This window comes from Lithobates pipiens, unplaced genomic scaffold, assembly GCF_037356315.1.
Source record: "Lithobates pipiens isolate NorthernLeopardFrog02 unplaced genomic scaffold, aLitPip1_a1.2 Scaffold_22, whole genome shotgun sequence".
Taxonomy (NCBI): Eukaryota; Metazoa; Chordata; class Amphibia; order Anura; family Ranidae; genus Lithobates; species Lithobates pipiens.
This window is the reverse complement of record NW_027507784.1, coordinates 298,523,309-298,811,666: the sequence shown is the minus strand read 5'-3', so window position 1 is coordinate 298,811,666 and position 288,358 is coordinate 298,523,309. Positions and strand designations below refer to the sequence as shown.

Genomic DNA, 288,358 nt, shown 5'->3' with positions numbered 1-288,358 from the left:
AGGAACCTGGACTGGCGGCTGTCTCAACCTCTCAACCTCATGCTCCCGCAGCGTGCAGCAGGCCCAATAGGCGGCAAATTTAAAAGGACAGTTACGCCCATTTGCCTGCCTGTGCCATTCTGCCGACGTACATCTGTGTGCAACGGTCGGAAAGCTGTTAATATTGTGGAATATATTTAAATGACCGTGTTTGTGCAGGGACCTCACCTTCGGAGCCCTTACCCACTGAGGCGCTTCAAAATTGCCCATAAAATGATGAGCGCCTTTCAGGCGCTTTTGAGATGTCAGCGGTGCTCTTTTTTTAAGGACACAAAAACTGCCCCAGAAACCATTTTGACACGTATTTTATGTGCTTTTCAGGGGCTTTTCAGGCGCTTGCTATTCATTTCAATGGAGGTGCTTTTTTTTTAGCGCTCCAAACATGCTCCAAAAATGCTACTTAGATGATTTTTTTTCCATCGCCCCGCCAGCGCACCGCCCCAATGTGAAAGCATCCATTGATTTTAACGGGAAGCAGATTATGTGAGCTTTTCAGGCGCTTTTTTAAGGGGCTTCAGTAGTGGAGGGCTCTTAAAGATTTACAGTGGTGTGAAAAAGTGTTTGCCCCCTTCCTCATTTCCTGTTCCTTTGCATGTTTGTCACACTTAAGTGTTTCGGAACATCAAACCAATTTAAACAATAGTCAAGGACAACACAAGTAAACACAAAATGCAATTTGTAAATGAAGGTGTTTATTATTAAAGGTGAAAAAAAATCCAAACCATCATGGCCCTGTGTGAAAAAGCGATTGCCCCCCTTGTTAAAACATACTATAACTGTGGTTGTCCACACCTGAGTTCAATTTCTCTAGCCACACCCAGGCCTGATTATTGCCACACCTGTTCACAATCAAGGCATCACTTAAATAGGAGCTGCTTGACACAGTAAGGTCCACCAGAAGATCCTTAAAAGCTACACATCATGCCGAGACCCAAAGAAATTCAGGAACAATTGAGAAAGAAAGTAATTGAGATCTATCAGTCTGGAAAGGGTTATAAAGCCATTTCCAAAGCTTTGGGAATCCAGCGAACCACAGTGAGAGCCATTATCCACAAATGGCGAAGACATGGAACAGTGGTGAACCTTCCCAGGAGTGGCCGGCCGCCCAAAATTACCCCAAGAGCGCAGCGACGACTCATCCAAGAGGTCACAAAAGACCCCACAACAACGTCCAAGGAACTGCAGGCCTCACTTGCCTCAGTTAAGGTCAGCGTTCATGCCTCCACCATCAGGAAAAGACTGGGCAAAAATGGCCTGCATGGCAGAGTTCCAAGGAGAAAACCACTGCTGAGCAAAAAGAACATCAAAGCTCGTCTCAATTTCTCCACAACACATCTTGATGATCCCCAAGACTTTTGGGACAACATTCTGTGGACCGATGAGGCAAAAGTGGAACTCTTCGGAAGGTGTGTGTCCAAGTATATCTGGCGTAGAAGGAACACTGCATTTCATAAAAAGAACATTATACCAACAGTAAAATATGGTGGTGGTAGTGTGATGGTCTGGGGCTGTTTTGCTGCTTCAGGACCTGGAAGACTTGCGGTGATAAAAGGAACTATGAATTCTGTTGTCTACCAAGAGATCCTGAAGGAGAATGTCCGACCATCTGTTCGTGTACTCAAGCTGAAACGAACTTGGGTTCTGCAGCAGGACAATGATCCTAAACACACCAGCAAGTCCACCACCGAATGGCTGAAGAAAAACAAAATGAAGACTTTGGAGTGGCCTAGCCAAAGTCCTGACCTGAATCCTATTGAGATGTTGTGGTATGACCTTAAAAAGGCCGTTCATGCTCGAAAACCCTCTAATGTAACTGAATTAGGACAATTCTGCAAAGATGAGTGGGCCAAAATTCCTCCAGGACGCTGTAAAAGCCTCATTGCACGTTATCGCAAACGCTTGGTTGCAGTTGTTGCTGCTAAGGGTGGCCCAACCAGTTATTAGGTTTAGGGGGCAATCACTTTTTCACACAGGGCCATGATGGTTTGGATTTTTTTTCACCTTTAATAATAAACACCTTCATTTACAAATTGCATTTTGTGTTTACTTGTGTTGTCCTTGACTATTGTTTAAATTGGTTTGATGTTCCGAAACACTTAAGTGTGACAAACATGCAAAGGAACAGGAAATGAGGAAGGGGCAAACACTTTTTCACACCACTGTATTAACCACTTCAGCCCCAGACCATTTGACTGGCCAAAGACCAGAGCACTTTTTGCGATTTAGCACAACGTCACTTTTACTGACAATTGCGCGGTCGTGTGACGTGGCTCCCAAACAAAATTGACATCCTTTTTTTACCACAAATAGAGCTTTCCTTTGGTGATATTTTATCACCTCTGCGGTTTTTATTTTTTGCACTATAAACAAAAAAATAGCAACAATTTTGAATAAAAACGCATTGTTTTTTATTTTTTGCTCTAATAAATATCCCCAAAAAATATATAATTTTTTTTTCCCTCAGTTTAGGCCGATATGCATTCTTCTACATATTTTTGGTAAAAAAAAATCACAATAAGTGTGTATTGATTGGTTTGCGCAAAAGTTAAAGTGTCTACAAAATAGGGAATAGTTTTATGGCATTTTTATTAATAATTTTTTTTATTTTACTAGTAATGGCGGCGATCATCGACTTTTATCGTGACTCTTTCAGCATATGCCATGCCTCTGTATGCTTGCCCCTTGCTTTTGTGCATGTGTTCTATATACTACATGACTAATGTAATACTTATTTATTTTTATGTTAGATAATACAGTACATCTTCAAAAAAAACCCTGAAGAAGGAACTGTATAAGCGTTTGTCCTAAACATGTTGGGTATTTTGATGTTTTGACTGTACTCTTCAGCTTGAGAGTCTTTCCACATCTTAGGAGATTTACTGTATGAATTGTTCTATTTATGGATTTTATGGATTTTGAATAAAATTTTGTATTTTTTCTTACTTTTCTACTTTGTTATTCTGTTTCCAACCCTCACCCGTACAAACCATGGGACAATTTTTTTCCTTCTTTCCTTGTTTGATTTGGGATGTGGTTTTGGGTTGTTGTACTTTTTTGTTGCTGTTAGGTAGGTTTTCTTGTTTTTCTCCTTTTTATTGTGACTGCGACATTATGGCGGGCACATGGGACAATTTTGACACACATTAATACAGCGATCAGTGCGATTAAAATTGCATTGATTACTGTGTAAATGTGACTGGCAGTGAAGGGGTTAACATTAGGTGGTGCTGTAGGGGTTAAGTGTGTCCCAGGGAGTGATTTGAATGCCCTGTACACACAGTCGGATTTTCTGATGGAAAATGTGCAATCTGATCCATGTTGTTGGAAAATCCGATTGTGTGTGGGCTCCATCTGACTTTTTCCATCGGAATTTCCGACACACAAAGTTTGAGAGCAGGATCTAAAATTTTCCAACAACAAAATGCGTTTGTTTAAATTCCGATCGTGGGTAGACAGTTCTGATGGACAAAGTGCCACGCATGCTCAGAATACATTACGAGACGAAAGCTATTGGCTAATGCCCTCTTTATAGTCTCGTCGTACGCGTTCTACGTCACTGCGTTCAGAACGATTGGATTTTCCGACAACTTGCGACCGTGTGCATGCAAGAGAAGTTTGGGCCAAAATCCGTCGGGTTTTGACGTAGGAATGTCCGACCGTGTGTACAGGGCATAACTGTGGAGGGGAGGGGCTGTGTGTGCCACAACACTGATCACTGCTCTCGATTACAGGGAGCGGTGATCAGTGACACTCTCACTAGGCAGAACAGAGAAATGCTTGTTTACATTAGCATCTCCCCGTTCTTCCTCTCCGTGAGACGATTGCGGGTATCCGGCGATCCTACTCACGGAGCTCGCAGCGAGAATGTGCGATGGCAAATTCAAATGGACATACAGATACGCCCATTTGCGCAGCCGTGCCATTCTGTCGCCGTATATCGGCGCACGCCGGTCGTGTCCTGCGGACTCGATGTCCGCTGTCCTACTCACGGAGCTTGCGATGAGCGCGCGCGCGATGACAAGGCGGCAAATTCAAACGGACATACAGGTATGCCTATTTGCGCAGCCGTGACATTCTGTTGACGTACATCGGCGTGCGCCGGTCGGGTCCCGCGGACTTGATGTCCGCGGTCCTACTCACAGAGCTCGTGGCGAGCGCGTGCGCGCGATGTCAAGGCGGCAAACTCAAATGGATGTACAGGTACACCCATTTCTGCAGCCATGCCATTCTGTTGACGTACATCGGCGTGCGCCGGTCGGGTCCCGCGGACTCGATGTCTGTGGTCTTACTCATGGAGCTCACGGCGAGCGTGCGCAATGGCAAGGCAGCAAATTCAAACAGACGTACAGGTACGCCCATTTGCGCAGCCGTGCCATTCTGTCGACATACGTCGCCGTGCGCTGGTCGGGAACCAGTTCATGAATTACTGGCAACTGCCTTTTTTTTTTTTTTAGTGATTGGGTTTACATCTTTTTAATTGAACAAAGGTGAGAGAGAAAAAGGTTCAGCAAATACCAGAGCCTTGGAATTGAAAGCCCAAAGCGAAAAAAAAAAATCATAACAGCTTTGGGATAAACAAAAAATGGATTGTGAGATAAATATCCCGAGCCTTTCCTGGCCGGTCTCTGGCACTACAAGGGTGTGTCAGTGCATTCCACCGCCATTGCTGCCCTAGCAGACGCAGTTGCCCCCTCACTGTAACCAGAGCCAGGCCTGAGTGTGTGGAAGGCACTGCGAGATCAGGGAGCGCTCTCTTTCGGTTTCCTGGCACTCCCTAGACTGATCTGGGCCCAGACCCATTTAAAACAACACGCCTTATGTGTGTGTGAGAGCTTGTGTCTGTAGGAAGGTCTGAGGGGGGAAAAGACGAGCGAAAAAAGAAAGGGAGGGAAAGCAATAGAGGAAAACTCAGCCACACTAATGAGGGAAGAGCAGAGGCACATGAAAGAAGAATTAACACACAAAGAATAAAGTAAAGAAATAATATAAAGAACTTTATTATTATTATTATTATACAGGATTTATATAGCGCCAACAATTTACGCAGCGCTTTACAATATAAAAGGAGACAATACAGTTACAATACAATAAAATACAAAAGGATTAAGAGGGCCCTGCTCAGAAGAGCTTACAATATAATAGAACTTCTATATTTACTGCATCTGTATACAAAAAGACCTAAAAATATTATTAGATGTAAACTCTAAACGCATCAAATATAGGACTCTATTTATTTAAAAAAAACTGCATTTAGCATTGGCGCAGAAGTCACAAATAATACCCGCGACATTTGTAACGTGTGTGAATTCTCAGCCCCTATTTGTAGCCTTTTGCAGGACAAATGCAACATTGCCCTACATTCAATCCTAAAGGAAATAACCTTAACCACTTCAGCCCCGGAAGGATTTACCCCCTTCCTGACCAGAGCACTTTTTTGCGATTCGGCACTGCGTCGCTTTAACTGACAATTGCGCAGTCATGCGACCTTGCACCCAAACAAAATTGATGTCCTTTTTTTCCCACAAATAGAGCTCAGCTCTGCGTCGATTTAACTGACAATTGCGCGGTCGTGCGACGTGGCTCCCAAACAAAAATTATGTCCTTTTTTTCCCCACAAATAGAGCTTTCTTTTGGTAGTATTTGATGACCTCTGTGTTTTAAATTTTTTTGTGCTATAAACAAAAAAAGAACGACAATTTTGAAAAGAACGCATTATTTTTTTAACTTTTTGCTATAATAAATACTCTCCAAAAATATATAAAATACATTTTTTCCCTCAGTTTAGGCCGATATGTATTCTTCTACATATTTTTGGTAAAAAAAATCGCAATAAGCGCAATTTGATTGGTTTGCGCAAAAGTTATAGCGTCTACAATATAGGGGATAGTTTTATGGCATTTTTATTAAAAAAATTTTTTTATTAGTAATGGTGGCAATCTGTGATTTTTATCGGTACTGCGACATTATGGAGGGCACGTTAGACATTTTTGTCACTATTTTGGGACCATTGTAATTTATACAGCGTTCAGTGCTATAAAAATGCACTGATTACTGTGTAAATGACACTGGCAGGGAAGGGGTTAACCACTAGGGGGTGATTAAGGGGTTAAGTGTGTCCTAGGGAGTGGTTCAAACTGTGGGGTGGATGGGCTACTACCCACATGACAGAGATCACTGCACCCGATGACAGGGAGCAGTGATCTCTGTCATGTCCCATAGGCAGAACAGGGAAATGCCTTGTTTACAAAGGCATCTCCCCGGTCTTCCGCTCAGTGACATGATCGCGGGCACCTGGTAGTCGTCGAGTCCGTGGGATCAGCGGTCACAGTCACGGAGCACGCAGTCTGGGCCCACAATCCTGGATCTTAAAGGGGACGTACCTGTACGCCCTTTTGCCCACCTGTGCCAATCTGCAGACGCATATCGGCTTGCGGTGGTCGGGAGGGGTTAAAACTGAGTTCCGCTTAAAAAAAAATTAAAAGTCAGCAGCTACAAATACTGCAACTGCTGACTTTTAATAATCAGACACTTACCTGTCCCAGGGTCCAGCAATGCGGGGATCGAAGCCCCACTCGTCTCCTCCGCTCGGCAGCGCCAGCATTTTAACTGTGGGTGCCTGGCTGTGGCTTCACAGCCGGGCACCCACTTGCGCATGCACGTGCCGCGCGCTGTGACTGGCCACGCAATCATCTGGGACATGTCATGGGTCCCAGATGATTGACGAGAGGGAGGGGGGAGAGGTGATCTCCCTTCCTGCGCTGAGGGAAGTGACGTCAGGAGCCCAGGCTCTGAAGGAGGCAGATTTTCGAGGGACCACATAGCAACAGGCATCAAAAGGTAAGTAAAAAAAATAATAATTTCCAAATGTTTTTTTTTTTTCTTAGTTTCATGCACATTAATGCACATTTTTTTTGGGTGGAACTCCACTTTAAACAACATCCCATGTACATGAAGCCTTACAGAAAAATCTGTAAGGTGAACTTACACAGGTTCCCTCCTCGAAGGCCCCCCCCCCATCCCGCTGACCTGGACAGCGGAAATCTCCGGTTCCTCTCTGCAGCCATGCGTCTTCTCCATAGCTGACAGGACGAGCTATGCGGCTGCTGATTGATCGGCGCCCCCCATGTGACTGCACTGACCGATTAGAATGCTAAAAAGCGTCCCTCCTGGCGACGTTTTAGACGTTCAGCTCAGGGGATTTCTAAACTTGGCGGGGATTAGAACCGGAGATTGCCACGGTCCAGATCAGCGGGACCGGGGGGGGGGGGGGTGAGGAGGGGGACTTGTGTAAGTTCACCTTACAGAGTTTTCGGTAAAGGTGAACTTACCCTTTAAAGGGATTGTAAAGAGATTTTTTTTTTTTTTAAATAACAAACATGTTATACTTACCTCCACTGTGCAGCTCGTTTTGCACAGAGTGGCCCCGAACCTGCTCTTCTGGGGTCCCTCGGCGGCTGTCTCTGCTTCCTCCCGCAGGTGCTTCTCACGTTCATGCGAGCTCCCTCGCATGGTGAGAAGCATCTGCGGGCGCGCTCCCGTGATACAACCGGCAGCTATAGCCGCTCGCTGTATCACAAGGCCAAGCAGCGAGCCAATGGCTGTGCTGCTTTCCATCCATCCACTCCAGCCAATCAACAGCCAGGCTGAACGGTGGAAAGGACGTCGGGGGACGAGCGCGGGACTTTCGGGGGGTGAGGTAAGTAAAACGGGGGGGCTCGGGCGCAGGCACTGTCAGATGTTTTTTCACCTTAATGCATAGAATGCATTAAGGTGAAAAAACATTTACCTTTACAACCCCTTTAAGTGTAATGAATCAGCTACTGCAGAGAGAGAAGTGCTGTGCAGAATTGATATAATGTTGCAGAGACAGAACTCAGTATGGACTGAAACTCCTTCCAGATCACTCAACAATGGAGTTCTGTCTCTGCGACATTGTATCAGGTCTGTAGAACAGTGAGGCCTCTTTCACAGCGCCCCGATGTGCAGTGTACCCGCGGTTTTCATGCGGGATACCTGCACTTTCCCATAGACTTCTATCAGATTACAATGTTTTCTGAAAACCCACCAAAAGTCAAGCATGCTGCATCTTTGGTGCGCTTTCAGAAAATGCACCAAAAACGTGTGATCTAATAGAAGTCTATGGGAAAACAGGGGTAACTTGCCTGGAAATCAAGGGTACACTATGCTGCACCCAGGCTTTGACCCAACCGACAGTATTAAACCTTTATTAAGAGTCCATTCACACGAGTGCAACTCCATATTCGCACAATTTCCAGTACGGCTTTGATCCGACTTTATACTCAAAGGGTCTAAGTTGCATCAAAAGTCGCATAAACGTAGTACAGGCACTTTTTCATAACTTTAAAGCCCCATATACACTGTCAGATTTTCTGCTGATTTTTGTCTTCAGATTTACCAAAACCATGTAGCGTAAGGGCCTGCCTGATTGCATTCAAATTGAAGCTCCTAAGGTTTGACCTCATATTATATGGTTTTGGTAAATCTGAAGACAAAAATCAGTAGAAAATCTGATAGTGTGTATGGGGCTTAATTCTCACCGATCTGAACAGGTGCCATTGAAAAGATTGGGCTATGACTTGTTTTCTTGTGACTTTCTTGCAAATGTGGGATGTGGGCGCATCATTTAACTACTTGCCTATTGGGCGATTTTACCCACTTCCTGCCCAGGCCAATTTTTAGCTTTCAGCGCTGTCACACTTTGAATGACAATTGCACGGTCATACAACACTGTACTCATATGACATTTTTCTATTTTTTTTACACAAATAGAGCTTTCCTTTGGTGATATTTAATCACTGCTGGGTTTTTTATTTTTTGCAAAAAAAAAAAAAAAAAAAGAGAAAAGACTGAAAATTTTGATTAAAAAAAAAAGTTTTTCTTAGTTTCTGTCAGTAAATTTTGTGATTTTTCTCCTTCACTGATAGGAACTGATGAGGTGGCACTTATGAGCATTGATGAGGCAGCGCTGAAGGGCACTGATGAGGAGGCACTAATATGCCACACTGATGAGGAGGTACTAATATGCCACACTGATGAGGAGGCACCAATATGCCGCACTGTTGGGCACTGATAGGTGGCACTGATATGCGGCACTGATAGGGGGAACTGATGGGTACTGATAGATGGCACTGATGAGGAGGCACTAATATGCCACACTGATGAGGAGGCACTAATATGCCACACCGATGAGGAGGCACCAATATGCCGCACTATTGGGCACTGATAGGTGGCACTGATATGCGGCACTGATAGGGGGAACTGATGGGCACTGATAGGTGGCACTGATGAGGAGGCACTAATATGCCACACTGATGAGGAGGTACTAATAATCTGCCTTGATGGGCACGTATTGGTGGCACTGAAGAACACTGATAGGCGGAACTGATGTACACTGATAGGTGGCACTGATAGGCACTGACAGACGGCACTGGTGGGCAATGATAGGTGGCACTGATGGACAGCACTAATGAGCAGGCACTGATGGGCACTAAAAGGCAGCCCTACTGACATCATAAATGGGCACTGATTGGCACCACTGATGGGCACGGATTGGTGCCACTGATTGGTGGCACTGATGGGCACTGCTGGGGCTGTACTGTAATCAGAGCACTGATGATCAGTGCCCTGATTACCTGTACAGTTCTCCCCTGCGAGGAGATACCGCTGATCGGCTCTCCTTGCCACACACTCTGCCAGTGTGAGCCAAGGAGAGCTGATAAATGGCACTTACTTGATTACATGTGACCGGCTGTGATTGGACACTGCGAATCACGTGAGTAAAGAGCAGCAATATCAGCTCTTTACTGAGTTCAGGGTCGCAGCGTGTCCTAGGAACATGGCACAACTGTGATCGCAGCGCTGCACGCCACCATGGGCACGTGAGAGTGTCGGTTCTGGGGCGTTACAAGAACAATAGTGCCATCCCACCCACCATCATTTTACTATACAGTGGGCGGGAAGTGGTTAAATGATGACACACCCACATTAACCTTTGTCGGGTGACTTGTCATGTCCAAAATTCGCATGACAAGTCGCACAAGTGTGAATGGAGCCTAAGTCTCTACAGTAGCTGATTTATTACACTGCCAGAGGTGAGCAGAGGACTCTCCATACTCTTAGCAGAGGTCTACCTCATATTACTTCCTTTTATGGTTGAATGTTCTTATGGCTATTTCCTCTTAGGAAAGCATGTTAGGAAATGCTGCATTTGACAAATCAAACCTGACAATTCACACATATTACAAACATTACAGGTATTATTTGTGATATTGTGAAGGAGGAATGCTAAAACATTTACACAGCATTTTTTTAAAATAGTGTATTAAAACACCATATATAATAAACATTTACCCATTTTTTTTTATTAAAATACAGTTTCTACTTTTTAAATCTTTTATTGCTTCTCAGTGTTGCTGATCTCTTGAAGCCTCTTTGCAGCTATTTCCCATCAACATGCACTCCAGCAGTGGCTGCATGACATCTTTCAACCATACTTGTGTGTTGAAACCCATGTGACAGTGACAATGCAGTGACATAACAGGGACAGAGAGTCAAAGCGTTGTCACCCTATAACAGGAAGAGCCTGAAAAAAGGACCTTTGTGGCAGGATCACCTTCATAGCCGGAAGTTTGAGAATACGGAAAATGGCTTTTGAAATAACATTAACAGGTAAAAGCGTATGTGAGATTTCATGTTGGGTTACATGTACGAGCATGCGCTATGTGTTTTTTTCTATTTAATATTCCTAAAACCACAGTTGGGTTTTAGGGCTAACTATGCCAAATTATGGTTTCAGTATCAGTCTAGCTGGATTGCACTGGGTTCTCCTTGACCACAGGTGTCGCTATCACCACTGGCAAGTGTGAGAACATGGTTTAGCTAGGCGTATTGAGTGCCATTCTTTCTCGGAACCAGCCCAGTGTATTTAACCACTTGGGATCCGCGCTATTGCCGAATGACGGCATTAGCGCGGACCTAGATTGCCGGGACTACGTCTATTGACGTCGTCCCGGTTACGAGCGGCCTGCGCGCCCCCTGAGGGGCGCGCGCGGCGCGCTCTGTGATCGGCGAGTCCGTGAGACTCGCCTGATCACCGATCCGTGTAAGGGGTCGATCCCAACCCCTTATCACGTGATCAGCTGTCAGCCAATGACAGCTGATCATGTGATAGAACGGAGCCGGTAATCGGCTAGTATTCCTCCTCGCGCTGACAGCGCGAGGAGAAAAAAAAAAAGCCGATCGCCGGCGGCCGTGTTCGGGACATCAGTCCCGATCACGGCCAGCAATTCAAGCGGACACCTGCCCCCTGCCAGTGCCCACCTGCCACCCGCAGTGCCATCCTGAAATAAAGTAAGTGCCCCCCTGTCAGTGCCACCCAGCAGTGCCCATAGTGCCCACAGTGCCACCCAGCAGTGCCCACAGTGCCACCCAGCAGTGCCCACAGTGCCACCCACAGTGCCACCCACAGTGCCACCCAAAATCTGCCTCAAAGGTGCTGCACCCCAGTGCCGCCCATCAGTGCCCAGCAGTGCCGCCCATCAGTGCCCAGCAGTGCCGCCCATCAGTGCCCAGCAGTGCCACCTATCAGAGCCACCTATCAGTGCCACCTATCAGTGCCCATCAGTCCCATCTATCTGTGGTACCTATCAGTGCCCATCCGTGCCACCCATCCGTGCCACTTATCCGTGCCACCCATCCGTGCCATCTTATCTGTGCCCATCTTTGCCCATCAGTGCCGCCTTATCTGTGCCCATCGGTGCCGCCTTATCTGTGCCTATTAGTGCCGCCTTAACTATGCCTATCAGTGCCCACCAGTGCAGCCTATCAGTGCCCACCAATGCAGCCCATCAGTGCCCACCAATGCAGCCCATCAGTGCCCACCAATGCAGCCTATCAGTGCCGCCTAATCAGCGCACTTCAATGAAGGAGAAAAATGACCCGCTTGCAAAATTTTATCACAAACTATTAAAACATGATTTTTTTTTTTTTTTTTTTTCATCTTTTTTTGTTTGTTTAGCAAAAAATAAAACTCCGAGCTGTAACTAAATACCACCAAAAGAAAGCTCTATTTGTGGGGAAAAAAATGATAAAAATTTCATTTGGGTACAGTGTTGTATGCCCGCGCAATTGTCATTCAAAGTGCATCAGCGCTGAAAGCTGAAAATTGGTCTGGGACTGAGGGGGGTTTAAGTGCCCAGTAAGCAAGTGGTTAAGGTACTGAGATCATGTGCTTCTGGGTTCCGGTCCAGAAGATTTTTCTGTCTGCTTGGTCCTGGCCCTCCTGACCAGCCACTATGGCCCTCATGGCCTTGGGTGCAGATCCATCCAATTCCGAGTCTTGGGGCTGGATAGCCCGAGGCGAAGTAACTGAGAGGAGGATTCAAAGGTGGTCCGGTGCTGTCTCATCTGTGGAGAGGCCCAGCAACTGAAGAAGCACCCAGGGGAGGACTCTTCGGGAGGAGGCCATGCATAAGGCTGGTTTCTCCGAAGGAGCCTGGAGGCTCAGTTGAAGGAAACTAAATGGATCTACACTCATACAGTATCGCCGGACCGGCTGCGAGATACTGTTACCGTATGATAGTTCTTTAAATTGCCCTCAGTTACATTCAAGCCTGTGGCAGAGACTTTGCTCTATTTAAACACTCTATTGGCTGCGAGGCCTAGTGAGAGGAGGTCTATCCAGTAGCTGTGAGAATCCAGTTGTGAAACAGTAGTTCTCTGGATTTCTATAGTGAGAAACTTACTATTTCTGCAGTTCCAAAAAAGTACCTGAATTCTTTTCCTAACCCTCTACACTTCCTTAAGAGAGTTTGTTATCTTTTTAATAAATATCCCAAAAAGAGGATCCAGTTTCTGCAGTTCTTTGGGCCACCTACCTCGGGAAACCCCTAGACGCACACGAGGTCAAGAAGGTAAAGGTAAGCCCAATAAAACATGTACATCTACTTTAAAAAATGAAATGATGTGTGTACACCTACTGTATGTAAGTTACTATTTGGGTAATGCATTATAAATATTAACCACTTAAGCCCCGGACCATTTAGCTGGCCAAAGACCAGAGCACTTTTTGCGATTCGGCACTGCATCACTTTAACTGACAATTGCGCGGTCGCGCGACGTGGCTCCCGAACAACATTGATGTATTTTTTTGCCCACAAATAGAGCTTTCCTTTGCTGGTATTTTATCACCTCTGCGGTTTTTATTTTTTGCGCTATAAACAAAAAAATAGCGTTAATTTTGAAAAAAATGCAATATTTTTTACTTTTTGCTATAATAAATATCCCCCAAAAAATCTAAAAAAACATTGTTTTTCCTAAGTTTAGGCCGATATGTATTCTTCTACATATTTTTGGTAAAAAAAACGCAATGAGCGTTTATTGATTGGTTTGCGCAAAAGTTATAGTGTCTACAAAATAGGGGATAGTTTTATGGCATTTTTATTAATAATTTTTTTTTACTAGTAATGGCAGCGATTAGCGACTTTTATCGTGACTCTTTCAACATATGCCATGTCTCTGTATGCTTGCCCCTTGCTTTTGTGCATGTGTTCTATATACTACATGACTAATGTAATACTTATTTATTTTTATGTTAGATAATACAGTACATCTTCAAAAAAACCCTGGTGGCGATCAGCGATGTTTATTGTGACTGCGACATTATGGCGGACAGATCGGACACGTTTGGCGCTATTTTGGGACCATTCACATTTATACAGCGATCAATTGATTACTGTGTAAATGTGACTGGCAGTGAAGGGGTTAACCAGGAGGGGGCACTGCAGGGGTTAAGTGTGTCCTAGGGATGTGTTCTAACTGTAGGGGGGATGGGCTATGTGTGTCACGACACTGGTCACCGATCCCAATCACAGGGAGCTATAATCAGTGTCCTGTCACTAGAAAGAATGGTGAGATGCTTGTTTACATTTCCCCGTTATTCCTCTCCATGAGACGATCGCGGGTATGCCGTGGACATCAAATCCAGAGGACCCGCGATCACACTCACTGAGCTCGCGGCAGGGTTACTCGTGCACCGTCGGCAGCAAATTTAAAGGGAGGTACCTGTACGCCCATTTGTCTTTCTGATGACGTAAATGTTCGTGTGGCGGTCGGCAAGTGGTTAACAAAACTTAAACTACCATTGGACAGGCAGAGGACTGTGAGAATGACGGATATGCAGTCACTTGTCCATACTTCACAGCACTGTACCTGACACCTTCCTTCTACCGGCGAGGGAAGGATTCACCGGAATGCACAAAGATTGCAAGCTGGAGAATCATTGGTGAAAAAAAAGCCCTTCCAGAGGTCAGAAGTACAGTGCCTTGAAAAAGTATTCATACCCCTTGAAATTTTCCACATTTTGTCACGTTACAACAAAAACGTAAATGTACTTTATTGGGATTTTATGCGATAGACCAACACAAAGTGGCACATAATTGTGAAGTGGAAGGAAAATGATAAATGTTTTTTCTTTTTTTTTTTTACGAATAAATATGTGAAAAGTGTGGTGTGCATTTGTATTCAGCCCCATTTACTCTGATATCCCTAACTAAAATCTAGTGGAACCAATTGCCTTCAGAAGTCACCTAATTAGTAAATGGCGTCCACCTGTGTGTAATGTAATCTCAGTATAAATACAGCTGTTCTGTGAAGCCCTCAGATGTTTGTTAGAGAACCTTAGTGAACAAACAGCATTATGAAGGCCAAGGAACACACCAGACAGGTCAGGGATAAAGTTGTGGAGAAGTTTAAAGCAGGGTTAGGTCATAACAAATATCCCAAGCTTTGAACATCTCACGGAACACTGTTCAATCCATCATCGGAAAAATGGAAAGAGTATGGTACAACTGCAAACCTACCAAGACATGTCCGTCCACCTAAACTGACAGGCTGGGCAAGGAGAGCATTAATCAGAGAAGCAGCCAAATGGCCCATGGTAACTCTGGAGGAGCTGCAGAGATCCACAGCTTAGGTGGGAGAATCTGTCCACAGGACAACTATTAGTTGTGCTCTCCACAAATCTGGCTTTATGGAAGAGTGACCAGAAGAAAGCCATTGTTGAACAAAAGTCATAAGAAGTCCTGTTTGCAGTTTGCGAGAAGCCATGTGGGGGACACAGCAAACATGTGGAAGAAGGTGCTCTGGTCAGATGAGATCAAAATTTTACTTTTTGGCCTAAAAGCAAAATGCTATGTGTGGTGGAAAACTAACACTGCACATCACCCTGAACACACCACATGAAACATGGTGGTGGCAGCATCATGTTGTGGGGATGCTTTTCTTCAGCAAGGACAGGGAAGCTGGTCAGAGTTGATGGGAAGATGGATGGAACCAAATACAGGGCACTCTTAGAAGAAAACCTGTTATGCCCCGTCAGGGCAGCTGTTAGAAATCATGGGGCCCTGTATAGCCTACCTGACGGGGCCCCCTTCAACCACCCTCGACCCCACCCCTGATCCCGGCTTGAAACAAAATGCAGGTTTGTTGCCATTTACATGTGCGTGTGGAGCCAATGCATACTTTTGCAATTAATAAGCACGAAGGGGGGGCAGTTTAAAATTATTTAAAATTGTATTTTAGTACAAATAAAAAAAAAAATCTTACACTGCATCTTTACATTACTTGTGATAGCATGGGCCATGACAGGTCCTCTTTATGGAGAGATATGAGGTCTTTTAGACCCCATATCTCTCCTCTGGCCTCCAAAGCATCTGACTTGTTTAGATCAGTTTGATTAGATGCTTGTTCAAGCCAGTGATGGCTTCTTTACATAACCGGCAGTGACAACATCCTTGTCACTTCCGGTTTCTGACATCACACAGTGGGAAGAACAATATCCATCCCTCTCACTTTGTCCCTGGAACCGGATGCTACTGGTCACATCTTAAAAGCAGTAAAGGTGGTGATGGGACCCCCTTCCACTGCCTGTAAAAGTAATCCAGTGGCTTCTTAGCCATTAGGATTACTTTACTTTGTGCAGAATTGCTGGGACTAAAAAAATGATATCTTGATCATTGCTGTAGTGATGATCAAGATATCATCCGTCTATCCCAGCGATTTACTGGTACATTGCTGGATGGGAAGCAGTTAAAGGGGATTGGTTTGGGGAGCCGTAAAAATGTAGCTCTGCTGCATGTTTACTGCTCCCCCAAATGAAGTCTAAGGGTCAGTTCACACTAGGACGACTTGTAGCGTCCCGTTCTGTTGCAATGAAACCGTTCTAATCGGAGTGACACAAGTCGCTCCAACTTAGAAAAAGGTTCCTGAACGACTTTGGGGGCGACTTGCATTGACTTCTATACAGAAATCGTTTTGCAAGTCGCTGCAGCGGTCGCGTCTGGGTCGCCTGAGGCAATAGCGCTGTATGTCGCGCTGCCTCAGTGTGAACCGACCCTCAAGTAGCATCTCGTTGTTTCTTATGATCATCAGCATTACAATTATCACAGGTAGCACAATAAGCAGGTGCTCTGTCATGGCTCTATCATTGCTCTAGGTCACATTGCTTTTGGGTGCTCACTGAGTTAACTTATGGCTGTACTGTATGTAACAGACTGTAACAAAGCACAGCCATAATACAGTGAGCACCCAAAAGCAATGTGACCTAGAGCCATGATAGAACCATGACAGAGCACCTGCTTATTGTGCTACCTGTGATAATTGTAATGCTGATAACCTACTGAGCTGTGAGATACATGATAGGACACAGTGAGTATTCTAACCTCTATTCTCCACTCACTGTGTCCAGTGCAGCCACGCTGTCCTCCTCCTCTCCCCTGTCAGCCGATCAACTTCTATATAACTCATGAGGAATGCAGCCGGGAGACGAACGGAGTATCACTGTATCACTCCGCCAGCCGGGACTAATAAAATAGTGGGGCGGCATGATGTACATGTGCCCGAAAATAAAGAAATAGTCCCTCTGCTGCGCCTGCACTCCCCTCCTGGAAAATTATATAACCCCCCTCTGTAAGCAAGTAGGAGCGGGAGAGGAATTTAGGAAACTTTTTTTTTTTTTTAAATGCAGTAACAAACTGTAAGATGCCCGGGCCCCACTGTGTAGCTGATGGGGGCGGGCCCCGTACAATGGGGCTGGTTGTACTGCCCTATCAGCGGCCCTGTGCCCCGTACACACAATCGGCAATTCTGCCAGCAAAAGTCCGATGTGAGCTTTTGGTCAGAAATTTCAACCATGCGTGTGTGCTCCATCGGACTTTTGCTGGCGGAATTTTCGCCAGCAAAAGATTGAGAGCAGGTTCTCTATTTTCCGACGGAAAAAGTTATGAAAATCGGAAATTCCGATCATCTGTAGCAATTCCGTCTCGCAAAATTCCTATGCATGCTCGGAAGCATTGAACTTAATTTTCTCGGCTCATCGTAGTGTTGTACATCACCGCGTTCTTGTCCATCAAAAGTTCTGAGAACTTTTGTGTGACCGTGTGTATGCAAGCCAAGCTTGAGCGAAATTCTGTTGGGAAAACCATCCAAGATTTTTCCAACGGAAATTCCGCTCGTGTGTACGGGGCATTAGGCCGCGTACACACGGGCGGACTGTCCGCCCAACTAGGTTCGTCAAACAGTTTGACAAACAGTCCGTTCAAAATTAGCATGAACGGACTCGACCACACACGACGGACGAACAGTCCGCTGAAAACTTGCGCGATGACGTGAACGGCACGTACGACGGGACGAGAGATTCGAAGTCCTATACACTGCAATGCAACCTTCGGCGTGTAAATCCTTTCTGAGCATGCGCGGAACTTAGTTTGACGAACAAGCCTACACACGAGCGGACTGTCCGCTCAAACCAAGTTTCAGCGGACAGTCTTACGGAAATTCCGAAAAACTTTGTTTGTCAGACTGTCCGCTGAAACTGTCCGCTGAAGCCCACACACGAGCGGACTGTCCGCTGAAACACTGTTCAGCGGACAAAGTTGGGCGAACAGTCCGCCCGTGTGTACGCGGCCAAAGAGTCTGCAAAAGACTTGAGACTGAGGTGGAGATTCACCTTCCAGCAGGACAACGACCCTAAACATAGAGCTAGAGCTACAATGGAATGGTTTAGATCAGGGATATGCAATTAGCGGACCTCCACCTGTTGCAGAACTACAAGTCCCATGAGGCATAGCAAGACTCTAATGCCGTGTACACACGATCGGAATTCCGATCAGAAAAAGACCGATGAGTGCTTTTCATCGGAAAATGCGACCGTGTGTATGCTCCATCGGAATTTAGCTGTCCGAATTTCCGCCAGCCAAAAATTGATAGCATGTTCTCAATTTTCCCGACGGAAAAACTTTCTATCGGTAATTCCGATCGTGTGTATGCAATTCCGACACGCCAAAAATCACGCATGCTCACATTCAACTACGAGACAGAAGCTATTGGCTACTGGCTATTGAACTTCCTTTTTCTAGTCACGTCATACATGTTGTACGTCACCGCGTTATAAACGGTCGGAATTTGATGTGACCGCGTGTAGGCAAGACAACTTGAGCCGAATTCCATCGGAATTCCGTCGGGAAAACCATCAGAGCTTTTTCCGAAGAGATTTCCGATCGTGTGTACGCGGCATGACAGCCACAAGCATGACGTCCAGAGGCAGAGGCATGATGGGACTTGTAGTTTTGCAACAGCTGAAGGTCCGCTAATTTCATATCCCTGGTTTAGATCAAAGCATATTCATGTGTTAGAATGGCCCAGTCAAAGTCCAGACCTAAATCCAATTGAGAATCTGTGGCAAGACTTGAAAATTGCTGTTCACAGATACTCTCCATCCAATCTGACAGAGCTTGAGCTATTTTGCAAAGAAGAATGGGCAAAAATGTCACTCTCTAGATGTGCAAAGCTGGTAGAGACATCCCCAAAAAGACTTGCAGCTGTAATTGCAGTGAAAGGCGGTTCTACAAAGTATTGACTCCGGGGGGGGAGCCATACAAATGCACACCACACTTTTCACATATTTATTTGGAAAAAAAATTGGAAAACCATTTATCATTTTCTTTCCACTTCACAATTATGTGTTACTTTGTGTTAGTCTATCACATAAAGGGATTGATTTACTAAAGTTGGAGCACTCAGAATCTGGTACAGCTGCGCATGGTAGCCAATCAGCTTCTAACTTCAGCTTCTTCAATCAAGCTTTGACGATAAAACCTGGAAGCTGATTGGTTTCTATGTAGAGCTGCACTAGATTTTGCATGCTCCAGTTTTAGTAAATCTCCCCCAAAATCCCAATAAAATACATTTACATTTTTGGTTGTAACATGAAAAAATGTGAAAAATTTTAAGGGGTGTGAATACTTTTTCAAGGCACTATATATGGGGGTTATCAGTCTGTCAAGCTTTTTTCCTTGAAACCAAATAAAAATATTTTAGCAGGAGAGTTGTTGATGAGGCATATTTGAGATTGAGTTTAATAGTCTTTTGCGGGTGAATATGAACAAAGATCAGCTGTTTCTGCTTGTTATTTTTCTATTTTTCTAGGATGGGTGAACTACACCCATGTAACAAAAAGCTGAATTGTCTTTATATAGCACGCCGTTTTTTTGGGCCACAATTCTTTGCTGATGTTCAAGCTGTTTAAATTGTCTGATATTTATTCTCAAAATAAATGGGTCCCAATTTTGCCTGATTGCAGCCCCAGCTTGTTAATTGTGAAGTGTTCTTTAAACAGGAACTGTCTAATATAATGAATGTCCTTGCTTATACGACAGAGCCGCAATGTTATAATAACACCGTAGCAAAATAAATTGAAGGTTTAGCAATGATACGGCTGTCCTGAAAACACTTTGCAGCTGACGGGATTGCTCAAGTGCAGCAAGGATTATCCATTCGTTTTATGTCCCCATTTTACCAGGATAACAACCATTAGGTATAAATAAATCCATATACTGCAAATGAGCCATCAGCTTGTCTTCCTATGACGCTAAATTCACACCTGTCTGCTTCGGTGCATTGCGTTAGCACACGCATGTTAATGTATGTTACAGTGCCTTGCGAAAGTATTCGGCCCCCTTTTCAACCTTTTGCCACATTTCAGGCTTCAAACATAAAGATATAACATTTTTTTTTTTTGTGAAGAATCACCAACAAGTGGGACACAATTGTGAAGTGGAACGAAATCTATTGGATTTTTGAAACTTTTTTAACTAATAAAAAAATGAAAAGTGGGGCGTGCAAAATTATTCGGCCCCCTTGCGTTAATACTTTGTAGAGCCACTTTTTGCTGCGATTACAGCTGCAAGTCGCTTGGGGTATGTCTCTATCAGTTTTGCACATCGAGAGACTGAAATTCTTGCCCATTCTTCCTTGCAAAACAGCTCGAGCTCAGTGAGGTTGGATGGAGAGTGTTTGTGAATAGTGATGGACGAACTTCCGACGGGACGTTTCGCGAACGCGAAACGCGAACGGACACAAACGTTCGCGAAAACGACCGTTCGCCGCGGGCTCCATTGACTTCAATGGGAGGCGAATTTCGCAAACCTTTAGGTCGAATTTGCGGCCACGGGGTAATTATTAGGGGGTAGCACGTAGTCCCACCACCTGGACAATAGCATAATACATGTATGAGGTGAATTTGGGATCGATAACTACAAGCATTTTTTTTTTATTTGGGAAATTGTTCTGACAATTCAGGACTATGGAGCTAATGAAGGCAATGGAGGAGAGGGAAGGTCAGGGACCAGGGTAGGCAAACAAGAGGGTGCAGGAGATACAGAGCACTGACAGCAGCACCGTAATACAGAGCACTGACATCAGCACCGTGACATACAGCGCTGACAGCAGCTCCGTGACATACAGCGCTGACAGCAGCTCCGTGACATACAGCGCTGACAGCAGCTCCGTGACATACAGCGCTGACAGCAGCTCCGTGACATACAGCGCTGACAGCAGCACCGTGACATACAGCGCTGACAGCAGCTCCGTGACATACAGCGCTGACAGCAGCTCCGTGACATACAGCGCTGACAGCAGCTCCGTGACATACAGCACTGACAGCAGCTCCGTGACATACAGCGCTGACAGCAGCTCCGTGACATACAGCGCTGACAGCAGCACCGTGACATACAGCGCTGACAGCAGCTCCGTGACATACAGCGCTGACAGCAGCTCCGTGACATACAGCGCTGACAGCAGCTCCGTGACATACAGCGCTGACAGCAGCTCCGTGACATACAGCGCTGACAGCAGCTCCGTGACATACAGCGCTGACAGCAGCTCCGTGACATACAGCGCTGACAGCAGCTCCGTGACATACAGCGCTGACAGCAGCTCCGTGACATACAGCGCTGACAGCAGCTCCGTGACATACAGCGCTGACAGCAGCTCCGTGACATACAGCGCTGACAGCAGCTCCGTGACATACAGCGCTGACAGCAGCTCCGTGACATACAGCGCTGACAGCAGCTCCGTGACATACAGCGCTGACAGCAGCTCCGTGACATACAGCGCTGACAGCAGCTCCGTGACATACAGCGCTGACAGCAGCACCGTAAGCAGCCCCAGGAGGAAGTCAGCACAGCACAGGGATGGTGTGATCCCCTCATAATAAGAACCCCCAGGAGGAAGTCAGCACAGCACAGGGATGGTGGGAGCCCCTCATAATAAGAACACCCAGGAGGAAGTCAGCACAGCACAGGGATGGTGGGAACCCCTCATAATAAGCAGCCCCAGTAGAAATATGACACCGCTCAACCTCTTCAAAGAGGAGGGTAGGGGCATATAGTACGGTGTGCTTTTTTGGGTCAGGGAAGTGAGCCAAATGAATTAAGAAGGTCTGTGTGCTTGATTCCAAAAATTGTTTATAGACATATACATGGTCTACTGATCACATGTGTTGAATTCCTCCGAGATCCATGCCTCATTCATTTTTAGAAATGTGAGGTAGTTAACACTGTGGTGAGCTAGGCGAGTACGCTTATCGGTCACAATCCCCCCTGCTGCGCTGAACGTCCTTTCGGACAGGACACTGGATGAGGGGCAAGCCAACAGTTCGATTGCAAATTGGGCAAGCTCTGGCCAGAGGTCAAGCCTGCCCACCCAGTAGTCTAGGGGTTCATCACTCCTCAGAGCGTCCACATCGGCCGTTAACCCAATGTAGTCGGACACCTGACGGTCTAGGCGTTCCCTGATGCTGGATCCGGATGACACCTGTCGATGGGTCGGCTGAAAGAATGACCTCATATCCGAAGTCACCAACACATCTTCAAACCGGCCTCTTCTTGCAGGCGCTGTTGGATTGGTACCCGCAAATCCTTCTCTGGGAGTGGGAATTGCTCCTCTGCCAGCGCACGCAAAAGCAGAATGCAGCATTTCTCGAAGCAAGGCCTGGAAGTGCTGCATTCTGACAGCCCTCTGCGACGGCGGTAACATTTCCGCCATTTTGTGTTTGTACCGGGGGTCTAAGTACGTTGCCACCCAGTACTGGTCCTTGACCCTCATGCTTTTTATACGGGGGTCCCTATTAAAACACTGGAGCATGAAGGCCCCCATTTGCACTAAAGTGGAAGCGGTGTGGTGGCCTGGCTCCTGCTCATCATCCAGGATAATGTCGTCCTCTTCATTCTCCTCTCCCCATCCTCGCACAACAGGGATCCCAGAAAGGTTTAAAGCATGCTCTTCTTGCTCCTGCTCATCCGCCCCGGCACCATCCTCCTCTGACTCCTCATCAGACTCCTGTTGTTGACTTGTCTCAGATAGAGTAGCCCCCCCTGGGAATTCATCCAGCATTGCGACTTCCTCATCTTCCCGCTCCTGCTCCTCCACAGCCTGATCAATGACACGACGCAATGCACGCTCCAGAAAGAAGGCATAAGGTACCATGTCACTGATGGCGCCATGGCTGCGACTGACCAGTTTGGTGATCTCCTCAAATGGCCGCAGAAGTCTGCATGTGTCGCGCATGAGCAGCCACTGGCGCGGTGAAAAAAAACCCAGCTCCCCAGAACCGTTTCTTTCGCAGAGTTCATACAGGTAGACGTTAACTGCACGTTTCTGCTGGAGCAGCCTATCAAGCATATAGAAGGTTGAGTTCCATCGCGTCGGGCAATCGCAAATAAGACGTCTGACCGGCAGATGGTGTCGCCGCTGAATGTCAGCAAGGCGAGCCATGGCCGTGTAAGATCTTCTGAAATGGGCCGAGATTTTCCTTGCCTGCCGCAAGATGTCCTGGACCCCAGGGTATTTGACAAGGAATCGCTGCACGACCAAGTTTAAGACGTGTGCCATGCACGGCACGTGCGTGATTTTGCCCTGTTTCAATGCGCTAAGCAGATTGGCACCGTTGTCACACACCACTTTACCAACTGTCAAATTGAGCGGTGTTAGCCACTCATCTGCCTGTGAACGCAAAGCTGAAAGGAGTGCCGGGCCAGTGTGGCTCTTTGCTTCCAGGCACAACAGACGCAGCACGGCATGGCAACGTCTCACCTGGCATGTGGAATAGGTTCTGGGGAGCTTGGGCGGTGCAGTGGAAGAGACGCTAGCAGCGGAAAAGGAGGAGTCAGCTGAGGAGGAGAGGGAGGAGGATGGAGTAGGAGGAGGAGAAGAAGAGTCAGGCCTGCATGCAATCCGTGGCGGTAAAACCAAATCTACACGGGTGCCACGGGTTACATGCTTGACGGCCGTCAGAAGGTTCACCCAGTGGGCAGTAAAACTGATATACCTTCCCTGCCCGTGTTTGCTAGACCACGTGTCTGTGGTCAGATGTATCTTGGCACCGACACTGTGTGCCAGAGATACATTCACTTGCCGCTGAACATGGCCATATAGCTCTGGGATGCCCTTCTCTGAGAAATACTTCCTTCCTGGGACCTTCCATTGTGGTGTTCCAATGGCCACAAATTTGCGAAAGGCCTCCGAGTCCACCAGTTTATATGGCAGTAGTTGGCGGGCTATGAGTTCTGACAAGCCAGCCGCCAACCGTTGGGCAAGAGGGTTATCCGGCGTCATCATTTTTTTACGCTCAAACATTAGGCCCACGGAAGCCTGCCTTTTTGCAGAAAAATGTGAGCTTGGCGTGATGGAAGGTGGAGTGGAGGACAATTGTGAGGAGAGAGGAGAAGGAGAAGTAGAAGACGAGGCTGGACGGTGAGAGCCTGCAGTGTGGCTTTGTGTGTTCCGTTGCTCCCACTGGGCTCGGTGATGGCTGCTCATGTGCCTTCTTAAGGCGGTCGTCCCTAGGTGAGTATTGGGCTTACCGCGACTAACGCGTTGACTGCAAAGATTGCAGATGGCAACGCTATTGTCAGCAGCGGACACGTTAAAAAAAGCCCACACTGCGGAGCCATGTGCCGGTGTCCTGGGAGCGCCAGATGTGACCGTACATGGTCGATGACTCGCTCCTGATACATTTGCAGTCTGCTTTGTCCCTGCTGTGCAATGTAAGTCATTGCTGCTTCTCCTCCCTATCTGCTGGTCCATATCTCCCTCTGAACTCCCCTCCTCTTCCTCTCTTGTGGGCACCCACGTGACATCACTAGACACGTCATCATCAACGTCACCTTCCCCACCGCTATAAGTAGAGTAGGCAGCAACACCGGGGACCAACCTCCTCCTTGGGCTGATCTGGGTACTGGCGTCAGACTGCTGAGTAGCGCTTGTTGCTACCTCCTCTTCCTGATCCAATACCAAGAGTGGCTGCGCATCAGAAATGTCCTCTTGATATGGATCGGAAAATAATTCCAGTGACTCAAGCGGAAGGTATGTGGTGGTGGTGGTGGTGGTCGTGTTGTTGGTGGTAGTGTCTTTGGGGGTGCACATAGCAGAGAGTGAAGAAGAGGGTGCAGATCGAGAGGATGAGGAGGGTGCAGAAGAGTAAGGCTGAGCGAGCCACTCAACCAAGTCTGGTGCATCCTTTAAAGTAATTGAACGCACCTTCTGCAACTTCCCACTTTGGCTCAAGCCTGTTGCTCCTGCCCTACCCCTACCACCCCTGCGGAAGGGCCTGCCTCTTCCTCTGCATGTCATTTTTTAAATGACCCTGTGACAAAACTCTTAGTCCCTATACCGCTGAAGGACTGCTGCAGTATAGGTGAGCGGTCAGCAGTGGTGCACGTCAACCCTATCTATTGTGGACCTATAGCGGTCCTTACAGAACAGCAGACTGTACCGCACTCAAGCCTATGTACCGTAGCACCCTATACCAAGTTACCAGTCCTTATAAGAACTTTTGTGGACCAAGCAGGTTGTGTATTAGTGTTTAGCAGACTGTACGTCAGTCCCTATACCGCTGAAGGACTGCTGCAGTATAGGGCAGCGGTCAGCAGTGGTGCACGTCAACCCTATCTATTGTGGACCGATAGCGGTCCTTACAGAACAGCAGACTGTACCGCACTCAAGCCTATGTACCGTAGCACCCTATACCAAGTTACCAGTCCTTATAAGAACTTTTGTGGAACAAGCAGGTTGTGTGTTAGTGATTAGCAGACTGTACGTCAGTCCCTATACCGCTGAAGGACTGCTGCAGTATAGGGCAGCGGTCAGCAGTAGTGCACGTCAACCCTATGTATTGTGGACCGATAGCGGTCCTTACAGAACAGCAGACTGTACTGCACTCAGGCCTATGTACCGTAGCACCCTATACCAAGTTACCAGTCCTTATAAAAACTTTTGTGGACCAAGCAGGTTGTGTGTTAGTGTTTAGCAGACTGTGCGTCAGTCCCTATACCGCTGAAGGACTGCTGCAGTATAGGGCAGCGGTCAGCAGTAGTGCACGTCAACCCTATGTATTGTGGACCGATAGCGGTCCTTACAGAACAGCAGACTGTAACGCACTCAGGCCTATGTACCGTAGCACCCTATACCAAGTTACCAGTCCTTATAAGAACTTTTGTGGACCAAGCAGGTTGTGTATTAGTGTTTAGCAGACTGTGCGTCAGTCCCTATACCGCTGAAGGACTGCTGCAGTATAGGGCAGCGGTCAGCAGTAGTGCACGTCAACCCTATGTATTGTGGACCGATAGCGGTCCTTACAGAACAGCAGACTGTAACGCACTCAGGCCTATGTACCGTAGCACCCTATACCAAGTTACCAGTCCTTATAAGAACTTTTGTGGACCAAGCAGGTTGTGTATTAGTGTTTAGCAGACTGTGCGTCAGTCCCTATACCGCTGAAGGACTGCTGCAGTATAGGGCAGCGGTCAGCAGTAGTGCACGTCAACCCTATGTATTGTGGACCGATAGCGGTCCTTACAGAACAGCAGACTGTAACGCACTCAGGCCTATGTACCGTAGCACCCTATACCAAGTTACCAGTCCTTATAAGAACTTTTGTGGACCAAGCAGGTTGTGTATTAGTGTTTAGCAGACTGTGCGTCAGTCCCTATACCGCTGAAGGACTGCTGCAGTATAGGGCAGCGGTCAGCAGTAGTGCACGTCAACCCTATGTATTGTGGACCGATAGCGGTCCTTACAGAACAGCAGACTGTAACGCACTCAGGCCTATGTACCGTAGCACCCTATACCAAGTTACCAGTCCTTATAAGAACTTTTGTGGACCAAGCAGGTTGTGTGTTAGTGTTTAGCAGACTGTGCGTCAGTCCCTATACCGCTGAAGGACTGCTGCAGTATAGGGCAGCGGTCAGCAGTAGTGCACGTCAACCCTATGTATTGTGGACCGATAGCGGTCCTTACAGAACAGCAGACTGTAACGCACTCAGGCCTATGTACCGTAGCACCCTATACCAAGTTACCAGTCCTTATAAGAACTTTTGTGGACCAAGCAGGTTGTGTATTAGTGTTTAGCAGACTGTGCGTCAGTCCCTATACCGCTGAAGGACTGCTGCAGTATAGGGCAGCGGTCAGCAGTAGTGCACGTCAACCCTATGTATTGTGGACCGATAGCGGTCCTTACAGAACAGCAGACTGTAACGCACTCAGGCCTATGTACCGTAGCACCCTATACCAAGTTACCAGTCCTTATAAGAACTTTTGTGGACCAAGCAGGTTGTGTATTAGTGTTTAGCAGACTGTGCGTCAGTCCCTATACCGCTGAAGGACTGCTGCAGTATAGGGCAGCGGTCAGCAGTAGTGCACGTCAACCCTATGTATTGTGGACCGATAGCGGTCCTTACAGAACAGCAGACTGTAACGCACTCAGGCCTATGTACCGTAGCACCCTATACCAAGTTACCAGTCCTTATAAGAACTTTTGTGGACCAAGCAGGTTGTGTATTAGTGTTTAGCAGACTGTGCGTCAGTCCCTATACCGCTGAAGGACTGCTGCAGTATAGGGCAGCGGTCAGCAGTAGTGCACGTCAACCCTATGTATTGTGGACCGATAGCGGTCCTTACAGAACAGCAGACTGTAACGCACTCAGGCCTATGTACCGTAGCACCCTATACCAAGTTACCAGTCCTTATAAGAACTTTTGTGGACCAAGCAGGTTGTGTATTAGTGTTTAGCAGACTGTGCGTCAGTCCCTATACCGCTGAAGGACTGCTGCAGTATAGGGCAGCGGTCAGCAGTAGTGCACGGCAACCCTATGTATTGTGGACCGATAGCGGTCCTTACAGAACAGCAGACTGTACCGCACCCAAGCCTATGTACCGTAGCACCCTAGACAGACCAAGTTACCAGTCCTGATAAAGAGCTTTGTGGAACAAGTGAGTTGTGAATGATTAGCAGACTGCAGCAGAAGGGCAGCAGTCAAGTATAATATTCTTTCTATATTTGGAAGAAAGAATATTATACGTGTACAAGCCTATTACCGTACCACTGATACCAGTCCTGAAAAGAACCTTTGTGGAACTAATAGTAACAGCAAGTCTTTAAAATTATCCTCACTGCCTGACACACTGCTTCCTGCCTGTCCCTATACAAATTGGCAAAAAAGAGTAGGCTGGAACGATTAGCTGGAATAGCTCTTTTGTGGACCTGATAGTAACAGCTAATGATGATGATGATGATGATGATGAAGAAAGACTAATCTGGCTGAGCTGTCCCTAAAATAGCAGCATACAGCGCTCTGTCCCTTTATCTAAACTGACAAAAGAAACTCAGGCTGCTGACCTAACACCTATACCAGTCCTGAAAAGAACTTTTGTGTACCAAATAGCTAGCGTTTTCTCTGTCCCTACTCCACACAGGATCCTTTCCCTACAGTGACAGAAGAAAGAATGTAAAATGGCCACCGGATCGGGTGTATTTATAGGTTAGGGGGAATGTCCAAGTGTCCATGAGCTGTCATGTCTCAATTGGTTGTCCTGTAACACATGATAAACGTGTCACGAAAGGTTAAAGTTCTTGTATACATTAAACACGTAAGTCCGCCGGGGCGAACGACGGAAAAAGGCGTTCGAACCCGCGGACGGCGAAAGTCGGAAATTCGCCGCGAAACGACCGCCGGGCGAACCGTTCGGCCATCACTATTTGTGAATAGTGATGGCCGAACGGTTCGCCCGGCGGTCGTTTCGCGGCGAATTTCCGACTTTCGCCGTCCGCGGGTTCGAACGCCTTTTTCCGTCGTTCGCCCCGGCGGACTTACGTGTTTAATGTATACAAGAACTTTAACCTTTCGTGACACGTTTATCATGTGTTACAGGACAACCAATTGAGACATGACAGCTCATGGACACTTGGACATTCCCCCTAACCTATAAATACACCCGATCCGGTGGCCATTTTACATTCTTTCTTCTGTCACTGTAGGGAAAGGATCCTGTGTGGAGTAGGGACAGAGAAAACGCTAGCTATTTGGTACACAAAAGTTCTTTTCAGGACTGGTATAGGTGTTAGGTCAGCAGCCTGAGTTTCTTTTGTCAGTTTAGATAAAGGGACAGAGCGCTGTATGCTGCTATTTTAGGGACAGCTCAGCCAGATTAGTCTTTCTTCATCATCATCATCATCATCATCATTAGCTGTTACTATCAGGTCCACAAAAGAGCTATTCCAGCTAATCGTTCCAGCCTACTCTTTTTTGCCAATTTGTATAGGGACAGGCAGGAAGCAGTGTGTCAGGCAGTGAGGATAATTTTAAAGACTTGCTGTTACTATTAGTTCCACAAAGGTTCTTTTCAGGACTGGTATCAGTGGTACGGTAATAGGCTTGTACACGTATAATATTCTTTCTTCCAAATATAGAAAGAATATTATACTTGACTGCTGCCCTTCTGCTGCAGTCTGCTAATCATTCACAACTCACTTGTTCCACAAAGCTCTTTATCAGGACTGGTAACTTGGTCTGTCTAGGGTGCTACGGTACATAGGCTTGGGTGCGGTACAGTCTGCTGTTCTGTAAGGACCGCTATCGGTCCACAATACATAGGGTTGCCGTGCACTACTGCTGACCGCTGCCCTATACTGCAGCAGTCCTTCAGCGGTATAGGGACTGACGCACAGTCTGCTAAACACTAATACACAACCTGCTTGGTCCACAAAAGTTCTTATAAGGACTGGTAACTTGGTATAGGGTGCTACGGTACATAGGCCTGAGTGCGTTACAGTCTGCTGTTCTGTAAGGACCGCTATCGGTCCACAATACATAGGGTTGACGTGCACTACTGCTGACCGCTGCCCTATACTGCAGCAGTCCTTCAGCGGTATAGGGACTGACGCACAGTCTGCTAAACACTAACACACAACCTGCTTGGTCCACAAAAGTTTTTATAAGGACTGGTAACTTGGTATAGGGTGCTACGGTACATAGGCCTGAGTGCGTTACAGTCTGCTGTTCTGTAAGGACCGCTATCGGTCCACAATACATAGGGTTGACGTGCACTACTGCTGACCGCTGCCCTATACTGCAGCAGTCCTTCAGCGGTATAGGGACTGACGCACAGTCTGCTAAACACTAATACACAACCTGCTTGGTCCACAAAAGTTCTTATAAGGACTGGTAACTTGGTATAGGGTGCTACGGTACATAGGCCTGAGTGCGTTACAGTCTGCTGTTCTGTAAGGACCGCTATCGGTCCACAATACATAGGGTTGACGTGCACTACTGCTGACCGCTGCCCTATACTGCAGCAGTCCTTCAGCGGTATAGGGACTGACGCACAGTCTGCTAAACACTAATACACAACCTGCTTGGTCCACAAAAGTTCTTATAAGGACTGGTAACTTGGTATAGGGTGCTACGGTACATAGGCCTGAGTGCGTTACAGTCTGCTGTTCTGTAAGGACCGCTATCGGTCCACAATACATAGGGTTGACGTGCACTACTGCTGACCGCTGCCCTATACTGCAGCAGTCCTTCAGCGGTATAGGGACTGACGCACAGTCTGCTAAACACTAACACACAACCTGCTTGGTCCACAAAAGTTCTTATAAGGACTGGTAACTTGGTATAGGGTGCTACGGTACATAGGCCTGAGTGCGTTACAGTCTGCTGTTCTGTAAGGACCGCTATCGGTCCACAATACATAGGGTTGACGTGCACTACTGCTGACCGCTGCCCTATACTGCAGCAGTCCTTCAGCGGTATAGGGACTGACGCACAGTCTGCTAAACACTAATACACAACCTGCTTGGTCCACAAAAGTTCTTATAAGGACTGGTAACTTGGTATAGGGTGCTACGGTACATAGGCCTGAGTGCGTTACAGTCTGCTGTTCTGTAAGGACCGCTATCGGTCCACAATACATAGGGTTGACGTGCACTACTGCTGACCGCTGCCCTATACTGCAGCAGTCCTTCAGCGGTATAGGGACTGACGCACAGTCTGCTAAACACTAATACACAACCTGCTTGGTCCACAAAAGTTCTTATAAGGACTGGTAACTTGGTATAGGGTGCTACGGTACATAGGCCTGAGTGCGTTACAGTCTGCTGTTCTGTAAGGACCGCTATCGGTCCACAATACATAGGGTTGACGTGCACTACTGCTGACCGCTGCCCTATACTGCAGCAGTCCTTCAGCGGTATAGGGACTGACGCACAGTCTGCTAAACACTAATACACAACCTGCTTGGTCCACAAAAGTTCTTATAAGGACTGGTAACTTGGTATAGGGTGCTACGGTACATAGGCCTGAGTGCGTTACAGTCTGCTGTTCTGTAAGGACCGCTATCGGTCCACAATACATAGGGTTGACGTGCACTACTGCTGACCGCTGCCCTATACTGCAGCAGTCCTTCAGCGGTATAGGGACTGACGCACAGTCTGCTAAACACTAACACACAACCTGCTTGGTCCACAAAAGTTTTTATAAGGACTGGTAACTTGGTATAGGGTGCTACGGTACATAGGCCTGAGTGCAGTACAGTCTGCTGTTCTGTAAGGACCGCTATCGGTCCACAATACATAGGGTTGACGTGCACTACTGCTGACCGCTGCCCTATACTGCAGCAGTCCTTCAGCGGTATAGGGACTGACGTACAGTCTGCTAATCACTAACACACAACCTGCTTGTTCCACAAAAGTTCTTATAAGGACTGGTAACTTGGTATAGGGTGCTACGGTACATAGGCTTGAGTGCGGTACAGTCTGCTGTTCTGTAAGGACCGCTATCGGTCCACAATAGATAGGGTTGACGTGCACCACTGCTGACCGCTGCCCTATACTGCAGCAGTCCTTCAGCGGTATAGGGACTGACGTACAGTCTGCTAAACACTAATACACAACCTGCTTGGTCCACAAAAGTTCTTATAAGGACTGGTAACTTGGTATAGGGTGCTACGGTACATAGGCTTGAGTGCGGTACAGTCTGCTGTTCTGTAAGGACCGCTATAGGTCCACAATAGATAGGGTTGACGTGCACCACTGCTGACCGCTCACCTATACTGCAGCAGTCCTTCAGCGGTATAGGGACTAAGAGTTTTGTCACAGGGTCATTTAAAAAATGACATGCAGAGGAAGAGGCAGGCCCTTCCGCAGGGGTGGTAGGGGTAGGGCAGGAGCAACAGGCTTGAGCCAAAGTGGGAAGTTGCAGAAGGTGCGTTCAATTACTTTAAAGGATGCACCAGACTTGGTTGAGTGGCTCGCTCAGCCTTACTCTTCTGCACCCTCCTCATCCTCTCGATCTGCACCCTCTTCTTCACTCTCTGCTATGTGCACCCCCAAAGACACTACCACCAACAACACGACCACCACCACCACCACCACATACCTTCCGCTTGAGTCACTGGAATTATTTTCCGATCCATATCAAGAGGACATTTCTGATGCGCAGCCACTCTTGGTATTGGATCAGGAAGAGGAGGTAGCAACAAGCGCTACTCAGCAGTCTGACGCCAGTACCCAGATCAGCCCAAGGAGGAGGTTGGTCCCCGGTGTTGCTGCCTACTCTACTTATAGCGGTGGGGAAGGTGACGTTGATGATGACGTGTCTAGTGATGTCACGTGGGTGCCCACAAGAGAGGAAGAGGAGGGGAGTTCAGAGGGAGATATGGACCAGCAGATAGGGAGGAGAAGCAGCAATGACTTACATTGCACAGCAGGGACAAAGCAGACTGCAAATGTATCAGGAGCGAGTCATCGACCATGTACGGTCACATCTGGCGCTCCCAGGACACCGGCACATGGCTCCGCAGTGTGGGCTTTTTTTAACGTGTCCGCTGCTGACAATAGCGTTGCCATCTGCAATCTTTGCAGTCAACGCGTTAGTCGCGGTAAGCCCAATACTCACCTAGGGACGACCGCCTTAAGAAGGCACATGAGCAGCCATCACCGAGCCCAGTGGGAGCAACGGAACACACAAAGCCACACTGCAGGCTCTCACCGTCCAGCCTCGTCTTCTACTTCTCCTTCTCCTCTCTCCTCACAATTGTCCTCCACTCCACCTTCCATCACGCCAAGCTCACATTTTTCTGCAAAAAGGCAGGCTTCCGTGGGCCTAATGTTTGAGCGTAAAAAAATGATGACGCCGGATAACCCTCTTGCCCAACGGTTGGCGGCTGGCTTGTCAGAACTCATAGCCCGCCAACTACTGCCATATAAACTGGTGGACTCGGAGGCCTTTCGCAAATTTGTGGCCATTGGAACACCACAATGGAAGGTCCCAGGAAGGAAGTATTTCTCAGAGAAGGGCATCCCAGAGCTATATGGCCATGTTCAGCGGCAAGTGAATGTATCTCTGGCACACAGTGTCGGTGCCAAGATACATCTGACCACAGACACGTGGTCTAGCAAACACGGGCAGGGAAGGTATATCAGTTTTACTGCCCACTGGGTGAACCTTCTGACGGCCGTCAAGCATGTAACCCGTGGCACCCGTGTAGATTTGGTTTTACCGCCACGGATTGCATGCAGGCCTGACTCTTCTTCTCCTCCTCCTACTCCATCCTCCTCCCTCTCCTCCTCAGCTGACTCCTCCTTTTCCGCTGCTAGCGTCTCTTCCACTGCACCGCCCAAGCTCCCCAGAACCTATTCCACATGCCAGGTGAGACGTTGCCATGCCGTGCTGCGTCTGTTGTGCCTGGAAGCAAAGAGCCACACTGGCCCGGCACTCCTTTCAGCTTTGCGTTCACAGGCAGATGAGTGGCTAACACCGCTCAATTTGACAGTTGGTAAAGTGGTGTGTGACAACGGTGCCAATCTGCTTAGCGCATTGAAACAGGGCAAAATCACGCACGTGCCGTGCATGGCACACGTCTTAAACTTGGTCGTGCAGCGATTCCTTGTCAAATACCCTGGGGTCCAGGACATCTTGCGGCAGGCAAGGAAAATCTCGGCCCATTTCAGAAGATCTTACACGGCCATGGCTCGCCTTGCTGACATTCAGCGGCGACACCATCTGCCGGTCAGACGTCTTATTTGCGATTGCCCGACGCGATGGAACTCAACCTTCTATATGCTTGATAGGCTGCTCCAGCAGAAACGTGCAGTTAACGTCTACCTGTATGAACTCTGCGAAAGAAACGGTTCTGGGGAGCTGGGTTTTTTTTCACCGCGCCAGTGGCTGCTCATGCGCGACACATGCAGACTTCTGCGGCCATTTGAGGAGATCACCAAACTGGTCAGTCGCAGCCATGGCGCCATCAGTGACATGGTACCTTATGCCTTCTTTCTGGAGCGTGCATTGCGTCGTGTCATTGATCAGGCTGTGGAGGAGCAGGAGCGGGAAGATGAGGAAGTCGCAATGCTGGATGAATTCCCAGGGGGGGCTACTCTATCTGAGACAAGTCAACAACAGGAGTCTGATGAGGAGTCAGAGGAGGATGGTGCCGGGGCGGATGAGCAGGAGCAAGAAGAGCATGCTTTAAACCTTTCTGGGATCCCTGTTGTGCGAGGATGGGGAGAGGAGAATGAAGAGGACGACATTATCCTGGATGATGAGCAGGAGCCAGGCCACCACACCGCTTCCACTTTAGTGCAAATGGGGGCCTTCATGCTCCAGTGTTTTAATAGGGACCCCCGTATAAAAAGCATGAGGGTCAAGGACCAGTACTGGGTGGCAACGTACTTAGACCCCCGGTACAAACACAAAATGGCGGAAATGTTACCGCCGTCGCAGAGGGCTGTCAGAATGCAGCACTTCCAGGCCTTGCTTCGAGAAATGCTGCATTCTGCTTTTGCGTGCGCTGGCAGAGGAGCAATTCCCACTCCCAGAGAAGGATTTGCGGGTACCAATCCAACAGCGCCTGCAAGAAGAGGCCGGTTTGAAGATGTGTTGGTGACTTCGGATATGAGGTCATTCTTTCAGCCGACCCATCGACAGGTGTCATCCGGATCCAGCATCAGGGAACGCCTAGACCGTCAGGTGTCCGACTACATTGGGTTAACGGCCGATGTGGACGCTCTGAGGAGTGATGAACCCCTAGACTACTGGGTGGGCAGGCTTGACCTCTGGCCAGAGCTTGCCCAATTTGCAATCGAACTGTTGGCTTGCCCCTCATCCAGTGTCCTGTCCGAAAGGACGTTCAGCGCAGCAGGGGGGATTGTGACCGATAAGCGTACTCGCCTAGCTCACCACAGTGTTAACTACCTCACATTTCTAAAAATGAATGAGGCATGGATCTCGGAGGAATTCAACACATGTGATCAGTAGACCATGTATATGTCTATAAACAATTTTTGGAATCAAGCACACAGACCTTCTTAATTCATTTGGCTTACTTCCCTGACCCAAAAAAGCACACCGTACTATATGCCCCTACCCTCCTCTTTGAAGAGGTTGAGCGGTGTCATATTTCTACTGGGGCTGCTTATTATGAGGGGTTCCCACCATCCCTGTGCTGTGCTGACTTCCTCCTGGGTGTTCTTATTATGAGGGGCTCCCACCATCCCTGTGCTGTGCTGACTTCCTCCTGGGGGTTCTTATTATGAGGGGATCACACCATCCCTGTGCTGTGCTGACTTCCTCCTGGGGCTGCTTACGGTGCTGCTGTCAGCGCTGTATGTCACGGAGCTGCTGTCAGCGCTGTATGTCACGGAGCTGCTGTCAGCGCTGTATGTCACGGAGCTGCTGTCAGCGCTGTATGTCACGGAGCTGCTGTCAGCGCTGTATGTCACGGAGCTGCTGTCAGCGCTGTATGTCACGGAGCTGCTGTCAGCGCTGTATGTCACGGAGCTGCTGTCAGCGCTGTATGTCACGGAGCTGCTGTCAGCGCTGTATGTCACGGAGCTGCTGTCAGCGCTGTATGTCACGGAGCTGCTGTCAGCGCTGTATGTCACGGAGCTGCTGTCAGCGCTGTATGTCACGGAGCTGCTGTCAGCGCTGTATGTCACGGAGCTGCTGTCAGCGCTGTATGTCACGGTGCTGCTGTCAGCGCTGTATGTCACGGAGCTGCTGTCAGCGCTGTATGTCACGGAGCTGCTGTCAGTGCTGTATGTCACGGAGCTGCTGTCAGCGCTGTATGTCACGGAGCTGCTGTCAGCGCTGTATGTCACGGAGCTGCTGTCAGCGCTGTATGTCACAGTGCTGCTGTCAGCGCTGTATGTCACGGAGCTGCTGTCAGCGCTGTATGTCACGGAGCTGCTGTCAGCGCTGTATGTCACGGAGCTGCTGTCAGCGCTGTATGTCACGGAGCTGCTGTCAGCGCTGTATGTCACGGAGCTGCTGTCAGCGCTGTATGTCACGGTGCTGATGTCAGTGCTCTGTATTACGGTGCTGCTGTCAGTGCTCTGTATCTCCTGCACCCTCTTGTTTGCCTACCCTGGTCCCTGACCTTCCCTCTCCTCCATTGCCTTCATTAGCTCCATAGTCCTGAATTGTCAGAACAATTTCCCAAATAAAAAAAAAATGCTTGTAGTTATCGATCCCAAATTCACCTCATACATGTATTATGCTATTGTCCAGGTGGTGGGACTACGTGCTACCCCCTAATAATTACCCCGTGGCCGCAAATTCGACCTAAAGGTTTGCGAAATTCGCCTCCCATTGAAGTCAATGGAGCCCGCGGCGAACGGTCGTTTTCGCGAACGTTTGTGTCCGTTCGCGTTTCGCGTTCGCGAAACGTCCCGTCGGAAGTTCGTCCATCACTATTTGTGAACAGCAGTTTTCAGCTCTTTCCACAGATTCTCGATTGGATTCAGGTCTGGACTTTGACTTGGTCATTCTAACACCTGGATATGTTTATTTGTGAACCATTCCTTTGTAGATTTTGCTGTATGTTTGGGATCATTGTTTTGTTGGAAGATAAATCTCCGTCCCAGTTTCAGGTCTTTTGCAGACTCCAACAGGTTTTCATCCAGAATGGTCCTGTATTTGGCTGCATCCATCTTCCCCTCAATTTTAACCATCTTCCCTGTCCCTGCTGTAGAAAAGCAGGCCCAAACCATGATGCTGCCACCACCATGTTTGACAGTGGGGATGGTGTGTTGAGGGTGATGAGCTGTGTTGCTTTTATGCCAAACATATCGTTTTGCATTGTGGGCAAAAAGTTTGATTTTGGTTTCATCTGACCAGACCACCTTCTTCCACATGTTTGGTGTGTCTCCCAGGTGGCTTGTGGCAAACTTTAGACGAGACTTTTTATGGATATCTTTGAGAAATGGCTTTCTTCTTGCCACTCTTCCGTAAAGGCCAGATTTGTGCAGTGTACGACTGATTGTTGTCCTATGGACAGACTCTCCCACCTCAGCTGTAGTTCTCTGCAGTTCATCCAGAGTGATCATGGGCCTCTTGGCTGCATCTCTGATCAGTCTTCTCCTTGTCTGAGCTGAAAGTTTAGAGGGACGGCCAGGTCTTGGTAGATTTGCAGTGGTCTGATACTCTTTCCATTTCAAAATGATCATTTGTAAAGTGCTCCTTGGGATGTTTAAAGCTTGGGAAATCTTTTTGTATCCAAATCCGGCTTTAAACTTCTCCACAACAGTATTACGGACCTGCCTGGTGTGTTCCTTGGTCTTCATGATGCTCTCTGCGCTTTCAACAGAACCCTGAGACTATCACAGAGCAGGTGCATTTATACAGAGACTTGATTACACGCAGGTGGATTCTATTTATCACCATCAGTCATTTAGGACAACATTGGATCATTCAGAGATCCTCGCTGAACTTCTGGAGTGAGTTTGCTGCACTGAAAGTAAAGGGGCCAAATAATTTTGCACGCACCACTTTTCAGTTTTTTATTTGCTAAAAAAGTTTAAAATATCCAATAGATTTCGTTCCACTTCACAATTGTGTCCCACTTGTTGGTGATTCTTCACCAAAAATTTAAATTTTATATCTTTATGTTTGAAGCCTGAAATGTGGCAAAAGGTTGAAAAGTTCAAGGGGGCCGAATACTTTCGCAAGGCACTGTATGTTCTGCGTTAACATGCATTGTATTTTAGTGACTGTAGCCAGGGTCATCATTAAAATATATTGGACCCTTGGCAAACATTTTCTTGGGCCCTCCCAAATCCACTTATCAACTATTTGCGGGCAGTGGGGCAGCTGCTTTGGGCACCACAACAATGACTGTGCCCCGGGGCTGCCCCTTTTCCCCTGTGTTAAAGGCAGCCCTGGTTGTAACCCTCAGACACGAAATATGAACAAAGCACATCCCTCTATAGTGTGTACTTGTCTCAATTAACCACTTAAAGTGGAGGGCCACCCTGAAAACAAAAAAATATTAAAAATTACAAAAAAATCTAAAAAAAAAAAAAATGAAAAAACATTTTTTTTTTTACCAGAAATGCCTGTTGCTAGGCACATAATCCTAATCTTCCTCTTCCTCCTCCGCGGAGATCTTCTGTCTTCTCTCCTCGTCGCGGCGTCTTCTGGGTAATGGGTCACGCTGTGTTCTGGGAACTGTGTGTTCCAGAACACAGCGCGTCCCATTCAGAAAGTGCTGCGGGACTCGCGCATGCGCAGTAGGAAACGGGCAGTGAAGCCATAAGGCTCCACTGCCTGTTTTCCTTAGAGGGAATGGCGGCGCCGGGACCCGAGAGCCGAGGGACGGGTCGGCCTCGAGCGGCCGACATCGCGGGCGCCCTGGACAGGTAAGTGTGTTTGCAGCTGCTGACTTTTTTTTTTTTTTTTTTAAACGGCCCTCCTCTTTAAGCCCCGGACCATTTGGCTGGCCAAAGACCAGAGCACTTTTTTGCGATTTGGCACTGTGTCGCTTTAACTGACATTTGCACAGTTGTGCGACGTGGCTCCCAAACAAAATTGACATCCCTTTTTCCCCATAAATAGAGCTTTCTTTTGGTGGTATTTGATGACCTCTGCGTTTTTTATTTTTTGCACTATAAACAAAAAAAGAGCGTCAATTTTGAAAAGAACGCATTATTTTATACTTTTTGCTATAATAAATATCCCCAAAAAATATGTAAAAAAACATATTTTTTCCTCAGTTTAGGCCGATACGTATTCTTCTACATATTTTTGGTAAAAAAATCGCAATAAGCGTTTATTAATTGGTTTGCACAAAAGTTGTAGCGTCACAAAACTGACACTGTACCCAAACAAAATTGATGTCCTTTTTTCCCCACAAATAGAGCTTTCTTTTGGTGGTATTTGATCACCTCTGTGGTTTTTATTTTTTGCTCTATAAAAAATAGCGAAAATTTTGAAATAAAAACGCATTATTTTTTACTTTTTGCTATAATAAATATCCCCAAAAAACTATTTAGGCCGATATGTATTCTTCTACATATTTTTGGTAAAAAAAATTGCAATAAGCATTCATTGATTGGTTTGCGCAAAAGTTATAGCGTCTACAAAATAGGGGATAGTTTTATGGCATTTTTATTGTAAACTTTTTTTTTACTACCAATGGTGGCAATCAGCGATTTTTATCAGGACTGCGACATTATGGTGGACACATTTGACACTTTTGCCGCAATTTTGGGACCATTCACATTTATACAGCTATGAGAGCAATTAAAAATGCATTGATTACTGTTAAAATGTGACTGTCAGTGAAGGGGGTTAACCACTAGGTGGTGCTGTAGGGGTTAAGTGTGTCCTAGGGAGTGATTCTAACTGTGGGGGGAGGGGCTGTGTGTGAAACGACACTGATCACCGCTCCCGATTAGAGGGACCTGTGATCAGTGTCAGTGTCATTAGGCAGAACGGGGAAATGCTTGTTTACATGTTGCTTGTTTAGCAGCTCCCCGTTCTTCCTCTCTGTGAGACGATCGCAGGTATCCCCTTGGACATCAAGTCCGCGGGACCCGCCATCACACTCACAGGGCTCCCGGCTGCCGAGCGCGGCCGCAAGCCGCCTCTGAAAGGGCAACGTACAGGTACGATAATCTGCCTGTACGTGCCCTCCTGCGCGAGGCAGTCGAGAAGCGGTTAAAAGCACTAAGTGTAATTTCTGTCTGCTGCCTCACTCCTCTGCTACTGGCATGAATCACTTCTGACAAGTTTCCTTGACACCAAGAGAAAAATGGTGACAGGAGAGTGAGCTCCAGCAGAATGGCGGCCTAAGCTCTGTTCCTTTGAGCTGTGTGAAGGGGGTGTGTCCAATCCCTCCAATCAGCTCTCAGAGCTCTCCTCACTGAGCTCTACAGAGTGTAACTTCAGCTCTCCACCCCCCCCCTTTTTTTTTGGAATGCTCAGACAAACTTTATAAATTCTGGACTTTGAAAGAATGTAGAAAAGAGAAGACTGCAGATAAAAGGGTATAACTTATCTAGGAGGATTTGTTTCATCTCTGTGTATCATCTGAGGCTGTTTGCTTTACTGGGTATAGGTAATGGTTTACACCCACTTTAAGCCAGCCCATGTTAAAGTATAACTAAAGGCAAAACTTTTTTTTAGTTTTGGCTAGAGTGGAGAGGGATTAGAACCCCTGTCAGTTTTTATTGCTCTCTGTGACCCCATTAGGGACATTCACCCTCTATTTGTCCTGCTTACCATTATCATTGAAAGTTAAAGTAAGAGAAAATCCCAAATTTTGGGCTGTCCCCAGAAAAGTGATAGAGGGGGAATCTTTTAATGGGGACACTGTGTGGTCTCCCAGGAATTCCTTTAATTTACAGTGATTTCCTCTCACTTTGTGTGTGGTTATGGGACAGGAAGTGAAGGGAAATCTCTGCAATGGGACACAGATGGCGAAAAAAAAATCTGACAGGGGATAAAACCCTCCCTTACTCTATCCAAAATGAAAAAAAAAAGTTTTGCTTTTAGTTCTACTTTAACCACTTCTAGACCACCCACAGTACATTTACGTCATTACTTTGATGTTAAATACCGCTGTTATGGCAGCAGCTACCTGCCATAACCCTGGTATTTTCATGTACTGCAGGTGATTCTGCGTCTGAGATAAAAGTGGTCCCCCACGCTGTCGCTTCCCGGTCATCTCCAGGGAAGACAAAATGTGGAAAATTTCAAGGGGTATGAATACTTTTTCAAGGCACTGTACATACCTATTCCAGCAGCGGGCCATCCATAGGGGGCACACGGGCGCCACCCCCCTATCCATCTGTCTGGTCCCCAATCTACATGCAGGGTGCCGGATGCATGGATTCCAATGGGGATTTTTTTTTTTGAAGCACATGATTAGAGCCAGAGGCTCTAATAGGCTTCAGAAAAAGGTGGGCTCGGGGCACAGAGCACTGCGCCTTAAGCCCACCCAGTTGTTTGACAAGAGTGAATAAACATTCGCTCTTGTCACACTAATTCTGCCTCCTGGCCAATCAGGAAGGGGGTCCTGAGACCCGTTTCCCAATTAATTGTTATTAACATGTTATCCCCCCTTCCTCACCCCCCCCCCCCCCCCACGGTCGGTCCCCGTGTAGCGTTTCCCTCCGGGCGACGGGCAGGTGACTTCACCTGCATGTCCAAAAGTAGAAGCTACCCTATAGGAGGAGGGAGGAGACGCACGGCAAGGACATGGCCATGATGCTGAGGAGGACATGCAGGTGAAGTCACCTGCCCGTCGCCCGGAGGGAAACGCTACACGGGGACCGACCGTGGGGGGGGGGGGGTGAGGAAGGGGAGATAACATGCTCCTCCACATACTGAAACTGACTTCACTCCCAATAGCTTAACTGAGTGCTAGGAAAGGAAAGGTGAGTAAATGCTGCTGTGGAGATGGACATTCAAGCAAACCTGTTGCATTCCCTGCATCAACAAAACACATAGACATTAGTTGATAGTCTACCAATCTGGCATAATAGTAATTGAGAAGATTAATTGTCCTGCTTAGACAAATCGCATGACATGCTCTGAACATAAACTCTGCATAATAAATGAAAGGTACCCATAGACATTAATTGATAGTCTACCCAATCCGGCCATTATCAGCTAGATCAGATGATGATCTGATGTCTATGTCTGTAGACACCACCAGTTGGGGCTCATCCAGGCAAATAGAGACTGGGTAGTTACATTGCTCTGCATGTACAAAAAATATGATTTGCTCTGAAATTTAATTTTGCCATATAAATTCAAGGTACCCATAGACATATGTTGACAGTCCACCCAATCCGGCACATATCAGCTACATCAGATGATGATCTGATGTCTATGTCTGCAGACACCACCAGTTGAGGCTCATCCAGGAGAATAGCGATTGTGCAGATGTATTGCCCTGCATGGAAAAATCGCATGATATGCTCTCAGCTTAAGATTTGCACTAGGAATTAGTGTTACCCATAGACATTAGTTAATAGACTACCCAATCTGGCCATTATCAGCTGGATCAGGTGATGCTCTGTTATCTATGTCTGCAGATACCATCAGTTGAGGCTCTTCTATGAGACTAGTGATCAGTCAGTTAAGAGAATCTTACTCGCTCTTGTTCCCATCTAAATAAATCACTTTTGCAGATGCCCCCTCCCCCATTCGTCTACATAAACTAAAATACAGAGATCCAGTGGATCATTCATGTTTATGGAGGTACTTGCTGGGTATTCTGATCATCCACCCACCCTCTACTATAAATGGTTGGCTTTCATCCACAACTGTATTTAAGTTTTCTTTCCAGGTTATTTCCTTTTACAGTTTGCAACTGGTGAACATAAAGGAACAGGGAAGATCAGAGCTGTCAAGGATAAACATCCAAGTGTTGACTTTATGCCTTTTGTCAGGAGTCCTTATCACTTGTGAAGTGGCCACTTCAATTCAAATGAATAAGATCTAATGTAATCAGCTTATCATGCTTTCAACTGCACTTCACAGGGTGAGTGAAAGATTGGGAATTGGCCTTTGTGGGCGGGTGATCCCTCCCTCCAACATTTGGGGAGAGGGCTTTAAAACCAATGCAGAATAAACACAGGGTAAATTCTACTCGCCAGATATTTTCCAAAGTGCATGTTATTTTAAATGTCGCTGGTAAGTAAAGGAAATAAGCTGGCTGTACACAGTTATGCCCTGTACACACGGTCAGAAAAGGTCCTATCGGATTATATTGTTGGAAAATCCGATCGTGTGTAGGCTCTATCGGACTGTTTCCGAAATTATGACGGAAAAAATTTGAGAGCAGGATCTAAAATTTTCCAACCAAAAAATCCGATCTGACTTTTTCCGATCATTTGTAGAGAATTCCGATCGGACAAAGTGCCACGCATGATCAAATTCCGAGACCAAAGCTATTGGCTAGTAGCCTCAACGTAGTCCCTTCATAACGAACGGACATCATCACATTCCAAACAATCGGATTTTCTGACAACTTTGTCCGACCGTGTGTATGCAACACCAGTTTAGGTCCAAATCCCATCGGAAAAAACCCGGTGGATTTTGTTGTTGGAATGTCTGACCGTGTGTACAAGGCATTAGAATTTCATTCAAAAACAGTCATTTTGGAAACATTTGTTTAATATTCTATTGGTTAGTGGGTTACAGTCATTGATCATTATCAACCAGAAGGATAGAAATGTTTTCTTGTTTCTTATTTGAACAAACAAAATTCTGTTTTAATATTTTTATTGAAGAATTCCATAAAAAAGCTTAAAATAGAACTATAGGCAAAATTTTATTTGCATTTTGGATAGAGTAGGGAGGGTTATAACCCCTGTAAAGGTTTATTTTGCCATCTTTGTCAGATTGGGGAGATGTATCTTCACTTCCTGTCTCATAGCCAAACAGGAAGTGAGAGGAAGTCTCTGCAAATTAAGAGAAGCTCTTGGGGACCCCAGATCACCAGAACTAGGGTCCCCCTTGGAATATTTCTCCTCTGTTACTTTTCTGGGGACATATGTGGCCTCTCGGCGGGTGGGCCCTGGCACTGAGCAGCCACATATTTGCGTAAATAGGTGTGAATACAGTTGTGCCGAGAGCACACGCCCTGCACGCTCTTGGCGGCTACCGGAAAGCTGCTGTTTGCTACTTGCATTCGGGAGCTTTCCAATCATGTGACCGCCATGACAGTGGTCACATGATCATAAACCCGGCATCCCAAACCCCTTAAAGGGCCGGGAGGCGCCGGCTCCACACGGTAAAGACCGTAACAGGCACAACGGTGTTGATCAAATACAGAAATAGTGATAGTCTGCAATGCAGGTGGAATGTGCTACAAACAGACAAATAATATCAACAATGGTAGCATGTAGTTACAAGCTTACATAGGCCAAGACATGGATAAAGAATGGCACTAACATTGCATATAATGGAGAAAAATATAGTATAAATTGCAAGCGTTCTCCAGTTGAGAGGAAAATCCCAAGCAGAAATGACCAACTGCCTACTAAGATGCAAAAAAATGTAACCGACCCGAAAACCACCAGCTGAATGGGTGATTGTTATCTCGTATAAGGCATTTAGAGACAGTAACAGAAATAAGGAGAAGAGAAGGGAAAAAGGAAGCGGAGTTGAGAAAGAAAAGGGGAAGGGGGGGTTGGGGGGAAAGGTAAAAGAGGGGAAGAGCCATGGCCTGCCTGGTCATCCTCCCCAGCCACCACCACAACCAGTCACTAGGGAGGTTAGAGATATGGTATCAATGGATTCCAGCCATCTCAAATCGTGGGGAACAAACTAAATTCTAATTGTAAATGTAGGTTTCTTTCAGGAAAAATCTTTCTTATTTTAATGCACGAAAAAGTGCATGAAAAGTTTGATCTGTCACCTCTATACATTAGCACAATCATACATGAAAAACTCGAAACATTGGTATGGCCATCGAGCAAAGTTGTTAACGATTTCGAGGAATTTTTAAAAAAAAATTTTGAGTCATTGAATGTTTTTTTTAACTTATATAGGAACCTTTGAGTTAAATTCTAAAACCTCGTACACACGATTGGATTTTCCGAAGGGAAATGTGTGATGATAGGCCGTTGGATCGCAGGTTTTAAAATTTCCCGTGGACAAATGTCTGTTGTCGGATTTTCCGAGCGTGTGTACACAAGTCCGTCGGGCAAAAGTCCAAAGTACAAACACGCATGCTTGGAAGCAAGGACGAGCCAGAAGTGCTCGGTCTTGTAAACTATCGTTCGTAATCGAGAATTGACATTCCTGACGTGGCAAATTAAGAAATCTCAAAATGCAGCGCATATTCTCTACTTCTATAATGGGAGAATAATGAAGCTACTTTGCTGGTGATACTGATGGAGCTATTGCTAAATAATTTTTCAAGGCTTTTTTTTTCTAGTGATATCAAGAATAATATTATTATGTTTTTTTTTTTTTTATTATTTGGGCATGAAAACACCATTATCCCGTAGTTTTTAAGATACAACTATGCTGGTGTCCCTTGTCAATTTTACATTGTATTTTTATAATGTAACTGCCTACTCCAAAACTGTCAAGTAAAACACATAGCCGAGTATTATTCTCCACAATTTTTTTATTGTGCATTAAAAAAAGAAAACATATAAAATTAAACATGCTATCTGCCAATAGAACTTAACCAAAAAGTGCATTCTATGCATCCAAAAATATAGAAAATATACCAAATCAAATCATATTCAGCCAAAAAATTAAATAAAAGCCTCATGCATGTGTCCTGCTTCTTAATATAGGGGGTCAGCAATGCCAATAGTTGGTGAAAGCAGGAGTCCATCATCTGGAGATAATTCCGAAAATCATGCGGATTTTTCTCCTGAAGCACCCGCAGCAAAGGCATATGACATAATTGGTCACGATTAATAAAACAACCAATTTTTGGTCCAAGAAATCCTCCTCCTCCTGTTCCTGGACTGGACTGGGCTTGGGTAAAAGCAATAACTCCAAGGTCAATAATAAATAACATGTTATCTTCTCCGATTCTGCAACATGGCTGGTTGACGAATGGCCGTTCAGAAATTAGCTGAAAATCGCGAAATGAAAAGCATGAAATGAAAAGCGCAAAATAAAAAGTGCGAAATGAAAAGCGTGAATCAACACTCACCAAACTTCTACTAACACGAAATTAGCAGAAGGAACCCAAAGGTTGGCGCTAAAGAGCTGAAAAACAACGTAGTACGTCACTACATTCATATTTGTTGGCCGACAATTTCTTGCCATTTGTATGCAAGACAAGTTTGGGCCAACACCCTTCGGAAAAAAGTCCACAGTTTTGTTGGCCAACAATCTGATCGTGTGTACGAGGCTTTTCTGTGCATGGCCAGCTTATAGATCTTATTTATTAATAGAGCAGTAATGTGCATTATAAATGTGCTTAGCGTTCCACGTACTTTGGTACTTGGGGAAGTTGACAGAGCTATATTAAATTAATGGAGTGAATGCTACAAAAAAACAGCCACGGTGGCAGCCCGGTTAGGTGACCTGTTGAAGTCACATGATGGTTTCTCCTCCAACCATAAAGCTCTCTCTGTTGCATTAAGCAGAGAGAACTTCATCTGGAACCACTGACTCTATAGTCTGGCCTGCCATTTATGAATGGTCAATAACCCTGGTGCCCACCTTTTGGCCCATGACGTACAACCCGCAGACCTCAGCAGTCTTTAGTAGGATAACTGATTAGGGTAATAGCACTAATCTATTCTAGCGTCAAGTAACATCTTGCCAGTTTCGTATTGTCTTTTGCAGCATATCCGCAGTAAAAAACTAAGCATGTACACACTCTCTGACCCTCATTTCCTCTATTAGGTCTGCCAAGGTCTTCTCAAGTATGACATATAGTATATTGAACATTATGTGTGCCCCTTTGGTGATGTCAGGGGCGGCATTTTAGACCTCGGTTCGCCATCACTGGTCTATATATAAAATAAAACAGTATATATACCTTAAAGGTGTATTAAATCCAAAAACCACATTTTTATATATTGCAGCTTACCAATTCTAATGCCGTGTACACACGACCGTTTTTTCCATCAGAATAAATTCTGGCGGTTTTTCCGACGGAGTTCTGATGAAACGGTCTTGCCTACACATGATCACACCAAAGTCCGATCGTCTAGAACGCTGTGATATACAACACGTACGACGGGACCAGAAAAAGGAAGTTCAATAGCCAGTAGCCAATAGCTACCTTTGCGTCATTTTTTGGTCTGTCGGAATAGCATACAGACGAACGGTTTTCCCGATAGGAATTGATTCCGTCGAAAAGATTTAAAACGTGTTCTATTTCTAGGTCCGTCAGAATTTTTGAAAAAAAAAAAAGTCAGATGAAGCCCACACAGGATCAGAATATCGGATGAAAAGATTCCGTCTGACCTTTTCTGCCGGAAAGTCCGACCGTGTGCATTAGATGTGGTGGCTGCATCAGTTTTTTTACTTTTTGACTTTATTTTCCTTTATTTTCACCCGCTGACCCAGCAAGTCTGTTATTTTTTTATTTCTTTTAAACACTTGACCTTGGTTAAAATAGTTTGCATTGTACAGTGTACAAGAATTTACTAGCTCGCTGGATTTCTGGCAGGATCAACAGTTTTTGTTTTTTTTTACTTATGGAACAGATAGAACAGAACACATTTTTAATGGCGTATTTAACAAACCAAAATGAAGCAAATAAGAAAAGTTCATTGTTAGGGTTTCCATAGACTTTAACTGTTTAATGTTTATGGCTGGTGTTAGGTAAATGGACTGTGATTTATGCTACAGTATACACTACCTTTTATCTGTGTTTCCAATATTTGTCTGACCTGTACGTCTGCCTAACAGCTAAACTAAGCCACCCACTCCTGCTTGCAGCAATTCTCCAGCCATGCCTGGAATTCTTCTCCCGATCTCAGCATTCCCAGAAAGTCTGAGTTCAACAAAGTTTATCCTACACACATCCCGCAATCCAAACTATAGAAGAACAGGGTTCCTGGACACATCCACCTACCAAATGGACTTCATTCTAAAGTAAAACAACACAACTTCTTTTTTACATAAAATTAACATCAGGCGCCTTCAGACCTCCTTAGTATTTAAATATATACTGTAGATGTTTAATATTGGAATTATTTTGATAGTGTAAATTGAAATGCTATACCCCCTATCTGACCAGAGTACTTTTTTGCGATTCTGCACTGCGTCGCTTTAACTGACAATTGCTTGGTCGTGCGATGTTGTACTCAAACAAAATTGAGGTCCTTTTATTCCCACAAATAGAGCTTTCTTTTGGTGGTATTTGGTCACCTCTGCTGTTTTTATTTTTTGCGCTATAAAAAAAAAAATAGCAACAATTTTTTTTAAAAAAAGCAATATTTTTTACTTTTTGCTATAATAAATATCCCCCAAAAATATATAAAAAAATATTTTTTTTCCTCAGTTTAGGCCGATATGTATTCTTCTACATATTTTTGGTAAAAGAAAATCGCAATAAGCGTATATTGATTGGTTTGCGCAAAAGTTATAGCGTCTACAAAATAGGGGATAGTTTTATGGCATTTTTATTTTTATTTTTTAATTAGTAATAGCGGCGATCTTGCTTTTTTTTTTATCGGGACTGTGACATTATGGACTAGTGTCCCCATGGGAAGGTTTCCCCTTCTTAGGAAAAAAATACATAAATATGGGATTTTCTTGAGATACTTTTACTTTCAATGATAACCGTACACAGGACAAATAAAGAGGCGACTCTCCTTAATGGTGGCACAGACAACAATAACCTGCCAGATGTTCTAATACCTCTCCACCCTATCCAAAATGAGAAAAAAAAAGAGTTTTGCCTTTAGTTATATTTTAACAGTGGACAATGCAGTTTGTTTGGAAAAGAGAGGCTATATTGCTGTGTGTTTCTATTGATGCACAAAGTGTAGGGTGATACAACTCCAGTCCCAGCATGCAAGAGAAACTCCATATGACACTGAAGGAGAAAGGAGCCACAATCAAACAGGAAACCTGGGGCAGTGGTCATGACACCAGCCTTAACTGGAACAGTGCATCCGAAAAGTATTCACAGCGCTTCAGTTTTATCACATTTTGTTATGTTACAGCCTTATTCCATAATGGATTAAATTCATTATTTTCCTCAAAATTCTACAAACAATACCCCATAATGATAATGTGAAAGAATATTGTTTGAAATCGTTGCAAATTTATTAAAAAGAAAAAATGAAATAAATCCCATGTACATAAGTATTCACAGCCTTTGCTCAATACTTTGTTGAAGCACCTTTGGCACCAATTACAGCCTCAAGTCTTTTTGAGTATGATGCTACAAGCTTGGCACCTATTTTTGGGCAGTTTCTCCCATTCTTCTTTGCAGGACCTCTCAAGCTCCATCAGGTTGGAGGGGGAGTGTCGGTGCACAGCCTGGTTTAGATCTCTCTAAAGATGTTCAATTGGGTTCAAGTCTGGGCTCTGGCTGGACCACTCAAGGACATTCACAGAGTTGTCCTGTAGCCACTCCTTTGTTATCTCGGCTCTGTGCTTAAGCTCACTGTCCTGCTGGAAGTGGAAAATTAACCTTCACCCTACTTGAGGTCCAGAGCGCTCTGGAGCAGGTTTTCATCAAGGATGTCTCTGTACATTAAGTGAAAAAAAGGGCATGGAAGGCACGTGATATAACGCATGAATCAAAGTGATATGATTTATTCATAGACAAAGTAGATAAATACATAGAAATTACTACAAGTTCATTAAAATGTGTTACAAGATATTCATTAAAAAATGATAATTCATTATGCTCATGCAAGGGCAAATGCTCAAGGTAGGCTAACAATGTTTCGAGGCTTTCCCTCTTCATCAGAGCCTTGGAGAGAAGAAGAAGAAAATAAAAGTCTGTAGGGTGTGGTAGATACACACTGATATAGAAAGATGGACCCGGAAGGAATAACCCAATATACTGATATACTGTATATCAGTATGTTGGGTCATTCCCTCCAGGTCCATCTTTCTGTGTCATTGATATCTTTGTAGGAACAGATGACAGACAAACAACATATAACAAACCAACCATTCATTCTATGGAATTTAGGTAGGTGTCATCCAGAGTCCCCCCCCCATTTCCTTACCAATCTGTCAACTCACTTTATTTGCAGTAGGCACTCTCACAGTTTCAAACCCTTATGCACACCTTTGCACGCATGTGTCTATGCATTTTAATTTACAAAGGTGCGTCTACACAAGTACTTTTCCAATCTTGTCATCACCACTGAATATACACTAGTGACTTCCAGTCTGTGGAACATATGCATTTTTCTTTGTGTATGTGTATGCGTATATGTTGGTATATGTATGTGAATATGTGCATTTATGTGTGTACATATTTATTTGTGTGTATATATATATATATACCGCATTTATCGGCGTATAACAGGCGCCGGCGTATGACACGCACACCAAGTTTAGGAGGTAATTTTAAGGAAAAAAACTTTTAGGAGGGAAGTTAAAGGAAAAAAACTTACATTTAAATGCCCATCAATGCAGCCTTATCAGTGTCCATCTGCAGCCTTGTCCATCAGTGCACCCTTGCCCAGTGTCCATCTGCAGCCTTGCCCAGTGCCTTTACAGCCTTGCCCAGTCACTTTGCAGCCTTGCCCAGTCTCTTTTCAGGATTACCCCGATTTAAATTTTCCACCGATCCCCCGCTGACTGAGCGGAGAGGAGTGAGTGGAGCCAAGATACACAAAGTCAAAGTATACTCGGCTTTACTCGGCTCCTCTCGCAGTCCCGCCCACATCCACTGATTGCGAGAGGAGCGAGCGTCGCTGACATACAGAAAGCAGAGTGTACTTTGGCTAGACTCAGCTCTGCTCACAGTCTGAGGCGGGACTGCGAGAGGAGCCGAGACTAGCCGAAGTACATTTGGCTTTCTGTATGTCAGTGGCGCTCGCTCCTCTCGCAATCAGCGGAGGTGGGCGGGACTGCGAGAAGAGCCGAGTAAAGCCGAGATCGGCGGGGATCGGCATATAACACGCACACGCGATTTTCCCCTGATTGTAAGTGGAAAAAGGTGCATGTTATATGCCGATAAATACGGTATATATATATATATATATATATATATATATATATATATATATATATATATATATATATATATATGCACCTGTGTTTAAACTCTAAACTATAACAGTGTTTTAGTGAACGCACTATAGCAAGTAGAGGTAATGCTCACGGTTTTAATGGTTCACTGCTCTAATACCTTTTGAGTATGTTTTAGTAATGCTTTTAACCTCCTTAGCGGTAATCCCGAGTCTGGCTCGGGTTGGGAATTTCATTACAATAGCGGTAACCCCGAGCCAGACTCGGGCTTGCACCGCTCGATGCAGGGGAGGACACAGGTAACGTCACTTACCTTGTCCCCTGGATCCAGCGATGTCCGCCGCGCTGTGTGATCGAGCCGTCCTGCGCTCGATTCACAGTGCCGAATGCCGCCGAGCTCCGTTCCCTGCGACGTTACGCCGCACGGGAGCGGAGAACGGCGGCAAATTCAAAAATGTAAAAAGACACAAAAGACACACAGCACTGTAATCTTACAGATTACAGTGCTGTAGTAAAAAATACACACCCCCTTTGTCCCTAGTGGTCTGTGCAATGCCCTGCATGCACTTTTATATTATAAATACAGTTTTTTACTGCTTGTAATTTGGAGATTGTCCATAGCAACCAAAACATGTCCCTTTTTCATTTTTTTTTGGATTTGATTACATTATTGAATAATTTTTATTATTCTTTATTATATTATAAACTTTATCATACCCGGGATGTCCGCTAGACTCTGGTTTGAAGAGATTTCAGAGCGTTATTCCTAAGAATTACAGGACTACAAAATAAAAGCCAGATTTCCATGCAAAATAATTGTACCGCTTTCAGCACCTTATTCCAGACTGAATCATACCGCCAGGGAGGTTAAAAGAATAATAATAATTTTCAGCTCCTAATGGTTTTTTAATATTTTTTAATGGTTTCCAATGGCTTTCATTGCCCTAATGTTTAATGCTTCAATACCTTAATGACTCCATGTTCTAATGTTTTAACATTTTTCATACGTCTTTTGTCTGTAATTACAATGCATAATGTATAATTTCAACACTTTGTACACATGTGCCTTCTACTAGAACCCTAATTACACACACATACATTTGGTATTTATCTCATCTAGAATGTTGTAATGCGGATACCTCTAGAGTAAAGGAGAATATATCACCTACTATGTGAAACATCTCTGAATCAGTCATTCCTCTTCATGTGTATCTACCACACCCTACAGGCTTTCTTTTTCTTCTTCTTTCCAAGGCCCTGATGAAGAGGGAAAACCTCAAAACACGTTAGCCTACCTTGAGCATTTGCCCTTGGATGGGCATAATGAATTATTAATTTTTAATGAATAACTTTTAACCCATTTTAATGAATTCGTAGTTATTTCTTTGTATTATACTACTGTCTATGAATAAATCATATCACTTTGATTCATGTGTTATATCACGCACCTTCCACCCCCTTTTTTTCACTTAGCTTCTTTTGGACCACCCCTGGTCAGTCTAGACAGCGGGACACGCATGATCGTTCTATACTACTTACCATTCGGAATTACTACTTTACACTAATACAGCTGCACGAGCGCAGGAGAAATACATTTTCTGTTTATATTTTTACTTGTCTCTGTACATTGCTGCATTCATCTTTCCCTCAATCCTGACTGGCCTGCTAGTTCCTGCCGCTGAAAAACATCCCCACAGCATGCCACCACCATGCTTCACTGTAGGGATGGTGTTGGCCAGATGATGAGCGGTGCCTGTTTTCCTCTAGACATGACGCTTGCCATTCAGGCCAAAGAGTTTCATCTTTGTTGCATCAGACCAGAGAATTTTGTTTCTCATGGTCTGAGAGTCCTTCAAGTGTCTATTAGCAAACTCCAGATGGGCTGTCATGTGCCTTTACTGAGGAGTGGCTTCTGTCTGGCCACTCTACCATACAGGCCTGATTGGTGGAGTGCTGCAGAGAAGCAGGTTCTCCTCTCTCCACAGAGAAACAGGTTTTTGGTCACCTCCTTACTAAGGCCCTTCTCCCTCGATCACTCAGTTTGGCTGGGCAGCCCACTCTAGGAAGAGTCCCATGTGGTCAGAGTATTGAAATAATGTGCTGGAAGCTTCTTGTTTGCAGCAATAACTTTGCTTTTATGGAGGATTACAGAAAATGTCTTACAGTCTTTATCATGAAGAGGAAGCAGGAATATACAACTACATTCACTGAGAGAGATAATACTTCCTGTCATTACATTACCATAGAATACACACTATAACACTGCAGTGCCACCTGCTGGTATAGACAGATATAATGCATACAGTATATAGTCAGTTTATAAAAGCAACTTTGCTGTTGTTCTTTCAACATCCTGGTGGTTTCAAACTTTTTCTATTTACGGATGATGGAGTCCACTGTGCTCATTGGGACCTTCAATGCTGCAGACATTTTTCTCTACCCTCCCCCAGATCTGTGCCTTAATACAATCCTGTCTCTGGGGACTACAGACAATTCCTCGGCTTGGTTTGTGCTCTAACATGCACTGTTAACTGTGGGACCTTATATAGACAGGTGTGTGCCTTTCCAAATCATGTCCAATCAACTGAATTTACCACAAGTGGACTTAAACTAAGTTGTAGAAACATCTCAAGGATGATCATTGGAAACAGGATGCACCTGAGCTCAATTTTAAGTGTCACGAGAAAGGTCGTGAATACTTATGTACATGAAATTTTTTCTTTTTTATTTGTAATAAATGTGCAAAGATTTCAAACAAACTTCTTTCACGTTGTGAAAGAGTAGACTTTTGAAAGTTGTTGTGAAAGTGTGTAGACTTTTGAGGAAACTAGTGAATTTAATCCATTTTGGAATGAGGCTGTAACATAATATGTGGAAAAAGTGAAGTGCTGTGAATACTGTAGGCAGTGATTGAATATAAAGCAGCTACATACTCAGTAAGTGATTACATCAGTTGCTGAAAGTGCTTAAAAACTGAGGGTGTAATATCACTTTAACTACATTGTGACATTCCTAAATGTTCCAAAATCACCTGACTATATATTTTGCATTACACCTAAATATTGTGCTAACCTTCGTCATATGGTGTGATACACGACATGCTGCCTTTGCCTTCCTATAAACCTTCAGATCTAATAATCCCAGTGGAGGAGCAAGGAATTGCAAGGAAGCAAAATTAGGCTATGTATATAAAGGTGGTGGTGTGGGGGGGGGGGGGGGGGTATACATTATTAAAGGGGTTGTAAAGGCAGAAGGTTTTTATTTTAATACATTATATGCATTAAGATAGAAAGCCTTCTGTGTGCAGCGGCCCCCCTAATACTTACGTGAGCCCCATCTCAATCCAGCGATGTTGCACGAGAGACTCGGCTGTCCAGGACTTCTCTCCTCATTAGCTGAGACAGCAGCGAAGTGCCATTGGCTCCCGCTGCTGTCCATAAAAGTCAGAGAGCCAATGAGGAGAGAGAGGGGATGGGACCTGGATGTGGCTCTGTGTCATTTACTTCCGCTGCTGTCAATCAAAGTCAGTGAGCCAATGAGGAGAGTGAGGGGGTGGGGTCTATCCACGGCTTTGTGTCTGAATGGACACACAGAGCAGCGGCTCGGCTCGGGCAAGCTGCTTCCTGTGGGAGCATTTGGCAGAAGGGAGGAGCCAGGAGCACCGGCGAGGGACCTGAGAAGAGGAGGATCCCATCTACTCTGTGCAAATCCACTGCACAGAGCATGTAGGTATAAGATGTTTGTTATTTTTAACAAAAAAAATGAAGACTTTAGTTTCACTTTAACCACTTGCCGACCGTGCAAGGAGGATAGCGGGCATGCACGGGAGCGTGCACACAGGTCCCGCAGACTTGATGTCCACCAGCGACCCGCGATCACTGTTTACAGAGGCAGAACAGGGAACTGCCTATGTAAACAAGGCGATATCCTGTTCTGCCTAATGACATGACAGAGATCTACTGTTCCCAGTGATCGGGGACAGTGATCTCTGTGTTGTCCCAGTGAGCCCATGCCCCCTACAGTTAGAACACACCCAGAGAACACAGTTAACCTCTTGATCGCCCCCTAGTGTTAACTCCTTCCCTGCCAGTATCATTTTTACATTGCTCATTGCATTTTTATAGCATTGATCAATGTAATAATGTCACTGGTCCCCAAAAAGTGTAATTTGGGGTCAGATTTGTCAGCCACAATGTCGCAGTCCCTCTAAAAATCACAGATCGCCGCCATTACCAGTAAAAACAGTTTAAAGAAAAATAAAAGTCCCTAAATCTATCTTGTAGTTTGTAGACGCAATAACTTTTGTGCAAACCAATCAATATACGCCTATTGCAATTTTTTTTACCAAAATATATAAAAGAATATATCAGTATATCGGCGTAAACTGATGAATAAATGTGTTTTTTTTATATTTTTGAATTGGACTATGTATTATAGCAGAAAGTAAAAAAAATGTTGTCTTTTTCAAAATAGTCTGTATTTTTTTGTTTATAGCACAAAAAATAAAAACCGCAGAGGTGCTCAAATACCACCAAAAGAAAGCTCTATTTGTGGGAAAAAAAGGACGTAAATTTTATTTGGGTACAACGTCGCATGACAGCGCAATTGTCAGTTAAAAACTTTGCAGTGCCGTATTGCAAAAAACGGCCTGGTCATTAAGGAGCAAATCCTTCCAGGGCTGAAGTGGTTAAGGAGTGGGTGTTCCTAGGCAGCCTGCACACCACCCTTGGTAACATCCACATGTGATAACTGAAAGAACTGAAATCCAATAAATGGGCGGAACAGTAAGTCCTGTGAGGAAAGGTCTAGATGATGCTTGATGTCCCTCAGTATCATACAATATCATAGTATAATGAGGCAGGCTCTATCACACTTGCTACAGCTTCAAATGCACACTGTGATAAGCTCACAGTCTGCAGTTAGGCCCCTTTCACACGGAGGCAGTGCGGGCGCCGGCGGTAAAATGGCACTATTTTTAGTGCGGATTTTCTGTCATTTTAGCGGCGGTATTCAGTTGCTAGCGTGTGGTTTTACCCCCCTGCTAGCGGCCGAGAAAGGGTTAAAACCACCACAAAGCGCTTCTGCAGCGGCACTTTGCCGACGGTATGGCCGCGCTGCCCCATTCATTTCAATGGGCAGGAGCAGTGAAGGAGCGGTGTATACTTCACTGCTCCAAAGATGCTGCTAGCAGGACTTTTTTTTACCATCCTGCCAGTGCACCGCCCCAGTGTGAAAGCCCGAGTGTGAGGAGAGGCGCATTCAGGGCACTTTGCAGGCATTATTTTTAGCGCTGTATCTCCTGCAAAGCGTCCCAGTGTGAAAGGGGTCTAAAATCAGAGTAAACTCTTTCATTACAGGAGAGGAGCCTCTACAATTGTGCAAGACTGAAGTTAAAGCGGAATTCGACCCAAAAGTGGAAGTTCCTCTTTAGGTGCTCCTTACCCCCTCATATGCCACATTTGGAATGTCATTTTTTGGGGGAGGGGGAGCAGGTATCTAGTTTTCCCAGGTACCCAGCTCCCATTTCCGCTCGGCCTGCCTAGGCGGCTCGAGCGAAAGTTCTTGCAATCTTCTGGGACATGTTACAGGACCCAGAAGATTGCCCGGCCTCTAAGGAGGTGCAGCGTGGCTCACGAATGCGCAGTGTCACAGCTGGGTGCTCAAACTTGCAATGCCGGTGCCGGGGAGAAACAAGGGAGAGAGCTGAGGCTTCGGGTGGCCGCATCACTGGACCATGGGACACGTGAGTGGGTGTTTATTAAAAGTTGTCAGCTACACTTTTTGTAGCTGCTGACTTTTAATAAACAGAAAAACTTCTGGAACCCCGCTTTAAAGTGGAAGTAAACCCCCCTATCGTTTTCAGTCAATGAAGCTGCCATCTTGGCCTCTGTTTAATCTTCAACTGCCATACTGCTGTGCATGTGATCAGTTATGACACCAGCCATTGGATGGTTGACAGTTTGCATAAGAGCACAACCAATGGGACAGTTACATTTTCGGCACGTGCCAAAATGTAACTTTTTTTTAAATTGTTAAATTTTTGAGTTTACTTACACTTTAAGGCTTTAAAGTCCTGTGTTGAAGGGCTTTGGGCTTGTGTTGATGGCATCCGTCTGAATTCACTGACAGGTGCAGTTGACCCCCTTCTAACCTGCATTTGGCCTATAGATTTGCATAGGAATGCAAAACTGGACTTACGCAAACAAAATCCCATCCTAAATGACCAAATCACTGAAGTATCTGTAGACTAAATTCAATCCATGTAAGCAGGCTGAGTGCACCAGAAGCACTTCTAACCAACGCCGCCGTTTGTTCGCTTAGTCAGCGAGTGAAATCCCAGAGACGCTGCTTTGCATACGTTCCCCCGGAGCTGTCAGCAGCCATCACTCCTTGCGCTTACACAGCTCCCTCTCCAGGATCAGTTGCTGGAAAATCACAGGGAGACGTCTAAATTTAGAGCCCTCTGACTCACTTCTGACCACACAAACTGATTTTTACATATTTAAACCTTACAAACAGCCCGAGAGTCAACATCACCATCACACCTGTTCCAGACGGCAGAAATATAGCCGGGATCCCTGGAGGAAAGTGCCAGGTTGTGTCCTCAGAACCAACACAAGCCTGTAGGTCAAGGAGCCTACAATCACGGAAAAAACTGGGGAGAAACGCATGACGCACTGGTGACACTGAAGTAAATCTATGAACTGTGGGGATGATCTGACGGGCACAGTGGGTCATTGTGGACGGGCGTCTGCAGGGTTAAGGAAATTAATGTTTATTCAGGACACACCAAGAAGAGGCCAGCTCCCAGAATCCACCGGGGACTTCCTATCATGTCTGCCTTTAGATCAGTACAGGTGGCCGGGCAATGCTACGCACACAGCGCTGAGAGATGTGGGCAGCCCCCTTAGAAACGAGCTGCCAAAACAGCCGGCATTAGGCTGGATCCGCAACTAGGAGAGCAAAATTACAATCCAGACAAATAAAAATGCAGACAGATTCATCTCTGGAATGAATAAATCATTAAGGGCCAATTTACATTTGTGCCATGCGTTAATGCACGTGTTATGCCATCTGTCAACACGCTTTGCATTGCAATCAATCAACACACTAAAATGTCCCCAAAATCCAGGATTGTGTTCTGATGCAGTGAGCCTGTGTGCAAAAACATACATTGGACCCCACTGTAGACCGGCAACAAGGGAGAGCCATGCTACGCATGTACATTCTTTACCACCAATAGTCTTCAGAAATAAAGCAGAATGCATGTAACCTAGCACCCCCATTAGAGCCCCCCTAATATCAGAGTCTCCTTTTACAGCAGAGTACCCTCTTACGTCAGATCCCCCCCTTACATAGTTAGTAAGGTTGAATAAAGACACCAGTCCATCCTGAGTGAGTGTCTACAATTGTCCCTATCCCTGTACATTGCACACTCACATCCATCCCCTCAAGGAGCCCACAATCCAAGCTCCCCATTCATATACTAGGGCCAATTTTGGACAGAAGCCAATTAGCCTACCTGCATGTCTTTGGAGTGTGGGAGGAAGCTGGAGTACCTAGAGGAAGCCCACACAGGCAGAACATGCAAACTCCAGGCAGGTAGTGTCATGGTTGGGATTTGAACCAGTGACCTTTTTACTGCTAGGCAAGAGTGCTACCCACTACACCACTGTGACACCACTTACATAGGAGTTCCCTCTACAGGAGTCCTCCTTGATGTAGCACCCTGATGTTTAGGCAGGGTTTCTCCTAAATTTACCTGCTAGGTATAGTTGCCTTGGCCAATTGATTTCACCCTAATGCTGGCCATACATGGTCGAATTTCGAAAGAACTTTCTTTTGAGAATTTGAAAATTTGTGCGTTTTCTGATTTTTGATGGTGCCACCATTGATTTCGAAATTCGACCAACCAAACGTTCAATTTCATCTCATGATCCTACAGAAAAGAATTTTCGTGTCTGGGAATCTTCTTTTCTTTCCGGGAATTTTCTTTTCTTGCACATGCGCATTTCTTTTTCAATTACATTTCTCGCACAATTCTCCCATCATTGATTAGAAAATCACTTGTTTTTTAAAAAAAATTCCAACATGTCCGATTATAAAAATTTGATGGCCGCACGAAAATCGCCCATTGCTAATGGTACGAAATTCGTACGAAAATTTTTAGATAAGAAGAAAGTTCTTTTGAAATTCGACCTGTGTATGGCCAGCATTAGACTGGAATTGCTGCACTTCTCTCATCTGTTGCTGAGTGCCCAGGTATCTGGTGACATTAGATAAGATAAGTAAGATGCATGGACAGATTATGTGTATATGGGGTGTCTCAGCCAATGGGCAGGGGTTTTCTTGGGCCTCTTAGCCTGCTGGGAGAACCTATATATTTGGGTGGATATTAGGGTTGCCACCTCATCCCTTTAAAACCGAACACATATTAATTACAATTACGTTCTGTGGCTGATTAAGGTGGTAATTAAACTCACTTGGTGTCTTATCTGCATTAAATTAACCTCAGAACCTGTGTAATTCATATGTGTTCGGGTTTAAATGGATGAGGTGGCAACTCTAGTGGATATCAGTGTTCTGTGCCACCTGGACGGCTGTCTGGGTGGATGTGTGTTGTGCTGCCCAGGGCTGTTGGCCAGAGACCTCAGGCCTATCCCGGGCATATCTGGCTGCTAGGCTGTCTGAGGGTCTATCCAGAAGCAGGAGAGCAGCGCAGGGTTGGGATTGTGGCTTGCAGTTCTACCATTAGTGACGGTTCTGCGGGCTGGAGAACCTGTCGTGGTCAGAGGTAGAAGGGAAGCTGTCACCACTAAGGGACCAACCACCTTATTACCAGGGACCACAGTGAGTAGCTGAAGCAAGTACCGGAGCAGTATTCTCACCAACCGGGGACGGTGAAGAATTGGGAAACTTCAGCAGATGTCAAGCCAGGGACCCAGCCAGCGGAGGTGATGCTTGCAGAGCAGCCTTATGTGCCAAGCCAGGGACTGAGCAGACCAGCAGGGAGGCAGCTTGAGGAGTATCTGTGAGTGCCAAGCTAAGGACCCAGCAGGGAAGCGGGGGTGATGCTTGAGGAAGATAGTGAGAAGGTTGGAAGAGCTCAGGAGATGCAGTGGCAGTGGATCAGTAAGTCTAGTGAGAGAGATTGGGAGCTCAGTTGAGTGAAGATCTACAAGACGTGATTGTAGAGTAAGTAAAGAAGTTCATTACAACTTAGAAACTGTTTTAAGACTGTGCCATAGGAGACAGCGCTCCTACACATGCAGAAGGGGTGTCCAGCTGGGTGCCTTTCCCTGCATGGCTGTCTACCAATAGAAGTCTCTGAGTCTGTTACTTACCATTGCAACTTCTTAAGGGTGTCCTGCCCCTAAACCCTCTCTCCCACAGTTATGTTCAAGATAAAATAAATCTCTTTGCATTCAAGAAGTGTCTGGCACCCATGAATCTATCTCGCATTACACCCACCATGCTTTGCAACACACTCTATGCAGAAGGAGGTCAGCTGTCCCTGACTCTGGAGGTTCTCATTAGATTAAAGGAGGCCTGGGACCTTGTTACACTTAGATCATTCACCTCTTACATTAGGGTTTCCCCTGTAGATCAGGAGTACCCCCTTAGATCAGAATCTCTCCTTAGAGCACAATCCTCCCTTAGATTAGAGGCCCCCTTTGATCAGGAGTCCACGGTTTGATCAGAGTCTGCGCTTAAATCTGAGTCCCCCCTTAGATCAGGAGTCCACTCTTAGATCTGAGTCCGCTTTTAAATCAGAATCAACCTCTTAGATCAGATTACCCCCTTAGATCAGAAGTCCCCCTTAGATCAGAGTTCCCTTACGATCAGAACCCCCTTAGATCAGAGTCCCCCGCTTAGATCAGATTACCCCCTTAGATCAAAGTCCCCCACATACATCAGATTACCCTCTTAGATCAGAGTACCCCGCTTACAACAGATTACCCCCTTAGATCAGGAGCCCCCCTTAGATAAAAGTCTCATCTTAGATCAGGAGTCTCCCTTTAAATCCCTATCCTCCCTTAGATCAGAAAGCCACTTAGATCAGAGTCCCCTTAGAACAGAATCCCCCTTTAGATCAGATTCCCCTTTAGATCAGAGTCCCTCGTTAGATCAGGAGCCCCCTTTAGATCAGTGTCCGTCCTTATATTACAGGGTGGAAGCTGGAAGTCAGGGGGCAGAGTCCTGGGGCGCAGCTGCTCTGCTATAGAGAAAGTTCCTCCTACTGTGCATTAGGGGGTCATGGGTTGCTAGGATGCCGTCACTCCTAGTAACCAGTGACATCAAAGATAATAGCAGTAGGGGGGAACCTCTGGGAGGGGTTGGGAAGCAGAGAGCGCAGGCAGCCCCTGTTGTCAGGAATCCTCAATGTGCGCAGTGTGTAACAGAACTGTGGGCCCCATCCCCCTTAGGGCCCATGTGCTGCAATGCTATATGATGCATTGGAATGCATGTGCATTGCCCTGGTGCATTGGTGTGCTATTCAATGGCACCATAATAATCAACACGTGTAACGTGAGTTACATTAACGTGTGCAATGCATAGATCTATGTTTATGCAAGTACCTGCATAAACACATGTATGTGTATAGGCTTATAACGCTGGATGCAGAAATTTGTGTCCATAGCTGGACCCTTTTGAATTTACAATTTGGAGTGCATAGGATTAACAGCCATTGACCAAGGCTTATTGATACTTGTTGCCCATAAAAGTTAATGGCATCACAGCTAAATGCACATAACATTAGCTTTGATGCATTACCATTGACCTTTATAAACCTCCCAACACATTAAAAAAACAGACTTGTATTTTTCTGAATGCACTGCAGCGCTATGATGGCAACAAACAATGGGGTTGATTTACTAAAACTGGAGAGTGCAAAATCTGGTGCAGCTCTGCACTGAAACAAATCAGCTTGCAGAGTGCACAGAGGGATGACCTTATCGGTCTGCTGCTGCTCTTTCAATGCCCAGGGAAGGTGGAGGGAGGACACCATTGTAAATTCAAAAGGGTCCATTTAGATCTAGGCGTGTGCATAGAAGGGCTTTTTTTGGTAGCACTAGGCAGGTGCATTGTCATAAATCAACGTGCATTTCTTATGTGCGTTGACATGCACTTTGACCAGTGATGTCATTCACCTGGCTGTGATATGTGGAAGAGCTGTATAAATCTCAGAACTGGATGGACAGAAAAGCTGAACAAGTCTTTTGGAAGGTAAAAAAGCTCCAATATATGGATTTCAGTTTTGTGTCTGGAGTCTGTAAACATACAAAATGGTATTGTAAATACAAAAAAAAGACACTAAAATTGGAGGTACACCCTGTTATTTACACACAGGTCCAGTTTTAATAGAAATAAGTACATATTTTTTCTAATTTTATTGAAAAGATTTCCAGCTAAGAAAAGTTGCCAAAAGTCAAAAAGGCCTCCAGAGTTTTGAAGATAGACTCAATAAAAATTCTAATATAATGGTCCAGGGGCCGATGTGCTAACCACATGTCTTTTATATGACTAGAATTGTTTAATTTCTCCATAAGGACATATCAAGACCCTTCTGTGTGACTTTTCCAAGGATCAGCGCAAGAAGAATATGACTGAAATGAAAGTATATATATAAAGACCAGACTTCTGTTTTAGATGGAGTAGGGAATAGGTAGAACCAGTGGCGACCGCTCATGCAGGGCGCACGGGTGACACCCCCCTCTATCCATGCGTCCGTCCCCCTAATTTACTTACGGAGCACTGGGTGCATAGACAGCCACAGGGTTTCTATTTTGAAGCACATGATTAGAGCCTGAGCTTCTAATTGGCTTCAAAAAAGGGTGTGGTTGGGGTGCAGAGCACTGCTCCCCGAGCCTACCCACTTGTGTGATAATAGCAAATTAATATTCGCTATTGTCTTCCGGATTCTCCTCCAGGCCAATCAGGAAGCAGTTCCTGAGACCCGATTGGCCAGGGAGTCTTCCTGTTTGGCCTGGAGGAAAAGAGATGGTCCCGGAGTGAGGAGCTGCAGCCAGGATCCAAGTTTGCCTCCTTAGTAAGGTAAGGAGTCCTCTGATCACCGCCCCATTTCTATCTGTCTTTTGTGTGGGGGTGGGGGGATGTTGGTATTGGTTTAGCCCCAAAAATATTGAGCACCACTGGGTAGAACCTATTATTTTTTTGCTTTGTGTGCCAAATTGGGGAGATTGTCCCACTTTCCCTGTCCCGGTGACAGGTAGTGAAAGGAAAGCCCTCCTAAGGAAGAGAAGATCCATTTTCTCCTTCACCTCCTGTCCTGGTGCCAACTGTAAGATTTTGGATCTCCAATCACTTTCTGTGGAGACAAGGAGAAAATGATAAATAAGAAAAATGAATAGCCCATTAAAAGATAAAATAACAAAATAATTTTTGCTACAACATTTATCTTCAATCCAGAGATTTTCAAATAGCTTTTAATTTCAGTCATCTTATTTATGAACCCACCATATGGAGCACCGCTCCAAACCCCACTTGTTCTCCCTTGTTTGGTGTAAAAAAGACTCTGGCCATAGAAGCCTGCCCCTGCTCTGGCATATTACAATATCCATACAAAGAAGGGCTCGCACTGATGATGCCAGCTTCCCAAGATGCGCTTTTAGGCAGAACTCCAACCTATCGATTTAATAGTTTCCCAAAACAGTTAAATTCAAGACATGCCATGAATGGTAGCTGTCATTATTACTTGTTCTCTCAAACGAACTGTCAAGCCATCTAATGACTGGTATCATAACTGATCACATAGTTAAATAGTTAGTCAGGTTGAAAAAAGACAGAAGTCCAACTAGTTCAACCTATAAGGGTTGACGTGAGTGAAGAGAACTCTTAGCCCTTGTACACACGGTCGGAGATTCCGACGGAATGTGTCTGATCGGACCGTTTTGTCCGATATTCCGACTGTGTGTGGTCTGCATTGGACTGTTTCCGTCGGACTATCCGACGGACCAAGTTTTCCAACTTGTTGGTAAAATTTTCAGACAAAATGCTCCGATCGGACATACTCCGATCATGTGTAGAGAATTCCGATCGGACAAAGTGCCACGCATGCTCAGATCAAATTCCTACACCAAAGCTATTGGCTACTAGTGTGAACGTAGTCCCGTCGTAACGAAATAAAGTAATCACGTCGGATTTTCCGACAACTTTGTCCAACCGTGTGTATGCAACAGTTTTGGACAAAATTCGTCAGACAAAATCCGACGGATTTGGTTGTCGGAATCTCCGACCGTGTGTACAAGGGCTAAAGGCGTCAGAAAACCAAGACATTTTGGACAATTTCATACTCCCAACATTGTGGGAACAGTTTGGGGATGGCTCCTTCCTGTTCCAACATGCCTGCACACCAGTGCACAAAACAAGATCCATAAAGGCATGGATAAGCAAGTTTGGGGTGAAGGAACTTGATAGGCCTGCACAGAGTCCTGACCTCAAGCCAATAGAACACCTTTGGGATGAATTTGAGTGGAGACTGCGAGCCAGGCCCTCTTGTTCACATCAGTGCCTGATCTCACAAATGCGCTTCTGGAAGAATGGTCAAACATTCCCATAGACACACTCCTAAACCTTGTGAACAGCATTTCCAGAAGAGTTGAAGGTGTTATAGCTGCAAAGGGTGGGCTAATTGAATATCGAACCCTACGGACTAAGGCTGGGGTGCCATTGAAGTTCATGTGTGTGTAAAGATAGGTGTCCCAATACGTTTGGTAATATAGTGTATGTGGAGTAGACATGTAGAGTAGACATGTGGAGAAGATATGTGGAGAAGACATGTGGAGTAGACATGTGGAGAAGACATGTAGAGTAGACATGTGGAGAAGACATGTGGAGAAGACATGTAGAGTAGACATGTGGAGTAGACATGTAGAGTAGAAGCGTAGAGTAGAAGCGTAGAGTAGAAGCGTAGAGTAGACAATAGACATGGATAATTGACATCTAGATTAGACATGCATAGTAAATATGTGGCGTAAACATGCAGGGTAGACATGTGCAGTAGAGATGTAGATTAGACATGTAGAGTATAAATGTAGAGTAGATAGATATGTGGAGTAGACATGCAGGGTAGACATGTGGAAAAGACATGAAAGGTACACACGTGGACTAGACATATAGGGTAGACATGTGGAGTAGACATGTAGAATAGAGATATAGGGTAGACATGTGGATTAGACAGGTAGAGTAGAGTAGATATATACAATAGACATTTAGAGTGGACATGTAGAGTAGACATGTAGAGTAGACATGGGGAGTTTACATCTAGATTAGACATGCAGAGTAGATACGTGGCATAGACATGTGGAATAAGACATGTGCAGTAGAGATGTAGACGAGACATGTAGAGTATAAATGTAGAGTAGATAGCAGACATGTAGAGGTGCCTGCAGAGCATGCATGTAGAAGTTCCTGCATGATGCTTCACTTGCCTTGCAGGAAGCTCATGAACTCTGTGATGCTCTATTATGCTAGTTTCAACGCGGATTACTAAAAATGTAGCTCTGGCCAGCCAGTCCCATTTCCGTGGTTGGTCAGGGAGCCCACCTATTATGTTAATGGTGCAATGGCAAAGTATAGGAGAGCATTTGGATTTTAGAGTACCAAAACAATGTGGGGTTGATTTACTAAAACTGAAGAGTGCAAAATCTGGTGCAGCTGTGCATGGTAGCCATTGAGCTTCTAACTTCAGCTTGTTCAGTTAAGCTTTGACAATAAAACCTGGAAGATGATTGGTTTCTATGCAGAGTTGCACCAGATTTTGCACTATCCAGTTTTAGTAAATCAACCCCTGTGTGTTTATGTCCTGTTTACTCATAGGAAACCCTTTGTGTAAATTACAATGTATTTTTTCAAGGGATAGTTTTAATGAGTTTGCATAAGTGAAAACCACACTCCTTTTCCCTATTGTACTTCTGCGAACACGGAACAGCACACAATGTCCTAAAAATGCGTAGCTGTGCGATATAAAACGTTCCTGGCGTTTCGCAGAACATGCAGATATTTTTACACTGTGTGGGCTGGCTTGTCATTCCTCTAATAATCACTTTGGTCCTCACCTGAAAATACCTAACTAATTTAACCTGTCAGTCCTTTCCTCACTAATTCCTTGTTTAATATGGAAATCCTTTTCCAACAGTGCAATAGAAAGAGCAATAGCCCATTAACACCTCTTACAAAGAGCTCCACATTAGAGCATTCATGGCCCTGGCAGGAGGCGGCCAGGCGTCACAATGAGTTTCATCTGAATAAAGGATGGACTCCCTTGCCGGGGAAACCAGCCCACCATTTGTGTACAAGGATTGTGTATTGCGGGAGAGGGGGAGGAATGCAGAGACACACCACACTGATGCACATCACACTATGACACCCTTTGGCTATTATACATTGAAATTCGCTACTTTATAGAGTAAAGAGTGATTAATAAATTCATTTCTATCACACAGGGTTAGAGGAAAAAAAAAAACACAAAGATGCCTGTTACTACAACAAAAGGCACCAAAGCTGCACTTATTTCAGCAAATGTACAGAGGATTAAATGGGATCAGATGTAGATTTCATGAATTAGGCCAGATTAGGCCAGATAATGGTAATTCACATTATGCACGTTGGTGCTCTGCAGTGCGATTTATTCTGAGTGGAACCACAACGCAGCTTTCTTAATGCACCTGTGTTGAAGCGCGCTGCAATACAAAGTAATGTAGTATCATGCATCAATGTTTGCTGCATTGCTAGAAATAGTACACACACACCCTTTATGGTGCCTTTTGGTGCTTTAGAAAGATCATTCATACATCAATTGAATAGGCTGACTTAATATGTATGTGATAACATACCACAAAGATGTAAATGGGCCCTTAAAGCCCATTCACAGTGTTGTGTTGTGGTAATGCATGTGTTGCTGCAATACACTTTAACACTCATTACAGGCGTCAGCACATTGGAGCACCATTCATTTTCAATGGAACCTTAAGGCACTAAAAAACGCACATGAGAGCATTACCACATGGTGTAATGTGCTACGGTTCAAAAAATGGTGCACGTCCAAATTTTTTTTTTTTATCCATAATTTTTTTATTTTATCAAAAGAGAACATAACAATTAAGATTGTTGCAAGTTGTACATATCATTGTAATAAAAAATATTGTAAAGGCATATAAAATAGGTTTCGTTCAAATCTTGGTGGCCCAATCTAGCCTACCCCTAATGGGTTCACGCTGTAGGTCTGCGAGGTCACCACATTGAGCCGCTAGTCAGCCTGTATAACTATAAGTAAGGAAATAACATTGGGAAGGGGGAGGTTAATAATATAGGAAATTCAGAGTAGAGGATAACATAGATAGTGTGTTCTACATCCGCCTATTACTGTTAATTGAACAGATTGTTTCAGGCTGTGGGGTAAGTTAGAATTTTCATTCTTTTAAATAATTGGAGGCTCTAAGGTGGGATATCCAAGTCTTCCATTTTTTACTAAATGCGTTAATGGAATGATTTTTGTAAGCGAGCATTTATTCAAATTGTGCTTGTGTAGTCAATCTGGTTATAACAGTAGATAGGTTGGGTGCTTCTGTAGATTTCCAGAGGTTGGCTATTGTAAGTCCTGATGCTATTAACCTCCCTGGCGGTATGATTAGTTCTGATTTTAGGTGCTGAAAGCGGTACAATTATTTTGCATGGGAATTTGGCGTTTTATATTGTAGGCCTGCAATTCTTAGGAATAATTCTCTTAAATCTGTTCAAACCAGAGTCTAGCAGACATCCCGGGTATGATAAAATTTATAATATAATAAATAATAATAAAAATTATTCAATAATGTAATCAAATCCAAAAACACTGAAATTTTCTCATTTGCAGAATTGTCGCTGTCATTAGATTTAGTGTTTGATGACGAATTTCCCCACAAATCGCTATCGCTCAATTCTGCAAGTGATTATAATTTATTATCGCTGTTTTCTAGTTGGTCTAAAATCACTTTTGACATAAAGGGACAGTTTTTGGTTGCTATGGGCAATCTCCAAATTCCAGGCAGAAAAAACAGTATTTATAATATAAAATTGCATGCAGGGCACTGCACAGACCACAAAGGGGGTGTGTAATTTTTTTATACAGTACTGTAATCTGTAAGATTACAGTACTGTGTGTGTTTTTACTTTTTTGAATTTGGCGCCGATCTCCGCCGTAACGTCGCAGGGAACAGAGCTCGGCGGCACTCGGGCACTGTGTGAATCGAGCGGAGGACAGCTCGATCACACAGTGCGGATGACATCGCTGGATCCAGGGGACAAGGTAAGTAAGTCTCCCTGTATCCAGCAATGCGATCCTGAGTCTGGCTCGGGGGTTACCGCTTATGGTACTGAAATCCCAGCCTGAGCCAGACTCGGGATTACTGCCAGGGAGGTTAAGATGTGGACCACTATAGTTCTATGTATAATGGGATATTTCTCAAGGTCAATACCTAATAGGGCTGAAGCTGGAGCAAGCATGGAAAGGTTTCCTGTTATATCTGCTATAAAGGATGAAACTGAGTTCCAAAAGCTTTTCAGGGTTTTGCAACTCCAGAGGATATGTATAAGATTTGTGTTTGCTCATTACACCTCCAACAAATATTGGTTGTGGATGGGTACATTTTAGATAATTTATAAGGGGTTAAATACCACCTGTTTATTATTTTCTGAGCATTGTCCCAGTGTTTTGTGCATGAAGATGATTTGTTCATTATATGGAGAGATTTTTTCCACTGTTCCCAGGAGAAATTTTGATCTAAATCTCTCTCCCATTTCAACATGTAAGCATTTTTTATTGACTGGTTGGGAGGATTGTATCTCATAGAAGAGGGAAATTCCCTTCCTATTATTGTCCTTCTGGTTAGATAAATATTCCCATATAATCGATGGGAACTCTATTTTGTTATTGGGATTGAAATCCTTTAATCGTTTACACTTTCCAAGCTTACTCATAATAACATCCCTGTAAACCATAGGTAGGTTTTCATATAGCCTGTATCCCTGTTTGGCATGTCCAATTTTTTGGACATTTTGGTGCACTGGCAGCCCAGTCATTGGAATAGGGGATGCAGAATAATGAGCCCCACAGTCTCTGGTCTCTGCTGTGAAAGCACAGGCAGGAGAAACTTGTAGCACTGCGTGTAAATAAACACAGCAGGCGTCAGACCTTGGTAAGTATGAATCTGTGTATGAAAATGCACTTATTTTTTCATGTGTTTTGTACGTTAATGCTTGCAAAAACACGCATTGTTGCACATGTGCTAAAGCAATGCACCAAGATGCCAAGGTGTGAATGGATCCTTAGAATGGCTGTAAATGTCCCAAGGATGCCACTGGGTTGATGGCCAAATGCAACACTTGAGCTCTTTAAGAGTACAATTAAAAGCTGGAAAATTTGTAGACGGTGTTAATGGGCAATTACATCTTCATGCAAAATAAGCCAATTTTGTCCTTTTCTGTTTCAGAATGGTGAAGGAATTTCTCACTGAGAGAAAGGAAGTCCTTAGTGCTGAGTCTCAAGGTAGAGTTCAGCGGATCCTGGTGCTTTCAAGCATGGGTCGATGTCTCCAGCTTTACATTCTTGAAGGAACTCCTCTCTCCCCACCTGCAAAATGTTGTATAGCACAGCCGTTAATGACCAGCATAACCAGCTAGGTTATGGTAAAGGCCAATATGAACCAACCAGGCCTCTGATATACTCATAAATCAGATCTGTCTTCTTAAAACAGAAACCATGACCATAACCATTCCATATATCTCTTTCAGGCTTGGTAACCTGATAGAAAAGATATTAACACTATAGTTCTATGAAGTTTGCCAAAACCAGTAGAATTTTGTTCAAAGTTTTGTTGGAAATTCTGAAAAATCTTTTGTCAGAGCTTTCGACATTGCCATCATTCAGCCAAGTAATTTTCTTTGAAAGCCTCTAAAATTTCATAACCTTACCCAAAATCAACTAAAATCTTTCCAGGACTGCAGTGGGAGTTTGAAATTTTCCCTCGTAGATGTAAGTTCAAATATCTTAATCCCTTTCAGGGCGTGCCAAATCAACCAATATGAGATTGATTCCCACTCCTCTTATAGACTCCCTCAGCCCCACTTCGGATAGGAAGAGTCTTATCACAATAAGGAGGGAAAAAAGTGGGACTTTAAAATGAAGCGGCTGAAGTGTGAGGGTCAGAAAAAGGTAATTTAATTGAATCCATAATATATGATACAAAGTAAATTCATATATATACATACATACATGTGCCATTGTTGGGCACAAAATGTGTTATATGAAGACATCAAGGTGTATGTAAAGACACATAAAGTCAAAAAACATATATGAACAGTAAATAGTATGTGGAGCAACAGCATAGCCTAAAAATGCCTCAGGGCGACATATCCGGTACCTGTGTTTGTAATCACATAATGTAAACATAAATGTACTGAATTAATATTAAAAATTAAAAGTAACGTCGGGCCGTAGTAATTATCACTGTAGCATCAAATGTAGTTCTACGCGTTTCGTGGATGTATTCTCCACTCATCAGGAGCAGATGCGACAGATACCTGTAAAATATATAGATATGGTAAACCACACTCTGTATAGAGGGGAATAGGTACAGTACATAGAGTGCTTTCAAAGGAGATTGACTAAGCATATCTACCATCCCCGGCAGCGAACACAGCAAACAGCAACAGTTGCTGTTTGCTGTGTTCGCTGCCGGGGATGGTAGATATGCTTAGTCAATCTCCTTTGAAAGCACTCTATGTACTGTACCTATTCCCCTCTATACAGAGTGTGGTTTACCATATCTATATATTTTACAGGTATCTGTCGCATCTGCTCCTGATGAGTGGAGAATACATCCACGAAACGCGTAGAGCTACATTTGATGCTACAGTGATAATTACTACGGCCCGACGTTACTTTTAATTTTTAATATTAATTCAGTACATTTATGTTTACATTATGTGATTACAAACACAGGTACCGGATATGTCGCCCTGAGGCATTTTTAGGCTATGCTGTTGCTCCACATACTATTTACTGTTCATATATGTTTTTTGACTTTATGTGTCTTTACATACACCTTGATGTCTTCATATAACACATTTTGTGCCCAACAATGGCACATGTATGTATGTATATATATGAATTTACTTTGTATCATATATTATGGATTCAATTAAATTACCTTTTTCTGACCCTCACACTTCAGCCGCTTCATTTTAAAGTCCCACTTTTTTCCCTCCTTATTGTGCTAAATACCGGGATGGAGGCGCTAACCCGTGCCTCATTTAAAGTCCCAAACTGCTGTGCCTAGGAAGAGTCTTATTTCCTCTCTCTATAGGTCGTTATTGGATGAATCCCTGTTAATTCTTTGTTTTCCTGGTAGGATAGGTTTGGAAAAAGATATTGGGGAGCTTAACAAGGAGACGTGGCTGGCTGATCTGGAGCAGGTTTTAATGGTTTCCCTTTCGTCCACACATTTCAATTACCTTTTTCAATTATTTATATGACACAAGGTTTACAGAACGCAGATGAAGCTCCACCAGTGGAACCATGGAGAGAGTGCTGACTGCCCATGCTGACGGAGCTCCCCTGCTGATCTGCCACATGCTCTGGCACTACCCCAAGCTGGTTTGCTACTGGCTTCTTATAATTGAAACTATAAATAAGGCATTCCAGGTGAATATGAATAGTGAACCGTTAACATGTGTGCTGGGATTTTTAGATGAAGAAGCTTTTGATCCGTATGTCAGAACCCCACTTACTAGGTTGTTATTTCTGGCAAGCAAATGTATAGCCTCCAAGTGGCTATCTCCTCTTCCCCCCAATGTTTGAGGAGTAAGGCACACATGTTAACTCTACCCTTCTTAAAGATCATCATATCTATCAACAAAGGGGTACCCTTCGCAGATTTCAAAAGCTATGGGATCCATGGGGTTTGCAAACCCCAGGCCTAGCTCCACTGGTCCTAGTATCCTTAGTGCCCGTTCACACAGGGGCGACGCGACTTGCAGCGCGACTCACAGACGTGACCTGCACACGACTTCAGCGCCGACTTGCAAAACGACTTCTGTATAGAAGTCAATGCAAGTCGCCTGAAGTCGCCCCAAAAATAGTACAGGAACCTTTTTCTAAGTCGGAGTGACTTGAGTCGCTCCTATTAGAACGGTTCCATAGTACAGAACGGAGCGCGACTTGTCAGGCGGCTAAGTCGCCTGACAAGTCGCGGTAGTGTGAACGGGCACTTACAGATTTTTCAATGTTTCAAGGCTTATAACAAATTACTTGGCTCATGCTCTTGTATTTACAATCCTATACATACTTAGTCACTTAGTGTATGTACCCAATTATCAATTGAGTAGCAGCTGTGCACTGATTTTAGGTTTTTTTTGTATGATTCTTTTTTATTACCTGGTAAAGACAGTGGCACCTTTCTTGCTGGTACACTCATTAAGGTTTACATTACAACATATTGCTTTACTTGTCCCTTACAAGTATTGGGGAGTGAGTAGCGAAGAGTACATCTTTAGGATAAATAGCTTGTTTAGACTGACATATTCTCAGTCCTGATGTGATTGTAACTATTGAGTATTTCATTATGTATATGGAGGCTACTCATGGTTGGATTTGGTATAAAAAGCTGCTGTCTATTTTAGTGTATTTTAGCTATCTCCTTTTTTCTGTTTTTTTTTTTTTTTTTGAATGCATGTTGTATGTACAACCAACAAAACTTGCAATAAAAACTATTTGATAAAAAAAAAAATCATAACCTGTTTAATACCTTTGGGGATTCCATCAAGTAGCAGGTCTGTTACATATTAAACAGGTTTCTGTTGTTCCATCCTAAGTGCATTACAATATGTGTGTTTTTTTCCAGAACAGAACTCGCATTCATGGTTAAAATTGTATTGGTTCAGATAAGAAACAATAAAACATTTCTATAAAGCTCCTTCAATTTGCCTCATCACTACGGTCAAAAACGATCATTGAGTTGACCCTACTAACCAAGAAATGTTCCAAAAATGGAAATGTTCAAACAAAATTCTACTGGTATAGGGCTAGCTTAAGACTTAGTAAAGGGGTCATGACACGGGATTTCCACAGCTAGGCATCGACCTTTAGAAGTGGAGATACATCTCTCTTAGCTCTCAGGGAAAAAAAAGTAATCCTTCCACATGTAAATATTTTAAACAAGTGGTACTTCCCCTTTGACCTGTATGTTTTATTGATCACAGAGTGTATAACATGGGTTTTTGAAAGCAGGGAGGGTGGAGACCTAACACCAAAAGATCTATAGCAGCAGACGTATAAAGTGTCATTCCCTCCTTATAAGGCGTTGGCTGTGTCAGACTTAACAGGAACTAACTGCCTGATCCACATCACACCATTGTCCATACTTTACATTTTAGCAGAGACCTCATTACCAAATGTTGAAGATTATGCAAAGGTGCCCTTTAAGCAAAGCACCCAGTCAACAATTTGCTATTACATTTTCCAACTACCCATTTCCATTTTTTTTAAATTAAAGACAACTGAAAGTTTGGATTTCATGGCCATTGACATGCCTCTTGACTTCTGAGTCCTTTAAGAACCAAGTATATCATTATAGCATATTGAATTTTATATAAAACCCAGTGACTCATTCTCATGCTAAGTCCCTCAAAGTGTGGAACCCATGGTGGTCGTATGCTCTGCCCACTCTGCCCTTGGCCAGCTTGGGTATTCTGGACCATTATAGAACACAATCTAACCTGGAAGTTCCCTCCTCTCTTCTTGCTTAGTTCTACACCTCTGTTCTTCCTTCCTTTCTTCTTTCTTGTTTTGACTGTTGCCTTCTCCGCTTGCTTAGTTCTGCACTTCTCTAATTTCGATCGTGTGTATGCAATTCTGACACGCCAAAAATCACACATGCTCAGATTCTATTGGCTACTGGCTATTAAACTTCCTTTTTCTAGTCACGTCGTACGTGTTGTACGTCACCGCATTATAAATGATCAGAATTTGATGTGGCCGTTTGTAGGCAAGACAGCTTGAGCCGAATTCCGTCGGGAAAACCATCAGAGCTTTTTCCGACGAGAATTCTGATCGTGTGTACGCGGCATAAGAGAGATAGGCACTTTCAGTGCAATTTCTGTTTTTCTGGGTTCTCCTGTAACATAATTTTATTACCTGTTGATCCTGCCAGTAGACAGGTTAATTTTTGACTTCCAGAAACAGGGTGATAAGTCTATCTGTTTTGCAGTAAAATCACAAGAGCTTTGTCACTCTATGAACAGGTTAGTATTAGATGGTAAGTGAAAAACAACATAAAGCCCAACTATAGTTAAGGTCACACTAAATTATATTCCTTTATTTTCCAAAAATAATCCATACACATCCACTACTTAATTAATGGCCCTCTAATCTAGTTTTCATTAAATGTTTCCTTAATGGAATTGGCCTGCATGTAAATTTGGAGAAAAATTAAGGTCTGTAAATGAAATTATATGTGTGAACTCAATTGTCCTGGTACATCCAAACCAATGAGCCTTTGTCTTGCTTATATGAGCAGATCAAAAAACCTCATTTGATACAAGCCTTCTTGCAATAATTCAAAAAAATATGTTGTTGATTTTTTATTTCATCAAGAATATTTACAATCAAGTGTCCTTTTTAGACAGTGTTTCTAGCATGTTTTATTCTCTGATTATAAGATGCAGTCTAACACCAATGAAAACTAACAAACATTTTTAGATCTTTCCTTTCACTTGTTTTTTTTTTTTTTATTTAAATAAAAAGAGCTGAAATATGTGATCACACAGGTCCCTTTTCCTTAGGTGTGATATAATATGGAAAATATTGCAGAAATGAATATTCAGATTGAAACGTGTGTGGGCACCATTAGCCAGACCACACACGCAGAAATCCGGTCACACAAAATTGTTTTTATTGCATGACAATTTCTCTTGTTACATAGAAAACATTAAAACATCTTTGAATCCCAATTTCTGTAGTACTCAGCTTTAGTTTAATCCAGTACTCAGCTTTCCTTTAGTACCCAGCTTTAAGTTAATATGTACGTATATGACAAAAACAGAAGAGGCAGTGTAGCCTACAGCAGCCATTCTCAACCAGGGTTCTGTGGACCCTAGAATTCCTCTAGAGATTTCTATAGGTTTCGTAAGCTGTGGCTGATTGACCTCCACCTTGATTGTGACTACATTGTTCCAGAGCCATTGCTATTGGGCAAAATCAGCATCATGACACAATTATCTCTCTAGCTGTCTCTATGGGTGGCTTTGTGACCATCATTGTAAGGGTTGCATTGACTCCTGATAAACTGAGGTTCCCTGAGACCTGAAAACAATTTTAGGGGGTCCGCTTGGGAAAAAAAAGTTGGGAAAGGCTGGGCTACAGAAAGGTTCCGGGAACTGGCTCTGCTGTCTCAAGGAGTCGGTTAAAGGCGCTAGAAACCTTGAGTTTGGTTGAATGTCACCCAACAGTTCGATGGTGGTGAGACTGTGAATATTAGGTTGGGAGCTTCTGCACACAGCAGGATTTACACAACTACTTTGGGTTGTGATCGGGTTAGGTAAATGTAGAAAAAAAAAAAGCATAACACCAAAATATTCAAACCCACATAATAGGTTTATTCCGAACATACATTATATATGAAATCAAATGTGTTTCGGGGCTATACATTTCATGGTAGACACCTCGAAATGGATGGGAGTTTTTATATAATTTAAGTGTGTGGTAAATCTACCTTTTGGACTCAGATTGTGGTGCTTCATTTCTGGATTTAACTGGCCGGCAAGAGTGTGTAGATCACAAATTCTGATTAAACACACCAGCAAATTCTTACACATACTTTACATGTGCTTCAATTATGTATTTAGCTGTGTGTTGGAAGTCCTCTTTAGAAATCCAATTAGGGGGAGATCCACTTCATATCATATAGTAAAGAAAATACTTTAGTAGACGGGGTCTGCCATGGCATCGTGAATGGTCACTTAAGTGGGAGATGTTTGGTAAAACAGACCGGGCATCAGAAAAGGCACATGAGGTATATTGCTGGTTGCTCATATCAATGAAAATTCTACAGGTAGCTCATATCATAAGAGTAGATGACGCAACAAAACATATTAATGAAAGGATAGCTGTACATGGAGTCTACATGTTTTCCCTTTGCCTGTGTGGGTTTCCTCCGGGTACTCCTGTTTCCTCCCACACTCCAAGGACAGCATGTAGGTAGGTTAATTGGCTGCTGTCTAAATTGACCCTAATATGTAATTGTATGAATGTGAGTAAGGGACATGAGGGAGCCTGATGTGAATGTACAGTAGGTAAAGCAATGCATAAATAATAACAAATAAATAAAATACTAAAATATTTTATTATAATAAAAAATGAAAAAGTCCAACTCCTCTTGGCATAATACATTGTGTCCTGCTATCCTTCCACTGATATCAGTTTTTGCATCCACAAAATTTTAGTGAAATTATTTCAGGCTAAACACTAAACTCAATCATTATAGCCTCAAATAAGCTTATGAATTGAATGTAATTTCAAAAGACATTCAGCCATCACTAGAATACTCGTTGGTGGGAAGTGGCTACAAAGAGGCTGCCAGAGATCAGCAGCAACAAAGGATGCAAAAAAAATGTAAAAACAGTATTTTTTTTTTTTTAAAATGTCAATTTTGTATGATACATAGTGTGTGATTTACCAAAGGCATTTATGTTGCAAGGGAATTTTCACTTTGCAAGGAAATCTACACTTTAGGGGTTATTTACGAAAGACAAATACACTTTGCACTACAAGTACAAACTACACTTGAAATTGCACTGAAAGTGCACTTAGGAGTGGAGTCGCTGTAAATCTGAGGGGTAGATCTGAAATGAGGGGAAGCTCTGCTGATTTTATCATCTAATCATGTGCAAGCTAAAATGCTGTTTTTTATTTTCCTTGCATGTCCCCCTCGGATCTACAGCAACTGCACTTTCAGTGCTCTTTCAAGTGCACTTTGCACATGTAGTTTGCACTTGTAGTGCAACGTGGATATGCCTTTTGTAAATAACCCCCTTTGCAATGGTATTTTCCCTTAGCTTAGTGGATGACATGAAGTGCTACAGACTTGCATCTTCCAAACGCGTGTAAGCAAAAACCCTGTAGTTTTTATTTTCCTTGCATGCGACTGGCTATCCTTTGCAAAAGAAATTTGCGCCACGTTCACTAAGCTAAGGGAAAATGCCCCTGCAAAGCGGACACCCTATTTGAATTTAGTCAACCACACTGTTTTAGAAAACGACATCAAACTCAGTAAGGGTTTTCAATCTGCTTTAATTTGACTACAAACAATGTAGCAAAGCGTTTAAATTATAGATGTATACTCAAAATGAAATAAAAAAAAAAATGCTACAAGTTAAAAAAAATGACTGCTCCATTAATTGTACCTGGAATAGAAAAATGCCGAAGCCACAAAAAAGGATGTCAGTCTGGGAGGTAAGACGCATAGAGCAGTTAGTGAAAACATTTGAAATGGTTCTTCTCTTCATCAGCAGTGTCTGACACACACACACACACACACACACACACACACACACACACACTTGCTGGGACCCCCTCCTTTCACACCGGAGAGCCTCGGAAGGAGTGATACTTAGTAGTGGGAGGGGGAGGAATAGGCAAAGCAAAGTGTATTGCCTTGAAGTGGTAGTGAGAGGAAGCACAGTGCTATGTAGCACATCTTAAGCTGCTCTGCACAACCCAGCATCTACTGGTCTCAACCTCTCATCCCCTACAAGGAATCTCTACAACTGGCCAACCGCCTTGATTTGAGCAAATTTTTCTTTATGTATTTTCTTTCTTTTCTCCTATTTTACTTCTACTTTGTTCTCTGCACCTTCTATTCCCCCTCTACTCTCTCCTCTTTACCCTGTCAAGCCTACAACCTTGCTGGGAGAATTTCAGCTGGTGAGAACCTGGGAGGATATTTTGGGGACTTTTTCTGGAAAACGTTCCATCTCCCGGTGGAAGCGCAGTGATGTGCGTCTACTAGCCCCCCCACATTGGAAGCAGAGGCTTTGATTTCCAGAAGATAGCCACCGTCTTCCCTTCTAAGTAAGTGCTTTTTCTATATCATTCCCATACACTTGTCATCCACGCCTGGAAAGAGAAAGTGGTATTATTAGACACCGGGGTGAATTCCTGATTTTCTATCATATTTCTATTTTCTATTAAAAATAATTTTGCAGAACTTCTTCGTAAAAAAGTAAATTGTTTGCAGGACTTGCTCAACCCAATTTTTTTTTTTTAACTTAAAAATTTCCATAACGAAATTTAATTTATTCTGAGACAAACTTGGAACATTGTCTATTTTTTCCAGTCATGCAGTAAAAGGTGTCTAGAGATGGGGTCTTAATGTCATGCCATTTTACTGACGCGTTTTTTTTCGAAAACAGCTATGTCCAGCCAATATAAACTGGAATATATATACATTTTTTTATAAATTTTTTTGAAATTATGATCATTTTGCTAATGCTGTGCATTGATATTTTACTCTCTTATGTAACCTTTATAAACACCTTTGAGCTTCAATAAAACAGTGGAATTAGCAATGACGGCATGCATAATGTAGTAATCCATAGTCGGATGGGTGAAAGCTGAATTCTGATTGGTTGTCACAGGTTCATACACCTTGTTTATTTCTCTTTGCCTGAAATCCACATATGTTCGTTAGATTATTGCCAGAGCATCGCCAGTTTGGGGATCATAGAAAAAAAAAAAAAAACGACACCTGAATAAAACAAGGCGAGGAACATTTGAATCCTTGCAAAGGAACATTTGAATTCTTACTACGGTAATCTGTTCAGCTTGGAAAGTAAAGAGATGATTTACAATAAAGGGTTTAAGAAAAAAAAAGAAGCCTATTCATCAGCATAAAGGAATAGGTTGACAGAAATGAGTTGTAAAGGATTTATTGTGTTAAGCACTTGTGGTTTTACCTGTTAAGAGATTTGGGCTTGGGAACTGGTAATCAAGTCAAACCATTGCAGCACCTATTTAACACAACCAGTCTGTTGTTAATAGGGGTTATACAGGAAAACCCCTTAAATGGAAATTTGAGCATTACAGCTATTTCTAACACACTACAGTGAAAACTCTTTATTAAAATAAGTTCTTCTTAACTGCCAGATGTGGTGGAAAAAGCCATTATATATTTATAATGACAAGGCAGAATGATTTTTATGAAATCTTTTATCTGGGGCGGCCTACAAATTCAGCGTACGGCTAGCTGGTCTAGCAATAAATCACAAATTGTCCTAAATTGTTTCCTTGAGTTTCATATTCAAATTTGAAAATGTGAGTTTTGCATGATGGTGGTAGCTTAAGGGCAGAATTAATATAAAGAAAGTATTGCATAAACCATGACTATTGCAATAATTACCTAAACACATAACCAACTTTCCGAATACGTGCAATAACAAAATGCCCTATTAGTGCGGTTTAGTTTGGAAAGGCTCAAAAGTATGAGCAGCTAGATTTTAGGAATTTATTTGATTTTGCAATATTATGCTTTTCTCCACCATTTTTATAAATGTTTGTATGTCTGAACACCTATTTATTTCAAGGGATTTTCTTTTTTACCCAACTCCAGGTATAAGACACCCTACAGGATACAATACACACACCATCCTTGTTCCATAATGATGCTAAATTTTGCAAATTAGATCATTTTAGATCTTACAATTGACCATACAGGATACAATACACACACAATCCACATTCCATAATGATGCCAAATTTTACAAATTTGATATTTTTAGAGCTTACAATTGACCATACAGGATACAATACACACACACAATCCACATTCCATAATGATGCCAAATTTTACAAATTAAATATTTTTAGATCTTAAAATTGACCATCATAGTCTACATTTATATGCTACTTGACTAAATAATTCATCCGTCTTAGTAATTCACTGCTCTATCAGTGGTTTGAATTGTCCAAGTATCTAATCAACCCGTTTCACTTCACGCTTCAAAGGAATTGTTACTTGTTAATAAAGCTGAATCAAAATCTATGGAATACGTAACCTTCTTATGTGACTATGAGCACATTTTAGATCATACATAAATCCAAATGTTTTGATATCACCAGCTTCATTAAGTTTATGACTGTGTTGCAGTTGGGTGTCCGACTGTGGTACAGATTTTCTCTGCATGCAAAAAATATACATATAGCCATCTACTGCAAACTGGAAGTATGTCTACAGGGTGGCCTTGTAATTTCACAGATGATGTTCCTAAGCAGTATGGGCTACAATACATGGGTGGCTTTAACCACTTGTTGGCAACCACCTCTTACACAGAACAGCCAAACAATTGTCAGCAAGTGGTTAAATCACTCAGACTTGAAATGAAAGGCATCCATGTGGTATATGGTGTCCACTGACAGTCAGATGGCTCCGTATAATGGGCAACCAGAGATCAATTTGTCCTCGAAATGCATCACAGCACTTTGGAACTTGCTGCAATTTTTCTATCTGCTAAGCCGAATTTCATTGTATTGCTTTTGGTCTTTTGGCACCCGTGATATATCGATTCTCCTTTTTACACAGCAAAGGCATTAGTACACACCTATTTGTGTACACATCAGGCTTTCTCAACCGTTTTACCCCAGAGAAACCCTTGAAATAATTTTAAGGTCTCAGGGAATACTAGCTAAAATTAATTTGTTAGTGGTCAGTGGGAGAAATGTCCTTTATGTTGGTGGTAAGTCAAAAGAACGTCCCATACCTCGGTGGTCAATGGGAAAGATCCCCCTATTACAGACAGCTAAAAGATCATAGGCCACTGGCTTTGCCAAGTGGTGTACAACCTGGAATTATGCAGGCACCATTAGATGTGAGGTCAATCAAAAAACAGAACAATGAACCCCTAAAGGAACGCTGGTTGAGAATGGCTGGTATACAGATATTCTGATAAGCTTCAAAATTTCTGGGTGTTATAAAACGCTCTCGTACTCTCCTCTTAGGGAAGCCTAACCCAGCCTGGTCTTCACCAGGGGACATTGTCTGCAAAGATTAGGCCACCTTAAGCCTTTTATCTATGGAAAAGTTGCAATCGTCCAACCATCCAATTTGAAACCATTTGATCAACAATTGTCCATTCAGTAAGACTTTATTATTTAGGAATATAGACTATATTGCTCTATAGACTATTCACTTTTTTCAAACCTGCAGATTATGTTTTAAAAATTACATGGATCTGTTTTAAAACATACCACATGGTCTTTTTAAAATAACATTAGGGCCGATTCATTGATGTCTCATATAAGAACTATTCTGTGCAGCCTGACCATAACGCTTATATTCAAATTTTAAGACGTCAACTGTGATTTGCCATCACAGGTTGAAATCTGACTACTGTCAAGTATTGAAGGGAGTTGAGACAGTTTTAGAAATAAGAACCAATAAGGCTGATGAACAAAAATGATGGTTGAGAACAGTTATCAATACAATTTGTGCTTTTGATTTTGTAACCAGATACATGACAGTAGGAATTGATCTGATTTATGAGAGTGAGCAGACTACTTTCCTCTATCTCCAAGTTTCCTATAGCAGCCCATTCTATTTACTTACTAATTCAATGAATGTGAAATGCAGTCACATAGTAAATATCACCTGCAGGAAATGGAAATACTCTCTTAATTTTGGCATCTACATTAGCACCTCATATGTAAAGAGCGTTGAATAAGTAATCTTAAAAAATGTGAAATTTGAAGCTGCTTGAGACCTAAAGCATGAAATTCCCTTTTAATATCTGCTGCTGAGAAACTTTAATCACCCAGGTGTTATACGACTTTGTAGACTGTATGGAGGATGCTGACATTTGTTTGTTCAGCATGGATTGGGGAAATGCATGCTAAGCACAGGGATAATCTGCTCAAGACAAAGGGGCTGATTTACCAAGTTTTCACTGCAGCCTGCATGCACTTCACATACCAAACTAGGTTGAAAAAAATTAGAATCATTTAAAATTTTGAATATTTCTCAAGAATGTGATTGGGTATTTGATCTGGGAAGACCCAAGGGTGAGCATTACTATACCGTTTCTAAATTCGGACCGTGATTGGGTATTTAAACTGGACAAGAGTATAGGGTGAACGTTACTTTGTCATCTTCAAGTCCGGACCGTAGAACGTAGATTCCCCAATAGAGGGAGCTGTGCCCCAGCTGCTGTTCCTGTGCTTCGTCTTCTGAATATACTTTCTAGTGGATAATTCAGATAAATTCAGAAATTTGAATGGGATTTTTTTTTTTTTTGCCTTTAAAAGTATTTTATTCCTAAAAGGAAACATCAAGGCTAAATGTTCTACTTTGAAGGTCTTTTGGGGTCAGGACTGCGTACATGTATTTTTCTTTTTTCTTTGGTAGGTTTCCTCTTTTGTTTCGAAGGTAGGGAGACGAAACATTCTTGCAATGCAATCACCGTTATGTAGACGTTTATACAACATAAACCCAATTTATAAGTAGAAATAAACTAACCTCGCTTGACATTTTTAGCAGTTTTATAAGAATCAGGTCCCTGCTGTATTCAATATACACTATTTTACCAAAAGTATTGGGACACCTGCCGTTACACGCACATGAACTTTAGTAGCATCCCAATCTTAGTCCGTAGGGTTCAATATTGAGTTGGCCAACCCTTTGCAGCTATAACAACTTCAACTCTTCTGGGAAGGCTGTGCACAAGGTTTAGGAGTGTGTCTATGGGAATGTTTGACTATTCTTCCAAAAGCACATCTCATCCCAAAGGCATTCTATCGGGTTGAGGTCAGTTCCTTCGACCCAAACTCGCTCGCTCTTGTCTTTAGGAATCTTGTATTGTACACTGGTGCGCAGTCATGTTGGAACAGGAAGGAGCCATCCCCAAACTTTTCACACAAAGTTGGGAGCATGAAATTGTCCAAAATCTTTTGAAATTGTCCAAAATGCCAAGCACAACCCTTGAAAAACAATCCCACGCCATAATCCCCCTCCATCAAATGATTTGGACCAGTGTACAAAGCAAGGTCCATAAAGATGAGTGAGTTTGAGGTGGAGGAAATTGACTGGCCTGTACAGAGTCCTGACTTCAACCCCATAGAACACCTTTAGGATGAATTAGAGTGGAGACTGCAAGCCAGGCCTTCTCGTCCTCATCAGTACCTGACCTCACAAATGTGCTTCTGAAAGAATGGTCAAACATTCCCATAGACACACTTCTAAATCATGTGGACAGCCTTCCAAAAAGAGTTGAAGCTGTTATAGCTGCAAAGGGTGGGCCAACTCAATATTGAACCCTACGGACTAAGACTGGGATGCCATTAGAGTTCATGTGCGTGCAAAGGCAGGCACCCCAATACATTTGGTATTATAATATATATGAAATACTTAGGACTACCTATAAAATTGGGGACTTTAAGGCAAAAAAAATTAAATACACAGTTGAAACAAATATAGAAAAGCAGTCGTACCAACCAATGGATTTGTATTTCTCTCCATCCACATTTACATACAGCACAGCCCTGTCTGGCAGGGTGGGAGATCTGATATGTCTCTGCTGTAACTAACACTCAGGGGTCTTGTTCCTTTGTCAGTCTTTGATTGAACCATGGAAGAAGCAGCAGCGCACTGATGAGCTCATCTCTCTCTGATCTCTCCTTCTTTCAGCATGTTCCTTGTTAGCACATGAGCATTGTATCACAACTGACTGGCTTATTGTGCTGCTTCTCTCTCTCCAAGTCTGAGCTCTGCTTTACAGGGACTGCAAGAGGCTGAATTTGCAAAATGTATGATAGCTATAGATTTATTGCATTCTACAAACAGCAATATGTAGCATGTCTGTTGGCGTAAACTGGTCATTCAGACTGAGTATATGATACAAAATTCTGTTTAGAAGCAGAGGTAGCAGTGAATACCAAAAGTCAAAATTGGAAGTGCATACAAAGATATAGCATAAAATTATATACTTGACTATTGCTATAAAAGTTGGCACTAGCCCCTTTCCATTTATCCTTTTTTACCTTATTAATGGTTATTTATAGATTGGTGAGTTGGGGCAAAACTTTTCCCAAAAAAGATGGTTCTGACATGTAGTCTTGACTAAAGGAAACCTCAGTTTATACATTTTTTATCACATTCTTAAGCTGGCCATAGATGGATCGAAATTTGCCTGGTTCAACATGGATCCGCTGAATTTTGTTCCATCTATGGCTGTTTTTGCTCAAAAGAAGTCGATCTAACAATAGACATTCATTGAAAGGGATGTTGGAAATTTTTCATTCAATCAGTGGCTGCAGCCAATCGGCCTCAGCGTTGAACAGTGCCAAAATATACTTACACATCAGGAAGGATTCCTCCATTCACCTTGGTTGTGTAGATGAGGAATCAATTCATTTTATATCCATTTATAGCCAGCATTGGGCTGGAATGTCCGGGTTTGTAACAGATCTACTTTAAAAGGACTCTGCCACTAAAAAAACATAAAACTGCTCCCAAGTTTAAAGTTTATCCTGAATCCTGAGATGTTGTGATTGGCTAAGCTTTGATACTTCCTGTTAGTGTCAAAGCCTGGCTGTTGCTGCTGCTCCCGCCACGTTCCTACTGGTCCATCACTATGATAAGCTTCCTCAGTGCCCAGTGGGAGAATGTAGGAAGCTGGAGCTCCGCCCTTCACAGCAGTCTAGGATTTGGCCATAATGTCTGGGTTTTGGATAGCGCTGCGGATATAGGCATGTCTGCATTTTTACATAGCCCACTGTAACTCACTTAAACATAGTGAACAGGATCCATAGAGAACAACTGTGCGGTTGCGTTGCACCTACATAGACCTATGCTAGCCTTTCTCAACCTTTTCAATACAGAAGAACCCTTGAAATAACTTTCGTTCTCAGGGAACCCTTGCTAAAAATGACTATATCTAGAATTCATGATGCATTAGCGTGATAGTCACTGGGAAGAATGCTCCTTAGGCCACCCATACACGGTTTGGTTCCTACTAAACAGGCCGAGATTTGAACCGTTGATTGATCGTTCATCTTGGGTACAACCAGCTTGCCGGATTATCTTCCAATTATTGCTAGCGGTTGCTATAACCACTAGCAATAATCACTCTCTTCTCCCAGCGGGGACAGCTTCTCTGACCCCCCACCAGGAGAAGACAATGGCCCGGCAGGAAGGATTCCTGCATCAACACTGTTTGTGTTGATGAGGGAATTGAGCAAATATCTTTCCTGCATGCCCTTCCTCACACTTGTGGTCATTGGGAAGAATTCCCCCCTTACAGATAGATAAAAAGATAAGTGGTGTCAGTGGGAACTTATCTGAGAGTCAGAAATTGCTTATAGCTCAAGGAACCCCTAACAACCTCTGGAGGAACCCTAGGGTTCAACAAAACCCTGGTTGAGAAACCCTGATCTATACAGATGAATGGATCAGTGATCAAGCCCTAAAGCCTAGTACACACTAATGGGCAGAAGAAAAAAAAAACCTCACAGCTCCGATCGGAGCTACTGTACTATTGATCCGGCAGTCAGTGTCCTCAGCCTTGGCCGGCCGGCTGCCGATTTTCCAAACGGCCGGCTTCTGTTGGACCGGCTGACATGCACACGGGCCGAATGTCAGCCAGTTTTTATTGAACCCGCCCGATGTTGCCTGACATTCGGCCCATGTGTATTAGACTACATTCACACATTCACTGCATTCACCCATTTTTCGAGCACTTGTATGTTTTTGTACAGCATTTTTAAAGCGTTTTTAAGCTTTGTTTTTTTTAATTAGCCAATAGAGAAAAATACCATCTGTTTCAATATTTGTTGGTATGTTTTTCAGCTTTTATTTATTTATTATTATTTTTTTTATTTTAAACCTTTTTTGTAAGGGGTTAAGGGTTAAAGGTTATGCTTAGGGGTTTATTTCTTTATTTATTTGTTTATTTTGTTAGGATAAGAGCTAAGGTTGGGGGTTAGGGTTAGTGGTAAATATTAGGGTTAGGGTTTAGGATTAGGGTTAGGGGTTAATATTAGTGTTAGGGTTAGGATTATGGTAATGGGTTTAAGATTAGGGTCAGGGGGTTAATATTAGGGTTAAAGTTTTTTTTTTATTGTTTATTTGATTTTTAATTTTTTTATTATTCTTTTTATTATTATTATTTATTTTCATTTAATTATTGCATTAAGCCCAGGTTCACATTGATGCGATTTGTCAAATCGCATGCCAAATCGGTGGCTATTGCCGGCAATAGCATCGTCCGAATCGGTGCAACTACTTCCCAAAAGTAGTTTCTGTACTACTTTTGGTGACTTTGGTACGATTTCAATAGACATCTGTGCAGGAACCCGCACAGATGTCTTTGAAATCGCCCCCCGAAGTCAGACTGACATGTGGGTATGAAATTGTACGAGTTACATAGTTACATAGTCGGTAAGGCTGGAAAAAGACAATAGTCCATCCAGTTCAGCTGAACTTGCATGATTTAAATCCTGCAGCAGTGTGAACCTAGGCTTAAAGTGGTTGTAAACCCTTACAAGACACTTTTTTGCTACAGGTAAGCCTTATTATAAGCTTACCTGCAGCTACTCAGGATATGTCCTAAACCTTAACGGTTTAGGAGATATCCCCTGTATTTGCATGTGCCGATGAAACCAAAAAAGCTTAAAAAAAAACAATTTTCCCAATTTGAGCTATAAAAAATGCTCCACAGCTTCAGGTGTTGGGCTTCAGGTGACTTGTAGACCCCTTTCCCACTGAGGTGGTTTTTAGGCGTTTTAGCGCTACAAATGGCACCTGTAAAGCGCCTGAAAACCACCTCCCATTCATTTCAGTGTGACTTTTCACACGGGGGCGGTGCAGTTGTGGGACGTTAGGAAAAGTCCTGCAAGCAGCATCTTTGGGGCATTTTGGGTATTTAGCGATCCCAAAACGACCTTCCCATTGAAATTAATTTGCCTGAAAAGCGTTTCGGACGGGCAATTTTAACCCCTTCTTTGGGGTTAAAAGCACCTCGGCAGCGTCACTTAAACTAAAACGAGCTAACGCGGCCGCGGCCCCAGTGTGAAAGGGGTCGAGGGGAAGATGTAAACCACCTCCATAAAGAATAAATTAATTTTTCTCCTCCAGTGTTTTGGAGCCTCAAGCTGCAAAATGTTGACCGTGTGACTGGGGCCTTAGTTATTTGCACTTTATACAAAACTGAACAGAGTAGGGCTACGCACATCATTCTTTTTTTACGTTCAGAACATCATTTTTAAAGCCCATATAAAGCAAGCATTACACTGGCATCTCACGTTCTTGAAAAGCGCACACATGTCCACGACGAGCAGCCGCTGCCGGGTGGATGTGACTGGCAGGCCTATCCTATATGCGTGCGGTGGAGTCAACCTCATGTTTGTAATACCTGGGAGGCCAATGTGTTTATTAATGGTTGTATCACAGGAGGAAATGTTATTTCAGTTGGACTTCAATAGAGAGGCTATCATTGTAAAGTGAGCTCAGATAGACTGCACCACTGATACGCCCAGCAGGATTCCTAATCGGCGGTTTATACTGCAGTGAATAATGAGCTTTGTACTTTCCCAGCAAAAAAGGAGTCAGAATGAGTTAAATATTCACCCCCGACTATAGCGCTTGAAGTTTTCTGCAGCTAGTCCTGGCAGACAGCTAAAACATCTTTGTAGGAAGCAGCCAATAAATAGTTCTATCACTGATATGCAGGCACCACATCATTCAGATCGCAGCTTACTGAGATACAAGATGCTATAATGGTCTGTATACACAGTAAGACAAGGCGCCCCATGCTGTGTCCCAAAAGACATGCAAACTAACATACTTAAAGCGGAGTTCCAATCATAAAATTATTTTTGCATTATTAAGCTGCATTAAATACAATTAACAACATTTGAAATAAAAAAAAAACATTTTTTAATCACCTTTTTCTGTCTGTTGCTAAGGGGTCCCTCGTAATCTGCCTCTTCCTCTCCATGGCGCCTGACGTCATTTCCCTCGGGGCCGTGCTCACTAGTGCTCCTGGGAGATGCTTGTCACCATTTCCCAGGAATCAGTGGGCAGCGCCGATGGCTTTGTTTCCATCACTTCTGACGATGGCACCCGGTGTGATGGCAATGTCAGAAGTGTACGGCGCTGCACCGTACATACGGCGCATGCGCGAGAACGGCCGGTGCATGCTGGTCGCTCAGCTGGACCAGAGCCTAGAACAGTGATTCTAAACCAGGGTTCCGTAGAACCCTAGGGTTCCTCCAAAGGTTGCTAGGGGTTACTTCAGCATTGGGCAATTTCTGCCTCTCAGATAAGTTCCCACTGACTCCATTGATATTTTTAGCTATCTGTAAGGAGGTAATTCTTCCCAATGACCAAAAGTGTAAGGACCATTCCTCTCACTGACCATCACACAATTGTATCATGAGTTGTACATTTTTAATTTTTAGCAGGGGTTCCCTGAGACCGGAGAACTATATCAAGGGTTCCTCTGTGTTGAAAAGGTTGAGAAAGGCTGGCCTAGAAGATAGTGCTTGTGGGCTTCAGATGCCCACAAGCACTATGAAAACTGCCAGGAAAGAAGACTAGATATTCCTCTATGAAATCGGCAATCGAGCGCCGATTCAGCAGAGCAACATGAATGCTATAAATGAGCGTTATAAAAAAAAGATATTCAACCTAACAAAAAAATTTTTTAACAGTGGGAACTCCAATTTAAATCTAGACTCCAGTCAGACAGCTAAATACATTGTATTTTTATCCATTCAGTCCTCAGATTTACACAGCACTGCCACACAGCATAGCCCTGTCTAGCAGGGTGGGAGGCTTGATTTTTCTCTACTGTAGTTAAAGTGGTTGTAAACACCGTTACACCACTTTTACCTACAGCTAAGCCTATAATAAGGCTTACCTGTAGGTATAGTGAATATCTCCTAAACTTGCACCGTTTAGGAGATATTCACTGTATCTGCATGTGCCGACAACATCGGCACATGCGTACTGAAGAAATGCCCCGCTCGTGTCGCTTCTCCAGGAGCCATACCATGACCGGCGGCTCCCGCACGCATGGTATTAAACCCAAAAGTAGCTTACCAATTCTTAGATGTGTTGGCTGCATTTGTTTTATTTTCTTTATATTCACCTGGTGATCCTGCCAGTAAGTTTTTTTTGTTTTTTTTTGTTTTTTTTTTAATAGACCAAGCTGTCCTGCAGATGTAGCATTTAGAAGGTTGGCACAAATCATTTATTACTGACAGAGGTGTTTACAATTAGGGATGCACAGATACCATTTTTTTTTTAGTACTCGCTGATATCACTTACCAATACCTATTACCTACTGCAACTGTTTTGTTTAAACTTCAGCTGTCATCAATGATACAAAGCATTGAAAAGTTTTTTGCAAATTAAATATATTTTTAATTTTTTTAATTTAATTTAATTTTTTTTTCATTTTGCGCTTTTTTTTAATGTGCTTTTTTTAATGTGAAACATGTAAATATATGTTAAAGGTATAAAAAAATATTAACGAACAAAGCAAACAAAAAGTAGTTTTATTATTAATATAGAAGAGGTGGGTGTAGGTGAGTAGCCAATCACTTATTGCACCACATCCCGAATATTGTAAATTTTATTCAAATAAATATTTGGGACTTTTTGGGTACTTTACATCACACAAACATGAGGTATATATTAAAAATCCATAATTTATTTTCAAACATGATTAAAAACTATTGGTTTAGTGCATATCAACAAGGACAAAGAAAATACATACATCTATCGATATATATATACATATATATATATATATATATATATATATATATATATATATATATATATACATATAGACAGATGTATGTATTTTATATATACACACTTAGGGACTCATATCATACAGTTCCTGCATAGTTTATAAAATATAAGTGAACAAAAAAAAATCAGCAGGAAAATAATAATTAAATGGAGAAGAAGTATAAGGAGTTAATTAAGGCTAATCAGAGTAAATTAAAGGTCAATAAAGGGTTAAACAGAGAAATATTTAAACTTGACAGGTTGCTTTAAAGTGGTTGTAAAGCTATTTATCAGAATTCCTGCCAGCCCCTCTGTAATACTAAGGCCACGTACACACGGGCGGATTGTCTGGCCAACTAAGTTCGTCAGACAATCCGACAGACAGTCCGTTCAAAATTTGCATGAACGGACTTGACCACACACGATGAGCAGACAGTCCGCTGAAAGCGTGTGCGATGACGTGTACAGCACGTACGACGGGACTAGAAAAACGACGTCCTATACACTGCAATGCAACCTTCGGCGTGTAAATCCTTTCTGAGCATGCGCCATACTTAGTTCGTCCAACTTGCCTACACACGAGCGGACTGTCCGCTGAAACCAAGTTTGGACGGACAAAACTAAGTTTGAACGGACAAAATTTCGGAAATTCCGTAAGACTTTGTTCGTCAGACAGTCCGCTGAAAAAGTCAGCTGAAGCCCACACACGAGCAGATTGTCCGCTGAAACACGGTTCAGCGGACTAAGTTGGACAGACAATCCGCCCGTGTGTACGCGGCCTAAGTGTCAGTGTCAAAGGGATGAACTTTGATCTGCAGATAAAGTCAGTTTAAAGGGGTTGTACCCTAAAAAAAAAAAAAAGACCCTGTTCCTTTAATGCGTGTTAAAGCACACAGTGCTTGTGCTGTGTCCTTTTGTATGCTTTAAAAATTCTGGTTGATCCTGCCAGTTCCTGTGTCCCTCTTTGTAAAATGACCACTGTAATCATGGCTGCTAATCCATGATACTGTGGTCAGTTTATGTGCCTCCATCATCCTACTGCTCTCCCTCTCCCCTTTCCCCCTCCCTCCCTGCCTGTCAGCTCTTGTGTGTGAGCTGAAATACCACAGCACAGGCACTGGGTGGTTTAACACGCATTAAAGGAACAGGGTCTTTTTTTTTTTTTTTAGGGTACAACCCCTTTAAACTGACTTTATCTGCAGATCAAAGTTCATCCCTTTGATTTGGAGATAAACAGAAAGATGCAAAAAGAAACAATGTTGATAAACATTGGCAGGCTGCCCTTTTTTTTGACATATCAGATTGGCAGAATGTTTTAACATTTCAGCTGTCAGTGGGGGAATCCTGCTGACAGCTGAAAGAACCGAGCCTGAAAGTGTCAGCATTTGCACGAGTACAGATACTCGTGCAAAAATTCACCACAATGTCAATGTCAATGTCTATGCTCTGTGGTGTGCATGGGCCCTTTAGTCGTCTTTCTTGTAATCCTGACAGTAATTTTATTATTTGACAGCTTTGGGGTATCTATTACCAGCACTGAGATCAGCGGGATATTGGATAACTTTACAGCTAAGGTTGCCACCTGGGATTTGTTGGCAATGTTATTAATAGGAAAGTGATTATAAGAACCAGTATTTTTTTTGCAGCAAAGGCAGCAATCCTACTTACAGCCTGACACTTCAGCTCAGACAGAAAGAGAATACAAGTAAATATTCCAAAAGTCGATTCATCTATGTGAATTAAGCAGGGCTTTTTTCCAGCGGGAACGTAGGGGTACGCAGTTCCGCCACCTCCAGCACTATATGTCTGTAATGGCAAGGCATGGTGGAGGGTCTATTGTTAATGGATGCTGGGGAATCTACTGTTGGTGGAGGATCTATTGCTGCGGGGGTCTGTTGTTGCTGGGGGAGGATCTATTGCTACTGGGGGGGATCTTATATTGCTGGAAGGGTCCGTTTTTGCTGGGGGAGGTACTGTTGAAAGAGTGGTCGATTGTTTCTGGCTGCTGTAGGGTCTGTTGATGCTGGGGTGGATCTATCAGTGCTGGTGGGGGATTTAGTTGTTGGGGAATATACTGTTGCCGGCATTACACATTGCTTACTATACAAATTACAAAATGATACTTGGTTCTCTATTCTCTAAAAGGGGGGTACAGGGAGGTGAGTAGGAGGTGAAACCAAAGGATGGTGCCTGGAGGTGGGTACAGGGCAAAGACAAGGTGTGACTCAGAAGAGGGAAGCACCTGCACCTATTTTCTAAGAAAAAAAACCCTGGAAGTCAGGCTGCGCTATGTAACTATTCAAGAGAAAATATTCAACAAAAACTGTAGTTATTGTAGACAACATCGTTCTTTTACAAGGGAGGACTAAAGTCAGAGCTAATACCAGGACTTTTTTTCAGCAGGAATGTGGGGGAATGCAGTTCAGGCACCTCCAGCACTGAATGTATGTAATAGCATGGATTGTGGGGTTTGCTGGAGGGTCTATTGATGTTGGCTGCTGCTGGATCTATTGTCACTGGCGGGGATCTGATTTTGTGTGAGAGTCTATTGTTGCTGATGGGGAATCTATTGTTGCTGGAAGGGATCTACTGTTGAGGGAGAGGTCTATATTTACTGGCTGCTGGAGGATCTATTGATGCTGGCTGCTGGGAGATCTGTTGTTGCTGCTGGGGGGGGGGGTCTAATGTTGCTTGCGTAGAAATTTTGTTACTGGGTGTGATATTTTGTTGTGGGTAGTTCACTGTTGCTGCAGGGAATTTATTGTTGTTGGGGTGGAGTCCATTAATGCTGGGGGAGTCTATTGTTGTGTGGGGATCTATTGCTGGGATTCTATTGTTGCTGGCTGCAGGGGATCTACTTTACTCCTTTTCTTTTTATCATTAACATGTTCCATACATATGATTTAGCACCACAAAATTATACTTGCTTCTGTATTCTCTAAAAAGGGCCGTACTGGTAGGTGGGTAGGGGGTGGAATCAAGGGACGGTGGTCAGAGGTGGGTAGGGGGCAGAGACAAGGGGTGACTCAGACGGGGGGAGTTTCTGCACCTATTCTCCAAGAAAAAAAGCTCTGGCTAATACTATTTCCAGTGGTTTTGTGTCACAGCTTTTGTGGTGTACATCATTCATATATAAAGGAAACAGAGAAAGATGATAGAAATAAATCAGTTTTCTGAACCAAACAGTCCTTGAAACCGCAGGCCATCAATTGAGCTTATGTGATTTCCTGATCGATTACCTGCAAGGCCGTGCTGGAAATGACACCAGGGTGAAGCCTTGGCTTACATTACAAAAACATTTGTCTAGGAAGATTCAATTAAGCCTGACACGGTACGTAATATGAGCAGAGTATTAGATTGCTTGTAGTTCAGGGTATCGCTCATCCTGGAATCTCCGTAGGTTGGTGAGTTCTCTTTCTACATATAACATTTACAGACATCCCAACCTGCAGAAACTCATCTCTGGGAGGTGGCAATCTCGTTTCAGGGAGGTGGCGCTTCGCGCCCGCAAACACCCCCAACCCACACGGCAAAAATATTATTAAAATCACTTTTTCAATATTTTTCCCCAGTGCTTCTGGGGAAGGGGGTGGGGGTGTGTGGTATGTGGACGGTGTCAGTTGTTCTTTTTTTTTTTTTTTTTTTTTTTTTAATAATTGATTTTTTTTTACAATTTAATTTGTTTTGAATTTTTTTTTTCACAATGCTTTTTGGGGGGAGGGGGTTGGGGCAGTGGACAATGTTGGTAGGGCAGGGGAGATTGGTGTCCGTAGTCTTTTTATTTTATTTTTTTTACACTTTTTCATTTTTTTAGAATTTAAAAAAAAATTTTTTTGGGGGGCTTTGGTGGTGAGATGTCAGACCCCTGATATCTCCTGTTTGAGACAGACAAGGGGACTGAGGACACACATTCCCCAGTCCCTTTCTCAGCACTAAAGATGAATGAACAGGAGGCAGAGGCTCCTGTCCATTTAGCTGTGCAGCTGTGCATAGTAACCAATCAGCTTCTAACTTCAGATTGTTCAATTAAGCTTTGACAAAAAAAACTTTGCCATTGTCAACTGTTGTCACCATTAAGGAAACACCACTTATTCAGCGTTTCTTTTTTATGCTTGTACATGCACCTCTATATTAGCCTATGTGGCCATGCACATGGGTATTTACAGCATGTTTGAAAAGGAGTGTTTAGGTCTTGTGCACACGGGCAGAAAAATGCCGCTGCTAGGGGCATCTGGCATTTTTTAAAGACCCTAAAAGCAGCTCTAGGTTATCGAATGTACATATGCACATTGGGAGTTATTTACCAAAGACAAATCCACTTTGCACTGAAAGTGCACTTGGAAGTGCAGTCGCTCTAAATCTAAGGGGTAGATCTGAAATGAGTGGAAGCTCTGCTGATTTTATCATCCAATCATGTGCAGCTAAAATCCTGTTTTTTATTTTCCTTGCATGTCCCCCTCGGATCTACAGTGCACATTGTAGTGTTTACTTAACTCTCTCTAAAGCCCCGAGGTCAGTGTCTTTTTCCTGCTCCATTCCTCTGTTATCAGCATGATAACTTCTGACAAGTTCTCTCGACACAGGAGATAAAAGCAGCTGATAATGTGTGTCAGGGAGGTTAATTGGCAGATTAGCAGAGAGCTGATCTATTTACAGCACAGCCCGGCAAAGTATCTTCATTCCTCTGCCAATGTGGAGGAGGGGGTGTGTGCCTTTCCTCCAATTGGCTGTCACACAGAGTATGCCAAGACTCCACTCCCACTGCTGGAACAGGAAGAGAAAATGTGTAATACAATGTGCACTTTCTAAAGAATATAGCAAGCTGAAGACAACAGATATACATGCATACCTGCCAACTTTTTGAGAAAGGAATGAGGGACACCTATCAGCAAACGTATGCAAGCATAGGACACACCCCTTGCTACGCCCCCTTAAAGGAGAATTGTACAAAAAACAAGATTGGTTAAACCCACCAGTGCTTTTTTTTACCACTACTATTCCTTTATATTGACTTTTGGAATTTACAAATGCAGCAATTTAGAAATCAGATGAAAGGTTTAGCACTGGAAACCTTTTTGATAGATAAAAAGTGCATTTTATATACAACTATATAGATCAGATCAAAATGAGGGACAAATGAGGAGGAATGAGGGACAGAGGGGTATTGCTCGAAATCAGGGTCAGTCCTTCGAAATCAGGGACAGTTGGGAGCTATGTACATGTAAAACTTATGTAGGAAGATTTGCTTCATATCTGTGTATCATCTGAGGCTGTTCACTTCACTGGGTATAGCAGAGGGTTTACATCCACTTTAAGAGCAGTGTTCGGGCATTAAAAAATGCTGCCAACCTGCGCTCTGAGAGGAGTCTTCCAACTTAAAGCGGACCTCCACCCTCAAGTGGAAGTTCCGTTCATCAGAACCCTCCCCCCCTCCGGTGCCACAATTGGCACCTTTCAGGGGGGGAGGGGGGTTCAGATACCTGTATAATCCAGGTATCTGCACCCACTTCTGGGAATAGCTAGCCGCAGTTAGCCGCAGATGCCCCGCCCCCGTTGTGTTCTGGGAAACACACAGTTCCCAGAACACAGCGGGGACCAGTGAAGACACGCAGTGAAGCATGCGCAGTATGGAACCAGGCAGTGAAGCCGCAATGCGTCACTTCGCGATTCCCTTACAGAGGATGGCGGCGGGGGCAGCCGAGAGACGAGCCATTGCTCGTCATCTGCTGCCGACATTGCTGGACCCTGGAACAGGTGAGTGTCCATTTATTAAAAGTGAGCAGCTGCAGTATTTGTAGCTGCTGACTTTTAATATTTTTTTTTTCAGGTGGCACTCCTCTTTAATTTACATCCGTAAACGTATCTAAACGCACACTTACATGTGTAAATTTATTCTAGTGGCTATAATAAATTCTATTTTCTAGCCAATATAATCATTTTACACCCATGTGCATACGTACACGTGTATACTCGCACAAAAATGCAGCATTAGAGGATTTTTTTACTGCTTGTACATGAGGCAGAAGAAAAACACACCAAAGGTGAGTTTTGAGAGCATAATTTATGCACAAAGAGACTGCAAAGGATGAAAAAAAGATGAAGCAAGCGTTTTATTAAAACACAGCAATTGTTTCAGATACACAGTGCTTATCCATTTAAATTGTATTCAGCTGGGGTTTGCATCTACCCTAAAATAACCCTCTACTCTGTTCAAATGTTCTAGACATGAAAAGCCCCTGCATGAGCAGCAATGTATCTTGTAGAGTAGCCTAGCAGCTCTGAAACCCAAGAAGCAAATCTTGGCCGGCTTCTGGGGTTAAGAGGTTGAAAGAGGTCAGAAGCCTCCCTCTTATGAATCTTAGGTGACCATCATCTCAAGTTTATGGCTAGTTTAAAGCCTCGTACACGCAATCCGATTTTTTGAACGACCAAACGTCCATTTTTTTGTTGCATGCTAGTCTCATGCCGAAAGTAAAGAGGTTACTCACCATCAGGGGTGGACTGACAACTCATGGGGCCCCCGGGCAATAAGAGATTATGGGGCCCCCAGGCAATCAGAGATTATGGGGCCACACAGTATACACAAACACACACTATGCAATCACACAGTATACACAGACATGTTTCTATTGGATGAGAAGGTACTGGAGAGGTGGGGTAGCTATAATCTCAGGATTTTTAGACCAAAAGAATGTCGGTAAGGGACATTTCAAAGACAGATGTAAAAAAACACAGATTTTTACATACTGTCCCTGGTTTTACTGAGGCTGGAAACCCTGATGGGGCCCCCTAGTGGCCCAGGGCCCTTGGGCAATGCCCGAGTGGCCAAATGGTCAGTCCGCCCCTGCTCACCATACAAAAATTCTCATACGACAGAATTTGCTGTTAATTTGAATTTGTGTTAATTCGTTTTGTATGTGTTCTTTCTTTTCCGAGCATGCATAGTCTTATTTTTGTACAAAAACCGTATTAATTAAACGAAAACCAGACATTGTGGTCACGTATGACAAAAAATGTATAGCCTGTACATCCAGATTTAGTCTGACGAAAAAACGGAATTGGCTGTCAAAAGCACCATACTAACGATCCGAAAATCTGCAGATCGTTCGTCGGATGAAATTTTTCTTCCGGGTCTCCTATCATGTGAACAGGCCTTTACTAGTGCTGAGAAGGGACAGAAAGCGAGACCGTGACTCTTTAAAGTGGTTGTAAACCCGAAAAAACAAAACAAAAAAACCCAAACCCTGTAAGGCCTAATGAGCTAGTATGCATCAGAATACAGAAAATGACTGCGGCTGCAGATTGAAATGGCATTTTTTGAAATATTCAGTTATAATATGGCTTGTGTAGCAATTTTAAATGCTATATTATTTTTTGACTTGTTTTATTTGTTCCCTACCGAATGTGGAGTTACCCTTTAAGCAATTGATTTAAGGTGAAAGTGTACAAAAATTAAAATTAATATTACAGATGAAAGAAAATGTGATCTTCAATTTCAAAGCTAACTGACTTGTACCTTTGATGTTAGGAAGATGTTCTGTCACAACACAATTTCAGGGGACTGTCTACAATCATATCAGGGAGCTTTGAAAAGGATGTTGCAGAATCTAACAACAGAAGACATAAATAAATTATCATTTTTTTATGATGAATTTCTATCAGTTTACAGAGTTGCTCCCCTTCATTGTTAATCTGTATAGAGTGTGATGTGCACATCTACCCTGCTGGATGAAAAAATTACTTTTATCAGTCACAAATTTTAAAACCTTATTTCTTTATGTAATTAGGCCCTTTGTGTCCACGTATTTTATACTCATAGGGGTATATTTATAAAGAGTAAAACAGAAAAACAACAACAGGAACTGAACCTTTTTATCATGCAAAACTGTCTGTACATTCGCTCCACATAATACTGACCCCTGTACACTGCCCTACATACTACTGACCCCTGTACACTGCCCTACATACTACTGACCCCTGTACACTGCCCTACATACTACTGACCCCTGTACACTACCCTACACACCACTGATCCCTGTACACTGCTCTACATACTACTGACCCCTGTACACTGCCCTACATACCACTGACCCCTGTACACTGCCCTACATACTACTGACCCCTGTACACTGCCCTACATACTACTGACCCCTGTACACTGCACTACATACTACTGACCCCTGTACACTGCTCTACATACTACTGACCCCTGTACACTCCCCTGCATACTACTGACCCCTGTACACTGCACTACATACTACTGACCCCTGTACACTCCCCTGCATACTACTGACCCCTGTACACTGCCCTACATACTACTGACCCCTGTACACTGCCCTACATACCACTGACCCCTGTACACTGCTCTACATACTACTGACCCCTGTACACTGCCCTACATACTACTGACCCCTGTACACTGCCCTACATACTACTGACCCCTGTACACTGCCCTACATAATACTGACCCCTGTACACTGCACTACATACTACTGACCCCTGTACACTCCCCTGCATACTACTGACCCCTGTACACTGCTCTACATACTACTGACCCCTGTACACTGCCCTACATACTACTGACCCCTGTACACTGCCCAACATACTACTTGCACTGGCCAGAAATCAGAGCAGATAGCCAGGCCTGAAATTAGTCAAAAAAATCAGCCTACAGTACCAGATGTTCTGCCTTTATGATGAACTCCAACATCAGACTTATGGGGGTGACCAAATCCTCCCCAGACATGAAAAATTGTAAATGAAAGTGAATGCAGAGTTTCTCACTGAAGCTAACTTAGGATAAGTTCATGTTTTTACAGTGATATTAGTTTTAATAGATTTATTTAAAAAAGGGGGGAGCCGCACCCCTGTGATTTTGATCTCTTCAATGTTGTCCAGATAGTAGACATATGCATGACGAAAACTTTTGTTTCATTTCGTTTTGATTCCTTAACCTAGTTATTTAGTTTCTTTATATTTGGTTTATTCGTTCAATTCGTATTCGGAATTCGTATTCAGAATTTTCGAATTTTCTTCGAATTTACAGATTTTTTACATTCAAAACTTTCAAATCAATAAATTGGTGGAAACAAAAATGTTATATTGTTTTCGATTCTAATGCAGAAACGTGAACAAACATAAGAAAAATCTTCATCAAATGATGACAATGACTCTTTAAATCACCTTTGGCTTAACAAAAACAGCATTATTTCGCAATGTTACTCGATATGTGTTAGAATTCGACTGGAGTGCAATGTAAATTTTATTCGAATTACAGTCCGAATTTCCGAAAATTCTGACGAATTTCGTTACGTTATTCAGAGCATTCGGTAAAATTCGTTCATATTGTAATTCCGGTATTTGGATATCCGAATCTCAGAATAACGAAAAATTTGTCCAAATATTAATTTGTAACGAAATGAACCGCACGTGTCTACCAGGTAGATCTCCATCTCTCAAAGGTTACCTACCCCTGCAATAGTGTTTTTTTTGTGATATATTTTTATATTCTTATATTTTTACTTTTTTCTACTTTGTACCGTTTTAATAATATTCTATTTCCGGTTCTCCTAATTTTTTCATTTTCCTCTCTCGTTGTTGCATTTTTAGGCATTCTCTGTTTTTTTATTTTTGCTTTTTAACATTCTTTGCATTTCTTTCTGCACCAGCCTACACCACAAAAATGTTTAGGGCTCAAAAGAAAACATGCTCAAAAATACCCAACATGTTTCGCCATATTTTATGACTTTTTTTTCAAGGTATACCGTGCATGTGTGATCGCGGCAAACAATAGCAAAATAATGCCCAGGATACCAGACCTGCGGCACAATTTGGCTTTGGCAGGCTCCAGCTTTAGGTCATCTAGCAGTGACCTGCTGGGGTCTCAGGAAGGAGTCAGCAGCTTACCTGAGCTTGCTGGAATGTCTCCTTTGAGCCAATGACTGAAGAGAGAGAGCTGCTGTCCTTCAATTTATTAAACCATGCATGCTATTCCGAGGTCAGGATCCTGAAATCTAGACCTTTAAGAAAACAATAAGTCATCGATCACAACTGCATGCAAAGATATACTTCTACCATATAGTATACTATATATGAGGGGTCTTCAAAACGTTTCAGCCCATTTTTTGTGATACGGCAATGTGTCAATTTAACTGGCAATTGCGCGGTTGTGCGACGTTGTACCCAAACAAAATTGATGTTCTTTTTTTTCCCCCACAAATAGAGCTTTCTTTTGGTGATATTTAATCACCTCTGCGGTTTTTATTTTTTGTGCTATAAACAAAAAAAGACTGAAAAATGTGATAAAACATTTTTTTTTTAAATATCTGTTATAATACATATCCAAACAAATATATATAAAAAAATGTATTCATCAGTTTAGGCCAATATATATTCTTCTACATATTTTTGGTAAAAAAATAATTGCAATGGGCGTATATTGTTTGGTTCGCGTCTACAAACTATGTGATAGATTTGGGGACTTTTTTTTTTTTTTTTATGTTTTTACTGGTAATGTTGGCGATCTGCAATTTTTTGCGGTACTGCGGCATTGTGGTGACAAATCTAGCCCCAAATACACACTTTTTGAGGACCAGTGACATTATTACATTGATCACTTCTATACAAATGCACTGATCAATGTAAAAATGACACTGGCAGGGAAGGGGTTAACACTGCGGGGGGATCAAGGGGTTAAGTGTGTTCCCTGGGTGTGTTCTAACTGTAGGGGGGATGGGCTACCAGGAACATGACAGAGATCACTGTTCCCGATCACTGGGAACAGAAGATCTCTGACATGTCATCTGACAGAGTGGGGAATCGCCTTATTTATATAGGCAGTTTCCCATTCTGCCTCTGTACGGATGATGATGCCTCTGATGTCACTGGCGGACATCAAGTCCACTGGACACACGGCCACCAAATAGTGGGTGTGGTCAAATTTCACTAACAGTGGGAGAGTCTTAAATACCAGGAGTGCATTATGTACAGAGTTCATAGTCCTGGGGGGGTCTGGGTTTCACACAGAGTGCAGAGTTCAGTGGGGGGTCTGGGGGGTCGTGGTTGTACGCAATGCAGAGTTTGGGGGTGGTCGAGGTTACACAAAGAGTGCAGAATTCGGGGGGGTCGGGGGTTGCATGCAGTGCAGAGTTCGGGGTTATACACAGGGTGCAGAGTTTGGGGGGTCAGGGTCACACACCACACAGAGTGCAGAGTTCGGGGGGTCTGGCAGGGCCAGACTGGCCTACCAGTATACCAGGACATTTCCTGGGGGTTACACACAGAGTGCAAAGTTTGGGGGTCGGGGTTACACACAGAGTGCAGTGTTGAGGGGGTCGGGGTTACACACAGAGTGCAGAGTTCGGGGTTGGTCAGAGTTACACACAGAGTGCAGAGGTTGGGGGGTCAGGGTTACACACAGAGTGCAGAGTTGGGGGAGGGGTCGGGGTTACACACAGAGTGCAGAGTTCGGGGGGTCAGGGTTACACACAGATTGCAGAGTTCGGGGGGGTCGGGGTTACACACAGTGCAGAGATCAGGGGTGGTCGGGCTTACACACAGAGTGCAGAGTTCTGGGGGGGTTGGGTTAGATACAGAGTGCAGAGTTTGGGGGTCGGGGTTACACATAGAGTGCTGAGTTAAGGTGGGGGGGTCGGGGTTACACACAGAGTGCAGAGTTTGGGGGGGTCAGGGTTAGACATAGAGTGCAGAGTTTGGGGGGAGTAGGGGTTACACACAGAGTGCTGAGTTCGGGGGGGAGTCTGGGTTATACACAGAGTGCAGAGTTTGGAGAGCTCCAACAGTTTACACAGTGCTTAAACACAGAAACCGGACTGTTTACAAGGGATAGCATTGAGCAGGGAGCCCGAGTCAGAAGTGGTGGAACTGAGATCCACCAAGTTCCAGCTGAAAAAAAGCCCCGTATATATGTATATATGGTATTGTGTTTTGGTATGCTTATTCCCTTTGAAGATGTATCCAGTGTTGTTTGGACTCCTGCCCTTTTCCTGGGATCTCTCTTTATTCATAAAAGAGAAGTATGGGAATCAATTTTTAATCATACTTACCTAGGTGGATGCAGCATCTGTCTCCCACGACTCTAACACTGAGGACCAAGCGATCAAACACTGCCGATCGCTCAGTTCTCAAAGCACCCTGAGCAGAGAGCTGGTGAGTGTCAGTCACAGGCTCTCTGCTCTGCCCCCCCCCTTTCCCCCATGCTTACTGGAGCATTAGGCTGTGGAGGGGGCAGGAGCGGCCGGCTCAGGCTCTCAGTGGCTCGCTGAGAGGCTGAGCTGGGTGCCGATCCAGGCATGTGGGTGGATCCCGACCATATGGTCACGATCCTTCCCCAGCCTGGATCGGCTCTGTGACTTCAACTGACATCAGGCTTCAGCCCGTTCTCTGCTGAAAACGGGTCAGAGGAGTACAAAATGAACTGCACTCTTGTGATCTACAGGAAAATACAGCCAAACTAGCCTTGGCTGTACTTCTCCTTTAAAGTGTATGTAAGCCCAAAAATGTAATTCTGTAATCCTTTTAGTGTTTTTTTTTCCTCTAGCATTATTGAAAAATGAATTCATGCATTGATAGCACTTTAGGGTGACAAAACTCATCCTCTGCTTTTCAATGTATCACTGGCATTGTCACCCCATCGCATGCTCCTGCTGTGCAGCTACGGGCAGCCATGTAAATGTATGGATGCAGCCATCTCGATAGAGGCCGGGTTTTACTTCTGACACTCCCGGAAGTGTCAAATGTCAAGTTTGTTCAGGAAGCTGTAGCTTTTTAAGGGCAAGTACAGGGGGCAGTAGAGTATAAATTTCTTTATTTGCAGGTGGTGCTTTATTGACTTTAAGGCCCCTTTCGAATGGGCAGTCCATTAGTCTGTTTTTGACCCAATGGATTAAAATAAACTACAAAACTACAATGCAGACATCAAGATGGGGGGAGGTCGCTGCTCCTTTTACCACATAGTGGCCCTAGTGGATGTGCATTGGCATACCTCCCAACATTTTGAGATGGGAATGAGGGACATCTATCAGCAAAAGTATGCAGGCATAGGACACACCTCTTGCCACGCCCCCTTAAAGGAGAATTGTACAAAAAAAACTAAATTGGTTAAACCACAAGTGCTTTTTTTACCACTACTATTCCTTTATATGAGGCAAAAGGGAAGTTCTGGACAACCGCACTCTGGATTATAGCCTTTATTTGTAAAAAGTCCAACAGATACAAGCCACAGCAAGAAATGGGACAAATGATCTGATGCGTTTCACACTTAACTGTGCTTAGTCATAGAAGAGGTATGCATACCTCCCAACTTTTTGAAATGGGAATGAGGGACACCTATCAGCAAACATATACAGGCATAGGACACACCCCCTACCACGCCCCCTTAATGGAGAATTGTACAAAAAAAAACAAGATTGGTTAAACCCACAAGTGCTTTTTTTTACCACTACTATTGCTTTATATTGGCTTTTGAAATTTACAAATGCAGTAATTTAGAAATCATATGAAAGGTTTAGCACTGGAAACCCTTTTGATAGATAAAAAGTGCATTTTATATACAACTATATAGATCAGACCAAAATGAGGGACAAATGAGGAGGAATGAGGGACAGAGGGACATTGCTCCAAATCTGGGACAGTCCCTTGAAACTTAGGAACTCAGGATGTCTAGGTCTGTTCAGATTTTTTCCTCTATCTTGTGACAGTGGAAAAAAGGAGCCATATAATCCCTATTGAAAGCGAAGGTGCATCCCCCAATATCCGCCCACACCTGCTCAAGTCAATAAAACTTGGACACAAAATGTTTCTGTTTGGTCTGACGAAGCTGAACAGATCTGGATGGGGATGGACAAAGGTGGACACACATCCACTTACATGCAATCACCCATAGAGCCCCATTGAAAGCGTCCGGTTGATGACGAAACGCGTCTGGTGGAAGGCACATAGTGACTTCACCACACCATCCGAACGGGAGGACAGGCTCCGTGCATATGCCGGCCGGCATTTCTTTGTTTTATTGCATTTTACCGATCTACTTTTGTAAGTTTTATTCCCAAGAATACATTTTGTATATTGTTCGAACGTATTACGCTATGGTGGTCCCTTTCTCTTTTATGAGCCATTTCTGGCAGCGTACGGACCTTGTTTGGTGGATGCGGCTTTCAACTAATTGTGGTCCTTATCCGAGGTGTGGATATCTGTAAGCGTAGAGGCCCTAGGCTGGGTTTAGCCGATCGCTTTTACTGCTTACTATTTGCACAATCTACTTCTGGGTGATCGGGCACACTTTTGAAGTTCATGCATGTGCACCGCGGTGTTTATAACTTAGAGACTTTATGATTTTTTATTTTTATTTCTATTCACCTTTTTTGGCCTTGATTGGTCTGATATAATATATGGACTATCTGTAATTTAATTATTTGTTATTTTTTATTGTATTATATTTTTTTGTATAGCGCAGTTTTTTTTTGTTATACACTGTATTATCGCACTGTATTACTGCTGCTTTTTTAGCCTTTCTTTTTTACCAGCGCAGTTACATTTTTGTTTTTATAGAAATACATTGTAGTTCACTGAAAAATATCATACACGATCCCCATTGAAAGGCAGATAAGACAATAGAGTACATTAGTGTTAATTTTGTCGACTAAAATATTTTTATTGACTAAATTAATACTTTTTTAGTAGACTAAAATACAGCTAAAACTAAAACAATTCAGATGACCAAAATATGACTAAAACCAAATTGACATTTTAGTCAAAAGACTAAAATACAACTAAAACTAAAATGACATTTTAGTCAAAAGACTAACTAAAAACAAAATTGAATTTATATTTAGGGTAAGTGCGGACCTGACGGGGGGGGGGCTGTTTGCCCCCCAAAAAATGGAGCACCAGCCGCCACTGTCTACTAGCTTCATGTAACATTTTTCCAGTTTCATATTTTCTTCTACATATCCCCAGCCAAAATGAAAACAAAGTCGCCTAACACCCAGCTCTACGCCCAACTCCAATTGTCAGCAAATGAAAAAGGGCAGTTATTTCCAGCCTACTGCCACCGGTTCTGATCTCTCAGTATCTGAAACGAAAACTGCCTGTGGTATCCCGAGCAAACAAACAAACACAAACAAAAAAAAAAACTTTAATTCTACAACCATCATCCCTAACTGAATATGATTTGCTACCTTAATTCAGACAACGATACACGAGGCCCCCTGCGTTAATAGAAACGCCGATTATTTTACCGGCAGCTGCTTTTCATTCGAAAAAATAAAAAAAATGTTTTAATCTTCCATAATATTTATTTTGGTGACACAGTTATTATGACAGGATAAAGTAAACAGATACTTTGTAACACTGTAATTTAGCCAATTTTCCTCTACTGGAATTCTCTTTCATCTTAATATGGTCCGAAGTCACAAACTAATTTTACAATTACCATCACTTTTCTCCGACATCCCATACCCGTCTCCTTGAAGCCGTTAGCCAATGCTGATGAAAGTCTACCTGTAAACAAATTACTTTAGATTCCATAAGCCTGGAAGGCTGGTGATCTTATTATCCACTTACTGGAGGAACATACAAAACATCTTACATCATTCCATCTATACCAGACACGCTCAAAGCTTCGGGGTTTCTGTATTCATTCCAGCTCTCTGTAACCATAAGATGATGATTTACCGAGTGCTCGAGTTCAATGAACCTAATGTTCTCCTCTAATACCCAATCATTTGCAAAAAAATACAATTTTGCGGCATTCAGGGTCCCAAAAATGAAGCTCTTATACTCAATGATGCCTATGTTGCACCTCTTTTTGGGGAATCTGATTGGCTCAGGCAGAAAACACTGTACCCATTCATCCCATCAGCCCCCAACGGGACTATCATAAGGGAGTCCCATAGGGGACGTTGGTTAAAGTTTCACTACTAGGGAGTACTTGGTGCAAATTTGCCGAGATGAAGGGAAAAATATAAACAACGGCCAACTTTCCCTAATTAACAAGGACAATTCCAAGTTTACTGCTGTTTTTTTTTTTGTGTGTCTGGAAACGATGACACGCACAGTAGCTGTTTCCATTTTATGCCTGATTGATTCTCGTCCTTTTGTGCTAGTCAACGCGGAGTTTATTAAAGAGAGCAGCATGCCAAAAAAAATACTATAGTCCCACATATGACGTGCGCAGGAGCACCTGCCAAGCGCAATGTGTCCCTGGAAACTTTATTGAAATGGTTGGTAATTATGGATATTATGGGAAAATTATTAAAAAGCTATTTTGCTTTGTACATGCTTTTCCATCCTCAAGATACAATAAGCCCCGGGCCGACCAGTCACAGTCTTCCCTGACTTTTTTTTTTTTAAAGCCCATCTTCAGTTTTTATAAGGACCTAACTCCCACCCTCTCAGCACCTCCTGAACCATTTAAAATAAATAAATAAATGTAATACATTGATCTTAAACCCAACAGTCATCTGGCCGGTCTGCTGCCATCATAGATCCTCTGTCTGCCGATTGTGGGCAGTCCATACTGTAGTATTGAATGGTGCACCATTCAGTATAGTAATATTCTGAACCCAGGCCACAGGGGTGGTGCTCCCCCCCAGGGCTGTGTGGACTCACAGATAGTTGGATGAATGATGCTGCTGGCCACCATTCACCCTGGTAAAGGAGCACCATTTAGTGGAGAAGAGGACTTCCTGCAGGAGACAGCACCAAGTTGAAGGTAAGTGTTGCTGCTTTTCTTTTGTTTTTAACTGCGCTGGGCTATTTCTTTTTTTATAGTGGAAACTGGAAGAAATAGTAATTGGAAAATAAAAATCACACAGTTGCCACTGGAGCAAGGAATGAAGGGGAAATCTTCAAATTATTACACCTGTTTCACTAACAACTACCTACCAACTACCTGTTCCTCTCAGCCTGGCCCTGGGAGGAGGGTTTACCTTAATTTGGAGGAATTTCATCTTACTTGCAGCTGTGTTTCTAGGACAAAAAAAATAGGGCCGTGGAAATTAAAGATTAATTTCTCGATTTATTTTTTTGATCGATCAAAATTCTTTTGATTGGTACTTGCCTTTCCGCCAGCTTCCGGGTCTTCAGGGAGTTCCGTCAGAGATCCGGTGACGTCACAGGCATCGATGTCACCGGACTCCTCCCCCCTTCCCTAAGTGCCTCCATCTGCTAACGAAGGGAAGGGGGGAGGCGTCTGGTGACGCTGAAGTTCTGATTGAACATAACGCGTATGGGGGAGGAGCTACGCATGACATCACCCGCTGCTGCCCTACGGAACTAACATGATTGTCAGCTTTACATGCTGTGTTTTTATCATCTTTATGTGAGTAGTTTGTGTTTGAACACAAAAATTAAATCTTATACCTATGCGGTGAGCACTTAGATCTTTTCTTTCTACCCATGACCTGGCGTCCTTGCTGAGATCTAAGGAGACGTGAGAGAAGTTTATGGTCCGTGTTAACCCTTTTGATACCGGCTTGCATGACCACCTGTTTGCACAGGGGTCCATGCCATAAGGTGAGAGGGATTAGTTAGACCGGAGGTGGAGGGATTGTCACACTACTGTGGAAACATTTTTTACTTACGTCAGTGCTACAGTTTGAATTTAAAACATATTTATGTGAACTGTGAAGTTAAGTCATGGATTGTGGAAACTAACTAGTGTCATGTGATTGTATATAGTGTATACCACATTTACCACTGACTAATGCAGAGTTGCAATGCAAGGAGATCAGCTAAAAGTAGATGGATCTGTATGTGCGTTATAATTAATCTAAATTAGTCAATTAAAAATGTTTTTTTTAATCAGTAACAGCCCTAGTTTTTAACTGCGCTGGGCTATTTCTTTTTTTAAAGTGGAAATTGGAAGAAAAAGTAATTGGAAAATAAAAATCATACACGAGCAGGAATGAAGGGGAAATCTTCAAATTATTACACCTGTTTCACTAAAAACTACCTACCAACTACCTGTTCCTCTCAGCCTGGCCCTGGGAGGGGGGTTTACCTTAATTTGGAGGAATTTCATCTTACTTGCAGCTGTGTTTCTAGGCCAAAAATAGGAAATCTTCACAGAGACATCCCTACCTTATCAAAAAAAAAAAAAAAAAAAAAAAAAGGAGTTGTTTTAGATATACTTTAAGATCAACCAGTGACTTGTTAGATTTTAAGGCCAAAATAAATAAAATGAATAAAACAACGATCGTAATTTTGTTATTATTTTTTTTTTTTCATTATTCATTATTTTTTCATTAAACCATAAAGACATATTTACCAGAAAATGCAGCAAACTATTTCTTTATTTTCAGAGCTATCGCTGAACCAAATAGTTTACCTATCAGAAACCTGCATAAATAGGGAGATATAATTGTCTTACATGAGCTAGAGAGAGTCCTGTAACTTCTTAAAGCAGCCCTTGTGCCCCTTCTCCTATCGCTTTTGATGTTTTAGTTACTTAGTAAATTTGGAGGGTAACAAACAAGGAAACAACATAAAAAATACAATGATATAGCCTCTTTCACGCGATCGGATTGTTTTTCAGGCGGACCACCCATTGTCCACCTGTCTGTTTTTCAGATGGACCCAATAGGACCACCCATTGTCCTTTATGGGGAGGCAGATGTCAGCAGATGTGTCCACTGACACCCACCTGGCTTCCGATCCAACAAAATCTGCTGAAAAAAGTGCGGGTCGGATCGGATGACAATTGGATGGAAACGGACAAGAAGTCTGTTTCCATCCGACTGCCCCATAGGGTAGAGCGGACTCCGTCCTTGTCCACTCTGCATAGCGGACAGGACCTGTCATTCGCCTGCTCAGCGGAGATCAGAGGATGTGAAAGGGGCCTAAATGTTACATTTAGAGCCTACCCTGGTCCAAGTATTCCCAATTCAGATTAAACCGGTATATACAATTTATCATATTTTAGAATGAAATTGCTCTTGCCTTCAAAACAATTGGATTTGAAGTGGATCTAAATGCAATCACTAAAATCTAATGTAATCTTTAACACATAAATGCAGTTTCAAAAGGAATATTACATTTTTTTTTAATTGTGCACTTTCATTAACCGATTCAGCTCCAGAAGATTTTACCCCCTTCCTGACCAGAGCACTTTTTGCGATTTGGCACTGTGCCGTTTTAACTGACAATTGCGCGATTGTGCAACGTTGCACTCAAACAAAATTTATGTCCTTTTTTTTCCACAAATAGAGCTTTCTTTTAGGGGTATTTGATCACCTCTGCGGTTTTTATTTTTTGCGCTATAAACAAAAAAAGAGCGACAATTTTGAAAAAAAGCAATTTTTTAAACTTTTTGTTATAATAAATATCCCCCCAAAATATATATATATAAAAAAAAAAATCCCTCAATTTAGGCCAATATGCATTCTTCTACATACGTTTGGTAAAAAAAAATCGCAATAAGCGTATATTGAAAAGTTATAGCATCTACAAAATAGGGGATAGTTTTATGGCATTTTTATTATTCATTTTTTTTATTAGTAATGGTGGCGTGCTGCGATTTTTTTTCTTGACTGCGACATTATGGCAGACACATCGGACACTTTTGACACTATTTTGGGAACATTGTCATTTATACAGCGATCAGTGTTATAAAAATGCACCGATTACTGTGTAAATGACACTGGCAGGGAAGGGGTTAAACGCTAGGGGGCAATCAAGTGGTCAAGTGTGTCCTAGGGAGTGATTCAAACTGTGGGGGGGATGGGCTTCCACTCACATGACTGCGATCACTGCTCCTGATGACAGGGAGCAGTGAAAAATGGGGAAATGCCTTGTTTACATAGGCACTTCCCCGTTCTATGGCTCTGTGTCATGATCGCCAGGAGACCGGCGGACATTGAGTCACTGATCATTCAGAAAAAAAACACACTGAGTGGCTCTATATAGAACTTCATACATGGATTGAAACTCAGTAATTTCAGCAGGAACCGGATACATTTTGATCACCGTATAGACAGCTGAAGGGAGGGATATACCTCCTCCCCATCAGGTTTTTTTTTTTCACAACAGGAAATGTAAAGAAAGCCCTCCAATGTGAGGGAGTTGATGGTTATCATCAAAACTAGTGTCCCCATTGGTGTTCCCCTAGTGTTTCCCTCTATTCCTGTTCTGATGAAGGAAAATCCAAAATGTTGGATTGTAATTTTCGCTGTTAGTGATATTGCTAACCCATCTCTACACTATCCAAAACTAAAAAAATTCCCGTGGGCACGGTCTCGCTGTACTGCCCCGCAATTTAAAGGCCCATTTGCCCACCGCTGCCATTGTGCCGACGTATATCAGCATGCGGCAATCAGGAAGTGGTTAAAATCATAACATATATATATATGCATTTCTGCGTTCAGGCACTTCCTGTTATGGAGTGACAACACTCTATCCCTGTTTTCCCAAATGCTCTTTTGTGTTGTCACTCTGTTACATATACCCCTAGAAGAAGGCGACAAGCAACCTTGCCAACATACATTGTGCAGGATATCCTAGAGCCGGTCTAGACTCTAGAGCAGGGGTCTCCAAACTGCGGCCCATGAGCCACATGTGGCCCTTTGCTTGCCTTTATCTGGCCCATGGGCACTGTTCCTTCCACTGATATGAGGCACTATTTTTTCCACTGACACCAATTATGGGACACTATTTCTTTCACTGACACCTGAGGGGGGGGGGGAACTAATTCTCCCACTGACACCAATTATGGGGCACTATTGATCCCACTGACACCAATGATGTCATTTTTTTACTCTCACTTATCACCAAGCAATATTGCTTACTCCAATCGATATTGGGGTAGTTTCTACTCCTACTGGCCCCCTGAAGTTTGAAGGGCAGTAAGCTTCTTTTTTAAATTTGGAGACCCCTGCTCTAGAGCTTTGATGTGCAGCCCCACCTGGAGCATTTCATGTAGATAGGAGATCCGTGAAAGAGTCTGCAGGAGATCAGCAGCACTGAAATGCAAAAAAACAAAAAAACAAAAAAAGATGACAATGACAGCTGTGTATGGTACACAGTACTAAATGTCAACCTCTATGGGTTTACATCTACTTTACGTAAACCTACTGACCCCAAATACCGTTTCATTTGGGTGTTCTTAGTTGCCGGGCCTGCAGAACGCAAATATCACTGGGAAAGGGCAGACCAACACATGCCCACACAAGGTGAACACATGAACGAGCCACACATACAAGCGGCTGGTTCCATTTCTGGTACAGCTGGAATTAGCCAAGGCAGCAGAAGCCACAATGGGAACTGCGGCTTTACTCTGCGGCGTTTGTATCACACATTGAGAAACTGGGATTTCTGGGGCTTTACTGCAGCAATGAAACCTAAGTTTACTGTGCCTGTGCACTTACTTATATTTTTTAAATGGGGGTCTGTATCAGAAAGAATTCAGGGGAATGAGCTGCAAAGCTTTTTTTCTCTTTTTTTTTCTTTTTGACAAACACAAAAGAGAATGGTTGACTAGCTAAGCATTTTTATGGAAAAAAAAAACTATAATAGACACCAGACTATTCTTAAACAGCTTAAAGATTTAATGACTGTGATTGCTCTTCGCCAATAAGTCATCTAAAAATACATAAAATTATTTAAAAAATGTTTTTGTTTCAACAATTTTTATTTGTTTGCAAAAAATGTTTAACAACAGTATTGCTAATGCAAGTGGAATTGAACGACATACAAATTAAAACATAAGGGTTCAGGCATATGCAATAAGAGAGAGCAATACTGAAATGACCAAATATAACCCGAAATGCCCAAGTTTTGAAGTATTGAAATATAGTAACTTGTGTTGGTCCTTGGGTAAGGGGTTTAGGGATAGAACTTTTCAAGACAAAGGGGTAAAAGGCAGTGGGAAGCTGAGGATAAGATGACTCCAAGCACTCTGGGTTTGAGGTAATAAGAAAGTTAATAGGTAGGTCTCTATTGGTTCTGTCTCTATTGGTTCTGTTAATAGGTAGGTCTCTATTGGTAAAGTCAAGGATTCCAATCTTTGAGAAATTTAGGCAGAAAATCCTTAAAGATGCTAGAAAGCTTCTCGTTGGTAAGCAATGGATTCATACGTTCTTTGACTTGCAAATGGACTTTAGACTTCTTCCTAGCTAGTGGCCAACTTCTGTTGAAAGATAGTGAGCACCAACATTGTATGGACCTATCCAGAACTATCCAGGGATTCTTTGTAAGTGTATTTTTGTGTAGAGGATTTCAGAAAAGTAGATATTCTGGACCAGAAGGAAGTTAATTTCAGACAAAACCACCAAGTGTGCACCTTTTTGACCATAGCCTAAAGCAGGGATATGCAATTAGCGGACCTCCAGCTGTTGCAGAACTACAAGTCCCATGAGGCATAGCAAGACTTTGACAGCCACAAGCATGACAAACAGAGGCAGAGGCATGATGGGACTTGTAGTTTTGCAACAGCTGGAGGTCCTCTAATTGCATATCCCTGGCCTAAAGCATCTGTTAGTGTAGGGCCTGTTTCACATGGGCTTCAGCTTGTATAAGATCAATGTGAATAGCAAGCTTTGACAAAGCATTTGCAGAGCTTTCAGCAAGCTTTAGCAAAAAGTACCATTCAACACCAGTTTGTAAATGTTGCCACTTTAAACAAGTAGTTAGCAGGCTTTAGCACTTCTTGAAGCTTGTTGAAAGCCTGATGAAGTCTTCTAGCAGCTTGCTTAAAGTGGCAATCAAAATTCCTATCAGGATCTGTGTTCAACGTTCAAACTGGAGTGAATGGTACTTTATGCTTCAACAAAATTATTGCTGAAAGCTCTGCACATGCTTTGTTAAATCTTGCTGTTCACACTGCTCGTATACAACCTGAATCTTGTGTGAAACAGGCCTTAGACTTGACAGCTTTTGCTATTTACGCAGGCACCCATTACCACCTTTATAAGCTGATTCCAATATGGTTGCGTTTAGGGGGCATGGGTCACATTCAGCAGTGATAATGCCTGCCAGATGGGACATGCTGTTATTTTTTTGCCACGGTTGCAAGGCACAGCATCGCAATCATGGCATGTTTACAGCTCTGTATGCCCTCATTCAGGCAGCCTAAGTTTACCACCCCCTAGCGTGACGTGTGAATGGACCCTAAAGCTGGCCAAACTTGTTACAATGTAATTGTTCCATCTGTGTATAATCTCCTTCATATTAACCAATACTATTTATTACGAGGATCTAGATCAGTGAATCTCAACCAGGGTTCCTCCAGAAGTTGCTAGGGGTTCCTTCAGCATTGGGCAATTTCTGCCTCTCAGATAAGTTCCCACTGACTCCATTGATCTTTTTAGCTATCTGTACGGAGGTAATTCTTCCCAATGACCACAAGTGTAAAGACCATTCTTCCAAATGACCATCACACTAATGTATCATGAGTTGTAGATTTCTAATTTTTAGAAGGGGTTCCCCGAGACCGGAGAAACTATTTCAAGGGTTCCTCTGTGTTGAAAAGTTTGAGAAAGGCTGATCTAGATAAACAATCCATTCAATCTACTTCCAATCAGGCATGGCCTTGCACTATATATAATTCCCCTTGCTTTGGGAAATTATTTTATGTGCTGCCATTGGCTTTTGTAGGCCACCCAAAACATTAAAACACAGGAAAAAATGCATATGTTGTATTTTACAAAACCCATTGCACTGCAGTGCTGAGATTGGATCAGGCACTTTATTATGGGGAATCACAACACATACATTTTATTGCAGTAGAAATGGGCCCTTAATTTTCTATTAAATCGTTCCATTAAAAATCAAAAAATGTTTTTTTTTCACCTGCCAAATAATTAGTTCTCTTTGTGTATACAGCTCTGTATTAGTCTAGCAATAAAGTGTTATCACTTCAACAAAAAGACAAGAAAGTCCATTCTCAGAGTTTTGAGCAATCGCTTAAAGAGAAAAGAGTAAGGCAGGCCATACAGTATACATTTTTTTTTCAACCAGCGGGTTGAATGAATACAAAATGTGGCAATTCCAATACCCACACATTTGAGATGGATGGGGGAATCACTGCCGCTGTGCTATTGTGTTCTGACTGCGGGGAGCCTTCCTCGCCATCAGAACACAGTGGTCAGTGTTGATGGCTATAGCTGGTGGCACTGATCATTCAGAAAAAAAACACACTGAGTGGCTCTATATAGAACTTCATCGATAGACCGACTTCTGTACAACCCCGGCACTCATGCCTGGATTGAATCTCAGTAAGTTCAGCAGGGGCTGGATACATTTTAATCACTGTATGGACATCTTAAGGGAGGGTTATACCCCTCCCCCATAAGGTTTTGTTTTTTTGCCCTCTGTGTCCCATTGGGGAGATTTCCCTTTACTTGCTGAACTATAGCCACAACAGGAAATGGAAAGAAAGCCCTCCAATGTGAGGGAGTTGATGGTTGTCATCAAAACTAGTGTCCCCATTGGTGTTCCCCTAGTGTTTCCCTCTATTCCTGTTCTGAAGGAAAATCCAAAATTTTGGACTGTAATTTTCGCTCTTAGTGATATTGCTAACCCATCTCTACACTATCCAAAACTAAAAATTTTTTTTTTAATTCCCTTTCGTTATACTTTAAATAAAATATGCCGAAATATTGTAGATTTAATTTCAGATATATCACCCATGTCCTTTATACAATATTATACCCAGTAAATCCTCTATATAAACCTCTCTCAACCATTTTACCCCAGAGGAACCCTTGAAAATCTTTTTAGGTCTTAAGGGACCCCTGTTTAAGCCAATTAATTGTGGGTCAGTGGAAAAAACTGCTCCCCACCCAGTGGATAGAATGTAAATCTTATGCCCTGTACACACGGTCAGAAATTCCAACGGAAAAAGTCCGCTCGGATTATGTTGTTGGAAAATCCAATAGTGTGTGGGCTCTATTGGACTTTTTTTGTCGGAATTTGAATTTGAGAGCTGGATCTAAAATTTTCCGACAACAAAATCCGATCTGACCTTTTCTGATCGTGTGTAGTGAATACCGATGCACAAAGTGCCACGCATGCTCAGAAAAAATTTGGAGACAAAAGCTATTGGCTGCTGGCCTCTTTATAGTCCCGTCGTACGTGGTTTACATCACCTCGTTCTGAATGATCGGATTTTCCGACAACTTTGTGCGACCGTGTGTATGCAAGACAAAGTTCAATGGATTTTGTGGTCGGAATGTCCGACCGTGTGTATGGGGCATTACAGTGGCAGTCAGAATGCCCCCCCTACAGACAGCTAAAAACACCATTGATGTCCACGAACCATCAAATGGGAGGTCATCAACCATGCTCAAGGAACACCTAGCAAAGTCTGGAGGAACCCTTGTTAAGAATGGCTGCTCTACATTTACTACCATTCAGTATGTCTGGATCCTGCGCTGTAGGTGGCTCTAGCCCCATGTTGTTGACACCATTACCCCACCACCAGCATTTTACAGCATGTTTCCTCTGTCCATCCCCTTCCATATTCCAATCCAACCTCCAGAATCCCATTCTTAACTGTTTGTATAGTCAGAAACAAACGCTGCTTCAAACTAAGCCCTCACCTCCTGCCCCTCCTTCTAATTACAAATGCAGAGGGCACATAATTACCAATTGTACCCCTTTAAATGAAGGAAGGAAGGGTCTGTGTGTGAGCTCCTGTGCAAGGCTGATCCCTGTATTTTAAACCACAAAGAGGAGGAGGGAGTAGAAGAGGAGGGAGAAGTATATATACGACTGAGCACAATGGATCACTGTAGAGGAGTAAGGATTTTATTGATGGTAAGGGAGGAGGCAAGCTGGTCTTCTGACCTCCCTGCCCCGCAGCAGGTGCAGCTGCATTCATCCCATTATATTGCTGGAGTGCCGACATTGCAGGAATGGAAGACAGAACACCCACTGAGTGCTCCATACCTGACTTGGTGGGACCTCCAATAATAGAGGTCTATTAAGTCCACAATGGATAACTAACAGGCTTGTTTCAAAAACTGACTATAGATTAGAAAATCAAAGATTCACTTAGAAACCTTAAAAGCTGAACTTCAGGCAGATATAAAAATGTCAGTAAATGCCATTTTTATATATTTAGTAAAAAAAGGAAATAAAGCTGAACTCCAAGCAGGTATAAGACAAAGGGTAATGCAGCTCTGTATTCATAAATACATAATTAAATGTATTTTTAATGCAACAAGTGTATTCGAATTTGACTTAATATCGGACTTTTGATACAACAAGCCACCACAGATGGCTCAAATTTCAGTAAAATTCCTGCTAAATCGATCAAAATTCAAGCCGTGGGTGGCCCAGCAAGTATCACCTGGCTTGACATTTAAAAATTGACTGAGCCAGGTAGAAAATTATCAGCTAGTGACTGCAACTTATCAGATGTAGCCACTGCTTGGGTATCAGGTAGCTGTGGGTGAATACGGTAGCCAACAGTGAAGATTCCTCCATATTTACTGCTTAGCATGGGATGGGGGAAGCAATTGGTTTCTAATGGTTCTAAATCTAGCAGTTTTTAACTTGTATGGCTAGCTTTAGACTGGGGGATGGAGAAGCAGTGTTGCACTCTTCCCCCTGCTGACACCAACAATGGGGCACTCTTCCCCCCACTGACACCAACAATGAGGCACTCTCCCCCTCCCGAGCTGATACCAATGATGGGGCACTCTTCCCCCCACTGATACCAACAATGGGACACCCCCCCACTGACACCACCAACAATGGGGCACTCTTTCCCCCAGCTGACATCAACAATGGGGCACTCTTCCCCCCAACTGACATCAACAATGACACACTCTTCCCCCCAGCTGATATCAACAATGGGGCACTCTTCCTACTCCACCCTGCTGACTCCAATGATTGGGGCACGCTTTCCCCTGACACCAACAATGAGCAACCCCCCCATCCCACTGACACCAACGATGGGGCACTCCTTCCCCTCTTTGCTGACACCAACGATTGCGGCACTCCCCCCCCACCGCTGACTCCAATGATTGGGGCACTGTTCCCCCCTGCTGACACCACCAATGAGGCACACTTTCCCCCTGCTGCCTCCAGCGATTGGGGCGCTATCCCTCCCCTCCTGCAGACACCAAGGATGGGGCATGCTTCCTCCTACTGACACCAACGATGGGGTACTCTTCCATCCGCTGACACCAATGATGGGACAATGGGGTTTATTTACTAAAGCTGGAGAGTGAAAAATCAGGTTCACTTCTGCATAGAAACCAATCAGCTTCCAGGTTTTATTACCAAAGCTCAATTGAACAAGCTGAGGTTAGAAGCTGATTGGTGAAGGCTCCTGCACAGAGGTAAAGTTTTGCATTGAATTGCAGAAAGAAATACAGAAATCACACCAAGATTTAAGTAAGAATATAAAGGACATGCCTCTTGTACTGTATATAGGCAATGTTTGCTTATTCTGGAGTTCAGCCTTAATTCACGTTTTAATGTTGGGGACATGATCGCTTTAACTACAGAAGGGCAAAGTCAGTTCTTCAGGCTGGCCATGTTGTCTATCGGGGCTGTGTATATTTCAGGACTGGATGGACAGAAATACAAATCCTTTGGCAGGTAATACAATTCCCATATATAAGCTGTTCGCATGGATTTGAGCCAAAAAGCCTAATACAAGCAATCTTTCAGGGATAGAACACAAAATGTATATAGAGTGGGTATATGTGAAGTGCTGCGGGGAATCATTCAGTGAGTCTTTGTCGGTGTGGTCAGCTCCTAGCATGTAGACTTGTAGAGGATATGTTACTAGCGTGGAAACACAGACAGCTCTCTCCCGGATTGGAAGTATGTGGCTTTGAGGGAAGAGGCTTCTGTGGCTTTGGCTCACACTGAATGGAGGCTATTCTGAGTTTGGAAAAAAGACAGGTTAAGAGCTGCACCAGCAATTCTCCCACTCCTCTCCCTGCAGCTCCTCTTTCACTTCAGATGAACCAAGATTTGTCAGCCTGACAATATAACTCTGTACATCTTAAAGTGGAACAGGGCAGCATTTGACATGAAGTGCAAGGATATACCGTATACCTTCACATAATGGCACACGTACCTCTGGGTGTGTTCCTCTGTGAGGTTCAAGCTTCCCACCAACACTTTGCAGTCATCTTCTTGGGGGTCTGATGTCTTCTTGTTGGGTGGCCATTCCCACCAACACTTTGTTGTCATGTTCTTGGGGGTCCGATGACTTCTTGTTGGGTGGCCATTGATGACGCTGCTCCTGCACATGCATGCAGGAGTTACATTATGGCCTTGTGCACACTGGACGTTTGCTCAGCTCTCCTGAACAACTTTCTCCCAGTAGGAGAAAAGCAACATCAAAAATGGGCCTAAAGCTTAGGTGCTTCAAGTGCTTAGGCATTAATTCATTTCATTGGCCCGAATAATAATTTACTCTGGCTGTTAAAATAAATGAACACTGGGCAGCACAGTGGTGTAGTGGTTAGCACTCTCACCTAGCAGCAATAAGGTCGCTGGTTCAGACCAATACCCCAATCTGCCTGGAGTTTGCATGTTCTCCCTGTGCCTGTGTGGGTTTCCTCCCACACTCTAAAGACATGCTGGTAGGTTAATCAGATCCTGTCTACAAAATTGGCCTTAGTATGTGTATGTTTGTAAGCGCATTGGGACCCTGCTGGGTAATGGACTGCGCTATATCAGGATGCAACTCAACTCTCAACTCATACAGTAAATCTCCTCCTCTGTAACCCCTCCCATTCAGGAAGTCACTTCCTCTGAAGCCCCTCCCATTCAGGAAGTCCCTTCCTCTGTAGCCCCTCCCATTCAGGAAGTCCCTTCCTCTGTAACCCCTCCCATACAGGAAGTCCCCTCCTCTGTTACCCCTCCCATACAGGAAGTCTCCTATTAAAAAAATAAAATAAATGAACGCTGAAGTTAAAATAAATGAACGCTGACAAGTGACACAAGTGCTTATGTCACTTTTCACCTGTTGTGTGCAGCTCAAAAAAAACAACATACATGAGCTTCTTTGGGGCAGAATTGCTCCATTTTGGTCCCATAGATGTTAAAGAAGAGCTCCAGCCCCCCCCCCCCCCCCCCAAAAAAAAAGTCAGCAGCTACAAATACTATAGCTAATGACTTTTAATATTAGGGCACTTACCTGTCCAGGGATCCTGCAGTGTGCTCACCTAAGCTGATTTTTAAATTGGCTATCGGGTGCTGGCGTGGCCATCTTGACTAAGGGAAACCAGCAGTAAAGCATTGCGACTTCACAGCCAGTTTTCTACTGGGCATGTGCAAAGTTCACTGCAATTTGTGAATGGACTGGCTTCAGGGGAATTAGGAGGGGGGGGGGTTGAACTATCAAACCAGCTACCTGCTCCCCCCAAAAAGTGCCAAATGTGGTGGGGGCAGGCAAGCAGATTTTTCCCTTTTGGGTGGAACTCCGCTTTAAGGAGTACCTAAAAAAATATGTAGTTAAGCCTCCATAAATTTGATGATGGACAAGTGAGAGTTTTTTTTTTTTCTGGCAGTAGGTTGGAGAGTCAGACCACTGCTCTCACACAGAGAGTCCGACACGGCCCCCTGCACTCTGTGCCAATCAACAATGCTCTCATTTCCTGAGCAGTGTTGTTGATTGGAGCAGTGTGCAGGGGAGGATGGGCGTGTCAGACTGCTGGAGACTCTGATAACTACCTGTGTAAGAGCAGTGGTCTGACTTTCCAACATGATGCCAGCACAGGGTATTTGTACCCTTGCAGCACTAATAAACTTTAAAGCCCTAAAAGAAAATCACATTTATCACTGTACCTGCAGATTGATTGCATTACAGTAACTAAAGCGGAACTCACACTGGGCACTATTATAATTTCAAAATTCAATTGTTTTAAATGTTGCTTCCCCTGTTAATACCTGGTGATCCTACCATAAGGGTCCTTGTCCAGGTTCTTGCTGTTATAGAGTGGCAACCCTATAATAGGTCCCAAATGTGGTCCTGCATTGTCACCCTGTTACAGTGCCCCTGGTGGAGACTACATGTAGCTTGCCAACACACCTTGTACAGCCACTGTCCACCACTGACACTAGTCAGAAAGCCAGTCCAGAGCAATGATGAGTAGCCAACACTAGAGCAAGTGCATGTAGACAGGAAGTCATGGAAAAAGGCTGGAAGAGATCAGCAACACCAAGATATAAACAGCATAAAAGGTGAAAACATTATTTTATTAAGGGCACAGAGCAAACTATTAGCCATCTAGAAAAAGTTCACATCTACTTTTGGGTTGACAGCACACAATAAATCCTGGCTTCAGCCAAAACTTTTCCTTTTTTTCTTTTCTTTTTTTCAACTTTGAATAGATTGGAGAAGAGTTAGAGCCTGTCAGTTTTTTTTTTTTTACAGCTGGCTGGGTCCCTGCTGAGAACTGGAAGTAGGGGCAAATCTCTCTAACAGAGACACACAGCAATAAAACACCTAATTAACGGAATGCAGAAAAGTTAGAATCTCTGTCCGGTTATTACTACGTGCCAGGGTGTCACCGGGGCAGGAAATGAATGTGTTTCCCCAATAGGGACACAGCAATAAAAACCTCACAGATGTTCTAATCCTAACCCACTCTATCCAAAAACTTAAAAAAAAGTTTGGCTGGATTTCAAAAGGCTATGAAGACCCTGGTATATATTATACCCCTATTACTCTATTGTGTAACTTTATTTTTAATTTCTGTGATTTAAATGCTACATTTAAAGGTATTGATTAGTAACAATAACCTTGAAGTCCAGAAATGGTATAAAGTATGTGATAATAACATTAGTGATGGACGAACTTCCGACGGGACGTTTCGCGAAAGCGAAATGCGAACGGACCCAAACGTTCGCGAAACCGAACGTTCGCCGCGGGCCCCATTGACTTCAATGGGAGGCGAACTTTGCAAACCTTCATGTCGAATTTGCGGCCACGTGGTAATTATTAGGGGGTAAAACGTAGTCCCACCATCTGGACAATGACATAATACATGTATGAGGTGAATTTGGGATCGATAACTACAAGCATTTTTATTTTATTTGGGAAATTGTTCTAACAATTCAGGACTATGGAGCTAATGAAGGCAATGGAGGAGAGGGAAGGTCAGGGACCAGGGTAGGCAAAGAAGAGGGTGCAGGAGATGATCACCAGCAGCGTGACATACCGGAATGACACATGCACCGTGATAGAGGCATCTGACAGCAGCACCGTAATACAGAGCACTGACAGCAGCACCGTGACATACAGCGCTGACAGCAGCACCGTGACATACAGCGCTGACAGCAGCACCGTGACATACAGCGCTGACAGCAGCACCGTGACATACAGCGCTGACAGCAGCACCGTGACATACAGCGCTGACAGCAGCACCGTGACATACAGCGCTGACAGCAGCACCGTGACATACAGCGCTGACAGCAGCACCGTGACATACAGCACTGACAGCAGCACCGTAAGCAGCCCCAGGAGGAAGTCAGCACAGCACAGGGATGGTGTGATCCCCTCATAATAAGAACCCCCAGGAGGAAGTCAGCACAGCACAGGGATAGTGTGATCCCTTCATAATAAGAACCCCCAGGAGGAAGTCAGCACAGCACAGGGATATCATAAGCAGCCCCAGTAGAAATATGACACCGCTCAACCTCTTCAAAGAGGAGGGTAGGGGCATATAGTACGGTGTGCTTTTTTGGGTCAAGGAAGTGAGCAGACTGTACGTCAGTCCCTATACCGCTGAAGGACTGCTGCAGTATAGGGCAGCGGTCAGCAGTGGTGCACGTCAACCCTATCTATTGTGGACCTATAGCGGTCCTTACAGAACAGCAGACTGTACCGCACTCAAGCCTATGTACCGTAGCACCCTATACCAAGTTACCAGTCCTTATAAGAACTTTTGTGGACCAAGCAGGTTGTGTATTAGTGTTTAGCAGACTGTACGTCAGTCCCTATACCGCTGAAGGACTGCTGCAGTATAGGGCAGCGGTCAGCAGTGGTGCACGTCAACCCTATCTATTGTGGACCGATAGCGGTCCTTACAGAACAGCAGACTGTACCGCACTCAAGCCTATGTACCGTAGCACCCTATACCAAGTTACCAGTCCTTATAAGAACTTTTGTGGACCAAGCAGGTTGTGTATTAGTGTTTAGCAGACTGTACGTCAGTCCCTATACCGCTGAAGGACTGCTGCAGTATAGGGCAGCGGTCAGCAGTGGTGCACGTCAACCCTATCTATTGTGGACCGATAGCGGTCCTTACAGAACAGCAGACTGTACCGCACTCAAGCCTATGTACCGTAGCACCCTATACCAAGTTACCAGTCCTTATAAGAACTTTTGTGGAACAAGCAGGTTGTGTGTTAGTGATTAGCAGACTGTACGTCAGTCCCTATACCGCTGAAGGACTGCTGCAGTATAGGGCAGCGGTCAGCAGTGGTGCACGTCAACCCTATCTATTGTGGACCGATAGCGGTCCTTACAGAACAGCAGACTGTACCGCACTCAAGCCTATGTACCGTAGCACCCTATACCAAGTTACCAGTCCTTATAAGAACTTTTGTGGAACAAGTGAGTTGTGAATGTTTAGCAGACTGCAGCAGAAGGGCAGCAGTCAAGTATAATATCCTTTCTATATTTGGAAGAAAGAATATTATACATGTACAAGCCTATTACTGTACCACTGATACCAGTCCTGAAAAGAACCTTTGTGGAACTAATAATAACAGCAAGTCTTTAAAATTACCCTCACTGCCTGACAACACTGCTTCCTTCCTGTCCCTATACAAATTGGCAAAAAAAGAGAACGATTAGTGGTTACTGGAACAGCTCTTTTGTGGACCTTGATAGTAACAGCTAATGATGATGATGATGATGATGATGATGATGATGATGATGAAAGACTAATCTGGCTGTCCCTGTAGCATACACCGTCCTTTCCCTTTCTCTAAACTAACAAAAGACACTCAGGCTGCTGCAAGAATCAGCAGCACAGCAAACCTATCAACACCTAACACCTATACCAGTCCTGAAAAGAACTTTTGTGTACCAAATAGCTAGTGGTTTATCTCTCCCTACTCCACACAGGAACCTGTCCCTATCGTAACAGAAGAAAGAATGTAAAATGGCCACCGGATCGGGTGTATTTATAGGTTAGGGGGAATGTCCAAGTGTCCATGTGCTGTCATGTCTCAATTGGCTGTCCTGTATCACATGATAAACGTGTCACCAAAGGTTAAAGTTCTTGTATACATTAAACACGTAAGTCCGCCGCGGCGAACGACGGAAAAAGGCGTTCGAACGTGCGGACCGCGAATGTCGGAAATTCGCCGCGAAACGACCGCCGGGCGAAACGTTCGTCCATCACTAAATAACATATGCCATTCTAATGTGTTAGGTCAGTAGGGATTTCTTTTAGAAGGAATTATATCTAGTGACCAATTCTAAATGACAATGTGCTGTAGAGTAGATACAAACCACAGGAAACAATGTTACCCTTTAAAATTAGTTCAATCTGCTTACATTTTGCCTTCCTTGATTTTTCTTTCCACCTCCCCAATACCCCCACCTCATCAACATATTAAAGTATATGTAATCCCTCACCTTGTACAGCAACCCATTCAGTATAAAATAGAAATGAAAGGCAAAACATTTGTGTATAGATATAAAAAAAATATTATAAATGCCTTTTCCCCCATTTTATAAGTGATCACATACTCTTTAAGGTCATTATGCAACTGTGAACAGAGAGCTGGGGAAGGAAAAACAGCAGCACATTGAACTTCCCAGTGAATGGCTGTGCAGGGGGCATCTCAGCGCAAGTCTGATCATTGGAGAAGAGCAAATTGAGTTTCCAGCACAGCTAGAGAACTAATCAAGCTTTGCTCTCATGCATAGTGTGGTCAGATTTTAATAGGAAAGCAGAGAGGCTGGCAGGAACACTAAGGATTGTACACAAAGGAAGCAATACAAAGAGAGCAGGATACTTTTTCATACAATTACATGGTACAGCAGGCACATATCAGGAATATGAAATGTTGAGTTTACATACTCTTTAATGCCATTTTTAAACAACACCACAATTACTTTGTGTTTCTATATGCAATGCAAGCAGATTATGGCTAGTGAGAGGGGCTGGCAGGGTGCTGTATATAGCTTCCTAAAAATATCACAGCACCCTGCCATAGTGCTCCTCATCCCTGATGTAAGTAGTGGGCTGGCCCTCAGGATTCAATTATGGGCAGGAGAGTGCACTTTAAGGCAGGGCAAAAGGGGCAGCTGCCCTGGGCCCTGTAATTGTTTTTGGGGCCAAAGCAGCTGCCTCATACTTGCCAATTATCCCAGTTTAAATTCCCTTGTCCTTAACATTCAGTAATCTTTAAAGTGTATCTAAAGTCAACTATTTTTACATATTGGATATAATAGGGAAGTGTAAAACCCTTATCGATTTTTTGCCATATGTGCCCCATTAGGGAGATTTTCCATAACTTCTTGTTCTATAAAAATATTAAAAAGCGATAGGGAATGCATTCCCTCTGAAACAGCTGTTGTCGAAATGTATCCCCATCAGTGGCAGCTGGTATTCAAAAATTTTGGGGGGCGCAAACAAACTGAAAAAAAAAAATACATAAATTGCAGCCTCACTGTGCCCATCAAACGCAGCTACTGTGTCCATCAATTGCTGCCACTGTGCCCATCAAACGCAGCCACTGTGCCATAAAACACAGCCACTGTGCCCATCAAACGCAGCCACTGTGCCATCAAACGAAGCCATTGTGCCATCAAACGCAGCCACTGTACCCTTAAATTGCCACCACTGTGCCCATCAAATGCAGCTACTGTACCCATAAATTGCTGCCACTGTGCCATCAAACGCAGTTACTGTAACCATTAATTGCTGCCAGTTTGCCTCATCAATTGCCACCAGTGTGCCCCATCAATTGCCGTCAGTGTGCCCCATCAATGGCCACCAGTTTGCCCCATCAATTGCTGCCATGTGCCCCATCAATTGCCGCCAGTGTGCCCCATCAATTGCCGCCAGGGTGCCCGATCAATTGCCGTCAGTGTGCCCCATCAATTGCCACCAGTTTTCCTCATCAATTGCCGCCAGTGTGCCCCATCAATTGCCACAAGTTTGTCCCATCAATTGCCATCAGTTTGCACCATCAAATGCTGCCAGTGTGCCCCCCCTCCCCACCCAGCACTCACCTGTCTCGGGTCAGTGATGTCCTCCACGCTCCCTTCCAAATCCTCAATGTCTTCTCCCGTCCTCTTCTGCTATGATTGGATGCCTGATAGGCATCCAATCACAGCACCTGTTGCTTCAGCCAATCAGGTGACAGATAACCAGACCCAGTGCACCTGATTGTCTGAGAGGAGGGTCAGTGTTAGGGAAGCAATTTATTTGATTCCCTAACACAACACTGCATAAACAGTGAAAGCACAGCAGTGCGCCCACTGTTTACCAATTTGGAAGCCTATTAGAGCCGAAGGCTCTAATCAGGCACTTCCAAAAACACCACTGTAATTCAAATGCCCAGTGCCCAAAAGGGGGCCGGACACCTGAATAGGGGGCGGCAGCGGTGACAATAGATAGATTCATGCAGTGCATGAATCTATCTATTGGGGATTGATGGGTGCAGGAGAGAGGGGGCGGTGCTCTTGCACCTTCTATGGGCGCACCGTCACTAATTCCTATTGGAAGATTTCCCCTTTACTTCACTTCATCAGGAGTCAATAGCGAAAACTCCCCATCGTGGTCGGTAGGAAGAATGCAACTCCTACAGTGATGGTCAGAATGTCACATACAGCTAAAAAGATCATTGGGTCATGATGCTGGCTTTGCCAGGTGTTGTTGGTCCTGGAACTATGCAGACACCATTCTGAGACAGGTGTTATCACAAAATGTACCTCAGTTGAAATATTGATGCTGACTTTGCCATGTGTCATTGGCCCTGGATCCCCTACCAGCCTCTAGAGGAACCCTAGTTGAGGATGGCTCATCTACAACAAGAAAAACCTTTCTCATCCTTTTAACCTCATTGGAATGCCTAAAATAGTTTTCAGGTCTTCTAGAACCCATACTAAAATAAATTCCTCAGGGGTCAATGGGGAAATGCCCTATAAATTGGTGGTCAGTAGGAAGAATTCCACCCTTATAGACAGCTAAAAAGATAATTGTGCATTGCTGCTGGATTTGCCAAGTAGAGTTAACCCAGGAACTGTGAAGGAACCATCCGATTAGGAGGTCAATCAGCCACGTCTCAGGGAACTCCTAACAGCCTTTGGAGGAACCATAAGGTTTTATAGAACCCTGGTTGATAATGAATGATCTAAAACAAAATAAGCCTTTCTCAACCTTTTAACCTCAGGGGAATCCCTAAAATAATTTTCAGGTCTCTGGGCATTAGATGGGAAGTCATTCAGTCACAACTCAAGGAAACCCTAACAACCTTTGGAGGAACCCTAGGATTCCATGGAACCATGGCTGATAATGACTGATCCAAAACAAAATAAGCCTTTCTCAAATTTTTAACCTCAGGGGAACCCCTAAAAAAGGTTTCCAGGTCTCATGGAATTAGATGGGAAGTCATTCAGCTACATCTCAAGGAAACCCTAGCAACCTCTGTAGAAACCCTAGGATTTTTATGGAACCATGGCTGAGAATGGCTGATCCGAAAGAAAATAAAGTCTTGGCATTAGATACACTTTAATGTAAATGCTGTCTAAATACTGTCAATTTTCAGGTACTCATGAACTGGAGAAAAAAATTTGGCGAGCGCGTCAAGTTCTGGTTTGCATATTAGCCCTTCCCCCACTGCAAGGTAAGTAGGTGAAAGTATGCATTGGTTAGTGCTTCCAAGAGCTAATTTTTAAACAATACACTGCTTTTCCATTAGACCATAGTCATCTAAATTGAATTATGTTCCTATGATCCATTTCTGAGCTGCCTTATGAAATAAACCATAGATAGGCTAAACAAAACAAAGACGTGAGTATAAATACAAAGCAGCTCTGACAGATAAATCTATTATCTCTGTGTACTTTAAGTTCTGACGTATGAAATTTAGCTCAATACTGTCAACCTTTTCCATCCCAGATTTGTAGAGTTCTAAAGTCCTCGCACTTTTCACAAAGCTGAGCCCTAGCTACACAAAAGCTTACAATCTAATTTTAGCGTCAAGGCATTCATGTAAATAAAGTACCGTCCAAGGTCACCAGAGGCTGACACAAGGCACTGTGCTAGAGTCTCCAGTGTGTCCTTGGTGTAGTGCCAGCACATTTAACCACTGAGCCTGCTATTTCTCCCATTGTAAATTATACCTATTTATATGACGTTGTCCCAGCTCTGGTGTGTATCTGTCTGTGTGGGGCTGTTAGGAGTAGATCTGGGGTATATCCGTCTTTGAGGCGCTGTGATGGATGGCTCTGGGGTATATCTGTCTTTGAGGGGCTGTTCCCAGCAGCTCTGGGGTCTAACATGAAGTTTTGGCACAATGCTCACATCATATTCTGTATATATAACTATGTTTAGTTTTTGTACTGGAAGTATTTTGACTGTTATTTTTTTAATCTCAGCTGGGCAAACTTTCAACTATGTGCTCTTAAAAGAAAGAGTGAGAGACGTCTGGCACCATTAACCCCTTTAAAGCAGGGCAGAACTTTCTCTCCTTGTTTAACTCTATCGGGGTGGTTGTGCAATGCAACGTAGAAATGAAAGCCCAACGTAAAAGATACTTTTACATTTTGAAAGCAAAAAACTAATTTAAGAGGAACTCCAGGCAACAAATTAAAGTGGATTTTTTTTATTATTATTATGCCCCCTGCATAGTGCCAATATTGGTCTTGATAGTGCCAGTCTTCATTTACACTCTCCATACTCCAGTGCTGCCCAGCAACTGCTGCCAAGTTGTTACTTTATGAGTAGAGTTCAATACTGGTTCTAAAATAGATCTGTGATGTTGTTTTCTGGAGTCCATCCAAGTTTTGTATTGAGCCCTGATGAAGGGGGAGTGGTGTGACCCCCCGAAACACGTTGAATATTTTATGACTTTTTCTAACAATTAAAATGATCTTGGACTCTTTCTTTCTGGCACTCTTTTTTATACTTCTACTTTTTGAGCTACTGTTGGGTGCAATTCAAAGGAAGCCTTGCCTCTCTGAAACCTCTCCAGAGCTATTGAGCTTGCGTGAAGTTTTCCTTCATCTGATTACTCATGCAAGTCTAAAAGTTCCCAGCACCTCTATGATTATGTTGTTCTGCAGTGCTGTCCTTGACTTCTTCCTTGGTCCAGTGCCAGCTGTCCTCTTTAGGGCAGAATGATACTATGTCATTCTGCCCATGTCCTGTCATCCCAGCCAGTGGTTTACACCCCCTTTCCTGGGCGTAATCAGATGGCTGGGCTTGCAGTACTCCAAAACCGAATGGCTCTCATGTGTCATTGTATGAGCACCACGCAGTCCTGGAAGAATGCATGCCCCACCGCAGAAGAAGCTGGGGATGATGACACAGGCCAAGCAAGAAGACTTTTAGAAAAAAGTTATGTATAGGGGTTAAAAAAATAAATATCGGGGAGGACTTTGAGGGTTGGAGGAGATGGAAGGGTGGGAAATCCTAGAGTTCTGCTTTAAGTCAATAAACTGTTATTTCCTTGCGAGGAACATTGCTACTTTTTACATTTAGAAAGATCACTTAAATTACCGTATTTATCTGCGTATAACACGTGCCGGCGTATAACAGGCACGCTGAGGGAATTTTAAGGAAAAAAACTTTTAGGAGGGAAGTTTAAGGAAAAAAAACTTACATTTAAATGTCCATCAATGCAGCCTCATCAGTGTCTATCTGCAGCCTTGTCCATCATTGCAGCCTTGCCCAGTGTCCATCTGCAGCCTTGTCCATCATTGCACCCTTGCCCAGTGTCTATCTGCAGCCTTGCTCAGTGACTTTGCAGCATTGCCCAGTCTCTTTGCAGCGTTGCCCAGCCTCATTGCAGGCTGATTATTTAAAATTGGCGCCAATCTCTGCTGACTGTGAGCGGAGAGGAGCGAGCGCCGCCAACATACACAAAGCCGAGTGTACTCGGCTAGGCTCGGCTCCTCTCGCAGTCCCGCCCAATGATGGACATAACACAGGTCCAATGGCGGGACTGTGAGCGGAGCCGAGAGGAGCCGAGCGCCACTGAGATACACATAGCCGAGTGTACTCGACTAGGCTCGGCTCTGCTCACAGTCATGCCCAGTCCCTGTGTTATGTCCATCATAGGGCGGGACTGGGCGTGACTGTGAGCGGAGCCGAGGCCTAGCAGCGGCGCTCGCTCCTCCACTCAAATCAGCAGGGGGTCGGCATATAACACGCACTTACGATTTTCCCCTGATTTTAAGGTGAAAAAAGTGTGTGTTATACGCCGATAAATATGGTACTTTAAATCCAAATATGATTTAAATTAGCTAAATGCATTCCGGATGCTCCAAAAAGTCTTACAGTTCATTTTTTTTAGAAACCACCTTGCAGTACTAGGGTCATTGGTTTGAATCCCAACCACAACACTACCTGCATAGAGTTTTCAAGTTTTCTCTGTGCTTATGTGGGTTTTCTCTGGGTACTCTGGTTTCCTACCAAACTCCAAAGACATGCTTGAAGGTTAAAGTGGAACTAAAGTTCCGTTGTTGCAAACAGTAAGTAGACAGGCTCTTTATTGCAGAAAAGACATGCAATAAGATACACCTTCCTGCCTGCTTACTGTTTTCCCCAGAATGTAAATTCAGCAGCACATGCACAGCATGTGTCGGCTGGTGCTAAACATTTTTGGTGGGCCGGCAAATAAACCCCCTCAGGTTCGCACTTCCCCCTCTGCAGTCACTGCGCCACGGCTTCCCCAGCTTCCACCTGGGTAACCCAGTCTTCTTTAGATCCCCCTCCTGTCCTGTTTGGCCAGGAGGAAAACCAGGAACCGAGGGCGAATATTGATTCAATAGTATCACAAGTAGGAGGGTTCAGGGCACCTTGAGACAACCTTTTACAAGCCAATTAGAGCCTCAGGCTCTAATCATGTGCTTGTAAAAAAATGATAGACCTCATAGAATGCCATTAGTCTGGCGCCCTGCATGCAAACAAGGGGGGTGGCGCCTCTGCGCCCTTATGGACCGGCCACCACTGGGGGTGACATCATCTCATGCCAGCCAATGAAGATGGCAAAAGAAAAGCACACAGCAGAAGATGCTGAAGCCGAGCCCTACTATGCGTATGTATGTATGTGAGGTAGCAAACATAGACAGAAGGCTCCTTAAAAAGGAACTGCAGCCGACCTCCCCATTTTAAAAAAAATATTTTGCCCACTTACCTAATAGTGGTATCTGCACATTTCAGATATTCGCCCATCCAGTGGATTGTCCTGCACCGCCGTGGTTCACCCTGACGTCATCAAGAGGCCCACCGGCTCTTCTGGGTTCAGCAGGCGGGCCTCTTGATGATGTGACAATAGGCTTGCCCCCTCCTCCTGTTCTTCAATGAAAGGCTATGCCTCCTGGGTTATGTGATGTACATATCCCAGGAGGCACAGCGGGCAGTGTGCGTGTCATTCATGTAAGGTGGGTAATGTGCATGGAGAGGCGGGGTGGACCTTCAATAAAAATAAAAGACATAAACAAAAGGAAAAAAAAGCCTTATTCCTGCACAGGAAGGGAGGAGGGGTGGAGAGGAAGGATCTTCTGCAGGAGGGTGAAAGTCCGCTTTAAGGGCAGGGACTCATTTGAATGTACAATATATAAGTAAAGCACTTCGGAAATGATCCACACTATATAAATTAGAGGTCGACCGATATATCGGCCGATATTTGCCGTTTTTTTATTAATCGGCATCGGCCGATTGTGCTGATAAAAAGCCGATTTAGAACTGCAGCGGGACTTTGAAATTACTTCTGTAATAGAAGTCAGTGTAAGTTGCCTGAGTCGTCATAGAAATGTCTTTCCTACTCTCTGGGCAGGCTGCCAAGAAAAGAACAGAAAGATACAATGTTTACACTTGAATGAATGAAATCATCTCTGTGTGTAGTAGTTCTCAGTTTAACCATTTAAAGACTAAGGGTCCTTTCACACGGGGCAGATCAGTTCTGATCCGCCCCGTGGATATCCGTTTGCTCAGCGGGGATCACTCCCCCGATCCCCGCTGAGCAGGGAGATGACAGCTCCGTCTCTGCACACTGCGCAGGGACGGACCTGTCACAGCGCCGCTCTCCCCTATGGGAGATCGGATGACGACGGACCGCAGTGCCCGTCGTCACCCGATCCGATCCACAGACGGATGGAAAAATAGCTTTTTCCTCCGTTACACTTTTTCGGATCGGAGCGGGTCGGATGTCAGCGGACACGTCACCGCTGACATCCGACGCTCCATAGAGCTCTATGGAGCACCCGTTCAGGTCCGCCTGAAAAACTGACAGGCGGGCCTGAACGGGACGTCAGTGTGAAAGGACCCTAAATCTTTTCTGACACTTGTTGCTTACAAGTAAAAATCCTGTATTTTCTGCCAGAAAATCACTTAGACCCCCCCAAAAATTATATATATTTTTTTAGCAGAGATCCTAGGGAATAAAATAGCAGTTGTTGCAATATTTTATGTCACACAGCATTTGCACAGAGGTCTTTCAAATGCATTTTTTTGGGAAAAAAATACACTATTTAAAAAATAAAAATAAAATAAAAACAGCCCATTTTTTTTTTCGTCCAAAAGTTTTGACTACCTGTTTTTATTTAATATATAGTTTTTTTTATTTTTTTTTATCTAAATCATACATACAAGTAAACTGATTGGAGGTGAAGGCTGCTTTCACACTGGAGCGGGCAGGCGTTGATGGTAAAATGCAAGTTTTAGCGGCTCTTTACCATCATTTTAGCGGTGCTATTTGGCTGCTAGTGGGGCACATCTAACCCAGCTAGCGGCCAAGGAAGAGGTTAAATGCGCCCATGAAGCACTGCTGCCAAATCGCATTGCATGCGCTTCGGCAGTGGTGCCCATTCATATCAATGGGCAGGAGTGGTGGAGGAGCGGTATACACCACTCCAAACGTCCTGCTTGCAGGACTTTTTTTAAGATCCGAGCCATTTTGCAGGCACTTTACAGGCGCTATTTTTAGCCCAAAAGCGCCTGAAAAACGCCCCAGTGGGAAAGGTGTGTTGGATCAAGGGGGATTAAAAAAATAAATAATAATAAATAAAAAAGGAAAAAAATAAATAAATAAAATAAAATCGGCCTAACATATCGGCCCAAAAAAATCGGCATCATATATCGGCTATCGGCCGCCATGATTTCTAAATATCGGCATCGGCATCGGCCAGAGAAAAACCCATATCGGTCGACCTCTAATATAAATACCTGTAATAAATAAATAAATAAAAAGCAGACACAGCCAAAGTAGAAAAGCCTGTGCTCTGCCAGCATGCTGTAGAAAAGGATCATTGTTCTCTGTGTGGTAGCGATGCTCTCTATGCAGAGGTCCAACACACCCCCTACTGAGTCAGAGCTATAACTCTTATGCTGCGTACACATGATCGGATTTCTCGTCGGAAAAAGATATGACGGCTTTTCCGACGGGATTCCGCTCAAGTTTTCCTTGCATACACATGGTCACGCAAAAGTTTGCTAAAATTACAACTGTCAAGAACGCGGTGATGTACAACACTACGACAAGCCGAGAAAATGAAGTTCAATGCTTCCGAACATGCATCGAATTGTTTCCGAGCATGCGTAGGAATTTTGCACGTCAGAATTGCCACAGATGATCGGAATTTCGCCAGCAAAAGACAGATGGAGCATACACGCGGTCGCATTTTCCGACAAAAAACTCTCATCTATCTTTTGCAAGCCGAAATTCCAATCGTGTATATGCGGCATAACAATCTGCAAACTCATGCTCCCTACTAATTGATAAGCTCTAGCTCATATTAGGCAGGGGGCCTGTTGGTCCTTTGCAGAGTGACCAATGGTTCCATACACAGAGCAACGGTCCTTCTCTGCAGCCTGCTTGCTTTTCTATATATTAAAAAAAAGAACTGTAAGAATTTACACACCTTTTGTTTTGATGTACTTAGAATGTGTAGATCTTATATAACTAAGTTTTTTTTTCACAAGAAAATGTAACTAAAAGTTTAGTTGGGAATTTTTTTTTTCACAACATCCAATATACCAGTAATCAAATATTTCAAGAAGTGTTAACGTCCTACAGGACCTCTGGGAAAGGCTGCAGCCACTTGTTACATGATTCTCTGCAAAGTCAAACCTTTCACACTTCGAGTTTTAGGGGTAGGTGCTACTACAGGCTTGGAGACATTGCATTGCTTGAATCGCTGAGCATAATGGTTTGTATTATCTCAGGCTTGCTACGAAAAATGAATGCTGAGTGAAATGTAGAGCCTTTCAGCAGGCACGCTGTGTCCCCTGAGTCAGTTTAAATGCAAATTGTTCACGTCTGACTGGATTGAGCCTTTTTAAAAAAAAAAAAAAAAAAAAAAAAATTGCTTTACACAAGATTTGAAGGAAATCTTTAGATGTGGATATTTGCAGGGTGCTATTGCTGAACTCTTCTTCCAGAATTGTTGTTGGGCTAATCCAATGACTTTTCTGAGTCAATGACTTCCAAACAAGTATGCCTATTTGTGACTTAATTTTGACTTCGCTAGCTGAAACATAGGATGTTCCAAAAAAATCATCAGATTACTAACATTTTCAGGAGCACGGCAATGGAAACCTCTCCTGTTTCGAGGCAGGGACCTGGCCTCGAAACAAAAGGCCAGTTGCCTGCCTAAGAAGTAGTATACTAATCTCTCCAGCAGCCAAGTCTCTTATGTTTGCTCCATTCTAGCACTGCAGCCTCTGTCACTCTGATCGGCATTCAACGCTTCTGGTAATGTTAGATGCGTGTGTCCCTTACTGCGCAGTGTGCTTCCATCCTCCAACCCCTACATTGCTGCTAAATCCTGAGGTTGGAACCACAGTAAGTACATGCCTTCTGCTTAGCCCAGCTTTCCTAGAGGGAAAGAGAACCTATCCATAATAGCAACATAGGCAAAGGAAGGATCAGCTACTAAACATTTGTTGATAAAGAAATCAAAACTGTGAGCTGAATACCACTAAAAATGGAGTGAAGGGACATGTCTGGATTATTATTATTAGCATACAGAATTTATATAGCGCCAACGGGTTTGTGCAGTGCTTTACAAAATGAAGGGAGACCGTACAGCTAAAATACAATTCAATACAAGAGGGATCAGAGGGCATGAAGGGAGGAGGATCAAGTAATGTAAAACATAAGGATGAGCTGATGGAAAAAGTAAAAGTTCAGATAATTAGAGGCAGGTTAAGCTTCTCCAAAGAAATGGGTTTTCAGGGATCGCCTAAAGGTTGATAGGGTAGGAGACAGATTGGGTTAAGGAGTTCTAGAGAAAGGGAGAGGCTCTACAGAAGTCCTGGAAGTAACAATGGAGCTAGAGAGCAGGAGGTCTTGGGAGGAGCAAAGAATTGTGGTTGGTATTTTGAGATGAGATTGGTGATGTAGTATGGAGCATAGTTGTGGCTAACTTTGTAGGTGGGTTCTAGTGTTTTGCCTTTTATGTGTTGGGTGAGCGGAAGCCAAACGAAGGATTGGGTTAGCGGGCACTGAGCGGTTGGAAAGGTGGATGATTCGGACAGCAACATTCACGATGGACTGAAAGGGGGATAGATTATGTACAGATAGGCCATTGAGGAGGGAGTTGCAATAGTCAAGGCGAAAGATAATCAGGGAGTAAATTAATAGCTTTGTGGAGTCGTTAGATACGAAGAAGAGTATTTTGGATATGTTATGAAGACAGCAAGATTTCATAAGTGATTTGATGTAGGCCAAAAGGAGACTTCAGGATTACACCTAGCACTCTGGCATGAGTCAAAGGACTGATAGTTGTACTACTGATCTCGATTTAAGGGAGGGGGGGGCATTTATAGCTTCATTCACTAAGTAACATGGTAACGTTGCCATTTTTTTTGTATGTCAATATAAAAAAGGAACAGCAATACAAACTCTGGTAGTTTCTAATCCTTCTTCAATCCAAAACAAAAAAAAAAAAAACATTTTGGCTAAAGTAGGGCTTATGATGAACTCATACTTTGAAATATTGCCACAGTGCTAAGGGTATGTAAGTAAACAATATGATGACTCTGAAAGCCTGTAACATGTAACCCACCATATCAGGCTGAAAACCTTTGGCAAAGCCAAGTAAGTTTTTTTGGTCCGCATTGCTTTTCAAATTTTTTATGACTCAATTAATATATATAATTTACTAATCACAAATCAAAATACTGTCATCATCAATTGGTGCTGATATATCCTAGAAAATGAAAGCATGTTGAGCTAATAACATTTTTCTTCTTATGCTGCAGGTCTGTTTTTCTTCTGAAGATGCTTCAACTTTTCCTCATCACGTTTTTTCCTGGGCTGCTAGGTTCTGCATCTTCAGCTTTCTCTGGACAGCAACAGCATCCAATTCCTGACCCTTGCTATGATGAACACGGCCTACCTCGTCGCTGTGTACCAGAGTTTGTTAATGCAGCTTTTGGAAAAGAGGTTCAAGCCTCCAGCACATGTGGACGTCCATCTACCCGGCAGTGTGATGCCTCTGACCCAAAGCGAGCCCACCCACCATCCTATCTCACTGACCTCAACAGCGCTGGTAACATGACTTGCTGGAGGTCAGAAAGCTTCCCACGCCATTCTCCTCAAAATGTCAGTCTAACCCTTTCCTTGGGGAAGAAGTTTGAGGTGACCTATGTCAGCCTACAATTCTGCTCTCCTCGACCTGAATCTGTGGCTATCTACAAATCTATGGATTATGGGAAAACTTGGGTAGCCTACCAGTTTTACTCATCCCAATGCCGTCGGCTGTATGGGAAACCTAGCCGTGCCAGTGTTACCAAACAAAATGAGCAAGAGGCATTGTGCACAGATGGGCATACAGACCTTTATCCACTAACTGGTGGCCTTATAGCTTTTAGCACTTTGGATGGTAGACCTTCTGCCCAAGATTTTGATAACAGTCCTGTTCTGCAGGACTGGGTTACTGCCACCGACATTCGTGTGGTCTTCAGTCGCCCCCACCTACAAGGGAATAAAGACACTGATGTATCAGACGATGGACCAGGCTATTTTTACTCAGTTGGAGAATTTCAAGTGGGCGGCAGGTGTAAGTGCAATGGACACGCTTCTCGCTGTGGCAAAGACAAAGAGGGAAAACTGGTGTGTGACTGCAAACACAATACGGAGGGGCCAGAATGTGATCGGTGCAAGGCCTTTCACTATGATCGACCGTGGCAGAGGGCCAATGCTCGTGAGGCCAACGAGTGCATGGGTAAGTGTATGGCAACCATCACAAATGGAGTACACTCATTTACTTTGTTTTTTTTTGTGGAAACTGTGACTTATCAGTATGGGATCCAATATATTACCCAACTATGGTATTCCAAAATCAGTGATGCTATGGAAAGTGCCATATTATATATAAGTCTGACTTTTACATGGTACTGGTCAAACAATGAAAGATTTATGACTGGTTTTCATGGGAGACTGTGCATGTGTACGTTTCGGTAAATTGATGGTTTCACATGTACAAGGCTCTTAAAGTTCTCCTTTGCCTGGTTTGCAGTATTTAAAGTTAAACTAAACTCCTGCATAAGAATAGTTTTGTAGATCACTGTAAGTAAAGCAAGAGCAAATTATTTAAAAATACATACAGTTTTCCCTTGATCACACTACATGCACTGGGCATATTATGTACAGCCTTAGTATGAACCGTGGAAGGTGTATGCAGAAAAGGGTAACTTACTGTTGAGCAACTGAGTAAAGCATGGTACTCACCTGTAGGCAGGTGGAATTGGATGCATTTACCTTTGAGTAGGACCCCTCCCCTAAGGGGAATGAGTGGGAGGGAGACCTAATAGGTAATGGGGCTTGGAGTTCAATTTGGGCCTGGAGAAGGAAAGAGAAAGGAGGTCAGCAGGACTCATCCTTGTTTCCACCTTGCCAGTTGGGGGGGGGGGGGGGGTGAGGAACGAAGGAAGCTATGTCAGAGGTAAGAGAGAGGCATTGCACATTGGACATTAGGATTGCCACCTCATCCCTTTAAAACCTGAACACTTATTAATTGAAAGAAGAATCAGTGCTACTACTCATATAACATATTGATGACAGAGCTCACGGATGCTTGATCCACAGTTAGCTGTGGATCAAGCTGAGTTAGCTGAGTGGACCACCTATTGCAGCTGATTTTCCTTTTTGCATTCAGTCAAAACAATTAAGGGGGGGAGCCTGTGATCTTTAAAACTACTATTTTTTTCAAAGTTTTAGGGTAGGGACTGATGTGAGTGTGCAATGTATAGGGATAGGGACAATTGTAGACACTCACTCAGGTTGAACTGGATGGACTGGTGTCTTTATTCAACCTTAGTAACTATGTAACTATGTATATGTGTGTAATGTGACTAAGGCCTTATAGGCTGAACTGCGTCAACTAATTTTATCTGCGTTTGTACACTGTTTTTCCAATAAAAAGATCAACAACCAGTGTGCCGATCAACTTTTTAACATATTAATTACACAGGTTCTGTGGCCGATTAAGGTGGTACTTAAAGTGGAAGTAAACCCACTTTTTTAACTTTTACCTACAGGAAAGCCTATAATAAGGCTTACCTGTAGGTAAAAAAAATATCTCCTAAACCTGTACGGTTTAGGAGATATTCCCCTCGGTATGCGCCGCTGACTGCAGCGGCGCATGCGCACAAGGGGGTTCTCTCCGCGAAAATCCGGCAGCGCTCGTCCGGCCGGATTTAAATCTCCCGCGCGCATGCGCGGGAGTGACGATATCGCGGCTCCGGCCACTCACAGCGCCGGAGCCGCGATACCCGGAAGAGACGCCGAGGGAGCATGTCGGCTTCCTCGGCGTGGATCGGGCGAGATGTCGGGGCCTCGTTCTAAGGTAAGTATTTCATAATGAGCTAGTATGCGGTGCATACTAGCTCATTATGCCTTTTGCTTTGCAGGTTTAAAAAAAAAAAAAAAAAAAAATGCGGGTTTACTACCGCTTTAAACTCAATTAGTGCTTTATCTGCATTAAATTAGCCTCAAAACCTGTGTAATGAATATGTGTTCCGTTTTAAAGGGATGTGGTGGCAACCATTTTGGACATGGGTCTCTGGTGTAACCTGGTTGTCAAGCCTGATAAAGAATAGACCAGCACTTGGATACCCCTCGGAAGGAGAAGGTGAAGTTGCACAGCCAGTAGGGTGGACAGAGGGTCGGTCTCCGCCTACCACCCACACATCAGGCAGAGTAGTTGGACAAAAGGCTTGCATTGCCCAGGAGGTCAGTCCACATTGGGGGGTTGGCTAAGCTGCTCGCCATTGCCACACATGTGGCAGTCTGTCACCCGACAACACATGGCTGAAAATCAGCCAGTTTAGCAGGAACCAGCCTACTTTTATGTGTATAACTGTCTGGAATGGTCATGCTGGAAAACCAGCATTCGGCTGCAAGCACTGATCAGTGTATTCTGGTGGTGGGGGAGTCCCCCTGTCAGAATACAATGTGTCAGCAGGAGCGATCCCTGCATCAGCATGACTGTGTTGATGTGTGTTGATGTGTGTTGATGTGTGTTGATGTGTTCATGTGGGAATCTGTCAGGTTTTTTTTCCATTCAACCTGCTTGTTGGACGAAAAGGAAACTGTATGTGTGTACCCAGCTTAACTGTTGCCATCCTAGGAAGTAAAGGAAGTGCCTGTGGGTACATTTTGTAGGTAGGATCACCAGGTATGATTTAAAGAAGAATTCCAGGTATTGATATTTTCTAATGGTTGTATTAGTCCAACTTGGACCATACCTATGGGATCCCCCTGGAATCTGGAAATTACTGTAGTAGACACCTACTACTCTCCACTCCAGTGATCTCCACTAGCTTCTGGGTCCCATTCCCTGCTGCATTATTAACAAAGTAGGTTACCCGCTTGGCTTGGGCACCATTCAGAAAAGGGTTTGCATTTTCTCAATGAATGCAAAGCATTTTCTGATTGGATGAGGTGAAGGGGTGGGATGGCAACATAATTATCTCCATCCTCCTCAACTCAGAAAATGTTTTACATTAATTGAGAAAACACAAAGTGTCTCTTAATTAGGCCAAACAAGCTTACTGTGTTCAGTAAGCATCAGGACAGCCACTTGGCATCTGGAAGCTGGTAGAGATCACTGTAGTAGCAGTGCTATAATGATTCCCAGCTTCCAGTGGGATCAACTAGATACGCTATATGCAGAGTTATATTGTCCAAGCTGGACCAATGTATGCAACTATCTAAAAATAGCTATACCTGGAATTCTTCTTTAACAAAAGGAGGAAAATGTAAAAAGGATGGCATTACAACAACACAGGCAGCAATAGATTTTGTTAAATTGTTTGGGTTTAGATACACCTTAACTGTGTATGTCCAGGCATTACCCAAATTAGCTCTAAACCTCCCACTCCCTCTCTAGAGAGGCAGCATTCTTTTTCCTTTTACCTTGTTCCTGTAGTGAGATTTTTTTTTTTTATTCCTTGTGTCACTATGACATCATCACCAACCTTGTAAAACTGTTGCAGGGGAAACTGCTACAAACTCAGTTCCCAATGACATAGGCATGCCCCCAGAACTACATCTCCCAAGAACCCTTTCCCTACACATGGTGTGTGGGAAAGTTCTTGGCAGTCAAGGCAGAATTGTTGTTTTATATTAATTGCAGTTCAGCAAGACACCATTTTGCCGGGAAGGAAATCAATGTATACATGTAGAGAAGAGAGGGGTGCAGATTTCCGCAGTCCAGGAGGTGGGACTGACAACACTGGTTGGGATTTTAGTGGAGGAAAGATGCTGTATTGACACCGCAAACAGGAACTTAGAAGCACACTGGATTTGGACAGTTGTTTTGTTCTTTCAGCTTTTTTTTTTAAGGAATGAACATCATATTTTTTTTTGTCCTTTAATTAAAATTGACATTAAACAATATCCTTAGGCTAGCCATAGTTTTTTTTTTTCAGACAGCGGACACAAAAAAATTGAGCAGATTCTTCCATCCACACAAATGAGATGGATGGGGAAATCACCTTTGACAGGTCTTCAGACAGCGAGACCCACTGCTGTCAGAATACACTGATCAGTCCCTGATTAACAAAATATACCCGCACGTCCTTTCGACTGAAGTTGATCTAAAGCATAGTACACACCGCTTGGTTGGACGAAAAAAAAAAAAAAACTGGCGGCTCAGATTGGAGCTGATGTACCAACAATCCAATGTTAGTACAGCAATCTCCTCTGCTTTGCTATCGTGTTCTGAGTGGGAGATGCCCCTTTTCAGTGCTTAAACACTCCGGTCAGCGCTGACAGCGATGATAGGGAGCTGGTCGGAAGACCTTTTTTGCTCATGAGCCTTCAACAGGCTCATGGGCAAAATTTGGCTGGTTTCAATTGACATTCCGTGTGTACTAGGCTTAAGAAAGCAACAACCATACACTGATCAAAGTTTGGCCGGTCTCTGCTTTGAACCAGCTGAATTACGATCGGTGTGTGGCCAGAATTATTCTCCAAAAATGCACATCCCCTACTTAATGGACATGTTATCTATTTTTCATAAATTTGTTTCTAATGCCCTGTACACACGGTCGGACATTCCGACTAAAAAATCAGTCGGATTTTTTTCGACAGATTTTGGTCCAAACTTGTCTTGCATACACACGGTTGCACAAAGTTGTTGGAAAATCCGATCGTTCTGAATGCGGTGACGTAAAACACATACGATGGGACTATAAAAGGGCCAGTAGCCAATAGCTTTTGTCTCGTTATTTATTCTGAGCATGAGTGGCACTTTGTCCATCAGAATTGTCTACACACGATCGGAATTTAAACAAACGCATTTTGTTGTCGGAAAATTTTAGATCCAGCTCCCAAGCTTTGTGTGTCGAAAATCCTGACGGAAAAAGTCCGATGGAGCCCACACACAATCGGATTTTCCGACAACATGATCTGATCTCACATTTTCCATCGGAAAGTCCGACCATGTGTACGGGGCATTATTGTGTTACTGCCTCCTTGTTCCCTGTGAGCTCCCATGGTCATGTGCAATGTGCACTACGAATTCCATAGTCCAAATTCCCTAGTTCATTTCGGGAGCTAGCTAGAAAGAGGGTGGCTATGTTCCTACATACATTGGGAGCATGGAGAACACCGGAATAGCCACTGCTAACATTAAAAAAAAAAAACGGAATTTGGAGATATAGAGGAGGCTGAGAGCAATAGAAGGTACTTTAATGATAAATACTTTTATAGATTTTTTTTGTGTAAACCAGGATTTAGTGTCGCTTTAATCCAGCCTTTCTCAACCTTTTCAACACAGAGGAACCCTTGAAATAGTTCTCCGGTCTCAGGGAACCCCTGCTAAAAATTTGAAATCTACAACTCATGATACATTAATGCAATGGTCAGTGGGAAGAATGGTCCTTACATTTGTGGAAGAATTGGGAAGAATTACCTCCTAAGCCCATGTACACAAGGTCGGACATTCTGATAACCAAATCCGTCGGATTTTGTCCGACGGATTTTGTCCGAAACTGTTGCATACACACGGTCGGACAAAGTTGTTGGAAAATCCGATTGTACATAACGTGATGGCGTTATTTCGTTACAACGGGACTACGTTCAGGCTAGTAGCCAATAGCTTTGGTCTAGGAATTTGATCTGAGCATACGTGGCACTTTGTCCGTCGGAGTAGGCTACACATGATCGGAGTATGTCCGATCGGAGCATTTTGTCGGAAAATTTTACGGACAAGTTGGAAAACTTGGTCCGTCGGAAACAGCCCGATGGAGACCACACACAGTCGGATTATGCGACAAAACGGTCCGATAGGACACATTCCGTCGGAATCTCCGACTGTGTGTACAAGGGCTTACAGATAGCTAAAAAGATCAATAGTGTCAGTGGGAACTTATCTGAGAGGCAGAAATTGCCCAATGCTGAAGGAACCCCTAGCAGACTCTGGAGGAACCCTAGGGTTCCACGGAACCCTGGTTGAGAATCACTGCTTTAATCTATAAAACATCTAGCCACCTTTTCTTCCCTCTCTTACTGCAATCCTGGTAGACCTCTTTTAGCACAATCCGTTTTTTTCTCCAGCTCTGTTTTCATCCCTTCCACCTTCCATAAAACTGTTCCTCTCCCTCCTCCTGGAAGCACCGCCACCCCACCCTCCCTGTGACTTTTCAACAACGACACCTCATCCGCTTTGGAGAACAGATGCTCTAATTAGCACCAATTAAAGGAATCCTCTCTAGTCTTAGCGGGAGGTCCTCTTGCACACTGGCTCTCCCCATGTCTCTGCTTAGTAGAAAAGGAACCATCTGTGTGGGAGGCATCTTACAGCATCCACCAGTGGGCAAGAAAATAAAAAGACAGTGATATTGTGCCAATATCAGGAAATTCTACACCTGTACGACCAAAGCTTCTAAGTCCTATTTACAGCTCGGGCTTGAGAAGTGCCTAGACGCACAGACACATTTCCAGGAAAAGATGCAAACATTTTGCTTTGCAGGAAAGAGTGTAAAGTTAATTAGTTAATTATCTGTTAATTAGGGAAGTGCCAGAACTCTGGTATTTGGCAAGCTCTGAAAGATTCAGATGTCTGCTAATGAAATGCTAAGTATAGCCAATTAAATGTAAGTTTTACATTCCTTGTAATTTTTACAGTTGCATGACAAATAAGATAATTGGTGCGATGACCCATGTAATTGTCATTCACCATGAAAGATATACAGACTAGAAGGGGCCATTGACCACATGAGCTGTGATTTTCTGCAAGTTGGAAAGAACTGAATTTCATTTTAAAGTTGACGTTCAGCCATGGCCAAAAGTTTTGAGACTAACACAAATATTAATGTTCACAAAGTCTGCTGCCTCTGTGTTTTTAGATCTTTTTGTCAGATGTTACTGTGTTATTAGTGTCAAAGGCTTTTATTGACAATTACATTAAGTTTATGCAAAGAGTCAATATTTGCAGAGTTGACCCCTCTTTTTCAAGACCTTTGCAATTTGCCCTGGCATGCTGTCAATCAACTTCTGGGCCATGTCCTGACTGATGGCAGCCCACACTGGCATAATCAATGCTTGGAGTTTGTTAGAATTTGTCTTGTTTTTTTTTGTTCCCCCCACCTCTTGACGATTGACCACAAGTTCTCAATGGAATTAAGGTCTGGGGAGTTTCCGGATCATGGACCTAAAATGTAGATGTTTTGTTCCCCAAGCCACTTATGCCACGTACAAACGACCGGACTTTTCAAGGGACTAGGTCCGGCGGTCTTTCCGACTGAGTTTCGGCGGTGTTCCAACGGACTTTCCGAATGAACGGACTCACACAATGACACCAAAGTCCGACGGATTCGAACGTGATGACGTACGACTGGATTAGGATAAGGAAGTTCATAGCCAGTAGCCAATAGCTGCCCTAGCGCCGTTTTTTGTCCGTCGGACTAGCATACACACGAATGGATTTCTCGGTCCGACGGAGTTCCGGTGGAAAAATGTAAAACATGTTCTATTTCTAAAGTCCGCCAGATTTTTAGCAAGCAAAGGTCCGATGGAGCACACACAAGATCGAATTGTCCGACGGACTCGTCAAAAAGTCCGGTCGTGTGTACGCGGCATTAGTTATCACTTTGGCCTTATGGCAAGGTGCTCCATCATGCTGGAAAAGCCATTGTTCGGCAACCATCTTTTCTTGGATGGTTGGGAGAAGTTGCTCTCGGAGGATGTGTTTGTACCATTCTTTATTCATGGCTGTGTTCTTAGGCAAATTTGTGAGTGAGCCCACTCCCTTGGCTGAGAAGATACCCCACACATAAAAGGTCTCAGGATTACTGTTGGTATGACACAGGACTGATGGTAGCACTCAACTTTTCTTCTCTGGACAAGGCTTTTTCCAGAAAGAAGAAAGAAATGGCTGCACATTTAGAACTTCTGATTGGCTTTTATTTTGCTTCATAAAGATAACACCAGAGACACCAAACTGTGGTCACGTAAACGCGTTTCACACATGCATATTGTGCTTAATCATTACCAATTTCCCCATGGAGGTGGGCTGGGGCTAGCACTCTGCAAGATACTCCAATCAGCCTTATCTTTATACCCCCGGAGCAGCGATTATTTTTCTTGTATACAAGGATTTTTCCGGATGTCCCAAACAATCAGAAAGGGGATTCATCAGAGAAAATGACTTTACCCCAGTCCTCAGCAGTCCAATCCCTGTACCTTTTGTAGAATATCAGTCTGTCCCTGATGTTTTTCCTGGAGAGAAGTGGCTTATTTGCTTCCCTTCTTGACACCAGGCCATCCTACAAAAGTCTTCTCCTCCCTGTGCGAGCAGATGTACTCACACCTGTCTGCTACCATTCCCGATAAAGCTCTGCCCTGGGGGTGCCCCGATCCCACAGCTAAGCTGTAGGAGATGGTCCTGGCGCTTGCTGAACTTTCTTGGGCGCCCTGAAGCCTTATTCACAAATGCAGTGAAAATGTTTTTTATAGGATTAAGTTCATTTTCACGGAAAAGAGGGACTATGCAATTATTTACAATTCATCTGGTCACTCTTCATACCATTCTGGAGTATTTTCAAATTGCCATCATAAAAACTGAGGCTGCAGATTTTGTGAAAATTAATAGTTGTGTCATTCTCAAAACTTTTGGCCACGACTGTAGATGTAAAATGTAACTACATTATTTTTTTTAAAGCACTATGGGGGTGATTTACTAAACTTGGAGACTGCAAAATCTGGTGCAGCTGTGCATGGTAGCCAATCAGCTTCTAACTTCAGCTTGTTCAATTAAGCTTTGACAACAAAAAACAACTGGAAGCTGATTGGCTTCTATGCAGAGCTGCACCAGATTTTGCACACTTTGGTTTTAGTAAATCAACCCCATATCTCTTCAGAACAAAAAATTCTCTTAAACCGATTCCGGACCGCCCACCGTAAATATACTGCGGCAGGGTGGCCGCTTTGTGATTGGCTGCAGCACCAACCAATCAGAGGCTGCAAGACATTACCAAAGAGAGCCCTGTATAGGTAAACAAAGACACTGCTCTTCTCTGACAGCAGCCATGTGCTGTTTTTTTTGTTTGAAGTAAAAAAACAGCACATTGCTTAGTAAAAACAGCACACAGCACCCACAGTAATACATGTTGGCCACACAATTAACCCCTGCATCGCACTAAATGTTAACCACTTCCCTGCCTGTGTCATTAGTACAGTGACAGTGCATATTTTTAGCACTGATCTCTGTAGTGGTGTCACTGGTTCCAAAAAAAGTGTCAGTTAGGTGTCCAATTTGTCCGTCACAATATCGCAGTCCCGCTATAAGTTGCTGATCATCGCCATTACAAGTAAAAAATTAAAAATAAATAAAAATTCCATAAATATATCCTATAGATTGCAGACACTATAACTTTTGCACAAACCAATCACTATACGCTTATTTGGATTTTTTTTTTACCAAAAATATGTAGCAGAGTACATATTGGCCTAAACTGATGAAGAAAGTTTTTTTTGCTTTTTTATTGGATATGTTTTATAGCAGAAAGTAAAAAATATTTTATTTCTTTCAAAAATCGTCTGTCTTTTTTGTTTTTGTTTATAACGCAAAAAATATAAGCTGCAAAAAGAAAGCTCTCTTTGTGGGAAAGAAAGGACATACATTTTATTTGGGTACAGTGTCACATGATTACACGATTTTCAGTTAAATAAGTATGGCAAAAAAATGGCCTGGTCATGAAGGGGGGGGGGGGGGGTAGTAATGGGGGAGGGGGGAAAGGACAAGTAGTGGGCTGCCCGCTGCCATTACTATTAAAAAAAAAAAAAAATATCCCATAGTTTGTAGACGATATAACTTTTGCGCAAACCAATCAATATACGCTTATTGGTATTTTTTTTACCAAAAACACGTAGCAGAATACATATTGACCTAAATTGATGAATAAATTATATTTTTTCAAATTTTTTTTCAGTTTTATAGCAAAAAACAAAAATAATGTTTTTTACATTTTTTTTTAAATTGTCGGCTTTTTTTTGTTTATCGTGCAAAAAATAAAATAAAAACGCAGATGTGATCAAATACCACCAAAAGAAAGCTCTATTTGTGGGGAGAAAAAGTACATACATTTTATGTGGATACAGTGCTGCATGGCCACGCAATTGTCAGTTAAGGTAACGTGGTGCTGTATCGCACAAACAAATGCCTGGTCATGAAGGGGGTAAATCTTCTGGAGGGCAAGTGGTTAAGTGAAGGTCCACTTTAAGGCTGCTTTCACACTGATGTGCTTTACAGGCGCTATAGCGCTAAAAGTAGGCTTATTGGGAAAAAATAAAAATAGCGCCTGTAAAGAGCCTCACCTCTCGCTCCAGTGTGAAAGCGAGTGCTTTCAGACTGGTGCGGTGCGCTTGCAGGATGTCACAAAAAGTCTTTGCATCGCTGTAGGAGCGGTGTATACACCGCTTCTAAAGCGCCCCTGCCCATTGAAAACAATGGGCAGCGCTGCAGAACCGCCGGCAAAGCGCCGCTGCCCCCAGCGTGAAAGCAGCCTAAATCCCAAAGCTTAACTTAACATTCAGTAACATTCAAGTGAATGGGACCATGCCGCAACCACGTGCAGTAGTTGTGTGGTGGTGCAGAATTTACAGGAATAAAACAGGCAGTGAGTTTGGGCTTTGGATATACTGGAAGGATCAGCATTACAAGCAGGCATCTAGACAGGTTCCCTTTTTTTTTGTGGGTGGACGGGGTGATTTGGTCACATTTTTCACCAAATTGTAAACTCTTCGTGCATTGATTTTGTTCTCTTTAGAGTAAACGATGTCTGAATCATCATATTATCCCCTGTGGAAATCAAGGCTTTTATGATCTCATTTGGGCTCATTGAGCAAGATTAGTGACTAACGTCAACTCTGTATTACAGAAGAAGGGAGTACTGTTTACATTAAGGGAAAAAAGATGGCTAGAATGATGTTCTGCAGGTCTTACTTTTGAAAAGACAATCTGCTGAATGGATGGTAAATCCCTATTCAGGTCCAATATCAAGGTCAAGCAAAGGGTTATAGCTACGGATTAATGCCTGCTATTGCAGTGTCCTTGAACAATCTCTTAAAAGCTACGGGGACCCTTAACAAGGTTAGCAAAACATCACGACAGGGTTTCTGATAATTGCTTTAATTATCCCTGTCCCAAAACCACAGCGGCTGTTAGAACAACATTCCAGCTGTCCCAGGGAAGGCATGAGTTCATTGTGTGTGTTCTACAGCACCAGGTATTAGCTGTTTGCTTCTTTGTAGCAATTCCAGTTTTTATGATGCTACAAGAGTGAAGAGATCCTCTGTTATAGTGTAGATGGATACTCTTACCGGATACGGTGGACCCACTTACCCACGGTTTAGGTTAGACAGGAAAGGGATGACTTCAAGCAAGATCCAGGCACTCTTCAGCGATGGTGGTCCAGGATTCCAGAATCTCTGTGGTTCTCCAACTTATAGCAAAAAGCTCCACTCAACTGGGAGCCTTCAGGTAGTCAGGATCATTTCAACAAAGCTCAGTCCGCCAGGGTGAAGTGAAAAAGGAGAAAAAAAGGCGGATGCGGTGGACCCACTTACCGGCAGTAGTGGGTCAATCGGGCTTATGTGGGCCCAATGCCCCATGGTTTAGGTTAGGCAGGAAAGGGATGACTTCAAGCAAGATCCAGGCACTCTTCAGCGATGGTGGTCCAAACAGGATTCCAGAATCTCTGTGGTTCTCCAACTTATAGAGAAAAGCTCCACTCAACGGGGAGCCTTCAGAGAGTCAGGATCATTTCAACAAAGCTCAATCCGTCAGGGTGAAGTGAAAAAAAGAAGGATGCGGTGGACGCACTTACCGGCGGTAGTGGGTCAATCGGACTTATGTGGGTCGAATGCCCCACGGTTTAGGTTAGGCAGGAAAGGGATGACTTCAAGCAAGATCCAGGCACTCTTCAGCGATGGTGGTCCAAACAGGATTCCAGAATCTCTGTGGTTCTCCAACTTATAGCGAAAAGCTCCACTTAACGGGGAGCCTTCAGAGAGTCAGGATAATTTCAACAAAGCTCAATCCACCAGGGTGTAGTGAAAAAAGAGAAAAAAAGGCGGATGCGGTGGACGCACTTACCGGCGGTAGTGGGTCAATCGGGCTTATGTGGGCCGAATGCCCCACGGTTTAGGTTAGGCAGGAAAGGGATGACTTCAAGCAAGATCCAGGCACTCTTCAGCGATGGTGGTCCAAACAGGATTCCAGAATCTCTGTGGTTCTCCAACGTATAGCGAAGAGCTCCACTCAACGGGGAGCTTTTCAGGTAGTCAGGATAATTTCAACAAAGCTCAATCCGCCAGGGTGAAGTAAAAAAAGAGAAAAAAAGGCGGATGCGGTGGACACACTTACCAGCGGTAGTGGGTCAATCGGGCTTACGTGGGCCGAATGCCCCACGGTTTAGGTTAGGCAGGAAAGGGATGACTTCAAGCAAGATCCAGGCACTCTTCAGCGATGGTGGCCCAAACAGGATTCCAGAATCTCTGTGGTTCTCCATTGCATAGCGAAAAGCTCCACTCAACGGGGAGCCTTCAGAGAGTCAGGATCATTTCAACAAAGCTCAATCCTCCAGGGTGAAGTAAAAAAAGAGAAAAAAAGGCTCCGTATGGTGCAGGTCAAAAAACCCCAGAAAGATTTTATTTAAAAAAAAACTTTTCTGTTTTTTTTTACCTGCACCATATGGAGCCTTTTTTTCTCTTTTTTCACTGGGTAATCACAGGTAACCTACCTTTTTACACACAGTACATTCAGTGGTTTCCTTTTAAACGGAACCTGGCCAGGTTATGGACTAAGGTTACCACCTATTCTTCAAGCCAAACCTGAACACTTTAGCGGCCTGGGACACTTTTGGATGCTCCAAGGAGAGTAGTAATGGGGTGATCATAGTGTGCCACATGTGTGACTATGTTGGTTACTTGTGGAGCCAAAGCCCAGTCTGAAAAATGTGTCTGGGTTCCAGTCCGCCTGAAACCCGAACACATGATTAAAAACCCGGACTGTCTGGGTGAATCCCAGAAAGGTGGCAACCCTATTACAGACATTTAAGTATTTACATATTCTTAACCACAAGTATATGAAGTTTGAGCCAAGCCCTCACTATCCTTTGCCACTGCATGCACTAAGTAGCAATTCATCCTCAAAATTCACATCAGTCCTCAAGTCTGCTCAGCATGTCAGCTTCATCTGCACCCTCCTCCCAGAGTACCTTTTATGTGTTTACATTAAAGAATAGAAGGCTGCTGAGTCACTGCTGGGAGGTGGATCTGAGCTACTGAATCACTGCTAGGAAAGAGGAGCAGGGGAAGGTGAACTGCTGAGTCACTGCTGGGTAGGGAAGCAAGGGAAGCTGAGCTAGAGAGTCAGTGATAGGAATTGGAGCAAGGGGAGCTAAGCTAGAGAGTCAGTGATACGAATTGGAGCAAGGGGAGCTAAGCTACTGAATTACTGCTAGGAAAGAGGATTGAGGACCTGAGGCGCTAGTGTCCCCAATGGAAGATTTTCCCTCCATTCCTGTTGTGGGGACAACTCAAAATTTGTTTTTGTTTTTTCACTTTCACTCTTGGTGATTAACAGTAAACATAACAAATAGAGAGGGTGGAAGAATATACAATCACAGGCCACTTTATTAGGTACACCTTGCTAGTACCAGGTTGGACCCCCTTTTTGCCTTTAGAACAGTCCTAATTTCTTGTGGCATAGATTGCACAAGGTGTTGGAAACATTCCTCAGGGATTTTGGTCCATAGTGACATGATAGCATCATGTAGTTGCTGCAGATTTGTAGGCTGCACATCCATGATGTGAAGCTCCTGTTCCGCAACATCCCAAAGGTGCCCTATTGGATGAGATCTGGTGACTGTGGAGGTCATTGGAGTACAGTGATCTCATTGTCATGTTCAAGAAACCAGTGGTGAGATGATTTGAGTTTTGTGACATGGTGCATTATCCTGCTGGAAGGAGCCATCAGAAGATGGGTACACTGTAGTCATAAAGGGATGGACATGGTCAGCAACAATACTCAGGTAGGCCGTGGTATTTAAATGACGCTCAATTGGTACTAAGGGGCCCAAAGTGTGCCAAGAAAATATCCCCTACACCATTATACCACCACCAGCCTGAACCATTGATACAAGGCAGGATGGATCCATGCTTTTATGTATGTTTTATGCCAAATTCTGACCCGACCATCTGATCAAGACTCATCAGACCAGGCAATGTTTTGCCAATCTTCTATTGTTCAATTTGTAGCCTCGGTTTCTTGTTCTTAGCTGACATGAGTTTTACCCGGTGTGGTCTTCTGCTGCTGTAGCCCATCTGCTTCAAAAGTTGATGTGTTGTGAGTTCAGAGATGGTATTATGCATATCTTGGTTGTAACACGTGGTTATTTGAGTTACTGTTGCCTTTCTATCATCTGGAACCTCTAACCTCAACAAGGTATTTTCCTCCACACAACCGTCGCTCACTGGATATTTTCTCTTTTGCGGACCATTCTCTGTAAACCCTAGAGATGGTTGTGCGTGAAAATCCCACTAGATCAGCAGTTTTTGAAATTCCCAGACAAGTCCATCTGGCACTAAATACCATGCCAAGTTCAAAGTCATTTAAATTCCCTTTTTTGCCCCATTCTGATGCTTGGTTTGAACTTCAGCAAGTTGTCTTTACCATGTCTAGATGCCTAAATGCAATTAACTGCTGCCATGTGATTGGCTGATTAGCAATTTGTGTTACCAAGCAATTGAACAGGTGTACTTAAAATAAAGTGGCTGGTGAGTGTATGCTGCTGCTCTAGGTGGGTCTGATAAGCCAATCGCCTCCACCTTTGGACACATTGGGGGGCCAGCTCCGCTTTTCCAGCTATACAGTACAGTAAAAAATAGGATTACGAGTAACGCGGTTTACAAACGTTTAGCAATATGAGCTATTTTAAAAAAAAAATCCTGACTCAATTTGCGTATGTTGTCTCACTAGACAAGCAGGATTCAAGCCGTTGGGGTGTACAGTACCGCATGTCACCAGAAGTGCGGGGGCGTTGGTGACGCACAGAGACACTCTGTTCCCGAGTGTCTCCAGTGCCCCCGTACCTCTGGCCACATACAGTACTGCATACACCAGCAGTCACTGTGGAACAAATTATCTGAGTTTCCATTGATTCCTATGGGGAAACTCGCTTTAATATACAAGTGCTTTGGATTACAAGCATGCTTCTGGATCAAATTATGCTCGTAATCTGCTGTATTAGCAAATAGGATCCAACAAGCTGTACTTCCGATTGATCATCTGCTTCATTGTCAATGTAAAAAAGCCACAAAAACAGCAAAAAATACCACTGTGAGAGCAGGAATCAAAGTCGAAGCGTTTTACTCTGTCTAGTGCTTAGTCATGAGTCAGTGTCATGGATCCGCAGTAACGTTTGTCTGTCAGCTTACCTCTCCATGTGTTCAGCTTAACCCCTTGCTTAATGGCCACTTAAACCCCCCTCCTGTCCAGACCAATTTTCAGCTTTCAGCGCTGATGCACTTTGAATGACAATTGCGCGGTCATACAACACTGTACCCAAATGAAAATTTTAGCATTTTTTCCCCACAAATAGAGCTTTCTTTTGGTGGTATTTGATTACCTCTGCAGTTTTTATTTTTTGTTAAAAAAATGTAAAAAGACAGAATATTTAAAAAAAATAAAACTTTTTTATTTTGTTATAAAATTTTGAAAACAGGTAATTTTTCTCCTTCATTGATGTACGCTGATGAGGCGGCACTGATGGGCACTGATAGGTGGCAGTAATGGGCACTGATGGGTGGCAGTGATGGGCCTTTTGTTTGTTTACATCATGTGATCAGCTGTCATTGGCTGACAGCTGATCATATGCTAAGGGACTGGGAACGGTCCCTGGTCTGTGATCACACAAATCTCAGTAACTCGGTGATCACCTGCTCTCCTGAATATCCTACACCAGTGGTCATCAACCCTGTCCTCGGGGCCCACTAACAGGCCAGGTTTGCAAGATAACTGAAATACAACACAGGTCATTTGCTGCTCAGTAATTGCAGTATTCTAGTCTGCATCTCCCCAAGGTAATACATAAAATGTGGCCTGTTAGTGGGCCCCGAGGACAGGGTTGATGACCACTGTCCTAGAGTTCTAGGAACCACTACCTTGCGATGCACTCCTGACCCCAACAGGGTGCATCTGTCACCTGGACTCAGGTGACCTGACACTTAACCACAACTCGAAGAAAAGCGTAAATTTGGATTCCTGCTCCCACAGTGTATTTTTTTTTTTCTTTTGCTGTTTTTGTGGCTTCTTTTACATTGACAATAAAGCGTATGATTAATCGGAAGTGTAGCTTGTTGGATCCTGTTTGTTATCACGGCTAAATAGAGAGGGAGAATCTCCAACAGGGACACAGACAGCAATAAAAACCTGGCAGCCATTGTACTCTCTTTCCACTCTATCCAAAAAAAAGGTTTGCCTTTAGTTATACTTTAGGTTATCACTCTGCTTTCTCTCCTTATGCATGCATGATCACACTATTGTCTGATCGCACTGTGCAAAGCAGTAGCTGCCAAGTGGCTTAAATGCTGCCCCTCCCTCTCCCAGCCTGAGTGCTGCTGCACAGGGGAATACAGGAGTCTGATATTAAGAAAGATTCTGGTACATAAGCTAGTTCTACGTAAAATACATGATTTTTTAATGAATACATAACTGCATTACATGGTGTTTTTAATATATCTGCCTGGAGTTAGGCTTTAACAGAAAACCAATTTACAAAAGAGAGTAACTGGAGAATTTTTACGTTCATGTATATAGCAAACCACAAAACACCTCTTTTATGATATCCCTGGGATTCGTAATGCACTATAAACTGTGAGATTTAACAGTTGCCTTACTGCACAAGAAACCTGCTGCTACTGCCGAGCCCACCGTCAGTAACCTGTACAGAGAGAGTAGAAAAGTGACCATACACAGGCCTAGTTGTATTTCATCATCAGTCAATATAGCTATCTATATTCCAACCATTGTATGCAATTTAAAGAGACTCTGCATCTAGAAACAAGCCTACTGCCCAACCTGCAAAGGGTAAATGCTTGTTAAACCTAGGGGTAGCTGAATGAGCTGTAATGCTTACCTTATATCTAACTTCAGCAGGTTTCTGGTGCTCACCTCTTCTCTCTGATGCCCTCGCCATTCTCATGGACAGTGATTCTAAACTAGGGTTCCATGGAATCCTAGGGTTCCTCCTGAGGTATCTAGAGGTTCCTTCGGCATTGGGCAATTTCTGCCTCTCAGATAAGTTCCCACTCACACCATTGATCTTTATAGATATCTGTAAGGAGGTAATTCTTCCCAATGACCACAAGTGTAAGGACCATTCTTCCCACTGACCATCACACTAATAAATCTTGAGTTGTAGATTCCTCATTTTTAGCAGGGGTTCCCTGAGACCAGAGAACCATTTCAAGGGTTCCTCTGTGTTGAAAAGGTTGAGAAAGGCTGCTCATGGAGAATGCAGGAGTAGTGGTCCTGCATTGTGATGATGTCAGGGTACAACTGCTGGCCAGTGCATATAACCAAAAAGTGACACTGCGCTATCCCAAAAAGCAGCTAACACGTTAAACATGGATAATTTAGCTTAAACCAAGTGAAAAATATATTAAAGTGCAGCGCTATACAATAAATAGAATTAATTCAACATGTACATGAAAATACTTGTGCAATTTGCATTAATCTATCCCTCAAGGGTTCTTGTCAATGTAAATATATATTTATGCTTGTTGATATTTATACTTCAATAAGTGAATATATATTGTGTGTACATAACACAAAAAAGCAAAAAAACAAAAAGAAAAAAAAAAAAAACAATCCTTTGTGAAATCCAAAAAATAGTCCAGTTATATTCCAACAGAGCCACCACCCTCGTGACGGGACCACCACCTCAATAGATGTGAGCTTACCGAATGGAGTTGACCCAAATGAACATATATTCTAAGGGTCATGCATGCTTGTTGTTCTGGTTATGGAGAACCGACTTCCCATGCCACAGGTTGACTACTCTAAATGTGGAAAATGCCTTCCTCCAGCTCCTGGATAAACCCGCTCCTCTCCACTCAAAAGAGTCTCAGACAACAACCGAAATGCATATAGGGCAAAAGAGTATGGCCAAATATCGTAATACCGTTTAAAAAATAAACTGCTGGCCAGTGCACAATAGAGAAGAGCGATCTGTAGCACGTGTTAAAAGGAAGCCTGACAAAAAAAAATAAGGTAAATATTACAGCTTATTCTTCTACCCCCAGAATGAAAAGAGAAGGATGGCCAAAGCTTTTGTAGTCCTTTTGTTGTTGATCACAGGAGTACAATAACTTTTATGCTTCTGTGACCCAGAGTCAGCTTATAGCAGGATATTTCCGGCTAACAGCGGATGGGGTAGAGCCATGCCAGGCTTTGGAAGGATCCTGACAATATTGTCATGACCCATCCCAATGCCTTATTGACAGCTGGCTGTGCATTTTCAGTGCACAACTGAGAGCCTGTGCTGGCCATGCCTGTTTCCTACCCTGGCCAGCACTCCTGGAGAAGCACAGCAGAGAGCATTAACTGACAGTTACTACTGTCTGCCAGGAGCAAAGTGAGAACTGAGCGAATAATGGTCATGTGATTTGTTGTTGTTCACATTTAGGTTGACACCAGAACAGGAAAAAGGGAGAAGAAGCCTTCCAATGGGGACAGATGTTTTGGTGACAACTACGGTATCTAAGAAGGAATTTTCCTTAGTACAGACTTCCTTTCCCTTCCTGTTGTGTCTACAGGACAGGAAATATAGGGATACTATATAACAGTGATGGCGAACTTTGGCACCCCAGATGTTTTGGAACTACATTTCCCATGATGCTCATGCATTCTGCAGCGTAATTGAGCATCATGGGAAATGTAGTTCCAAAACATCTGGGGTGCCAAGGTTCGCCATCACCAGCTATATACGATGGCAAAATAAAACTAGTAGAGGTTTTTCACTATTCCCTACTCTATTTAAATTAAACAATTTATTGCCTTTTAGATATTCTAAGCCTTTAGTCAAAGACATAGAGGACAGGGGATAGAATAAATTCACCCATGAGGGCTTCCTGCCCAGCAATGCACACAAACTTTTATATATTGCTTCTTGTTATAAAATTCAAGTCGCTGCTCTTCCAGAGATATATATGACATTACTTAATTGCTTCTCTCACACTTCTGTGGAACATGCAGCAATTTATCTTTTTAATGTTCCATAAAGGTTTTAGGGGAAAATGGAATATTAACTGATACAAATTTCCTTTTTAAAAATTCCTATAACCTTTCATGATTGATGGTGGTCCATCAGGAAATGGCCATTTCTCCCTGAATATATTAAGTGCTTGTCAATTTGCCATTGATCTTGGTGGCGTTTTATGGTCCAAGCAATTATGACTTCTATATGGCCTTAATCAAAGTGTTTAGTTAGATGAAGCAGTTAGGAATTATGTTCTGCTGCCAGGCTTGTGTAGCCAATAGTATTATGACTCACATAATCTTTTTTGTCCATTACGCAATTTCGTTGTGTGTTTCATTCTGAAGGTCTAAAGCAGTTATTCTCAACTAGGGTTCCTTCAGAGGTTGTGTTGGTGGGGTGCAGCAAAAAACACAGGCAGTCCCAGTGCAGTGGAAAAGACTTGAATTGAAACAATGCAAAGGCAGTTTACAAATAACCCGATGGGCAGACATCCCAGCCGAGAACACTCACAGGTCACACAGCGTATAGAGAGCATATTTTATCTGGATTGGCAGCATTTGTAGAGGGGCAGAATGCGGCCCAGTCACCTTGCGTTCAAGCAGGCAAGTGTTTCAGAGGAGCACTGAACCCTACGCTTTCGCTCCTCATCAGGAACCTTTCCCTGTTTTCCCAGTTTTGTCCCTACCAGATGAGGTACCCATCAACACTCTACCAACTCACAAATGCGCATCAAACCTGGAAGCCAGGGCCTCTGAAAGGCTCTGTCTGACCCAAGAGGGCCTCCAGAGTCATATGGGGCTGCGGCATCCAATGGAATAGCTTTCCAAGTGACCCAGGAAACCATAGAGTAGCCCTGTTCCTTCTGACTTCTTTTCCATCTGCAGTGCTGCTGCAGGAGAGCACCACCTGCAGTGGAGAAAGCAGACTGCACCTGCCTATGGATCCTTGAGCTGTTGCTGATTGCCACTGCTTTTGTTGGTGACTGCATGGATTCAGGGTTAACACTATTTGGCAAAATCAGCATCATGACCCAAATATCTTTTTAGCTGTCTGTAAGGTTTTTATTGTGACCACCACTGTTGAGAGTTGAATTCTTTCTATTGATCCCCAATGTAAGGGGTATTTTCCTCACTGACCCTGATGAAATGGCTTTAGTAAGAGTTCCCCAAGACCTGAAAATTAATTTAGAGTTTCCTCTGGGTAAAAAAAAGGTTAAGAGGGGCTGATCTAAGGCCAGGTTCACACCTATGCATTTTTTAGTGCATTTTCAGTTTTGCAAAAACACACTACAGTCCATTTAACATGGTTTCCTATGGATGTAGTTCACATCTGTGCATTTTATGGAAAGGGCCTGGGACTTTTTTGTGGTTTTTGGTTCCAAAGACTTCAATGGATCAAAAGCGTGTATTGAAAAATGACACATGCACCTGCAATGTGCAGACTGCAACCTGCATAGGATGCTTTAAGGTGAAAAAACACAAGGGTTTACAACTCTTTTAAAATATAAGTTCACCTTTACAGAAAAATCTGTAAGTGTGAACTTACACAGGATCCCTTCCTCACACCCCTTGCATCTCTCATTCTGAGCCCTGGTATATCCACGCCAGGAGTCCAGGGCTTATAAATCCCCTCAGCATCTACGCGTTTCCTTCATAACTGACAGGAGGGGAGGCTGCTGATTGGTCGGCGCCGCCCATGTGACAGCACTGGCCAATTAGAATGCTCTGCAATGTCCCTCCTGATGAAGTACGTTTTGGACATTCAGCTCAGGGGATTTCTAAGCCCCAGAGTCCTGATGCGGACATACAGGGGCTCAGAAAGGGAGATTTCCACGTTCTAGGTCAGCGGGACTGGGAGGTGGGAGGGGCAAGGAGGGGGTCCTGGGTAAGTTCACCATACAGATTATTCTGTAAAGGTGAACTTACCCATTAAAGACCTTTACGAGTAGAGACATTCCCTTCCAAAGCTGTAATTTATTATATGTATTTATGTGTTTGTTAACTTACTGCATATGTTGTTTTATGTTCATGATTTGCTACAATGTACAGTAACTAGATACAGTATAGCAGATTCTGCTTCATTATAGTCATAAACAAGGAAAAGCATGTTTTTAAGTTGAAGCTGAGTTTAGTACTCCTTGCATTGCCAATTTACCAGATGTTAGCTAATCTGGGTATCTGCACCAACCTTTGGCTGATGTTAGAAAGGGATTCTGCCGCTAGCGCAAAATTGCCAGTGGCAGGATTGCAAAAAAGCCTGCCTGTCTATCCATGTGGAATTGCTCTCTGAAGAACAATTATTTCAGAGCCATGCAGGACTCCTTCGCCAGGCATGTGATGATCATCAAAGGGGGTCCTGCACTATGTCCTCTGTGAAGGGATTGCTCTTCAATAAAGTGTTTGGACACTATTCGATGATTCGTGGTGTGCTGGTTAATATGTCAATTTTATCCGTGATGTCACCAGTTCCAAAGGTTCCTAATGCCCCGCATTGATCGCACATTTCGTCAACAAAATCCATGGATTTTTTCCAACGAATATTGGCTCAATCTTGTCTTGAATAAACACGGTCACACAAAGTTGGTCAGAAATTGCGAATGTCAAGAACGCAGTGACATATAACATGTACGATGAGCTGAGACAAATGAAGATTTTGTGTGACGGAAATTCCGATGAAAAATGTCCGATGGAGCTTACACAAGCTCCCATCGAACATTTTCCATCAGAAAATCCGACCGTGTGTACGGGGCATAAGCTTTATTCAGGAAAGTGTGCGATGGGAATATTGACGTTACATGGGACAAGAAGTCACTCTTTTGCTGCCCGGAACGCTGCTGAATCTCAATTGCTAGCAATGGGAGTGACATCTCAGCAACTCAGCTACAGCAGGAGCACAGAGCCTTTTAGCAAACCTGTTGCTGGTGATTTGCAAAACTTGCCAGTTGCAGGATCGCCAGCAGCAGAGCTACCTGTCCAACATTGGTCTTTATGTATATGTATTAATTCTTGGCACTAGTCTTGGCGAGGAGGCCAAGATACATATCTTTCTTAAAGAAAGTGCTATAGGTTCCTTCATATGTTATTTAGCTGCCCAAAAGCAAAGATCACATGATCTCTTTTGAAGGAGGGAATGCTCCCCTACCAGTAGAAATCATGTTGCCGAGCGAATGAGGATTTGACCACATAACTTGGGTTACCAGAGTAGGTAAGGATTTTAGTTTTTATCTTACACAATAGTTATCTTAGTTGCAGTGGCGGTCGCTCCTGCAAGGCGCAGCCCCCCTAATCCATACACCCGGCCCCTAATCTACATGCAGGGCGTCTGACACATGGACTCCAATTTTTTTTTTTTTGAAGCACATGATTAGAGTCTGAGGCTCTAATTGGCTTAAAAAATGATGGGCTCGGTGGGACCCCAAGAAAATTGAGCACCAGCTGCCACTGCTTAGTTGTAAAGAACAACTCAAGGGGGTTGATTTACTAAAACTGGAGATTGCAGAATCTGGTGCAACTCTACCTAGAAACCAATCAGTTTCCAGTTATTTTGTCAAAGCTTAAATGAACAAGCTGAAGTTAGAAGCTGATTGGCTAGCATGCACAGCTGCACCAGTTCTTGCAGTCTTCAATTTTAGTAAATCAACCCCTTGGTGTCAAATGCCCCGTACACACAGTCGGATTTTCCAAGGGAAAATGTTCGATGGTAGCTTTTTGTCGGAAATTCCGACCGCGTGTAGACTCCATCGGACATTTTTCCATCGTAATTTCCGACACACAAAATTTTAGATCTGGATCTCAAATTTTCCGACAATAAAGTCAGAAATTCCGATCGTGTGTACACAATTCCAACGCACAAAGTTCTACGCATGCTCGTAATCAAGCAGAAGAGCCGCACTGGCTATTGAATTTCAATTTTCTCAGCTCGTCGTCCGCCACCCCATTGTTGACGTTCGGAATTTCGACATTGTGTGACCGTGTGTATGCAAGACAAGTTTGAGCCAACATCCGTCGAAAAAAATACCATGGATTTTGTTGTCGGAATGTCCGATCGTGTGTATGCGTCAAAAGACCCTAGAGGGGTGATCAGAATATTCTGGCTATTAACTGCAAAGGCCCAATCAGAGCATCATGGGAGCAGGGGCGGACTGACAACTCATGGGGCCCCGGGCAATAGAAAGTGATGGGGCCCCTGTGCAATAGGAGATTATAGGGCCACACAGTTTACACACACACATATATAGTATACACACACAGACACACAGTATACACACAGAATACACATACACACACTGAAAAGGTATTGGAGAGGCGAGGCAGCTATAATCTTGGGATTTTTTAAAAAACACAGATTTTTACATACTGTCCCTGGTTTTATTGAAGCTGGCAACCCTGATGGGGCCCCCTAGTGGCATGGGGCCATCGGGCAGTGCCCGAGTGCCCCAATGGTCAGTCCGCCCCTGCATGGGAGGTTTTCAATGCTCCCCTATCCCCAAGATACTAAGCATTTGGAACAGTTCTGAAGAAGCAATGGGAGAGTACGTGGATGGCAATTGTATGTGCAGCAGGGCGTGGGCTGGCAGAGAATGAATAGGGAAAGTGACAGAGTCTCTTTAATTTAGCATTTGAATATAGGCTTGGTCCACTGCACACAGAAATACTTCCCTTTATGCTTTCTAACCCCTTTTTGCCTTTGCAAATCAATATAGCCAAGTTGACAAGCTGCAAGAAATGCCAACATATCTAATTCTATGTATTATGGGAAAGTGAGGACCACCCAGATCTGATCCTATTAAACCGCCTGTTTCTATGTGATTATAACTCTCTAGATCTTGCTTGTCAAATATCCATCCTGTTGGCCTTCCAGTGTGCTGGACCTCAGAAGGGGACAGAATGCACCCTTCGTAATAAATCGCTCCCCTCTCAGGATGCTATATTATTTTCCTGACATATTAATGAATTTCACAGCATGTCTGGAAAAACTCGCACCTTAGCTGAGGGTTTTCAGGAAGGGGGGAGAGTGAAAGGGTGGGCGGCCGAGCAGGCAAGGAAATCTTGTTTTCATTATACCCTGCCTTAAAAAAGTACTCGAGGTGGAGATGGTCTGTAGAATTGGGGTGGATGGGTGGGGGGGAGGTGCGGGCCCTCACTGTTGGCTTTTTATAAAGCACATGTGGCTTATGAAGCCGTCAGGCCCCCAACAGCTGTAAAATGGTCTGAATTTGGAAATTAGTTTAACAGGGCATGATAGATATAACAGCTCTGGCATGTAAATTGCACAAACCCACTATGAAATATTACTGATCAAAACTTCACTCAGTTGTAACTTCCCAACAATCGCAATCTGTAAGAAATAACAGTCTAATTTTAATACTTTTTTTTCCTCCCATGCCTCCTTTCCTCCTCCCATGTGTGCCCCCCACCCCATCCTTCATTCCACGGCGCCCTTAATTTCTTACATTCTGACCTCCCGAGCACCTGGCTCTGTGGGGTAGTGAGAACACCCAGCATCTGGAGTACAGATTGGTCTGGACACCAAATGCACATGTACATAAAATATACCCACATGTATATCGTCATTTAGAACTGTGCAGAGAAAGCACCTAAGCAAAGCACACTGTGAGTCTTTTTTTTATTTTTCTGTTTGTATATACAATATCTCACAAAAGTGAGTACACCCCTCACATTTTTGTAAATATTTTATTCTATCTTTTCATGTGACAACACGGAACAAATAACACTTTGCTACAATGTAAAGTATTGAGTGTACAGCTTGTATAACAGTGTAAATTTGCTGTCCCCTCAAAATAATGCAACACACAGCCAGTAATGTCTAAACCGCTGACAACAAATGTGAGCACACCCCTAAGTGAAAATGTCCAAATTGAGCCCAATTAACCATTTTCCCTCATGTGACTCGTTAGTGTTACAAGATCTCAGGTGTGGATGAGGAGCAGGTGTGTTAAATTTGGTGTTATCGCTCTCACTCTCCCATATTGGTCACTGGAAGTTCAACATGATCTGAAAAAAAGAATTGTTGCTCTACATAAAGATGGCCTAGGCTATGAGAAGATTGCCAAGACCCTGAAACTTAGCTGCAGCATGGTGGCCAAGACCATTCATCAGTTTAACAGGACAGGTTGCACTCAGAACAGGCCTCGCCATGGTCGACCAAAGAAGTTGAGTGCACGTGCTCCGCATCATGTCCAGAGGTTGTCTTTGGGAAATCAACGTATGAGTGCTGCCAGCATTACTGCAGAGGTTGAAGGGGTGGGGGGTCAGCCCATACGGCGCTCATTGCATCAATTTTGGTCTGCAAAGCTGTCATCCCAGAAGGAAGCCTCTCCTAAAGATGATGCACAGGAAAGCCCACAAACAGTTTTGCTGAAGACAAGCAGACTAAGGAGATGGATTACTGGAACCATGTCCTGTGATCTGATGAGACCAAGATAAACTTATTTGGTTCAGATGGTGTCAAGTTGGTGTGGCGGCAACCAGGTGAGGAGTACAAAGACAAGTGTGTCTTGCCTACAGTCAAGCATGGTGGTGGGAGTGTCATGGTTTGGGGCTGCATGAGTGCTGCTGGCACTGGGGAGCTACAGTTCATTGAGGGAACCATGAATGCCAACATGTATTGTGACATACAGAAGCAGAGCCTGATCCCCTCTCTTTGGAGACTGGGCCTCAGGGCAGCATTCCAACATGATAACGACCCCAAACACACCTCCAAGATGACCACTGTCTTGCTAAAGAAGCTGAGGGTAAAGGTGATGGACTGGAAAAGCATATCTCCAGACCTAAACCTTATTGAGCATCTGTGGGGCATCCTCAAATGGAAGGTGGAGGAGTGAAAGGTCCCTAACATCCACCAGCTCTGTGATGTCGTCGTGGAGAAATGGAAGAGGACTCTAGTGGCAACCTGTGAAGCTCTGGTGAACTCCATGCCCAAGAGGGTTAAGGCAGTGCTGGAAAATAATGGTGGCCACACAAAATATTGCCACATTGGGCCCAATTTGGACATTTTCACGTAGGGGTGTACTCACTTTTGTTGCCAGCGGTTTAGACATTAATGGCTGTGTGTTGCGTTATTTTGATAGAACTGCAAATTTACAAGCTGTACAACATTACATTGTAGCAAAGTTACATTTCTTTAGTGTTGTCACATGAAAAGATATATTAAAATATTTACAAAAATATTAGGGGTGCACTCACTTTTGTGAGATACTGTGTGTGTGTGTGTATATATATATATATATTATATATATATATATATATATATATATATATATATACATATACATACATACAGTGCCTTGAAAAAGTATTCATAATTCAACCACCTTGAAATTTTCCACATTTTGTCATGTTCCAGTCAAAGATGTAAATGTACTTTATTAGGATTTTATGTAACAGACCGACACAAAGTGGCACATAATTGTGAAGTTTAAGGAAAATGATAAATGGTTTTCAAATTTGTATTCAGTCAATACTTTGTAGAACCACCTTTCACTGCAGTTACAGCATCAAGCCTTTTTGGGATGTCTCTACCAGCTTTGCACATCTAGAGAGTGACATTTTTGCCCATTCATCTATAGAAAATAGCTAAAGCTCTGTCAGATTGGATGGAGAGAATCCATAAAAAATTACTTTTTAGGTCTTGCCACAGAATCTCAATTGAATTTAGGTCTGAACTTTGCCCGGGCCATTCTAACATATGAAAATGCTTTGATCTAAACCATTCCATTGTAGCTCTGACTATATGTTCAGGGTCGTTGTCCTTCTGGAAGGTGAACCTCTGCCCTAGTCTCAAGTCTTTTTCAGACTCTAATGCCCCGTACACACGAGAGGACTTATGTCCGACAGACTTCCAAAGGAGTTCCGCCGGAGTTCCGCCGGAGTTCCGACGGAGTTCTGACAGACTTTTCGGCCGAACAGACTTGGCCACACACGATCACACTAAACTCCGACGGATTCGAACGTGATGACGTACGACCTGACTCGAATAAGGAAGTTCATAGCCAGTAGCCAATAGCTGCCCTAGCGTCGGTTTTAGTCCGTCGGAGTAGCATACACACGAGCGGAGTTTTCGAAGGGGACCGGGTCCGGCGGAGTTCCTTCGGGAAAATTTGAAGCATGCTTCATTTCTAAAGTCCGTCAGACTTTGGCGAATCAAAAGTCCGTTGCAGCCCACACACGATCGGATAGTCTGACGGACTCGGTCCTTCGGACTTTGGATGTTGAAAAGTCCGCTCGTGTGTACGGGGCATAACAGGTTTTCTTCTTTTTTTTTTAACCAAAGTAAGGTTTATTGAGCATGTAGAAGCAGGATACAGCATGTATACACACATAGGAACCGGTGCAACAGGCACCATACGTCACACAAGAAAAGAAAAAAAGGAGATGAGTAAATTCCATGTCTGACATACCACCTCGAAGAATACAGGATAAACAGTAAGTTGCTTACACATATTGCAAATAAAAACTCTAAGGCCCCCCCGGGTAGTCGCAACAGAGAGACCCAGGATCACAGTACCATCGCGGGCGCACCGCCCTAAGTCACGCAGCTGTGAGGGCTCTCTAACCACCTGTCCCAGATCTTGTGAAATTTCAGAGGGCATCCCCGATTAGAGTAGATCGTTTTTTTGTACGGTAAAGTCAGGTTGACAGCTCTCTTCCACTGCTGGACCATCGGGGGATCAGGTCGGAGCCACAATCTAGCTATCTGCATCCTAGAAGCAAAGAGAGTCTCCTGTAGGAAAGTCCTAAAATATTTGTCTTCTTCCCGGAGGGGGAGAAGACCGAGGATACACTGGCGGGGGCATAGTGTGAGGGGGGAGCCCATATGATCGTGCCGAAATGCGACTATCTGTGCCCAGTATCTTTGGATGGGGGGACAGGTCCAGATAAGATGAAAAAACGTGCTGGAAGCATCACCACACCTGGGGCATAGAGGGCTAAAATCAGGTTTATATTTAGTCAATCGTCTAGGGGTAACATAGGAACGGTGGAGTATGTAAAGGTGAGTCAGTCTATCAGATAGTTTGGGAGATACCTCAGTCGACACCGCCAGGGCCTCTCCCCAGAGTTCGTCCTCCATATCACCAACGTCCACCTCCCACTTAATTTTAAGATCATAAGCATGAGCTGTGGCCCCCGGAGTAAGGAGGTGTGTGTATATAGTGGAGATGAGTTTCCGGGGGTCATCCCCGAGGACCAAGCTAGCTAGGGGCGTGCGAGTCAAGGCCGGGGGTGAATTCCCAAATTGTGTCTGCAGCGCGTGGCGGACCTGCAAGTATCGAAAAAATGCGTGATTAGGAAGGCCAAACTCGTCCTTGAGCGTCTGAAATGTCTTAACCCCAGGAGGAGAATAAAGGTGAGACAGATAAATAACCCCCCTGCATATCCACACCTTGTAATCCGGCACTCGCAACAGTTCGGGTAGGTCAGGATTGTCCCAGAGGGGTGTATGTGCATGTAGGGAGGGGGCTCTGGATCTCAGTTGTGACGCCCGCCAAACCCGACTGTGGTGTGTGAGCATAGCACGCCCAGGCCCCAGGCGGGATAGGCCCCTGTGCCTGCAAAAGAGAATCTGGAAGGGGTGCGCAATCACATCCATCGCGATGTGCAGACCAGAAGGGAGTATCTCAGTTTGTCATGCGTGTTGAGGTAATGGAGGTGGGAGAGCTGGGAAGCCAGATAGTATGTTTCGAGATCGGGTAGTGCAGCGCCACCCAAGTGAGGTGGGCACTTGAGAGTCCGCCAGGCCAACTTGTGCCTGGAGGAGCCCCAAATGAACGAATTAAGGATTGACTCCATATCGCGGAACATACGAGGCGGTACATGCATCGGGGCGTGCCAAAACAAATAGAGGAGCTTGGGAAGAAGGATCATTTTGACAAGACCCAGGCGGCCCATAACCCCGAGGGGGAGTCTGGACCAGACCTGTGTCTTCTGTTTCAGGAAAGGAAAGATGGGTGTCAGGTTAAGACTAACATAGTCCGCAGGGGATCGAGAACAGTGAATACCCAGGTATTTAATCCGATCCGTGCGCTCGAGAGGCAGCAGGGCCTGCGTCCTCGTGGGGACAGATATGTCAATAGGGAGAATTTGGGACTTAGACCAATTAATGCGGAGACCCGAGAAGGTGCCAAAGCGCTGAATCAGTTCCAAAGCCGCTGTCAGTGAGGGGCCAGCATCCTCCAGGTACAGTAACATGTCATCCGCGTAAAGACTTACAACCTCCGACAGGCAACCCATGTGGAGACCCCGAATGTCTGGGTGGGCTCTGAGGGCAATGGCCAGGGGCTCCACAGCTAGCGCATACAGCAGGGGTGATATGGGGCACCCCTGACGTGTACCGCGGGACAGAGAGAAAGGGTCCGAGATCTGGCCATTTACCAGGACACGGGCAGAGGGGGCCTGATAGAGAAGCTGGATCCAGCGCACAAATTTAGGGCCGAAGCCAAACCTGTGCAGGCATTCCCACAGATACCCCCACTCCACCGAGTAGAACGCCTTTGCGGCATCCAAACTGACCACTACCCTAGATCCGGTATTGTTATGAGGAGCCTGCAGGTTCATGAACAATCTCCTGAGGTTAAAGGCCGTATTTTTACCAGGCATGAAGCCGGTCTGATCAGCGTGGATAAGGTGATGTATCACCTTATTAAGCCTAAGGGCGAGGATCTTGGCCAATATTTTGATGTCCGGCTGCAGGAGCGATATAGGGCGGTAGGACTCAGGGTAGAGAGGGTCCTTGCCCGGCTTAGGAATGAGGACCAGAAGTGCCTCGTTCATAGAGCGGGGAAGTGTGCCTGTGTCGAATATGTGGGTATAGAGTGAGTGAAGTTTAGGGAGCAGAACCTCCTGGAATTGGGTGTAGAACTCTCGGGGAAGGCCATCCGAGCCCGGGGCCTTGGCCGACGGCAAACAAGCTATAGCCTCCGCTATGCACTCCTCAGTAATAGGGGCCTCAAGGAGCTCATCCTGGGAGTCCTCGAGACTTGGGAAGTCCACCGTCTGTAGTAGGGCGCGCAGGTCGTCCAAGGAGCCGTTAGCTTCAGAGGTGTATAAATCGGCATAAAAGCGCCGAAATTCACAAGCCACCTCCCTCGGTTCCGACAGTGCGAGCCCCCCCGCAGACGCAAGCCGGACCACCACCGGGGGCCGGTGGTCCAGGTGGGCCATATAGGATAACAACTTCCCTGCCCGTTCGCCATACTCATAAGCTTTTTGTTTACTGTAATAAACCTTCCTCCCCGCCCTGTCAATGTGTAGTTGGACGGTAAGTCGGGATTGCAGTCGTAACTTGGTGGAGTTGGAGGGTGTGGGGTGCACAAGGAATTCGCTCTCCAATGCCTCCAGCTCTCGCTCGGCCTGCCGCACAGCCTGTCGAGAAGAGTCCTTAAATCGGTTAATATGCATCGTCATCAGCATGCGGGCATGCAACTTAAAAGCCTCCCACACTGAACCATACGAGGCAGAGGCTGTGTTAACTCTAAAATAGTACTCCCATTCACGCCGGATAGCCTCCAGGTCTGGGAGGATTGTCAGCCAAAAAGGATTTAACCTCCACAGGTGGGGCGCCGAGGTGGAAGGCAGGCTGAGTCTGACCCAGTAGGGCGAATGATCAGAGAGAACCCTGATCCCGAATCCCACCTCCTGTAATTGCGGAAGCAGGGCTGGGGAGAGCAGGATCATATCTATCCGAGACATGGCATTATGCGCCGGCGTGAAGCAGGAGTACGCCCTGCAGCTAGGGTGTCTGTATCTCCAGGTATCCGTGAGGGCGAATTCAGCTAGAAACTTGCCAAATCTGGTCAGCGGAGGGGGGGAAGTGGGCGCGGGGATGGCGTAAGTCTGTCCAAGACGGGGGATATCACTGAATTGAAGTCACCCAGCCACATAGCTGGCACCGTGGGGTGTTGCAGCATAAAGTCCAGCCCATCTCGGAGAGCCTCAAACTGAAAGGGCGGAGGTATATAGAAGGCTAATAGAAGGAATTCCAGACCCCCCACCGTAACATGTAGAAATATATATCGCCCCCGTCTGTCAGTACGCAGAGTGTGGAGATGAAAGTGAGCTGTTTTAGCAACCAGGACTGCAACCCCACAAGAGTTATTGGTATAAGGGGCGCGATACATCCATCCGACCCATGGTTTTTTAAGGGATAGTTGTAGCTGACCTGTAATGTGTGTTTCAACCAGAACCATGATGTCTGCCCGCATTTGTTTAAGATGCGTGAGCACCGCCACCCGCTTGGATCTGTCACACAGTCCCCGCACATTCCAAGTAACTACCTTAAGGGTCGACATGACAGGTACATGATGCTATACAGGACCCCCGGGACCCGCATTCGGCAGCCCCTCCCGCAGTCAAAAAGCGAGCAAGGGGGAGGGCAGCCGAGCCACGGGAAACAGTAGTAAGCAGCAAATAAGTAGTCAGACATGTTAAAAGAAAAGCAAATAAGAATACATTGTGTAACTCAAACATTAAACAGAGTCTTGCAGTTGCAAAATAGAACTGAACAGTGCCCACACTGGACCGGCAGGGCAGTAAACAAACACAGCAACACATAGTGGGCATGGGAGCTGAGGCCGGCCAGGGAAACCTAACTTGAAGTAGCAGTAGGGGATGCACCCGGCCAAGATGGACCAGGATGAGCGCATACTGATGAAAATAATGCGCACGGCGGGGCGCACCCCCCACTGAAATCAGGGACGAACAGAGTTCAACTGTGCAGTGCGTCCACGTAGACAGCCTTGACATGGGAAAGTTTCGGCCAAGGAGAGTATCTGGATTCCCGGCTGCACAATATGTCCATGGAAAGGGGGGACCCTAATAGGGTAGGACACCAGGGGTTCACGGTGTAGGGGGGAGTTGCATAGAGGTATCAAAAAAAAAAGGGAAAACATAGGTGTGAGGGAGGCAAAATGGGCAGTAGTTGGGTGAGAGAGAGGGAGAGGGCAGCAAAGGCCCCGGATTACTCACAGTTCACTCCATGGCTGCCCCCCACACAGTAAGGCCACCATCCGGGCCGGCGAAGTGCGGCATTGCGACTAGCAGAGTCAGGCAGGGGCATCATCCGGACGTTGTTCCAGCCAGGAGAGCACTGCTGCGGGATCTTCAAAGAAATGGGTCTTGCCATCCCGCACTACACGGAGCCGAGCAGGGAACATCATCGCGTAGGCTAGATGGCGAATGCGGAGCTGACGCTTGGCCTCGGTAAACTGGGCCCTCTTCTTCTGGACCTCGGCGGAGAAGTCAGGGAAAACCGCAATGCGCTTGTCCTCATAAGGAATGTTGCCCTTCTCACGGGTGAGGCGCAGGACCGCGTCGCGATCCCGGTAGTTGAGCATCTTTGCAATGAAGGTGCGCGGGGGGGCCCCTGGAGGCGGGGGTCTCGAAGCCAGGCGGTGGGCACGCTCAACCGCAAATGTGGAGGAGAAGGCCTCTCGGCCAAAATTAGTAATCAGTAGGTTTTCAAGGAATGCAGGGGGGTCGGAGCCCTCCACCTTCTCTGGCAGTCCCACAAAGCGCAGGTTACAGCGGCGCATTCTGTTTTCAAGTTCATCCTGCTTGCTTAGGACGGCAGTTAGCTGATGCTGCAGGCGTTCAGTTGTTATCTGAAGGGGGGGATGTCATCCTCCACGTGCCCAAGCCTGCGCTCCGCTTCTCCGACCCTCTCCCTCAGCTTGTGAAGGTCTTGGCGAATGAGAGAGATGTCCACCTTAACCTCCTCAATCCTGGAGGTGAGAGAGGTGCGGCAGAGGGTGACAGCCTCGAGGATGCGAGCAGTGTCGCCGGAGGGGTGATTCTCTTCGGCTGGTCCCGGCGCGGCGCCATCTTCCTCCACGAGGTCCGGGCTATCCGCCCGGACCTTTACGAGCTTAGCAATCGCACCCTGAGACCTTTTTTGGCGGCGACATGGGTACGAGGTGTCCTCCCGTACAGAAAGGGATGAATTACCCGAAAAAGATGTGCAAATTAGTCCACAAGGATAGAAGGAAGGATGTATAGCAGCCGGAGCTCACACGAAGTGCGTCCTACGCCATGCAGCTGCAGGCCACGCCCTCAACAGGTTTTCTTCTAAGATTGCCCTGTATTTGGCTCCATCCATCTCCCCATAAACTCTGACCATCTTTTCTGTCCTTGCTGAAGAAAAGTACCCACACAACATGATACTACCACCACCATGTTTCACGGTGGGAATGGTGTGTTTGGGATGATGTGCAGTGTTAGTTTTCTGTCACACATAGCGTTTTGCTTGTAGGCCAGAAAGTTAAATTTTGGTCTCATCTGACCAGAGCACCTTCTTCCACATGTTTGCTGTGTCCTCAACATGGCTTCTTGCAAACTGCAAACAGGACTTCCTATGGCTTTCTTTTAACAATGGCTTCCTTCTTGCCACTCTTCCATAAAGGTCAGATTTGTGAAGTGCACAACTAATAGTTGTCCTGTGGACAGATTCTCCCACCTGAGCTGTGGATCTCTGCAGCTCCTTCAGAGTTACCATGGGCCTCTTGGCTGCTTCTCTGATTAATGCTCTCCTTGCCCAGACTGTCAGTTTAGGTGGACGGCCATGTCTTGGTAGGTTTGCAGTTGTGCCATACTCTTTCCATTTTCTGATAAGGTATTGAACAGTGCTCCGTGAGATGTTCAAAGCTTGGGATATTTGTTATGACCTAACCCTGCTTTAAACTTCTCTACAACTTTATCCCTGACCTGTCTGGTGTGTTCCTTGGCCTTCAGGATGCTGTTTGTTCACTAAGGTTTTCTAACAAACCTCTGAGGGCTTTACAGAACAGCTGTATTTATACTGAGATTAAATTACACAGAGGTGGACTCTATTTACTGATTAGGTGACTTCTGAAGGAAATTGGTTCCACTAGATTTTAGTTAGGGAAATCAGACTAAAGGGGGCGGAATACAGATGCACGCCACACTTTTTATTTGTTAAAATTTTGAAAACCATTTATCATTTTCCTTCCACTTCATAATTATGTACCACTTTGTGTTGCTCTATTACATAAAATCCCAATAAAATACATTTACGTTTATGGTTGTAACATGGCAAAATGTGGAAAATTTCAAGGGGTATGAATACTTTTTCAAGGCACTGTATATTTTATATAATTTTACTTAAATTGATCATGCAGGCATGCTAAAATGCCCAAACAGCACTAGCAAACAGCTGACAGCAGGTAACTTTGCTTTGTGTCCATTTTTCTTCAATGCCAAATGAACCCCGCTGACAGCTATGCATAAAGCACTTTCTCAAAGTCGTTATTTGCATAGGCAAGTTCCCTATCACAACAGGATACCTATCCTTATCTTCCAAAAAGTGACAGTTATTTTCAGATGAAAGTGTAAAAATGACAGCCACATTGCTGGAATAGAGTGACTAATAATATCTTGGATAATGCTTCATTGACTAGTGACTACAGGATAAACTGGCTAGATTTGAAAAAGTTTGGAACCCCTGGATCAGATACAGTATTTACAAACTAAACTGGGTGTTGTGATGGGGTTATGGGTGCAGCACTGGGTGGAGCAATTTCTAAATTTAGGCTCGGTACACACTGCTGCGATGTCCGAGATCGGATGTGATTCGCACTGCATTTGGACCAAAGTCGCACAGGACCCTTTTTTTGGTCCGCACAGAATCGGATCGCACCATGCGAACCGATTCCTGTACGAGTTTGCAGATCGCACTGCGATATGTGAACTGATTTGGGGGTGTCATTAACTTTTAACTGACACTCCCAGCAGTTCTCAAAGGGCAGTGTGAACTGCCGCCGGGAGACATGCGATGCGGGAACCCGCAGTAGATTCGCAGCGTTCCCGCATCGCAGCAGTGGGAACCTAGCCTTACATCTTTTCCTCTTTTTTTTCTTTCTTTTTGCTTTAGGCCCCTTTCACGCCAGGTAGACTCCACTCTGATCAGCAAGGGATCTGTGAGCTGATCCCCTGCTGATCGGGGCAAAGCAGGCAGATAACGGACATGAACAGAGCCCGATGTGCTCTATGGGTAGCCAGGAGTAAATGGACTCCAATGTCCATTTACACCCAGCTACCTCCCACCTATTTAACCAAAACGGAAGAAGATTGAGTACTCTTACATTTTTTTTTCTTTTAGCGGACCCAAAGTTATACTGCTTCAAGGTGGCTCGGCTGTGCGAATCGCCATATGTGTACATCGGCTCGTGAACTTGCTTTTGTTTTTTTTTGTTTTTTTTTTGTTGGTTGTTTTGATGGTGGGAGCCCCTCATCTAACGAAAATTCGTATTTCGGATAGGAAATTCAACGGAATTTTGTATTTTGGATAAAAACCAAACTTCCATCAGCATCAACTGTCATATTGAGGTATATTTTTGCCGTTAAATTCATCGTAACGAACGTTCATACAAGTTAACGAACGTAACGACAATTTGTATTTCGTACGAATTGAAACGGAATTTCGGACACGAAATACGAAGTACGAATTAATTTTAATACGAACCATAATGGAACAGAACGAAACAAATTTATTGACGGCGCCCATGTCTATCCCCCATACAGTTAGAGCACACATTGAGGGAACGCAGTTAACTCCTTGATTTCCCCTGATGTTAACCCCTTCCCTGCCAATGTCATTAGTACAATAACATTGCATATATTTAGCACTGATAGTAATGTCACTGGTTCCCATTCATGTCCATTAGGTGTCCAATCTGTCTGCCGCAATGTTGCAGTCCCGCTAAAAATCATTGATCGCCGCCACTAGTAAAAAAATACATTATATAAAAAGGCCATCCCCTATTTTGTAGATTCGATAACTTTTGCGCAGCCCAATCAATATACGCTTATAGGGATTTTTTTACCAAAAATATGTAACAGAATACATAGTGATGAATAAATTCCCTTTTTACATTTCTTTTTGGAAATGTTTTAAAGAGGAAGTAAACCCTGATGAGTTTACTTCCTCTTTCATTCCCTGCAAAGGTAAAGCATAATGGATTACTATGCATCTCATAGTAGTCCATTATGTGTCACTTACCTGACACAGGAGCCAGCGAAGTCACCCCTGTCCCCTGTAGTCCGCCGCATCCATCTTCTCGGTGGGTCTCGCTGCTCCGCTGCTGTCATTCGCCGAAGCCGCGATGACGTCACTCTCACGTATGCGCACGGGAGCCGCCACTCGCGGCATATCGCCGTTGACCGCGGCATGCTCAGTGCGCCTGTGCGCCGCTGTCTACGGCGCATGCGCTGTAGACAGCGATACTGTCTTTCGGCAAATATCTCCTAAACCGTGTAGGTTTAGGAGATATTTCTTGGACCTACAGGTAAGGCTTACCTGTAGGTCAAAGTGTGTTGTAAGGGTTTACAACCACTTTAAAGGCAGAAAATAAAAATTTATTTATTTATTTTTAAAAATGTACGCTCTTTTTTGTTTATAGCGCAAAAAATAAAAACCGCGGAGGCGATCAATTACCACCAAAAGAAAGCTCTATTTGTGTGAAAAAAGGACGTCAATTTTGTTTGGATACAACGTCGCACGACCGCGCAATTCAGTCAGTTAAAGCGACGCAGTGCCCTATCGTAAAAATTGGCACTGGTCTTTAAGGGGGTAAATCCTGCCAGGGCTAAAGTGGTTAAAGTTCATATACGTTTAAAGGCAGGCATCCCATACTTTTAACAATATAGTGTATTTACCAGGGCTTAAAATAGTGACTTTTGAGAGTCTCTATTTGCCTAGCTGGGTCAGCAGGGATCTGGTGGCACTAGGGGACACAGTGCAGAAGTAAAGCTACCTGTTTTATTTTCTTATTTTTCTGTTATTGTCTGAGATTTGGCCTCACTTCCTGTTCTCATGGGAGAGGAAGTGGAAGAAAATCTCAGCAGCAAAGAAAAATGACAGATGTCCCCACCTTTTTCTATCTAAAACTAAAAAAGTTTTGGATGGAATTACATTTTTACCATTTAATTAGAAGCCCACTTTCAAAATATACTCCAAACAATAACACAAAACTACATATATATGCTTACCTGTCTGGCAGACCTGACTTCCCTCTGTTAAGTACTACAGACCTTGTTCCTCCCCCAGTTGTTGACTGGATAGTGGAAAGAGAACCAGCAGACTGATACTCTCAACTCTGTGTCACTCTGCATTCTTCTACTATCAGCATGTCCATTGTTAGCCCACCTACTGGCTCCTTGTGGTGCGTCTCCCTCTCCCAGTCTGAGCTTGTATGGGGATTGCAGGAGGCTGAACCCAAGTCAAATGCACTTACTCTGCTTGCATTCTAAAAAAATGATGTATTACTAAATACAAAGCTGCATTTGTTTTAGTCTTTTCGATTTGTCTGGAGTATAGCTTTAATAGCAGAACAGGCATGAAAAACAGTAAACATCAAGCAAGCAAAATACACTGAAGAATCTCTCTGCAAATCATTAAGCATGAGCTACCATTATCATCTGATTTCACAAGTGGAGTGGGGCTCAGGCAAAACAAAGTTTCAGTTTTGGATGAAGATTATCTTTAATGGCCTTCTGTTTTAAATGGAAAGGACTACTAGACTCCCTTATTCTACTTAAGTCTAATAAAGCTTGTTTGATTTATGTCTGATTTAATATATAATTGTATGTATTAAGAAGAAAATACATTGTTTCCTTCATAACAAGAATTTGCTTGGCGCTGCCTAACTTGTGAATGTTGGAATTTCTGTTTTATTAGTCAGAGGCTAAAGGCTCTTGTAAATGCCACCTACTGGGTGACAGCTGCCACCTACTGGATGAAAATTGCCACCTACTGGATGCTAGCTGCCACCTACTGGGTGATAGCTGCCACCTACTGGATGACAGCTGCCATCTACTGGGTGATAACTGCTACCTACTGGATGACAGCTGCCTCCTACTGAGTGACAGCTGCAACCTACTGGATGACAGCTGCCACCTACTGGGTGACAACTGCCACCTACTGGATGACAGCTTCCAGCTACTGGATAATAACTGCCACCTACTGGATGACAGCTGCCATCTACTGGACGATAACTGCCACCAACTGGATGACAGCTGCCACCTACTGGATGACAACTGCCACGTACTGGGTGACAGCTGCCACCTACTGGATGGCAGTTTCCACCTACTGGATGACAACTGCCACCTACTGGGTGACAGTTTCCACCTACTGGATGATAACTGCCACCTATTGGATGGCAGCTGCCACCTACTGGATGATAACTGCCACCAACTGGATGACAGCTGCCACCTACTGGATGAAAACTGCCACCTACTGGATGACAGCTGCCACCTATTGGATGATAACTGCCACCTATTGCATGACAGCTGCCACCTACTGGATGATAACTGCCACCAACTGGATGACAGCTGCCCCCTACTGGATGATAACTACCACCTACTGGATGACAGCTGCCACCCACTGGATGAAAACTGCCACCTATTGGATGATAACTGCCACCTACTGGAAGAAAAGAGTTTAAAAAAAAGATTTTTGAACCTTTAGCTGCCCTGAAATGTCAGTGACATAGCACTCAAACCCCTGAAAATGATTAATTAGTTTAAATGGTTAAAAATGTAATAATCGATTGTAAATCTGCTAATCATAGTGGTGGACCAATAGCAAGTTGCGGATTCCTGGGGAGGAAATTCTTACTAACACTTCTGAAACTTAAAGTGTTTATGTAAAAGCACTAGAAGCCCTCATTGATCTCTGTAGCTTTAAGCATTGTGGAGAAATGAATCTTCAAAGTTTACAACACAGGCACTAAAATCTTCTCTGCCATTCAGCACAGCCCTATCTGGTAGACCTGACTTCTCTGTGTATATCTAGGCTGGCAAGATAATAGCGGAAGCTAGACATGTGCAGAAAATAAAAATGTGTTTAGTTTTGTTTCAGATAGATTCATTATGTTCATTTTGTTTCCTTGATTCATTTTGGAATTCGTTTAGTTTAGTTTCATTAAAATTTGTTTTGTTTATTAATTTTCTAAGGAATTACAAATTTTTGGAACGATTCTAATTCGGATCGGTCAAAAAATGATCGACCAATTAAAATTCTGTGTCAAGAATAGCTGGTTGTTAAGGAGCAGGCCGGGAATCTGGCTGCCATGTCCTTAACAACCGATTATTCATCAGCTGTCAGCGGGCTTCCCCACTGAAAGCTGAAATGTAAACAAAAGAATGCCGGCAATAGAAAATTCTGGGAAAAAAACAGCGTGGGGTCCTCCCTCGATCCATACCAGACTCTTGTCCAAGCATGCAGCCAGGTAGGCCAAGAAAGGGGGGGGGTGAATGTTTGCCCCCTCCTGAACTATACCAGGCCACATGCCCTCAACATGGGGGGTGCTGGGTTCAAGGGGCTCTTAACCATAACCAATAACTTCTCCACAAGATGTGAAAACCTTGCAAGAAGATCTGAACAAATTAATGGGGTGGGCAATTACGTGGCAAATGAGGGTCAATGTAGAAAAATGAAAAATAATGCATTTGGGTGGAAAAAATATGAATGCAATCTATACACTGGGGGGAGAACCTCTGGGGGAATTTAGGATGGAAAAGGACCTAGGGGTCCTAGTAGATTATAGGCTCAGCAATGGCATGCAATGCCAAGCTGCTGCTAACAAAGCAAACAGAATATTGGCATGCATTAAAAAGGTGATTAATTACAGAGATAAAATGATAATTCTCCCGCTCTACAAGACTCTGGTCCGGCCGCACAGGGGTGGATCCAGAGTCTAATCTCGGGAGGGGCACTGCTATAAAATATGTTTTTTTGGGGGCAATTTATATGGGAAATGGCTGGTATTTGCGCTTTAATCATTACGGCACCATGGTTGTTATGGTGTCAGGATGATTGAAGCGCATTATTTCTATTATTACATTGTAATATAAAATTAAATGGTTCAACTCACCATAATGCAGAATCAGTGGGAGCCCTGAGGATGTCACTTGCCATGTCGCCTGCCACCAAATGTGGATTGTCACTTGCCACGTGACTTGTCACCAAATGCGGATTGTTACTTGCCACGTCACCTGCCACACATTGCGGATTGTTACTTGCCACGTAGCCTGCCACACATTGTGGATTGCCACTTGCAACGTAGCCTGCCACACATTGCGGATTGTCACTTGCCACGTCACCTGCCACACATTGCGGATTGTCACTTGCCACGTCGCCTGCCACCAGATGCAGTTTGCCACGTAGCCTGCCACACATTGCGGATTGCCACTTGCCACGTCACCTGCCACACATTGCGGATTGTCACTTGCCACGTTGCCTGACACACATTGCGGATTGCCACTTGCCACGTCACCTGCCACACATTGGGAATTGTCACTTGCCACGTCACCTGCCACACATTGCGGATTGTCACTTGCCACGTTGCCTGCCACACATTGCGGATTGTCACTTGCCACGTAGTCTGCTACACATTGCGGATTGTCACTTGCCACGTCACCTGCCACACATTGCGGATTGCCACTTGCCACGTCATCTGCCACACATTGCGGATTGCCACTTGCCACGTCACCTGCCACACATTGCGGATTGTCACTTGCCACGTAGTCTGCCACACATTGCGGATTGTCACTTGCCACGTCACCTGCCACACATTGTGGATTGCCACTTGCCACGTTGCCTGCCACACATTGCGGATTGCCACTTGCCACGTAGCCTGCCACACATTGCGGATTGTCACTTGCCACGTCACCTGCCACACATTGCGGATTGTCACTTGCCACGTCACCTGCCACACATTGCGGATTGTCACTTGCCACGTCACCTGCCACACATTGCGGATTGCCACTTGCCACGTAGTCTGCCACACATTGTGGATTGGCACTTGCCACGTAGTCTGCCACACATTGCGGATTGTCACTTGCCGCGTCACCTGCCACACATTGCGGATTGTCACTTGCCACGTCACCTGCCACACATTGCGGATTGCCACTTGCCACGTAGTCTGCCACACATTGTGGATTGCCACTTGCCACGTAGCCTGCCACACATTGCGGATTGTCACCTACTGTGTCACTTTTCTGCTAAGGTGGTCTTTTGTTGGGTCCCAGAGTGAAGATAGGCAGCAGAGAGATGATGCAATCTCTCTGCTGCACACAGCTTCCTACACAGTGAGGGCGGAACTGGAGGGATGCAGGGCAGTAAGAGATGATGTCATCTCCCTGCTCCCCTGCCTGCTGGCTTCCTGATTGGCCAGCAGCCCTCCTAAGCCGCCCAGCTGCCCCCCCCCTCACCCGTCCACTCAGCGCGGGTACCCGCGGAACCGGCCGCGCGGGTACCCGTGGAACCGACCGCGCGGGTACCCGTGGAACCGACCGCGATTGGACCCGCGGAACCGGCCGCGATTGGACCCGCGGAACCGGCCCGCTGGTACCCGTGGAACCGCCCGTGATTGGACCCGCGGAACCGGCCTTGCTGTCATCAGCTGCCGGTATTCTCGGAGGGGGCATTTGACCCGTTGCCCCCCCTGGATCCGCCCCTGTGGCCGCACCTAGAGTATGCTGTCCAGTTCTGGGCACCAGTCCTCAGGAAGGATGTACTGGAAATGGAGCGAGTACTGAGAAGGGCAACAAAGCTAATAAAGGGTCTGGAGGATATTAGTTATGAAGAAAGGTTGCGAGCACTGAACTTATTGTCTCTGGAGAAGATGCTTGAGAGGGGATATGAATTAAATTTACAAATACCGTACTGGTGACCCCACAATAAGGATAAAACTTTTTTGCGGAAGGGAGTTTAACAAGACTCGTGGCCACTCGTTAAAATTAGAAGAAAAGAGGTTTCAAAAAAACTATTAGATAAGTACCTGAACAACGACAAAATACAGGGATATACAATGTAATATTGACATATAATCACACACATAGGTTGGACTTGATGGACTTGTGTCTTTTCAACCTCACCTACCCTGTTTCCCCCAAAAATAAGACCTAGCATGATTGTCGGTGATGGCTGCAATATAATCTCTACCCCCCCAAATAAGCCCTACCCTGTTTCCCCAAAAATAAGCCCTACCCTGAAAATAAGACCTACAAGAACTTTAACTAGGGCTTATTTGGGGGGTAAGGCTTATATTGCAGCCATCAACGACAATCACGCTAGGTCTTATTTTCAGGGAAACAGGGTGCTATGTAACTTTGTAACCACAACCCTGGGCGGTGGTTGTGGGGGTCTGCAGGCGGGGGGATTTTTCAGAATCTGGAAGCCCCCTTTAACAAGGGGACCCCCAGATCCCGGACCCCCTCCATGTGAATGAGTATGGGGTACATAGTGGCCATGCCCGTTAACCAGAAAAGTGGGTAAAAACACAACACAAGTCCTTTATTTAAAAAAAACAATATCCCCAGATGTAGATCCATCATCAATCACGACACCCGCCGCACCACCAGATCCAGAAAAAGAGAAAAAAAAGAAAGAAAAACCTCCAGTCTGGTCGAAAGCTCCCACTGATTGCCTGCTCCTCCGTCTGACATTCTTAAATAGCTAAAAGGCCCTGCCTTCTTGTGACATCATTGACCGAGGGATGCTGGGTCATTGATGTCACAAGGGGTGGGGTCACCAGATGACATCATTGTGTGACTTTGCCCCTTAGCTATTTAAGAAATGTCAGACGGAGGATTAGGCAGTCGGTGGGAGCCTTCAACAAGAAGGCTCCCACCTGCTCCAAAGCATCCTCCCCCCCATGTTGAGGGCTGAGGGGGCGCTGGCTTGACCCTCCCTTTCCTTGCATGCTTGGATTAGGGCCTGGTATGGATTTTTTGGGGGACCGCATGCTGTTTTTTTTAGAACTTTCTATTATCAGGCATTCTTTTGTTTACATTTCAGGTCTCAGCGAAGAAGCCTGTTGACAGCTAAAGAGTCATCTGTTGTTAAGGATGCGGCAGCCAGCTCTCGGCCCGCTCCTAAACAGCCAGCTATTCTTCATACAAAATTTGAATTGGTTAATCATTTTTCGACCGATCCAAATTTGAATCGGTGCGAAAATTTGGAATTTGTTACAAACTAATATATGAAACAAAATGTATTGAAGTTCAAAGAAATTTGTTACTATTTCATTTGGAGATTCGGATACATGTTCTGTTGGACCGGCTGCCATACACATGGACTGAATAGTTCAATAAAACCGGCCTATGTTGCCCAATATTTGGCCCGTGTGGCTTTACTCAAGGCTCCAGTGGTAGGGATCTGGGCAGGGCTATGGTGCTAATGCCTGCTGTACACCATATAAGTAATAATTTGCTTTGTGTATGTGTTATGTTTTTTAAAACAGTTGGATATGTGAATTTATAGTCTTAGCCCTTGTACACACGGTCGGACATTCCGGTGGAAAATGTCCGTTCGAATCGTGTTGTCGGATAATCCGACCGTGTGTACAAGGGCTTAAAGTTGCACTGCTTACCGGTGCCCCCCGCCCCCCACTCCCCTTTGCTGTAACACTTAAAGTGAAAGGTGTAAACAAGACATTCAGGAACATGTGAAAGAAAAGGTAGGTTTGCGCTATGGATAATAGGTAAATAAATATAAGAGAGACTAGATAAAAGGGGGCGGCCACTACCTGATATTACCAACCTAAATGATTGGAATAAATTAATAAAAAGAATGTACCGTATATACTCGAGTATAGGCCGACCCGAATATAAGCCGAGGCCCCCAATTTACCCCCAAAAAAACTGGCAAACTTATTGACTCGTGTATAAGCCGAGGGTGAGACATGCCTGTCCATCCCTGTGTGTGTGTCCGTCCATCCCTGTGTGTCCGTCCATCCCTGTGTGTCCGTCCATCCCTGTGTGTCCGTCCATCCATCCCTGTGTGTGTGTGTGTCCATCCATCCATCCATCCCTGTGTGTGTGTGTCTCCATCCATCCATCCATCCATCCCTGTGTGTGTGTGTCTCCATCCATCCATCCATCCATCCCTGTGTGTGTGTGTCTCCATCCATCCATCCATCCCTGTGTGTGTGTGTATCCATCCATCCCTGTGTGTGTGTGTGTCTCCATCCATCCATCCATCCGTGTGTGTGTGTCTCCATCCGTGTGTGTGTGTGTGTGTGTGTGTGTGTGTGTGTGTGTCCAGCCTACCTGCACCTACACCCGCAGCAGATCGCAAAACGCAGTGCGGAAATGAATAGGGTTTGCAGTGTTAGCTGCATGGCAATATAGTGTGAACCAGGGCTGAGGACCCATTCACTTTGGCAGGGAAAAGGGAATAGTTGAGTCGCAGATTTATTCCCGCTGGCCACCCACACAGAGAAGACCATCCAGCAGCCACTTTGCGTCATAGCCACGACAAAAATCCCATCATGTTTAGTGGGCAGTACAGGTGTGTGTGTGTGTGTGTGTGTGTGTGTGTGTGTGTCCAGCCTACCTGTGTCCCGAGCCTCCGTCCCGTGTCGTGCCTTGCCTTCGTCCCGTCCCGTCCCGTCCCGTGCCGTGCCTTGCCTTGCCTCCGTCCCGTGCCCTCTTCGTCGGCGGCCATTGTAAAATTCAAAAGCCGCGCCTCCTCCTTCGCCTGTGATAGGCGGAACACTGAATTTCCCAGCAGCCTGTGTTCCGCCTATCACGGACGTCGTATCATCCTCGTCCGTAGTACGAGGATGAGACGATGCCCGTGATAGGCGGAACACAGGCTGCTGGGAAATTCAGTGTTCCGCCTATCACAGGCGAAGGCGGAGCCGGAGGCGCGGCTTTTGAATCATAGAATGGCCGCTGTCTGTCTGCTCGACACGCTGATCGAGCGGGCAGACAGCGATGACTCGAGTATAAGCCGAGGGGGGCACTTTCAGCCTCAAAAAAGAGGCTGAAAATCTCGGCTTATACTCGAGTATATACGGTAGGTAGATATGGAGCTCCTCTCAAATCTCAGATCACTAATAACTGTAAACTATAGAGAAGAGAGAAAGAGGTTCTATCAAAACCAATGGTGTAGGAATAATATTTCACAAGAATCAATTGCAACAAAGTGTGGGTGTGAACCTACCCACCATAAAATTATATTATTATATGAACTTATACTACCATAAGATGCAAATTAAAATATATGTGTATAAAAATACAAATAAAATTAGGGTGAAAGAACCCCTGTACGGTGTTGAGTGTTAGAACCCATGTATGGTAATGACTCCACTGGAAAAAAAATAAAAAATATAATATAATATATAATATAATTAAAATACTGGGTGAAATTTAAGTGAAAGTGACTAGTGCCCAATAAAAATACTAAGTGCTAAAAACCAACAAATACAGTTCATATATACACAAATCTGACCACAAAGTGTAATAATGTTAATAATGATCACTAGTTAGTGTCCATAAAAAACAACAATAATAGAATTAATAATTAAAAATATCCAAAATTATAATGAAGTGACCGGTGCACAAGTGATTCTTAAATTCTGAGGTTGGAAGCCCAGTGCGGTTTTCGTTCAGAAAATGAATTTGCACTCACCAACTCCCCTGCCCCTGCAGGGGTAGAAGCGCCTTCACAGTGTGAGCCCCTGTGTCGCTATGTGGTGCTTGTCCAGGTGCTTCGCTTATCCCAACAGGAATGTGTTAATTGGATGATGGATGGAAAAGAAAAATATCCATAGTGTAGTATTGCAAACAATCCAGTTTATTGAATTAAAAAGAAAATTACTCACAAGAATACTAAATTACAAGAGCTGTATACAAATTCCTCCGTTCACTGCCGTCCTGAGAGAGAGTCTGTGTGCGTCCTATGGCCACGAGGGCGTGGTTGTCATTGCCCAACAAGATCCCACGGAATGCTGAGCACCCCAAATCTCATCAGAAGCTGCAACATAGTGTAGGAGTAGCTCCCTGGTGACATTTGGAGAACTCTACATTTCCCAAGAAAGGGAAAGGCGATTATGTTTATACTATTTTTCTTCTCTTGCTTGCTTTTTGTTTGTTTTTTTGCTTTTTTTTTTACTTTTTCAAGTGATTATGCAAGAGGGAGGGAGGGCAAATGTAAAAAAAATATTGTATATAAATTAAATATAGATTTATGTACATTTTCTATTGCAACCAGATACAGTTAATTTATATGGACATACTGTATCTTACATAAAATGTTGGATTAATAAATCATATATATATATATATATATATATATATATATATATATATACACACACACACATACATATACACACACACACTGCGTATTTGGACATCTCAGATGGAGATACAGCTTGTTAAAATCCATCAGCATATGCACACATTAAAGAGACGACTTTTGTATATACAAATCACACCATTCGCAGCCACACACGCAGAAAGACATTTCAACAGACAGAGACAAGCACACACAAACACAGGTGGAGTCCACCAAACTGACACACACACGTGCTCTGCCACAGACCACCCCAGCCAGGCCGCTCTGCATACCTATACATATGTAAATATACAATCCCTCCGAGATTCCTAGGGAAACTTTTGCAGCCAGGAAGGATTAAATTAGCACTTATAGCCCTGAAAGTGTTAACACATGCTGTGTGTGACATTTAGAAGGTAATTTACTAAACTTCGCACAGGACTGATACAAATGGATTTGAGTTATCTTCTGCATCATTCCTTGCTTTAATTAAAGAGTTATTAAACTCCGATATTTTTTTTTAATAAACAGCACTCCCCCTCCCCTCCAGACAGCTATTTTGCACAGCATATTAGACCATTTTCACACACTGATCAAATAATGCCCTCCGGTGTTGTGCTATCAGTCCTCCCACGGGCCAGAGGTGGCCCCATCTTCTCCCGATCTGCCTTGCAGGTTCCATCTGTTCTACTATTAAATGGGCAGGCTGCAATGACATCACTTCCTACACATGCGCACGGGAGTCCCGTCATCACAACACAAAGCAGTGTCATGTATGCTGAGTTGCACACGTGTTGCCTGTCAATGTTTTTTTTTTTAGATAAATGAGAGTTTAATTCCGCTTTAACCACCTCAATACCAATACATTACACCCCACTTCCCGCCCAGGCCATTTTTTAGTTTTCAGTGCTGTGATCAGGACCGGGACATGGGGTTGGCAGGAGGGGCAGCTGTCCTGGGCACTGGGCGAGGGGAAGGGGATTTGTGTTGGAAGGTTGGTTTTGGGGGGCTGCAGGGGCTAAGTATTGTTCTTGGAGGGGAAATGGGGGGATATAAGTGGGGATTTAGGGGGATTTGTGTTGGGAGGAGGATGGCGAAGAAGATTTGTGCTATGGGGTGGAATTGGGGGAATTTGTCCTGTGAGGGGGGGATTTGAAGTGGTGGGGAGAAGATGTGTACTAGGAGAAATTTTAGGGGGGATTTGTGCTAGGCGGGGTGAATTTTTTTTGGTGGGGGGGACTGAGCTGGGGGGATTTAAGGGATAGGGAGGGCAAAGATTATTGGTGAGATGGAAAATTTCAGCAGGAGGGCAGATATGTACTGGGAGGAGGGGGTATTTATGCTTAGGGGGTAAGCGTGCAGATTAGTGCTCAGTGTTTATGTAGAGAGATTTTTGCTGATATATAATGCTCATAGATCATGAAGGGAGGTGTCATGGTTATGCAGTAGAGTTTGTCTCCTTACCTGTCTCCATGTGTTCATCTCTAGAGACCAGCCGACCCTCACCTGACTGCTTTTGTAATCCATCCTCTGGCATGGCTCCACCCTAGCTCCTATCAGAGAACTCTATATTAACCTGTGAACTGCAGGCCAACCCTGCTGATCAACCTTTGTGTGTTAGCTTCCTGTTACCTGCTGTGTGCTCGTCTGTTGTTCCGTTACCGACTTTGGCGTGTCCTTGACTATCCCTGTTTGCCTGTGATCCTGACCTTTTGGCGTGTTCCTGACTATTCCTGTCTGCTTGTGGCCCCGACCTTGGCTTTGTCCCTCACTATCCCTATCCTCCTGTTGCCTACTGTGGGTGCGAGCTGGGGGACCCTGGGGGTCGCGACCTGGAGCCAGTTGCAGCCAAGTCCATCCTCACCACTAGAGGCTCTGGTGAACACCTGCTGGCTCTTAGACTCCGCGCCCCAGGGAATCTTACGCTCTAACCCCGGTGGGATCTGTCTTGGTGTTCTGGCGGCCCTGCCTTCCTTATCACCTTGACCCCCATCCGCAGCAGTCAGCCGTAGGGTCCACAACCTTGCGGTGCACTCCTGATCTCTACGGTGTGCATCTGTCACCTGGCCTCAAGGTGACCTGACAGTTTGATCAGCCATGGACCCGGCTGATGTGCCGCTTCCTGCAGTCGATCCTTTGCAGGGCATAGTTCGGAGACTTGAGGCCCAGGAATCTAATCAGACTCAGGTGATGCGATTCCTTCAAGATCTGGCTTCCCGCTTCGAGCAGCTACATGCTTCCTTGGGAACCCCGAACTTGCAGCCTTAAGTACAGTCTGCAACTGCACCTATCGCACCAGTCGCATCCACGCATTCATTATTACGGACAGCTCCGTCCCTTTTCTCTGGGGACTCCAAGGCCTGCAGGGGCTTCCTCAGCCAATGCACCATTCATTTTGAGCTCCAGCCTCAAAACTTTCTGTCTGATCGGGCAAAGGTAGCCTATATCATTTCCCTCCTCTCCGGTGAAGCTTTAGCCTGGGCTGCTCCCCTGTGGGAGAAAAATGATCCGGTGGTTTCCAGCCTGTCCAACTTCTTGAAGCTCTTTCGTAATATCTTGGAGGAGCCAGCTCGGGTTTCTTCTGCGGCTAGTGCCCTTTTACGCCTTCACCAAGAATCTTGTTCAGTGGGACAATATGCACTTCAGTTCCGTATCCTCACAGCTGAATTGAGCTGGAACAATGAGGCCCTGGTCAAAACCTTTTTACATGGCCTCTCTGACCGAGTGAAGGACGAATTAGCAGGAAGAGCTATCCCCGCCGGTCTGGACGATGTAATTTCCTTATGCAATCAGATGGACATTCGTTTCCAGGAGAGGTCCTTAGAAAAAAGACGCCAGCACCCCCTAGGTCCTAGTCAGCCTGAACTTTTTTCCCGTCGCCCTGTGGAGCATCCTCTGTCTGCTGAGGAACCCATGCAGCTGGGCCGAACCAGACTAACCCCCGAACAACGTGCTAGACGCAGAACACTGGGCTTGTGTCTTTATTGTGGGGGCAAGGGTCATTTTCGTGACTCCTGCTCGCTTCGTCTGAGAAACTCTCGGGTCTAATACATTTGGAAGGTGGAGTATTGGACCCAGAAACATCACCTTCTCATCTTCTTCTTCCGGTGTTCCTCCATGTAGGCACTTCTTCCCAATCGGTCCTAGCATATCTGGACTCCGGGGCTGCCGGCAATTTTATGGACTGGAGAACTGCTTCTTCTATGAAGCTTACCCTTTCTCCCCTTGCTACTCCACTGGTAGTCTCGGCAATTGATGGCACTGTGCTCCCAGGGGGCCCTATCCGTTTCCAGACGCTACCTATTAGGATGTCGGTAGGAATACTCCACCAGGAGTGGATTTCCTTCCTCATCCTACCCAAGGCCTCTACCCCCATTGTATTGGGCCTTCCTTGGCTACAGCTCCACTCGCCACATGTGGACTGGGTCTCTGGGCAGATCCTGGCTTGGGGTCCTTCGTGTTTCTCGTCCTGTCTTCTCAAGGTGACCCCCAAGGGGAAACTTCCCATTGCTACCACATCCGTATCGTCTGATCTTCCCGCGGCATACAGCGAGTTCCAGGATGTGTTCTGTAAGAAGTCTGCTGAGGTGCTTCCTCCCCACAGATTTTTTGACTGTGCTATTGACCTTGTCCCTGGAGCAACCATGCCCAGGGGTCGTACCTACCCTCTGTCCATTCCAGAGACCCAGGCCATGTTTGAGTATATCGCCGAGAATCTGGAGAGAGGTTTCATCTGGAAATCCTCATCGCCTGCAGGAGCAGGGTTCTTTTTCGTTGCCAAAAAGGATGGTACCCTCAGACCCTGCATCGACTATAGAGGTTTAAACGCTGTGACTATCAAAAACTGATACCCCTTACCTCTAATATCTGAGCTATTCGACAGGTTGAAGGGGGCTTCCATTTTCACTAAGTTGGATCTCAGAGGTGCATACAATCTCATTCGAATACGGGAAGGTGACGAATGGAAGACCGCGTTTAACACTAGGGATGGGCATTACGAATACCTGGTTATGCCTTTTGGTTTCTGTAATGCTCCAGCTGTGTTCCAATGAAATATTCAGGGATCTACTGTACCAGTTTGTTGTCATCTATCTGGATGATATTCTCATATTTTCCAAAAATCTGCCTGCTCACAGAAACCATGTACGCACTGTACTTCAGCGCCTTAGAGAGAACAATCTCTATGCCAAGATGGAGAAATGTTCCTTTGAATGTTCCGAGGTCCTGTTTCTGGGATGTTTTGTTTCTAGTGCGGGTCTTCGCATGGATCCCGGAAAGGTCTCAGCCATTACCAACTGGCCCCTTCCCGCTAGCCTCAAGGCTACACAGCGCTTTCTTTGCTTCACAAATTATTATAGGCAGTTCATAAGGAATTACTCTTCCATTGCCACGCCTATTATTGCTTTGACCAAGAAGGGTGCGAATGCCAAAGACTGGCCTCCCGAGGCTGTCTCTGCGTTTCACGATCTGAAACAGGCCTTTGTCTCTGGACCTCTCTTGAGGAGACCAAATGCTGGGGACCCATTTTTTATTGAAGTAGACTCTTCTTCGATTGGGGTGGGAGCTGTGCTTCTTCAGTTCTTTGAGAAGAAACGTCAACCATGTGCGTTCTTCTCCCAAAAAAATTCTCAGGCAGAGAGAAATGATGCCATTGGTGATCAGGAACTTCTCGCAACTAAATTGGCGTTGGAAGAGTGGCGTCATCTCTTGGAAGCTTCCCCTCACTCCTTAACGATCTTTACTGATCATAAGAATCTACAGTACCTACAGAATGCTAAACGTCTGAACCCCAGACAGGCCAGGTGGAGTCTCTTCTTTTCCCGTTTTAAATTCACGATTACGTACAAACCTGGTTCATGCAACGGTAGAGCGATGCGCTCTCTGGGTCATTTGACTTTTTGGACGAGGAGTCCAACCCTGATCCTGAGCCAATCATTCCTACCTCATGCATTGTTGCCCATTCTACCACCCTGGAATCAAAAATTCCTCCTGGAAAGACCTTTGTTCCCATGGAGCTAAGAGCTAAGATCCTTCGTTGGGGACATGATTCCAAGGTGGCAGGTCATGCTGGGTTCCTCCGATCCTTCCTTCTCATCAGTCGTCACTACTGGTGGCCTAATCTCCGCTCGGATGTTAAAGCCTACATTAAGGCTTGTCACGTCTGTGCTCAGTCTAAATCTTCCACTCAAGCCCCTGCTGGTCTTCTCATGCCCTTGCCCATTCCTAAGGAGCCCTGGTCTCATATCGCCATGGATTTTATCACTGATCTTCCACTGTCGGAGAATAATACGGCCATTTGGGTAGTAATCGATCAGTTCTCCAAGATGGCTAATTTTTTTCCTCTTCCTGGTCTCCCTTCTGCCCCTGCCTTGGTTCCCGGGAGAGATTTTTCGCCTTCATGGTGTTCCTTCTCATGTCGTTTCGGACAAGGGTGTGCAGTTTACTTCTCGTTTTTGGAGAGCCTTTTGCAAATCCCTCGACATTACCTTGGATTTTACCTCTTCTTATCATCCCCAATCCAATGGCCAGACTGAGAGAGTTAATCAGGAGTTGGAGGTCTTTCTCTGTACCTTGGTCTCTGCCCATCATGATGATTGGGCATCACTATTACAGTGGGCTGAGTTCTCCCACAATAATCATGTCAACGTCAGTTCTCAGAAAACACCCTTTGTCACTGTTTATGGAAGACATCCTCAACTCCCTCTTCCTATGACTTGTCCTTCTGACATTCCAGCTTTGGCTACTGTTCAGGAATCATTCAATTCCATGTGGGCTGACGTTCATGATTCCCTCCAGAAAGCTGCCAACAAATTCAAGAGTTTTGCTGACTGTCGCAGGTGTAAGCCACCTTCTCTTCAGCCAGGAGACAAAGTCTGGCTCTCCACCAGGAACATCAAACTCCGGGTTTCTTCTCTCAAATTTGCCCCAAGATTCATTGGTCCGTACACCATAATTTCTAAACTGTTTGTTTATTTCTGTTTTATTTCTGTTATTATTTTTGTTTGTTTATTTATTTATTTGTTTGTTAATTTCTATCCAGTTTGTTTCAAGCTCCAGATTCCCAAAAGCCTCAAAATCTCTAACTCCTTCCATGTTGCCCTTCTGAAGCCTTTAGTCCTCAATAAGTTCTCTCGTCCTTTCTCTACCGTAGCACCGGTCTTTGAGGATGATCAGGAGTACGAGGTTAGCCAAATTTTGGATTCCCGACTCTGTAGAGGCATTCTCCAGTACCTCGTGCACTGGAAAGCTTTTGGTCCTGAGGAGAGGTTGTGGATTTTGGCTTTCCAAGGTCTTTACACCTTGTCTGTTGAGGAAGTTTCATTTGAAGTTCCCCTCTAGGGGAAGGGGGAGGCCTCGTAAGAGGGGGGGTACTGTCATGGTTATGCAATAGAGTTCGTCTGCTTACCTGTCTCCATGTGTTCATCTCTAGAGACCAGTCGACTCTCACCTGACTGCTTTTGTAATCCATCCTCTGGCATGGCTCCCCCCCTAGCTCCTATCAGAGAACTCTATATTAACCTGTGAACTGCAGGCCAACCCTGCTGATCAGCCTTTGTGTGTTAGCTTCCTGTTACCTGCCGTGTGCTCGTCTGTTGTTCCGTTACCGACTTTGGCGTGTCCTTGATTATCCCTGTTTGCCTGTGATCCTGACCTTTTGGCGTGTCCCTGACTATTCCTGTCTGCTTGTGGCCCCGACCTTGGCTTTGTCCCTCACTATCCCTATCCTCCTGTTGCCTACTGTGGGTGCGAGCTGGGGGACCCTGGGGGTCGCGACCTGGAGCCAGTTGCAGCCAAGTCCATCCTCACCAGTAGAGGCTCTGGTGAACACCTGCTGGCTCTTAGACTCTGCGCCCCAGGGAATCTTACGCTCTAACCCCGGTGGGATCTGTCTTGGTGTTCTGGCAGCCCTGCCTTCCTTATCACCTTGACCCCCGTCTTCAGCAGTCAGCCGTAGGGTCCACAACCTTGCGGTGCACTCCTGATCCCTACGGTGTGCATCTGTCACCTGGCCTCAAGGTGACCTGACAGGGGGGTGCAGTTTGGTATGTTCACCCTGGGCACTAGATGACCTTGTCCCAACACTGGCTGTGATAACTTGACTGACAATCTCTCACAGTCTAAAGCCCCATACATACTATAAGGTTTGATTCACACCTTTGCATTTTTAGTGTTTCTTGCATTTTGTTCTAGAGAATGTGTTCCATAGGAAACCATGTTAAATGGGCTGTAGTACAAATCTGCAAAATGAAGGCCTCTTGAGCCCCCCTAGGGAAAGAGAGCCTTGACTGATGGGGGCGTGGCTAGCTGCATGACAAGGGGAACAATTGGTTGGGACAGTTGGGATGGGACGGACCTGAGCTCAGAGAACATGTGCTCCAGGGAATTCTGGGTCTTTCCAAAGAGTTGTTTGGAAGAGCTGCCCACCCTTCCGCCCCCTTTTTCCTATGTCATGGTATGTCACAGCTTGCTGCGGTTTTCTTGACCTTGCCAGCAGTTAAAGTTGCTGTAATAGGCTATGCCCTTGATGGAAAATTAGAAGTAGTCTGTCTGTCCAGCACTTATGGTATGGACAAGCCCCACTTCCCTCTTTTGGTTGACTGTGACAGACACTGTGGCCTTGCCATTTCCAATCTAATGGTTGTAAATGTCTTATTTAATGGGGTAAAGGGCAAGGGTAGGGGGGGGGGGGGCTTGATACCATTGTGTTACATTAATTGGGACCTACACCCATTGCGCCTCAGCAGTCATTCAAAAAGCAGTAAAAATGCATAGGTGTGAATCAAGCCTCATGCCCCGTACACACGACTGGACTTTCCAACAACAAAACCATGGAATTTTGTTTGAAGGGTGTTGGCTCCAACTTGTCTTGCATACACACGATCACACAAACGTTGGCCAACAATTATGAACTTAGTTCATAATTGAGCATGCTAGCCAACATTTGTTGGCGGAAAGTCCACCAACAAATGGTCGATGGAGCATACACACGGTCGGACTTTCCACCAACAAGCTCACATCCAACATTTGTTGTTGGAAAATCCAAACGTGTGTACGGGGCATTCGATTTTCTGCAGATTTTTGTCTTTGAAGGGCCTGTCTGATTGCATACAAATTGAAGCTCTTAGCCCTTGTACACACGGTCGGACATTCTGACAACCAAATCCATTGGATTTTGTCCGAAACTGTTGCATACACATTGTCGGACAAAGTTGTCGGAAAATCTGATTGTACATAACGTGATGACGTTATTTCGTTACGACGGGACTATGTTCAGGCTAGTAGCCAATAGCTTTGGTCTAGGAATTTGATCTGAGCATGCATGGCACTTTGTCCGTTGGAGTAGGCTACACATGATCCGAGTATGTCCGATCAGAGCATTTTGTCGGAAAATTTTACAGGCAAGTTGGAAAAGTTGGTCCGTCGGATATTCAGACGGAAACAGTCCGATGGAGACCACACACAGTCGGAATATCTGACAAAACGGTCCGATAGGACACATTCCGTCGGAATCTCCGACCGTGTGTACAAGGGCTGAAAGGGTTGGCCTCATATTATATGGTTTTGGTAAAAATGAAAACAAAAATCTGCAGAAAATGTAATAGTATATATGGGGCTTTAGGCCTCGCACACACGCTACAAAAATTAGAAGGGAAAATTTGTAAGACGAGCTGTCTGTGGATTTTTAGGATTGTTAGTACGGTGCATTCAACAGCCAATTTGACTTTTTCATCAGGCAAAAGCTGGATGTGCAGGCTATAATATTTTTGTCTGATGTGAACTCTACGTCTGATTTTCGGATGGTCAGTACAGAAATCGTCACACAAAAGTCAAAAGTACAAACATGCATGCTCGGAATCCAGGAACGACTGGGAAGAGTTTGGTCTTGTAAACTACTGATCGTAATCTAGAATTAACATTCGTGATGTGGCAATTGATGAAATGTCGACATGCAGCGAACATTCTCATCTTCTTTAACCTCCCTGGTGGTATGATTATTTCAGATTTTTGATGCTCAAAGCGGTACATTGTTTTGCATAGAAATTTGGCATTTTATATTGTAGGACTGTAAATCTTAGGAATAACACACTTAAATCTGTCCAAACAAGAGTGAAGCAGACATCCCGGGTATGATAAAGTTTGAAACACGAAATCATAAATTATAATATAATAAATAACTATAAATAATTATAACAAATACTAATATAATAATAATAAATATTATTCAATAATGTAATCAAATCAAAAACACTGAAATTTGCTTGCTGTCGCTGTCATTACTTTCAGTGTTTGATGAAGAATCTCCCCACAAATCACTATCGCTCAATTCTGCAAGTGATTCTAATTTATTATCGCTGATTTCTAGTTGGTCTAAAACCATTTTTGATGTAAAGGGACACTTTTTGGTTGCTATGGACAATCTCCAGTTTCCAGGCAGAAAGAACAGTATTTATAATATAAAACTACATGCAGGGCACTGGAGAAACCACTAGGGACAAAAGGGGTGTGAAATTATTTGATACAGTACTGTAATCTGTAAGATTACAGTGTAATGTATATGTATTGTGTGTTTTTAACTTTTTGAATTTGGCGCCATTCTCCATCCCTGTGCATCACAAAGCTCGCAGGGAACAAAGCTTGGCACTGTGATAGATCCGGCGGAGGACACGGCTCACACACACAGCAGGGAGGACATCGCAGGATCCTGGGGACAAGGTAAGTAACCTCCACATGGATCCTGCAATGCGGTCCCGAATGTGGCTCAGGGTTAGCGCTTTGGTACTGAAAATTCACCCCGAGCCACTCTCGGGAATACCGTCAGGGAGGTTAATGGGATAATAATGAAGCTGCTTTGCTGGTGATACTGATGTAGTTATGCCAAACCTATTTTAAAAAGAATTTGTTTTGTACGATCTGAAAATCGCGAATCAACGATCAAACTTCTACTAACACAAAATTAGCAGAAGGGGCCCAAAGAGTGACGCTTGAGAAACTAACTTCCTCTTAATACTCTCATAGTACATCACTACATTCATGTTTGTCAAACGACAATATGCGTACCGTTAGTATGCTAGACAAAATTCTGCACATGCCCTTTTGACAAAAATCAGACACTTGGTCGTCCAACAATCAGACCATGTGTACGAGTCCTAAGGCAGGCCATACATGGGTTGAATTTCGAAAGAAATTTCTTTAAAAAATCTTATCTAATACTGGCCATATTCTATATGAAAAATCGTCCGAAATTCGGTCATTTAGACAGTTCGTTCATTTTTAGGCCAGTTAATGGGCACAAAATCAATAATTGACGTTTTCGAGCCGAAAAAACTAAGTTTGGAAATTTTCTGCCAAACGAATGATAAATTGTGTGTGGGCTTTTGTGTGTGGTCCGTTTCAGCGGAACTCTGCCAGAACTCCGTCGGAAAAACTGTCAGAGCTGTCATTAGTGGGCAGCAGCAACAGCCGATTTTTGTCCAGCCATCGAATTTGAGTAATCGAACGTGTTGGAAATTTTTTGAAAAACAAAGGATTTTCTAATTCTGAATCGTGCGAGAAATGTAATCGAAAAAAGAAATGCGCACAAAGAAAATTCCTGGAAAGAAAAGATTTCCAGCCACAAAAATTCTTTTCTGTAGAAACATGAGGTGAAATTGAAGGCTAGGTTGGCCGAATTTCGAAATCAATGGTGGCATCATCGGCAAAACACATGTAATTTCTGATTTTCAAAAGAAAATAATTTTTCAAAATTCGAACATGTATGGCCTGCCTTAGGCCGGGTTCACATATGTCCAGTTGTGGTTGGCAGTCCAGGGTCCAGTGCGTTTCAGTTTACCAGTTGAGGTGCAATTTAGGTACAAATTTTTCCCTGAATTCGCACCTGAACCACACCCAGAAAACACACAGGACCCTTTTCAAAACCGCACCGTGGCTGCCCCGGACATGTGTGCACATTGACATGTTATGCGAAATGGATCTGGTTAAAAATGCATCCAATTTGCATATATGTGAACCCAGCCCAACAATTGTAGTGGATTTTATATCACTTTTTGTGTCAGACAGAAAGTTATTTTGTTAGTATTTAATAACCACATGTTTTTTCATTTATTTTAATTTTTTACTAGTAGTAATAGTAATAGGAAAAATTCCCTACCTTTTTCAAAAATGATGTATGTATCATATTTCTTGAGGCCCTAAAATGCCAAGACAGAATGAACACGCCCCCGTTTTGGAAAGTGACCAGAACCCCTCGTGGGCAAGAAACACCAGTCACCCCTCCGCCAGCCACAGGAAAAACCCCCATCAACCCACAACAGTTAGCTGAAAGATACCGTTTACTGCATACATGATCAAAAGGGTATACAGTGGAACCTTGGATTACGAGCATAATCTGTTCCAGGAGAATGCTTGTAATCCAAAGCACTCGCATACCAAAGAGTTTCCCTGTAGAAGTCAATGGAAACGAAGATACATTTTTTCCGCATTGACTTCTATTGCATGCAATACCACATGTGGCCAGAGGTGGGGGGGGCGGAGAGCCTTGGAAATACTCAGGGACAGCTCGGCTGAACTCGGAAAAGCTCGGGAACACTTGGGAACAGAGTATTTAACATTCGTAAGTTAGAGAATTCGGAAATTTGGAAAATCTAAATATGAAAATTAGATAGTAACTAACTATTAAATTAGGTAAAGGTATTGTCATTTCCTTTCAAATTTGGCTGTTAGTGAACCTAACGAATACGAATTTATCCAAGTTGATTCTGAGTATTTCCGAACGGCTCTAAACCATTCCAAGTTTGTTCGGCGCCCCCGCACCTCTGGCCAAATGCGCTACTGCACACCCCATTAGCTTGAATTCTGCTCGTGTTATGAGACAACACTCGCAAACCAAATCAGAATAAAAAAGTTGCTTGTCTTTCAAAAACACTCGTAAACCACGTTACTCGTAAACCGAGGTTCCACTGTATATAAGAATGTTAATGCACCCCAAACCGCCAACCTCTACCTAAAACAAGTCAGTTGTTCTCACTGCAGATCATGCTAACATTTGGACCTATTCAATGCCACACACATCTTTTCTTCCCAATATAAATAAACAGCATTGGTCAAGCCCTGAGGAAGGGAGAGCCCAGTTCCCAAAAGGCATTGGCCATATCTGTAATTTCTGTTTGAATAAACAATTCATACATACCTCCAAGCAAGATGAGTGTTTTTACCTAGCACACATAACCACATATCCTGAATTTTAACGTCTGATGAGAGATCTTATTGCAACCTGCGAGAACACCAATCTGGTTCACACAGACCGCTGCTATCGCGCATTCACCTCCTCCGAGGACCACAAACCCCCCCCCCCACTTTTGTTCGTTTAACTATTTCATTTCTTAGTGGTCCTGCTTTACTGCAAATCTATTAGTAACTGTCATGTACTGTACCACATTTCCCAAAGAACAAGATGCCATCATTGTCACCATGGCAACCTTCCCTTACCATCCCTTGTGTGCTGGGCTCTCCCTATTTCCAGTCTGGTGTCTCTCTGATTTCACTTGCGTGTTTACGGTTGGGAATTGTGATTATTGTAGTTTTTGCTGTGGCAGGGTGTCAAATCAATGCCATTGGTGCAGGAGGGAGAAAGGAATCTCTTTGTATATCTTTTTGTGTTTACAGTGATCACAAGGTCCAGAGCTACCCTGATTGGTTCTGTGCTTTCGTCCTGTGGTCTACTCTGTCTAATAGAGCCCCACATGAAAAATCCTTAGCGTTTTTATTATTCAACTAGTTAAACCAATCAAGGCAAAAGATAGGCAAACGCATTTCGGGGGGCCACACACCCCCTATCATTAGTGCTTGATGAAATGGTAGAACGTTAAACAGACTGAACAGTGTTCGTAAGCAGACCGATCTGTTGTAGTTCCCAGTGGAATTGGCTTGATAACACCAGCATTGACTGTTGTGTAGACACGTGCAATTCATTTAATGTTACAAATTCATTTTTTAACGAATCTCGACAAATTCGTTAATTCAGAAATATCCGAATTAACGAAAACCCGTTTAACAATTTTTTCAGAATATTCGTTAACTTCGAATATTCAAACATTTGTAAATTCGTACATTTGTAAATTCGCACATTCGAAAATCCTTAAATTCATACATTCGTACATTCATAAATTTGTAAATTTGTAAATTCGTAAATCTGAAATAATTACCTAATAATAATAACTTAACTATTACTAACTATTAAATTATAGGTATTGTAATTTCCTTTCAAATTTGGCTGTTAGTGAACGTAACAAATACAAATTTATCCCAAGTTACGAATTATCCGAAATAACAAATGTATATAAACAAATGGAACGTAATGAATTAATAATAATAAATAACAATAATAATAATAAAAACTTTTTATTATTATTATTTATTATTAATTTGTTCTGTTCCATTTGTTTAGATGTGGCATTCGTTATTTCAGATAAATCGTAACTTTGGATAAATTCGTATTCGTTACGTTCACTAACAGCCAAATTTGAAAGGAAATTACAATACCTTTACCTAATTTAATAGTTAGTTACTATCTATTTCAGATTTTCGAATTTTCACATTTCGAATTTCCAAATTTCCGAATTCTCTAATTTACCAATGTATGAATTTACGAATATACAAATCTTCTACTTTACGAATGAACATATGTATGAATTTATGAATTTACGAATTTACAAATTTACGAATGTACAAATGTATGAATTTATGAATGCACAAATGCATGAATTTATGAATGTACGAATTTATGAATTTACAAATTTACAAATGTACAAATTGCGATCATAACGAATGACCCGAAAAACGAAAAAAAGAAAAACTAATGAAACTAAAACTAACACATTTTTTGGCAGTACACGTCTACTGTTGTGCACTGTCTGCTTAATGATCAGTCTGTTAAGGACCATTTTTTAGTGAATGGTTGCTGTATGAATGGACTAGGTGGACCTTTAATTTATCCTCCTGTCCTCCATTCATGGATCATGTTTCAGTCATGGAAGTTATAATTCAGCTTCTATGAGTGGAGGAGGGGGGCATGGTGGGCAGTCTTGGTAAGTGCATATGACGGGTCCCTTGTCACTATAAACCCCTGAAGCACCAGAAGATTATCGTAGTGGGGGTAACGGAGAATGGAAGATTACAACTAAAGCACCAGCCATTGGCATATGGGACATATCACATTAACATTAGGCAATGTCCCTTGTGCTGATTTAATTTTTGAATAATTTCAGACTTTAAAGCTTAATTACGGAAGATTTCCTAACTGACAATCACAACCATAGAGGTTGCTATGATATAATAAAAAATAAATAAAAATTGTGACAATAAATGAGCAAAAAAGTTGAGCTGTTTCTTTCTGTTGTTCTAGTTTAACCACTTGGGATCCGCGCTATTGCAAAATGACGGCAATAGCGCGGACCCACATTTTCGGGACTACGTCTATTGACGTAGTCCCGGTTACGAGCGGCCTGCGCGCCCCCTGAGGGGCGCGCGCGGCGCGCTCTGTGATCGGCGAGTCCGTGAGACTCGCCTGATCACCGATCCGTGTAAGGGGTCGATCCCGACCCCTTATCACGTGATCAGCTGTCAGCCAATGACAGCTGATCATGTGATAAAACGGAGCCGGTAATCGGCTAGTATTCCTCCTCGCGCTGACAGCGCGAGGAGAAAAAAAAAAAGCCGATCGCCGGCGGCCGTGTTCGGGACATCAGTCCCGATCACGGCCAGCAATTTAAACGGACACCTGCCCCCTGCCAGTGCCCACCTGCCACCCGCAGTGCCATCCTGAAATAAAGTAAGTGCCCCCCTGTCAGTGCCACCCAGCAGTGCCCATAGTGCCCACAGTGCCACCCAGCAGTGCCCACAGTGCCACCCAGCAGTGCCCACAGTGCCACCCACAGTGCCACCCAGCAGTGCCACCCACAGTGCCACCCAAAATCTGCCTCAAAGGTGCTGCACCCCAGTGCCGCCCATCTGTGCCCAGCAGTGCCGCCCATCAGTGCCCAGCAGTGCCGCCCATCAGTGCCCAGCAGTGCCACCTATCAGAGCCACCTATCAGTGCCACCTATCAGTGCCCATCAGTCCCATCTATCTGTGGTACCTATCAGTGCCCATCCGTGCCACCCATCTATGCCACTTATCCGTGCCACCCATCCGTGCCATCTTATCTGTGCCCATCTTTGCCCATCAGTGCCGCCTTATCTGTGCCCATCGGTGCCGCCTTATCTGTGCCTATTAGTGCCGCCTTAACTATGCCTATCAGTGCCCACCAGTGCAGCCTATCAGTGCCCACCAATGCAGCCCATCAGTGCCCACCAATGCAGCCCATCAGTGCCCACCAATGCAGCCTATCAGTGCCGCCTAATCAGCGCACTTCAATGAAGGAGAAAAATGACCCGTTTGCAAAATTTTATAACAAACTATTAAAACATGATTTTTTTTTTTTTTTGCATCTTTTTTTGTTTGTTTAGCAAAAAATAAAACTCCGAGCTGTAACTAAATACCACCAAAAGAAAGCTCTATTTGTGGGAAAAAAATGATAAAAAATTCATTTGGGTACAGTGTTGTATGACCGCGTAATTGTCACTCAAAGTGCATCAGCGCTGAAAGCTGAAAATTGGTCTGGGACTGAGGGGGGTTTAAGTGCCCAGTAAGCAAGTGGTTAAAAAAAAAAATTACTAAAGAATTTCCACCAGTGATTTAAAGCATTTGTTACCCCAACATTTCATATTCCTGATATATGCCTGCTGTACCATGTACTTATATGAGAAAGTATCCGGTTCTCTTTGTATTTCTATCTTTGTGTGACATCCCTGGTGTTCATGATAGTCCCTCTGCTTTCCTATTATCCACTTGAGCCCCAGAAGGATTTACCCCCTTAATGACCATACCATTTTTTGCGATATGGCACTGCGTTGCTTTAACTGACAACTGTGTGGTCGGGCGACGTTGCACCCAAACAAAATTGATGTCACTTTTTACCCACAAATAGAGCTTTCTTTTAGTGGTATTTGATCCCCTCTGTGGGTTTTATTTTTTGCGCTATAAACAAAAAAAGAGCAACAATTTTGAAAAAATATATATATTTTTTACTTTGTGCTATACATATCCCAAAAAAATATATATTAAAAAATCAGTTTCGGCTAATATGTATTCTTCTACATATTTTTGGTAAGAAAAATCCCAATAAGCGTATAGTTGTTGGTTTGCACAAAAGTTATAGCGTTTACAATTTATGGGATAGATTTATGGACTTTTTCTTTTTTATTATTATTGTTTTCACTGGTAATGGCGGCGATCTGCAATATTTAGTGGGACTGTGACATTGCGGCAGACAAATCTGACCCCAAGTGACACTTTTTGGGGACCAGTGACATTATTACAGTGATCACTGCTATAAAATTGCACAGATCAATGTATAAATGACACAGGCAGGGAAGGGTTAACACTAGGGGGCAATCAAAGGATTAACTGTGTTCCCTGGGTGTGTTCTAACTGTTTCGGGGATGTGCTTACTTGGACAACACAGAGATCGCTGTTCCTGATCACTAGGAACAGCAGATCTCAGAAGTGCCTTCTGTCAGAATGGGGATCCGCCTTGTTTACATAGGCAGAATCCCATTCTGCCTCCCTGTACCAAGTTCAAGTCCACCAGACCTGCGGGAGCTCACCCGTGGCACACATCGGGCACGCGCCCACACTATCACATGCAGGAACCGATGTACAGGTACGCCGGTTTGCGCAGCCAAGCGCTACTAGTAACAGCAGATCTCAGTATTGTCTTCTGTCAGAATGGGGATTTTCCTTGTTTACATATACTGCAGCAAGGTGTGGGTGCGCGCCCACACCTTGCCACAGTATATATGCGGAAGGCGGTCGGCAAGTGGTTAATAACTGACCACACTAAGCAGGAGAGCACACTGTGGTCAGTTCTTTAGCAATGTTGAGAACTCAGTGTACTCTCCTCCAATGATCAGACTTGTCCTGACACGCCCTAACTCCACAGCCACACCCACTCCACAGCCATTCCCTGACAAGCTCAGCGTGCTGCTGCTTCTCCTCCCCCAGGCTCTTATGCAGCTGAGAAGAGAGGGAATGTGATCACTTATAAAATAAAGGGAAAAATGTATTTAAATAGTTTTTTCAATATCTATACAAACATATTTTGCCTTTCATTTCTATTTCAAACTTAATGGGTTATTTTACAATGTGATCATTTACAATCAACTTAACAACACATTTTCTACAACTGCAATGAAATATTGGCTTTGCGGATAAAATGATCCACCCTCTGACTGTGACATTAATGTGTTCTCAGCTTGCACCTGTAACCTGCACGCTCGCCGTTGTCGCTTCAACATGGAACTGTACAAGCTGTCTGGAAGGAAGAGCGGAGGTGTGTGCCTAAACTGCCGGCACAATACAGCAGGCAGGCACTGCCATTACTGCAAAGAGGGCTTTTACCGGGATGTCAGCCGACCCATCACCGACCGAAGAGCCTGCAAAGGTAAGGCAGGTGTCTCCACTGTTTAATTATGCATGTTTGTCTCGTTTTTATACCATATGCACCAAAGTCCTCTGGCACCCAAGGAGGATGTTAACATTAACCTCATCCCTCCAGCTTTAAAAAAAAAAATAAATAACACAGATTAAAATAATAATAATAAAAAAAATGTCATGGAAAGAAATATAGGTTAACTAAAATTTTAACTGCACTTTTTAGGGTTAAAAAATGGCAAACTTTATTCTGGGATTTGTCCCTTCTATGCAGGCATGTCTCTGGTACAAAGCATTATTTTTATTTGACACTATAAACACAAACAAATGCAAAATAAAAAAATAAAAAAATAAATCATACAAACAATAAACATTTTTAAAGATGCTAAGGGAAAAAGAGAATAAATTAATGTGGTATTAAACCCAAAAGTAAACATATATTATATTGCAGCTTCACAATTCTTAGATATGATGGCTGCATTAGTATTCTTTTTTTCCCTTTATTTTTACCTGGTGATCCAGCCAGTAAGACTCTTGTTTTTGAAAAGAACAAGTTGTTCTGCAGATTGGGCAGTTATAGGGTTGAGCCAAACCATTTACCATTGACAAGGGAGCTTACAATGGTTAGCTTTTATTTATTCATGTAAAACTTTTATCCCAAAAGGAAAAAAAAATGTTAGCTGTAACTGCTTATAAAATGTGAGCTTGAGTTTGGCTTCAGCTTGTTAGTGTATCTAAATCTGCTAGTACATCTAACATTTCCTTTCCTCCAGACAATGCTGCTGTCTAAAGGTGACCCTGTGATCCTTCATCCAGAGTGGGGCACACTAATACAGAATGTGTGTTACTGGCCAGATCATCAGGTGAAAACAGAGGGGGGGAAAGACTGAAAAAAAGAAAACCACTGCAGCCACCACATCCCATTTTATTATTGGAAAACTGCAATATATAAAATTTTTGGTTTTAGTTGTAATACCGCTTTATTAAAAGCTATTATTTTATTTAAAAAAATAATAAAGAGTTCACTAAAAGTTAGTAAGAGGCTAAAATTATGTTTTTTTTATTTATTTATTTATTTATTTTTATTTACAAATGAATTTATACGTTTATTTACACAGTAATTTATGAATGCAGAGCAGAACTTGAGCTGTCAAGCTGACAGCACCGATCTGCAGATTACACAAGGAGAACATGGCTCCTCCTGTGTAATCATTGGGGCTCCATTACAGCTGGGCACTGTGCTCTGTTTACCAGTTCTGGAGTGAAGTGGTGCCGGTTATACAGGGAGAGCCACAATTTCTATGTATAATCTGCAGTCTGAAAGCTCAGACCTGCACAGTGCAGGAGACAGCTGAGTGATGCTGAAGCTCCTGTTCCAGTTGTGCTCTCCTGCAGCACAGCACCCAAGGTGTGTGCTTATTTTGCCACTTTTGGCTGGTCAAACATATATTTTATACATACTGGAGATTTCTAGTTGGAAGTGTAGTTTATGGACCTTGACTAGGGCATAAAAGATGCTTTGTTCTCCTGACTATTGGACCACCTCTAACCTTTTCTTAAGAAGAGCCACATGAAACCCAAGATGGAGTTGAATGGCCATAGCAGCCTATTAACACAATTAAAAATAATATATCAACATATAAACATATGACCCTATAAACATATGCCACATATGAACATCTAGAACAGTCTGACAAACAGGAGTCACAATGTCCTTGTGGGCATCTACTTCTAGTACCTACGTAACCATTGCAAATGTTTAGGCCTCCAGCTGCAACAAACACCGACTCAGAGACAAACAACTACTCGCAGGTATCACCAACCATAATAATGTGAGCCGTACCGAGGACGGGTCCCAACCATAATAATGGGAGCCGTACCGAGGACAGGTCTCAACCATTATAATGGGAGCCGTACTGAAAATGGGTCCCGACCATTATAATGGGAGTGGTACCAAGGACGGGTCCCAACCATAATAATGGGAGCCGTACCGAGGACGGGTCCCAACCATTATAATGGGAGGCATACCAAGGACGGGTCCCAACCATAATAATGGGAGCCGTACCAAGGATGGGTCCCAACCATAATAATGGGAGCTGTACAGAGGACGGGTCCCAACCATAATAATGGGAGCTGTACCGAAGATGGGTCCCAAGCATTATAATGGGAGCCATACCAAGGACGGGTGCCAACCATAATAATGGGAGCCATACCGAGGACAGGTCCCAACCATAATAATGGGAGCCATACCGAGTATGGGTCCCAACCATAATAATGGGAACCATACTGAGGACAGGTCCCAGCCATAATAATGGGAGCCATACCGAGGACAGGTCCCAACCAGAATAATGGGAGCTGTACTGAGGACAGGTCCCAACCATAATAATGGGAACCATACCGAGGACGGGTTCCAACCCTAATAATGGGAGCCGTACCGAGGACGGGTCCCAACCATAATAATGGGAGCCGTACCGAGGATGGGTCCCAACCATAATAATGGGAGCCGTACCCTGGATGGATCCCTACACGGTTCCATATTCAAACTCATATAAGGAACTTGTACCCCTCCGACTGCCATGACAATGCCAGTTGTCACAAGCATGCTCTCCTCTGACTGAAGACTTGAGGCTCTCCTACAGATCACCTTTCTGCAGCCGCACTTGCTACCATTCACCCCACCAATCATGTAAGTGCTATTTTATTAATGCTTTAAACTGCCCAGAAAAAACTTCCCCATACCAAACCACTTTTACACTATCATGGCAGCGCTGCATTTATGCTTTTTCATTTTCCAGCTCTGGACCTTTCTTTCTTTGTTCAATGGTTCAAATCATTTGATGGAGGGGGGATTATGGTGTGGGGTTGTTTTTCAGGGGTTGAGATTGACCTCTTAGTTTCAGTAAAGGGAACTCTTAAGGCGTCAGCATACCAAGACATTTTGTACAATTTCATGCTCCCGACTTTGTGGGAACAGTTTGGGGATGGCCCCTTCCTGTTCAAACATGACTGCGAACCAGTGCACAAAGCAAAATAAATACACCCATCCATAAATGCATGGATGAGTGAGTTTGGGGTGGAGGAATTTAACTGGCCTACACAGAGTCCTGACTTCAAACCAATAGAACACCTTTGGTATGAATTAAAGCGGAGACTGCGAGCCAGGCTTTCTCATCCAACATCAGTGCCTGACCTCACAAATGCGCTTCTGGAAGAATGGTCAAACATTCCCATAGAAACACTTCTAAACTTTGTGGACAGCCTTCCCAGAAGAGTTGAAGCTGTTATATCTGCAAAGGGTGGGCCAAGTCAATATTGAATCCTACGAACTAAGACTGGCATGCCATTAAAGTTCATGTATGTGTAAAAGTCCCAATACTTTTGACTATATAGTGTATTTGCATGGCAGCTTTAACAGTAATTGGACAAGTGACAAAAAGTAAAAAAATGAATAATAAGAAAAGCGTGTCATGGCTAACATAACAAAAAATGGAAACTTATACTGGAGTATGGAATATTTGACCTTTCCTTGATGGGCTGCCCATTTCTCAGTGGATTAATATGAACTTAATAATTATTTTCCATGAAAAAAATACACAGAGGAATCCGACTGAAATTTCAGTTTACACAGAAACACTTTCTGGTGTATTTTAAGTCTATCTTGTAGGTTCCAGTTCTTTTGTCCTATTGTAGTAATTTGGGTCCTTTTCAGGGAATTTAAAACCTTATTTTCTTTTTATAAAAAAAAAAATCAAAAAACTTTAATCAGGTTCTGGGTAAGAGCAATCTCCTGTACAAAATACAAATTGCTGAAGTCGTAGCTTTATTGAACTTTTGAAAAGTACAACTTTCCAAATGTACCAAAAAACAATGGCAGCCACAGTATACCATGAGCACCAACGAAACATAAACTCACATAGTCTAAGAGGCCTGTCTTTACCATCAGTGCTAGACAGGCATTAGACAGCCCCCAGAATATAACTTGAGGGCATATCCCATTAAGCAACATCAGTTGCTGGCAAGGGCAAAACTGCCAATAAAGCTGTGACAAAACATCACAACGGGCGGGATGGTGGGCAAATCTTGTGACAGCTGAATCTCCTCAGAGCAGTTGGATGAGCTTCAGCGTAGAGTTCAGGCTCCACCCAGACACCTCAGGTCTTTGTAGCCAATCCTAAGGGAGCTACTTAACTTCCCTATTAGGTTCACACCCACAGTGATGCCATTCTTCCAGGAGCCAAGGCTTCCTTTCCCTAAAGGCCGTTCAAGGGGCCTTCAATATTGACATTATAGCTTAGGTTATGGACCCCTCGTGTGTTGAGCCCAGTGCTTTTCCATGGAGCAAGTCACACGTTCTTCCCTACCCAGAAATAGCAGATATTTATTTTTTCTCCTGGGAGGAATGGTGTGTTGGGGGAGCATGCAGGTATGCTGCTAGGAGATGAGGTTAATAGATTAAGGAAGTAGCATTGGGCAAAGAATGCATTGGCTTATAGATGAAAGATACACTATATTACCAAAAGTATTGGGACACCTGCCTTTACACTCACATGACCTTTAATGGCATCCCAGTCTTAGTCTGTAGGGTTCAATATTGAGTTGGCCCACCCTTTGCAGCTATAACAGCTTCAACTCTTCTGGGAAGGCTGTCCACAAGGTTTAGGAGTGTGTCTATGGAGATATTTGACCATTCTTCCAGAAGCGCATTTGTGAGGTCAGGCACTGATGTGGCCGAGAAGGTCTGGCTCCCTGGCTTGCAGTCTCTGCTCTAATTCATCCCAAAGGTGTTCTATCGGATTGAAATCAGTACTCTGTACAGGCCAGTCAAGTTCCTCCCCTAAACTGGCTCATCCATGTCTTTATGGACCTTGCTTTATGCACTGCTGCCCTGTCATGTTGGAACAGGAAGGGGCCATCCCCAAACTGTTCCCACAAAGTTGGGAGCATGAAATTATCCAAAATTTCTTGGGATTCTGATGCTTTAAGAGTTCCCTTCACTGGAACAAAGGGGCCTAACCCAAACCCAGAAAAACAACCCCACACTGTAGTCTCCCCCCCCCCCCCCACCAAATAATTCGGACCAGTGCACAAAGCATGGTTTAAAAAGACATGGATAAGTGAGTTTGGGGTGGAGGAACTTGACTGACCTCACAAATGTGCTTCTGGAAGAATGGTCAAACATTCCCATAGACACACTCCTAAACCTTGTCGACAGCCTTCCCAGAAGAGTTGAAGCTGTTATAGCTGCAAAGGGTGGGCCAACTCAATATTGAACCCCACGGACTAAGGCTAGGATGCCATTAAAGTTCCTGTGCGTGTTAGGGCAGGTGTCCCAATACTTTTGGTAATATAGTGTTAAAGTGATACTAAATACACACTTTTTCATTTACATTACCCCTTCTCTTTCTGTATGTGGATGGTGGCACTTTAATTATTTTAATTAAGAAAAAAACATCTAACTACCTTTTTTCCTAATAGATATAAAACTGTCACATGACCCAGCTCTTTCCCAGCCTGTCTGCAGGGAAACAGTGGCAGGAGAAGTTTCTAATCCTCTGCTGCCGGTCACGTTCTTAAAAAAAACAGCCTTTGGGATACAGAGGAAAAATAAATAATTAATATCAATAACCTGTTTTCAATTGCCATACAAATATTTATTTGAAATCAAATCTTTAATAAAATTGTCAATAACATGCTGTGGGCGGATTTCTGCCAGTCACAGGCTGTGTCACGCCCCTCCAGCCTGTATCTTAGAATAACAGGAAGGTGAATCCTCCATCGATCAAGATGTAATATGCCGCCCCATTGTGTTTAGCTGGTTAGTGGACATGAAGGAGGGGGAGTGGAGTGGGCTGTCAACTACCACTATGTACATGCCCACATTTGTGACTTTGCATTCACATGAGCTGCTCAGACGTGACAGGCAGGAAACGCTCAGGGTAGAAAATACACTGAAAACTGAGCATGTGCAGAGCTGCCAATACACCTCTGCAAAACCCCCAACTGCAGTGGGGACATGAACAGGAGGGGGGGGGGGATAGAGAGCAGCAGGATCAATCAGGTTTTTTGCAGAATATAGAAAACGAATCTCATAGTGATTGAGTGAGTATGAACAACATACAATACACCATTTATTGATAGTTTTTTTATGATGTGGGTTGAATGGCACTTTAAGTGTTATGCCGCGTACACACGGTCGGAGAATCCGTCGGAATGCGTCTTATCGGACCGTGTCGGCAGATAATCCGACTGTGTGTGGTATGCATCGGATTGATTCCGTCGGAATCTCCGTCTGACCCAATTTTCCAACATGTTGGAAATATTTCCCGACCAACTGGGCCGGTCGGACGTAATCCGATCATGTGTAGAGAATTTTGATCTAACCAAGTGCCACGCATGCTCAGATCAAATTCCTACATCAAAGCTATTGGCTACTAGCCTGAATCTAGTCCCATCGTAACGAAATTACGTCATCACATTCTGAGAAATCGGATTTTTCAACAACTAAGGCCGCGTACACACGAGAGGATTGTCCGTCCAACTTAGTCCGCTGAAACGTGTTTCAGCGGACAGTCCGCTCGTGTGTGGGCTTCAGCGGACTTTTTCAGCGGACAGTCTGGCGGACTAAGTCTTTCGTAATTTCCGTAATACAGTCCATCCAACTTTGGTTTCAGCGGACAGTCCACTCGTGAGTAGGCTAGTTGGACGGACTAAGTATGGCGCATGCTCAGAAAGGATTTACATGGCCGAAGGTTGCATTGCAGTGTATTGGACGTCGTATTTCTAGTCCCGTCGTACGTGCTGTACACGTCATCGCGCAAGCTTTCAACGGACTGTCTGTTCATCGTGTGTGGTCAAGTCCGTTCATTCAAAAGTAGGACGGACTGTCTGTCGGATTGTCTGACGGACTTAGTTGGACGGACAATCCTCTCGTGTGTACGCGGCCTTAGTCTGACCGTGTGTATGCAACAGTTTTGGACACAATCCGTCAGACTAAATCTGACGGACAAAATCCGACGGATTTGGTTGTGGAAATCTCCGACCGTGTGTACAGGGGCTAAGGATCAATTTAAGGGTTAGATGAAAGTTATGGGTGAAATGGTGTAGGGGGACACTGCATCTAAACCTGGCACCTGTATTTGTAGAAAAAAAAAAAAACGAAAAAGCACTGCCTTCATACACCAAGCTTTTCAGAGTAGTATTGGACTTTTGGTAATCTGCTGTTGCCTTTACAAAAAAATTAAAAGCTTGAGAAAATTATGCAAAATGATGGAATCCCATAATGGTTCTCAGTTTTGTAACATACGAGTCAAATGCAAGGCTAATAAAGATCAGTAAATCTCATCATCGGGGTTATGGAGCATTCTAGGCTTCAATAAACGATGCTCTGTGTTTATTACCAGCAGGTGAGATTTTAATAGCTCCAGACGTAATATGGCAGCAATTGAAGCCAATGTACAGTTCACGATTGTTTGTGCGTTAGCATTTTACCAAATCATTTTTAGTACATTTTTTAAGAAAATTATTCTGTATATTGGCCTTCTTGTTTTTTTTTTCACATAAGTTGACTTCTATAGGGTTGTTACAAGGTCTATATCACATAAGCTTTTTTCCATGCCTTGCTTCACTGAAATCGAATAAGCTTAAACCAGTCTTCTCATTCTGTCTGCGCTATGAGTCACCAGTTTTGAATTTATGGGTGCCCAGTTTACAGTTATTTTACTTTCCTGCATAGTTTTAGCTGAATTCCGGCCCCTTTATTTCTTTTATCTCAGAACTCAATAAGGCTCATTAAATGTTGTGTATTATAGATTCTTTGTCTTACCACAATTGGACCTTAATATATTTATTTTGCTACTGGCAAACAAGCTAAATAATTACACTTTCCACCTGCTGCATGAAGATCAAGTGGGATTTATCCCAATGTATCAGATCTCTGACAACAAAAGAAAGAGCTTTAATCCGATCAATCTGACAACAAAGTAAAGTGGAACCTTGGTTAACGAGTAACGCGGTTAACAAGCATTTTGAAAGACTAGCAACTTTTTTTTTAAATCCTGACTCGGTTTGCTAGTGTTGTCTCGCAAAACGAGCAGAATTCAAGCTAATAGGGTGTGCAGTACCGCATTTGGCCAGAGGTGCGGGGGGCGACAGTGACACTCGGAACGTTTCGGAACCAACAAGCAGAATTCAAGCTAATAGGGTGTACAGTACTTCATTTGGCCAGAAGTGCAGGGGCGCCAGTGACACTCGGAGCGGTTCGGAGCCAATGAGCAGAATTCAAGCTAATAGGGTGTGCAGTACTGTATTTGGCCAGAGGTGCGAGGGCGCTGGTGACACTCGGAATGGTTCGGAGCCATTCAGAAATATTCGGAATCACTCGGAAATACTCGCCAGATTCAGTGTGTCACTTCCCACCGGTCCCTTGTCACCAGATTCAGTGTGTCACTTGCCACCGCTCCCTTGTCACCAGATTCAGTGTGTCACTTGCCACCCATCCCCTGCCACGAGATTCAGCGTGCCACTTGCCACCCGTCCCCTGCCACCAGATTCAGCGTCTGGCAACAAAGTACAGTGGAACCTTGGTCAACGAGTGACGCAGTTAACAAGCTTTTTTTAAGGTTCAGATAGACTAATTGCTTCATTTTTTTATTAGAAAGCCCTTTCTGTAGAGTACCTCCAAACTGGCCCCACAAATGAAAAAACATATATGTAACCTTTTAATAAAAGACACACCAAAGATTCACGCCAATGAAATATCCACTTTGGCTCCGGAAGATTTTACCCCCTTTACGACCAGGCCATTTTTTGCTATTCGGCACTGCGCTATTTTAACTGGCAATTGCGCGGTTATGCAACGCTATACTCAAATGAAATTTATATAATTTTTTTAACACAAATAGAGCTTTCTTTTGGTGGTATTTGATTACTGCTGGGTTTTAAATGTTTGCGCTATAAATGAAAAAGGACCGGAATTTTTTTTTTTGGGGGGGGGGGGATATATTTTTTACTTTCTTCTATAAAACATATGCAATAAAAAAAAATATTTGGTCAAACTATAGTATATATTCTGGAATTTTTATTTTTTAAATTATTCTTATACTACTAATGGGACTGCAATATTGAGGCAGACACTGGGGGGAACTAACTGCCACTGAAATCACCAGTGCCATTATTGCAGTGATCAGTGCAAAAAAAATTACGCTGTCACTATACTAATGACACTGCCTGAAATGTGTAATGTGTGCTGTTTTTTTTTTACTAGTGATCTCTCAATTTCTCATCCCTGCTTTTGCAGGGACAAGAAATTGAGAGATCACTCCCTGTGTACAGAGCCCTGTGTTGACTTTCAGCACAGGGCTGTGAATGTAAACAGCCGATCAGCACCTCCCGGCCGTGAGTCATGGACTTGCTGATAGTCTCCGTCTTCCTACAATCACAGCGGGAGCCGACCTGGAGGCATACCCTCGGCAGTAGGCAGCAATGTACCAGTATGATGCTTTGCCTACAGCGGCCATGTACTGCGGATGGGCAGTCGCTAAGTGGATATAGAAATGCTGCTTTAATACAGATTTGGGCTATGCATTACAGTTGATTTACTAAAGGTGAATGGACTGTGCACTTTACAGTTGCATTTACACTCTGCAAGTGCAGTTGCTCCAGAGCTTAGTAAATGAGGGGAAGCTTTGCTGACTTCCATCATCCAATCATGCGCAAGCAAAAATGCAGTTTTTTTTTTCCATGCATGTTATTGGGTATTATTTGTAAAGTGAAGCTTCATCTCATTTACTAACTAAGCACTGGAGCAACTGTACTTGCAAAGTGCACTGTCTTTTTGTAGTAAATCAACCCCAATGTGTTTCTAATTGTTAACTTTGGTAGACATTGTTAAAATTGTCTTGGTGCGAATTTTTCAGCCAACGGCCTGGTTGCTAACTTTGGTATTTGTGTAGCTGCAATGCCTACTATATTCCTGTGATTGCTAGCATGCTTATCCTCTAAAGAGGCTCAAATCTGGGAAATCACACCTACTGAAGACAAGGTAATTGTATTTGTGTATGGCCAGATTTGCCCTCCATTTTTTTTTAACAGAAAGTGCCCCTTTTTACAATATAAGCATACTAGCAATCACAGGGATTCAGAAGTTTATGTAGTTACATAAAATGAATACCAAAGTTAACAACTGGGCTGTTGGCGGAAAAATTCCAACTGGGACGTTTTTTCTTTATCCAGCACAGCAAGGCCTCCCTACCTGACAATGCAGCCAGGTCCCCCCAACCCTCCCCCGCAAGCAGGAACACTGGTCAATACAGAAATAAGAAAGAAAAGATGGCGCAGAGATTGGGGCATACACAAAGTTAAACAAAGAGCATACTGTGAAGGAAGGTTATAACAAATGGGCAAAAAAGAGGACAGTCAATATTAAAATAGGAATTAAAACAAGTCCCGGTTTAGATGAATGAATCCATGGGTGAATAGACAGCACTAATGGCAGCTCCCTTGGGAGTCAAGCAGTCTCTGGAAAAGGTAAAAAGAACAAGGTGCGCCAGACTAAGTGCAGGACTTAAGGAACAATTTATTAAATACAAAATCAAATGGCTAATCACGTGACATCTGTGAGAATAGAGCATCTACAGTAAGGGTGTTCGTGGTCACTGTGGTGTCCAGGGGAGTGTCCCACTGGGCTGCAGTGGTGTATCAAAAAGGCAATGGTAAGGGCCTTCCTGAAGAAAAAGTGGACGCCTTGAAACGCGTCACCTGACACGCCCCCGACGTCACTTCCTGTCTCCAGACTATCCCGAGTGCGTTCCACGCTGGTGCAGACACTGACAAGCAGGAACCAGGCTGGTCCTTACCATCACCTTTCTTATACACTGCTGCAGCCTGCTGGGACATTCCTCTGGACACAGTTCCGGACCCCATAGTGACTCCACAGTGACAATATACGTGCTATATTCTCACAGATATCATGTGAGTAGCCAATTGGCTTTGTATTTACTAAATTAGTCTAGGGCACCTTGCTCTTTTCACTGGTTAATACATGTGTGTGTGTAAACACACAAATCCCTGTTCTGTTCTGTGAGAAGTGACAGATCGTGTGTTCCTAATAGCTGGGAACCACAATCTGTCATTTCTTCTAGGTCAGTCCCCTCCCCCTACAGTTAGAAACACACACAGGGAACACAGTTAACTCCTTGATCGCCCCTCTAGTGTTAACCCCTTCCCTGCCAGTGACATTTTTACAGTAATCAGTCCATTTTTATAGCACTGATCGCTGTATAAATGCCAGTGTTCCCAAAAATGTGTCAAAAGTCTCTGATGTGTCTGCCATAATGTCTCAGTCCTAATAAGATTTGCAGATTGCCGCCATTACTAGTAAAAAAAAAATAAGAATAATAAAAATGCTATAAATCTATCCCCCTATTTTGTAGACGCTATAACTTTTTTTTTTTTTTTTTTTTTTTAAGAGTAATCTTTATTAAATTTTTCTCAAACTCACAATATGGCATTACAGAAATGCATGAAGAGTAAGAATACAAATCGCGGATGCAACCGCTGTATGAATTATAAAGAACATAGACAGTATACATATACCGGTTATTTTCCTAAATATTACAACATGAATCATCTGTTTAAGCAACTTACAGAAGAAAAAGGATCCGTAGACGCTATAACTTTTGCACAAACCAATCAATATACGCTTATTGCAATTTTTTTCTACCACAAATATGTAGAAGAATACATATCGGCCTAAACTGGGAGAAAAATTATTTATTATTATTATTTATTATAGCAAAAATATTACAAAAATATATAAATATTATATATTATATATAAATATTATATATATTACAAAATATTGTTTTTCTTTCAAAATTGTCGCTATTTTTTTTTTTGTTTATAGCACAAAAAATAAAAACTGCAGAGGCGATCAAATACCACCAAAAGAAAGCTCTATTTGTGGGAAAAAAAGGATGTCAATTTGTTTGGGTGCAATGTGGCACGACTGCACAATTGTCAGTTAAAGCTACGCAGCGCCAAATCGCAAAAAAATGGCCTGGTCATTCAGCAGCCAAATCTTCCGGGACTGAAGTGGTTAAAAGCACATTTAACAATTTTATTTATTTTTTTATGAAAAACTAAGTGCAACTTTATATGTCCCCCTCTAAGTCAGCTCCCCAAATACAGTTCTGTACCCCACCTCCTGACAGCAGCCGCCTCTCTTATATCCTTTCACCTTATATTTTTTTTCTTGTAGCTTCCTAACACGTTCCTTTTTCCACCATTAAAATGGAAACAAAAAAAAAAACCTGGAAAGAATTTCCTTCGCTCTTTTTTTTTTTTTTCCTGTCCCATAACAAGGTGGCAATTAGTTTCTCCTAATGAGCCCTAACGCGTCCCCATCCCCCTCTCCTCCTTTCTTTTGCCAGTTTTCTATTGGCTAAATGACTCTACCAGCTGTGACTTTCCCCATTTGGATTAAATTCCTCCCATTTTTCACACGGAAAATACAGCTCCGACTTCTAAACAGCTGCAGCTGAGGTAGCCGCTGTGAGGGGCTCGGAGACAGCTGTTTAAAGGGTCTTGTCTGCCCCAATTCATTCTTTCTTCATCTGATGCTTGCAATACTTCTATTTTGCACCGGATCATAAATATTAGAACCATCTTTCAGTCAAGACATGCGTTTGGATATTGCATGCTTATTAATTATTATTGCATGCTTATTGAGGGAAACCTGCACAGTACAGATCTTCAATAATCCCCCCCCCCCCCCCCCCCCCCAGAAAAGCTGCCCGACTGAAAATAAAATGAATGGATTGTTTTAATATCTTCTCACATTACACACCTGTTAGAAAATCCAATTGAGATTGTACAGAGAGATTGTACAACCAATGTGTCCAATAGTGTAAAGCTACTTGATATTTCTGTCCATCCGTTCCAAACATTTGCACAGCTCTACCACACAGCACAGTCTATCTGGCAGGGGAAGAGGCCAGATTTTTCACTGTTGCAGTTTAGTAACACCTACAGGTTTTGTCCCTCCCCAGCCTCTGACTGGACAGTGAAAAGAAAAGCAGCACACTGATGAGCTCATCTAGTCATCACTCTGCTCTCTCCACCCATCAGAATGCTCCTTGCATTGCTGCACAACTAACTGACTCTTTATGCGGCTCCCATGTCTCCCAGCCTGGGCTCTGCTGTGCAACGATTGCATGAGGCCAATTTGGGTACTTACACTGCTCACCTTTAAAAATAAATACCGTATATACGAGTACAAGCTGAGGCACCTAATTTTATCACAAAAACCTGGGAAAACGTATTGACTCGAGTATAAGCCTAGGGTGGGAAATGCAGCCTGCCAGTGCCCATCATGTACAGCCTACCAGTGTCCATGACATGCAGCCTGCCAGTGCACATCATGTACAGTCTATCAGTGCCCATTAAATGCAGCCTGCCAGTGCCCATCATGTACAGCCTACAAGTACCCATGACATGCAGCCTGCCAGTGCCCATTATGTACAGTCTATCAGTGCCCATTACATGCAGCCTGCCAGTGCCCATCATGTACAGTCTATCAGTGCCCATTTAATGCAGCCTGTCAGTGCCCATCGTGTACAGTCTATCAGTGCCCATTAAATGCAGCCTGCCAGTGCCCATCATGTACAGCATATCAGTGCCCATTAAATGCAGCCTATCAGTGCTCATCATGTACAGTCTATCAGTGCCCATTAAATGCAGCCTGCCAGTGCCCATTATGTACAGCCTACCAGTGCCCATGACATGCAGCCTGCCAGTGCACATAATGTACAGCCTATCATTGCCCATGACATGCAGCCTGGCAGTGCCCATCATGTACAGCCTATCATTGCCCATGACATGCAGCCTGCCAGTGCCCATAATGTACAGCCTACCAGTGCCTGGTAATGAGATGTCATGCTGTGTGTCAGAGCTGGATCTGAATCGCCGTGCAGCCACGGTGACGATGTCCCGCCTCCCTTGACACACTGCACAATGATTTCTAGCATTGGATCAGTGTGCCATCTTTCACAAGAGGTGGTCTAGGAGGTGGGACACCGTTACAGCAGCAGCACCCCGATTCAGATCTCTGACACACAGCATGACAGGGAGGGGAAACTGACAGGGGCGCCAGGCGGATACATGTGCGGCACCCAGCGAGATGGCCCCGCCCCCTTTTTGGCTTCATTTTCAGGACATATTTTTCTTAAGTGGGACATTCACTCAAGTATAAGCTGGGGGGGGGGGGGGTGGGATTTCACCAAAAAAAATGTGCTGAAAAACTCAGCTTATACTCGAGTATATACTGTATATGATGTAATAATACAGAGTTACATTAGTTTGTGCTTTTGTGCCTGGAGTGTAACTTTAACCACTAAGTATTTTCTTCCATACTTTTTTTCCCAGTTTTGACAATGGGATTGATTTACTAAAGGCAAATAGAATTTTCACTTTTCAGGGAAATTATTCCCAGAGATTAGTAATTGAGGTGAACTTCGATCATCCAATCACGTGCAAGGAAAAATGCTGTTTTTTTCCTTGCACATGATTTGGGATTCTTTACAAAGTGAAATTTCACCTCATTCTCTGTTGAAAATGATCTTCCATTGCAAAGTGAACAGCCTATTTGCCTTTAGTAAATTAAGCCGCATTGTCTCAGTTCCATGATTTTTTGGGACAAATAGGGCTTTACATAGAATAGCAGATGTGATATATACACTCACAGGCCACTTTATTAGGTACACCTTGCTAGTACCGGGTTGGACCCCCTTTTGCCTTTAGAACTGCCTTCATTCTTCATGGCATAGATTCAACAAAGTGTTGGAAACATTCCTCAGAGATTTTGGTCCATATTTTCATCCATCAACAAGGCATTTTCATCCACACAACTGCTGCTCACTGGATATTTTCTCTTTATTGGACCATTCTCTGTAACTCCTAGAGATGGTTGTGCATGAAAATCCCAGTAGATCAGCAGTTTTTGAAATACGCAGACCAGCTCGTCTGGGACCAACAACCTTTCCATGATCAAAGTCACTTAAATCCCCTTTCTTCCCCATTCTGATGCTCGGTTTGAACTTCTTCACCACGTCTAGATGCCTAAATGCATTGAGTTGCTGCCATGTAATTAGCATCTTGTGTTACCAAGCAATTGAACAGGTGTACCTAATAAAGTGGCCGGTGAGTATATCTATATCTATATCTATATCTAGATCTAGCTATAGATATATATAAACTGCAGTGGTTGTTGTTGAAGTTTTAGGATGGGGGCGTCAGACCCCGTCCTTCCTTTTTGACCCCTCCCACTTCTTATAAGGCCCACCCCTTATAGAATCCACCCACTCTGTCCCCTGTATTCCGCCCATAGTGTCAGGAGTATACAGCTCAGCATCACAGGACAGAGCATATAGCCCCAGTATCATAGGACAGAGCATATATATGTATATAAACTGCAGTGGTCGTTGTTGAAGTTTTAGGATGGGGGGCGCCAGACCCCGTCCTTCCTTTTTGACCCCTCCCACTTCTCATAAGGCCCACCCCTTATAGAATCCACCCACTCTGTCCCCTGTATTCCACCCATAGTGTCAGGAGTATACAGCTCAGCATCACAGGACAGAGCATGTAGCCCCAGTATCATAGGACAGAGCATATAGCTCAGCCTCACAGATCATGGTATATAGCGCAGCTTTGCAGATCAGGGTATATAGCAATAGCGCAGCCTCGCAGATCATGGTATATAGCACAGCCTCACAGATCATGGTATATAGCACAGCCTCACAGATCATGGTATATAGCGCAGAATCACAGATCACGGTATATAGCGCAGCCTCACAGATCACGGTATATAGCGCAGACTCCCAGATCATGGTATATAGCACAGCCTCGCAGATCATGGTATATAACGCAGCCTCACAGATCATGGTATATAGTGCAGCCTCACAGATCATGGTATATGGCACAGCCCAACATGCTCATGTCACCCCATCCCGGCAGCTTACAATCAACCTCTCCTGTCCGGATGGATATGCTCCCTGTGCAGAGCTCACCTGGTAACAACACACAGGGCTTGGTTGGACAGGGGCAGCCGGGAGCTTGCGGCAATAACAGCAACCCCCCCTCTGAAGGCAACTACCACCGCCCTCCTCGCTGCGGGGCTCGCGGTTCTCTGATGGCAACCACAGCCCCCCCCACGTGGCTAGTGGTACTCACAGAGTAACCACCCCCCATGGGGTTCGCAGTACTTTAAAGGCAACCCCCGGAGGTCTGGCCCTTCACTTACCAATCTGTGGTGTCCTCTCCTCCTGTGTCTCCTCAAGAGTGCAAGCAGCAGCAGCGGCGGAGGTGTCCATTCCTCCAGCACATGCCTCATCTGCATGTCTTCTCTTCCTAAGCGCTGGGCATCCAATAAGACTGCTCGGCGCTTTGGCCAATCGGGAAATGGGTCTCAATTACCTGCCTCCTGATTGGCGGGGAGGCACTGTAGTGTGAAAATAACAAAAATGAATTTGCTATGGTCACACAATTGGGTGGGATCAGGGCGCATTCTCTGCCCCCCCCAAGCCCACCCTATTTTGAAGCCTATTAGAGCCTCTGGCTCTAATCAGGTACTTAAACAAAAAAGACATCCCCTCCCACCCCGTCCATGCATCTAAAAGGGGTCGGGCGTCTGGATAGGGAGGGCGGCAGCAGGGATTGGGGGGCGGCGCTTGTGTGCCCACAATGTATGGGCCACCACTGATAAACTGGATGTTATTATTATTATTATACAGGATTTATATAGAGCCAACAGTTTGCACTGCTCTTAACAAAATGAAGGCAGACATTAAAGTTACATTACAATTTGATACAAAAGGAATCAGAGGGCCCTGCTCACTAGGATATATTTGTGGATATGTATACACTGTATATTATTAGTTTGAAGTTTATTTCTTTATTTATGTTTGGTAAATTTTTAATAAGAAACAAATTGTAAAACATTCTAAAAAATGCAAATTTTCCTGTAATTTTTCCTAACCCAACTTTTATGTAATATTCGTTGCCCCAGATAGCATCCCCAAAATAAAAGATTTGGGTGGCACAGTGGTGTAGTGGGTAGCACTCTCGCCTAGCAGTAAAAAGCGTTGCTGGTTCAAATCTCAACCACAACACTACCTGCCTGGAGTTTGCATGTTCTCTCTGTGCCTGCGTAGGTTTCCTCCGGGTACTCCGGTTTCCTCCCACACTCCTAAGACATGCAGGTAGGCTAATTGGCCTCTGTCCAAAATTGGCCCTAGTATATGAATGGGGACCTTGGATTGTGGGACTGATGTGAGTGTGCAATGTACAGGGATAGGGACAATTGTAGACACTCAGGATGGACTGGTGTCTTTATTCAACCTTACTAACTATGTAACTATGTAAGATTACCAAAAGAAGGATATCCTACAAGTGTGATTTTTTTTTCAGCACCTAGCAGAAGGGTAAAGCTCAAAAGTGAAAATGGTCTGTGTGAATTAATAGCATTGCAATGCAACATCAACATCAACATCAACATCAGCATTGCAACATCAACTTGGGTTTGCTAGGACACATATTATTACAGCTGTGACTTCACACAGGTTTGTGAATGCTTCCGTTCCAAATCACGTGTTCACTTATGTAAGATTCTGTTCTCACCTAGGCGCTTTGAATCGCGGACGGAATCTCCCCGTTTCGGCCCGCGATTCCAGAATTGCGGCAAAACGTGGGACACTTTTGCGATGCCATTATTTTTTATTCCACCCCTAATGCGGTGCCATTTTGCCTTGATTGTCGGGCATCAACACACATTAGAATCACCACAAAAATTGCACCACCAAGCGCTACTGGCTCTGTGCCAAGATTTGGTCCATGAGCTTCTTTGTAGCGTTTTTGGAGCGGAAGGAGGCCCATTCAAATAAATGGTGGCACTCCAAAAACCCTCCACATAAAAGCTTAAAAAAAAACAGGCTGCAGCAGCTGTCGCTGCGTTACACTCAGGTATGAATGGAGCCTTAGCATTTGAAGCTCACACAGTTTTGTTATTCTCCTTTTGTCTAAAACTCAGTTCATCCATGCAGCTCTAAAGCAGCTCTAAAGCAGCAGATGACATCTAATAGTGATCTATTGCTATCTATCAGCGACCAGCAGGGCCGCACAATGAATATCGCTGATACAAAGAGGAAGAGTATTTTACATGGCAGGTTGCATTTGGAGGTGGCGGCATTAATTAAGGGACATCTACTAAAGACACAGTTGTCCTATAAAGAGACCTTGTTGCCAGACCATTCATTTTAACCACTTAAGGAACGAGCCTTTTTCTGAGATTTGTTGTTTACAAGTTAAAGACAGTTTTTTTGTTAGAAAATTACTTACCCCCAAACATTATACATTTTTTTTTCTAACACCCTAGAGAATAAAATGGCGGTTGTAATACTTTCTGTCACACCGTATTTGCTCAGCAGTCTTGCAAGTGTACTTTTTTTTTGGATTAAAAGATAAGAAAACAGTAAAACAGTAAAGTTAGCCCAATTTTTTTTTTATTGTAAAAGATAATGTTATGCCGAGTAAATTAATACCCAACATGTCACGCTTCAAAATTGCGCCCGCTTGTGGAATGGCGACAAACTTTTACCCTTAAAAATCTCCATATGCGACATTTTAAAAATTCTACAGGTTGCATGTTTTGAGTTACAGAGGAGGTCTAGGGCTAGAATTATTGCTCTCGCTCTACCTCACATCTGTGGTTTGAACACTGTTTTCATATGCAGGCGCTACTCATATATGCATTCACTTCTGCACACAAGCTCGGCGAGACTGGGCACGTTTAAAAATTGATTTTTTTCTTATTTATTTTACCTTTAATATTTTATTTTTACACTTTTTTTCTTTTTTTTTTAAAGTGTCACTTTTGTTCCTATTACAAAGAAAAAAAGTATGACAGGACCTCTTAAATATGAGATCTGCAGTCAAAAAGACCTCATATTTACACTAAAATGCAATAAAAAAAATTGTCATTTGAAAAAAAAATGGCCCTTTAAGAGCTATGGGCGGAAGTGACATTTTGACATCGCTTTCACCCTGCAATGGTATGGAGACGGGTGAGGACAAGGGTCAGATCGCCTCCACTGCTACCGAAATCTCCGATAAGGGCACTGGAGAGCGGCGGGAGAGTCAATAAAAGTGATCTTGTGGCGAATCTGCCGCAGAGACCACTATTATCAGAAACTGGACCGCCCGCCGAAGAATACCGGAATACCGGGTTATGGCAGCTAACTGCTGCCATAACAAAGATATCCCTCTTCAAAGTTAGGATGGATATCAACGTGCGGCGGTCCGGTAGTGGTTAATTAATATCTTCCCACAAGTTTATATATACAGTATGCATTTAATATATTTAATGCATGTGATTTATTTGTAAAAGCCCCCCTTGAGTAGACATCCAAAAGCCCTGCGGGCTACTTTGCACCACCAGCATTGAAGTGATGTCAGCATCCGCTGCAGACTGAGCTGTCACACAAATGATACACTATAGTATTTTCCTTCACTACCCCCAGTAGCTACATAAAATGTTATGAAGGCAAAGGGGGGGGGGGGGGGGTTGGGGGAGCTGGGCCAGCACTGATTACAATTAGAAACTCCCAGAAGAGTAGAGACCTATAACATGCAAGGAGGCTGTTCAAGGGAACTGACTCTCTTGGACCAGACAGATATTCTAACAAATTCAGAGGCACATTGCAAGTGAATAAAAATTAAAAACAAATAAGCATTAGAATAGTCGATTTTTGTCTGTGCTTTTGCCTGCAATTTTTGTAAAGTTGATGACGGGGTCTCTTTAAATTTCATTTGTCACAGCCACAGGAGAAAACAGCTAGTGAAAATCTTATTAAGTGATATGGGCAACATTTCTCAAGTCTAGCCAAAATTGAAATTTTGGTATAAAATGAAAGAAGCCAATTTAAATGCCCCCTTTCCTTTTTTTTCAGGGGTTCCGGTAATGAATAAGATCTTACCTCTAGAGTATCCAGCATTGCTCCACTGTCTTCGCCAATAGCCATTATCAAGTTCATCAGAATCTAAACATGCTGTGTCTCTCATTAACATAATACATTTAAAGGGAAAATCTTGAGAGATATAAAATACCATTAACCCATAGGTATCCAATTAAACCAGATATATAAGTTACTGATATAATTCTACCTTAAAGTGGAGCTCTACCCCTTTCCTTTTTTTTTTGTCGGACAGGACAAGTTTTTATCCCTGTTACTACTATAATTGACCTTGGGGTGTAGATCTCACAGACCCCCAGTCTGTGACAATGAGGTCTCTGCTGTAAGATGAACTTCCTGCTTCTTTCTGAAATGCAATTTCTAATCTCTAAATATTCCAGTGGAAAATTCACATAATGCAGGTGTCACCACATCCCTAGTGGCTTTACCACCCCACAGTGGATTTTCCATAGGAACATACAAGCCCTTATTAGAATACATGGAAAGTGCTCACAGCAGTGTCTTGGATGTCATGGCAGGCCCAGGGCTTGGGGAAATCCCTATTCAGGACTTCAGACACAATAAAGACCTAATGAGAATGAAGCTCCACCTAAAAGTAATAATAAAAGTTATGTTCCACTTTAATTAGCTGCAGTTCTCACTAGTGGTCCAGTCAATCTAGTCCAGGCTTTCTCAGCCTTTTAACCCTAGATGAACCCCAGAAATTATTTTCAGGTCTCCAGGAACCCTTACTACAACCAATTTCCTATGGGTCAATAGGAACAATGCTCCTTATACTGGTGGTCCATAGGAAGAATGTTCCTATTAAAGTGGTGCTCAGAATGCCACCCTTAAAGACAGCTAAAAATATATTTTATGTCATGCTGTTGGCTTTGCTAAGTGATGTTGAACCTTGAACTCTGTAGGCACCATCAAAAAGGTTGTTCATCAGCCACAGCTCAAGGAACCCCTAGAAACCTCTGGAGGAACCCCAGGGTTCCACTGAACCCTTGTTGAGAATTGCTGATCTAGTCATTTGAATATTGGAAGTTCCATATTGCAGTTTCAGACAGAAGTTTTAGGCTGTCCCTATGTGAACTCCATTGGCATAGTCAAGGGCTCAGTCATTTTACTATTTATTCTTGTAGTGAAACCACTGGTATAGCAGTAAGGATCAAATTTGAGTGGCCCACCCTTGCTATACGCAGCTGTGCTTTAGTGCTGAGCTTTGTAGATTTATAGTATAGACAAGACTAATTAGTTATTTTAGCTTTGTGATTCTTTCTGAGCATATATAGTCATGTGCCAAATTAACAGATTCACTAAGGCCGCGTACACACGGGCGGACTGTTCGCCCAACCTTGTCCGCTGAACAGTGTTTGGGCGGACAGTCCGCTCGTGTGTGGGCTTTCAGCGGACAGTTTCAGCGGACAGTTTGACGGACAAAGTCTTTCGGAAATTCCGAAAAACTGTCCGCTGAAACTGTGTTTGAGCGAACAGTCCGCCCGTGTGTAGGCTACTTTCGAAATGAGCAAACTGTTCCCGCTCGGAGGAAAGTCTGCTCATTTCGAGCGCGTGTGAAGGTAGTCGGGGCCCGCGACGGAGACGTCGCGGGCTCCGCCGCCTGGAATGGGCTTAAAGGGGAACCCCAACGCCGAAAAAAATCGGCGTGGGGGTTCCCCCAAAGTCCACAACAGACCCTTGTCCGAGCACGCTACCCGGCCGGCCAGGAAAGGGGGACGAGCGATCGCGCCCCCCCTCCTGAGCCGTACCAGGCCGCGTGCCCTCAACATGGGGGGGTGCCTTGGGGAAGGGGGGGCCGCGCGGCCCCCCCCACCCCAAAGCACCTTGTCCCCATGTTGATGAGGACAAGGGCCTCTTCCCGACAACCCTGGCTGTTGGTTGTCGGGGTCTGCGGGCGGGGGGCTTATCGGAATCCGGGAGCCCCCTTTAAGAAGGGGGCCCCCGGATACCGGCCCCCCACCCTATGTGAATGAGTATGGGGTACAATGTACCCCTACACATTCACCTGTGAAATAAAGTACAAAAAAAAACACAACACAGGGAAAAAATATTTTATTGCACAGCTCCGGGGGTCTTCCGTCTTCGGGGGTCTTCTCGCCGGACTCCTCCGCTATCTTCGTGTAGCTCTTTTGCTAGCGGAGGAGTCCGGCTTTCTTCCTCCCCGCCGCCGGCCTCTTCTCCCGACTTCGGGGGTCTTGTCCCCCTCTTCGGTTCTTCTGCCGGGCCACCGCGCCTTCTTGTAGCTCTTTTGCAGGCGGTGGCCCGGTCTTCTGTCGCCGCTGCCTTCCGTTCTTCTGTCGCCGCCTTCGGTTCTTCTGCCGGGCCACCGCGCCTTCTTGTAGCTCTTTTACAGGCGGTGGCCCGGTCTTCTGTCGCCGCTGTCGCCGTCGCCGCCTTCCGTTCTTCTTCTTCTTCTTCTTCTTCTTCTTCTTCTTCTTCTTCTTCTTCTCCAGGAGATGTTGACACGTCGCTCTCTCCGGCCGGAATGCCAGAGCCGCGCTGTGCGGTCACTTATATAGTGACAATGGGGCGGTGTCACATGGTATATGTCACATGGGTTGGTCACATGGTGACCCCGCCCCCTTACGATGTCATAGTCCCCATGTGACATCAACCCATGTGACCAACCCATGTGACATATACCATGTGACACCGCCCCATTGTCACTATATAAGTGACCGCACAGCGCGGCTCTGGCATTCCGGCCGGAGAGAGCGACGTGTCAACATCTCCTGGGGAAGAAGAAGAAGAACAAGAAGAAGAAGAAGAAGAACGGAAGGCGGCGACGGCGACAGAAGACCGGGCCACCGCCTGTAAAAGAGCTACAAGAAGGCGCGGTGGCCCGGCAGAAGAACCGAAGGCGGCGACAGAAGAACGGAAGGCAGCGGCGACAGAAGACCGGGCCACCGCCTGCAAAAGAGCTACAAGAAGGCGCGGTGGCCCGGCAGAAGAACCGAAGAGGGGGACAAGACCCCCGAAGTCGGGAGAAGAGGCCGGCGGCGGGGAGGAAGAAAGCCGGACTCCTCCGCTAGCAAAAGAGCTACACGAAGATAGCGGAGGAGTCCGGCGAGAAGACCCCCGAAGACGGAAGACCCCCGGAGCTGTGCAATAAAATATTTTATCTCGTGTGTTGTGTTTTTTTTTTTGGGTACTTTTATTTTACAGGTGAATGGGTAGGGGTACATTGTACCCCATACTCATTCACATAGGGTGGGGGGCCGGTATCCGGGGGCCCCCTTCTTAAAGGGGGCTCCCGGATTCCGATAAGCCCCCCGCCCGCAGACCCCGACAACCAACGGCCAGGGTTGTCGGGAAGAGGCCCTTGTCCTCATCAACATGGGGACAAGGTGCTTTGGGGTGGGGGGGCCGCGCGGCCCCCCCTTCCCCAAGGCACGCCCCCATGTTGAGGGCACGCGGCCTGGTACGGCTCAGGAGGGGGGGCGCGCTCGCTCGCCCCCCTTTCCTGGCCGGCCGGGTAGCGTGCTCGGACAAGGGTCTGTTGTGGACTTTGGGGGGACCCCACGCCGATTTTTTTCGGCGTTGGGGTTCCCCTTTAAGTCCATTCCAGGCGGCGGAGCCCGCGACGTCTCCTTCGCGGGCCCCGCCTACCTGTACACGCGCTCGAAATGGGCGGATTTGCCTCCGCCTTACGTGGGCGAGTCCGTTCATTTCAAAAGTTGAGCGAACTGTTTGGCAAACAGTTCGCTGAAACAGTCCGCTCAAAAAGTGCCGTGTGTGGCCATGTCCGTCCATGCTAATTTTGAGCGGACTGTTTGCCGAAACTGTTTGACGAACAAAGTTGGCCGAACAGTCCGCCCGTGTGTACGCGGCCTCAATCTTTCTGCCTCTGGGAACAATGTGTAAGTAAAATATCAACAAAATGCTAAATTGTAGCGTTGGGTGACAATAAGACACAGTTGTAATATCCTGATTATCGGTACCATAGATAGAATCGTTGGTATATCTCTACTGCATTATTAAAGTGAAGTTATATGGGTCAACTTTTACTTTTTTTAACTGCTTTATATCTGTATCTGTTCTATATCATATACGCTATATTATCAAAAGTATTGGGACACCTGCCTCTACACGCACATGAACTTTATGGCATCCCATTCTTAGGCCGTAGGGTTCAATATTGAGTTGGCCCATCCTTTGAAGCTATAATAGCTTTAACTCTTCTGGGAAGGCTGTCCACAAGGTTAAGGAGTGTGTCTATGGGAATGGTTGACCATTCTCCACCCCAAAACTCACTCATCCATGTCTTTATGGACCTTGCTTTGTGTACTGGTGGTGTTGGAACAGGAAGGGGCCATCCTCAAACTTTTTCCACAAAGTTGGGAGCATGAAATTGTCCAAAAATGCCTTGGTATGCTGATTCCTTAAGAGTTTCCTTCACCGGAACTAAGGGACCAAGCCCAACCCCTGATAAACAAACCCACACCATGATTACTCCTCCACCAAAGGATTTGGAGGAGTGGTCCAATACTTTTGGCAATATAGTGTGGATGAGTGAGTTTGGGGATGGAGGAACTTGACTGGCCCGCACAGTCCTGACCTCAACCTGATAGAACACCTTTGGGATGAATTAGATGGGAGACGATGAGCCTGGCCTTCTTGTCCAAATCAGTACCTGACCTCACAAATGTGCTTCTGGAAGAATGGTCAAACATTCCCATAGACACACTCCTAAACCTTGTGGACAGCCTTCCCAGAAGAGTTGTAGCTGTTATAGCTGCAAAGAGTGGGCCCAATATTGAACCCTACGGACTAAGACTGGGATGCCATCAAAGTTTATGTGCGTGTAAGAGCAGACTTTCTCAATCAAGGTCTTGTGAACCCTAGGGTTCCTCCATAGTTGCTAGGGGTTTCTTGAGCAGTGAGCAATTTCTGACTTTTTGGTATGTAACCACTGATCCTAATTATCTTTTTAGCTATCTGTAAGCGGACATTTTTCCATTCTTCCTACTGATCACCAATGTAAAGGGCAATCTTTGCGCTATTGTAAGGAACACTGTTCCCAATTGTCCACCAGTGTAAGAAGGCTACTCTACCATGGACCACCAATCTAAAGGCATCCTTTTGCCACTGGTTGAGTGGTGTAGAGAAAATTATTTAATACTCAATAGTGCAAAAACTAAAGAAATAATAGTGGACTATAGGAGATCAAGAAAGATCAATCATTGCCTGGTTTACATAGGTGGTGAGGAGGTGGAAAGGGTGGACACTATTACATTTGTGGGATTGCATATTACAAAGGGAGTTGTCATGGTCTCAAAAGACTTTTTTTCTAGTGAAAAAAGTGCAGCAGAGACTGTTTTTCCTTTGGAGACTGAAGCAGGCTGGATCGCCCTTAAGACTTTTGGTCAATTTCTATCAGTGTACCATTGAAAGCATTCTTCTCCACTGCCCTGTAGTGTGGTATGCCAGCTGCAGGGCAGAGGATAAGAAGCGCCTGTCTCGTGTGGTGAAAACAGCACAGCGGATCATAGGAACAGAGCTACTGAATTTGGACACAGCATATGCCAGCTGATTAAAAAAGTGGGCAAAAGCTATTAGTATTGATCCAACCCACCCGGGTTACAGTGTGTTTGTCCCAATGCCATCTGGAAAAAGATATAGGCCACTTAAAACGCACACTAGTCGCTTAAAGCATTGTTTTTTTCCATAGGAGTATTGTCCATAATCCCATCAGGTACAGTTTTTTTAGGAATTTTATGGGGAATTAAAAAAAAAATGTAATGAATTAATTTTTTTTTAATAACATTTTATATTTTGATATATTTAAATAGATATGTGGGCATGTGCTAGGTGTATGTATGTGTGGTTTTGTTGAGAAGTGTTATATTGCTGCTATAAAGAGTACCTGAAATTTTTTGTTGTTGTATGTATACAATGACAATAAAGTCTATCTATCTATCTATCTATCTATCTATCTATCTATCTATCTATCTATCTATCTATCTATCTATCTATCTATCTATCTATCTATCTATCTATCAATGTAAGGGGCACTTGCCCGTTTATTCTGATGGATGTGGACGGTTATTTCTCCACTGATTACCAATGTAACAGAACACTACAATTTTAGTAGTAGACTGTTTTCTGTATTATGACTGGTTCCATTTCATTATTATTACTGAAAATACTGTCAAATACGCAAAGTACGCCACATTTTTTATTCTTTTATTTATTCTTATATCTCAGCTTACAGTTCATGCTGAGCTTTAAATATTGAAATTATTAGCAGGGGTTATCTGATACCTGAAAGTTATTTCAGGGTGAAATAGTTATGAAGAAAGGTTATTCTATCGAGAGTATCCTGGAAGTCATGAAAACTGGGCAACAGCAACCAGAGATTAAAAGGTTGAGCCTTAAGTTGTTTCTTTTTCCTCTGGCACATTGCTGTTGGTCAGTTATGCCGCGTACACACGACCGGACTTTTTGACAGCAAAGGTCAGACAGAACGAGCCCGTCAGACAATTCAATCGTGTGTGGGCTCCATCGGACCTTTGCTTGCCAAAAATCTGGCGGACTTTAGAAATAGAACATTTTTGAAATTTTTCCACCAGAACTCCACCGGACCGAGAAATCCGTTCGTGCGTATGCTAGTCCAACGGACAAAAACCGACGCTAGGGCAGCTATTGGATTACTCGTTATGAACTTCCTTATTCTAGTCCGGTCGTACGTCATCACCTTCAAATCCGTCTGACTTTGGTGTGATTGTGTGTGGCCAAGTCCGTTCATTCGGAAAGTCTGTCGGAACTCCGCCGAAAGTCCGTAGGACCTAGTCCCTCAAAAAGTCTGGTCGTGTGTACGCGGCATTAGACCACCTATCCCACTAGTGGGCCAAAAGTGCAGTCTAAACGCTGTAAGGGGCAAGCTAGATCTTGGTTTTCTGAGCTCTGATTTTTACTTTTCTAATAGAATACCATAGAAGTATCAGAAGAATGACAGGCTCCACACCAATGACATCACTAAAGCAAAAACAAATGTATTGGTGTCCAACAAAACTGCTGAACATCCTGCTCTACTCAAAAGTATTGTGTTAGAGAAGATTAAGCCCTTATGGTATTTCGTCTGGCTGTTTGTTGCAAAGCAATATCGTTTTTTTACTTTGGCAACTTTTTTTACTTTGGTCTCTTCTAATACATGGTAGTTTTAGCAAGGACGTGCTCGTGGGCAAGCGCCCAAGCCATCTTGGATTGCACAAGGGTCATGGGCGCTTGGAGCAGTGTTATCTTCTATACCTTCTAGAATACCTTGGAAGTCAATGTTCTGGAGAAAAACTATATGCAAGCATCGACAGGTGCCAATGTTTGAATTAAAGTTTACTAATCTTCAAATCAGTACAGGTACACCCGAAGGAAACATTTGACATATACCCTTAGTACCTGATTAGGCTTCTGGGAAAATTCCGTTTTTGTACATGACAGATTGACATCCCCCTCACATCCCCCTCACGCTATTCCAACTACACATTATCAGAGTTAAAAATCTTTTCACAGATGGAAAGAAGGATACTATTGTTAATATGCAATTATGGACGTCTAAACTAATCTCCAGTAATATGTGGAAAGACGCACACTAAGATAAGAAGCGCCAACCGCAGCTATTAACTCATTACAAAATTATAGCCTTGTAGGATAGTAACTCTCAAGTGTTCCTGGTGTGATAGCTTCCCCTGTGGGATTACCCTATGTAGTACAAAGCTTCCAAATCTCTTGAGTCTTTGTTATGTGTGCTGAAGATTCCAGACCTCCCCTCTCACTTACTTAGATCTTCTTAACACAGAGCAAAAGCACATTCACACTCTATTAGGCTCCACACTTGCTGGGCCGCCGTATTTTACTTCCTGCAGTAATCTGATTAACATAACGGAAGGGATGAAAAGGTTAGGGTGTAAGGATGTGAATGACTCTTGGACCACTCTCATTTTGACACCTGGAGGCCAACACTGAGTGGGTGAAATGGCTTCTGCTTTCTTGTAGGCTTTTTCTTCATTGCAGCATTTCTTAGAGCCTTGGTGCTCAAATTGCAGCCCTTTGCCAATTATAATGTGGTCCTTGGGGGCTGTGCAGCCAATAATCGGTTTTATCCTATCTAGGTGGTTGCCCAGGTCAATGAAGAAGAAATGTTTGTTACACAGGGTCCTGTTAATTAAAATGCATGTTGATTTATTTCCCACTATCCTACATTTTTTTCTGTGCTACCCATCCCTTTTCACAGTATTTTTTTTTTAACTTAGAAAAATAGAAAATGACGGCAGAAAAAAGACCAAGTGGTCCATCGAGTCTGCCCTTTTTTTTTATACATGTTTTGTTTTTTTGTTTTTTGTCTAAGTATAGATCTATGTTTTTTACAAGCATATTTACTGCTGACTGGCTCACTACCTATGCTGGTAGTTTATTCCAAGTATCAACTACCCTTTCAATGAAAAAAATACTTTCTAAGATCCTAAACCTTATTCCCCCCCTTGATGTATTTAAAGGTTTCAATCATGTCTTCCCTTTCCCTTCTTTCCTCCAGAAGTCGCTCTCGATATGTTTTATCCCTCAGACCTTTTACCATTTTTGTTACCCATCTCTGGATTCGTTCTGATCAATATCTTTGCATAAGTGAGGTCTCCAGAACTGGATACATTATTCTAAATGTGGTCTCATTACAGAGCTATATATGGGGATCAGGACCTCCTCCTGCTGGTGATCCCTCTAGTGACGCATCCTAGAATTCAAAGATGCATCACCCTCTGATCTTTTATAATGGATTTTGTTGAGAGAAATACATATCTAATATGGAGAAGCTATTTTTAAGGGGACTGAAGGGAGCACAAATATGGAAGCAATGGTTAGTAAATAAAGTGTAGTAGCAGTGATCTGTAGGATTTTCATGTAATGTGCCTTCTCCAATAACTCCCATGTTTGCAGTCTTTGACCATCACTTGTAGCCTACCTGTAGTCTTTGGCCAGCTTCTGTTGCATGTCTTCATTGTCTGACAGCTGCCTGTAGTATTGAACTCGCTGCATGTTATGTTCAGACCTTTGGTGATGTCAGGGGCCACACTTGTGACCCTCTGCATCAACAAAATTGATCACTGCTGTCTTAGCCCTTGTACACACGGTAGGAGATTCCGACAACCAAATCCGTCGGATTTTGTCCGACGGATCTTGTCCGAAACTGTTGCATACACACGGTCGGACAAAGTTGTCGGAAAATCCGATCTTTCAGAATGTGATGACGTAATTTCGTTACGATGGGACTACGTTCAGGCTAGTAGCCAATAGCTTTGATGTAGGAATTTGATCTGAGCATGTGTGGCACTTTGTCCGATCGGAATTCTCTACACATGATCGGAGTATGTCTGATCTGAGCATTTTTTCGGAAAATATTTCCGGCAAGTTGGAAAATTTGGTTCCGACGGAAACAGTCCGATGCAGACCACACACAATCGGAATATCCGACAAAACGCTCCGATCGGACACATTCCGTCTGAATCTCCGATCGTGTGTACAAGGGCTTAGAGTAAACTAGCAAAAATTCTAACTACAAGAGTAAAATAGTCTGAAAGAATATTTAAACCCAAGAAAATAACTATATCTCATCATTGGAAAACGACTTCCTCCTCCCACCTCTTGAAATGGGCCCAGATATTCAACAAAATCATGGAAATGGAAACTTTGGTGGCAGAAGACAGCCCCGATCCTGAAAAAGACCACGTGGACCTGCTGAAGGGTCGAAAGTGGTATTAACCACTTTCCAAGCCTTAGTAGAAAAGTAATTGGTTCATTTTTAAACAATGTAAGACATCTTTGAGCATTTTCGGATCTCTCATCCTTTTTCCTATGTTTCTTTAATTTCCCACCATCCCATACATTAGTACTCATGAAGTTTCTTCGTAACTTATGTACTTATATTCGCGTATTCATAGCTGTTCCCAGGTACTCTGTTTTATGGTTATTGCCTATTCAACATTACTTCAACCACAGTTATCCTGGGCAAATGTATGATTCACTTTGGGTTACTGTAAACGTGTGCACTCATGTACGGTATATTTAACTTAAATATATCGCAGCTCACCAGTCCTTAAATGTGGTGTCTGCTTTAATTATTTTTCAGGCAATGTTGGCCATAAGTTCTCTATTTCTGACACAATACAAACATTCCTCTGTGTAATCACACTCTGCGGGGAGAGTCATCTTAGTAAGGTGAGGAGGACTTACGTAGATCCTAACTTTTCCACTTGAGGAAACATTTAATTCTTGTTTTGAACAAAAATAGTACTAGTTAAATTGCAGCTGAAAGATGTCCCTTACTGAGACACAATGAAGCTTTTACACCGAATGTAGATCACTAGAACTTGGCTCTGGGGATCTAAATTAGCACCAGGATGTCTGATAATCACCAGTCATCATCCATTTATGCCAAATGTGATGAACAGTTTAATGAGGAATGCAAGCATTGCCCTCATTGTCCTCACCACCTGCACAGCAATCTGGGGGCAAATGGAGTGAAAAGATTGGTATTAACCAAATAGATCTTACTCAGCCATGCCGAGACAACAGAAGGATCTTAGTCTAGGAGATTGACATGCATTACTGGTCAGGCATCTTTCTGAGTGAGGCCATATTATTAACAAGATAACTTGGCCTTCAAATAGTTCTAGAGGGGCCCACAGATTTGAGATGAATGCTTAATGATGGCCATTGAAAGATACATGTTTTGTTGGTGTTGAAACTCATGCAAACACATGTGTACGTGAAGAATAACATCTACAAAGCAACTCTTAATTTTCTTCGGGGAAGGGAAACAATAGGCTATTTATAGATGCATTACAGTCTGGGCCGAAAACCTTTTTTTCATGAGGATGGCTGCTGTACCAAACAGATAAAAATGCCCACTACAAAGCAATTAGAGTGGCAGGTGCGACTGGATTGCCCTTATGTACCTGAGTATGAGGGCATTTTATCGGGGGAAAACAATAGCCAGTCTTAGCTGCCGGTGACTGCATGTACCTCATGGACTTGAGGTCCTCTTCCCTAATCCAGTCCAAATGACTATTACCTTATAACTGTGGGTACATTTAAATGAAGTTCCAGGCTAGAATTAACTAAGATTAAAACTGCTCCCAAACCCAATAGAGAGGTTGTACAGATGTCGATCAGTTGATCGACTTTTTTTTTCTTTTTTAATCATTACATTGGATGGTACTTATATTGAATGAAAAAAAAACGTCTATTGTGGTAATTGCCGCTTTCTTTATATAAATCTTTAATCCTCTGCGCCCTTACTCCCACAGCAGTAATCTTCAAGTGCTGCAAAGATTAATAGGTGCTTCTGGATCTGTCTTTAGTCATAGAAGATTTCAGCAATGCAAAGTGTTCTATGAATAGATGACAGGTCCACCGCCACCATTCATTGAACATTTTTGGTTGCAGGAAGCTATAGTCAGGGGCGGACTGACCATTGGGCCAGTCGGGCATTGCCCATGGGCCCTCGAGCCACTAGGGGGCCCCATCAGGGTTGCCAGCCTCAGTAAAACCAGGGACAGTATGTAAAAATATGTGTTTTTTTTACATCTGTCTCTGAAATGTCCCTTACTGACATCCTTTTGGTCTAAAAATCCCAAGATTATAGCTGCCCTACCTCTTCAGTACCTTCTCAGCCAATAAAAACATGTCTGTGTATAATGTGTGTACATGTATGTGTATACTGTGTGATTGTATACTGTGTGTGTGTATACTGTGTGGCCCCATAATCTCGGATTGCCTGGGGGCCCCATAATCTCCTATTGCCTGGGGGCCCAATGAGTTGTCAGTTCACCCCTGGCTATAGTACAGCTTTTATGAATGGAGGAAAGGGGCATAATTGACGAGAGCCTGTGACAGGTCTAGTGATTTGTATTAACCCCGTAGCACTGGCAGATTACCTTTGGGGGGGGGGGTGAGTACTGAAGATTTAAAGGAATAAAGAAGCCACCAGCACAAGGGACCACCAGCACTTCTCATGTTATGTAAATATACCATAACTTGTGCTGATTAAAAAAAAAAAAAACTAGACGTAAGCTTTAAGTAGGTAATCTGTTGTAATAAAATTATGTACAGATAAACACTTGTAATAAGTCACAATTGTTCTCACCGAAAATACACCATACTTTACCTTTAAAGTCCGCAGCCGCAAATATAATTCTATGGAAGCCCTGTATTGAACCTTCCACTGAAAATAAATACATTTCAGTGATGGATAAACATATAAAATTGGGTGCTGTTTTCAGGAAGGCTCCATACAATTTCCACATCATTACCCCCTAAAATACATACAGCTGGAAAGCCACATTGCAAAAGTCACGCTCACTGATCTCCATAATTTAAAGAGGGGGAGAGGAAGACATGCTGAGCGAAAAACTGAGCCAAGCAAAGACAAACCACCCCTTGGTGACATGTATTAATACACATAATTATATCTCACACTACTATAACCATAACATAAGAGCTTTCTGAGGATAGCTATGTTACTTTATTGAAGGGCAATTAAAGACTGTTAGGAAGATTGAAATAGTCAGGGACCAGGCCATTTAGGGATACCTTAAAGTAGGGGTCTTCAAACTTTCTAAACAAAGGGTCTGTTTTCTGTCCTTCACACTTTAGGGGGACTGTGGTAAGTGGAAGTAGAAAATGCCCCAGCATCAGTGGGAAGAGAAACAGTGCACCATCATTGGTATTAGTGGGAGGAATAGTGCCCCATTGTTGGTGTCACTGAAAGGAATAGTTTCCCGTCTTTGGTGTCAATCAAAGGAATAGTGCCCCATCCTTGGTGTCAATGTCAATGGAATAGTGCCCCATCTTTGGTGTCAGTGAGAGGAATAGCGCTTCATCTTTGGTGTCAGTGGGAGGAGTAGTGCCCCATCTTTGGTTTCAATGGAAGGCATAGTGCTCCATCTGTGGTGTCAGTGAGAGGAATAGTGCCCCATCTTTAGTGTCAGTGGGGGGGATAGTGTCCCATCTTTGGTTTCAATGGAAGGCATAGTGCTCCATCTGTGGTGTCAGTGAGAGGAATAGTGCCCCATCTTTGGTGTCAGTGGGAGGAATAGTGTCCCATCTTTGGTGTCAGTGGAAGACATAGTGCTCCATCTTTGGTGTCAGTGAGAGGACTAGCGCCCCATCTTTGGTGTCAGTGAGAGGACTAGTGCCCCATCTTTGGTGTCAGTGGGAGTGATAGTGTGCCATCTTTGGTGTTAATGGAAGACATAGTGCTCCATCTTTGGTGTCAGTGAGAGGACTAGCGCCCCATCTTTGGGGTCAGTGAGAGGACTAGCGCCCCATCTTTGGCGTCAGTGGGAGGAGTAGTGCCCCATCTTTGGTTTCAGTGGAAGGCATAGTGCCCCATCATTGGTGTCAGTAAGTAATAGTGTTCCATTGTTTATATCATGTAGGAGGAATTATGCCCCAATGTTGGTGTCAGTGGAAAGAATGGTGCTTCATCGTTGGTGTCAGCGGGAGGAATAGTGCCTTGTATCAAAGGGACAGATAAAGGCAAACAAAGAGCCATGGCTTGGAGACCAATGTCTTGGAGGGTGACCATTGAATGCACTTATCATTTAGAGAATTTCCAACTTGAGTAGAATTTATAAAGACCCTAAGGAGACATATACCCAACTATAGCCAACCAACAGCAAATTTCTAGTCAAGCAGCTGTTGAAAAGCAATTAGCATTGGATAGGTATAGGTATCCGTCTTCTAACAAAACCTAATGAAGTGTCAGTAAAGACAGATGAGCCATCACTGAGGAAAAATTACATAACTGATCTTTCCTAACATTCTAGAGTTCTGCACTGACCAGATTCTGCCTACAGAGGAAAAGTGAATACTGTATCTGAAAACAGACTTCCGAAAAGCCCTGGAATATATATTGTATGTGGTGGAACTTGGTGGGGAAAAGTTTCTATTTTATAGGACTTTACAATACATGCATGGGCGTTTAAATACATGCAATATGCTCAGCTGGATTTTTTTGCAGGCGGTTATTTTCTAGCTCAGGCCAACTGATTATGCATTTATTTTTCTGTTTATGGCTGGTGTTGTTTACTTGTCTTCATGTGTTCATTCATCAAAATACATTGACAAATAATAGTATTGTAATATAAGTGTGGACTGCATTAATCATAAAGTGGTCTAATCAGTTCTTTCTCTTTCAGCTTGTGACTGTCATCCAGTGGGGGCAGCAGGGAAGACCTGCAATCAGACCACTGGACAATGTCCGTGCAAAGATGGTGTGACTGGACTAACATGTAACCGATGTGCCAAAGGATATCAGCAAAGTCGTTCACCCATTGCTCCATGTATCAGTGAGTATCCTTGAGGTTAACCATCCTGGAATACTATATATTTGTATGACTTCTCTAGAAATGTTTTTGCCTTACGTATGAAATGTCAAAGTGTACCACTCTATTGTGTCCCTGCCAGTTTCGACTGCCCTACATATGCGGTCATGATGACCTGTGATCTGCACATCTGCACTCCTAAGTCTACTTTGACAAAGGTCAGAAGCTGTCTGAGGACCAATGTTCATCACTGTGATGGACCAAAGTTCCTGCAGAAAATGGTAGATAACAATGAATGCCCACACACTAATGAACCGAAAATGCAATCGGTTCTGTCATCCACGGTGACCTGCAGGATCATGGAGATGACTTGAGGTCCACAGAGGTGTGCCAGTATAAACATCAAATTGTCTTGCCCGGGTATAGGTAGCCTAAGATCTGTAAGCTCCAATAAATCTCTGTACAACCGTGGGTCTACAATTGCTAAGGCCCGGTTCACACTGTTGCGGTGCAAATTGCATCCGTTTTGAGTGTGATTTAGGTGTGGATTTCACAGCGAGATTTCTGCTTGTCAGGTGCGGTTACAATGCAAACTGTAGAAACCGCAGCTGTGCACAAGCCGATTGGTAAGAAGTGGGTGGTGGTCACGTCCGTAAGAACCGATGACTTATCAGCTGTCAGTAGGGTTCCTTGCTGACAGCTGAAATGTAAACAAAAGAATGCCGGCAATGAAAAATTCTGAAACAAAACAATGTGGGGGCCCTACTACAATCCATACCAAGCCTTCAGACCTGGTAAGAATGGGGTCGCTGGGGTCCCCCCCCCCCCCAAATACATACCAGATCCTTAGGTTTGTGTAGAATTTAGCTTGTAAAACGCTATAGCAGTGGTCTCCAAACTGCAGCCCTGGGTCCCGATGTGGCCCTTTGCTTGCCTTTATCCAGCCTTCGAGGCACTAACAATGGGGCATAATTCCTCCCACTGACATTATCAGTGGGGGCATTATTCCTCCCACTGATATTAACAATGGGGCATAATTCCTGCCACTGACATAATCAGTGGAGGCACAATTCCTCCCACTGACAGCAATTTTGGGACACTATAACTCCTACTGACACCAATGATGGGACACTATAACTCCTACTGACACCAATCACGGGGCATCATTCCTCCTGCTAAAACCAATGATGGGGCATCATTCCTCCTACTGATACCAATGATGGGGCACTAATCCTCCCACAACCACCAATGATGGGGCACTATTCCTCCCACTGACACCGATGATGGGGCACTATTCTTCTCACAGACACCAATGATGGGACACTATTCCTCCCACTGAAACCAATGATGGGACACAATGCCTCCTGCTCACACCAATGATGGGACACTACTCCTTCACCTGACACCATCGATGGGACATTTTCTACTCCCGCTGGCCACAGTCGGGCTCCTCTAAAGTCTGAAGCATAGTAAACTGGCCCTTTGTTTAGAAAGATTGGAGACCCCTGCTCTATAGTGTGCTTTAAATCACCATAAATAAAAGCTATAATATGCCTGATACTTGCAGGTAGACATGTGCAGAGTAAAATATTTCGTTTTCGTCCGAAAACTTAATTTATTTAGTTACTCCCGAAATTCGTTTTTATTTATTTCGTTTTTCGTTCAAAAATTGCATTCGTCCGAAAATCCACATGAATTACGGTCGAATCTGTCTTTGAAGGCTTATGGTGTCTGTCGAATGTATAAAGAAGATTCGACAGAGCTAGTATATAGCATACTTTAGAACCCTATTAAAGTCTATGGGACTCCAACGTTCAAAATCTAAAGTGCTAATTTTAAAGGCTAATTTGCAAGTTACTGTCCTAAAAAGTGTTTGGGGACCTGGGTCCTGCCCCAGGGGACATGTATCAATGCAAAAAAAAGTTTTAAAAACGGCCGTTTTTTCAGGAGCAGTGATTTTAATAATGATTAAAGTGAAACAATAAAAGTGTAATATTCCTTTAAATTTCGTAGGGGGGGGGGGGGTCTATAGTATGCCTGTGAAGGGGCGCATGTTTCTAGTGCTTAGAACTGTCCCTGTACAAAGTGTCATTTATGCAGGAAAAAAAGTCCTTTAAAATCACTCGCAGATATTATGAATTGTCGGCTCCCGTAATACAGAGAACACTCATTGAAAGTCATTGATAAAAAAATAAATAAATAAATAAATAAAAAAGCGTGGGGGTCCCCCAAATTCAATTACCAGGCCCTTAATTTCTGGTATGGATATTAAGGGGAACCCTGCCTCAAATTTAAGAAAGATTTTGACGTGGGGTTCCCCCTAAATATCCATAACCAGACCCTTCAGGTCTGGTATGGATATTAAGGGGAACCCCGCGTCAAATTTAAAAAAAAATTGACGTGGGGTTCCCCCTAAAAATCCATACCAGACCCTTTATCCGAGCACGCAACCTGGCAGGCCGCAGGAAAAGAGGGGGGGACGAGAGACTGAACCGTACCAGGCCACATGCCCTCAACATTGGGAGGATGCTTTGGGGGTCTGTGACCCCTCAAAGCACCTTGTCCCCATGTTGATGAGGACAAGGGCCTCATCCCCACAACCGTGGCCGGTGGTTGTGGAGGTCTGCGGGCGGGGGGATTATCAGAATCTGGAAGCCCCCTTTAACAAGGGGACCCCCAGATCCCGGCCCCCCCCTGTTTGAAATGGTAAGGGGGTACAAAAGTACCCCTACCATTTCACAAAGAAAGTGTAAAAAATGGTTAAATAAAACAAACACACTTTTGAAAAATTCCTTTATTAAAAATAAAAAAATAAAAAAAAGATTCCAGCGGCGGTAATCCACTCTTGCTATCCAGCGACGGACGGTCATCTCTCCAGCGATGTCTCATCTCATCCAGCGCAGCGAATCCATCCTTCTTCTGTCTCCGTGGAGGAGACACTGCAAGGATTCCGGCGGCCTGACGTTTCTTATATACGTTGGGCGGGGCCACCCGTCACCTGACCCCGCCCCCCCCTCTGACGCAAGGGGAAACCCGGGGTTCCCCGTCACGTATGGGTGACCCCGCCCCCCTCTGATGTAACGGAAACCTGCCTGTGTTACATCAGAGGGGTGCGGGGTCACCCATACGTCACAGGGAACCCCGGGTTTCCCCTTGCGTCAGGGGGGGGCAGGGTCAGGTGACGGGTGGCCCCGCCCTCCGTATATAAGAAACGTCAGGCCGCCGGAATGCCTGCAGTGTCTCCTCCACGGAGACAGAAGAAGGATGGATTCGCTGCGCTGGATGAGATGAGACATCGCTGGAGAGATGACCGTCCGTCGCTGGATAGCAAGAGTGGATTACCGCCGCTGGAATCTTTTTTTTATTTTTTTATTTTTAATAAAGGAATTTTTCAAAAGTGTGTTTGTTTTATTTAACCATTTTTTACACTTTCTTTGTGAAATGGTAGGGGTACTTTTGTACCCCCTTACCATTTCAAACAGGGGGGGGCCGGGATCTGGGGGTCCCCTTGTTAAAGGGGGCTTCCAGATTCTGATAAGCCCCCCGCCCGCAGACCTCCACAACCACCGGCCACGGTTGTGGGGATGAGGCCCTTGTCCTCATCAACATGGGGACAAGGTGCTTTGAGGGGTCACAGACCCCCAAAGTATCCTCCCAATGTTGAGGGCATGTGGCCTGGTAGGTTCAGGAGGGAGGGGGGGGGGCTCTCTCGTCCCCCCCCTCTTTTCCTGCGGCCTGCCAGGTTGCGTGCTCGGATAAAGGGTCTGGTATGGATTTTTAGGGGGAACCCCACGTCAATTTTTTTTTAAATTTGACGCGGGGTTCCCCTTAATATCCATACAAGACCTGAAGGGTCTGGTTATGGATATTTAGGGGGAACCCCACGTCAAATTTTTTCTTAAATTTGAGGCAGGGTTCCCCTTAATATCCATACCAGACCTGAAGGGCCTGGTAATTGAATTTGGGGGACCCCCACGCTTTTTAAATTTATTTATTTATTTATTTTTTTATCAATGACTTTCAATGAGTGTTCTCTGTATTACAGAGCCGACAATTCATAATAGCTGCGAGTGATTTTAAAGGACTTTTTTTCCTGCATAAATGACACTTTGTGCAGGGACAGTTCTAAGCACCAGAAACATGAGCCCCTTCACAGGCATACTATAGACAACCCCCCCTACGAAATTTAAAGGGACATTACACTTTTATTGTTTCACTTTAATCATTATTAAAATCACTGCTCCCGAAAAAACGGCCGTTTTTAAAACTTTTTTTGCATTGATACATGTCCCCTGGGGCAGGACCCGGGTCCCCAAACACTTTTTAGGACAGTAACTTGCAGAATCTTTTCTCTCTGTCAAATCTTTTTTCTCTGTCGAATATTTTCTCTATATAATCTTGGACTAATAGAGGTAAGGTTAGGCACATTCGACCACAGGTTCTATAGACAGATTGTTATTGTCAGAGTCATGTCGAATCTCCTATTCTATATCGAACTGTTGTAACAATGAAAACCAAAATAAAGCATTTATTTATGTTGGATCTTTCGTTTTTCGGATTTTGTGCTTTCGTTATCGTTTGTCAAAACGAAAACGAAAATAGCTGAAATTTGGACGAAAATGCATTCGGACGAAAACGAATGCACATGTCTACTTGCAGGTGCATCTAGTATGAATGGGCTCTTATCCTGTTGTAGTATATTATCCTGCAGACTATGTAATGACTGTTTTATATAATGCCGAATTTCTTCTAATCTCTTACAATTTTGTTTTCCCCACCCTTAGAGATCCCAGCAGTGGTCCCTACTCCAGCCCTCACCAGCACAGAGGAGCCAGCTGGTAAGTCATACCATCTGCAGAATAGGGGTGTTGCTCTGTTCTAGATAACAAACTCAGAGTAAATAAAATTAGCCGCACTGCCAGTTCATCATGTCGGCAGGAAGATGGTGGATGCCAGACGTTTAAAGCGTGCATCAAAACACTGGGAATTTTTCCCTGCTTTCCGAGACAAGCTGTTCAGAGACAAGTTTTCCAGGCTCATCGCCAGAGAATATGCCAGGCTGCAGGGGGTTGCCGAATGTCAAGCAATGGGTTAACTGGTCCTGGCGACTCTTCCGAGTTTAATGAAAACTAGGAGTGAAGTAAGAGAGGACACTTAGTTCAAGGGGGGTAATAGAGACAGAAAAACTATATTCATCCCGGGGAAAATGTGCAGACGTTTTGTATTGTCCAATAGATCAGACTGGCAGTGACAGCTGATACCTTTCATAAGGGGATGCACTGGTCCATTAACATTCATTGCAGACTGGAGGTAGGAAGCCTCAGGGGTAGTTGGGAGACAGCCAGGGCAGCCGGGGCAAGTGTCACCATCAGGAGAACGAGACAGTAAGGACATTCATGGAGATAATAGAGTCACAGGAGGGGGACATGGAAAGAAAAATTGAAAGGGCCCATGAAATTGAACAATGAATGCCAATTACAGTGTGTGATGTTCTCTCAGCTATTCTATAATAATAGAAATACATGTAGTGATGATGAATATTTGCAGAGAAACACATTATATTTCCACCAGTAAAACACTCCATAAAATGACCAATGACAATGCCATTAATCATATCATATGTGCACAGTGCTGATATCACATCTGCACATCTCAAGTTATATGATAATAAAATATAAAATGAAATCCATGATGGAATTCAGAGGATGAAATGTGACCACCTGGAAATGGGCTCAGCTGTAGCAGGTGATTCATCAACTACCAGACGACTACCGCGCAGGACCCCATTGTCACATACCGTGCAGGACCCCATTGTCACATACCACGCAGGACCCTATTGTCACATACCGCGCAGGACCCCATTGTCACATACCGCGCAGATCCCCATTGTCACATACCGCGCAGGACCCCATTGTCACATACCGCGCATGACCCCATTGTCACATACCGCGCAGGACCCCATTGTCACATACCACGCAGGGCCCCATTGTCACATACCGCGCAGGACCCCATTGTCACATACCGCGCAGGACCCCATTGTCACATACCGCGCAGGTCCCCATTGTCACATACCGCGCAGGTCCCCATTGTCACATACCGCGCAAGACCCCATTGTCACATACTGCACAGGACCCCATTGTCACATACCGCGCAAGACCCCATTGTCACATACCGCACAGGACCCCATTGTCACATACCACGCAGGACCCCATTGTCACATACCGCACAGGACCCCATTGTCACATACCGTGCAGGACCCCATTGTCACATACCGCGCAAGACCCCATTGTCACATACCGTACAAGACCCCATTGCCACATACCACGCAGGACCCCATTGTCACATACTGTGCAGGTCCCCATTGTCACATACCGCGCAAGTCCCCATTGTCAAATACCGCGCAGGACCCCATTGTCACATACCGCGCAGGACCCCATTGTTACATACCGCGCAGGTCCCCATTGTCAAATACGGTGCAGGACCCCATTGTCACATACCACGCAGGACCCCTTTGTCACATACCGCGCAGGTCCCCGTTGTCACATACCGCACAGGACCCCATTGTCACATACCACGTGTAGCATGAAGCGACGCATGCGTACGGGAGTCGCCACTAACGGCATATCGTCGATAGCAGTGGCATGCTCAGTGCGCCTGCATGCCACTGTCTACGGCGCATGCACCGTAGACAGCGGTGCCTGTCTTTTTGCAAATATCTCCTCAACCTTGTAGATTGAGGAGATATTTCATGGACCTACATGTAAGCCTTAATCTAGGCTTACCTGTAGGTCAAAGTGGTCTGTAAGGGTTTACAACCATTTTAAGGATGACTGCTAGCCTCATGAGATTTAAAGTTAGATTTAGTGATGTAACTACTGTGCTGTGCTATGATTAAGCCCCAGTGGCTGGTGCAAAATGCATCAAGATGTGTGGTTTAGTGGAGACATGTAGACCGAGGCTGCTCTTTATCATTTATTCTCCTGGGCTGGTCGAGAGTAACAGCAATCCTTTCCTCTTTACTGTGCTGCTCAGTTTTCTCCTTGCTGGAGGTTCCAGCATGAGGAAGCAAAACGTTGTCTCTACAAATATGGCACAGAAGCGGAGTGCAGAATAAGGCATAGTAAATCAGTGAAAATCAGTGATAGGGGAAAGATTAGCTGCAGATAGACCACAGGCAATACTGGTGACCAATCCTTTGCCCTATGCCTGCTATTTTGGGCATTGCTTCCAAAGTTCAGTTCCACTTTAAATCAGATACAGGCATTTGGAATGTTCAGAAAGAGGCCACCCAACAACAGCTCCTCTATTTATCTCATGAGAAGTACATAAACCATAGACAAAGTGATAAACCAGACAAAGTTCCTCATCTACCGAAATTTCTAGTGCCAATGCACCATAAAGTGTCAGTTGGCTGAAGGGTTAACAGAGCGATTGCGGGTCTGTGGAGTGGCAACTGCCCACGTGTGGTTGGATGCTGGAGTACTAAATACCCATGGCTCTCTGATGATCCGACTGAAGATTGGGGAGGGGAGGTGGTGGCTGGTCAGAACTCTTACACAGAACATTTTTGTGGTCAGGATACATTAACCCAACGCTGCCAGGCCTGCTACTTCTTAGTCACAGTTTTCGTCTCCAGCCAGTTATGAACTGTATGCACTTCTATGGCTTCTTTGTAAACCAACAAAAATGGCTTTGCATACCATTCATACTGCAGGTACATTCCTTTGTATGGCTTCAGAACACTGAGATAAACGGTAAGGACAATAAGATACATTGATGTATTAGGGGACGTTATGTCATATGGCAGTCTCCTATCCAGCATGCAGCACATACAGCTGACACAGCAGTACTGTAGTAAGGTGAGATAGCGTCTGATCGCCCCCAGAGAAGGAGCTGGTCCCCCTCTCTCGGTCCTGCAGTCAGGGTGGAGGCCTGTTCGGCTCTGTTTGCACTGACATTTTTGCAAACTTCTCTCCTCCTTTTCTGAAACTGAATCCCCCAGCGGAAATAATGATACCATTAACCCCATGGACACTGGAGAGGATGCCAACCTTTGGCAGTCGTCTGGCCACTGAGAAAGTTAAAAGCTCAACAGCAGGTTGGATGTCGTGAAAAACTGTCTTTCTTCAGTTTGTGGAACTAGAGAGTTCAGCAGACTGATAGTTTGTGTGACCTATTATGGTTGTCTCTTGGTAAACAGAGCACCAGTTATAGTTCATTGCAGCAGAACTGAAGGGAGACTACAGTCGGGATAAAAATTACCAATACATTGGTATATTCCCAGGTTATGTGCAAGTCTTTATGCTTGAATGCAAGCAGCAGCAGTACCTGAGATCAGTGGAGCACTAAGAAGAAATGCGAGGGTTGGGGCCTGTACCAAGTGCCAACTTCCTTGGAGTGCTGTATCCGTCCAAAATTCTTTTTTTTGCGCTGCACAACACCAAAGCACCCCCAACAAGCCAGAACCTAGTGCCCCATTGGCAGCGGCATCATATGACAGAGCTGAGAGGAAGACTTACCTCATTCTCATTTGGGATCATGCTGTTTTTGCTCATATCATAGATTTCCTTTACATCTCCCTATTTCTAGTTAGATTTATTGCCTTCAACATTTCTGGTCTTTTTGATCAGAGTTTTGATATTGACTGTTTAGACCTAAAGCTGACCATACATGGTGCAAGTTTTATCTAGTTCCTGGTGAACTGGTGGAAATTTGCTTGGTAGGTGGTCCTATCAACAGCTGCCCACTTATCATCATGCCTGTACTTGATTTAGATATATTTTATGGTAGGATCAATGACACTATTGTTCCAACAGACAGTGGCAGGCATCACAGAGAGAGGTCATTGGAGGGGCCCCCTCAACATTTTGTTTGTGGCCCTGAGTAGCTAACAGATTTCACATTTTGGTAGCTATAAAAATGTTACGACTAAAGTAGCAAAGTCTATAGCCACCTCCAGTCTAATGAGAACCTTCAGGGCTACAGATAGCTGACATCATTCTGTATGTGGTTGGTTGTGAGGCATAGTGGGTGCAAGGTGGATAAAGTTATTGGGTGCCAGACACTTCTTGGATGTAAAAAAGGTTTTATTTCTCTTAACAGTCCTTTTTATATTTTGAGGGGGAAAGAGGGTTAGGGCCAGGACACCCTTAAGCAGTTGCAATTTCAATTGACAGACTCCGAGACTTCAATAGGAGGACAGACGTACAGGGAAAGGCCCCCAGCAAGGCACCACATCTGCATGTGCAGGATTGCTGTCTCCTATGGCAGCAGTCAACAGTTCCTAAAGCAAATCGTTACAGTGCTCTTTGCTTCACTACAACTTCTACTTGTAGCTCTTGAGCCCCTTTGAGCTCCTGGTCTCTCACTGGACCCTCTGATTCACTGACTCTGAATCCCTGGCGTTATTCAAAGCTTTGCTGTGGTATCTCCCTCAAGCGTCACCCACGCTTCCTGGCTGAGTCCCTAGTTTGGCACTCCAGATACTTCTGAAGCTTCACCTCTGCTAACCGGCTTGATCCCTGGCTTGACTCACAAGGCTGCTCTGCAAGCATCACCCCTGCTAGCTGGGTCCCTGACTTGATCACCGCCTGAAGTTTTCCGATACTCCACCTTACCCATTCAGTGAGAATGGTGCTCCGGAACTTGCTTCAGTTACAGTGGTCCCTGGTAAAGGTGGTTGGCCCCTTAGTGGCAACAGCTTTCCTTCTACCTCTGACCACGACAGGTTCTCCAACTGGCAGAACCATCACTTATGGTTGGACTGCGAACCTCAATCCCAACTCCTACTTCTGGATAGGCCCTCACACAGCCTGACAGCCAGATGCCCCCGGGATAGGAACAATTTATGGCCTAGCAGCCCGGGGTGTATGACACACATCCACCCAGACAGCCGTCCAGGTGGCACAAAACCTAGATCACCTGACCTCATCTTAATATATAGGCTCTCCCAGCAGGCCAAGGGATTCAAGCAAACCCTGCTGAGATACCCCATATACCCATAACCTGACCTTGGTTTGCCCTTCTCGTATCTAGTATCACCAAGTACCCAGCCACCTATCAGTAGAAGAGAAAAGTGCAACAAGGCCACACTTGGGGAGAAATCAACGGATCTCTAGCAATTGACCAGGGTAACTATTCTTGGCAAGTAAATTTGTGAGGAGCTCCCTGACTAAAACCCAGGGCGCTATACTAATATATTTTAAATCCGAACTGTAGACCCAAACACAGTGCTTCAGACAGAATGTCTTGCTTGCAGTTGCTGTTTAACTGGCTCGGGGTGAAAATTTTGTACCATTAGCGGTAACCCTGAGCCAGACTCGGGCCCTCATCGCTGAATCAAGGAAGAGGTTACTTACCTTGTCCCCTGGATCCAGCAATGTCCCCCCGCTGTACGAGTGAGCCATCCTCCGCTCAATCTATCACATAGTCGGGCTCCGTTCCCTGCGAGCGTTGCGACGCACAGGGACAGAGAACGGCGCCAAATTCAAAAAGTAAAACACACACATTACATACAGTATAATGTAATCTTACAGATTACTTTGCTGTATGCAATTATTTCACATCCCCTTTGTCCCTATTGGTCTGCCCAGTGTCCTGCATGTAGTTTTATAATATAAAAGCTGTTCTTTATGCCAGGAAACTGGAGATTGTCCATAGCAACCAAAACTGTCCCTTTACATCAAAAGTGGTTTTAGACCAGCTAGAAAACAGCGATAATAAATTGGAATCACTCGCAGAATTGAGCGATAGCGATTTGTGGGGAGATCCGTCATCAAATACTGAAAAGTAATGACAGTGACAATTCTGCAACTGAGCAAATTTCAGTGTTTTTGATTTGATTACATTATTGAATATTTTTTATTATTGTTATATTATTATTTGATATAATTATTTATAGTTATTTATTATATTATAATTTATGATTTCATTTTTCACATTTTATCATACCCGGGATGTCTGCTAAACTGGTTTGGACAGATTTAAGTGAGTTATTCCTAAGAATTACAGGACTACAATATAAAACGCCAAATTTCCATGCAAAATAATTGTACTGCTTTCAACTAAAATCTGAAATAATCATACCGCCAGGGAGGTTAAGAGAAAGAATTTAGCTAGGATGATTTAGAATCTCCTTCCTGCTGATTAGTCATGGATATAGCTACGGTTATATATATAAAATAATTTTCTATTTTTTTAGTGGCCTCAGTTTTGCAACTGTACAGATCATTGAAGATATGGTTGATTTTGATTACTATAGGACATGGGTGCTCAATGAGGGCCACATGTGGCCCCTCAAAGCCCTCACATGTAGCCCTCGATCTCAAACCAGAGATGCACATGCCCAGGGTCAGCAACCCATTGATAGAGATCTGGGCTTCCCGACCCGCCATCCCAGAGCATCAGAGTGCATCAAGCCGGCTCTGGCAGTGGAAGAAGCAGGTGGCCGCGGAGAGAGCAGGAGCTGCATAAGCTAAGGGCATGGTCCTGCAACCACTGAAATCCGGCTTCTCCTCCTCTCCCTCCTGTTGGCATTCAGCAGCTGCAGGAGGAAAATGTTTATTATACTGTTCAAAAAAAATAAATAATCCATTGTCATATGAAAGTTGTTTTTCACACAACAGTCTCTTGTAACAAATATACATACTCTCTTGCATTGTGCCAGCTGTCTCTTCTAACACAGCAGTCATATATAAAATCAAAGCCCTTCTGTAATATGGCAGCTGTCTTGTAATAAAGCAATGTCACAATGGTAAAAAATTGGTTTCAGGTAGCTTTGCAGATATATACTCTCCAGCCAGTTTAAAAGTGGGTATCAGGATTGATTCACACGTACAGGTCAGATATAAGTCTACAGAAAATGACTGAAGCAGGGCTCTGCAGAAATGAACCATCAAGTACCATAACTTGTAGTTGAAATAAGCTTACATGACTGCACAAACCTGGCTTTTTAGTGCATAGGTCACATATAAAAACACGTCTAATATCTAACAAATGTGATTACAATGTAAGAAGGAACTTGGGTGCATAATTGAGCTTTAGTTTTATAAGCTGATTTTGTCTTTATCTGAATAAAAGCTTCAGTGCTAGGATGTAGGGGGCTGTCCTGCGAGAGACCAGCACTGAATCCTGCTAAACGGGTCTTATTAGACCAATGCAAAGCTTAACCATTTACTGGCATCCAGAACAGTAGTAGAAACCCAGGGAACACTGTTTAATATATAGTTACTATTTATCCTTTAGCCTCAGTTTTGCACCTAAGGGTTTTTGTGCAGATTTTTGCGCCTAAGTCACGACTGGCCAAGGTCATTCCTTCACTGGTGGACATTGACCAGATGGGATTTATGCCCGGGAATTCCATGGACACAAACCTACAGAAATTATTTACTCATTTACAATTAGATACTATAGAAGTCCCAGAAAAAGTTAAATGGAATCTATCGACATTGAAAAAGCCTTTGATTCAGTTGACTGGCTATATATGCATAGAGTATTGGCGAGTATGGGATTTGGGCCTAATTTCCGGTGATGGGTCACTTTGCTGTACATCAGGGATATGCAATTAGTGGACCTCCAGCTGTTGCAAAACTACAAGTCCCATTATGCCTCTCCCTCTGGGTGTCATGCTTGTGGCTGTCAGAGTCTTACTATGCCTCATGGGACTTGTAGTTCTGCAACAGCTGGAGGTCCACTAATGCATATCCCTGCTGTACATCGACCCTTGGACGGCAATTCGGTTGGGACTTTCAATTTCTGATCCTTTTGTTATTGGAAGGGGTACTAGACAGGGATGCCCTCTTTCCCCCTTCCTCTTTGCCTTAATGATAGAGCCTATGGCGAGAGCATTAAGTAAGTCTAAGGAGGTGGGTGCAATCCAGGTAGGATCTATAAAGGAAAGCCTCACGCTCTATGATGATGACCTGCTCCTGTTCCTCAGAGAACCGGGACTGTCCCTTCAGGCGGCATTGGAAATGTTCATTAAGTTTGTTTTTTGCTTTTTCGTGTCTTCGGGTGAATTGGGGCAAGTCATCGATATTGCCCTTAGGTCCGGGGGCAGGGGGTTTCCGCTATCACTTGGGGGTAAAAGTTACAGCTAACATCCGGGATTATATACCACTGAACCTTTTGCCATTAGTCTTCCAACTTAACCAAAAAGCACAGGCGTGGAAACGGTTGCCCCTGTCCCTACTGGGATGTATAAATCTCCTGAAAATGAGGTCCTTGCCAGTAATTTTGTATTTTTTAAGGCACTCTCCAGTGTGGGTTCCCAAGTAATTTTTCCACAAATTGAACAGTATTATGGGATCCTTTCTGTGCTCTCCCCAATCACTTCGCATAGGCATAAAAGTACTCCAAGAACCATGGGGGCAGAAGGGGTCATCACTACAAGATTGGCAGAAGTACTGCCTCGCTGGCCAGATGGTTTTTGCATGACGCTGGCTGTTGGTGGATGATGGAGACTCTGCCACAGTTCTTGAGGCAGCTCAGTTAGGCTCCTATGAGAGTTTAAGACTAGCGCTGTATAGACGCCCAAAATCCAATATACCTTTGACTTTGTCAATGAAAGCAGCCATAAATGCCTGGGGAGTAGCTATGAATCTGTCATCCCCCAGTTGCATCAGAACTAAGTCCTCTTCTCCCCTAGTGGAAGAATTCTAACCTGCCTCATTTCTACTCCCTACCAGACCCCATGGTTTGGGCTAGTAGGGGTGTTAAGGTACTAGGGGACATTACAAGGGAGGGAGATGACCAATTGAAAACACGACATAACCTACCTAATTCATACTTTTTCTGGTATTTACAACTGCGCCATGTGTTTCAGACACAATTCTCCAGCCGGAGGGTAGAGGTGCTATTTTTACTGATGAAGAGTTGTCCAAACCTCTATCAGCTACATACAAATCCTTCTTCAGAAAAACAGCAATGGTGGTAACTAGATATCGGGAATGGTGGGTGGCAGAAATCCCTGAAATCCAAGGAGAGGACTGGGAAGATATGTAGCACCACCCCTTTAAACACTTGGTAATCCAGCTAGGGACCACCTTATACAGTTTAAGTTTTTACATAGAATTTATTACACACTGGGAAGGCTGGCGCGCATTTATCCCTCTGCTACGGATGAATGCTGGAGGTGTTCCTCCTCGCCTGCGAATGCAGAACATATTTTCTGCAGCTGTTTTGCAGATCCGGAGCTTCTGGTCTAAAATCACTTACTGCTTGTCAGAGGTTCTCACTATTCCAATTCCCATGACACAAAGAGAGCGTCTCATAGTTTTGGTGGAAGAGGTCGTTCCTTCTTTAGCTCATCGCACCTTACTCAATATAGGGTTGTTCTATGGTATGAAAGCCATCTTAATGCATTGGAAGAAGCCAAATGCTCCTACAATATCATACTGGAAGGGTCTGATAAACTGCGTAATCCATCTTTACAAGGCCACATATACCTCCAGTGGCTGTAAAAAATTTTTTTGCAAAGTCCGGCAGCCATGTTTGGACTCTTCCACAACAGTGGACTGATTTACCCCTTTTCACCTCCTGGACTGTATAGTCTTATGGGTTAGGAGATAGGCACATTCTTGCCACTGATGTGAATAGATTGCTCTACATGTATACGCAATCATCCTGAAAGTTCTACCCCGATTCCAGATGGACAAGTGACATAACCAAACTCTGATTGTAACTTACTGGTGCTCAATATCTCCTGGACTTGTGCTGATGGTTGAGTTTGGGGGAGGGGGGGTCATTTTGAGTTTTTTGATTAGTTGAACTATGTTAGTTCTAATTTTTGGCCAAAAAAAAGCTTTGACCAAAAAAAATGGAAGCTGATTGGTTTCTATGCAGAGCAGCAACAGATTATGCACGCTCCAGTTTTAGTAAATGAACCCCTGTGTGATAATGCTTAGCAATAGGAATCCCATCATTATCAATATAGGCTGTTCCCATCTGTTGCTTGAAGCTCGAAAGGTTACATGAGCTTTTTTGGAGCTGTGTTGTGTATTGTTTGGCACCATAAGCTAGAGCCTATAAATGGGCGATACAAGCATTTTTGCACGTTTTTATACATGGTTTTTGTTCCTGTTCTCCTCTGCTCTCATCCGCTTCTTCTCCTACCCAGAAGCTTTCATACACCTGCACAAATTTTAAAAAACACTTAAAATAAAAACCTGTATACATGTCCAAGGGTGCAAAAAAACAAACAAACCTTGTATAAGCACCAAAAAGTGCTTACTAGATGTGAATACAGGCTGCGCTTGAGTTTAATGAACAAAAACTGACCTGATTCCTCCATCCACACATTTGAGGTGGATGGGGGTGTCCTCCCGCTGTGTCTTTGTATTCTGTATTCTGCAGAGACTTCCCAGTTGTCAGCATACACAGACCACCACTGAAGTCTATAGCCTGCAGCGCTGAATGAGTTGGGCAAAGTTTGGTCTGAACCAGCCGGATTTTGATCCATGTATGGCTATATTTTTATTTTACCTGTGATTATGTGGGATTGAGCAGAAACACAAAAGGATGCTTCTATACTTTAAGATCCCATTTACAGTACAGCAATCGACTTAACAAGCCTTGCTTATTGTCCGAAAGGATAACTAGAAGAATAGTGTTCATGTTGCCCACAGCAGCCAAACGCATTCAAGGTTTAGTAAATTCAAAAAGAAATTACAGCTGTATTCCCAATTATATAACAAGATGGATCAACAAATAGCAATTGATAGTTTTAGTTTTTAGTCCCATAATCCATCACTGTTTAGTGGCTTTAATTTCAAGAGACTCTGTCACTTTGCCCATCTAAAGCAAATTGACAGGTTCTCTGTCAATCTCCCACTGGCCCAGTGATACTGAAATCTGCCAAACTCCATTCCTCTGCCAGGCCTATTGGGATATACCCGTGGTTTCAGTTATGAGACAATGCCCAGGACCTAATACTGTCATTGAAGGAAGGGTGAGAAGTAATTAACTCTATGTAAGCTCCGACACCATCTAGACCTACACAAGGTTAGGCCTCCTGCCCCCTATGGATGAACAGAGCATCAAGGAAGCAAGCGTGGCAATGGTGGGTATGAGTGGGTGGAGGGTAGGTCTTTCATTAGAACCTGTTAGTTGGCCGAAGTGATGGAATGATAAAGAAAAAAGCCTTAGCCAAATGTTGGACATCTACATGTAGGGTGGGTGTAGCAAGGTGTGGCGGCAATAACATTGACAGTCCAAGTAAGCTAAATGAACTTGTATTGAAATAATGCAAAGACAGTTCACAATAAACCCGGAGGGAAGACAGCCCAACAGGGGACACTCACAGGTTAAACAGCGTATAGAGAGCAGGTTTCAGCCAATCTGACAGCACCTGTTGAGAGGGGCAAAATGTGGCCTGACCATCACGAGCCCAAGCAGGAGGATGTCCAGAAGCTTTGCGAACCCTATACTTTTCCTCCTTGTCAGGAATCTTTCTCTGCCGCTAGTTCTGTCCCTACCAGGTGGGATATCTGTCCCTACTCTACCCACTTGCAAAATATGTGCAAACCTGGGAGCGAGGGCCTTAAATAGGCTCTGCCTGACTCAAGATGACCACCAGAGTCACATAGGGTGGCGGCATCCAATTGGATATCTTCCTCTGTGACCCAGAAAACTATAGAGGAACTATGTTCCTCCTGAGTAACTCTCCAACTGTATTGCCACTGTGGAAGAGTGCCAACTGCAGTGGAGAAAGTAGACTGCACCTGCCTACATACAATCATCCTTTGCTTTTCTTACTGCTCTAAACTGATGAAACTAGTATTTACCACAATATTTTAAACTGGTCATAAGCAAGTGAGGACCATTGCACAATTGCCCAAATTTTGCAATGATTCATCAATGAGTAGAGCATGCCAGGCCCTGGCTGACACAAATCAGAAGAACTAGCGGTCAACCATGGTGGTTTTGTTTCAGCTAAAAACCACTGTTTTCCCCCAGGAAAATGGGGGCAGAGGTGTCTTGTCGTGCTCCCTTTTCCCCCTCCATAGACGCACACATGGATGCTAAGACATTCCAAGCGTGTATGCTAATGTAGGAATGGAAAAACAATCTTCACAGAGCCACAATGTGTCTGTACCCCTTTTTTTTTCTTTTTCTCCCCTCCCCTCTTCCTTGCTTAAGCCTAGTTGATGTCATCTCCTGGCATCCCAACCCTCAGCTTTTTTTCTGCAAAGAGGAGCCTGCAGGGCACCCTACGTGGCAAAAGGCCACCCTGCAGATTTAGGAAGGAGTATGAGGAGACCAGTCACCCAGCACACAGTTGACCCATCTTGTCAACCTGATCAGTTATAACTATAAAGGAGCCAGTGGCTGCATGAAGAAGTGCCCCAACCATGAAGCTGAAGCACTTTCTTAATTGTAATTTGTTATGTCTGGAAAGCAGCTTTAATGTCTATAGTCAGCTTTACTACATAGCAATGTTCTCTTTGCAATGTTTTAATAAAGAAGACTGGCTTATTTTGAGTTAAGAAGATGGATTTGTGTGTGCTGAATATAGAAACAGTGATACAGTTCATGACTGGATCAGGCGGGAGTTAAAATGACAGGCATGCAGCGCCTGGGTACTTCCTAATCAGCATTATTCCTGGTGATCCTGCCAGTCACAGCTCCTTAGAACTAGGACCTGGGGCTGTACCTGCCTGTGCCCAGCACTCAGCTGGCATGTGATAGGATTTCCAAAGTCACCCTGGCACTGCTCCCTGGCACACTTTTCTCCCTCCAACCCACAACAGATGGTCTTTTCACCCTGGCTGAAACCCAAGGCTTGTTATGGGGAGGCCGTTCTAGTTCCACCTTTCAGTAAATCTCATAGCCCAATGCTGAAATTACATGGGGGGGTATTTATAATCCCATCTATGAAATAGGTGTTTCATTCATGGGTGCTAGGAACTCAAACAAATAATTAGATTGGAGCAAAACAAAGAATCTTATAGCAACCAGTAAGAAATATCCTCTAACCTTAGTTAACGCTCTACACTGATAAAAGAGGAAACCTAATATGAGTGGCTACTTTTTGTATATCATCATAACTCCTAATGTTTCAGTATCAAATTGAAGGCATTTTCCATTTTTAATACATTAAGGAGAAAAAAGTTTTATTTTTAGTCATGTAAATATAATTGATTGATTAAGTTAAATTGATAATTACTTGTCTTACTTTAATATAATATTCCATATACAGTACATTTTTGAATTGAACATGCAGCAAGCAGTTGGCATGCGCTAGTCTTGAACTTGCTTACTGCTGTGCAGTAACTATAGACATGAATAGCAGGATCTCAGATTACACAAACAATCGTACCTGTTTATCTGCAGCCATCTCTTCTCAACAGCCTTTCAGAACACACATTTTATGCAAAAAGTCTTAGTTCTGAAAAGCAGCATGGATCTGAAGTCGCACTCTGCAGAGTTCAGTGAGGAGAGCTCTGAGCCCTGATTGGAGGGAAGGGACACACCTCCCTCCTCACAGTACCAGGGAACATGGACAGCTGTGGCTGTCAATCGCAGGCTGCATGCTGGCGTTCGCCCAACCCCTTCTTTGCCAATTATCACTTCAAGTTGGGAAAAGCTGTCAAAAGTGACTCATGCAGCAGGGAGAAATCGCACTCAGTGCTTAGGATACAGAGACAGTACAGTACACCGTACAATACACAGTACAGAAGGATGTGCTTTGTTCATACTTCATGTCTGAAGTTTTCCACCACTTTAAATTTGCCAAAACTATGTAATTGCAGAAATGCAATTTTCATGAAAAAAAGTGCGACAAACGCGGTAAACCACACAAATGAAAAAACACAAAGCTCAAAGCTCAAAAAGGTGCATTAACTAATTTCATTTTCTAATAGACATATCAGTACTGATGTCACACCACTTTCTCAAACTCTATCTAAAACTGAGCTCATAACGTTCCCCCCCCCCTCCTGTGCCCCCTCTCCTGACTTTAGTATCAAGATCAATGGTACAACTCCGCATGCCAGGGTGTTGGGTACCATCCCAGACTCTGAACTCTCCTGTCAGGCCCCCTCATCTAATCATTTTCCAAATCTTGCCTCCTCAACCTCCCTAACATCTCCAAAATACGCACCTTGTTAAGCAACAACACCACAAGGCTTCCAATTTACTCCCTGATTATCTCTTGCCTTGACTATTGTACAGTAACTGTTTCCTCGTTGGCCTACCTTTGCATAGAATATTCCCCTTTAGTCTATTATGAAGGCTGCTAACTCAACCTACCTTACCAACCAATCAGTATCCCTTACCCATCTCTGCCAATCACGCCACTGGTTTCTGCTGACCCAACGGTTGGAGAGGTGTGGCGTGGTGTGGAAGTAAACACGCAGAGTGCCATTTTGTCCTGATTTTCAAAGAATGATGTATTGAAACACCAGGATAACAGAACAAACAGGCCCAGCGGGAAGGCTCACCCTTCCGGGGCTACTAACAACTATGCAGCAGAGAGACAGTGGTCAGAAGACTCAGGGATGCCGACAGCATCTGCCACAAGGAGCTATGTGCCTGGTTGGTCTGACCCAACAGAGAACCTTCCTGGAAAGGTAGATGTAATCCCTGCCCTCTCCCTATTCCACCAGAACCTCTCCCTAGCGCTGGCACTGTCCCTGTCAGACGGGGAATCTGCTCCTACCCTGTCCACTCGCATAAGGTGTGCCAAACTCAGGAGTCAGAGTCTTAAATAGACTCTGCTTGACCTAAGGTTGCTGCCAGGGTCACAAGGGGCATGTGCATCCAATCGGATCACTGCCTGGGTGACTTTAGAAATCACAGAGAAACCCAGCTTATCTTAATATCCTCTCCCACCTGCATTGCCACTGTGGTCGAGCGCCATGTGCAGTGGAGAATATGGACTGCAACTGCCTGCACAAAAAATACAATTCAAAATTATAAGAACAACCTAGACCACCCACAACTACATTACCAACCTCAAAATACCAACCAAACCCTTCTCTTTGCTCCTCCCAAGACCTGCTCTGTAGCTCCCTTGTTACCTCCTCCCATGTATTGGAAAAAAGAGCTAGAGTGTTGGAAAGTCTTACTTGCATCTCCTCCTATGTTCTTCTCCAGGACTTCACCAGAGCTTCGCACATCCTCTGGAACTTCTTATTCAATCTGCATCACTTGACCCTTCCTTTTAGATTGTAAGCTTAAACGAGCAGGAGCCTCTGATTCCTCTTGTATTGAATAGTTTTTGTTTTTGTAAGATAAGGATGTTATAATATAAATAATAATGATAAGATATCAGCTTACAAACTTAGACTGTCAAATAAAAAGTGACTAGAAAACACTAAAATTTCAAAATCTATTTGAATTCCAATACAATATTTAACTTTTTTTTTCTTCTTCTTTCAGATTGTGAACAGTATTGCAAGCCTCCAAAAGGAAACTATAAAATCAACTTGAAGAAATATTGCAAGAAAGATTATGGTGAGCTTATGGGAATTTGTCAAACAGCAGGCCAGGGGGTGTGACTAATGGACTTACTGAAAAATATTTGGAGGGGACAGGAAAGGAATTTAACTTACCAAACACAGGATTTTCAAAGAGACATTCTTGTTATACAGCTCATTCAAATATTCGAAAAGTATTAGAAACCTATTAAAAAAATCTCAAAAGTTACTAGCACTTCCTACAGTTCAAACCTAGAGATCATTCCTCTTATGAAAATGAATCAACTTTTCAAAGTGTTGGTACTGGTGTGAGAAGGGAGAAAGTCTTAGGGCCCTTTCCAGTGATGTAAGTAACTCTGTTAAAATAAACGGAGTTACTTAACGCAGTTATTTTAGAGGGTAACGAGTAATCTAACTGATTACTATTCCCCTCATGGTAACTCTGTTCCCATTACTTGGGCGGCATTACCGCAATTACATTTACCGCCCCGGAGGCCCGTCGTGGCCGCACTGCCTGGCCGTTCGTTCCGCCGCGGGGAGGGGGGCTTTCGCCCGCTGAGCTGAGAAGAGGCTGAGACTCAGAGAGACTGTCTGGACCGCCCCACCACGCCCGCCTATCCAGAGAGAGAGAATGTAGGGAGGCGGGGCGGACACTGAAAAATGAAGTCAGCTGACACCAATCGAGTGAAGGGGAGGGTTTCTCTCTCTCCCCCCATGAGGAAAGGCATCCCTGGAGGCATTCAAGTAAGTGACTGTCTGATGATTCAAATTTCAGTGCAATCGATCCATCCCAAGTCCTCCACCACCTCTGCTTTTTACTGATCCCAACCCACCCACCATCACTTCTACAACAGAGGATATGGGGCGGGGGATACGGTAGGGATGAGATCAGTGGTGGTGGGGGATGGGATCAGTAAGAGGTGGTGGTGGGAGAGGATGGCACCACCACCATTGCCACCCTCCCAGTACCACCGCTGCCCGCCACTCCCCCCAAGTACACCACCGCTGCCACTCCCCCAAGTACCACCGCTGCCCTCCACCCCAAGTACTGTACACCACCACCACTGCCACCCCCCCAAGTAAGTACACCACCACTGCCACCCCCTCAAGTACCACCACTGCCCCTCCCTCAAGTACCACCGCTGCCACCCCTGTCACAGTTACTTTAATTATTTACTAGCTTACTAGTTATTAGCACTTTTCCAATGTAGTAACTGAGTTACTAACGCAATTACTTTTTGGGAGAAGTAATTTGTAACTTAACTAATTACTTTTTTAAAGTAAGATGACCAACACTGGATGGTCATCAAAAGTATGTCTCTTGAATTCGATGCACTTTGAATGACAATTGCGCGGTCATACAACACCGTACACAAATTAAATTTTTATCATTTTTTCCCCCAAATAGAGCTTTCTTTTGGTGGTATTTGATCACCTGTGCGATTTTTATTATTTGTTTAAAAAATGTAAAAAAAAATATTATTTTTTTATTTTATTATAAAATTTTAAAACAGGTCATTTTTGTCCGTCATTGATGTACAGTTCCTTGCGAAAGTATTCGGCCCCCTTGAACTTTTCAACCTTTTGCCACATTTCAGGCTTCAAACATAAAGATATAAAATTTTTATTTTTTGTGAAGAATCACCAACAAGTGGGACACAATTGTGAAGTGGAATGAAATCTATTGGATTTTTGAAACTTTTTTAACTAATAAAAAAATGAAAAGTGGGGCGTGCAAAATGATTCGGCCCCCTTGCGTTAATACTTTGTAGAGCCACCTTTTGCTGCGATTACAGCTGCAAGTCGCTTGGGGTATGTCTCTATCAGTTTTGCACATCGAGAGACTGAAATTCTTGCCCATTCTTCCTTGCAAAACAGCTCGAGCTCAGTGAGGTTGGATGGAGAGCGTTTGTGAACAGCAATTTTCAGCTCTTTCCACAGATTCTCGATTGGATTCAGGTCTGGACTTTGACTTGGCCATTCTAACACCTGGATACGTTTATTTGTGAACCATTCCTTTGTAGATTTTGCTGTATGTTTGGGATCATTGTCTTGTTGGAAGATAAATCTCCGTCCCAGTTTCAGGTCTTTTGCAGACTCCAACAGGTTTTCATCCAGAATGGTCCTGTATTTGGCTGCATCCATCTTCCCCTCAATTTTAACCATCTTCCCTGTCCCTGCTGAAGAAAAGCAGGCCCAAACCATGATGCTGCCACCACCATGTTTGACAGTGGGGATGGTGTGTTGAGGGTGATGAGCTGTGTTGCTTTTACGCCAAACATATCGTTTTGCATTGTGGGCAAAAAGTTCGATTTTGGTTTCATCTGACCAGAGCACCTTCTTCCACATGTTTGGTGTGTCTCCCAGGTGGCTTGTGGCAAACTTTAGACGAGACTTTTTATGGATATCTTTGAGAAATGGCTTTCTTCTTGCAACTCTTCCATAAAGGCCAGATTTGTGCAGTTTACGACTGATTGTTGTCCTATGGACAGACTCTCCCACCTTTCTCTGCAGTTCATCCAGAGTGATCATGGGCCTCTTGGCTGCATCTCTGATCAGTCTTCTCCTTGTCTGAGCTGAAAGTTTAGAGGGACGGCCAGGTCTTGGTAGATTTGCAGTGGTCTGATACTCGTCCCATTTCAAAATGATCGCTTGCACAGTGCTCCTTGGGATGTTTAAAGCTTTGGAAATCTTTTTGTATCCAAATCCGGCTTTAAACTTCTCCACAACAGTATTACGGACTTGCCTGGTGTGTTCCTTGGTCTTCATGATGCTCTCTGCGCTTTCAACAGAACCCTGAGACTATCACAGAGCAGGTGCATTTATACAGAGACTTGATTACACACAGGTGGATTCTATTTATCACCATCAGTCATTTAGGACAACATTGGATCATTCAGAGATCCTCGCTGAACTTCTGGAGTGAGTTTGCTGCACTGAAAGTAAAGGGGCCGAATAATTTTGCACGCACCACTTTTCAGTTTTTTATTTGCTAAAAAAGTTTAAAATATCCAATAGATTTCGTTCCACTTCACAATTGTGTCCCACTTGTTGGTGATTCTTCACAAAAAATTAAAATTTTATATCTTTATGTTTGAAGCCTGAAATGTGGCAAAAGGTTGAAAAGTTCAAGGGGGCCGAATACTTTCGCAAGGCACTGTATGCTGATGAGGCGGCACTGATGGGCACCGATGGGTGGCAGTGATGGGCACTGATGGGTGGCAGGGATGGGCACTGATCGGTTACACTGATAGGCAGCACTTCTAGGTGGCACTGATTGGCACCACTTGTGGGCATTGATAGGTGGCACTTGTGGGCATTGATAGGTTGCACTTGTGGGCACTTTTCAGATGGCATAAATGAGGCATAATTGCCGATGTCCCTTTAAGGTGAGCTGGTGATCGGCTTTTTTTTTTGTCCTCCGCTGTCAGCGTGAGGAGAAAAAAAAGCGATCACCGAGCTTTTGTTTTGATCATGTGATCAGTTGTCATTGGCTGACAGCTGATCACATGGTAAGGGGCCGGGACCGGCCCCTTACTCGGATCGGTGATCACCCGAGTCTCAGTGACTCAGTGATCACAGGGAGCGTGCATAGGGGAGGCTGTCATAATTCACATCCACGCTGTGGCCGAATGACGGCCACAGCGTGGATGTCAAGTGGTTACATTCATTCATTTGATTTTCTCACCTGCACCCGGAGCCAAGGGACGGACATTTCTGGTGCCCTGGACAGGTAAGTGTCCTTATATTAAAAGTCAGCAGCTCCAGTATTTGAAGCAGCTGACTTTTTTCTTTTTTTTTGCAGGCAGAACTCCACTTTAAGCAAAGTGCTAGTGCACTATATGTCTGCTATTCAAATACTTCAAGCTCACAGTGCTATGTCTGTTTAAATGCCAATTCATAGTAAGAGTTTTATGTGTTTCGATAATTTGTTAATATCTTTCCATTATTTAAAACCCGGTATCTCTATATTCTGTAAGGGGTTTAGCACAAAGCTTATGTCATTGTAACAGGAGTGGTAGTTACTGTGGGAAGGCACTTATGACTGCACTTGAATCGGTACAAAGTGGTGGTGCTAGTATCACTATAGGTTTGGGACCCCAGTACGAACCCATGGTACCGCTTGCTTTTTCTGCATCATTTGTCATGGGCTAGGCCTTTTGGGAGAGGGGGGGGACATACTGTTTTTTTTTATGCATTTTTCAGTTTGGTTGTTAAGGACGCAGTGGCCTGGCCTGTTCCATAACAACCAGCTATTCTTCACACAAAATTTGAATCGGTCAATCATTTTTCCACCAATCTGAGTTCAAGCCGTTCTGAAAATTTGTAATTAAGATCATTTTAACAAAATTTGTTACTATTTTATTTGGAGATTCGGTTACATCCGAATCTCTGAATAAGCAAAAATGTTTCTGAATTTATATTCAGACCAAAACAAATTGCACATGTCTAGCCACAACACCTAACCTTTTTTTTTTCTGCACAATGCCTCATGGGGTAGGCCTTTTGACCAAGAGCAGGACAATTGTTTTTAACAAGGCCACAAGGCTTAGCCATTGCACTTCACTTTTCTATTTTGCTGTCCATACTATATATGTGTTTTCCTTTTCCACTCAGGATACAGGGTTTGGGTCTGCAGGCCTACCCTGAAGTCTAGAACATGTATGGCCATCAGGTTCCTTCCTCCCCTGCCTAGGGGGTCTTGCTCATCAAGAGATCCCCTCACCTAGTACTTGTTGGTTGGCTTCAGCTGACCATGAGCAGCAGGGTCCACCAGGTCTTTTGGCTTACCCCTGTCAGGAGTCTTGTGCCCGGGAAAGGAGGGTCGGGGAAGGGTCTTTCCTATTTGGCAGGGGACTCTTAGACACACCCCCTAAGAGCACTTTTTTTTTTTGTTCACTTATGATGCTTAGTATTTTTCTCACCACACCACGGGCTCGAGGAAAGAAAATAGGCTTTTATAACCGCTAGGTGGTCTATGTTTTAGGTTTCCTTCGATGTGTGGGTCAGCCTCGTTATCAGATCATTTGAATAGTAACATAAAGGCTTGAAAGCATCTAAACCCAATACCAAAAGTCCTTAGATATAGTAGCTGCATTCATTTTTCCTTTTTCAGGTTGTTTCACCAGATGATCCTGTAAATGTCCTGTCCCTGAGTTATGGGCGAGGCCAGTAGGTTGGTGCCCAAGATGGAGGAAAGGCACACTAAGACCAAGTAGAGTGGCAAAGTTATTATTTGGAAAAGTTGAAGTAACAAATAACAGGTGGAGAACAGTGGCAAAGTATTTGCTTAACAGACTCACAGCAAGTTGATAACAGCGTCTCAATGACATAGGCCTCAGTGCAGAAAATCTCAGCAGTATTTTGGCACTATGGCAGAGTACCAGCACTTATAGTATCTCCTTGATAAGGCTTACGTTACTGGAACAGCATTTGGTTAGAGAGGGGTGGTTATTTGGTGGGGTGGCAGTATAAGCAAAACTTAGCAGACTGATAATCCGATCCTTGTCACAACTCTAAAGTCCAGAGATGGCGGAGCCAGTGGATGTGTCCCCATTCTGTCCCTCCTCCTCATGAACCTTTCCCTAGGCCTTGGTGCTCTGTCCCTAACCAGCATGGATCCTGTCCCTTGCCTATCAATTTCACTAATGTGCACCAAGTGCAGCAGGACAGTGCTATATATTAACATTGTCTTCACCAAAGATATTCGCAGACACAAAGTGTTGCAGCTTCCAATTAGACCACTGCTCACCTGGTGGCACCTACAGAGGAACAAGGTCCCTCTCATCCTCTATTCCCTCTGTACGGTGGTCAGCAACAGAGAGACACCTATAGAAGGGAGGTAAACCACACCTGCCTACAGGTTGTTTACACTTACTCCCTTTGCGTATCTATGGAGGGAGTCATGGTTGTCACCCAGGCTTGAATTTTAAACATGTCTGCCTTCTTCGTTCATTACATTACATGGTAGATTGGTGGGATTAGTAATCTACAGATACACTGTATTTTATTTTCAGTTCAGCTCACAGGAAGTGACAAGGACACTGCATTTCTGGCAAGATCAACAGGTATTTCTGTACTTGCAGAAAATGTTTTAGCTGGAAACAATAAAAATGAATGCAACCATTCCATTTGAGGACTGGCGAGCTGCAGTAGATCACATGTGTATTGTTGAGTGTGGTTATACTTTAATGAAAGCTTAGGTCCATAGGTCAATATGGAGGTATAGTTTGCTGTAAATGGCTAATAAAATGCATGTAAAGATGTTGTAGAAACAAATAGGAAAAAACAGTCTGTGGTGAATGTGGATCCTTGTGTGATCTATATTTATTTTATAGGTCTATAAGTCTTCCAAAGATTCAAAGAGTTCATTTATTCTGGGGTCAATAAAAGTTCAGAGACTGACAAGTACCAAGGGAATAGGAATGTATGGCCAATGCTACACATATAGAATATACAGTATGTATGGCTCACGCTAGGGCCGATCTTTCCATCATTGGCCACATAGCAGCCAGAGAATTGGCGATCCACACCCATTCAGCCACACAAGAGTTGAGAGGCACAGAGAGGGGAGATGCCACCGAGTTATAAAAGGTTTGTATTACCATTAGGATGAGAAAGGAGAAAGCACTCTTGCCTTTTAATTCATGGGACAGTTTTCCACCTCTTTCCCTGTTTCATAGGCCCTCTCCCTCTCTATTTCTTTTCATAGCTATCCCTTTCTGCGTCTGCCAGAAATGTTAAAAAGGATATCGACCCCCCCAAAAAAATCAAATATCCATGGGAGGGAACCGCATGCTAATGAGATGCTAATAATCACCTGGCTGCACAGCCATTGGATGTAAGCTGATGGCCCCTAATCTGTCTGACACGGTGACCATTCATCCTGAGCACGGAGGGGAAGAAACACATTGATGTATGGCAGGGGCTCTTGGCGTGCGGAGAATAGAAGAGGCGTTTTGGGTCTGTGAGACAAGAGAGCCTGAACCAGGCCTCCCCAAGCTGTCCCTGTCAGCAGGACAAAGACCCCTTGCTGATAAATAGAGCTTTTTGGAAGTGGGGGGTAGTGGTTTTATACCATAACCTCGGGCCCTGGTGCCTCCCTCAGCCCAAACAAGAGCCATTATGTGCCTGGTATGTTAAGATTTCAGTTGGATGGTGACCAAAGTTACTATCTCTCTGTATAAAAGCTATCTTGGGCAACATAATTTATATAGAGAGCTACTGTCGAGCTGGCATGTTCATTAGCCTGATGCCACTTTTCTGTAAATCTAAATAGGCTTATGTCTGCAGAAGATGCAGCTCCTACTGCAAAGCCTGAAGTAATATAAGGTATTAGTTACTGGACAAATAACAATTTTGTTTTTTCAGAGGCTATTTACACCAATGTGCACATGCATCAGTGTGAACGGGCTATTATAGTTTCCCTTTGAAAACATATGAGACTTCAGCAAAAAGAGGCAAACCAGTTGCAGGATTTCTACCTAAAATGCAGTTCCATGCAGTAACATTCAAGATTGTTACTGCAGAAATACAGACAAGAGTGAATAGGCCCTAAAGCTGGATTTACACATACCCTGTTTCCCCTAAAATAAGACCTAGCGTGATTGTCGGTGTTGGCTGCCCAACCACCCAAATAAGCCCTACTCTGTTTCCTCAAAAATAATAGGGCTTTTATTGCAGCTATCACCGACAATCACACTAGGTCTTATTTTAGGGGAAACAGGGTAGTATACGTATGCATTATATAACTTTTGAATTGCTTGAGAAAGGAATGTTGTCATGCGTTGAGGTGCACAGAATGTTGTCATGCGTTGAGGTGCACACTAAATAGGCTGTAATGCACGTCAACATAAAAAAGGGCACATAAGCTTTTTTGGGCAATGCACATCAATGAACCACACAGATGTGAAGTATAATCATTGAAAACAATGGCAAAACCATGCACCAAGGACATACCACCAATGAAGCCAATTAAAACAGCCATCTTGAGCAGCATTCATGGAGGCACATGGGGGGCAGCACTGAGGCCAGAGAGTCCATGTCAGGTATTCTGTTCTCAGTGCATGTTTCGCACTGTGTGTATTCCCCCTGGATGGTTGGGTGTATTTGTCCAGAGCCAACATTATGTGCATTAAAAAATTATGGATAGAGTAAGAGAAAGGAACAAAGTAGGAAAGTAGAGAAGCAGGGTATCTTGCTGGGTCTACAGAGGAAAAAAAAGGAAAGGAGGTGGGAGCTGGGAGGTAGATCCTGGCCACATCATGGCCTAAGGAAGGTTGTTCATGTCAGAGGGTTAACCATACTGTATATGTGTTTTAGCCACTGCATATACAATATGGGCCTGTTCACCAACAGTTCCATGTCAGTTTTGTTGACCACAAACACTGCAATCTGTTTTCTATTTTTTATATGACACACAAAAGACTAATGGTATCTGAGTACCAAGTAGTAATAAACATTTTAAATTTCTATTTCACAAATTACTTTTTTTTTTTTGCAGTGGTCCAAGTGAATGTCTTGGAGATCGAGATGGTTGGATCATGGGCAAAGTTCACTGTCAATATCCTTTCTGTATACAAGTGCCGAGATGATCGAGTGAAACGAGGAGACAATGTGTTGTGGATCCACATCAAGGATTTGTCCTGCAAGTGCCCAAAGATCCTACTGAGCCGCCGATACTTGGTGATGGGCAGCAGCGAAGGTCAAGGAGACAGGCCAGGGATAACAGCTGACAAGAACAGCATGGTGATTCAGTGGAGGGACGCTTGGACCAGGCGTCTGAGGAAACTCCAGCGCAAAGAAAAAAAAGGAAAATGTGTCAAGCCATGAGGGTTGTTCAGAAATGAGAACTGTAAACCTGTACAAATGCAATTTATAATGTTCTGAACAATGGCCGTCTCCAAAGTTTGGAGGTCTAACTAAGAGCTGGGGTGCTCTTATATCCACGTACATGGAAGGAGGCTTCTTTTCAGGACTTTAGTAGAGTCTCTCTCACTGAAGCTAGAGTTATGATGTTAATAATCCATGATTAGATCTACGCCCCTTTCTTACATGCTGGGACACAGTATCAGCCACTACCTGTCTGCCAACTAACCCCAATGCACACTAGACACTGTCCCCTTTACTCACGGGGCTCAGACCAGCTTACAGACAATACAAATGCTCTTGGAAAATGTATGGTCATCATGAAATTGTGACCTGGTGTCACTTGGTTAAAAGCCTTGGTTCTTCAAGTTAAGGCCTCTCTAAAATGTTTCTGTCTTGGACACCCACTTTTAATTGTTTTATTTTTAAAAACCCAATCCAAATCCTATGAACTTACAAACTTGAAAACATTTTATGTGCCCAAAGTTCTTTTACCAACCCTCATTCATCCACACTGGGCAGCCTTTGTAAAGATGCAGAAATATCAAGTACATTAACAAACGTTTCCCAGATATATTACAACATGAATCTGTACTGCTTATGAACTTCTAGAGGCCAATTTCCATGGAGACATCATTTTCATGTTGCCGGTCTGGGAAGATGCTGAAAGCTTTATGAGTTTCAGGAAATGTACCTGAGGTACAAACTATAAAAACTTTTGCAATAAAGCAGGACCTTACTAGATGCTTTTCTGTTCATTTCTCAGCTGTGAGAAGAAAAACAGCAGTATCCTTGTCTACATTATCTTTCTAAATTATAACAGTGTTGACCAAGAAAAAGGCAAAAAAAAAAAGAAGACTATACCATTAAGGCCATTTCCAGTTAAACCTAAAACTCAAAGAAGCAAAATAATCTTACTTGGCTCATGAATGGCAATTTTGTAACACTATCTAATTTAATCTAATCAACTAATCTCCTAGTAAGAAGAACCGATTCTTATAGTACCTACATTGCAGTTTATCGCTGGTGGCCAAATGTTGAGAAGACGTGCAGAGCCTTTGTACAGTAACCAAACCTCTGCCAAACAATAAACTGTTGTAAATTCCTTATGGACTTACCTATAATGTTTTTAGGACATGGATGCTTCTTGAATGTGTAAAAAAATATTCCTGATATGTAACATACAAGACTTTATATTATCTAATGTTGTTATGTGTAAGACTGACCCTGCTCATTGCTACAGAGTTACAAGCTTGTGTGACGGTGAAAAGGCGACTAATATGAGTGATGTGTAACAATACCTGTGTTATTATAACCACCCTCAGTACATTGAGGTACGGTCTGCTTAGTTTGAAATTCAGTATACAATATTTGCTTTGCATATCTAGGTATTTTCATTGTCCTGGATTACCCCATCCCTAAATCTGCAAAAAGTTAATTTGTCAGGTTGAGTCTATATAGTAAGGACATGTTATTAGACTCCCATAAGATTCTCTGAGCCCCAGCATGCACATCTACCATTCATTGTAGGTTGCAGTGAGTTAGTACTACATGGCCCTCAATTACGATCATTTATCACTGTCTAAAGGATAAGTGCACTTTAGTGATGTTTCATATATGATATAAAATGGATGTGAGAAAATGGAGGAATATTTTTAAAAGTAACACAAAAAGTCACATGCGCCTCTTTAAATCTGAACACTTTTGAAATCCATATATCTGAATGGTTTTATCCACCAAAGGATTTATATTTCTGTTCATTCAATTTTGTTTTTTTATACACTTCTGTCAGCCTGCTCACTGGACAGGTCACCATTAACCCCAGGGCTGTCCCGGGGATGGATGCCATTTTTGATACTTCCCCACTGTGGCAAAGATTGACCCACACACACACACACACAACTCATGTTAGAGCATGTTAAAAGTTAAGGCTCAATGTCACTGAGTAGAGTTTCCTGCCTGGCTGTGGAGGCAGGTGCACTTTTAACAGGCTCCGCATCACTGAAGAGGCATGGCCACTGCACCTGCCTGTATGAAAAGCGCAGCGGTGTGGCAGGGAGCTCAGTAATGCTGAACCTGTGGTCTTACCAGGGTCAGCGTTACTAAGCTGTACTGAGGATTGGGTGTCCGATATTGAAACTTAGCCGTAGTGCCATCCCCACCTTCTCTTAACTTGAGAAAGCTGACTCGATTGGCCTCATAGGTGACCCATATCATCTCCCATATCCACTAAGTATGGAGGTGATGTAGGAAGTAAAAAAAAAACAACCCTCAGAGAGTAACAGATTGACTTTCCTTGTGGTGCAGTGTAGCAGAAGTGAGAACATTTTAAGACTGGCAGAACAAAATTACAAATCCTTTGGCAGGCAAAACAGGAAACATACAGTATACCGTTTTCTAATGTTGATTTAGCTGTTTGCCTGAAGTTCCACTTTTCTGTATCTAAGCACGTTTTGCAAATATAACTATTTCCTTTCCTTTTCTTCTCTTTTTAAACGTGTCTTAGATGTTCCAGCCAATTCAAATTCCCCCCTCTGTTTACTGAAAATAAATAGTAGTTACCATTTAAAACACATACAAGGTAGCTGGAGTAATGTTTTATGTTAAAATGTAGGACAAATATTTACCTATTACCTCTATGTGGCAGTGATCCTAACGCCATGCTGTCCACCTTCATGACCATAGTGATAGTGCTGCTTGGGGGTGGGCATTGGAGTGATGCATAAATCACAGCACAGTACTGAGCAGAGCAGGGGTGTGGCTATGAGCATACTAGGCTCATTCATTGGTGCTCCTACACACAGCAGACAGGAACATTTTCAGATGATAACAAAAGCAGAGAAGCACCACTAAGTGCAGTAAGGCTTTGTATTTTAAAAGACCCCAAAACAGGGCTATTTACAATAGATAGGTAAACAACAGGCACATCAATAGGTGAGGTGTTGTTATTTGCTTGACAAGGGAGAGCGCGTGCCCCTATGTGGTATAGCGTATGCTCTGAAACGCGTTGTATTCTCGTCTTGAACCTTGGCTGCGTCATCTTGCTCCTGGCTGCCCAACCTCTTCTGGAAGGAATTCAGCCAGTATCTTCTTCCACATGGGGACTTCTGTCACATTCCATCTGGCGGTACCAGCAGCTCCAACTGGGGTTCCAGACCTACACCAATTGATGTGCCTGTTGTTTGCCTATCTATTGTAAGTAGCCCTGTTGTGGGGTCTTTTAAAATACAAAGTCTTACTGCACATAGATGGGCTTCTCTAATTTTGTTTTTGTCTCTGTATATTCAGAGTCTACTAAACTCCACCAAGAAGCCTGCCCTAGTGCCTTGGACATTTTTTGACTTATCGTGGACTTATACCTTATAATTACACTGCTTGCATATTAGGTATTATGACCAAGCCTCTGTGCCTATCACCTCCTTATCTTGTTAGGATCATTTTCATACTGCTCTGCAATAGGGAACACTGATAGGTGATTTATAGCTAATGGCTGTATAAGACTAACGTTTCAGCTTATGTTTTTGGGTAGAAAAACTGCATGCCGTCTCTACGTTATCTTCAGTTAAGCTTTAAGCTATATTCCAAACACTGTGGGCTCTATGCATACAGAATTACTGTATATCAAGCAATCATTTCAGCATCCCTTTAGATGTACATGATTCTAAAATGTTACTTATAAATGACTTGCTAAAGTCACATGAGATGTACTCAACTAAAAGGTGATGGATAAGTCTGGTTTTACCAGATTCTCAACTTTGTGAACAAATGCTTTCTTATATTTCACTTAAGGTGTATCTGGAAAATATATTTTTCCATATCCTGGTATTGGCTCACCAGATGTAGAAGATAGCATTTTAATTTGATCTCAATGGTGCACTTATCTTTTAATAAGCAGAGATGAACAGAAGGTAAGATACGATTTTCAGTCCATTGGATCACTAGGATGTACCAGTGTGTGACTGTTCAAGTACCCTAGGTGGTGAGATATTCCCAAAGTTTCTAATGTCATTTAAGCTGTTATTGGTTATATAACTATTGCATTAGGATCTCAAGCCTTAATATTTGAGGAGCTGCATCCACTTCACCTGGTGTTCCCTACTACTCTCCTGGTCTCTTATGCGCCCTGCTAAATGATGGTTTGGGTTTACTCAGCGCAATAGCTTATTCATTTTATTAAGCTGTTATTGGCTGGTTGCTACAATCCCAAGTGCAGCAGAATTATCCATGTTTATAATGCTTTTATTATAACTCAGTATCAAATACTTACATCATGTGACTTGTGTAACTCATTGTTACATTGGCTATGGCATATTATGAAATATGCATGCTGTCTAGTTCAGTGTTTATAAAAATTAAATAATAGGAGATTTTGTTATATATGTGGCTGAAGCATCAGATATGTCACTTGCTATACTTTGTTATATCCAAATCTCCTTCTCTTTGGGCCAGTGTATATATATATCTCACTACAACCTGCCTGATCAATTTGACATTTGGATACTGATATTGGTGTAATGGATTCCCCTTTCTCTATTTATGTGAGTTTTTCTGTTTTGTAGTGTAAATGTGTGTCTTATGTTGACTTGTGAACAGAAATGGCAAATCTTAAATTTCAATGATAACTATGTTACATGCATAAATCATAAATGAGATACTGGTCACATATAGGTTTCAATAAGACCCCCCCCCCCCCCCCCCACACACACACACACACACACATACACATTAACTATAGTGGCATGACGGAGACCTGGCACTCAGAATAAGAGGGACACTGTGAAATGGCATTTGTATAACCTGGGCTTTTACCTACTAAATTATCTTACTAATTGCCTCCTATGGTAAAGAGAATGCTAGGTATGTCCCAAATGATAAAAATGTGCACATCAAAAGCTGATAATTGGTTGAAGCAAGAAAAACTGAGGTAAAGGTTAGGTTGAGTGTCAGTTGGGGTGAGTGTTGCTCAGCCATGCACCTAAAATTGTCAGCCATTAAGACCCCTTTCACACCACACCGCCTATAGCGTGGGCGGTAAAACTCCGCTATTTTTAGAGGCGTTTCACCGCTGGATTTGTGGCGCATTTCGGCGCTAGCGGGGCACTTTTACCCCCGCTAGCGGCCAAGAAAGGGTTAAAACTGCTGGAAATACACCGCAATAGCGGCGTTTTGCCAGCGGTATTACAGCGCTGCCCCATTGATTTCAATGGGGAGCAGCGGTAGAGGAGCGCTAAACACACCGCTCCTTCACCGCTCCAAAGAAGCTGCTGGCAGGACTTTTCCCTGACATCCTGCCAGCGCACCGCTGTAGTGTGAAAGCCCTTTCACACTACACACAATGGTGCAGCTTCTTTCGGGCGTATTGCAGGCGCTATTTCTATATTTCTATTTCCTATAGCGCCTGCAAAACGCCCTGGTGTAAAAGGGGTCTTATAATTGCTAGGGGTAGCAATTGATGACTAAACTGATGGAACAAATTGATGCCTATGGTGTAAGCTACACAATGTAGCATTTAGTAGCATAAAAGTTAGAATATGAACTCTAAAACAGATGATACGTAGTTTGTTAAAGCACTGTGTATCACAAACAATACCGTTTTTTTTAACTCTCTTGCATCTCAGTGCTGCTGATCTCCTGCAACCTCTATTAGCTTCTTCTTGGCAACATGCACTCGTTCCAGCATTGGCTGCACATCATTACTCTGAACCAGCTTTTTAAAGATGGACCGTGGCTGTGCAATATGTGTTGGCATGGCCGCTTGTGGTCTGTACCACAAGCGAATGTGGCAGGGGGACAATGCAGGAGCAAAACTGGTAGACTGTTGTCACCCCATAGGCCGGACAGTAGTAGCTCCATAGCCAAGGATGGCAAGGCACTCCCCTGCTACCTCCTTCTCCTCCCTCTTCTCCAAGCTAACAGTCAATGTCAGACATGCTCTATAAAGCACTGTCCTCTGTTATCTCTTTCCTCTGAAGACCGGAAGTTCAAAAAAGCAGAACTGAAAGATGTAAAGTGCAAGTGCTGGGGTAAGACTTTTATCAAACAGTTTACTATAATATTTTTTTTTTATTGTGCTCAATCTGTTAAGCTAAAAACACTGAGCTCCTAATACAAGTTTTAATTACAACTGCATGCAGCTTGTATGATTTACACAATAGGGTAATTTGTTCCATCTGTTTAGTGATGATCACTGCATTTACCATTAGATTGCTAGAGATTTCAGTGGTGTGATAGAGCCAGTAAAATCTCCAGAGTGGCTTAATTGCAACTTTGCACATTGTAGTGCAGTATATTTAGGTGGGCTGTCATCAAAGCTCCTTTCAGACCCACCTTTAAAAAAATGGAATCAATTGAAAACTGTAACTAGATTTACAGATGATACCACTATGTTTGTTGTGGGGCCTCACCTGTATTACTTGTGACTCAAGGCTTGATTTTCCATTGTTCAGCCCCCATCTACCCTAAATAGCTTGAATGGAGGAAACTAGTGCCAGCTATTGTATTTGGGCAGGCATGGCATACAGCAGTGCTGCTGAACAGTGACTGATTCTGATAGGATGGCCAATAATATTGCATCTGGCTCAGTTGATGTTTAAATTGACTTTTGTTTGGTGTTTCTTGCATGACCACCCAATGACTTGATTGGCAGTTGTTAGAGCTGACAAAACATTTCTCCATGACCATGCATGCTTTTTAGGGCAAATTTATGCCCTTACAAAAGATCCCTGGCTCAGCTGAGGGTAACATAAGCGACTATACAGAAAAAAATAAATTGTTCCCCAAGATTGGTCACCCAGAGGGTATCTGTAAAGTTCAGAGTGTGTCTACAGACATACAATTGTCACCCGTATTATTATCAGCTAGATCAAATGGCAATCTTACCATGAGTTTGTGTAGCTGGCCATGTAACTGCATAGTGTGTGGGACACTTTGGGGGAGATTTACTAAAACTGGAACACTTAGAATCTGGTGCATCTGTGCATGGCAACCAATCAGCTTCTAACTTCAGCTTGTTCAATTAAGCTTTGACAATAAAATATGGAAGCTGATTGGTTTGTGTGCAGAGGTGCACCACATTTTGCACTTAGATTTAGTAAATTCCCCTATGTGACAAATATGGGCTGCAGGCCAGGGCCAACTTCTTCTTCAAAAAGAATTTTCAGCAAGTGTGTTTATAAACCTACATTATTTTATCAGGTTATTAAAGTGGGGTTGCACACAAAAAAAAATCATTAATATTCCTAAAAAAAAAAACATTTGGAAATGTATTTATTTTTACTCACCTCTACATGACTAGGGGGTCCCTCATAGTCTGCCTCCTTCAGTGCCTGGGCTGGTGACATCACTTCCCCTCAGCAAAGGAGGGGCTCAGCTCTGCCCCCTCCCTCTTGTCAATCATCTGGGACACGTGACAAGTCCCAGATGATTGCACAGCCGCTCACTCGCGCATGCGCAGTGGGTGCCCGGCTGTGAAGCCACAGCTGGGTGCCCACAGTTACAATGCCGGCACCGCTGAACAGAGGGGGGGACGAGCGGGGCTTCAATCCCCCGCATCACTGGACCCTGGGACAGGTAAGTGTCCGATTATTAAGAGTCAGCAGCTGCATAATTTGTAGCTGCTGACTTTTAATTATTATTTTTTTTTTTAAATGGGCACTCCACTTTAATGACAATTCTCTGTCTAGCAGTCCAGAAACATAATCCTGCATGCCAAGAGCCTTGTTCTAACTAATAATTACTGTCAGGGAGTGATAAAATTATGGTAATGAAGAAACAAGTAATAGTTTTATTTGGAAATAGAGCTATCACCATGACATCTCTAGGGAAAAAATATACTGTACATGCAAGTGGCCATTAGAAGCTCCACAGAAGTCCCCAAAATGCTATATGTGCAAAACTGGCTCTTTTTAGTGGGACCATAGACAAGCTCCTTGACTGATTATTTTATGGTGAGGCTGGGGCTTAATTACATGGGAGATGGAGGCAGGGGCTTATTCATTTGCTTTGCCAATGTTTTGGTTGCATATCAAAGTCAGGAGGCTCCTGGGACGCATTTGCATATCTATGTCATCTCTACAAAGCATTGGCAACCATATTGTGGGCTGGACCAGTATTAAACAACCTACAGCCTTTTCACTAGGTGCTAGTGACATCACTATGTAAGAGGCACCACAGAAATATAATTTGGTGTGGACAGGTGACTACTTTGGGCCTCTAAACGCCTGAATTACCTTATGGGTAAGAGCTATACCACAATAACACTTTGTATTAGTAACAAAGCCTGAATAAGCCCAGGAAAAATGCCAAGACCCAGGTCAATCAGATTGTTGTGGATATCAGTATTAAGCCTTAAAGAGACCCTGTCACCAATTTAAAAAGTGTAGGTAAAAGTACAAAAAAATCACGTATTGCAAATGCTTACTTTTCTGTAAAGCATTTTCCCTTTCCATAAATGATTTTGTATTGGCTTGCAATGTACCTCAGAACCTGCAAGAAAATCTGACTACTTCAGAAGAATAAATTCCAATTCACTAACTTCTTCTCTCTCCTTGCACGTCAAGTCTCCCTTTCTTCTAGGAGTGTCTTATTACCCTGTGTGCTGGCCAAGCTCCTCTGCCCCTCCCCTTTTTACATACCCATGTAGGAGCAATGAAGGGGAAGATGGGTCTTTTTCAACCACGGTTCTGTGGAACACTAGGTTTCCTCCAAAAGTTGCTTGGGGGCCATAAGCTGTGGCTGATTGACCTCCCATTTGATGATGCCTCCATAGTTCTGGGGCCAACACCATTTAACGGAGCCCATGACAAGACACCAATAATCTTTTTATCTGTCTTTTAGATAGGCATTCTTCCCACTGACCACCAATGTAAGGGGCATTTTTCCTATTGACCCTCAATATGTTAGGTTTATCATGGGTATGCTGAGACCTGATTATCATTTTAAGGGTTCTTGTAGGGTAAACAGGTTAAGAAAGGCTGCTATAGAGAGTTGCTTGAGTGACAACTCTGAGTCGACCAGGGCTGTTGTCATCATATCCAAGATGAGGATGTCCAATATCATTCTCAAGGCTTTAGAATGTCGAAGCAAAGGCTTTTACAGGTGAATATCATGCCTAAAATATGTTAAATCTATATATACTAGTATGGGAGGACTGTTTTTGAAATGATTAGTCTGGTGACAAGGTCTCTTTAAACTTTGCATTGGCCTATGTATAGCTTTCCAGGCCCACCCAGCTATGCCCCCTGTTAGTTCTACTAAGAATCTTTTATTTACAGTGAGCCCTGAACACTGTGCCTCTCTCAGCAATCTCTGTGTGATTATCTACTTCTACCACATCCTAAATTCCTTTTCTTTGTGGCGAAGGAGCAGGCTCCCGCCCTGTAAACACCTTTCCGACATGGAAACACATTTAATAAAAAGATTTACCTGAACTTGTGGATGTTTCTTTTTATTTCCCGGTGATCGAGTAACCTGCAAATTAGGATGTGTGGAAAGAATGCTTTTATGTGTTCCTAGATTTTCGCAATGTGCCGCTTGTGTGTCAGAAATTATGCTGGAAATGATCTTTGAAAACATAATTTGGAGGTAATTGGCTCACAGATGGTTATGGGATGTGTCAACATATTTCAAAAATTTAAACCGAAAAAAGAGCAGAGGGAAAGTGAAGGAGATGGAAAGGAAAGCAAGGAAAAGTAGGACATAAACAGGATGGGAAACAAATGATACAGAAAAGGGCAGCAAAGAAGAAACGTTAAAGAGGAAGTAAACCATGATGAGTTTACTTCCTCTTTCATTCCCTGCAAAGGCAAAGCATAATGGACTACTATGCATCGCATAGTAGTCCATTATGTGTCACTTACCTGACACAGGAGCCAGCGAAGTCACCGCTGTCCCCTGTAGTCCAGCGCATCCATCTTCTCATGGGGTCTCGCAGCTCCGCCGCTGTCATTCGGCGAAGCTGCAATGACATCACTCCCGCGCATGCAAACGGGAGCCGACACGCACGCCATCTTCGTCGTTGACGATGCTGCGCTCAGTGCGCCTGCGCGCCGTAGACAGCGGTGCCTGTCTTCGGGAAAATATCTCCTAAACCGTATAGGTTTAGGAGATATTTCTTGGATCTACGGGTAGGCCTTAATCTAGGCTTACCTGTAGGTCAAAGTGTGTTGTAAGGGTTTACAACCACTTTAAAGCCAAGTCTAATTAACCTTTTTTTACATCCAGAGGACTTTCTGGTCCTTATTTGGAAAGTGTTCAATACATAGCCCTTTTGACATGAATTATCTGTTAAAATCTTCCCAGACACAATGTTGCAGTTGGTCAAAGCATAAAGTAGCAGCCTTACTACAAAGTCCCCCCTGAAAATCCTCTCCTCTTACTGCCCCTGTGGTAGACTGCTGTACAAGTAAAATGCAAAGGCTATATGCTGCGCACTGGTAATATCAAGGTATGCAAGAGAAACAAAATTGGAGACTGATGAATAAACAAATAAAACTTGCCCAGGCCTCATCCAGCCTCAAACATCAAATGGAGGGCCCAGCACTTGTGATGGAAACAGGCTCAAGATTTACATACCAGCCAGAAGGCTCTCTGGGATCAGCTGTTGGTGCCCCACAGGAAAGGCACACATCAGTGTGGTGTGTACTGTAGTAAGGCTAGAGCACACCAAGAAGATGGCCGCTCACAGGATCGGGACATTTTGTAAAGTTGGAAGGATCCGGGGGCCAGCTTAGGGGCAGCACACCGACTGAATCACACCGCAGAGCTCCGCCTGTGCAGGGCGCTGCCTCTGCGCGTTATTCTAAAAGTTCTTTGGTGTGGGCCTTTTTTGAGACAAGTGCATCAGATCGCACCGCTGCTATTTGCAACATATGTCTCAAGCGTATCTCGCGTGGCCAAAACATCAGCCGCTTGGACACCACATGCTTGACCAGACATATGTTGACCTGCCATGCAGCTCGTTGGCAAGCGTACCTCAAAGACCCACACCAAAGGACAAAGCGGACCTCTCCTTGCTCCTCATCAGCTGGGATCTCCAACCCCACTAGACCTTCAGTCCTCTCTGAAACCTGCTCTGAGAGGAATGAAGGTGTAGAATTAGGTGTGTCACAGCCAAGTGCTTCCGGGCACTCTGCTAGCAGTACACCCACGTCCGATTATAGCAGGCAAATGTCCCTGACCCAGCTGCTGGACCGGCGAAAGAAGTTCACTCCCAGCCATCCACATGCCCAGCGGTTGAATGCTAGCTTGGCTAAATTGCTAGCACTTCAACTGCTGCCTTTTCAGTTGGTAGACTCGGCCCCCTTCAGTGAGTTTGTACAATGTGCGGTTCCTCAGTGGCAGGTCCCCAAACACCATCAATGAGTACCTGTGCGACTACGGCACCAAGACAGGGTCAGGGGAGCTTGGTTTTTTTCTCACCATGCCAGTGGGGCATGATCAGGGATGCATGCACTGTCCTGTCACCGTTTGAGGAGGCCACAAGGATGGTGAGCAGTGACAGTGCATGCATCAGTGACACTGTACCTCTTGTCAACCTCTTGGAGCATACGCTGCGTGGAATAATGGACAGAGCACTTAAGGCAGAACAGAGGCAGGAAGAGGAGGACTTCCTTGCCTCTCAAGGCCCCCTTTATCCAGACAGTGTTCCTGCTGTGCCACCCATCACACAGGAAGAGGAGGAGGAGGAGGAGGAGGAGGAGGATGATTGTGTCAGCATGGAGGTGGAGGCTGGCACTCAGCATCAGCAGCAGCAGCAGTCTTGTAGGGATGATTTACAGTCCCAAGAAACCCGTGGACTTGTACGTGGCTGGGAGGAGGTAGCTGCGGATCATGTTGTCCAGAGGACTCCGGACTGAATGCCTCAGCTAACCTACACTGCATGGCCTCCCTGATCCTGCAAAGCCTGCGGAAGGATCCTCGTATTCTTCGGATCAAGGAGAGGGACCATTACTGGCTGGCCACTCTCCTTGATCCATGGTACAAGGGTAAGGTTGCCGACCTTATCTTGCCTTCGCAGAGGGAGCAGAGGATGAGACATCTCCGGGAGGCCTTGCAGAAAGGTCTGTGCAATGCGTTCTCAGAGACTGGGAGGTTACAAACTCCTGGTCCTGGACAACGTGTTGCTGAGGCTTCGGTCAGAAGGAGCGCTGGAGAAGGTGGCCGTCTGACCGATGCTTTCAGACAATTTTTTAGTCCGCAGCCCCAAGGTATGATCGGTTCCAGCAACCATCGCCAGCGTCTGATTTACATGGTGCAGGAATACCTAGGGGCAAGGTCAGACTTGGACACCTTTCCCACCGTAAATCCTCTGGCTTACTGGGTCTTGAGGATGGATCACTGGCCAGAGCTTGCACAGTATGCAATTGAGCTACTGGCCTGTCCTGCATACAGCGTTCTTTCGGAACGCACCTTCAGTGCTGCTGGTGGCTTTGATCACAGGGTGCGCCTGTCCACCGAATCAGTTGGTCGACTGACCTTCATCAAGATGAATCAGTCTTGGATCACCCCAGCTACCAAGCACCTGAAGCTGATGTAACCAAATCATTTTTTTTTAAATATCACATCCCTTCAAGACTGCCTATGTTGATGCTGAGTGACTGTCCTGTTATGTTGATTGTCTATCCTCTTCCTTCTCCGCTTAAATGTTGGAAGAACATTTTTGGTTCTGGGTGATGCCATCAGCCCAATTTTTCTGCCCCTGTTTAACAGGGGCGTTTAATTACAATTTTTGATGCAATGCTTTGCAGCAGGGCTAATTCCTGCACTAAAACTAGAGTATATGGGAGAGGTTGCAGTGTCGTGGCACCAGTACCAGTGCCTAAGGCCCAATTTTTCTGCCCCTGTTTAACAGGGGCGTTTAATTACAATTTTTGATGCAATGCTTTGCAGCAGGGCTCATTCCTGCACTACAACTAGAGTATATGGGAGAGGTTGCAGTGTCGTGGCACCAGCACCAGTGCCAGCAGCCCAATTTTTCAGCCCCTGTTTAACAGGGACATGTAATTAAAATTCTTGATATAATATTTCACAGGAGGGCCCGTTCCTGTGTCCACCCAGAGTAACTGTGAGGACTTATAGTGTTGTGGCACCAGCACCACAACCACCAAAGGTCAATTTTTCTACCACTGTTCAACAATGGCATGTAATTACAATTCTTGATATAATCGTTCACAGCAGGGCGCTCCAGCGCCCACCAAGAGTCACTTTCAGGGCTTACAATGTTGTGGCAAAACCAACACCTTGTTCCGCCATTTCTGCAGAGCATATAGGGCAGGCCCCTACTTTCAAACATCCAACTTACAAACATCTCCTACTTGCAAACGGAAGGAGACAACAGCAAGTGAGATGAAAAAAAAGACAGACGGCAAAACAAATTATACAGGGGTGATAACCCTTCCCTATGTTTTCCAAAAAGCTTAAAAATAGTTTTCTTGACTGGAGCTACACTTTAAAAATGTACCAGTTGAAAATTACAAAGATTCAACTTAACACAACAAATCTACACAGTCCCTGTCTTGTTTGTACCACCTGTATACTACTGTTCTGAGTATATAGGGCCTGGGGGGCCACACGTATTTCCTTTTTTAATATGGGTATGGGGTTCCCCTTAATATCCGTACAAGACCCAAAGGGGCTGGTAATGGGCAGGGAGGGCTACCCATGTCATTTTTCTCAATGATTTTCAACCATATTGCAGGAACCAGATATAACATTAAAACCGCAAGCAGTTTTAAATTACGTTATTTCCGTTAAATGTCATTTTGTGCAGGGACTGTTCTAAACACGGGAAACACATGGCACTTCACAGGCATACTATAGACACCCCCCAGGCATGATATTTAAAGGAATATTTCACTTTTTTTTCACTTTAATCGTCATTAAAATCAGTGCTCCCTCCAAAACGTCAGTTTTTAAAACTTTTTTTTGCATTGACCCATGTCCCCTGGGGCAGGAGCCAGGTCCCCAAACCCTTTTTAGGACAGTATCTTGCATATTAGCAGTTAAAATTAGCACTTTTAATTTCGAACGTTCGAGTCCCATAGACTTCAATGGGGTTCTAACGTTCGTACGAATTTGGGGTCCGTTCGAAAGTTCTGGTGCGAACCAAATCGGGGGGTGTTCGGCTCATCCCTACTGCTTATGTGCCAACATGGTGATGTGATCAGTAGCCAGATGTACAGTCCTTCACTGTTTGTCACAGCATGGGGGCAGAGGAGCAGCACTCAGCTTCTATGGAAGACCCAGCCACTGCCAGGCCCACTACTTCAATTGCCATCAGAGTACTGTGCTATGACCCCCCTATGCTGTTTCCAGCTACCTACCTGTGATACCAACCATTGCATTCCTCCAGCTGCTCACCTGTGATGCCAGCCCAGAGATCCCTCCAGCTGTTCATCTGTGGATCCAGGCCTATCCTGGATTGCACTGTAAGCTCTTGTACACACGGTCAGACATTCCGACAACAAAATCCGTCGGATTTTGACCGACGGATTTTGTTCGAAACTTGTGTTGCATACACACGGTGGGACAAAGTTGTCAGAAAATCTGATCGTACGTAACGATATGGCGTTACAACGGGACTACGTTCAGGCTAGTAGCCAATAGCTTTGGTCTGGGAATTTGATCTGAACATACGTGACACTTTGTCCGATCGGAATTCTCTACACTGTCCGATTGGATCATGTTGTCGGAAAGTTTTATAGCCCAGCTCTAAAACTTTGTCCGTCGAATATTCCGACGGAAACAGTCTGATGGAGCCCACACACAGTCGGATTATCCAACAACACGGTCCGATCGGACATTTTCCGTCGGAATGTCCGACCGTGTGTACAAGGGCTACCCTTTTGCTATTTTGACCCTGTTTTTACTGTGATCTGTTTCGTTTAGTAAAGTTTAATTTAACCACTTTCAGACCGGACCAATTTGCTGGTCAAAGACCAGACCACTTTTTGCGATTCGGCACTGCGTCGCTTTAACTGACAATTGCGCGGTCGTGCGACGTGGCTCCCAAACAAAATTGACGTCCTTTTTTTCCCACAAATAGAGCTTTCTTTTGGTGGTATTTGATCACCCCTGCGGTTTTTATTTTTTGCGCTATAAACAAAAATAGAGCGACAATTTTGAAAAAAACGCATTATTTTTTACTTTTTGTTATAATAAATATCCCCCAAAAATATATAAAAAAACTTTTTTTTCCCTCAGTTTAGGCCGATACGTATTCTTCTACATATTTTTGGTAAAAAAAATCGCAATAAGCGATTATTGATTGGTTTGCGCAAAAGTTATAGCGTTTACAAAATAGGGATAGTTTTATAGCATTTTTATTAATAATTTTTTATTATTTTTTTTTTACTAGTAATGGCGGCGATCTGCGATTTTTATTGTGACTGCGACATTGTGGGGGACCCATCGGACATTTTTGACACATTTTTGGGACCATTGTCATTTATACAGTAATCACTGCTATAAAAATGCAGTGATTCCTGTGTAAATGACACTGGCAGTGAAAGGGTTAACCAGTGGGTGGCAGTGTAGGGGTTAAGTGTTCCTAGGGGTGTGTTACTAACTGTGGGGGGGTTGGGCTTTCATTTAGTGTACACTGATCTCTGCTCCAATCACATGGAGCAGAGATCAGCGTCACTAGTTGCTAGGCAGAATGGAAAAATGTTGTTTACACAGCATTTCCTCCATTCGGCCGCTCCGTGAGACGATCGCGGGGATGCCCGCGGCAATCGAGTCCGCGGGTCCCGCGACCGGACTCACGGGGGTCCCGACCAGCGCGGGAGCGCGCTCCCGATGGCAGGACGGCATCGAATATTGGACGTACCTGTACACCAATATGCCTGCCCGTGCCATTCTGTCGACGTACATCGTCGTGCGCTGGTCGGGAAGTGGTTAAAGTTACCTTCTGTCTGATCATTCGGCCGATTCATATTACCAGGAATTACGGCCAGACAATGGTGATGGCAGTGGTGCAAAGGCAGAGTATGGCAGGCTACCACCCCTGCAAAACAACCCCCTTATTCCTGTTGATGAAGGCTTTAGAATGGAAAGCAAGAAGACTAATCTTGCAATATCCACCAGAAGACCAAAAATCTGTTCATCCCTTGACAAGATAGTTAAATGCTTAAAAGCAGTGTACTGCCAAACAATAGCATTAGGGGCATTAGGGCTCATTTCATTATCAGAAAAGCAGAGTTGGAGAATTTTTTCCACAGTATATACTGGTACCAAAAGACATAGCAGCAGAGATCTGCCATAAGGAAAGGGGCAGAGGAGAAAAGCCCAGCTAGACTGAGGCAGAAGATGGTTGTCAAATTCAACCCCTGAGATGCTCTCAGAGACCTAACTTTGAAATCTTTGTGCAAGATAATTTTGTCTGGTCTGCAAACTTGCCCAAGACAGCAAGTTCAAGGATGTTGGAGTGTGGCGGAGTGCCCCTTGACCAGTGGCGGAACTACCAGAGTCCCAGCAGTCGCACTTGTGACTGGGCTCTGGCTTTCCACCACTGTTGATGGGGGCCCAAGTCCCAGCACCTCCCCCTGTACCACCGGCTGGCAGCTACTAACTTAACTCCTTTTCACATAATCCCTTTGGTTATAACAAGCCCCTGGTCTCCTGGACATTCCCAGGGAATATAGCTTTTCCCATTTCCTACTCTCAGCAGCTTGAATAAAATGCACTTGATGAGGCAGAGATGGCTGGGCAAGTGATCTGCAGCCAGATGTACAGTCCTTTGCTCATAGTCCGGGCATGCGTGTAAGGCAGGTGCAGTCTACTTTGTCCATTGTCATTTGAGCTCACCACAGCGACACTGCAGTTAGAGAGGAAGTCAAGAGGACAATAGTTCCTCTTTGGTTTCCTGGGTCACTGGGGAAGCATCCAATGTGACTCTGGCAGCCATCTTTGGTCAGACAGAGTGTATTTAGGGCTCCTAGGTTTGGTGCGCATTTGCGAGTTGGCAGAGAAAAGACAGGTACCCCACCTGTTAGGGACAGCACTAACAGAAGAGAAAGTTTCCTGATAAGAAGGTAAAGCGTAGGGTTCACAACCTCTCTGGACACTTGCCTAATGGGCACAAGACAGGCAAGTCACATTCTTCCCTTCTCTACAGAAGCTGACAGCTCGGCTGCACTCTGCTCGCTAAAATGCTGTTTGAACTGTCTGCCTTCCCACCAGGTTATTTTTTTAACTGTTCCTGCATTATTTTAATTCAAGTTCTTTCATTGCACTTGAGACCAAATGTGTTATTCCATCTCACCACGCTGCACCCCACCTACATGCTGGCAGAGGGTCAGGAGCCTAAGGCTGGATTCACACCTATACAGTTTTAGTGCTTTTTGCATTTTGCAGATTTTCACTAAAGTCCATTTAACATTGTTTCCTATGGAACACGTTCTGTAGTGCAAATCTGCAAAATGCAAAAAGCACAAAAAATGCATAGGTGTGAATCCAGCCTTATAGCACACAGCTTGTATGTAAGATCCAACCACTGCGGGGAGCACTGCCACGAGAGTAGTGGCCTTTAAGTGCAGTGGCCCTGTGTCTACAGCCACTCGCCTGTGGTGCCAGAGATCCCTCAAGCTATTTTCCTGTATACCCAGACCTTCCATGGACTTCATTGTGAGAGGCACTGTAGCATAGGCTAAAAGTGTTAGCATGCTGTAAGTGCCCCCTAGCAATCGGAAGTCTTCGTGACTAGCTTAGAGTTTGAGCCGAATGTAAGTGTTCGCCCGTTCGCCGGACAGCTAATTTTATGGGGCGATCGCTGCAAATTCGAGCGCCCTATAATGCACTGCAAGACCGCAGTGCATTGCTGTATGATGATTGGCCAAAGCAGAAAGCATACACCTGACCTGCATGCTTTGGCCAATCACAGCACAAGTTAGTTAGTTAGTGGCAGTTTATTTAATATATACAGAATCTCACAAAAGTGAGTACACCCCTCCACAATTTTGTTAATAGTTTATTACCGTATATACTCGAGTATAGGCCGACCCGAATATAAGCCGAGGCCCCCAATTTACCCCCAAAAAAACTGGCAAACTTATTGACTCGTGTATAAGCCGAGGGTGAGACATGCCTGTCCATCCCTGTGTGTGTGTCCGTCCCTGTGTGTCCGTCCATCCCTGTGTGTCCGTCCATCCCTGTGTGTGTGTGTGTGTGTCCATCCATCCATCCATCCCTGTGTGTGTGTGTGTCCATCCATCCATCCATCCCTGTGTGTGTGTGTGTCCATCCATCCATCCATCCCTGTGTGTGTGTGTCTCCATCCATCCATCCATCCCTGTGTGTGTGTGTCTCCATCCATCCATCCCTGTGTGTGTGTGTCTCCATCCATCCATCCATCCCTGTGTGTGTGTGTGTCTCCATCCATCCATCCCTGTGTGTGTGTGTCCATGTGTGTGTGTGTGTGTGTGTGTGTGTGTGTGTGTGTGTGTGTGTGTGTGTGTGTGTGTGTGTGTGTGTGTGTGTGTCCAGCCTACCTGTGTCCCGAGCCTCCGTCCCGTGCCTTGCCTCCTTGCCTCCGTCCCGTGCCGTGCCTTGCCTCCTTGCCTCCGTCCCGTGTCGTGCCTTGCCTCCGTCCCGTCCCGTGCCGTGCCTTGCCTTCCCTCCGTCCCGTGCCTTGCCAGGATCGCCGCTCTTCGTCGGCGCCTCGGCGGACATACTACAATTCGAAAGCCGCGCCTCCGCCTTCGCCTGTGATAGGCGGAACACTGAATTTCCCAGCAGCCTGTGTTCCGCCTATCACGGACATCGTCTCATCCTCGTACTACGGACGAGGATGAGACGATGTCAGTGATAGGCGGAACACAGGCTGCTGGGAAATTCAGTGTTCCGCCTATCACAGGCGGAGGCGGAGGCGCGGCTTTCAAATTGTAGTATGTCCGCCGTCTGTCTGCTCGATACGCTGATCGAGCAGTCAGACGGCGATGACTCGAGTATAAGCCGAGGGGGGCACTTTCAGCCTCAAAAAAGAGGCTGAAAATCTCGGCTTATACTCGAGTATATACGGTATATATTTTCATGTGACAACACTGAAGAAATGAAACTTTGCTACAATGTAAAGTAGTGAGTGTACAGCTTGTATAACAGTGTAAATTTGCTGTCTCCTCAAAATAACTCAACTCAGCCATTAATGACTAAACCGCCGGCAACAAAAGTAAGTACACCCCTAAGTAAAAATGTCCAAATTGGGCCCAATTAGCCATTTTCCCTCCCCGGTGTCATGTAACTCATTAGTGTTATGAGGTCTAAGGTGGGAATGGGGAGCAGGTGTGTTAAATTTGATGTTATCACATGAAAAGATATAATAAAATATTTATAAAAAATGTGAGGGGTGTACTCACATTTGTGAGATAATGTATATACTCTACATTCAGCGTAGTCTATATTTATATAGTGTAAACTCTATATCCAGTCAGTACAGGCAGTGTATTTGATATAGTCAGTCAGTACAGGCAGTATATTTGATATATATATATATATATATATATATATATACTCTGCTAGCCTATATATACAGCAGTGCATTTGGCGCAGTGCCATCTTTAATATTGATTGGACCCTGGGCAAAAATCTTCTTGGGCCCCAACCTCCATGCAGTTTCGCTCTCCACCTGCTCTGACATATAAAATAAATAGCAGCTAGACTAAAAATCTGTTTACTGGACCAGATCAGGCAGTGATTCGTTGCCAGAGGTTACAGTGTATCTTAACCGCTCACTGAGTGGTTGCTAGAGGTTACAGCACATAATTTCTGCTTACTGATTGGTTGCTCGAGGTTATAGCACATAATCTCCTAACTGCCTACACACCATGGACTGGGGAGGTGAGGGGACTCATTAATAGACAGAAAACTCCTAGGGATCCTAGGACTCCTGGGATCAGTGGCAGTCCTAGGGGGAGGGGAGGGTGTGATCAAGGGCAATGCTGATTTTTTTTCCTGGCTACCAATATAAAGAGGAGTTTCAACACTGGCCACCAATGTAATAGGGGTTTACACTGACCACTAATGTAATAGAGGCATTCACAGTAACCACAAATGTAAGGAGGGATTTACACTGACCACCAATAAAGGGGGACATTCACACTGGCCACTAGTGTGAATGTAAGGATTCTACACCACGCACCAATGTAATGAGACAATTTACACTGACCACCAATGTAACTGAGACATTTAGACTGTGTTCATATTTGTGTGTGTTGGGAACGCATGCAAAATTGATTTCCTGACACCACAGAAGCATGCTGTCCTTTAGCAGATACACAACAGTGCCATTAATTGTTTTTGTGTGATCTTGAAAGGGTTTGGGACTTTCTTACGCATTTGTAGCGCATAGAGCAGCCCTTTGAAATGAATGGGCTGCCTTACACGTGACCTACATCTTTATCCACTCTGTCAGTATACATTTTCATCCTTAAAACCATGCTAACCTCTGCATCCCAAACCATCCCCATCCTCTCCACTCCAATCCCCCTCCCCTAACTCTACCTGCCTCCTCTGCTCATCTTTGCACCCACCTTCCTTACCTCCATACATACCCTCCTTATACACCTGTGCACCACAAACTGTAATTCCTTCTGTGCCTACCTCTGCACACGACCCTTCATATCACTAATATGCTTACCTTTGCAGAACAGGCTGATGGTAGGCCTAATGACCACAGTTGTAGGCAGGGTTTTCAAGCATGCCCCTTTATCTCTCCAGTGGGCAGCATTCAGTATAGGTGATGGTGGATTTGACCTAAGGGGGGCATGATATATATATATGAATACCACCACTATTTACAAATGAATGCTGTTGGTCCACCACTATTTACATATGAATGCCAGTATTTACATGTAAACACAGGGTCTGCAGGTGAGTCGTCTGTACACAACAACAGTGCAGAGCTGGGCAGCAATAGTAACATAACTTCACACTGAGATATCAGGACACAGCACAGGACTAAAATTTCAAGGGAGAAGGGAATTTAAACTGGGATATTTGGCAAGTATGAGGCAGCTGCTTTGGGCCCCACAACAATGACAGGGCCCAGGGCTCCCCCTTTTTGCCCTGCCTTAAAGACGGCCCTGATTTGGCAGTATAAAGTAGATAATACAGTGCAGGTGGTGTACACAGTATATAGAACAGTGTGTATAGTTTCAAATAGACTTCAGGTGGTGTACACAGTTTAATATACAGTGTAGTGCTGTGTTAAAAAAAATACTTATCATGTCTCCAAGGAGAGGAAGACGCTCACAGGGCACTAAAGAGGGCCAGCAGCCTCTGAAATAACATTTAAGAGCAGGGACCGTTCCTGCACCCAACAAGAGTAACTGTGAGGGGTTACAGTGTTCTGGCACCACTAACACCTAAGGCCCAATGTTTCTGCCCCTGTTTAACTGGGGCATGTAATTGCAATTTTTAAAATAATATTTAACAGCAGGGACCATTCCTGCGCTCAACAAGAGTAACTGTGAGGGGTTACCGTGTACTGCCACCACCAACACCTAAGGCCCAATTTTTAGAGTATATAGTGCAGTCTGTATAGTATATATATACACTGCATTTCAGAGTATATAGTGCAGTCCATATAGTATATATACCGCAGTTCATAGTATATAGTGCCCTCAGTGTAGTATATATTTTTCAAAACTTTTCGATCTAAACTTTCCTCCTCTTCTGAAAATGGTTAGGAACCTTCTTAACACATGGCACACTGCCCTCTACTCGTGGTTCGGCCACTGTAACATACTCAAAATGACTATTCTCCCTAAAATTTTTTATGTCTTCCAGGCCTTACCTATCTACATCCCCACGAGTTACTTTAAACAAACACACTGAATGTTCATAGAATTCATCTGGGCCAGCAAAGGACCACGTCTCAGCAGGAAACTTTTCCCTACCTAAACAACAGGGCGGCCTGGCAATGCCAGACATCCACACTTACTACCATGCAACACATCTAAGTAGGCTAGTAGACTGGTGTCAACACCGTGATACCAAGCTATGGCCTCAATTGGAGCAAGCCCAAAGTTACATACCCCTGCATAGGGCACCGCTACCCACCAATATTAAACTATATCCTCTTTTTGGCCCTACTATGCGAGTTTGCGCACATCTTTCTCCCAAGCTTCTCTCTCATTCTGGAACTCGCCCTTATTCCCTATACTGGGAAACCCTCTGTTCGCGCCGGGACTTCATGACACGATCTTTCAGAATTTGATCAGCTGAGGCTATTTCCAAGCCTCTCATTTCCAAGCTGTAGGACGTTGGAAGACCATAACAGAGCTTTCTGACGCCATGGGCCGTTTCTGCTTAGATTTTTTTAAGAGCACTTCAGCTTTGCCATTTCTTGCGGTCTGTACCGCCTCCCAGTGACTCTAGCCAACCCCTCGCGACCTTAGAAGAGTATTGTACAGAAACTGGAGTTCTACCCCACACACTCTCTCTCACCTACAACCTGTTGATTGTGCCCCCAGCGGATTACCAACCTCTGGGTCTGATCTGGTGGGAATGGGATCTAAACCGCCAATTCAAGCCAACAACATCATATACTCCGACTCACAAACAAATTCTCCATCTGTACAAAAATTCAAGAATCTAACTTCAAAATTATGTTGAGGTGGTACAGAACTCCATCACTACTGCATAAATTCTTCCCCTCAACGCCTGACTTATGTTGGCAGTGCCAGAGGGACCGAGGACCTCTCCTACATATCTTCTGGTCATGCCCCAAGATTGTAGACTTTTGGAGAAATGTCCGCCAAATCGTGCAGAAATTCACAGAACGTCCTATTCCATACGATCCTGCCCTCTTTCTTCTCCATGCTTCCATGACCCCGGAAAACACTTATAAGAGGTCTGTAAATCGTCACCTCCTTGATGCTGCCAAAGCATGTATTCCCCTCCATTGGAAATCCCCACATCCATCGACCATCGACCTGTGGCTCAGAAAGATTGAGGACATAACAGCCAAAAATCGATGGGACCAGTACTCCAAAACTCCTGTTGCACCTCTACTTTGTGACAAACTTGCTAAATCATGCTATAACTTAGCTACTCTGTGGATCCATGATCGTGGAACCCCCTCTTCCTTTCTCCTCCCCTTCTTACCCCCCCTTTTCCTCTTCTCCCCACTTCTGATTTCCTTTCTCCCCACCTATTGTCCAAAGCTATTTCTTTCTACTCTTATTACTTCAGATATAAGAAAACTGTAAGGGATGAGACTCATGAAATAGCACTGTATTTTCTCACCACACATACAAACACGCTCGCATAGGGTAAGGGAGTGCATACTATGCCTAGAAGAACTATATATCAAGACGATCTGACGTATTATAAACTCTGGAATTCAATTTAATCTCTGTCATTAATCTCTACTCTCCTGTATTATTACAAACTGTTATGAGGTGTAGCACCACATATGTTCATGTATTATATTTTGCTTCTGTATCTTTGTTGACCCTGTGGGTCTTGTCTCTTGGATTAAATTAAAAAAAAGACAACATCCTTGGGACTAGTCCTGTGTCCCAGCTGATAGATGTAATACGATAGCTCATGAGGGTGCATCCTGGACCACTCCATCATCTGGACTTTCCATCATCCGTCCACCAATGCTCTCATCCTGAGCTGACTTTATTCCTCTCATACCATCTTCACATTACTAATTAAACAAGGCTGCAGCCAATTACAGATAACTCTCAGTTCCTCAGTAGACAGAACCAAACAAACAAACAGTGCTTTTCATAACTTTACTTCTTTTGCCAAAGGAGAGCAATAATAATCCAAATATTGGTGGTAACATCTCCAGAGAATATCATGATCAGTTCAATCAATGCATATTTACTAGGTGCAAACCTTTCCTTTATATTTTATCAAAAGATGGATAATTGCCCCTAAAATTTGCGTAAGTGTATTTTTTACTGAAATTTTGCATTTTCTAAACAATCATGCTAATATTGTATGGCATAAAAATTTGAAACTACCACTATTTTTATTCTCTGTGGTGGCTTTCAGAAATATATGCCGTTTTGGGGGATTTGTGTAATCTTCAGGCCTAAAATTATTTTTTAAACATATGTGCAAAATAAGGCAAAGACCATCTCTGGGAGTGCAAGGGCTAAATCTTGCAGGGGTTCAGCTTTAGCTATTCCAGCCTGCACTTCTTTCCTAGGTAGTTGCTAGTGCTTCTGTCTGTTGACGCCTCTGCAGCTCTATGTGAAAAATCTAAATCTAGAATTGCAAGGCTGTCATGCTATTAAGAACAAATAAAATAAAAAAAAAAGACTGGCAGGGATGTACTAAAATAAAACATCCATAGATGGGGAAAATATCGGCATTAAATCAGTGTATGCTATTACTGGTATGGCAAGCTGCATTCCTCCTGCAGGTCATATACATTAGCTGGGTGCCTTTTATTGTAAAATCTGTAGATAGATTTCTTGGATGGTTTCCCCGCACTATTAAAAAGTGGAGAGAAGACAGAAAGAGACGCAGACATGTGCATGAAAGAAAACCACCTGGATGAGAACGAGCGGAGGGAAATGTGGAGGGGGAAAGAGGGGGGTGAGGACAGATTTGCAGGGGATGAGATGATAATTCATCGCATTATCATCAGCCGCACACCTGGGTGTTGTAAAAATGAAAAGACGAGACCTAGAGGAGGAAAATGGCAATATAAGTCACTCTGGGTAGACCGCGAGATATATCTTTATGTGACCATATATTTAGAGAAAACCCACCACTACACACCAACATGATGTCTGAATAAAATATTAGATTTTTACACAGCAACAGCACATTGATGCCCCCTGTGCAGTGCTCCAGTTTGTTGGTTTTTGCACTTTAACATGCACTGCATTAAGGGCTGTTGTACATGGGCGCCAAAAATGCCACGTAAACTAGTGCCACATTTAGATTGGTAAAAGAAGTACTACAGAAATCTGCATTATTTGTCAGTATTTTACATGCAAATATGTGCAATTATGCATAAAAATCACGCCTCCCATATATTATTTAGTATTCTGGGAACTAAAAGAGTTTTTATGTGTGTACGCACGTATATGCGTGTAAACGTGTACACTGTATGGACCATACTCACGTTTTTTTGAGCAGGAACTTTCTTCTAAGAATACAACAGTATCATGTGCAAAGACCCTAAGGCAGCCTTTTCAGACACACATTAAAAAAATACTGCATGTGGTAAAATTAACATTTACAAGACAAAGATGGCAAGTCATTGCACAAAGTTGCGGCACATTGATGCAGC

The 288,358-nt window shown here is 43.9% G+C and overlaps 1 protein-coding gene across 1 annotated transcript; it reads left to right on the top strand.

The window, feature by feature from the left end:
• Window positions 1-77,315: 77,315 nt before the first annotated feature.
• On the top strand, window positions 77,316-272,531 carry NTN3 (netrin 3). Its single transcript, XM_077449223.1, has 7 exons — window positions 77,316-77,736; window positions 134,836-135,800; window positions 199,298-199,486; window positions 233,693-233,842; window positions 238,603-238,656; window positions 254,198-254,272; window positions 262,739-272,531. Exons 2-7 carry the CDS (start codon window positions 134,855-134,857, stop codon window positions 263,065-263,067), a joined length of 1,743 nt encoding a protein of 580 aa, XP_077305349.1. The 5' UTR covers window positions 77,316-77,736; window positions 134,836-134,854; the 3' UTR covers window positions 263,068-272,531.
• The last annotated feature ends 15,827 nt before the right edge of the window (window positions 272,532-288,358 follow it).

Coding starts and splice junctions, on each gene's coding strand:
- NTN3 (XM_077449223.1), top strand. CDS start 134,855: ATGCTTCAACTTTTCCTCATCACGTTTTTTCCTGGGCTGCTAGGTTCT. Junction 199,487..233,692: donor CGACCGAAGAGCCTGCAAAG/GTAAGGCAGGTG, acceptor TTTCTCTTTCAG/CTTGTGACTGTCATCCAGTG. Junction 254,273..262,738: donor ATATTGCAAGAAAGATTATG/GTGAGCTTATGG, acceptor TTTTTTTTGCAG/TGGTCCAAGTGAATGTCTTG.